Source organism: Podarcis raffonei, chromosome 7, assembly GCF_027172205.1.
Source record: "Podarcis raffonei isolate rPodRaf1 chromosome 7, rPodRaf1.pri, whole genome shotgun sequence".
NCBI lineage: Eukaryota > Metazoa > Chordata > Lepidosauria > Squamata > Lacertidae > Podarcis > Podarcis raffonei.
Genome location: NC_070608.1, coordinates 26791651 through 27080008, shown reverse-complemented (window position 1 = coordinate 27080008; position 288358 = coordinate 26791651). Strand labels below are relative to the sequence as shown.

At 42.8% G+C, this 288358-nt stretch overlaps 7 protein-coding genes and 1 long non-coding RNA gene across 18 annotated transcripts; 5 read left to right on the top strand and 3 right to left on the bottom strand.

Moving 5' to 3' along the window:
• Positions 1-24919: 24919 nt before the first annotated feature.
• TMEM64 (transmembrane protein 64) lies at positions 24920-42394 on the bottom strand. Its single transcript, XM_053395690.1, has 3 exons — positions 40981-42394; positions 27587-27742; positions 24920-26814 (listed from the first exon to the last, which is right to left on the bottom strand). The coding sequence occupies exons 1-3, from the start codon at positions 41761-41763 to the stop codon at positions 26623-26625; spliced, it is 1131 nt and encodes a 376-aa protein (XP_053251665.1). The 5' UTR covers positions 41764-42394; the 3' UTR covers positions 24920-26622.
• Positions 42395-66644: 24250 nt separating this feature from the next.
• On the top strand, positions 66645-105158 carry NECAB1 (N-terminal EF-hand calcium binding protein 1). 2 transcript variants are annotated; one of them, XM_053395681.1, is made up of 13 exons: positions 66645-67142; positions 69485-69509; positions 76606-76714; positions 86337-86362; positions 87422-87519; positions 94784-94916; positions 97199-97312; positions 99508-99584; positions 100299-100352; positions 100806-100918; positions 102070-102144; positions 102850-102941; positions 104955-105158. In XM_053395681.1, the coding sequence occupies exons 1-13, from the start codon at positions 67032-67034 to the stop codon at positions 104981-104983; spliced, it is 1056 nt and encodes a 351-aa protein (XP_053251656.1). In that variant the 5' UTR covers positions 66645-67031; the 3' UTR covers positions 104984-105158. The 2 variants fall into 2 exon arrangements, with proteins under 2 accessions (XP_053251656.1, XP_053251655.1); XM_053395680.1 differs by having other exon boundaries at positions 66646-67142; positions 94784-94920; positions 97200-97312.
• Positions 105159-106592: 1434 nt separating this feature from the next.
• On the bottom strand, positions 106593-118968 carry C7H8orf88 (chromosome 7 C8orf88 homolog). 2 transcript variants are annotated; one of them, XM_053395686.1, is made up of 6 exons: positions 118802-118968; positions 115104-115199; positions 112708-112784; positions 109603-109687; positions 108875-108981; positions 106593-107063 (listed from the first exon to the last, which is right to left on the bottom strand). In XM_053395686.1, the coding sequence occupies exons 2-6, from the start codon at positions 115171-115173 to the stop codon at positions 107004-107006; spliced, it is 399 nt and encodes a 132-aa protein (XP_053251661.1). In that variant the 5' UTR covers positions 115174-115199; positions 118802-118968; the 3' UTR covers positions 106593-107003. The 2 variants fall into 2 exon arrangements, with proteins under 2 accessions (XP_053251661.1, XP_053251660.1); XM_053395685.1 differs by having other exon boundaries at positions 106593-107199; positions 118802-118905.
• Positions 118969-119026: 58 nt separating this feature from the next.
• LOC128417263 (uncharacterized) lies at positions 119027-151691 on the top strand. Of its 3 annotated transcripts, none has more exons than XR_008331428.1 (5): positions 119027-119147; positions 128094-128190; positions 131701-131859; positions 137196-137287; positions 151544-151691. It is a non-coding gene; the product is annotated as an uncharacterized LOC128417263 (long non-coding RNA). The 3 variants fall into 3 exon arrangements; XR_008331427.1 differs by lacking the exon at positions 151544-151691 and adding an exon at positions 145226-145542; XR_008331426.1 differs by lacking the exons at positions 131701-131859; positions 151544-151691 and adding an exon at positions 137822-137954.
• PIP4P2 (phosphatidylinositol-4,5-bisphosphate 4-phosphatase 2) lies at positions 123033-149064 on the bottom strand. 3 transcript variants are annotated; one of them, XM_053395683.1, is made up of 7 exons: positions 148622-148828; positions 135137-135285; positions 133154-133260; positions 131682-131805; positions 128581-128633; positions 126643-126733; positions 123033-124554 (listed from the first exon to the last, which is right to left on the bottom strand). In XM_053395683.1, the coding sequence occupies exons 1-7, from the start codon at positions 148725-148727 to the stop codon at positions 124411-124413; spliced, it is 774 nt and encodes a 257-aa protein (XP_053251658.1). In that variant the 5' UTR covers positions 148728-148828; the 3' UTR covers positions 123033-124410. The 3 variants fall into 3 exon arrangements, with proteins under 3 accessions (XP_053251658.1, XP_053251659.1, XP_053251657.1); XM_053395684.1 differs by having other exon boundaries at positions 135137-135282; XM_053395682.1 differs by lacking the exons at positions 133154-133260; positions 135137-135285 and having other exon boundaries at positions 148622-149064.
• A 12585-nt stretch (positions 151692-164276) lies between the features above and the next one.
• On the top strand, positions 164277-172940 carry OTUD6B (OTU deubiquitinase 6B). Its single transcript, XM_053395679.1, has 7 exons — positions 164277-164449; positions 167887-168041; positions 169547-169639; positions 170166-170478; positions 171421-171482; positions 172135-172241; positions 172632-172940. Exons 1-7 carry the CDS (start codon positions 164338-164340, stop codon positions 172714-172716), a joined length of 927 nt encoding a protein of 308 aa, XP_053251654.1. The 5' UTR covers positions 164277-164337; the 3' UTR covers positions 172717-172940.
• A 2496-nt stretch (positions 172941-175436) lies between these two features.
• Positions 175437-195201, top strand: LRRC69 (leucine rich repeat containing 69). Its single transcript, XM_053395678.1, has 8 exons — positions 175437-176228; positions 178977-179103; positions 180206-180278; positions 182109-182304; positions 183758-183829; positions 189720-189821; positions 191811-191990; positions 193435-195201. Exons 1-8 carry the CDS (start codon positions 175881-175883, stop codon positions 193543-193545), a joined length of 1209 nt encoding a protein of 402 aa, XP_053251653.1. The 5' UTR covers positions 175437-175880; the 3' UTR covers positions 193546-195201.
• Positions 195202-200427: 5226 nt separating this feature from the next.
• Positions 200428-281097, top strand: SLC26A7 (solute carrier family 26 member 7). Of its 5 annotated transcripts, none has more exons than XR_008331422.1 (19): positions 200431-201438; positions 208284-208391; positions 213923-214157; positions 225160-225270; positions 229890-230066; positions 239098-239258; positions 247554-247706; positions 249511-249593; positions 251169-251316; positions 253034-253147; positions 255916-255993; positions 256736-256831; positions 260167-260273; positions 261252-261318; positions 262162-262302; positions 266115-266163; positions 271682-271785; positions 274719-274974; positions 278980-281097. XR_008331422.1 is itself a non-coding variant. In XM_053395677.1 (19 exons), exons 2-19 carry the CDS (start codon positions 213965-213967, stop codon positions 279013-279015), a joined length of 1977 nt encoding a protein of 658 aa, XP_053251652.1. In that variant the 5' UTR covers positions 200432-201438; positions 213923-213964; the 3' UTR covers positions 279016-281097. The 5 variants fall into 5 exon arrangements, 1 of the variants encoding a protein (XP_053251652.1); XM_053395677.1 differs by lacking the exon at positions 208284-208391 and having other exon boundaries at positions 200432-201438; positions 274719-274773; positions 274871-274974; XR_008331423.1 differs by lacking the exons at positions 200431-201438; positions 208284-208391 and adding an exon at positions 216096-216139 and having other exon boundaries at positions 214056-214157.
• The last annotated feature ends 7261 nt before the right edge of the window (positions 281098-288358 follow it).

Sequence of the window (288358 nt, the reverse complement as noted above, 5' to 3'; positions counted from 1 at the left end):
AGATCTTCACTGGCTCCCAGTACATTTCCAAGCACAATTCAAAGTGTTGGTGCCGACCTTTAAAGCCCTAAATGGCCTTGGCCCTGTATACCTGAAGGAGCATCTCCACCCCCATAGTTCAGCCTGGACACTGAAGTCCTCCTCTGAGGGTCTTCTGCTAGTTCCCTCACTACGAGAAGCGAAGTTATAGGGAACCAGGCAGAGGATCTTCTTGGTAGCGGTGCTCTACCTGTGGAACGCCCTCCCATTAGATGTCAAGGAGATCAGAGGTCAAGGAGATAAAGAACTATATCTTTAGAAGAAGGCAGCCCTGTATCGGGAAGTTTTTAATGTTTGATGTTTTACTAGGTTTCAGTATATGTTGTGAGCCACCCAGAGTGGCTGGGGAAACCCAGCCAGATGACTGGGTGCAATTATTATTATTATTATTATTTATTATTATTATTATTATAAAAAGAGGTGCTGGAACTCACCACAAACACCTCTCTCATTCTCTTAAATGGCAATGGCACCCACCTGGGACGTACCAGAACTGAGTTCCTGTGAGTTCCTACTGGAAAAAGCCCTGATTATATTACATTATGGAACATGGGAGGCTGCCTTCTACTGAGAGACCATTGGTCCATCTAGTTCAGTATTGCTTGCACTGACTGGCAGCAGCTCTCCAGGGTTTCATGCAGGGGACATTTCCAGACCCTTGTGGAGATGTGAGGGAATGGGACCTTCTGCATGCATGCTTTATCCCTGAGCTATGCCTCTTCCTATATTGCTATGGAAAGGCTTGCACTAACTTCCAGTTTCATAGAATCATAGAGTTGGAAGGTTGGAACTCTAGTCCAACCTGTATATGCAACTGTCCCATCTGGGGATCGAACTTGCAACCTTGGTGTTATCAGCACCAAACTCTAACCAACTGAGCTATCTTATTTTCATTCAAGGGGACCAGGATGCCTAAAAGATCTCCTCCTTTATATACCCAGTTGGCCATTGCACTCTGCAAGAGAGGGCATGCTGCAGATAGCATCTTATCAGGATGCCCAGATTCTGAAGTAGACCTACCTGATCCACACCTTGCAGACTTAACATACGGATCACAACATAGGCATTATATGAGGCTGCAGTCATCGAGCGCTGAGAAACTGAGAAGGCTAAAAAATCTAGCACTGCTGCTAACAATGAGACCATCAGTATGTTGTCGTCCTTATCGGCTTCACAGCTCATTGCGGATGAGTTCCCCTTGCGATGATGGGTGACCCTGACACAACTTTAGAGCAGCACCTTTTTCCTGGCTTTCTCTGTTCCACTGGGCCTCTGGTTCCCCACAGACACCCTCATCGCTTAATATTTGAAATGTGAAGGGAACGCTTTATTATGCTGTCTTATCTAGGGAGCAACAGACATTAAGAATGTGAATAGATGGCTTGCATTCAATTAGCAGAAGGCACTATTTACAAAGGAAGGGCATCTTCTGGTATACCCACCACAGAGAAAAAACTTATTCGTGCCTGTTTGAGATAAAGACCTGGTATTCCAGCAACTTATCAGAATACATGACAACGAGTTATGCATATGTATGACTGAATAAAGGAGGGAGCGCCGAAGTAACATTGGGAGTAGGGTTCTTTCCTTTGCTGGTGGCACAATCCTATGCATGGCCTACTCAAAAGGAGGCCCAGTGGAATAAAGGGAAACTTGCTCCCAGGTAATTGTATATAGCAGGGATTTCTAATGGGGCTGTAGGACTCCAACTCCCATCAGCCCCAACAGTGAGCCGAGTGATCTGGGATTATGGGAGCCGTGTTATTGGGTTCATCATTCTCAGCCAGCATGCCCAATAGTTGTAGTCCAGCAACATGCGGAGGGCACCATGTTGACTATCTCTGGTGTGCAGGATCACATCCTTAAGCTGCAGTCTCATCTACAGTTCCTTTTTGAGCAAGCAACACAGCAGACTTTACTTTCAAGTAAGCATGCCTCAGTCTGGTACTTCCCATCTACCAAGGCTCTGCTGTATGGTGGTGGAGACCACATTCTTTTGACTAGACAGAGAAAGGAAGGACAGACCTGGGCTGCACAGCTATTAAAAAAAACGCTCTGGAAAAAAAAACATTCTGAAGCTCACAATGGAAAATTTAATAGAGTTCCGATTTCAGCTCTATAGTGCCATCTGGTGTCACAGTGTTATAACACATTTATAACATTTTAGTTTTAATATTGTAGCTGAGTCCCAAAGCTTTACTGAACTCCGGCAGGAAGTAAGGGACACCCCCCCCCCCCACAACACACACAATTCTTTGTGCCCTCATGCTATGTACTAAGCTTGGATCCTAGAACAATAGGCAAGTAGGATCCTAGAATGCAACAACTGATCAGCTTGCAGGAAAAGACCAATCAGGATCTGGGAGGGAAGCAGAATCAGCCAATCAGACGGGACTCATTGTGTGAATAATGTATATAAAAGCCTGAGGTTTGGAGGGGGCAATTCAATCACTGTTTTACAAGCTGCAATAAAGAGCATGAAATCACTACAGGACTCTGAGGACATGGGTGAAGGAAATGGTCGTCCACTTAATCCACACCAAACAACTGACACTGAATGAATGACCCCTGACCCTGACCCCCCCCCCAGTGCTCTATGGTTTGCAGAGAACTTGGACAGTTGCCAGGCATCAAGTGCAAAATGAGAGAATGCCCCTCCATCTGCTTCTGTCTGAGCCACACCCACACCCTGGTTTTCCTACTACAATGGTTTTGAGGTGAGAATCTCTCACTTCATGCCACGAGCCATGCAGGGGATAGCCTGGATGCTCTCAGTGGATATGAAGAGCTCTGTCACAGATGCAAATATTAAGAAGCCTAGTTTGGCATTAAACAATCATTAGTAATAAAGATTATAAGGATATTGCATTTCAGTGCTCTCAGTTCCTACAGCAATAAGGCATTGTGCCTGCAAGGTGTAGGGTTTAAAGTGGCAGAAGAGGACTTCAAGGACCAGGTTCAAATACCTCCTCCTCAGCCATGAAGCTCATTAGGTTACCTTGGGCCAGTCAACATCTCTCAGCCTAAATAATAATAATAATAATAATAATAATAATAATAATAATAATAGCCTGCCCATCTGACTGGGTTGCCCCAGCCACTCTATGCAGCTTCCAGCAGAATTGGGGAGAGAATTGTGTACATTGATGTGAGCTCCTTGGAAGAAAGGCAATGTTTTAAAAAGTAGTACAGTGGTACCTCAGGTTACAGGCGCTTCAGGTTACAGACTGTGCTAACCCAGAAATAGTATCTCGGTTAAGAACTTTGCTTCAGGATGAGAACAGAAATCGTGCTCCGGCGGCAGCAGGAGGCCCCATTAGCTAAAGTGATGTCTCAGGTTAAGAGCAGTTTCAGGTTAAGAACAGACCTCCAGAACAAATTAAGTTCTTAACCCGAGGTACCACTGTAATAAAATAAATGATTCCTATACCCCATAATATTCACAGTGTCAGGAGTATGTATGGCTATTCTAACCATGCAAGTGCCTCTTTTCCTTCCTGATCCATCTGACAACGTAATTTTTCCAGTTGTCTTTCTTTGAATCATTTCTCCATTGCATCAAGATATATTGTACCTGCTCCTGCATCGCAGGAGGTTGGACTAAATGATCCTTGTGGTCCCTCCCAACTCTACAATTCTGTTATTTTATTTTTACAATTATTCCTTTCCATTGGCCTACAGTAACTGATCTGAATAAAAGAAAATGTAACTTCTTCTAATGTGTTTTCTGCATTCAGCTGAGCTTTGAAACCTTCGCTGAAGGTCAATACGGGAGATATAGATAGATGTTTTTAAGGCAGTAAGTAAATTATTGTTCTTGAGCACATTGTTCTGAACATTGATGTGATTGACAAAGAGAGAGGGATATTCTGCAGCAAATACTTTTCAGTAATAGCTTATAACTTTGCAGGCGCTATAAATACTGAAACCGAAGAGGAAATGTTTCTATTAAAAATGTCACACGCCTGCCATCCTCTGGTACCCAGTGATAGTGCAAGTTATGTGCAGAGGTGGTAGCCAAATTTATAAAAGGTGCTGTTGGCAGGAACTGAAATTACACAGTTTGAAAGGATAATTACATTTAATACTTGCAGAGCATGATGGTTAGTGTGAGAAAAAGCACCACAGATAAAATAAACTAACAACGGTATACTTTACAGAGACTTCTGCTCTGTTTCCTGGTCAATGCTCCATCATAAAATGATTCTGAGTTTTGGACTTATCTATTACTCCCCAATTTTAATCAGCGTTTTGACTTACACTGAGTTCCATGCTTGCTTGAAGGTTGGTTCACACTTCACTTTCTAACATGATAATAATTAGGGCTGTGCAACCACTTTGGACTAATCCCATATTCCAAAATAAATCAGGCCGCTTCAGACAGATTTGGGCCTGGTTCGAAGCAGGTCAAGGGACCTCTGTATCATTCAAAAGCAAATGGACTCGGATTGATCTGGGGCTTTCTAAGAAAGCCAGGCAGCCTGTCTCCAAAGTGTTACAAAACAAGTAAATACCAAATAGGAAAATGCCATGGGAGGTAGAGGGAAAGAACTTAGCATTACCATGAGGAATCTAGAATTGTCAGAATTAAGCATTCAACTGACCATATAGTCCTCTAAAAAAATTTAAAGCAAGCTTTAAAAGTGACTATCAAAAAAAATGTCTCCAAGGTGACTAGCTACCATGTCTGCAAATTTCATGCACCTATGTAGAAAAAACAAAAAAAAAGTTACGTCTGTTTTAGTTTCCCATTGCAAGTCAATGGGAGGGTTTCTGAATTTGGATTTGGGGTGTGACTTGGGTCAGATCAAACTGAATTGAGGTCCAATTCAAAATACGTAGAGGGAACACTTTAGTTGGGGGAACACCTTGCCCTGCCCTATCAATAATCATAGAGATGGTTTCTATCTCATTAAGTTCATGGTGAATATTTCTTGTAGATATGACCCTATGTGGTGAACAACTAGTATTTACCACATCAAGGTGAAAGAACTGAGAGCAGAATTTATGGCATTACTTATTTAAAGTGAGTGAGTATATTTTCAGACTTAAGTGCTACAGGCACAGTGTATGGTCCTCATCGGGAATTGTAGGGCAGAAAGCAGGGAAGAGGAAGCAGACAGGCAATGTCATGCCCTGAATTGGTGGTCAGAGGGGAGCTAGCTGAGGTCAGACCAAGGCCGATGTGACAGAGCCCCCTTTGCCCTACTGGACTATGCTTTGAAGGTTGAGATCCCCTAACACCCATCCTATGCACTTTGACTTGAAAATAAATCCCACTGAGACCAACAGAGTGGAATCCCCAGTACATGTGCATAGGGTGGCAGGCTTAGCAACTCAAGACCACAGAAAGAAAGAAAAAAATTCTTAATGGTGTAGACACAACTGGAAAGAGGTCTTAAAATAAACAGTAATGATTTTGTGGGCGTTATGGAATACAGTGGTACCTCAGGTTACATACGCTTCAGGTTACATACGCTTCAGGTTACAAACTCCACTAACCCAGAAATAGTACCTCAGGTTAAGAACTTTGCTTCAGGATGAGAACAGAAATCGTGCTCCGGTGGCGCGACGGCCCCATTAGCTAAAGTGGTGCTTCAGGTTAAGAACAGTTTCAGGTTAAGAACAGACCTCCGGAACGAATCAAGTATTTAACCCGAGGTACCACTGTAGAAAGGGACACGGGTGGCGCTGTGGGTTAAACCACAGAGCCTAGGACTTGCCAATCAGAAGGTCAGTGGTTCGAATCCCCGCGACAGGGTGAGCTCCTGTTGCTCGGTCCCTGCTCCTTCCAACCTATCAGTTCGAAAGCACGTCAAAGTGCAAGTAGATAAATAGGTACCGCTCCGGCGGGAAGGTAAATGGCGTTTCCGTGCGCTGCTCTGGTTCACCAGAAGCGGCTTTGTCATGCTGGCCACATGACCCAGAAGCTGTACGCCGGCTCCCTCGGCCAATAAAACGAGATGAGCGCCGCACCCCCAGAGTCGGTCATGACTGGACCTAATGGTGAGGGGTCCCTTTACCTTTACTTTACCACTGTAGAAGCAAAGCTGTCATGGGCACCCGATGGTCAATGCTCACAACAGCAATGGAATCACTAAGTAGGGGAGGAATATTCCCTGATTTGGTTAAGTGAGGAAAATTCAAAGAGAACTGATTTGTTAGGGAAAGAAGGTAAAAAACGACTAACCACTGCCCTCTTGTCTTTTGTTCTTCCATTCTTTCACAAGCTAAAAACAATAAACTGGGGTAACCTTAGCAGCCTTAGCCCTAAATGGGAACATATTCCGAGAGTAAAGGTTTTTCTGTAGCATTAATAGAATCCCAAGATACCGTAGTTAAACTGCTGCTGCTTGGTAACAGAGTGAGGTGTTAGCTCAGGCATGACAGCGCCGTGCTGTCACTCACTTTAAAAGGTTTCTTAACAACTCCGAGACTGGATCTTGAGATGCATACTGCCAGACTTGGCCAGTCTCTGAGAGCAAGACTCCAGACTTCAGTTCAAAAGAAGATATTAGGGCTTTTGATAGTTAGCAGAAGGTTAAGGGCAGTATGTGCTTAGAAATTAATAAATTCTGTTTTAAATTAGGGCCAGTTCTCAACATTCTCCCTTCATACTGTGTAGGCTTCACACACTACACTGCAGGCAACCATTTTTATCCCAAGGGATACCAGTTGCAGGCAGGGCCAGAGGTGTAAGTGAGCAGAGCGTGGACCTGAATTTTTCCTTCACACAGTAGGCTAGTTATAGTCACAGTCATGTGTCCCTCCCTGTCCTCCTTCCAGGCAAACAAGAGAAGCCTGGAGGGTTGCATTTTACTCCGTGCCTGACTCCTGAGGTTCCCCACCCCTGCTGTAGACTATGGTGAGACACAAATGTGATGTTGGCTTATATATGGCACTCCATGGGGGAATATCTTCAGGAGAAGGAAAGGCTACGCTGATCCGGAGTGGAGTCCTTAAAATGGCTGGCGGGTGCCTTGTACACCTCCTTCCAGCAACTCCTGCAGCCAAGCTGGTGCCAAATGCTTTGCTCTGCTTTCCTTTGGACCACATCAGTGAGGCAGAGAAGGGGATCTTGTCGTATGGGCAGCCCAGGACCTCCATACGCACTGCCCAAGCTTGTGCCCCAGGGAGGTGCTGCTGGAACAGTGGTTTGACTTCATCCCCAGAGGTGCATTACCTTGTCTCATGCTAACACAGATAGTGTGCTGGTCCTGTGGGTTAGCCGTGAGATGAGGTCTGAGTCCAGTCCAAGGTTGAGGGTGCAGTACGGAGGCAGTCCGTCAAAGCTGAAGCTGGGTCCAAGGCAGCGAGTCGGGTGAGGTCAGGAGCTCCGGCAGGTCAGAGTGCAGGCAGGAACTGGCTACCAACAATGTTGCTCCCGCAACTTGGGCCTGGGGCTGGCTGGCTTTTATCTGCCCCGAGGCATAGGGCGGCCCCAGTCCACAGGTGCCTCGCCTCTCCTGGCCTGGAGGTGAGCACTCCTCCTGCGGGAACTTAGTTCCCTCTGCCTCTCTGCCCTGAGCCTCTGTAGCTCAGGAGAAGCTGGAGGGTTACAGGACCCGGAGGCAACCTCAGCTTCCCCTGACGGGGCTGAGAGTGGAGCACCTGCAGGCAATGGGTCCTCCATCACCTCAGGAGCCAGAGCAGACTCAGCTGATGCCTGCACCTGAGGATCCAGCACAGGTGAGGACCATTCAGGCTCATGCCCCAGCCCCGGCCCAGCTGGTTCTGGAGGCAGGGGATCCTGTGCAGGCTGGGATTCCTCAGGTTCAGCCTCCGAGTCCGAATCCCAGGCCATCACAGATAGAAAGTTGCTTGCGATGGAGGGATACCCTGAATAAAAACAATGTCTGCCACCTAAAATAGATGAATAGATTGCAGAGGCAGTGTAGACACACACATGGGCTCTATGCAGTGGGGATACATTATTTATTTTATTTATTTATTTTGTGAAACTTATAGGCCACTAGATTGTAGGGGGGGAAACCTCACGAAAACTTGTTTAGTGTTTCCTATGAAAGCCACCAGGTTGTTTTTTTCCTGTGCGTTCTGGGGTCAGTGATAAAAGCTTAAATAAAAAGCAAAAAAACTCGCACCACTGCTTTATGACTCTGCCCTGCCACATGGCTCCTCAAAGTGATCTCATGACTCCCAGTAATGCAATGAATTCATCAGATTCTGGCAGGGAGCTCTCTCCGAAGCACTTAGAACTCTGCAGAGTTGTACATCAGCATAAATCCTCTCCATTGTGTTCCAAAGTGGAAACCGCAGCAGCCAAGCTGAGCCATGCCTTGGCAAAAAGGCTGGGGGTATATTGAAAAAAGAGGGAGGAACTGCCAGTTCTTCTGGTTCTTTGCTTTCTGTTTTCTTCTCCTTATATCTAGATGGTGAGAGTTGTTGGAGGTTGTCTTGTGTTCTGATTTATATTGATTCGTGGATTAAAGTGTACTCAGTCTCTCCTTTTTGGGGTGAATGCCCCGGCCCTAACATTTCACATCTTCCTCCCATACCAGCAAGTTTTGCAGGCTACATTCTTATGAACGTAAGACAGAAAGTTCACCTGAAAGTTCACAAGCCCCAATACAGATCTGGTAGATCACCTAGATCAGTGGATCGCACGCTGTGTTGTGACATGCATTATTCATAGGGACATTCCTGGGGGGGGGGGAGAATGGCTACCCCCTGGGAATGATGTTAAGTTGTGTGGAATGCCATCCTTTATGAGATCTGTCTTCAAGATATATCTAAGGAAATATATCTTGGATAAAGATTCTGACAAAAGTGTCAGGGGCTGGGCAGAGGAGGAGTGTTGGAAGCCGCCTCCCCATCCTGACCCTTCCAGGGAAGAGAAAGAGGAAGACACTATAGATTTGCAACAGGGGTTTGCAGGAGGTCACAGCTCAGAGGCAGATGAGGGGGAAAGTCCGGAAATAATAGGAGAGGAGGAGCAGGCAGAGCAGGAGCAGCAGCTGGCTGACATGTTATCACTAGAAAGCATTCCAGACCCACCACCTCCCAGAACCCGGCGAGCCTTAAAAGTAGGAGAGCAAAGAGCTCAAAGACAGAGGGAACTTAGTGGCACCCATAGAGGAGAAGGTGGTGATGGCAAATGAGGAAGTGGGAAATAAGGGGGTTGAAGATTCACTCAGGACAACACCATTATCCAAGAGGCTGGGTTCCATAGCCTCTCTCTGTAAAGTTTGAAATAAAAAAAGGACTGTAAGAAACTTTTCCTTGTCTTTATACTTACCTGGGCAACCAGCCAGGAGCCGCTGACAACATCCTGACAGAAAGACACCTGGGATGTAATGCAGACTGCGCCATTTGTTTGTAGTTAGCTCAGAGTGATGTAATGGAGGGGCAGGTAACATTCTCTTCTGTTAGGCTTGGCATAGCCAAGCCATACCACTAGCAAATTCCAATTCAGGTGCCTGATCTGGCTGCGAAAGTAAATGTTTGTGGCCCCTGAAGTCCGCTGGTTTTAGCAATGGCAGCAAAAAAAAGTCAGAGGGGGGACGAAACCACCATGGTGGTGCTGAAATGGACAGAACCCAGCACCCTGATGGGATGCAAAACATCAGACTGATCACCTGATGATCAGAGAAGGGGTGACAGACTCCCCCCACCAGCTGAATTGCTTGGATCAACTGAAAAGAGGGGGGCCGCCGGCCTCTGTGTGTGCGTGTACAGTAGTATGGGGTACTTAAACCTACCACAGACACGCACATGTGCGCACACACACACAAACAAACATACACATACCACCCGAAGGTTTTTCAAGGGCAAATGCAGCTCCCAGGGTGACCCACTCATGGGAACCAACTCCTAGGGGCCAAGGTCACGTCAGCCCCCCCCCCAATAAAATATTTGAGAGGGCCGCTCCCCCCCCGGACATTGCTATTCAAATGGTGTGTGTGTGTGTGTGCTGCATCTTGTGATCAATTATGGAGGGTGGGGCTTACCTGCCCCCTCCCCAATATTTTATTCAAGTTGGCACCACTGGACCCACCTGTTTCAAGATCTCAATTTGTGCTGTCACAGCAAACAGATATCCATATGCACCATGCATTTAAAGCATTTCCTTTTCCCTCAAAGAATCATGAGAAATGTTTCTTTCCCCCTGAGAATTATAGCTGTGTGAGGGGAAGACTCCAGTTCCCAGAATTCCAAGATGGGGGTGGGAGGGAAATGTGCTTTAAATGTCTGGTGTGTGTGGGCAGCCTAAATCTGCCCCACTCCCCCAGGCTGAGTGTGGGTGGGCAGAAGAGAGGGGCAAGGCTGGTGGGTTCTCTGCGCCTCATTTTCCTCCTGAGCATTACTCACTGTAACAAACAAGAGGGCTATTCTTAGAGAAGTCAATTAGCTGTCACTGACAATGCCATGCTGAGTGTTGTCTCTACACATTTCCCCACCCCTGCCATGAGTTCTGTTCTTTCCTCCCCAGAGTATAAAACAGATCTAAAAAGCAAGCCTTGAAATCATGTTCACACCCGCTTCAAATCCTGAGATGCTGACAAATCTAATTGACTGCTCCCCCGGCCCCCCCACCCCCTGAAATGGCAACTGAGCTTTCAAATCAAGCGGCGAAGTCAGTTGCAAAGGATAACAAAATGCCAGAGTAATTTTTCTAGACAGCCTTCCTTCGCTCCCAATTCACAGCTTATTTTTAAAGGCCTTTCTCCTACCCCACTGAAGTCAGCCTTTCAAAAACAGACCTGGGGGCTAGTCCCATGTGGAATAGGCAGGGGATATGTCATAGACAAGCACAGATGAAATCAGAAGATGGGGGAGGGGGAGGTTAACATGATGAAGAAAATGAATACAAATACATTATTCTCTGGGTGAATTTCCGGCACCTAGTCATTGCTGTTCTGTTGTAAGATGCCTGTGGAATAGCAACTCTGCTTCCAAACTTGTGGAACCCCAATAGTCAGGTGAGCAGTCCCCTTTCCCCCAGCCCTAAAAGAGTAGGGAGTCAGAAAGGCAGGATCTATTTATTTACAACAACTAACTATGGTGAAAACACCATTTCCAATAGGTTATGTATGTATCCATGGTCAGTGGACTAAGGGGACTAAGCTAGTCCCCTAAATGTTCCTGGTCAATTAGAGTATTAAAGCCTGGTGCCTCCTTCCCAAGCCCGGGAAGCTTTTGCCCAGCTTAGGGAGGGTGGTGCAATGCTCATGCGTGCGACATCACAAACACACCCAATTGTCCTCACAATCTGACATCTCTGACCATAACTGTTCTCTTATGAAAAATTTCACCGCACGCCATTGTGGTGCTGTGGTCTAAACCACTGAGCCTCTTGGGCTTGCTGATCAAAAGGTCAGTGGTTCAAATCCCTGCAACTGGGTGAGCTCCTGTTGCTCTGTCCCAGCTGCTGCCAACCTAGCAGTTCGAAAGCATGCCAGTGCAAGTAGATAAATAGGTACCACTGCGGTGGGAAGGTAAACGGCGTTTCTGTGCGCTCTGGTTTCCATCACGGTGTTCTGTTGCACCAGAAGCGGTTTAGTCATGCTGGCCACAAGACCCAGAAAGCTGTCTGCGGCTTGAAAGCGAGATGAGCGCCACAACCCCATAGTCGCCTTTGAATGGACTTAACCATCCAGGGGTCCTTTACTTTACCTTTACCTTTTTATACGTTTGTGAAAGATGTTTTCATTGACCAGACTGCCTTACTGAAACTTGTGACACTGTTTTACACCTTGTTAGAATTCCTCATTATGTGATTCCTGAGCAGCAGCCAAATAACTGAATACTTTGGTTGCAGATTGTCTGCAGCTGTTAACCATAATTCCCAGGCTGATTGTGAGTCTTGTGTCTGGAATCCCAACTTTATTTAGCAATGTTATATATTAAAAACTAGCACAGAAAGATACAAGTATTAATTGGCCTGCTTCCTTTTGTAGTTCTCCCTTCTTAGTCTTTGTGCAGGAGTCAGCTATTAGCAAACACCTGGTATCTCAGAAGCATGCCTTCTCAGATCAAACCACCGAGCCAGGAGACAAATAAGACATTGTTGCATCATTAATGTGAGCAGATATGAAGCTTGGTCTCCTACCATTTGAAAAGCTGAATGTTTATCGGTACAAAGTGCCACAGTAATTTATTGCCTGTTTCCTCTGCCCTAGTTCTTTCTTCTCGACATGCCTCGTGTCTTCCATCTCATTGGTTTGCTTATAAAACTGCCTGAGAACATTGTTCCCTGTGCTTCTCACAGCAGAAAATGATGAAATGCAATTAAAAACATAATCATCAAATAACACATCATCACCATCACATTTACATCCCTGCTTCCTCCCAAAGGAGTCCCGGGCAGCAAACAGCAAGTGATAAAACAATAAGAATATATTTTAAAACAATTCCAGTGCAGATGCAGATTTGGGAACCACTTTCCAACTGAAAAAAACCCTTGCATGACTAAGAAGAATGAAAGCAGATAATAAGCAGTTCAGAATACTTGGGGTTTTTAAAGGCCTGGGAGAATTAAAATGTCTTCACATGGTGCTGCAATGACAGTAAAGATTGTGCCAGCTAAGTCCTTGGTAGATTCCACAGCCAGGGTACCAACCCCAAGCAAAGCCCCTTTCGTATTCTGGGACATGCTGAAGCAAAAGCCGTCTTAATTTTTGAAAAAAAAATGTAACAACCACACACAAAAACAGTACAATATTCTCAGGTTTTCCTGTGGGGAAATTGTCTACAAAATATTCAGAGAGGAGAAGATGCAACTTCTTTCTTTCTTTCTTTCTTTCTTTCTTTCTTTCTTTCTTTCTTTCTTTCGTATATGAGGTGGCCAAGGGTTTTCCCTCTTTATGTTACTTTGAAAATAAGGGTTACAGTGGTGCCAAGCCCACTGTAGAGAAAAGTGTTGCAGGAAGGAGGCTGCATAAGATAAGACAAACCATTTCATGCCATGTACCACCATACATGCATCGATCCCGCCTCCCACCATACCTTAGTTGCGTGTTCAGACCCAGAGACCTCCGCCCCAAATAAATTCACACTTGACTCAAACTTTAGTTTTGGTTTTTTTGGCAGAATTTAGGCCACAACTTTATTGATCACAGAAGGTGAGTGGTTGCATAGGCTCTGGTTCAACTAGCTCCCTGCACCCTTGCAGGCAGCGCTGACCCAGGGCACCAGCATAGGTCAGCCAAGGGTGAACACCTGGGTAGGCAAAAAGCCGGGAACAGACTATGTTTACCACCCAGATGCCCCCCCTGGACTCAGGCACGGGCACAGCCCCCTCTCAGGGGTTGACCAAACCAGTTGAGACCCTGGATTCCTTTAACGGAATACCCTTCACATAGGGATGGAGAGACTGCTCTCCCATCCCTCTCACCTGAACCAGTGCCTATCCGCAACCTTACAAGTTGTGACAATTTGCTACGGGGCAGGCAAAACCCAAATGGCAACAGCCAATCAGCCAAGTGAGGAAATTCCTGCCGTGCCCCTGTCCTAACAACAGATGACACAGGACGGCATAGCAAGGTCAATCGCACAATGCCCTAAAAATAGGGAGAGGTGGGCGGGTGTTCCGAATGCAGGAGCCGAAAGAGGAAGCTCTGGGTCACGTGCATCGGTATATATAAATCCCTCAATCCATTTAGACTGCGCCCCATTGGCCAGATTGAACCCAACATCGAGGGATCTACCATTCGGGTGTTGTGGCTAACCAATTGAACCCACCCACAACAACTCTTTTAGGGAGGACACAATCTGCCACGTTTATGCCCTTGTGCCTGCGTGTGGAATGAAGAGTAGATCTTGGTCTTTGCCTCAAGCAAACATTCCAACTGCAATAAGGGAGCTGTTGCTTTCAATTACATATCTGAGCTGGGGTGTGTGACCTACCCCTGATACTGGAATCGACAGACCGATTCCCAAATTCACGGACCGCAGTCCTTCTGAACCCATCGGTTGAATTCATTTCCTACGGGACAACGGAAGCTAATTTCAGAAATTTGTTTAGCCTGTAAGAGAGTAAGACAGACTGGGTAACATGGCTAAAAATTATATTCCAAAACTGGAATTCAAACATATACGTAAGGGAATATGAACCTAGGTCTGTTTTTCCGTTAAAATTAGCAAGAGTTTTGTATAAGACTTGCTCCCTATCTGCCTGTACACATAGAAATTACTACACTGGGGTGATAGGCTTTTAAAAACATTGTTTTAGAATCATAGAATCATAGAGTTGGAAGAGACCACAAGGGCCATCGAGTCCAACCCCCTGCCAAGCAGGAAACACCATCAGAGCACTCCTGACATATGGTTGTCAAGTCTCTGCTTAAAGACCTCCAAAGAAGGAGACTCCACCACACTCCTTGGCAGCAAATTCCACTGTCGAACAGCTCTTACTGTCAGGAAGTTCTTCCTAATGTTTAGGTGGAATCTTCTTTCTTGTAGTTTGGATCCATTGCTCCGTGTCCGCTTCTCTGGAGCAGCAGAAAACAACCTTTCTCCCTCCTCTATGTGACATCCTTTTATATATTTGAATATGGCTATCACATCACCCCTTAACCTCCTCTTCTCCAGGCTAAACAAGCCCAGCTCCCTTAGCCGTTCCTCATAAGGCAGGGAACCAGGCAGAGGGCCTTTTCGGTAGTGGCGCCCGCCCTGTGGAACGCCCTCCCATCAGATGTCAAAGCGATAAACATCTACCTGACATTCAGAAGACATCTGAAGGCAGCCCTGTTCAGGGAAGTTTTTAATATGTGACATTTTAGTGTATTTTTCATCTTTGTTGGAAGCCGCCCAGAGTGGCTGGGGAAACCCAGCCAGATGGGCGGGGTACAAATAATAAATTATTATTATTATTATTATTATTATTATTATTATTATTAGGCATCGTTTCCAGGCCTTTGACCATTTTGGTTGCCCTCCTCTGGACATGTTCCAGTTTGTCAGTGTCCTTCTTGAACTGTGGTGCCCAGAACTGGACACAGTACTCCAGGTGAGGTCTGACCAGAGCAGAATACAGTGGCACTATTACTTCCCTTGATCTAGATGCTATACTCCTATTGATGCAGCCCAGAATTGCATTGGCTTTTTTAGCTGCCACATCACACTGTTGGCTCATGTCAAGTTTGTGGTCAACCAAGACTCCTAGATCCTTTTCACATGTACTGCTCTCAAGCCAGGTGTCACCCATCTTGTATTTGTGCCTCTCATTTTTTTTGCCCAAGTGCAATACTTTACATTTCTCCCTGTTAAAATTCATCTTGTTTGTTTTGGCCCAGTTCTCTAATCTGTCAAGGTCGTTTTGAAGTGTGATCCTGTCCTCAGGGGTGTTAGCCACCCCTCCCAGTTTGGTGTCATCTGCAAATTTGATCAGGATGCCCTTGAGTCCATCATCCAAGTCGTTGATAAAGATGTTGAACAAGACCAGGCCCAAGACAGAACCCTGTGGCACCCCACTAGTCACTCTTCTCCAGGATGAAGAGGAACCATTGATGAGCACCCTTTGGGTTCGGTCAGTCAGCCAGTTACAAATCCACTGAGTGGTAGCATAGTCAAGACCGCATTTTACCAGCTTCTTTACAAGAATATCATGGGGCACCTTGTCAAATGCCTTGCTGAAATCAAGGTAGGCTACATCCACTGCGTTCCCTTCATCATTATTCATTGAATAACCCGTTGGAACAAAATTGAAGTTTTAGTTTTCTCCCACTAAATAAGTCTGCACTGGAGCTCATGTGAGACATAGGAAGAACTCAAGCCACTGACCTTATTCCACTTCCTGATTTCTAAAAGCTGAGGGCTTTAAGATTTGGTTGAGCAAAATTAAATTATGCTCACTAGAGTGGTTATATTTAGCATGTCATTTAAATAGTTTGCAGCTTAAGCTGCCGCTTACAACTTCAGAGCATCTGTGTTGTTGTTTTATTTAAAAAAAAAACCTAACTACGTACAGTCAGCTAAATAGGGAGCCACAGCTTAACATGCTATCAAAATAGCACAGCTCTTTTGGAAGAGACACGTGACACAGAACCCATGGCTAACTTTCGGATACAAGAGTATATTGTTTTGCACACATTCCCTCTGTTTGAAGGCTGCTTATGGCTGCCTGTGACAAGTACTGTTTCGTTTCCGTTTCAAAAATTATGTTAGAAAGCTAAATAGGGCAGGGCTTTCTCAGCTTAGATAAAATAAAATTTAGGGCTGCAAACCTAACCCCACTTGCCTGGGAGTAAGCTCCACTGAATTCAATAGGCCTTACTTCTGAGCAGACATATATTTAGGGTTGCTCTGAAAGGCTAAGCTACTGCTCTTAGGTACAGAGGTAGATTTAGGGCAACGTGACCGGTTCTGCCACACTGGGCACTGATCCTAGGGAGTGCCACAACTATGATATAGCAAATTGAGCTGAGTGGAAGCCAGGAGGCGGGAGAGCTCCGAATTTTGGCATCACACAGGGTGCTGCTGAAATTTGAAAGGCCGAAGTCCACCCCTTTCAGACATACCTTCCTTGAGGTCCCCTGCCCCTACTAATTTTTTTTTAAATGAATTTTTCTTTTTGTTTTGAGGAGAATTGCCTCTTCGGGGGATGTTCCCTCTCTTTTTGTCTGTTTGTTTTGCAGTGTGTTTTGTCTGTTGTTGGAAGGGGGGCTTTAAGCATTACAGACCCTCCAAGTGTCCCTATTTTCCAGGAACATCCCTGACTTAGAGCTGTCCCAGTTTCTGATTTGATCCTAGAATGTCCCGCTTTTCCTTAGTATGTCCCTATTTTCACTGGAGAAATGTTGGAGGGTATGGAGTTATCCAATCCCCGAACCGTCTGAAGGCAATCCTGCATAGGGAAGTTTTTAAATGTTTTATTATGTATCTGTATATGTTGGAAGCCAGCCAGAGTGGCCAGGGCAACCCAGTAAGATGTGAGGGTTATAAATAGTAAAATTATCATTATAGAATGGGACGTCCCGGTTTTCATCGGACAAATGTGGGAGGGTATGGCACTACCAGTTTTTCTTCTGTGAAATGCCCATGGCAGTCTCTTTGATTTCCACATGTGTGCTCACCCTGTGCTATAGACATTCTCTTTTGAAAAGAAGTAAAAGACTGCACTGTAGGGTTGCATGCCTGTATATACTGTTGTGGGAGTAAGGCCCACTGAATTCAGTAGGATACTTCAGAGAAAATATGCTTCAGATTTTTAACTGCACAGTTGAGGCGGGCATGATCGATGTTGTACATTGTGAGTGATGTTGGGAGAGCAAATAAGGAACACTCCCTGCATAAACACACATGCTAGAACTCAAGACATATTCCAGTACAGCTGAACGAGGGTAGATGCAAAGAGTCAAAAGGAAGTGGCAATTTATGATCACAATATGTGGTGATAGATGCTAGTTCAGAAGGCATTTTTGAAGGCAAGGAATGTGGAGCTTTTAATGCACATGAGCCAATGACAAGTCCAACAGAGTCCCAATACTGAGAGGGAATGTACCCTGTCATGAAATGAATAGTAAAGTGTGGCTGTCCACTGTTGGAAGCAGAGAACTGAAGTAGATGAACTCTGATACAGCAGAACCAATTCTTAATTCCTGTGAAAGCAACTAATTTGTGTACAAAGGAAGTGTGAATAAAGTTCTAACAGTGATCACAAGTGGTGTTTCCCCTCTCTGATGTCAGGAGAGGATATCAAACGCCTTTAATCTTTAAAGACTTTAAACATAACGAAGAACTTGAAGGCAATTGCATCGCATCCCTTGATTATCCAGCGATGACTTTCACGTGTCAAAGAATCATTACAGATCAAGCATTTTAGACGGAGGTTGTTATGTGTCACTGGCATCTCCTCAAAAAACAGAAAAACGTTTTGATCTGAAGCTGAACGACACAGATGCATCTGTTACTCATCTCTTAGGATCAAGGATATGGAGATACTGCGGCTCTCTAAGTGTTGCCAGACTACAAATCCCATCACCCCTGGCCATTCAGCTATGCTGCCTGGGGCTGATGGGAGTTTGAGTTCAATAACATCTGGAGGGGCACTGGCTCCCCAGTCCAGTCTTAAATACAGGGATGCTTAAGCAGGTTATAGAGATTCAATACAAAAAATTTCTGCTGGGTCAAAGTGAAAACTTGATTGTGTACATGTGTTTATTAACAGGAGCTTCCTAATGAGTCTCAAAGGCGGAGGCTTTTTAGCCTAAGAGGCCCTGATTACTTTCAGCAATTGGCATAGTTTACAAAGTAAACTTTCAAAGGAGGGCTCTCGCATCCAATCATTTATTTATCTGCCACTTGGTGCCAAAATAAACTTCTAAGTGGTATAAAAACCAGCTATGCAAACATTAAAATCTAAACATCAATGATAATAAAAAAATACACAAGAAAACAAATCCCATTAAAACAATACAGCTATTAAAGCGGGAGACAGGCCGAGAGCTCAAGGAAGTACTTGTGTAAACAAGATGCATCTTCAAAAGCCAGCAGAATGCCAATACAGACCAGGAGTCTCATCTTTCAGCAGGGAGTGCATCCCATAATACCAGAGCTACACGGAATGGCATGCTCCTGAGGTGTAGCTGTTGTTCTCTGAGCTGAACAACCATCTGTGCAGCGTTTTGAAAACACTGCACTCCCCACTCCAAGTCACTGCATGGCTCAAGGTTGGCTCCAAGGATCTCTATCGGGTTATTTGTACACAAGACCAAATCAAAAGGTAGGCCAGCAACAAGGAAGTGTTGACTACACAGATGGCCATTTGGAACAACAAAAACCAACAGATAAGCAACCTGCCTTTCTTCTTTGTAATCTCTGCACAGACACGTATATGGGAGAATAGCAAAATGACCAATTTGGATGTGGGTACAGGGAAGTTTTCCTCTCATTTGGCACAAGTGGCATGGAAGGAACCCATAGCGCCACTGTACAAATAAAGCAATGGGACCCCTTTAAAGAGTGTTTGCAAAGATTGGTTTTAGTCACTGGTAGCTCAGTTGGTAGAACATGAGACTCTTAATCTCAGGGTTGTGGGTTTGAGCTCCACATTGGGCAAGATTCCTGCACTTCAGGAGGCACTACAATTCTATGATTCTCCGAAAGAAAATGAGATTTGGCTTTGTTGTCAAGATACCCAGGATGTGAAGGCTCAAAGGAGACCTATGAATTCTTAAATGAACTTGGAGGACTGATCTGAACAAGGTTCAACCCACACAAAAAAACTTCCAGGAAGGTCAACCAATGCAATGAAGAGATTATATTGACAGTACCTCCAGCATGACTGCCCGACACCAATATCGTGGCAGGATACGCATAGCGGACATGCAATTCCTAATAATATACACCTGAAAGCAAACTGTTTGACCACTTGCTGCACAATTCATTGAAAGTGTATGCACATACACATATGCAAAGTGTGCGCAAAAGATTTAGATGAATCCTGAATCAAGAACTGAAATGGGGCCGCCTCAGACAGATTCAGGGCTTGTCCAGGTCAGTTTCCTGAAGGAATTGCATGTCGGCTTAATCCCCTCTAGCAATGTTGTGGGAATAGAAAGATTAAACCCATAAAATATCTGAACTAGCAACGTTCTAGGCACCACCAAGGCCACTGTGGCATTTTGATGCATTCCCCAATATCTTGTGGCAGGTGGTCATGGCCAAAATCAGATGAGGCCAGAAAGTGCCAGTGCCCTTGAAGGCTACTACAAGAGCACCATTAGACAGGGGCATCAGTACAGAGGCAGGGGTATCGACTCAAAAAAATTTCAGGCCCAAATCCAGAGAGAGCCACACATGGCCTAGTCTTGACGTTCTTTGCTCAAGGAAGCTCAAAAAGTGTGGGTGGAAACTGACGATATGAACCTGTGGAGTGCAGGAAAACACCAGTCATATCTGTCAGGCACAGAAAACCTTCTCCACACATCAAACGTAGCATCTGCAGAAATTTCCCATTTTTTAAAAAAAGATAATAGTGAAGGAATTTTTTCCCAAAAATAATGAAAGGAAATGCTTTCTGTCTCATTTCGCCTGTATCCTTTTGCTTGGTTGGTTTAAAGATGAAGTTGTTTTTTTTTAATGGAGATGAAAACAGATTAAAGCCAAGGTGAAAAGGTCTTTCAAGGATTACGAAAAATATTCTGAAGCTCTAAAGGAAGTTTCCTATCATGCTATACAGGCGGTGATGGAAAAGAAAATGAGGGAAAAGCCTTGAGCCACATATAGATCCAGAGTTTTCATAGAGTTCCCCTTCTCAGGGGCAGAGGCTGCAGGCTCTTCTGAGCTTTTGAAGTTTCTGAAATGCTGCTCTCCAAGGCATATGACTGCGCAGAGATCAAACAGAACAGTGTGAGAAACAGTCGCTAAAACTTTCTACATTCAGAAGCCCTTCCGAGAGGGCAATACCGTATTTTTTGCTCTATAAGACGCACCAGACCACAAGACGCACCTAGTTTTTGGAGGAGGAAAACAAGAAAAAAAATATTCTGAATCTCAGAAGCCAGAACAGCAAGAGGGATTGCTGCGCAGTGAAAGCAGCAATCCCTCCTGCTGTTCTGGCTTCTGGGATAGCTGTGCAGCCTGCATTCACTCCATAAGACGCACACACATTTTCCCTTACTTTTTAGGAGGGGAAAAGTCTTATAGAGCAAAAAATACGGTAATTGCCCCGGGCAACACTGGCAAATGGTACTAAATTTCAAGTTCTGTGATTATTAGGGCCTTTTCAGTGAAAATAAAACCCAAGGATGAGAGCAAACGCAGCGTGCCCACACACGACACACCATACTGGGCCATTGACCACGCCATCTATCTTATTGTTTGAACTGCATATAAACACTTCACAACTCTCTCTCCTCTCTGCACCCCCAGCTAAGCAAATAGGTTGGCTGCTAGCCTCGCAGGAGGGTGGGGTGATGGAGCTATCACCCCAGCCAACAGTAGCAACTAATTCTTACTGACCCCAAAAAAGCTGCTTCAGGCATTCAAGTACAACTCCTCTCACCACCTTCTTGTACGTCTGTCTAGCGCCTGTGTGGTGATAGGAACTCATTTGTGGAGTTATCCACAAGAAAGCTAATTTTTGTATTCCCCATTAATTCCCCAAATCAAGGACAGGATATTAACTTATAATTGGAAGATTACGTGGAAAAAATCGGTATAGCTACCTAATTTACAGAGAAGCGAGAGCCGAAATTGAGTGTGGTTTGAAAGGAAAGAACTCCGGTAGGTTTATAGGCAGCAATTCAGCAATTCCCTCTGTGCCTGAAAGAAGATTTTGTGGCCATCCTTTAGGTGAGCTATGCAAAATAGATCAATAGAGCAGAGACACATCAGGTATTCAGAGTCTTGCCGGCTGTCTTCAGACTGAAAGATCAAGAGCAGCCTCCCATGCAAGTTTTCCCAGCCCAGTCTTTCACCTTCTGCTTCTCATTTTCTAAATCCGCCACTGTCAGTATAGCTCTAGATATTAACAATGCAGAATTCAAACAGCTCAGAAACTTCATGCCACAGATCTCCTTTATACAGGAAAATAAAACTTTGGGCTGGGAGTAGACATGTAAAATTTCTGGGGAAACAAGAAAGCTTCAGAAAAAGGGGGTTGCAAACTTTTTTTCACAGTCTTTACATATTGAAAGTCTATTTATTTCACAAAATTTCATTAGCCACTCAATTGCAAAAAAAAGAAGAAAATTCTCAGAGTGGTTTGTTACTTCAGGAAAATGCATTATGTATACCATGTTTCAACACAGAATTATCCTATCTAAAAGTAGTTCAGACAGTAATTGCGAATTGCCTTTATTTTCAAAGTTGTTGTCACAAATGGAGCTACAAGTTGTTGAACCACTGTATAAGGAGCCTAGCAACTCTTTGGTTTTGCTGGTTTATGACAAAAATAAAAACAGAAACCAGCAACTTATGGTAAAACCAATTATTATTTATACTGAAAAGTATGTCTCCTCTAGTTTTCCATACACCTTGCCTTCCTACCTTAAATATTTCATTCATCATTCTAAAAGAAAATATTTCATAATCCATTTTTTTAATTTGTCAGGAAAAACCCAAAAGGCTTCAAGCAAAGAACCGGGGGAGGAGGGTTCCTGTAATTTTTCTAGCCTTCGCACATCATGTTGCGAGGTACAGTAACTCTGAATCAGCTGCTTAAAATGAGATATGGAAACAAGTAACATTGCTGTCCTCAGAAATATTTCAGTTTTACAGGAAACGGCAAGAATGAACTTCATAACCTTCAGCTACTTATCATAATTGATCAGATCTGATCTCTTTAGAACTGGGCAGTCGGAAGATCCATGCTACAAACAAAACAGCTGTCTATTGAACACTATACTGTTTAAAAAACATCTGACGATATTTTTAGCCTGCAATGTCTGCACTGAAAACATCTGCAAAGGCTTGATCTTAGGAGACGCTTTGTGCTCCAATGACAAAAGTCACGTTCGGTGCATCATATGTAAAACACATTCACAATTTTAGAACTGACACAGACCTGGCCCCTGCTTTATGTATGACAATACAGGTTAGTGCCAGTGGTTCTGTCAAGCCCCTAGGTATTTTCCACAAGGCTTATTGGGCTCTAGGACAGGGGTGGGGAATTTCTCCCTCACTGTCACATGGGATGGGGGGGGGGCAAAGCCACAGACATATACTGAGAACACACCATTCTCTCACTCAACTGCACCGATGCCCCTAACCCCAACACACACGCCAGGTCTTGATGAGATTATAAGACTTGGCATGAAAGAGATGTTAAAATATTCCAAGAAAGCAACTGGCTTGATGCAAAAAGGTTTATAACATTCCAGAAATTCCAGGCATCACACAATTTTTTTCTTAACGTGCATGGAAAGTATTTGGATAACACACAGAATTTCGATGCGGCCATTAAAACAGAACAGGATGCAGCAGAAGTGGTATTCATGCCAAGTTTTTGCCTCTATTTTAAGCAGCCTTGCTTATGGACTTCTGATAGGCATATGGTTGGCCACAAAAGAACAGGATGCTTGACTAGAAAGACCTTCCAGTGTTCTAAGTCTATATAAGATCCTCCATGTACTAACATACAAAGGGAGCCAATGCCTATAGCTTAACCCACATTGAGCAGGAGCAGACAAGAGGCCTCCTACCAGTGATGGCTGCCTGCTTCAAAGTAACAGTTCAGTTTTGTAATACATAGGTGGCTCTATCAAATGAGCCAAGCCACATGCTACAGTAGAAGACTTAAAGCTCACATCTACACAAGCAGAATAGAGAATTTATTGTATAAAATGATTGGCAAGATACAAAAAGAAAAGAAAAAACTTTTATGCATATTTTCTATTAACTTGTACACAAGTTATCACACCAAAAGCAGAAACTTTAAGGAGATTATTGTTTTAAAATGTTTACACAGTGAAGTTAATTTGGTTGCAAAACATAATGGAACTAAAAGCACTTGAGAATGCAGCTTTGCAAAGTCTTCTTTATTGTTGTCATCAAAGGAGTCCACAAAATACATGTATTGGTAAAGTCTTAAGTGGGATGACATCCAGGTTACTTTGCTTACTGGAGTTACTTTTCAAATAAAAACCCTTGGTAACGAAGGGATCAGCAATCTTTCACTGTCAAACAGTGCCCTTAAATAGTAACCGAACTGTCAGTTTTCAAAAGGGACAAACTAATGCAGGTGTAGGAGAATAACACAAAATCCCCCCCCCAAACAGTTGCTTGCAAGTAGTTCCATAAATGTCAATGGATTCAAGAAAGGAAATGTTGCTAAGATGTATGACCACCATTTCAAGGTGACTGGGGACATATTGGAACTGTGCAATTACTGTACCAAAAAAAAGTATGGTATATTCTCGGCTTCCGGAGGCAGCGCCATCGGCAATGGCGGAATCCCTCTAGTTCTGAGGGACTTAGCTCCGCGGAAATCGGGTCCTGCCGCTACAGCGAAGCGGGGACCCCTTTGAAACCACAGGCGGGTGAAGCCTGTGACCGTGGGACTCGGCGGGCACCTTCAGTGCCCCCCCCCAATCTGCAAAGGAGCTCGGTTAGGGGCTCCAGAGCGAAACGGGGTGTCTGGCGCGGTGCTGAGAGTCAATTGCTTCTTCCGTGGAGTGAAGCCGCACAGCTGTTGCCGGAGAGCGCTGACCTTTTTCCTGTGACAATTCGGCTATCAAACAACTACCCGTGAGTAGGTCAAGTTTAAAGACCGGGGGAATAAGGGGGGGGAAGTATTAATTTGGCACCGAAGCGGGAAGGTGTAAACAGGAAGTCCACCTTCCGTTTCTTGTAAACAGATCAAAGCAAAGACTGTCTAAGCCAAGACCTTGAAAATCGTTTTAAAAAGACTCAAATCCTAACATCAATATAAGAGAACTCCCTCCCTGAGTTGCAGGAGAGGGGAGGGAAAAGGGGGAAGTATTTTTTGCCTGCAAAACAGAGAGAAAAGGGAACAAAGACCACCACTTAGTGCCTGGGAACGGACTGCCAAGGGACAATAGAATTGCCGTACTGTAAATCGCGCTGCTTATGGACAATGCAACTTTTTGACAGCTAACTCTGTAAGAGAGATACTTTGATTCTGAAGGGTTTCTCCGGACTTGAAACTGTTGCTTACATCGTTAAAGGGGGGATTTGGGAAAGTTGAAAAAGTTACTTTATTGTAACAAGTTTTGACTGTTACTGTGTCCCCCTAGAGGAACTTATATTCTCAATGGCAAACTATTCTGGACTAACTATAACCCTGAAAGCAATTTGCCACAACCAAACACAAAAGCTAATGGCATATGGTTTTAAACTGTGGCCTTTGTTTTCTACAGTCTACACATAACTGGCAAAAAACAACAACCCAAAACTGATTGCATCCAGGTGACACACATACAAAAAAGAAAGGGAGGGGCAATAAGTTAACACAAAATTGTAACAGCCCAAATTGTACTTTATTGTTGACAAGAAACTAATTAAGACAAAAAAATAAGGTTATTTGAGTTCAAAGTAGTTTTGTGCTGGTTCCAACTTCTATGAAGCATTTTTGAGAGTATACAAATATGTATCTGTAAAGAATTATGGAACTGACACACACAAGATTATTTCAGTCTGTTCAAACCCACGAAGAAGAGACTCGGCGATCCTTCTGTGGAGAGTCCATCATATCATATGAAATATATTCTTTTAAAAACATTTACGGATTCCTGAGCCTTGAAAGACATTTCTGCCCTTTTCTAGTCATTTATTTATTTTTTAAGATGGAAAACCTGTTTTTCCTAATTTTTGCAAATGTTTCACACATGCAAAGAAGAAGAAGGGGCACATGCAATCTTCACAGCATTTCACTGGTACAAGTACCAATGTACTGCACAAAACATACCAGAAGAGCATCATCTGATGACTGGAGGAAAGTATTAGGGAGGAACTGTGTTGATTTTTAAAGCTTTTATTAAAGAAAAACCAAAAGGTCTTCCCCATAAAATAAAGGCCACGTTATTTGTTAGTACCATAGTATTTTCAGAGAGATTTAGTTCCTCCTGCTTTGCAAGTCTTATGGTGCTCAGTACAAAGCGAAGCCAATTTACACCCCCCCAAACTCTAACTAGCTAGAAATGCGTTTGTAATGGAAGAGCCCTTTTCATCACTAACGAGGATGATGAAACCAGGTCAAAGACTTGTATTTCACCTACAAGTTCTCCCTCAGACTGCTATTGGCCACAATCATATTAAGTTCTTTGTAGTTTCTCTTTTACTTTGCATATTACACAGTGTAGCTCAAAACGTTATATAAGAGCACTTCAGTCCCACAATGTAGGATTTAAACTTACGTGAAAAATTATGAATGGCTCCACAATATTTCAGTGGCTTACAAAAATACATTCAACCAAATATTTATATAATGTGTTCTCCCCCTGGCCCCACAAGAAATTAAAAAAAAGCAAGGTAAGGGAGCCAGATAGTCCCCAAATAGCAAAAATGCTCCCGCACTTTCCTTTTTTAGCAGGTCCCCAAAAGAACTGTGGAGAAACCCTGTAACCTGTCGCAGACAGGAAATGACTGGATACTGGGAGGGAGAGAGAGCTGTCCTTTCCAGAAAGTACTAGAGTTTTGCCTTCCCAGCCCTAAGAAGCAGAACCTTCCCTTTGCTGGATTGCCCTCTTGCTTGTGAGAGAAGAACATACTGCTTTCTGGAAATACTTTGAAAGCTAAGCACATTCAAGAGTACTGTACATGGAGTTGCATACTTTACACTCATTCGCCAGCATTGAAGATCTACTGTATATTATTAGTCAGCCTTATAAATAACGCTAAGCAGAAAGGAAAAAAATATTTGCTTCAAGGGTATTTTTTCTCCGTTTGAAAAAGGAAACACAAAACAAACCTAAAGTGCAGACTACAGGCCATGACACGTATAATAATGACGAAAGGTGCAGCCAGACTTACATCTATATTTACAGTCACTTAGCCACCTTACAAAAAGCCGCCCATTTTGCAATCTAAAAACCACCAAGGTTGTTTGAGATCCTCCACTGTTCGGGATTTAAGTCTTTTAGAGATGTCTAGGCAATATGTTAGGTTGTCCAGATTCACAAAGAAAGTTAATATAATACTTCAGGAGGAGGGGGGAGGGACTCATACAATGTTGATTCCTCCTCCAGAAAATGCAAGCGTCCTCTTGCTGCAAAAGGAGGAGTTGCTGTTGCTTGGTAGACTGCTTTTAACAAGTGATGTCTTCATTTCCATTTCACATGCGACTATGGCTGCATTCAATTCCACTTGAGCCCGGTGGACAACATAAAACATGAGGCCTATACTTATTACAATCTGTGAATGAAACAGAAGTGATAGTGCTTTTAAAAAATATTTTCAACAGCAGTAATAACCACAAGGAAAAGATTCAAAGTGTGAGAGAAAGGTGAACTTTTAAATAGGCTTTATAGGTCACGCTAGCAGCGACTGCGTTAAAAAGAATGTCACGTTCACATATGTGCAGTGCAGAGAAAGTGGAGGGAAGGAGTTTTTCTCCTCCTCTCATATCATATGAGCCGAGGCTATTCAATGAAGCTAAATGCGGAGAGAGTCAGGACAGACAAAATAAAAGTACTTCTTCACACAACATACAGTGGAACCTCTACTCACGACCACAATCAGTTCTGGAGGCCCGTCCTTATGGCAAAACTGGTTGCTGGAAGAGGCGCCGTTGTGTGCATGAGCGAACGGCAATCGCTGCTCCTGCGCATGCGCAAACGGCAGCAAACCCTCCAGTTACTTCCAGGTTTGCCGCAGTCGCAACTTGGAACGTCCGCAAGTGGAGGCGGTTGTAAGTAGAGGTTCTACTGTATACTCAAACTACAAAACTCGCCCCCACAAGACAGTGTGATGGGCCACCAACTTGGACGGCTTTCAAAGAGAATTGCACTACAGTATAATATAAATAAAAGGTGCCTTATGATCCAAGCCAATATTAACCATGCAGATTACCTGGGAGTGAATACCATTTAACACAGTAGGACTTACTTTTCATTAAACACATACCGCAATGAGACAAAAGGCTATAAAAATGAATTTTTTGAGTAAGGGCTACAAAATGGCTTACCTGTAAACTAAAAATGAAGTAGCCACTAACACTTTGTTCTGCAATGACATCCTCCATAGTGCGCAAGGTAGTGCCCAGGTAGGAGTTTAAGAGTTGAGTTGGAAGCAATCCAATGGAAGAAGCCATCAGATAGTTTGGTAATGAAAGATCCGTTATCTAAATAAAAAAGAAGGCACAAAATGTAACCTGAAAAAAGGAATTCTCTTGATTAGTTACATGTTCTAAATCTCCCAAAGACACCATCACCAGCCCCAAGGCTAACAGGAACCACTTATTTCAATACACCTAAAAGTACAACCATAGTGTTCATATTTGAACATAAAGTAATTAAAATTTATTTTGAAGTACAAAATCCATGATAACATCTATGAAGCTCCATAAGTCTACTTGGAAAATATTTTTACATATTTTAATTGGCTTAAGGATTTCAAAAATTCTTTATGAATGCTAAAAGTGAAAGTTAAAATAATATTACAATCGTTTTGGATTACTAGATGCATAACTTATTTCAGGAAAAGGTCCAAATCAGGAAGTAAATAAGTAGCTACATGGAAAATTCCACCGAATACATTTATGAAAAAACACCTATTAGTTCTTCCAGTTAAATCTCTCTTTTCCAACTTTTTTGTATAGCTTTTGACTATACAGTTCAAGTAGGATATGCCATTTACTACAACTCCTGCAACGGCAGAACTCTGCAGTTCATACCAGATTCCTTTTGTTTTCTTTTTAAGGGTGTTTCATCAGATCTAGATTCGGAAATAAATTGGCAACTTTTTCTCAAAACACTGTAGTGTTCTTAAGAAGTCATTCATGACTACATTTCTGCATCACAGTCTAGAGTGATGCTCCTGTTCTATATTTCATTTGAACCTCTTTCTGCAGACATCACACTGCTTGCCCCAAATTTTTGTACAACAAAAATGAAAGTTTTACAATAAAGTACGCAAGATGAGGATTATGGAAAATAACCATAATCTTTTATAATTTTGAGTTATTGTGATATATAGTCATACCTCGGTCAAAACAAAACAAAAATTTTCCTTCCAGTAGCACCTTAAAGACCAACTAAGTTAGTTCTTGGTATGAGCTTTCGTGTGCATGCACACTTCTTCAGATACACTTGAAATAGAAGTTGCCAGATCCCTCTATATAGTGAGAAGGTGGGGAGGGGTATTACTCAGAAGGGTGGTGGGAATGGGTGATTGGCAGATAGCTGTGATGAGCCTGTTGACGACTCTTAACGACTGCAATAGGTCTTACAGGAAAAAGCAAGGGGTGAGAAGGTGAAAAATGGCTTTGTCATGTATAATGAGATAAGAATCCAATGTCTTTGTTCAGACCAGGTCTCTCCATGGTTTTAAGTTTGGTAATGAGTTGCAATTCAGCAGCTTCTCTTTCCAGTCTATTTCTGAAATTCCTTTGTAGTAAAACAGTCATACCTCGGGTTGAAGTTGCTTCAGGTTGAGCGCTTTTGGGTTGCGCTCTGCGACAACCCGGAAGTAACGGAACGCATTACTTCCGGGTTTCGCCACTCGCGCAGACGGTCAATATGACGTCACGTGTATGCACGGAAGCGGCGAATCACGACCCGCGAACGTGCAGACGCGGGTTGCGTTTACTTCAGGATACAAAAGGGGCTCCAGAACAGATCCCGTTCGTATCCAGAGGTACCACTGTAATGACAGAGGGTGCTCCACTAGTATTGAGGAGACGTAAGGATTAAAAAAGGTGGGAAGGGATCATGTATATTGCCTTGAACCCCTTAGTGAAATAGTGGATAAACAACAAATAACTTTCAAACAGAACTGGAGATTATGACAGGTTTTTGCTATTTTTGTCAGCATCCGGCTGTCTTGAGACAATGGAGTGCACCTCCAGAGGTGAAGTCAAACCCTGCATTAGCAGCACTGAAGTAACCTCTTTGGGGCACAAGCCTGGGCACTGTCTATGGAGGTGCTGGGCTTCCCCCCTCTCAGCCTGGCTGATGTGGTCCAAAGGAAAGCAGAACAATATGTTTAATACCAGCTTGGCTGCAGGAGTTGCCAGAAGGGGGCATACAAGACGCCATCCAACCGCTTTAGGGACTCCACTCCAGATTTCTGCAGGGTTTATTCATTAGCTTTTTCTTCTCCCAAAGATATCCTGCAAGCAACTGTTATCCTTCCCAGGTTGACAAGCCCCATATGCCCCTCATTTCCCTACAGCATGTGCAGAAATTGCCTTCTTGACTGTTGGACCCACTATTGGTCTCATCTGCTCAATCTGCCAGAGCCTGTCTTTACATGCAGAAGTCCTTAACTCACCAAGGGTTTGAGACCCATCAGCAACCCTCACCTGGTTTAGCCAGCCAGTTGAAGCCATTCCCAGGGTGTGGCTCCTTTGATATATAGTCAAGTATTTATAAATTCAGTATGACACATTATATTTTAAAATATGAATGTATTTATAAGTTACCTTTGGTAATACATTCCAAGTAGGAGCTTGCCCACAGGAAGACAAAGAAACATTCAAAGAAACTCATACTAGAGGCCTGTGACGACACATACTGCCAACAGTGTTGAGGTTCTGAAAGTAATCTAGTATGTCATATTTAATAGCCCAACTGTTGGTAGGCTTTTTCCACATATTTAGAAATACAGTTTATAATTTGTAGTTTAATTCTATTTGTTTGAAGGGACGCGGGTGGTGCTGTGGTCTAAACCACAGAGCCTAAGGCTTGCTGATCAGAAGGTTGGCGGTTCGAATCCCCGCCGACGGGGTGAGCTCCCATTGTTCAGTCCCAGCTCCTGCCCACCTTGCCAGTTCGAAAGCATGTCAAAGTGCAAGTAGATAAATAGGTACTGCTCCGGCAGGAAGGTAAACAGTGTTTCCGTGAGCTGCTCTAGTTTGCCAGAAGTGGCTTAGTCATGCTGGCCACATGACCCGGAAGCTGTCTGCGGACAAACGCCAGCTCCCTCGGCCTATAGAGCCCAGAGTTGTCCGTGACTGGACCTAACAGTCAGGGGTACCTTTACCTTTTCTATTTGTTTTATAGACTTGTCAGCCACCTAACAACAGTGTTTTCCAAGGGAACATAAAATATCTGATAAAACCACTTATACATACAAATGTTATTTGAATAGTAGAACAATGCAACAACGAGTAGAAACAATAAAAAATACACTGCTCTATTTCTACCAATCATTTCACACAGGGACTGAAAAAGAGGGCCACAAGGAACTACCTAATCTATCTCTACAACTCCCATGATCCCTAGCTAGCAGGACCAGTGGTCAGGGATAATGGGAATTGTAGTCTCAAAACATCTGGAGGGCCAAGTTTGAGGAAGTCTGCTTTAAAAGGTCAACACCAGCAATTTAAATTGTTCCTAGAAGCCAATAGGTAGCCAGTAAAGCTGATGAAGAATTGGCCTGTTTATCACTTGTCAATATCAGGGGTGCTGCATTCTCCAACAGCTGAAGCTTCAGGGAAACTTGATGCAGCTGACAAACCGGACCCTCTACTGGCCCACCCACAGGCAACTTTGACAGGTGAGCAAGGCCACCCACCAGTCAATCATCTGTCATCATATGACATCAGGTGATTCAAATTTAAACCCTGGATGCAAAGGAAGAATCAGGAATGTACTCTAAATGCCCTCCGAATTCTTCTTTTCCGCTTGAATCTAGCACCAATTTTTAAAGTGCCAAACTGAAGCAGTCACTGGAATGAAAGAATCAGAAGTGCACCTATAGTGCGCTCCCAATTTTCCTTTTGGAATTAGGCACAGAGACACCACCACTACAGCACCTGATGTCATATGAATGTCAGGTGATGGAACAGTTGGACATGGTAGGTTTTTTTCAAATCCACTTCACAGGCCTATTTAGGTGCGGGGGCCTGAAGTACAACATGGCTGGTCTAAAACATGCTCTTAAGTCAAGCAATACGAAGACCCAAACAGCTTCTAAAGTTTTAACGAAAACAGTCCTTCCCAGCATACACTTTAAGGCACGTTAAAATGCTATTCTATTCATTTTAGCATTATGTACCATTACATTATGTAGCATTAGAACGATGATTAGGGAAAAAAAATTTCACAACATAGCCTGTAGCCACTATTTTAGAATAGTGTTGGTATTTTAAAAATATCTCTTCAAAATGAAGCGGTGACATGAGTAATCAAATACATTTTAGCACTCCAGTAAGGTGATCAGCTGAAACACTTGAGTAGTGAACAAATTACTTCACAATTTTAGGCAATTTATTACAGTACTTCTAAATCCAATAAAGTATTTGCACCAGTAGCATGAATTCAACTTAGGCAGAAGTTTTACAGCAAATTTTATTGACAGGTATGTGAATAAACTTACCAGCTTTATATATCCAAAAGGCACTTTCTGATAACTTTTGTAATTCTGTTGAAATCTGGGACATTACGAAAGCTTACACATGGGAGACCTACTTTATTGCCAGGAGGACGCAACTAGTACTTTCTCTGCCTTTTAAATATTAAATTAGAAACCAGATATACTAAGTAGGGCACTCATTAAATTTGACCGTACTCTGAAACAATCACAAGGATTAGATGAACACCTCTCGACAGCAAACATGTTCAGCCTGTAATGTACCCAGGCTACTGGTAAGATGTTATCTGTACAGATCATGATCTTTGCTTCTTCTTTCATCCTAAAATGGCTCAGGACTAAGTATCATACAGTAGGAAAGAGGCATGTCTAGTGAACTCATTAGCAAGATGCAGTTAAATCCAATCTAAAGTCACCATACCTTTTTCAAATATAGAAAATAAACACTGTTTTATGCTTAAATAAAATTAGGGCACCCATATTTGATAAAATCATTTGCATATCTATTTTTACATCAGAACCTTTTTTAAAAAAACTGTAATGTAGGGGGGAAGAGAGAAACCTGGAAGAACTCAATTTACAAGATTGTTTTTAAAATCTTTATAGGCATTTTAACCAGGATTCACATGGCGAGAGGAGGGATAGGAATGGGTCAGCGGACTCCACCCCTGGCCCATAAAAACACAGGCACCCAAATCCTTACAGAAAGTTTGGGGAAAAGGTTACAGCTCAGTGGCAGAGCACATGCTTTATATTCAGCAATCTCCAGCACCTCCAAGTAAGGCTGGGAAAGACTCCTGTCTTGGAAAGCTGCTGCCAGTCAGTGTTGAAGCAACAGTCCGACTCAATAGAAGACAGATGTTCAAACAAACTTATGTCCAATGGGAGCAGAGTCTGTCACTGAGATGCCACTCCAACCTCAAGCTATCTGAAAGACCCCCATTCCCTCATATGAACCTGCCCAGGCTCTGGACATGGGAGAGGGCCTTCTTGGTGACTGCTCCAAGATCTCAGAACTCCCTTCCTAAACAAGGTAGACAGGCTCTCTCCTTGCTGTCCTTCCGCCGGAAGGTGAAGATGTTTCTATTCCAATAGGCTTTTATAGTTGCCTGTGTTTTTAATGGATCTATCTTAAATTATTTAAATTATTGTCTTTTCTGTTTTTAGCTTTTTCTATTTTATCTATGCAAAGTGCCTAGAATTTTGCAGATCAGATACAGGTGGCAACCATTTCACGTGGGGGTTCCGTTCTGGCTGCACAGCACATCGGCCACCTCCGTTCCACCTTCTTCTGGGTCCAAAAGGACCTGCGTGTCGGCAATTGCCTATCAACTGGCTGTGCCTAAAATGGTTGCTGGCTGTAGTAGCTACCTCACAAAATTTATTCCTCTATGATATGAAAAACAAATGCCTAGGCTTTTTGCCTGGTTGCATCATAAATATTTATAATATAAGAAGTGAACACCTAGGTGGAAAATATAATTACCTGGGACCAAGGGACACACATAGTAATAAATGTTGTGCCTTTCAACATGTTTGTATTAAAATTCAGATTTCTTTTTTTATTAAAGACAGGATTACCATAATTTTTAATTGATTTTACCTCGCCGCCACCACCCACTCTCCTCCCTACCTCATGCATCCTGGGGATAGGGAATTCTGTCTCTCTTCATTTCAACAATACTATCATCTTCCCTGAGCTCCTTAGAATAAGGATTAGGATAGAGCCCAAAATAAGTGACTACCAAATGTTACATACAGTTGGTATTAAGAAAGACTTTCTTCAAGGTAGGAGGAAGTAGTTGTAGTCTCTCTTCAAGGTAGATTTTGAAGAAGGAAGACAATAGCTACTTGATTTGATCAAGACTTGCCTCCATCATGGGCTCCATCCAGCTGCTGAGCCTTAGTTCCTTTGCCTCAAAGATCCTCAGTGGGATTGCTACCTGGCAACAGCAGGGAAGACCATGGATGAAGAAAGGAAATGCTTCCAAAATAACCTAGCATCATATAGATGCTATATTAATTCTCTTCCTAAAACTATCATTGAATGCAATCATATCATAAAAATATTTTGTAAGCTGCTTTGAGAACTTCTTGGATCTATCAAACGGAATATAAGTATTATAACCAGACAAGCAAACAGCCTCATTCATGAAACACCTTTTGAATCAGCTCAAAATTACACACAAAAATATTTGCTTATTGTGCCCAGTGAAAGTGTGTGAATGTCCTTAAACTTCAACTGATGAAGGTCAGGGGGGCAATGATTTAAAAAAGGTAACAGCCATCTGTTTTTCAGTCTATCAGATCCTTCTCATATTGCTTAAATCTGAAACACAATATAAATCATTATGCAAATAGTTCTTCACCCACATAAAGTCAACAATATTTATGGAACTTATAATAAATGATGGAGATGTCAATCATCAGGTGTCAGCTTCATGCAGTTGTGAAGGAAATGCCTTCCAGTTGTTGAAGTTTGGAAGAAAGTGATTGATGTAATATATCAGATGGCCAGGTATAAACTGAAATTAGATCAATTTGTGATACTGTTATTTAAATGCAAATAAATAAATTCAAAACCTTGGGTTTTGTTTCTTTTTTTTGCTTTTTCATCTGAAAAATGCATTAATTGACAACCTGTTATTAGCCCTAAAGTTGTAATTGACAGATACAGTGGTGCCTCGCAAGACGAAAAGAATCCGTTCCGCAATTCTCTTCGTCTAGCGGTTTTTTCGTCTTGCGAAGCAACCCTATTAGTGGCTAAACGGATTAGCGCTATTAGCGGTTTAGCGGCTATTAAAGGCTTAGCGGCTAAGCTGCTAAAAGGCTATTAGTGGCTTAGCGGCTTAGAAAAAGGGGGGGAAGCGGGGGGGAATCGCAAGACACGCAAGACGTTTTCGTCTTGCGAAGCAAGCCCATAGGGAAATTCGTTTTGCGAAGCAACTCAGAAACGGAAAACCCTTTCATCTAGCGGGTTTTCCGTCTTGCGAGGCATTCGTCTTGCGGGGCACCACTGTATTAAAAAGGGGATACTCTTCAAAATTAAAATGGATGAGAAAGGCTCTGAATACAACCAAAATGAATGAGTCTGACATATATAACTCTTAATAAATAAATAGAATGAACCCTTTTGCTCAGTGTTGAAATGTCTACTATAACATTCTCCTGCAGAAATGAGTACAGTGGTACCTCTGTTTTCGAACGTAATCTATCCCGGAAGACTGTTTAGGTTCTGAAATGTTCAAAAACCAAGGACTCAACAACCAACAGCTAGGCCTCAGGAGCTTGCACTCAGCAGAAGCTGCGTGGCATGTTCGACTTCTGAGGTGTGTTTGAAAACCAAAGCATTTACTTCCAGGTTTACAGCATTCAAAAACCAAAATGTTCGTCAACGGAGACATTCAAAAACCAAGGTACCACTGTATTTTCTCTGGATACTCTTACGTAAGATTACGTACAATTTTTCCTCTCATATTTGTATTTTTGCTTATATATTTCAGAAAGAGAAAAAATATACATCTCAGGAATAAGACATGCTTTTACAAAAGTAGTTCATCTGATAAGACATGTGGGCTGCTAACTACTTCACTGTCAAATACTATTTATCTTTCTGGAAATGCTGTCACTCTAAGAGTCAACCTTTGACCTGACACGTTGGATAAATGTTATCCTAGTCATCAGTGCAATGTTTTCCTGGTTGCAACTAAACACAGTAGCTTCTAACTGTGGGGAAAAAGAGAATATAATGCAAATACACACCCACTCATGATCAAGCTAACAAATATGCAACATCACCCAATACGCCTGCACTTGCACCTACATTCAGGACCATTTGCTTTTGTATGTTTGTTTAAAGTCACTGATCTTTACCCATGCTGTTGAGTGCATGGGCCAGAAGATGACACATGGTCCTGAAAGCAACTTAACTGCATTGGCATGGCCCTGAGCATTTATTAACTTGATCATGGAAAGCTGAAAATTTAGATCACATTTTCTGCTTTCCTTTCCGTTTTTATATTTCAATTATAGTTTCTTTGTAAAGATAGCATTGTTTAAATTTTATGAAAAATGTTAATACCCACATTTAAAGTGCAAGCATATTCTGGTCTACTCAGAAATACATTCCACTGAGCTAAATGAGGCTTACTTCCATGTTAAGTGGTTGCAGGATTTTAGCTTTATTGTCTGATGATCTGTTACCAAGCAGACTGATTTAACACTTGCTTTTTATGTCAAAGGAAGAAATGGAGGAGAAAAGGCCAACTTTTGATGTCAAGCATTATAAATAGGACACAATAAGTGACATGTTGTACTGATTGTGCGCTGCCTACCATTCAAAATAGTCAAATCATAGGGGGTTGGGTCCAGAAGACATAATCTTGTCTCGCATCAGATCAACTGACCAACCTACATGGGAGAGGGTTGGGTGTTGTTTTTTTACTGCTTTACAACTACCTGAGCTTTGCAATAAAATCATCATCATCAAACCTTTTACATCATCAAATAAGGAGGCTATTGCCATTGATCACATGGAGAAATTCACCTTCATGTGTGCAGTGTGATTCTCTGCACTTGGATTTTTATCTGTGTAGGAAAAGCTTCATGCATCAAGCATCCATTAATATACAGTCCTGCACACTGCACTGCATTGCAGAACAGATAAACTAAAGGCACTCAAAAAGGAATTGCTCTCTCAAGATGCTTGCCTTTCACAACCAGGAACCTAGTTTATAATTGCAATCCTAATTTACCTAAAAGGGAGGGATTATGTCCCAGTGAACATACTGGAATTTACTGTACTGTACACAATTTTAGGACTGGGCAGCATGGATATCTAAGTGTTCCTAACAGACTCCAAGTACCTTTATTCCAACAGATCATTATTTACTAATTTCCTGTACTGGAGTACTTCCACGCAGTTTTTACTGTTCCATCTTAAAAGGAATACTTAGAATCACATACAAGCAATTTCTGCAAGCTTCCAAAAGTAACAGAAGTAATGGGAGTACCACCATGTTTTCAAGCTAAATGAAATTGTTTGATATTATAATTAATCTCTGAATCTACTCTCTTGTAACAGTTTAGCATGACCTGATGGTTGCAGTTAGGATATTCCAGAATTATTCAAGGGCTTGATGTATACACCCCACCGAACAAATTCACACATGTCATATCAGTTTATACTCATAAAGGACTTGGATGTAAGAATGTAAGAATTCTATGAAACTAGTCTATAAGTTGAAGTGTATGGGGTATTAGGGGAGGGGTAGTACCTCTGGTGGAGGAAATGCTGTGCTCCTTCTGAGGTAGCTTTTCCACCTTTCATTCCCACTCTGCCACTCTGCACTCAGCTCTCACCTGTGGCTCTGATAAACTATCAGCATGCGACAGCAGCCACACCCCAGCTAAACCAGGTGAGGGTAGCCAATGGGTCTCAATCTCTTGGTGAGTTAGGGACTCCCCATGTACAAAGTCAGCCTTCGGTGGTTGAGTGGATGAGACCAACAGTGGGTCCAATGGTCAAGAAGGCGGTTACTGTATGTGCCTTCGAGGGAAATGAGGGGCAAACTGGGCTTGTCAACTCGGGAAAGAAAAGGGAAAAGGAAAACTCTGATCCTAAACCTCTGCTGCCATTGCAATTCGTGAGAAAGGTACAGTGAAGCCCCTAAGCCTCATATGCCTCCTTTCAGCAACTCCTGCAGCCAAGCTGGTGCCATTTTGTTTTCCTTTGTACCAAATCAGCAAGGCTGAGAGGGAAGTCTTGTTGTCTGGGCAGCCCAGGACCTCCATACCTCCATACACACTGCTCAGGCTTGTGCCCCAGAGAGGTCACTAATAGCACTAGGTGTTAATACAGCAAAAACAATGTGGGAGGCAGCTGTAACAAGTTACTGGTCTCTGCAGCCACAGCAGGTGCTGTGATTCTCCAGAGATTTGACTTCACCCCCAGAGGTGTACTCCATTGTCTCTTGAGACAGACGGGTGCTAATAATGACAAGTCTTTAGGTTACTTTTTCTCTGACTACTTAAAAGTTCCTTGGTTACCTGAAATTCCCATGCAGAATGCCATTAAGAAAGCAACTGTAAGTGCTAGGACCAGACTCCTAACATGTTGCACCATTTATGTTATATCCTTATTTTGTGAAAAGCGGCCACAACTAGGACAGAATATCCCGAAAATAATAAAGAAGTTGAAAAACCATCATAAAAGATAGACCATGAAGGTATAATGAAATATTACACATACCAAAAGTATATGAAATATTACACATATCAAAGAGTATTAATTTCACACAGGTACTAAAACAATGAAAAAAGTAACAGAAAGGAGTGAGTTCCAGATGTCATACTAAATTACAGAATCCAGATGTCCCTATGTATCTAGCATACTGAAATATGATTTTCCAGAAATGAGTTACAGATGTGATTTAATGTCTTCCATGGTTCATCCATTTGTAGTACAGTATTACTAGATTTCATTATAGCAATTTTCAAAAGGGTGGGCTTGTTAGTCCGCTGAAGCAAAAAGCAAAGAGTAGTTCTTTAAACACCAGCAAACTGATTATGGCAAAAGCTTTTGTGGAGCAGAACCCATGTCACCAGATGGATGCACCAAAGGTCATGCCATAATAAAAGCCTTTAAGGTGCCACAAGACTCTTTGTTGAATTTCATTATTATCTCTTAGGAGTACCACTGTGATATCGTTATCAAAGAATGCACACAGTCTCATACTCTTTTATGATCTACTGTTATTGAGTTACACTTTGGGGCCCTTCCTCCAAAAAGGAACGCTGGCTCAAATTAAAATGTTGCAGGTACACTAATGCACAGTATGTTTTAAGGAGCAACACACAGCCACCTTTAGGCAATCTTCTGGTACTGTGAAAGCCACTTATCTGTAAACAGCTCCCACAGGGTTGGGAGAGTGTTTAAGTGACTGAACTGCACAGACATGAACCAATTCCTTGGAGACACCAATACGATCAGCATCTGCCCACATGGTTCAGTCCTTTAAACGTTGTAGTCATTTCACAAGAGCTGTTTACTCAGAAGCAGCTGTCAAAGAGCTGGGAGACTATCTAAGAGGGTATCTCAGAATAAGGGTAAACACAAACTGAAGAACACATAAGCTCAGCATCATAGCAGTAATCCCAAAGCAAGTAACTGAAGATGCAATTCTAAGCACACTTACTAAAAAGTCAACTCACAAGGTTTATTAAACCTCTAAAAAGTACTAAAAAATAAACTCAGTTACCAGATTGTCAACTCCAACTTTTTATTAAAGTTTGCATACCTCAACTCTACACAGTATTACCTGGAAGTAAACCCCAATGAACTCAGTGGGGCTTACATCTGAGTAGGCATGCATAAGACTGCATTGGTAGGGCACTTGAATGTGACAAATGTAGAATCATAGAATTGTAGAATTGGAAGGGACCACGAGGGTCATCTAGTCCAACATCCTGCCTTGAAGGAATATTTTGGCCAACATGGGGTTTGAACCCACAACCCTGAGATTAAGTCTCTCCTGCTCTACCCACTGAGCTATCCCTAATTCAAACTGTTGGTGTTTTAAAACACTTGCTTTGCCCCTTTATCACTAATAATATCACTGAAGAGTCACTCTAGTAAGCTGGATTTTTTCAAAGATATGTTTACACTCTGGGGGAAGCATAGCACTGCTGCTGATCTACATAGTTGTATGTTCTTTCTGCATGTTATTTGGGTGGGGGGAATTATAGTAAGAGCAAACTACAAAGTATGGTTAAGATTTCCCAGCCCCCCCCAAAAAAAACCCTATTATGATCACCTATTTACACATAGTAAGGCACACGTAAGTTTTTAATCAAGTCACATGATTAAAATATTTATAACATTCAAGCAAGGGTTAGTTGCAAGTTCTCTCCTGTAGCTTTAAAATTGTACAAAGATAGACACATGCTTTTTCCAAGAGTCCCAACTCAACAGTACCTACACCTTTCTTATAGGAAAATGTGAAGTTAACCCTCCCTGTTTTAAATATCAAGAGGATTGTTGACACAAGTTTGAAAAACTGTAATGCTTTGGTACCACATAAATGTGAAGAACAGAATTGGCCCCTATAATTTTATTGAACCTTTATTTCCTTCTAACGGAGTTTTCTTTTGATGTTAGAAGGAAATGGGAGTTTTTTCTGATGCAGGAGTATTCTCCTTAAGAATTATTTTGGAATTCCATGTAAGGAATTTTTGAAGTTATGTGGAAATTTAAAAGCCATGAAGACTTTTCAGAAAAGCTGAAAGAGGCAGCTGGAATTTACTAGCCTACTCAGACCAAAGTACAAGTCGCACTCAAATGTGCGTAATGGTTGTTTGTAGCCCAAGAGACCTAATAAAACACTGCTGCCTGTGGGGCTAATCAACAGTGGAGGCAGCAGCAGGTAAGGATGCTTCAACCTTTTCCTGCTAATTTCCCCACTCTAATAGAACAATCCTATGCATGTTTTCCAAGTCTCATTGTGTTCAATGAGTTTAGGCTTGCACCATAAATAGCTTTCCCTATGTGTTTTAAAAGTTATGCTTTTATAATCCTGCAAAAAGCGGGGAAAATATGTCATTTGATGCAGGCAAAGATTTAAGAATCCTTTTGCCTCTGCACCTCTGCAGATTCTCTGTAGATCAGATCTACAAGAGAATGTTGGATTACCATTACATACCAAGTAATATTTGGCCCTTATTTATCTTTCCTGGATAATAAGCACAGACTTATGGTTCCCATATATTAAATGCTCCCATGGCAAACTTTTCAAAACCACTCCCATGGAGAAAAACAAAAATCTTTCAAATAGTTCTGAATGTCCAAGCCTATCTCCACAAATATCATTTGCATTCTCCCCATCGACAATTTGAACGCAAAATCAAGATTCGGCAGAATATATGTTCTATTCCCAAATGGCTCTCCAGTGCTTTCTATTCTGTATTAATACCCTTTACAAGCCAGGCATCTGAGAGCAAAGGGCATCCCTTCGGGCACCCCCGAGCTTCTTGCAAAGAGCTACTTACTGAGAAGACGGCGTTTTGGAGCCCGAAGGGTATCGGGGTGAGCCTGGCCAGAGCCACCACCTTGAGGCCACTTCCTCCCTCCACCACGCGGATGACAGCGGCGAGCTTCTCGCTGCCCTGGATCCTGGCCAGCACCCATTCCGCCAGCAGCTTCCTGCAGACCACATGGGAGATGAAGGTGCCGATGAGGACCCCCAGCACCATGAGGCCCATGCCCAGCACGAAGCCGTAGAGGTAGCCGGCGGCCACGTTGAGCAGGATGTAGCCCCAGCCGCACGGGAAGGACACCACGATGAAACCCACGGTGAAGAGCAGCACGCCGGCCAGGCTGTCCAGGCTCTCGGCCCACAGCATCAGGTCCCGCAGGTACTGGCGCACCAGGGCGAGCGAGGCGAAGCACAGCGCCGCCAAGAAGCACGCGCTCAGGCAGCTCTTGCACCAGCAGGTGCCCAGCAGGCAGCCCGAGCAGCGCCACGTCCTGCCCTCGGACAAGCCGGGACCCACTTCGGGCAGCTGGCACAGCAGGATCTCCACCGACGGCTCCACGGAAGGGTGGTGGTGCGGAGGCGGCGACGGCGGCGGGTAATGGTGCAGCCCGTTCTGTTCTCCCCAAAACAGCCCCTCGGAGGCTCCTCCGCGGCCCGGCGCCTCGCCCGGCTCCGCCGCCGTCGCCGCCCCCTGCCGGGGCAGCCAGCGGTTCAGGTCCTGCCGGGCTCCCTGGGCGAAGGCATGCTTGGCCGCCCGCGAGAGCAGCTGCAGCGCCGTCGCGCCCAAGCTCCACATCGCCCGGGAGGCGGCTGCTTCGGCGGCGGCGTCTACGGCGACCAGAGCGGCCGGCTGCTTCGCCTTCTTCCCGGCTTCGCAGGCGCAGGAGGAGGCGGCGGCGGCCGCCTGCTCATCTCCGGCGCCGCCACCGCCGAGGAGAAGCGAGGCTTGCGAGGCGGGCGGGAGAGCTTTTAAACAGGGAACGGGCGGGCTCGGCAGCTGCGGCCTTGGCGGAGCAGGCGTCCCAGGGAGCGGCAGCAGGGCTCCATTTCCCGCCGGCTCTCTTCAAGGCCGCGCCACCCGGTCGCCTTCTTCGTGGAAGCACCGCCCCGCTCTGGGCTCCAGCCGCGGCGGCGGTGGGGGAGCCTCCGCGCGGAGGCGGCCGCCCGCGTGAGGGAGGAGGAGACGGCGCCGCCGCCGGAAGATGTGGCAGCGGGAGAGAAGAGGCCGGTAGGCGGCGCTGGGCGAGGGGGAGGGGCGCGGGCCTCCGCCGCCTCCGCCTCACGCAGATACGTTATCTGCACACATTAAAGGAAACCCCTCACGAATATGTCCCCCTCAGAGAGAACAAACCAACGCCCCCCTGACGAAAAGCAGCCGCTGAACGGAGGCTTCGCTTTCCACGCAGAGCGTCGCCCTCACGAATCGTCACCTCATCCTCCCTCACGGTCTTAAACGAGTTTCACGCGCAGAACACGGGTGCTGCCACGCAAACGCGTGAAAGGGCGTCCTCGTCACGAGTGGAGCCAACTCTTATGGTCCCTTCAGTGCCCGCCCCTCTCAATAAAATATTTCAGGTAGCCGCTCCCCCCCCCGAAAAATTGATGGGCATTGTCATTCAAATAGTGTGCGTTGTGATCGATTATGCAAAGCATGTCCCCCCTCCCAATATTTTATTCAAGTTGGCGCCCCCACAAATCATGCTTTTTTTACATGCACTGCCCTCTCCCATGTACACAGCTGTGCGTGAGCCTCTGCATACCTGGGAATTTCACACAGAATGTCCAGGATACTTGCTTCACACATGATATATACATTATTGCATGCAGGCTGCTTATGCAGGTGTTTACATATTGTGTACATGGGCTGTGCACACACGGCACAGAGTCAATCCCAGCCCCCTGTCACCTAGTGACCCCCTAGCACCTGTCACATGGTGGCCCACTGAGATACCATGCAGGGTTAGGCCTGCTGAAGCCCATAGATTTCAGAGGATTCTATTGCAAGGAAGAAACTGAGCCCCAGGTTTTGAATGGTGTGCACCAAACTCCCCCATTCAGCCATCGGAGGTAGTGATGCCAAGTGTGGAGTGTTTAACTCTCCTGCAGAAGCTGCTCAAATTTCACTTGAACTGTACTTTTTGCATGTTGTGACATTTGTTTCCACTGTTTACTTCTCTTTTTGTTCTCTTCACACACGTGTGTGCTGCCTCTGATGAAGTGGACTTTTGCCCACAAAAGTTTTAAAAACTCAGCGCAATCCTAGGCCATGGGGGGGGGATGGGGGCAGCGGGCCTTTTGACTCAGGACCTCAAGCTCAAAGGTGGCCTCCTATTTAGACGTTTGTTAATGTTTTGACATCTGGTAAGTTTCACAACTTGTTTCTCAGCTTGGAGCTGTCCATTTAAGCAAAGAAGATAATTTCTTTGTTAACTGTTACAGCTGTTGTCATATTAAAGTTTAAAATGTTCATATTAATAAATATGCATCAGTTCTCTTGGCACCATATTATACCAGGATGAACATGTCCTCTCAAATCAGCTGATATATATAGACAAACCACTTACTCTTTTGTGGTGCCTCATTTTGTTTTTGCATTTTTTAATGTTTCATAAAATCATAGAATCTTAGTTGGAAGTTAGTTTCGCATTTCAGGCAAATAGCAGCTTGGGTGAGGTGGGGCATTGGGAGTTCAGTTGGGGGAATGACATGGGCAGACGGTTACTGCATCACCTGCAGATCAGATGGGGCAGCTGCTGCGTTGTTTTTAAAGTGTGAGATCTTGTTGACAAATCTCCTGTGTTGTCTGTTTGGGGCCTGAGATAATGCAGTGCTCTGCCCTCATCATTTGCTTATGGTCCAGTTTATTGCTGACCTTGGAATTAGGAAGGTCTAGCTGGTAGTTCATTAAAAAAAAATCCTGCTTCCATCCACAGACTAAGCTATGAGTCTCTTGTATGCTGTATTTGGGTATTATCATTGGTCAATTGTCTGGATATGGCAGGTAATTGCTGCTTATAGGGAAGTTGATGAGGACAATCACTGGTGATCTGGATGTCTTTGAGTAAGCAACTGAACTAGAGAACTCTTGAATTGCTCCCTCCCCCATCCTCTGTATTATTATTACTACAGTATTTTCACTACTGGAGAATTTACGTAGTCTGGGCTATACGCTACAGGGTGTTCTATTTTTCCACTCAAGTGGATAACTTAAGAAAAAGTACATGCAGCAGATCCTGCCGAGAGTATGTCTCTCAGCAATACTAAATGGCTCACGGTGCAGTCCGCATGATGTTGCACACAGAAGCAGTGAATCAAATCCAAAGTTGATTTATAAGGGTACAATTTTAACAGCACTTACATGGAAGAAAGTGAAACACCCATGAATGAGTTGGGTTTGCCCAGTAGGGTGGACTCACTGAAGAGACAGAAGAGGGAAAGTGAAATCTTTTTTTTTTTTTTGCAGGGGAGTTGAATAGTATTTCTGGGCTCCTGTCACTTTTTATAATGGCTACGTCCTTCAAGCTGCAAGTCTGCCATTTGCTGCTGTTAGTCCCTGTTGCTTAGGGACAAAAGCTGTTTACAAAGGAAGAACTCTGAAGTATGTCCAGAATCTTGGTGGTTTAGAAGATTTGTAAGACAAGCAATAATTTTCTAATTTTCTCTTTGCACTTGGAGAAACTATTTCATTGTTTGCATGTTAAAGCAAATTACTTTTGCAGCAGTTGATGTAAAGCTTTGTATAATTGTGATTATATATATATGATGCATAAGGCAGACAGCTGGGGTTTAGATTTGACTGTGCATGCAATTTTTTTGGTGTGATCTGTCTAAAATTTAGGCTTATCAGTGAACAAAAAGAATAGTTAGTGGACCCAGCTCACAACTCCCCCATTGCAGAACATTTATTAAAAACAACATGAGGGCAGGTTTGTTTGTTTTTCAAGGAACATTCAGACCCTATCATTGGAGTTGATTGAAATTGTAGCCCAAAACAACTGGAGGACACCAAGTTTGGGAATGCTAGATCAGAACATTATATAATACAAATAACCATAAGGTATATAATTTGCCTAAAGTCAAATTGTATAAAACCACCACAAGAAATTGAAACTAAATACGAAACCAAGCATGGTGTAGCCATAGGATCAAACACTTAAGGGATATTTTTTGTTTGCATTAAGGAAGATAACAAGAGGCAGTATGAAGATACTTGGACATTATGATGAGTCCATGGAGAGAGGATTGGGTCATGCTCTCTCACCTCCTGTGCACAGTCAGCATAAATTCTGGGTCCCTTTGAGCAGAAACCAGGACCCTTAGTTGTGCACGCTGAGCCTTTATACATACAATTGCATGCATATCAGCTCTTTCAGAAGCTATGCAGAATGGAAGGAAGCATCAGGAGGAAGAACCATGCGGGTGAGTCTCCTCAAAGAGCTATGCTGCACATGCTAAAATCCTCAAAGAGCTAATGCACATGCTAATCTCGCTTACAATTTTTATTTCAATTGAAACTCAAACTATCATAGATTGATTTGGAAAACCGTTAAATGGATATGCATGGACATTCAACCAACGGGAAGCGAGGAAGTCACTTAACAATGTTAATGAGTATAATTTCTAAAAAGATTATGATTTGTGTTTGTTTGCTTGTTTGTTTATAATTTTGTGAAAATTAATTTTAAATATTTTTTTTAAACTATCTCATAGATTCTCGTCAACATAGATTCATGGTTATCACACCTTCATACAAATTGCCACCCATCTCTTAGCTTAGGGGTGAGGAACCTCAGACCTAAAAGACACAGGGCACAGCCCCAAATGATTAAAAGGGGCAGGGGCAGGAGATCTAAGGCCCAGAGCAAATGACCCAGGGCATAGGACCCCTGGATCACACCCCACCCCACCAACAATCCAGGACCTGTAATTCTATGTTGATAAAATGGGGGTCTGTTTACAAAAAAGAAGAAGACTGAAACACTTTCATTTGTGTTAAGCAAATAAGCCAGACCATGTTATGTTTCCGCTTTGAAATGTATGTCAGGGCAATGGGTTGCTACAGAAGCTAAATAGCTGAAGACGCTTCAGGAATGTGAAAGAGAGAAGACATGTCTTCTTCTCACCCCCAGCTGGAGGGGTATCTTGGTCTGCCTTCTACTAGTGTCTGCTTTGCCAGTACAATCCCCTGCAGGGAACACACTGACAAAGGAGCACCAAGGAGGATTGAACTTTCAGCTCATCAGTCCTGCTTTTCTGCAGGGATCTGAGCAGAATTTAACCAGGTTAAATCCTGCTGCTTAGGCTGCAGACAGCGGTTCCCTGTGGGGAAATGGAGGCACAGCCTACTCAGAATTTAACCTCACCCATCAGCTGGCATCACCTTCCCATTGGAGCGATGTCAGCTGTTTGACAGATTTGGGGGAAATGGCCTTGAAGGCCAAACTGGATCCCTGGCAGGTTGGAGAGTTCCCCATCCCTGGAGAAGAATACCCTGCCAGTTCTAGAACTGGGTCTGAAACTTGCTTGTTGGAATAATTCTATGCAGGGGCAGGCTTTAGTCTTTCAAATTTCAGTGGCGCCTTGTGCAAGGCCAAAATTCAGCATCCGCCGCTGCCTCTTGCCTTCCATTCTGCTCAACTCATTGTTGTGATACCCTGCGGCTTCCACTAGGCTTGGCACCCGATATGGTGGAATTCATCATCCTGCCCTAAATCCACGTATGTTCTATGGTTCTTGTAGACCCCTGGGGAGGAAGGGAGCCTGTTGAAATGTTAATGTTGCAAGCTTCCCATCTTATGCTCAGCTAGTGTGTGTGTTCATTGTTGTGTGCATAGTGTGTGTGTTTTTGCATGCCACCCCGATCTCTAAGCAGTGTGAGAGTCCGTGGGTTCAGTTTCCTTGGACTGAGAGACAGTGCAGACTTTGGTGTTTTTATGATAGATGGATAATTTATCTTGCTTCTCCCATAGCCACAGCTTTGGATTCCACCAGAAATCAGGCATGGCCGTGTCTCTCAGCTGCTCATTTGCCTCTGGCACAGTGCCATATCCTTTGTTACCTTAAGGGCTCATACTTTGGGAGCCATTACCAAGAAACATGTCTGGCTATTCCAGGAATTATTCCTTGTTGGATCCAGGAATTAGAAGGGACTCAGGTATGCAGCGTACTCTCTCTCTCTCTCTCTCTCTCTCTCTCTCTCTCTCTCACACACACACACACACACACACACACACACTGTGTGAGTGTGTGCATGTAACAATATATTGGCTCAAATGGGGGAAATAGATAACTTCACGTGAAAACTTCCCATGGAACAGACACAGGAAATTGCAAAAAACAAATAGTAGTAATAAATCTGGAGCCTAGGCATGGTTTTATGATATCCAAACATTATTAACATGGAACATATTGGTGTAATCAAAGATGAGTCAGTTGAGAAAGGAATAAAGGAGAATCTGGCAACTACAATCATATTCACCTTAATTACAAGGTTGTGTGGGTGTTAGGTTCAAAGGATATGTGAAATTGCAGGTAATGAAAGACCAGACTGTCTTCATTATCTGTGTTTTCACATGATACACCAACGGCAGGTGTACAAGTCACCTTTTTATAGACGTGGACAAGAGAAACAGTGACTAGGTTGAGGCCACTCAAGCCAATGGCAAAAGTGGGAGCCAGAAATTCATTTTATGTAATTGAATTTCTCTTCCCAAAGACTCAGGGCACATAAAAGCTTGTCAAATATTTCTAGCTGGATGTCTGATTGCCATTCCGAAGTGTGTCCAAAAAAGCTTTCCTGAAAACCTTTCTTTTCAATATACATTAACATCACCATTCACCCTTGGCTTTATATTTGATTTATCCTTTTTTCCCTTCCCACATGCAAGTCTGGGTTCATTAACATGTAATCTAATTTCATAGTTTTGTGATACATCTCTGAGCCTTGTGCTCATGAGCTTCTTCCACCTACCTCTGCATGCACATTTTTAATCCCTTACTTCCGCTTTCATGGAAACCATAGTTTGCCATTACATCTGATTCAGCGATCTGGAGGAATTATGCAACCACAGTTTACTGATTCACACGTAAGGGCAAACTATGATGCAGGTCTGGCAGCAGCATCCAACATTGTGAAATTCCCTGGGTGGCCTTGTGCAAGTCACAAACGCTTAGAATAACCCATCTCACCGGACAGCTAAGTGGTGCAAATCAGGTATCCTATAGCAAACATCCTCAGCTGAAACTCAGGAAAGCAAAGGGGGATTCACACAGACTTGTAGATTCCAACCCACCCCCTCCAGGTTTCCCATGCAGTCTTCACAAGAATTGTTTTGAAAGACCTCTCTGTTAAAATAAGCATTGTTAATTTTGATATCCTAATATATCTTTATTGAACAGATTTTGTATACTGCTTAATCATAAAAATCGTCTAAGCAGTTTGCATAAAATATACAGTGGTACCTTGGGTTAAGTACTTAATTCATTCCAGAGGTCCGTTCTTAACCTGAAACTGTTCTTAACCTGAAGCACCACTTTAGCTAATGGGGCCTCCTGCTGCTGCTGCGCCACCAGAGCACGATTTCTGTTCTCATCCTGAAGCAAAGTTCTTAACTCGAGGTTAGCGGGTTCTGGGTTAGCGGAGTCTGTAACTTGAAGCGTATGTAACCTGAAGCGTTTGTAACCCGAGGTACTACTGAACATTAAAACTGTCAATTGAAAGCAGAAGTTAAAAACAAGTTGATCTAAAAGCCCATCTTTCGGTTTCCTTATGCCTAATGAATTCTGCATTCCTGTTAGAATGAGTTACATAAAGTTTCATTTTTGATCTGAAGGTATGTTTGCCTCTTGAATCTTTCCCCCATTCTTCCTGGAATTGTGTATATGTTTAGAGAAGTGAATGCCTAGCCTTCACCTCTCTGCAGTCAATGCATTGCATACTTCTGCCCATTCTGGTCTTTGGCCAAGCCGATCTCTTTGAATTAACTTCTCTGTCCTTTTCCTTAACAGCTGTTGCTGCTATCACTTTACTGTCAGCTGAGGAACAGGGAGGAACAATGTTTTTCTAGGACTAGGACAGATGCCATTCCATTCTAGAGACAGTGAAGCTCCTTAAATCCCTTCGTGGAAAATCAGTGTTTTTGCTTTCAGCTGACATTAGATTGCATTTGGACTTTATCCAGACTGAGCTTCACATTTTTCTTTTTTAAAACAAATAAATCTGTTATGTCAAGTCCTTCTTGACGTTGTTTGTACCCAGGTACTGAGGCTCAGATAGTAGGATAATGCACTGTTAACATGATGAAACTCATTTCTTGCTAGAGTGATTTTCCCTCCTAGTCCCCTGAAGGAGACTTACTAGACAAATATTAATGGCTAATCTAAGGTTACAAGTGACCTTTTTTGGGGCGGGGGGGAATGGTGGGAGAGCGAACTGAGCTAGAATGACTAGAATAGATACTAAGAAATGAGCAGAACATAAAAGCAAAAGCCCATCTGGTCCAACATCCTGTTCTCACAGTGGCCAGCCTCTTGCCTATGAAAAACCTGCAAGCAGGATTACCAATGTTGCTGGGACTATGTACGTTCATAAAACATGTTCAGACCCTGCAGAGCAGATGCTTATGGTGCCTATTGACTTTCTGGAATGGGGGTTATTTTCTGAGATCTTTCCCTTCTTCATACAATAGCATATCACAAAGCAAAGCAGCTGCCTTGTGAAGGACCAGGTGTGCAGCCTGGGAGTGATTTTGGACTCACAGCTGTCCACGGAGGCACAGGTTAATTTTGTGTCCAGGGCGGCTGTCTACCAGCTCCATCTGGTATGCAGGCTGAGAGCCTACCTGCCCACAGACGATCTCGCCAGAGTGGTGCATGCTCTGGTTATCTCTCGCTTAGACTACTGCAACGCACTCTACGTGGGGCTACCTTTGAAGGTGACCCGGAAACTACAGCTAATCCAGAAAGTGGCAGCCAGACTGGTGACTGGGATCGGCCGCCGAGACCATATCAAACTGGTCCTGAAAGACTTACATTGGCTCCCAGTACGTTTCCAAGCACAATTCAAAGTGCTGGTGCTGACCTTTAAAGCCCTAAATGACCTCAGTCCAGTATACCTGAAGGAGCGTCTCTACCCCCATCATTCAACCCAGACACTGAGGTCCAACTCCGAGGGCCTTCTGGTGGTTCCCTCACTGAGAGAAGTGAGGTTACAGGGAACCAGGCAGAGGGCCTTCTTGGTAGTGGTGCCCGCCCTGTGGAACGCCCTCCCATCAGATATCAAGGAAATAAACAACTATCTGACTTTTAGATGACATCTGAAGGCAGCCCTGTTTAGGGAAGTTTTGAATGTCTGATGTTTTATCATGTTTTTAATATTCTGTTGGGAGGTGCCCAGAGCGACTGGGGAAACCCAGCCAGTTGAGCAGGAAATAAATAATTATCATTATCATTATCATCATTATCATTATCATTATCATTATTATCATTGTTCTCAATAGGGAAGGATGAGAAGCGGGGAAATTGGCAGGCGGAAAGAATGATAAAATCTGAGGAGTCCTCACAGAGAAACAGGTTAAATGATTTCTAAAGGGCATCAGGTTGGGAAAAGGTGACCTAGGCCGATAAATTTATATAGCTCTGCCATATAATTGTTCACATTAACATCTATATAAGCATTGCATCTGCACATGTGGGAAACTGTATGCAGATCTCCCTCTTGTGTTCAGGGCAATTGTGTACTATCAACACACGTTGCCATCTAGGAGCAGAACCCTGGTGGCAATCTTAAGTTGGCGGAAGGGCTTTTGATCCAGTGGACGCTTCTACTCATGGAAGAGGAGGGAAGGCGATGTTTGCAGATCCCTCCTCCCTCTCCATGTCACCTGCCTGCCTGTTCTGGAGGGTCCCCCAACTCTCTTCATTTGATTTTTGGAGGAGGAGGAATGAGCAAAAACTGTCTCCTGGCCTTTTTCATTAGCTGGATCAAAAGCCCTTCTGGGAATGCAGCAATTGGAATGCACCCTGAGGAAACAGGGCAATACCTTATTCAGAAGGATATTATTATGGCCATCATCATTATGAGAAAGTAATGCCCATCATTCACCCCAAGGTCCCAAGGTGGGTTGCAACAATTAAAGCTCAATATTAAAAAACCACGTTAGGTAAAGGTAAAGGGACCCCTGACCATCAGGTCCAGTCGTGACCGACTCTGGGCTTGCGGCGCTCATCTCGCTTTATTGGCCGAGGCAGCCGGCGTAGAGCTTCCAGGTCATGTGGCCAGCATGACTAAGCCACTTCTGGTGAACCAGAGCAGCGCACGGAAACTCAGGGACCGAGCAACAGCAGCTCATTCCATCACGGGGATTCGAACCGCCAACCTTCTGATGGGCAAGTCCTAGGCTCTGTGGTTTAACCCACAGCGCCACCCGCATCCCCACGTTAGAACTTGATAAATTCCTCCTTCCCCTCCTTGTCACTTTCCACTCATGAATAAATTCCATGTTAGAGCTTGATAACCTGTGACACAGCCCTTCCACTGCACAGTCACCACAGCTATGTATTTAAAGAGTGGCTTAATATATTTTTAGCTGTATAGCACATTTGTGTGTTTTTCTGAACTGATGTAGCAGTTGCATCTTTTTAAAAGAACAAATCTCTCCTTTTAATTTTAGTGCATTTTTTAAAAAAATTATTTGTTCAGGGCCATGGAAAAGAAGCACCAACTCTATCTGCTAGAGCAATTGTATCTAAAAACACCAGATTTTCCAAATGAATGGTGAAACTGGAGAAGAAAAGGGTTGCCGTGACGCAATACTCCACATTGATTTCTGTGAGATTTAAGCAGCTGAACTGTGCACAAGACTGCAAACATAACAGCTACCATTAATGTTATTTAATTCAGCAGCTCAGTGTCTCATGTCTTTGTAAATTGCTAGGGCTGAACGGAGTCTCTTCTACACTCTTGATTACCTGTGAGGAGTGGGAAAAGCACATTTTCCAAGCATTTAACTTTGAGAAACGGGTGGATTAGGAAAAGAAGCTTAACTCAAAACGAGGTTGGGGAAAGGAACTGTGGCTTGGAAAAAACAAATGCCACATTGCACTGCAATTAACAGGAAAAGCTCTTCCAAGTATCAACAAAGCAGGGAAATGAAGAAATTAATTGGTTGTCTTTAGAGTGGTGTGGAATTAGAGGAGAGGATGAGCAAGTATTAGTGAAATTACACAACAGATTAATACTTGGCTGCACTGTGAGTTGGGGAAGGCCGCTCCCTCCTCAGGCTGATTCCACCTGGCCCAGGGGGCGGGGCCCACACTCGCCACCGCTACAGTTTTAAGGACACTGGTGTTGCTGCAGCAAATGTTAAAAATGTTTTTATATATTTTAAAGTGTTTTAAAGGGGTTTTTACTTTTTACTTTGTTGTACCACTGTGAACGGTGGTCTGTATACATGTATTTTTATTTTGTTCCGTTTTATGTTGGTTTGGGGTTGGATAGTGAGTGGGGTGGGGATTTGTTTTGTTGGTACAATTGTTTTTGGTTTGAATTGTTTTTTATTTTGTAAATGGAGGTTGGTTTGAGGCTTGGGATTGCTACCGTAGTGGGGCGAGGGAGGTATGGCGGTGGGGGCAGATGTCATAGGCGAAGGGGATCGAGATACGGATATGCTCGTACCCCTTCCAATCTGCGCCCCATCCCGAGGGACGAAGGTAGGGTGAGCAAGGATTACTCACCTCCGTCACTGGTGTTGTGCAATGCCAGGTCTATAGGCAACAAAACCGCCACCCCGCGAGACTTCTTCACCTCGCAGGGGGTTGACCTGGCTTGTGTGACAGAGACCTGGGTGCGCGAAGGGGAAACTGTTACCTTACGACAGATGGCGCCCCCGGGTTTCTCTGTCCTCCACCAGTCACGGACTGTGGGCCGGGGGGGAGGGGTGGCATTATTAATGCGGGAAGATTGTTCTTTCAGGGCTCTACCATCGCCATCGATTCCCGGCATTGAATGTGTTGGCCTAGTGTGGGGCTCCGAGGTGAGTTTGGCTGTCTGGCTGGTGTACCGGCCACCTAGCGCACCAGCAGCCACCCTGTCAGGCCTGCTGGAGGCGGTGGCTGGCTGGGCCTTGGAGTTCCCTAACCTATTGGTATTGGGGGACTTCAACATCCATGCTGATGCCATTCCCTCCTCACAGGCTCTGGACCTGGTGTTTTCCATGGCGACACTAGGGCTCTCCCAGTTTGTTTCGGGCCCCACACATCAAGCAGGCCACACGCTGGATTTGATCTTTGGCGCCGGTATAGATGTGATCATGTCTCCTTCGATGAAGGTGCCATGGTCTGATCACTACGCTCTGAAAGCCAGGATTGATTTTCCACCCCCACCCTGCTTAGGTGGCGAGCCAATTTGGGCTCGCCCGCAGAGGCTGATGGACCCTGATAGATTCCATCAGGCCTTGCGGGACCTTGCTCCCCCTGGCGACTCATTGACTGAGCTTGTTGAGGGCTGGAATATCCAGCTCCTAGCAGCCATCGATGAGATCGCACCTAGGCGCCCTCTGCGACCCCGCAGAAACCGGGCTCCCTGGTTTACCGAGGAGCTTCGGAAAATGAAGCGGGACCTCAGACGGCTAGAGCGAGTATGGCGGGGTGCCCGTGACGGAGCCTCAAGAACATCTTATAGGGTTTTTATGAAAACCTACGAGATGGCAGTGAAGGCCGCTAAAAAGTCCTACTTCTCGGCCTCCATTGCCTCCGCTAGCTCTCGCCCGGTGCAATTATTTAGTATAATTAGGTCTTTAACGTCCCTTGAAGGACAGCCAAATTTAAATAACAATTTGACACACAGCTGTGAGGCATTTGCGAGCTTTTTTGCGGAGAAGGTCCTGTTGCTCCGCCATGACCACCCTGCCAATTTGGATACAATAAAGGAACTGGAGGCCCCTCGACTCTCTTCGGGTCCAGTATTGGACCACTTTGACTGGATATCCCCAGCCGATGTGGACAGACTCCTCCGAGCTGGAAAGCCCACCACCTGTCCTCTCGACCCGTGCCCGTCTTGGCTGATTAGAGCGTGTCCAGACGAGGTGCGGCCCCCCCTGGGTGATATCATCAATTTGTCCCTTGGCACCGGGATATTCCCAGGGGAACTGAAGGAGGCAGTGGTGCGTCCGCTCTTAAAGAAAACATCATTAGATCCCTTAGATCTATCCAATTACCGCCCGGTTTCGAATCTTCCATTCCTGGGTAAGGTGATTGAGAGAGCGGCTGCTGAACAGCTTGGTAGGTTTCTGGATGAAACATCGGCTCTCAATCCATTCCAGTCCGGCTTCCGCGCTGGTCATGGGACCGAGACGGCTCTGGTCGCCCTAACAGATGATCTCCGCAGGCAGCTGGATCGAGGCGGGTCGGGGCTGCTGATTCTTTTAGACCTGTCAGCAGCCTTTGACATGGTCGATCACGAACTCCTAGACCACCGCCTTGCCGACGTGGGGATCCAGGGCACAGTCCTCCAATGGCTGTGCTCGTTTCTCTCTGGTCGGGCACAGAGGGTGGCGCTTGGGGGGGAATTGTCATCGCGCCACTCCTTGGTGTGTGGAGTGCCTCAGGGTGCGATTCTCTCCCCGATGCTTTTTAACATCTTTATGCGCCCCCTCGCCCACCTTGTCCGGAGTTTTGGGCTGGGTTGCCATCAGTATGCCGATGACACCCAACTCTATCTGTTGATGGATGGCCATCCTGACTCGGCCCCAGACACACTGACCAGATGTCTGGAAGCTGTGGCTGGATGGTTACGTGGGAGCCGGTTGAAGTTAAATCCTTCGAAGACAGAGGTCCTCTGGCTGGGACGGAGCGATATGGGATTGAGGGGGCAACTCCCATCTCTTGCGGGGGTTGAATTAGTGCCAGCATCGTCCGTTAAGAGTTTGGGTGTAATCTTCGATACCTCCCTCTCTATGGAGGCGCAGATTACTGCTATAACAAAGGCGGCATTTTTTCATCTCTGCCAAGCTAAGCAGTTGGCTCCTTATCTCTCTCGCCCTGACCTAGCCACTGTGATCCACGCGACGGTCACCTCCAGACTGGATTATTGTAACTCGCTCTACGTGGGGCTGCCCTTGAGACTGACCCAGAAACTCCAGCGGGTGCAGAATGCCGCGGCGAGACTCCTTATGGGGTCTTCGCTGTGAGATCATATTCATCCAGTACTATACCAGCTGCACTGGCTCCCGGTGGAGTACAGGATCAGGTTTAAGGTGCTGGTTTTAACCTTTAAAGCCCTATACGGCCTAGGACCCTCGTACCTACGGGACCGCCTCTCCTGGTATGTCCCACAGAGAAATTTACGGTCTGCAAATAAAAACATCCTGAAGATCCCAGGCCACAGAGAGGTTAGGCTGGCCTCAACTAGAGCCAGGGCTTTCTCGGCCGCGGCTCCAATCTGGTGGAACGCTCTGTCACAAGAGACTAGGGCCCTGCGGGACCTGACATCTTTCCGCAGGGCCTGCAAGACAGAGCTGTTCCACCAGGCCTTTGGCCAGGGTGCAGCCTGACCCCCTCCTCTGGCAATCTGCACAGAATTTTGCTTAATGGTTGCCATCAATTTGATTTTAATTTGATTTTAATTAATTTTATAATGAATGTTTTTAGAATGTTGGATTATTTTGATTGTTGTTAGCCGCCCTGAGCCCAGCTTCGGCTGGGGAGGGTGGGATATAAATAAAATTTATTATTATTATTATTATTATTATTATTATTATTATTACAAATGAAATGGGTGGATGCAGTATTTCTTCAGATAGGAATCAGATTTTGAAGGAGGCTGTTACAAGTAGTATGAAAGAAATATGATTCTCATTTAGGTAAAGGTAAAGGGACCCCTGACCATTAGGTCCAGTCGTGGACGACTCTGGGGTTGCGGCGCTCATCTCGCTTTACTGGCCAAGGGAGCCAGTTTACGTAACCAGAGTGTTAAGTTGTGGGTGAACATATCAGACGACACAGCGATTCTTCAAACAGCTCTTGTATATTCACAGGCCAGAACAGAACTGAACTGAAGGGTTCAGCCAGCCTGCTTATATAGAGCTCCACTACAACGCAACAGTAACCACTTTCTGTAACTATCCAATCAATGAATGTCACTTTCAATCCCTTATTTGCATATGCGGACCTGAGTGAAAACTATCTACACTATCCCCCTGCTGGCCCAGGGTGAGAACTTCAGTACATAACACAGAGGGTTACGTAACCGGAGGTACTACTATATTGGCAAATTTTCATGAGGATTTTTAAAAATCACAAATTGCTGAACAAGAGCGGAGAAATGAATTCAAGATTAGAAAAAAATGAGAAAGTGAGCAAACCAAAATGGACATGCAAATCTATCCCTAGCTGTAGCTACATTAATGTCATTCTACCTGTTGGTTGAACCATCCAGTGTCCAACAATGGGGTTTAGTTTTCAAATAAGAGTAAAAAAAGGATGGTGTGATGTGCCCTGTATCTACCCTCTCTTGGCCTGCTTTGATGTTCGGTCTGACTGGATGAGGAAAGGATCCATACACCACACCCAAATCAAGCACAAGAGAATTTGGCACCTGAGACAGACCCCAGAATGGTGGCTTCCTTCTTGCCAGGGAAGAAGAGGTGACAGAAGATCTACATCAGCAACAAGGGGGAAGAATCTGCTGCCAGGGTGAATCCGGCCATCTGACGCAGTTGCCTCATGAATGGGCCGGCCCTGTCCACACCCCAAAGACATACAGTATTACATGTTCTGATTTATTTGATGCTAAAGATCTCTTGGAGCCCTATAGTTTTAGATTACAGGAGTGGGAGGTGAACATTTGATGCTTCCTCACTTAAAAACAAGTAGTGACATAAATTAATTCAGATTACTTTCCTATTTTCTAATAACTCAAGGAACAGAAATGTAAAATGTTTAAGTTGCTGTGTTGTTTTGTTGTTGTTTAGTTGTTTAGTTGTGTCCGACTCTTCGTGACCCCATGGACCAAATGTTTATATATGATCCAATCACAGGTTTTAAATAACTTATTGGGAAACAAAATATTCCACTTTTTAAATGTGTAAGATCCTTAACACAATGATGCATTTCTTGATTAAACAATTATTGGCCGCATAATGCAATTTAATAATGCTACTTTCAGATAAGCCAATGCAAAATTTTCTCGGTGGTATAACTCAGAAAATAGCAAGCTGTTCATTTATATGGAACTGGTGACAAATTCTAGAGGGGTAAGCCGTGTTAAATTATTGCTGCAAAAAAAGCATATTTATGGTGATATAAATCTGTAAGTCATTAGGATGCCAGAAGACTCTCTAATGAAAATTACAGCACTGTGAACTGAGTAAATTCACAAACTACCGATAAATTTGTCCTTTTCATACAATTCAGACAATTCTCTCTTCAAACCAGCAGAGGGCATGCTGAAGAAGTGATAGTAGATTTGACTAAATTAAAAAGCTTTGACCATGTAATAGAAAATTAGCAAATGTTGTCTACATAAGTGCTGTGAGACCAACCACACTTACTTGAGAGTAATCCCTAATGAATTCAAAATGACTTATTTCTGAGTAGGCATGGTTAGGACGTTGCTGTAAGACATCCAGAGCAGAATAGAAAATAAAGGAAAATGGGTCCCTCAACAGAGTGGAAATTTATAAATCCCTTGAAACGTAGCAAAATGGGCACTTGGCTGTCACTCAACTAATCACTAAGTGCCACTACCACCTAGGCTGTATTCCTATACATACTTACCTGGCAGTAAGTCCTACTGAACTCAAGAGGACGTTAGAGTAGACATGCATAGGATTGCGCTGTTAGTTCTATTCTAATCTTTTCACACAAATCTACATCTGCCTAACACCCAATAGTTCTGGCAAATAAGAAGTCAGACACACTGATTTTATTGTGGTTTACTCCCAAGCATTGTGGCCATAGAGCCTCCTTGGAAGTGCCCTGTGTGAGGGTGATCTTCCCTGGATGGTGGGGCTGAACACCTTCTCCCATTTCCTCTTCTCTGGTCTTGCCCAAGCCATTTTGCTGCCCGAGGCAAAGGACAAGGTGGTTCACACACATGTACACACACACACACACACGTACACACACCACATTGCACATGTTATGTATTGAAGTTCTCGCCCTGGCCACTAGGGGTATTGTGTATATACGGTAGTTTTCACTCAGGTCCACGTCAGTTAATTTAGGCGGGAAACCCTGGGTTGTTGTTGTTACAGTGTTGACAGCCAGCTGCCTATAAAAGCAGGCCGGCTGAGCTGTTTGTAGTTCAGTTCAGTTCCAGCTTACTATAAAGCTTACTATAAAGAACCACTTGGATAAAGAATCTCTGTGTCGACTGCTATGTCCACCCATAACTTAATAGCACATACAAGACCAGACTGGAAACTAGGGTTGCCATATTTCAAAAAGTAAAAACCAGAACACCTCAAAAGCTGTTGAGCTTTTTTGGGGGGGGACCCCCAAAATTGTGGACCTTTTTTTAAGTTGAGCTTTTTCAACTGACTTGCCTAAAATCCAGGACCAAGTGCCTCCTTTGAAATCCTGGATGTGTGGCAGCCCCTGAGGGCAGTAGGCTCTCTTAGGAGGTGAAGGGCAGGAAGCACATGCCGCTGTGTGCAGCAAGACCACACCACCACTCACAGCACCCCCAGAATTTCCTGTCCACAGCAGCTGCTTCACCCTGTCTAATGGTAGGGCTGGCCACTCAAGCAGGTGCCATTTGGGAAGAGGGCTTCCTCTGCTCTCTCCCCATCCCCTCATATACAACACTTTTCAATTGTTGCCTGTTGTTCCCCTCTTCCCTGCTTAGAGAACAAGCATGGTTTCTAACAAAATAAACCAGCCTAATGAGTCATATTACCTCATTCATATTGACTATACGGTCTCTTTGTTTTTCGTTATTGTGAGAGGTCACAAGATGTTCATGCATATGTGAACCAATCCCCACAGTTAAGATTAAGTGCAGCCTAAGTCCAGTGTGCTCCTTGATAGCTTGGCAAAGCCTCTGCTTTCTGTTTTTGTCTGTGGAAAGAATATCGGAACAAGCGGTTACTTTATGAACAGGATGCTCTTTCAGTCTCATCTTCCAGTGCAAGTTCTGCACATTTCCGCCCAGCCCAGGGCTAGAAAAAGGATCTGATCCATAATGATGTTTTTGATGTGACCATTTTGCAGTGCATTTTTCAATCATTTAAGGAGAGCATGAACCACTACCCATTAAGAAATGATGTGGTTGCCTCATTAGAGATGGAGATTGTTTAAATCTGCTCAGCTAAAAGGGACTCTTTCAAAGAACGCCACTTAACTCTAGATAGTACTTTAGTTATGAAACAGCCAATTTCATGTTCAGTTCAATGTTAGTGATTTTTTTTCCGGCTGGAAGCACAAAATCATTACATGCTGGCTGCCCACTTCTTGCTGCAAATAATTTGTACAGTCTGAATATCTTGGTACAGTATTCTTCTTTTTCTAAATGAAAACTTAATAACCTGACAAGGTGTAGAAGAAAGAGGAGGCAAATTAGATTCTCGTTCTCTCTCTCTCCCTCTCTCTCTCTCATAAAATAAAATTCCCCACATACTCTCATATGGCTGAATTCTATAGTACAAATGGTTTTATACTACAAAGCCAGACCTAGTACTGAAAGATTATTTCAGATGAAAACAATTGACATTGTATGGATTTGTATGGTAAAGGTAAAGGACCCCTGGACGGTTAAGTCCAGTCAAAGGCAACTATGGGGTGTGGCGCTCATCTCACTTTCAGGCCAAGGGAGCCGGCGTTTGTCTACAGACAGCTTTCTGGGTCATGTGGCCAGCATGACTAAACCGCTTCTGGCACTATGGAACACCGTGACGGAAACCAGAGCACACGGAAACGCCATTTACTTTCCTGCCACAGCGGTACCTATTTATCTACTTGCACTGGCATGCTTTCGAACTGCTAGGTTGGCAGGAGCAGGGACCGAGCAACGGGAGCTCACCCTGTTGTGGGGATTCAAACCGCCGACCTTCTGATCAGCAAGTCCTAGAGGCTCAGTGGTTTAGACCACAGAACCACCCGCATGTGGTGAGGCAGCAAGGCCTGACATCTTTCCTTTGTCGCCCATTTTGGCATCCAGTCCAACGGCCTGAGTTGGACCCTGAGAAGTGCAAACAGAAGGAAGCTTGTCTCACTTCTCCCCTGTCCCTGAAGCCCCCCTGCACCCATGGAGGGTGAGGGGTCACTCCTAATTCCTGAACAGTGTAAGATGGGGGCATGAGTGGTTTGCAGGTGGAAGGTGCAATCTGAAACCTGCAGAGCACCAAACAGACCTTCTTCTTTTTGGCGCTGTGGGTTAAACCACTGAGCCTAGGATTTGCTGATCAGAAGGTTGGCAATTCGAATCCCCGCGATGGGGTGAGCTCTCATTGCTCGGTCCCTGCTCCTGCCAACCTAGCAGTTCGAAAGCACTTCAAAGTGCAAGTAGATAAATAGGTACCGCTCCGGTGGGAAGGTAAACGGCATTTCCGTGCGCTGCTCTGGTTCTCCAGAACCAGCTTAGTCATGCAGGCCACATGACCCAGAAGCTGTATGCCGGCTCCCTCGGTCAATAAAGCAAGATGAGCACCGCAACCCCAGAGTCTGCCATGACCGGACCTAATGGTCAGGGGTCCTTTTATCTTTACCTACCTCCTCTTACATTTCACCTTGTGATCAGATGCAGTCTTTGTGAACTTCACCAACTACCAACTTCTTTTGTCCACTCACTGCCAAATCCCCACTTTGTTTACCATCTACCCTGATGAAGAGTTCTTGAGAACTCAAAAGCTTGCACACTGTTTTGTGACACTCTAGTGGGCCTAATAAAGGTTTTGCCCTAACACGGATTTTGATTCCCTCACCCCCTTATGGGCTAACAGGGCTACTTTTACTTTTGCCCTGGACTGAATTCCCACAAAGGAATATTGTCTAGTTTGGATGTACAAAGTTTTTACACACATGTTTATTCCTACCAAAAGAAAAAAAATGCAACACAATTATTTTCTGTCTCAAAGAGATCCTGCATAACCATGGAAAATATTCCGTGCATCAACTATTTTTACTGTCTTAAACCGCCATACAGCATCATTCCCCGAGAGGGCGCCATAGCACTCGTTCGTGTTTTGACTGTCAACAAGTGAGCAACAGGAGCTTTTAAAGAATCCCATTACAGAAAATGAGAATTGCATCATTGTTGCTTTTACCGTCTGATTATGATTATTTTGACTGAAAATGTGCACATGCCTGTGGATTTCTTTTATAGAAGCCCTATATGACCAAAGGGGGGAAAAGTTTGCTAATGAAGATCACACACAAGTCAGGCATGAAAAATATTGAAATGGTGGAAACTGCCTTGTGCTAAGTCCACTCAATAATAATAATAATAATAATAATAATAATAATAATAATAATTTATTTATACCACGCCGATCTGGCTGGGTTTCCCCAGCCACTTTGGGCGGCTTCCAACAAAATATTAAAATGCAATAGTCTATTAAATATTAAAAGCTTCCCTAAACAGGGCTGCCTTCAGATGTCTTCTAAAAGTCTGGTACAGTGGTACCTCGGGGTAAGAACTTAATTTGTTCTGGAGGTCCGTTCTTAACCTGAAACTGTTCTTAACCTGAGGTACCACTTTAGCTAATAGGGCCTCCCGCTGCTGCTGCGCCACCGCCAGACGATTTCTGTTCTCATCCTGAAGCAAAGTTCTTAACCTGAGGTACTATATCTGGGTTAGTGGAGTCTGTAACCTGAAGCGTCTGTAACCCGAGGTACCACTGTAGTTGTTTTTCTCTTTGACATCTGGTGGGAGGGTGCCACTACTGAGAAGGCCCTCTACCTGGTTGCCTGTAACTTGGCTTCTCGCAGCGAGGGAACCACCAGAAGGCGCTCTATCTCAGTCTACATTGACTGGCAGTGGCTCTCTGGGGGTTTCAGGTAGGGAACTTCTGCATGGGAACTTCTGCATGCAGAGCAAATGCTTTGCCACTGAACTATGGACCTCCCCTGGACCTTTATATTTTACATTGAGTGGAAGGAGTCTGTCTTCTGCATATTTAAAGCACAAGGTACACCGATGGCAAAGACTTCAGCAGTGATACTAATACAAGGAGTTATTTGGGCAGTTTGCAGCTTGTCATGCAGGTTTTGAAAATGGTATAGGTGCAATATATTCTGAACAAAAGGCAAAATTAATTGTAAATAATGTGGTGACGGAAGAATTCAAGATAGAAAAAGGGACACGACAGGGGTGCCCAATCTCCCCATTGCTTTTTATATCGGTCCTGGAGGTTCTGCTGAATATGATTAGAAGGGACCGGTTGGTTAAAGGTATACAGGTCAGAGCCAAACAGTACAAATTGAGAGCATTTGCAGATGATTTAGTATTGACGTTACAGGAGCCAGAATCTAGTACTAAAAGGGTTTTAGAACTAATTCAAGAATTTGGTCAAGTGGCAGGATTCAAACTGAACAAGTAAAAAACTAAGGTTTTAGAGAAAAATTTAACACCGATTGAAAGAGAGAGGTTTCAGAATGAGACAGGTCTGACTGTGGTTAAGATAGTGAAATACTTGGGGATTAACATGACAGCAAAAAATGGGAACTTATTTAAAGATAATTATGAAAAATGTTGGATGGAAGTGAAAAAAGATTTAGAAATTTGGTCAAACTTGAAGCTTTCCTTGTTGGGTTGAACTGCAGCTATAAAGATGAATGTTTTGCCTAGAATGCTGTTATTGTTTCAAACACTGCAAATTGTGGACAAGATGGACTGTTTCAAGAAGTGGCAGAAAGATATCTCTAGATTTGTCTGGCAGGGCAAGAAGCCCAGAATAAAATTTAAGATATTAACTGATGCAAAGGAAAGGGGTGGATTTGCCCTGCCAGACTTTAAACTTTACTATGAATCAGCAGCATTCTGCTGGTTGAAAGACTGGCTGCTTCTTGAGAACACAGACATTTTGGATCTAGAAGGTTTTAACAATGTTTTTGGGTGGCATGCATATTTGTGGTACGACAAGGTTAAAGCACATAAAGCATTTAAGAACCATATTGTTAGGAAAGCTTTGTTCAATGTTTGGATAAGATATAAGGATTTATTGGAAAATAAAACCCCAAGGTGGCTGTCACCAATGGAAGCAAAGGCCCAGAAGAAGCTCAATATGGAGGCCAAATGGCCGAAATATTGGGAAATTTTGGAACAAGAGGGAGATAGACTAAAACTGCAGAGCTTTGAGAAACTAAAAAACAAAGTGTGAGATTGGCTTCATTATTATCAGATAATGGAGGCATATAATTTGGACAAGAAAATTGGCTTTCAGGTGGAAAAATCAAAATTAGAAACAGAACTGTTAGAACCCAAAACTAAGATTTTGTCAAAGATGTATAACTTGCTGTTGAAATGGAATACTCAGGATGAAACGGTGAAATCTGCTATGATTAAATGGGCACAAGATGTTGGACATAACATTATGTTTGCTGACTGGGAACAGTTGTGGACCACAGGTATGAAATTCACGGCATGCAATACCTTAAGAGAGAATATTATGAAAATGATATACAGGTGGTACATGACACCAGTCAAGCTTGCAAAAATATATCATTTGCCCGATAATAAATGTTGGAAATGCAAAGAAACTGAACGTACATTCTTTCACCTTTGGTGGACGTGCCCAAGAATTAAGGCTTTCTGGGAAATGATCTATAATGAAATGAAAAAGGTATTTAAATATACCTTCCTGAAGAAACCAGAGGCCTTTCTTCTGGACATTGTCGGCCAATTGGTTCCAAAGAAGGACTGAACTTTTTTTATGTACGCCACAACAGCAGCAAGAATACTTATTGCAAAGTATTGGAAGACACAAGATCTACCCACTTTGGAAGAATGGCAGATGAAGGTGATGGACTATATGGGATTGGCAGAAATGACTGGCAGAATTCGAGACCAGGGAGAAGAGTCGGTGGAAGAAGATTGGAAGAAATTTAAAGACTATCTACAGAAATATTGTAAAATTAATGAATGTTAGAATGATGTTGGATTGAAATTAAGTGGTTTCCAGCTGTAATGCTTTAAGAGAATATGAAAAAAAGGGACTATAAATAGGTAATAATATAATGGTAAGGATTTGCTGAACCAACAATTTGTGGTGGGATACAAAAAAGGGAGGTATGAGGAGGTCCGGGAAACAAGTTAAAGGAAAATAAGCAATTGAAAATTTATGTGTTTTTAATTATTTTTATTCTCTATTTTTGTTATTTATCTGTTTTTTCTTCTTTTTCACTTTATTGTAATACTTTAAAAAACCTTAATAAATATCCTATTAAAAAAAAAGAGAGAAAATTCTCTTTGCCATGCCAGTTGTAAATGATTCAGGACTGTAGTCCACCTTTGTATCTGGGCATCCTATTTGATGGCGCTGTCCTCATCATCCAGTCAAAGATGGGTTTTTCTACCACTTAAAATTTAATCTTGTGGACACAGCGAGGCCTCTCTCATTTTCCTTTGTTCCTTGTGCATTTGTTTCAACCCTCGCTGTGCTGCACATGTTTTTAGTTGGCCGGAACAGAAATCTCCGGCAGGAAACCCTCTTTGATCCCTCCTACCTTCTGCCTTTGTAGATGATAGGCGACAGATTCATTTTGTGCGGATAAAGAGACGTGTCGCGCAATCTGTGCCAAGGTTAATGGAGCAATCCTAAGCAGGTTTGTCCCGTTGAGTACGTCGATGGCATTTACTCCCTAGTTTGTACGGTTTGCAGCCTAAGGCTTTGTACACATATATAGCCTTTGAAACACACAGGGGTCCTTTTCAGCACAGTGCACTTTTCTACACAGAGTCTCTTGTTTGCAATGAGTCTCATAGAATGGTAGTAGAGTTGGAAGGGAGCCTGAGGTTTATCTGATCCCACCACCTACAATTCAGGGATCCTGTTCACAGCCATCCCTGGGTGGGCTCGAACCACCAACCTTCCGGTTAATAGCCAGATGCACTGACCCACTGCACCACAGTGATAATGTCACCCAAAGTGGCAGCTACTCTCCATATTGTCTGAGAACACGGGTGGACATGCTTTCACACTAGTGTGCGATGGTGTTCTCTATTCCCCTCCATTAGTGTTTGTGGAGACCTCTTTTTTAAAAATATTTTTTTCTGCAGTCTTTCAAAAGAGAGGGGCCAGAAAGTGGTGTGTTGATATACTGTACTGATATGCAGATGATATGCAGAGTTACTGCTCTGCTTCCTATTTTATCCATTTCGTGGAGGTGACCTGAGAAAGCACGCTCTGTGTGCACATGCATATAGCAAGTACCATATACTATATAACTTCAGGAGAAGAAAAGGCTAAGGAGTAAACCCTACACAAATCCAGAGTAGATTCCCTAAGACAGTTGGATGGTGTCTTGTATGCCTCCTTCTGGCAACTCCTGCAGCCAAGCTGTGTAAAATGCTCTGCTGTCCTTTGGACCACACCAGCGAGGCCAAGAAGGGGGTCTTGTCAACTGGGCAGCCCAGGACCTCCATACACACTGCCTAGGCTTGCGCCCCAGGGAGGTCACTTTGGTAATAATGCAGCAGTTTGACTTCACATCTGGTGGCGCACTCCTTTGTATCTAGAGACAGATGGGTGCAACAACAACATACAGTGGTACCTCGGGTTACATACGCTTCAGGTTACATACGCTTCAGGTTAAAGACTCCGCTAACCCAGAAATATTACCTCGGGTTAAGAACTTTGCTTCAAGATGAGAACAGAAATTGTGCAGCAGCGGCACAGCAGGAGGAGGAGGCCCCATTAAAGTGATGCTTCAGGTTAAGAACAGTTTCAGGTTAAGAACAGACCTCCAGAATGAATTAAGTTCTTAACCCGAGGTACCACTGTACACAAAATGGATTGCAATTGTTACAGCAGAATGCACTTTAGATCAGCAAGCAGTGTTGGACAGGGATGGCATGGGGATGATGTGTGCACAGCACCTCAAAAAGGCACCTGCATCCAGCACTGAATGTACACATCATTGCAGCGTGTGTACATGCCCCGAGTCTTAGCATCTGTTGTCAGTTCTGGGACTCTGCCGTGAAATGTAAAGGTATGAAGCAATACTTTGATGATGTTGATGATGTTGCACTTCATCATTCTACCAACCAAGGCAGTTCAAGGCAGCTTGCACACTCTTGCACAAGAACAATACAGAAAACTGGATGTGGAGTTAGCACCAATGTAAACACCGGAACAGCTGTCTCACATATGCAGAGGGCAGCTTCATGAGTATTTTTTTGGCAGAGGGATTGCAGGGGAGAGAGAACCAAAAAGATCCCATGAGTTGGGGAAGGAAGACATTCTTGCCCCTTCTCACACTGATGTGAACACACCATGCAAATTTGGCTTGAAATGCAGCTGGATCGGGTGGGGCGGGAATGGCTACATTTTAAGCTTCTAATGTGAACATAGCCTTTATGGAGCCCCCCGTGATCGGAGGTAGTGTATCTCCGACTAGCAATTTCTGCCTTCAAGCCCCACCTGTGGAGTTCCCAAAAGCACCTGATTGGCTGCTGCAGGAAGCAGGATCCTGGCCTTGGTGGGCGAATCCTGCTAAGGAAACGCGAGACCTCCGAAATCTGCCACGTCCGCCGAGCAGCGGTATTGTGCGCCGCTGCTGCACAGCTCACTAGGAAAAAGGCACTCTGCACATGCTCAGGAACGCAGGCGTTCGCGGCTGCTTCACCGAATAAGGTTCAGAACGCGCTGGGCGGCGATTCAGCAGCAGGCAGCCGAGTTCCCCAAAGGCGGAGGGGAGGAAAGGAGCAGGGGAAGCCGACGGCTGCGAGCGAAAGCGCGCCTTCGTTTCGCTCCTCGGCCCGTCGAGGGCGGAGCAGCGGAGACAGCGACCCGGACGCCCCCAAAGGCCAAGGGGGGGGGGACCTTTGGCCCGGAGGGAGGAGCCGCCAGCGCCTGCCGCTCCCATCCAGCCCAGCCCTCCGGCCCTTTCGCCGCGGCAGCCGGCAACATGGACGGCGCGGCGGATGGTAGCGCGGAAACGTCTCCCTCCACCGCGGACGCCTGCGAAGAATTCCGCGCTGCCTTGACCATGACCAAAGGACTCTCCATCTTTCTCGACGTAAGCAGGGCGCCTGTCACTCTGGGTTATAGCTGTTGCGCTTGCTTGGTTGGTGATCTCCCCTTTCCACACCCCCCCCCCCAGCTTCAGCATCTTCTGGATCTAGATGGATCATGGATGCATCTAAATCAGAAAGTTTTCCCTGGAAGGGAGCATGGAGGGGGGTTTGGGGGGGGTGGCCGCCTGTTCCCCACCGGGCTCCTACCTGCGCCTCCGAGAGCTGCAAACGATCCACAGGTGAAGCTTCCGCCGCTCGCTGCATCTGCGGACCGAGGAGGCAAGCTGCACCTGTTGAACGTTTGCCTATCATGCAGCGATGATGATGATGATGATGATTAGATTTATGAGCTACCCAACGGGGTGAAAAGAGCCTGGCAGCTCTCAGGGGACCATGCTGGAACATGGTTTTGGGTTTTAAAAACATCTTGATCCTCAACATTTTAGATGCCATGGGCATCCCCAAAATTGAGCCATCAGGAGGCAAATCGCAGGCGCGGTGCCTCAACACAAAGAGTTTATCTTCTCTTCCTCGTTACGTTCCTAGTTTCTGGATGGGGGGTTGAGAAATGGCACAGGTGAATCAGTTAAACACCACTCCCTCAGACTAAAACTAAAAAAAACCACTTTACAAAAGCACTGGAGAATGGGATCATAGGCACCCACATCTTGTGTTGTTCTGACGCCTCCGAAATTGATAAGATAAATGGGGAGGTGAAAAAACCGTTTTGCTGCTCGGTTGCTACTCAAGGTTGTTACCGAATATGTATAGTACTCCCGTAGTAAAAAGAAAGATCTGTGATAGCGTCGATGGGCATTGCGGGAATCTTCAATGCATAATTTCCTTGGAGGTTTTTTTTATTACTGTTTTTAGTATGCAGGGTGATAAGGCAGCTTAGAAAGTGGCGTTCTGATACACTTGTAAATAAAAATAAGAAGGGGGGCGGCTCATCGCACAATCCTAACCTTATTTGTATCAACTCAGAAGTAAGTCTGTTTGCATTTGAGTGAGGCTTACTCCCAGGTAAGTGTAGGTAGGATTGCAGTCATAGAAAGAGAAGCAAGTTAGCCTGTCAAATGGGGAGAGCAAATCAAAGTAAAAAATGCAATCCACACCATCATTTGTAGGAGGCAAAATTATACCATCTATTTTCCTCTAATGCATTAACGTTTTTCTTTTATAAAAATAAATGTGGGTTAAACTAAGTTAGTTGTGCTCATTAATTTCAGTGGCTAAAGACATATGAATGGAAATTAAAAACTTCAAACTACTAATTGGGTTACTTTCTTATGGACAACCAGACTGGTTTTGAATATTAGTTGATTGCCATGGAAAATGGAAGGACATCTATATCTCATTTAGTACTTGGATAGGCTGCCTGTGATACGATGTGATACAATAGATATTAAATTGTATAGATCACTTTTCCACCCCAAAAAGGTCCTCAAAGGTCACACAAAAGAATATAAATGCATTTTGGGGGGGGAATTAAATTTAAAAATATAATTAAAATTAAATTTTAATTAAAATTAAATCTCAAAAATTATTTACGTAAAAAGGAAACATTGTAAGAAACAAAGCGAATCTAGAGAAGCACAAAAATGAGACCAAAATCTGCAACAGAACCAGTCCATCTCGTCAATCAGAGGTGCCAACTTAATTAATATTGTAAGCATGTAGAGAAAGGATGGCTGGCATTTATCAGGCATCTAGGGGGAAATCCTGTGCACAAGAAGCTGGTAAATTAAGACGGTATAAGATTACATCAGGTACATTCAGCTGCAGCGGCTGCAAATAGTGTTTTTTTGTCAGGTTACAAGGTTTTGACAAGCATCAAATGTTGAATCCCATACACTGTTAATGGTCAGGTCCTGCTAAATAATAAATACTATTGTATGTTGATTATATCATGTGCTAAACACCATTGGGATAACTCAGCCAGTAGAACAGAAGACTTTTATTTTCATGGTTGTGGGTTCAAGCCTCACATTGAGCAAAATATTCCCAAGCCATCTTTGGTTGGTGGCCAACACTATAAGTTGGTAGCCATATTCCATGCAGTTGCTAATTTGTGCATGACTGAGAATGACTCCCCACTTAGCATGGATGCACTTTGGAACACATTCACCATCCCTTATCCAACAGAAAATGTTACCTCCAGAAATATTACCTGTACTGAGATACTGTAATTACTATAATCTTTGGGTTGGAACAGCTATTGTCCAGTTTGCCAAGGGGGTCTTTGGGCCTTCATCTACATGAAGTTGTTGGGAGCAGTCATTAGGAGTTTCGGGGAGAGGTGCCATCAGTATTATGTACTTAGCCTGAATTTATTTCTTTGCAGGTCCTGAGAAGAGCAGATAAAAATGGTAAGTCCAATTACTTCTTTATTTTCAGAGAAATGTAGTGTTAAAGCACTAAGGGATTCCACTGGGATATTTAGTCTGACTCTTTGCATTGGGTTATAGAGTGCTCTGAAATGGGCTTTCTGTAGTCTTGGTAGCACACAGTGGCATTGATGGTTTTATCTGTGGGATGCTGGTGGCAAGACAGATTTGTTCTTGTTTTTCCATCACTGGAAGATTGCTTTCTGGACAGTAGAAGGACTGTTTGGTCAAATGTGCAAAACAGATCTGGTTTCGTTATGTAAAATAGGTGGACAAGTACAAGTGGTTTGTTGCCATAGGTGATAAAGGTTGGAGGTACTAAATTTGTGTATGTGGAAAGGCGAGCAGTTCAGACTGGGACTAAAAGAGATGCAGGGAACAGAGTTGCTCTCTAGAAAGATGCTTACTTCAACTATGGCAATAACAGGACAGCATCTTTCACTGCACCTGAGAGAACCAGGCAGGCCACACGACACACTGCATCTTTTAGCACCTCTGTGACATTCCTCACCTTAGCATCCACAACCTAAGGTAGTTGCTTTGATTTACCTAATGCTAAGTGCTAGTTATAGTTGAAAGTCCTGGGACGGGTGGGCCAAGAGCTTTAATATGATAACCTCAATAAGTTCAGTTTTGACTTCCAGATCTGCTACTCCCCCTTTCACAATACAAGATCTAAGCAGAAATCTTGCATTGCAAATAGAAGCTGGGTCCTGCATAGAAACATCTGTGCAGTGTTTACATTTCCTTCGAACTGCATTCCTAAAAGGCAGGCAATAATTAAGAACTGAGGAAAGGCACAGCATAGTTGACTGAGAATACATGATATGTAGAGAGTTTATATGGTGCAAAAAAAAACTGTGACCAACCCTCAATACTCCCTTCCCCTCAACCCCCCCCCCCAAAGTCTTTCTGAAGTGGATGTATCCTCTGAGCCAACACAGTTGGTAGATTTTCCTTAAGTTCTATGATCCCATGCATTTTCCATAAATTAATATTCCCCAATGGAACCTCTTCCTCCATTTTTCGTTATAGGAAAATGATGCCAGAATTGAGAATCCCTGACTTAATTTATGTTTATATTTACCCCAAAGAGTATCTAAAGTTTTGATGCATGGATTTGGTTTAATAATACCCTTGTCAAATTGTGTACAGTGTTTGTTTTAATTCTGTTGAAGCTTTGAATTGTATTAATATGACGGATCTGTCTGGGAGGAACCATTGCCAGAATAGCTACTTGGGCCTTGGGTCCTAAGCTCCTCGCTGTAAGGAGGAACTGGGCAGCTAAATCTTAGTGCAAAACGTCCCAGGTGCAATCCCCGGTCACTCCAGCTAGGGCTGGGAGTGTCCCCTTCCTGAAACCCAAGAGATCTGTTGCCAGTCAGTGTAGATGGTATCAAGCTACTGGTCTGCTTCAATATGTAAGGTAGTTTCCTATTTTCCCTAGGAAAACTTTTACACCCTGTCGTTAGGATTTATGTGTTAGACTGCAGCCTGCTGGGAAAGTCCATATAATCTTCCTTTACTGAACACATTGTTGGTGGGTAAGCTGCCAGAGATAAACACCATTCTCATATAAAACAATATATATATATATATATATATATATATAACCTTTTAGAGTTTAGTTTATTCTCCAAAGAGCTCTAAACAGGTTTCTATGACTACTTGAGAAAATGCTAATGAAAGACGTTAGGAAGAGAGTATGTGAGATCAGGAAGGTGGGTGAAATAATTTCTCAAAAGATATGTTGCCAGGGGGAATGATACTGCATTTGGTTAACTTTTCATCTGAAGAAAATGGGATTTCAGCGAAGGCTTTCATTTCATGATTCGTCTTGTCTTCAAGATGTGAACTTTTTGAAAGATCAGAGGACAGAAAATTGGCATCTTTCTTCTACTTTGAAAGTCATTGAGAGAAACTAGCTGAAGCCCTTCTTGTGGCACCTGGGCGTTGTTTAGTTCAAGGTTGGGTTGAGTGAGGGCTATTCCCTTGTGGCCACTGTGAGCCTGGAGACAGCCCTAAAGAGGGTTGAGAGATGGTTATTTATTTTTTACTTCATTGTTTCTACAAGAGAGCCAGGAAATCTGGTGTGGAGAAGCTTTCAGCCTTCTTTGGACAATAACATATGCAGCCTTGGTGCTTGATGATGCGGCCTCGGTCCAGTATATCTGAAGGAGCATCTCCACCCCCATCATTCTACCTGGACACTGAGGTCCAGCGCTGAGGGCCTTCTGGCGGTTCCCTCACTGTGAGAAGCCAAGTTACAGGGAACCAGGCAGAGGGCCTTCTCGGTAGTGGCACTCGCCCTGTGGAATGCCCTCCCACCAGATGTCAAAGAGTACAACAACTACCAGACTTTTAGAAGACATCTGAAGGCAGCCCTGTTCAGGGAAGCTTTTAATGTCTGATGCATTACTGTATTTTAATATTTTTTGGGAAGCTGCCCAGAGTGGCTGGGGAAGCACAGCCAGATGGGTGGGGTATAAATAAATTATTATTATTATTATTATTATTATTATTATTATTATTATTATTATTATTTTATTTTGGGGCAGGGAGACTATGCCCCCTCTGACTTCCACATGCCTGCCTAGGCAGCCTTGAACAGCTTCTTCCACCACAAAAATCTGTAGATGACTACCATCATAGGGGGCTGCCACTTCCATCATAGATGGTGTCAGAAGGGATTGGGGGACAAGTGCCTCCCCAAACAAGCAGTTCGCCCTCCACTTACCGCCTGCCATTTCTGAACTCTTGTCATTAAACATATTGCCACAGACTGGCTGGAGTCAGAGGAGTGGTTGGAGGCACTAGCTGGGGAACCCTCAGGGGAAGAAGGCTCAGAGCCCAGGGGATTGGTGGTGGAATGACGATGAGTGGTCAGAGGGAGAAGAAGGAGCAGACTGGGAGGAGGAGGCATTGGAAGCTGAAGAGGCACTAGTGAGCAGGAAGAGGCTGTGGCAGAGAGCGGTTCAGACTCAGAGACAGAAGCAGAGGAAACAGAGATGGTGCTGCGACCAGCTCCCCTCTCCCCTGGTCTCCTAGAACACACAAAGAGGGCAGAGTAGAGAGTGGTTGTGAGCAGATGCAGTCTGTGACTGCTTGGGAAAGACCCTCAAGAAGAGGAGCATTAGAGAGCGGTGGGAAGGAGAGGACTATCCATCCTTACAACTACATTCATACCTTGGTTTTCAAACAGCTTAGTTCTTGAACATTTTGGCTCCCGAACGCCGCAAACCCGGAAGTGACCATTCCGGTTTGCGAACTATTTTTGGAAGCCAAATGTCCGACATGGCTTCCTGCAGCCAGTCGGAAGCCGTGCTTTGGTTTCCAAATGTTTTGGAAATCGAACAGACTTCCAGAATGGATTCCATTCGGCTTCCAAGGTACGACTGTACCTCACTGCAGCAAGACTTAATGAGAAAAGGATTCTAGCATCACTAGGCCTGCGCTGTTTCAGCTTCCTTGAAAGGTAACTTCGTTGCGTTACCAGATTCCATTCACTAATATCTTCTCTAAACCTTTCTCCTTCATTAAGCATGGCTGTTAATTTCCTCGTTTTCCTAAGAAGCCCATTTTTCTAGGTTTTCCCGTGGATTTGCATATAATGTTTGATCCAGGATTTTAAGATGTCCTAAATTCCTGATAAATTTAGAGCCGGGTTTTAATTAAGGTTTGGGGGTGCCAAAACTAATTTCCTTGGAAGTAATAGCCAGACTCATGTGTATTTAAGATGTGTGTTAGCCCCTGTTAATCCCCTGGGATAAGCATATATGAAGAGTTAATTAACCTAGGCAATCTTCCTAAATCGAGTATCGGCCATCCATCCCCCTTTAATCCTAGGCAATCAACATGGGTGAAAGCTAATTTTCTTTGGGGTATTGAGCCACTGGCAAGTCAAAGGACAACAAGGCAAATCTCATTTGCAAATGGATGGGTTTCCTTCATCCCTGAACAGAAGGACGTAGTTTTAAAGGCAGTACCATAGTTTTAGAGGGAGGACTGGAGTTTTAGAATGGCAGTTTGGCATTAAGAAACAATGTGCTGGAGAGAGATGCTGGTGTCAGTTCAGTGCTGTGCAAATGAGAGGGACAGAACCCTCTTTGGGATATTGTTGTGCTGAACTTTCTCTGTTGAAAGCTTCTGTGTGTGTGTGTGTGTGTGTGTGTGTGTGTGTGTGTGTGTGTGTAACACCATATATCAGAAAGGCACTGTAGTCTCTGCTGTGCCTAATTGTCCAAAAGGAACCACAAATCCTGTGTAAAGCATGCCTGATACCCCTAGAATCTCGCTTCACTCAAAGGGGTGGCATGCAGTAGTATGTTAAGAGCTAAGCGAACTTGTTGCCTGGAGGATGTAGAAGTCAAGCTACTTACAAAATCACATATTTATCAAGGCAAATTTATTCTTGCCATTCAGTCAGTGTTTCACATTTGATGCCAAATGACAGGCACATTTAGATTCTGAATTTGATGTTTAAGACTGTTCTGCTGAAAAAAGAAAAGAAGAAAAAGCAAAAGTATTGTGCCATTATATTTAGCAGCTCGTGTTTATTATCCCTTAGCTATGTTACTGTGCTTAATATTGGTGTGTAATTTTTATATCTTTTCATATCTTGCATTGCTACAGACAAGCTTAGGAAGATACTGTGCTTGACTGTGTGCAAGTTTGGGCTCTGTTGTTTAAAAAGCCAACTCAGTAATTAGCACCCCTTCGGGTTGGTTTTTAACTTGTAATCGTGTAGGAACCACAGGGCTGTGCACACCCTCAACCTTGCATATAACCTCCAGAAATAAGTCCACTGTTTTGCACAATAACCAAAGTTGTTGGGTTAAAAATCATGAAGAAGCAGCACACATTGGGAGATATCTGGGGTCTAATGTGGAGTAATCAGCAGCCATGTTCTGCAACTCTGGCATGCTTAGACATTCCCAGCATTGTATGAACCAGTATGACCACACTCCTTCAAATAATAGCAGCTTTGCGGCACACTTCCTGTAGCGACAGACGGAAAGGGTTTTCTTCTTCCTCACGTAACCTTTTTTACATGTGGTTCTGTTATGAAACAGTTTTTCTGCTGTAGACCGCCCCTTCAGTGATCTATATATGATGTATAGGGGGGGGTGTTGAGCTACAGGGTGGGAAGTTCAAAAGTCTATATAAGAGCTTGCACACCAATGTTCTGGGTTCCTCCTCCCTTCTGCATGGGGGTTTGAGCACCCTGTTGAAACAGATTAATAAAGATCAGGCTTACTAGCTGCTTTGCTTCTCAATATTCTTTGGTTGGCTTCTGTTATTTCCTTCTGCCCATAGGGAACCTACAGAAGGACTCTATACTGCAGGGGTCGGCAACGTGCAGCCCATGGGCCGGATGTGGCCCACAAGCTACCCCGAACCGAGCCGCCCGCTCAGTGAGTCCCCCGCGCACTGCACTAAAGTGGCGCACCACTCGCTGAGTGGTGTCAGAATTGCTTCTGTGCACATGCAGATACTGGAAATCGTGTCTGCACATGTCCAGACGCCGAAAATCGCTTCTGCACAGGTGCAATTTTGGGTGTCTGGGCATGCGCAGAAGCAATTTCCGGCGCCATGGACATGCGCAGATGCGATTTCCGGTGTTGCGCTGCACCAGTCCAGCCCATGGACAATCTCTGTGGGAGTGATCCGTCTCATGGCCAGTAAACCTTGCCGACCCCTGCTATACAGGCTCTTGGGTACCCCATAAAGGAAAAGGAGCAGTTTTTTTCTTATAACAATTTGGCGAGCCAGGTCCAGGGGTTTCGGTTGACTGGATTCTGGGGGCGAGGAAGGACTGATGGCTCAGCGTGCACCAGGCCAGGTTCATACCCTCCCCTCTAGTTACAGGTGGGGTTTCTGCTTTCCTGTGCTCAGGTCCCATTTAAATCATGTGGGAATAGCAGCGTGTCGGGTGAAAGGTTCACGCACCAGCTCTGCATTGTCCTGGGAATAATTGTATATGAGAATTGGCACCATTCAAATATTACTGGAGTGCTGGGGGTTCCAGCCTTGAGAAGATCAGCCCTTGGTGATGACAGATGTTAAAAAGTTTGAAGCTTTGGGTAAAACATTTCACCAAGATTCATCACTAGTCTTGGCTGGATTGACATGAAGTGGGTGTATCCTCAAACAAAAATCTCCAGTTTTGGGCTAACTTTGATATATTGCTTTTTAACCACCCACATTTTACTTCCAGCCTCAGGCTCCTTATATTTCAGCCTTCTTTCTGATGTCACCGAGATATAGAACACTGATGCTTAGATAATATCGGAAACAGCCTTACTAGAAAAATTAACCAATAAACTGAAACTGACATGGGGACAAATAGAAGAAGACGCCTTCACCCCGGTATAGCTCCCCTTTATCACATACACTGCCCAACAAGACAATGACAAAAATCCACCAACAGCATACAAATCAATATGGCTAACCTGAACCAAAACACCCACCCACCCCACTCACACACGAAAACAAAGACCACCACAGCCAACCACAAATGAACAGCCACACCCTAGGCCAACCCCAACCTCTCTCACCACCAAAGGAACACAAGTGAACAGCAGAGAACCTGCATAACCAATGCTGACACCAAACCCTACATATATTAAGTAAAATAGAAACATTGCCACCCGACTCAACCCTCACCCATCTTCCCCCCCTCCACCCCTTTCCCTCTTTTCTTCTAGTGTCTCAACAAATGAAACTGATTTGTAAAAATGTTACATGGAAAAAATACGAGAGAGAGACATTGCACATACTTTTGTAAATCAAGAAAATCTTTAATAAAAGTACATAAATTTTTTTTAAAAACGAAGTGTTTTCCTAAGGAAAGACATGAAGTAGCCTGCTGTTGTGCTTATCTATTGATCATTGGTTTTGTTAGTTCTCTCGCTTCCTCTTTTTCCCCCTTTAGTATTAGAGCTCGGCTCTATGCAGAGATTAAAAATGAGAAAACTTGTTGTTGTTTAAAGAAACACCTTCCTAGAATCAATTTGATTTTCAAGGGAAAAACCAGCCATCTGTGCAACCAATTTTCCTTCTGCATCTTTGATTTCAGATGATGGCAAACTATCCTTTGATGAATTCAAAGCTTATTTCGCTGACGGAATCCTGAGCAGAGAGGAACTGCACGAGTTGTTTCACACCATCGACACGCACAATACAGAGTGGGTAACGTTATTTAAAAGTCATATGGGCAGCCTTTAGAAAGGCGGTATGGTTGTGCAATATGAATTTTCCTGGGAAAACTGCAGCTTTACGAATAGCATATGAAATGCCATGGAACAGCAGCCTATATATACCCTGTTTGGTGCCCACGGCCTGCATTCTGCGTTTCTAAACAAGATGCTACAAAAATAACAATAAATGAGTAATTCATCTTCCTTGTAACTCCCAGTTTCTGGTTTTTTCCACCCCCAATGTTCAGCCCAGACACTGAGATCCAGCTCCGAGGGCCTTCTGGCGGTTCCCTCACTGCGAGAAGTGAGGTTACAGGGAACTAGGCAGAGGGCCTTCTTGGTAGTGGTGCCCACCCTGTGGAACGCCCTTCCATCAGATGTCAATGAAATAAACAACTATCTGACTTTTAGAAGACATCTGAAGGCAGCCCTGTTTAGGGAATTTTTTAATGTTTGATGTTTTATCACATTATTATTGTTATTTTATTTTATTTTATTTGTTTGTTTGTTTGTTTGTTATTTTGGGAGCTGCTCAGAGTGGCTGGGGAAACCCAGTCAGATGGGCGGGGTATAAATATATTATTATTTATTTTGCCTCTTTTGAGAAGGAAGGCTCACCATAACCCAGTGTTAGCGCACCATGACCCTGTTATTTGTGTTTCAGCCCTCTGCCTGTTCTATGTAAGCTGGCCTCAGAAGTAGTTCTAGTTTTATAAAGTAGGCATTCTGTTGTTCTCCTGTCGTGCATGGAAGGTGTGCAACCATGTGAATAGGAGCCCACTTAAGAATATTACAGGTTCCTTATCCATATTCTACATCTGCTTGAAAAGAGGCATGACCATAGCTCAGTGCTTAGAATGTCACACATCTGCAGGTTGATCCTTGGTGTCTTTGATTAGAAAGGCCAGTGTTTCTGGATAGGATGTTGAGCCTGAGCCTAGGAGATGTGAGTTCAGGTGCCATCATAGCCATTGTCTCAGTGAATAGCCTTGGACAAGTTGCTATTGGTCATTATTGATTTCCAGTTTATTAAATGCAAATGATAATACATCACTTGGACCAGTGATTGCAAAGAGCCGCAGTCCTGTATACTTACTTGGGGAAAGTCCCCTTGAACTCTATGGGATTTGCTGCTGAGTAAACATGCATAGAACTGGGCTATGTCATTAATATTAGGAAGCATTTTTTAAAGTAACATTTTATTAATTTTCCAATAGTAACAAAAATAAAACAAACAGCAATAATAAAAAACGAATCCAAACAGAACAAATTGACATCCCCCTATTCCCTTCCTTGGTTCCATTGTATATCAAGATACTACATGTCCATTGTAAAAATTTAACCATTTGAATTATTGTCCATTCATAATAAAATTACAAGTATTCTTAAAACCCTGATAATGTATTAACCTGTGTATGTTGCTTCTGCATATCATTTTCTTCCTTCCTTCTGGAGCCAACCATGTTTGCTCCCTTTTCTTCTGGCTTGGCTCCTCTGCCTTGCATTGGTGTATGATTTCCCCAGAAACTGCATTTTTGTATTATTCCTTTGATTTATTATCATAGCTGTCAACTTACAGATTTGAAAATAAGGGACCAGCAGCCTTGAAAATAAGGGACCAGCAGCCAAAATAAGGGACCTGCAGCCTCACCTGTTCCAGGCACTCCAGTCTTCCTGTCCTCCTGCAGTCTGGTCAAACTCATGCTGGTAGCTTCGAGAACACTGTCCAACCAACTTTGTAACCAGAGGTTCAACTGAATAGAATCTGAATCACATGCACCACAATGCCTATGCAGCCTCAACTTAAGATGGCTCCCCAGCCTGGCTTTGCACTGCAAAGTTTGCAGCAGCACGTGCAACAAAATGGCGTCCAGCATTCAAAAAACCCCTCAGCTTGCATTAACTAGCTACAAACAAGGCATGCAAGCTCCACCCCCCAGTCGTTCTTAGACTTCTTATTGGGTGAGCAACACAGCCAAGCAACACAGTTGGAGCCTCCCTCCTCCCTGGCCGGCAGGGAGAGGAGCTGCTTCCTTTGAAATTTAAGGGACAACATTTGAGGGACATCCATCAATAAGGGACAGCAGCGTGACATGGCGCTGGAATAAGGGACTGTCCCTTCAAATAAGGGACACTTAACAGCTATGTTTATTATCCACCCGCCACTCTAAGGTCCCAGAGTGGGTTGCAGTTTAGAACACAGCATTATTTATACCACAATATGTTGTGATGCAGTTACTGGGAAAGTCATGCCAATTGCACTATTTCACCTTGAATATCTGCGTTACAGTTCAGAGGAGAACATGGTCAATCATGAGCGAAAAGAAATAATTGCCTACTTAATATTTAGAGCTGCTGCAGAAGTCAATTCTGAGCTTTAGTCAGAAGCAAAAGAGCTGCTCTGCTGGTATATCTTATCTGTAGCCCAGTGAAAGGTGAAAGCGAAGAATATGCAAATTGGGAAGATCAACTCTCAAGTTCCGCCCTGCCATTTGCTGGAACAGGGCTCAAAATTCCACTTTAAGACGATTCAAAATTACAATTAGAGGCTCTGGGCTCAGCTGGTGTATGGAGGCCTTGCATCAAATCTGCAGCTACCTTTACCAAGCTTTACTGATTACTCTGATTAACACCAGCTGTGGCCTTGAACCTCCCCACCCCATCATTCCTTTCTGAAACAGTGGGGGACTGTTTTTACCCTATCAGAAAAAGGAAAGAAAAGGACTAGTTTGTAAACTCACAGAACGGGTCCTCTCTACACATGGCGAGGAGTTTTGACACTTCAACCACCACACTATAGCCCTGTGCATTCAATGAATGGGAGAGAGGGAGGTGTCACTGTTGTCTCATCATGCTAACAGGTTTTTCTCTAGGGGAACAGCTCTCTGTTTGAAGAAGTGCTCTATCTGGTCCAAATCTGGTTTGAGGATAAAGAAGGGGAGCATGGGACTTTGAGGTTCCTCATCACCAGTTAGTGGGTGGACAGCAGCCCCAGCACACACATGAAAACACAGTTCACCTGCTCACAGGCTGCCCCAGACCCTCAAAGTGTCCCTGTTTTCCAGGGACAGTCCCAGATTTACAGAAGGCATCCCAGTTTCTGATTTGATCCCAGAACGTCCCAATTTTCAGTGGAGAAATATTGGCAGGTATGGTAAAGGTAAAGTGACCCCTGATCATTAGGTCCAGTCATGGATGACTGGGGGGTTGTGGCACTCATCTCGCTTTACTGGCCGAGGGAGCCGGCGTACAGCTTCCAGGTCATGTGGCCAGCATGATTAAGCTGCTTCTGGCGAACCAGAGCAGCGCACAGCCGTTTACCTTCCTGCCAGGGCGGTACCTATTTATCTACTTGCACTGCATGCTTTTGAACTGCTAGGTTGGCAGGAGCTGGGACCGAACAACAGGAGCTCACCGTCGTGGGGATTCAAACTGCCGACCTTCTGATTGGCAAGCCCAAGGCTCTGTGGTTTAACCCACAGTGCCACCAGCGTCCCTATTTTCATCAGAGGAATGTTGGAGAGTATAAATAGTAAAATGTGACCCCAAGCCATCTGAAGACAGCCCTGTGTAGGGAAGCTTTTAAATGTTTAATTGGATTTTTATAGATCATGGACGCCTCTCAGAGTGGCTTGGGCAACCAAGTCTGATGGCTAGGGTATAAATAGTAAAATTATGATTATTGAATAAGATATTCCTATTTTCGTTGAAGAAATGTTGGAGGGTATGCTGCTCTACTATGGTGAGGTGTATTGTATCTCTGTCCAAATTATAGGCATTGTTTTAAAATGTGCACCCTTACACCAGAGTCAGTTTTAGGGTAACGTGACCAGTGTGGTCACACTGGGTGCCCCACTGCCAAAACAATGCTGTAGAACAGAGTGCGAGGGGCAGGGGGAGTGCTGAATTTTAGTGTTGCACAGGGGGCTACTGAAATTTGAGAGAATATGTGAATTTTATGTATCCACTTTTTCTTTTGATGATGAATTGCAAATGGCCACCCTACTCCCAACCAGCACATATTCATTAGAAAGTCAGTAGACAGCACTCGTGCATACAGCTGCATAACTGGACAGCAGTCTCCACGTAATCTGAATTCTCTTGTGTTTGGGGGGTCGTCCGCACTTCTGCTTGTCCCGTGCTTTCTAGGCATGGGTCTGAGTGGTTTTCCATTTGCCCCACCGCATTCCCCAGGAACACCCGCTGTTTACCACTCAATCAGAACAAACTGCAGAAAACCCGACATACTTCATTCCATTTTAGCAGTAAACAGCAGTATCCCCTAGGCAAGCGTAAATGTGGATGGCACCTTAGATTTGCACATGACCTGTCTACAGATTTTCCATATAATAGGAGCCTACACAACACAAAACACTGTTGCTGTGTGTAGGTTTTATTTTGTTTTTTATCTTATATTTTGGAAATGTACATCCAGTTTTTTTCCCTTTAAATTTTTGGGGGCCTCCAAGAGACTGGGGCCCTAAGCTATAGCTTGTTTAGCTTATAAGTGAATCCGGCACTGCCCATATGCCCCAATATGTGTTCATTTAGCACACCTAGAATGCCTGTAAACTGCTAGAGGAGGAGGCTGGATGCCTCTGGCAGAACGTGCCAGGTGGCCTCAGGCATGCATTAAGCTGTAAGAGCTCCCCAAGGTCTGTTTAATAGCCTTTCAGCTAGTTCTAATGTTAGGATCTTTGCAGATGAACCGTTCACAGTACATAAGATGCACAGTGTTTGCACATTAGTTGTGAGGTCAGTTTTATTCCCCCAAGGCAGCGCTTCTGCTTTGAGGATCTTGGGTTTTCCCCAGACTCTGAGGGCAATGTGATAATAACTGTATGAATCCTGTTGTTTTTTTATTTGTTAATAGCTTGTTGCCTAAATCCCCAGAAATGTTAAATCCAAAGCTTATCGTTGCTATTTTCCTGTTGTGTTGGCTTAAGTGCTCATTAGGATAACAGGCAGAAGAATACCAGGGTTCTAAAGATAGATAAAGAAAGGAGGACTTGTTCTATAATGTTACGTTTCAATTGTGTGTTTTTAACCGTAACCAGTCAGTCAGCCTGATGATAGGCTGCTACTTCTGCTGCTTTGTTGCAAACAGCATCATCTTATAAACGGCAGCAGTAAATCCATAGTTGGCTCCGGCTCCCTGGAATTTGTTACAAGCAAATGCATTCAGTTCATAGTATCTCCATTAAAAAGTTTAATGTGTACGTCTTAAAAGCAGTGACATGAGCCATAGTTTTCACATTGTGTTGTCACTGCCCAAAGAGCAAATTACGAAAAGCATATCCAGATGTCTAGAGACTAGTTTCCAGGTGGATAAAATTGCGTAATTCTTAGTTCCAGCATCTTCCATAGTGCAAGGCATCCTTTCAGTGTGCTGGGGGAATGAATGAGGTCCATAATTTAGGAGAGGTGGCATAGATCCTCCAGGCAAAGCATGTGCTCAAATGGACAGTTTTTAAGATGTGTTCCGGAAGAGTTGTGATTGACAAGGGTGAAGCCAGCATCAAATCAGTTTGGGTTTGGGGAGGTTCCAGGTCCGGCATGCCTTGTTGTTTAGTCGTTTAGTCGTGTCCGACTCTTCGTGGCCCCATGGACCAGAGCACGCCAGGCACTCCTGTCTTCCACTGCCTCCCGCAGTTTGGTCAGACTCATGTTTGTAGCTTCGAGAACACTGTCCAACCATCTCGTCCTCTGTCGTCCCCTTCTCCTTGTGCCCTCCATCTTTCCCAACATCAGGGTCTTTTCCAGGGAGTCTTCTCTTCTCATGAGGTGGCCAAAGTACTGGAGCCTCAGCTTCAGGATCTGTCCTTCCAGTGAGCACTCAGGGCTGATTTCCTTCAGAATGGATAGGTTTGATCTTCTTGCAGTCCATGGGACTCTCAAGAGTCTCCTCCAGCACCATAACTCAAAAGCATCAATTCTTCGGCGATTAGCCTTCTTTATGGTCCAGCTCTCACTTCCATACATAACTACTGGGAAAACCATGGCTTTAACTATACGGACCTTTGTTGGCAAGGTGATGTCTCTGCTTTTCCAGCATGCCTACAGAATAGCAATGCTGGAATAGCTCAGTTAGTACAGCATGAGAATCTTAATCTCAGGGTCATGTGTTTCAGCCCCACGTTGCGCTGGACTATATCCAATCTTTATTGAGCACCAATTCTGACTTGTTTGCAGAGACGTTATGACAAATTATCATTCATCTTGATTTGCTGATGCAGTGTTTACACAGCTTCCCATTAATCATTGGTTCATTTCACACTTTTCAGTGTGTTTCCCTATCACTTTCCTAACAGCAAAAAAACCACTAAAAAGAAAAGTAAAATCTATTTGTTGCAAAGTGCTTTAGTCGCATAACCTAGAGTTCCAATTTGTGCTTGAATTTCCCCTGCAAAATACTGACAATCTGGAAGCAATCTCACTCCTCTCCAGGGACATTTCATATGCCTCCTCAGTAAGCTAGGTCCAACATTTCCTAAAGCGGGAATATCATTTCTGTCAGTCTCTGAAAATTTATTCCCCTTTTGTTTCAGAGGTCCTGCTGTAGGAGTAGTCTGCCATTGCATTGGCTTGTTAGGAAGGACTGAACTATAAATTTGGGTGCTTCATGTAGGCACATTTTTAGGCTGTCAGTATTTTCTAAAACACCGGAATAATTGTCATTTAAATCGTTTTGAACTTAGACTTCTGTTGAGGAAGCGTTCTTCTAACAGTTAACAGATAGCGAAAGTGCAATTTGAAAAAGCTCATTACAGAAGCAAATGTTCTTGCTCCTGCGCCTGCCTAGGAATTGTTTTAATAATGGGATCCTCAGGGGAAAAGACGGGAGCATTCAGCAACGCTACAAAATGAGAAGATGCCAAAAACTTGTTAAAAAAGAAGAAAAGGTTGCATTCTCATTCCTGAAGTCTCAGGAATATCATTGTGTGGTAGCTGATTGAAATATGGCAGCTGACAATCATTCTTGGTTTCCTCCACTCCTCTATTCCTCACTGCCACACTTCTGCTGGCAGATTCTGAGGATCAGGAGATATCCCCACAGCTTGAAACTCTGGAGCCTAGAACAAGCCAATGGCGACAGAAGAACGTTCTGGACCTTTAACTAGCCTGAATAACAGCATGAATGGGCTGAAGCCTCTAGTCAATTAACACCTAGCTCAAGCCATAAATATAGGGCAGTTGCTCCAGGTCACCCCTGAGGCAACTTGTATGTTCTGCCTCAGCTGCAGGATCACTAACCATGGTACTGAAACCCATAACTTGGTCCATCTCCAAGGTTCCCTGTCAACTTGGAACCCAGGAACACTGACTTCCCCTTTGCTTGAGCTATCACATATCTGTGTGGTGGGGATCAGGACTCAAACATAGCAAATGCATGGAGAGGAAAGCAGGGCTGTTGCTGACCCTGCATGCAGTGTTGACATGCTCACATTCAGCATAGCATCTTCAGGAGGTACCTTTCCACATACAAGCTGTATGTTGAATGCAAATAGGACACAGGCAAGGGCACACTGATGCGTTTAATATTTGGTGTATAATTGGGGGTCGGGACAAGTGAATTTGTCTTAGTAGAAGAATTATTGATTCATGGGTACCATATTAATACATATGCATATATCACATGGTCTATTTTTACATGTATAAACTAAGAGGGTGGGAGTGAGATGGAGGTGGCAATGTGTCCATGCAAGGTCCCCTTGAAGCTGCATAGTGTTCCGAGTCCTACTCAAAACAAATACACTTACTTGGAAGTAAGAAGGAGATCTTCATTCAGCAAGTATCGGTACAGGCTCACCAGCAGACATGATGCTCAGGGTTCAGTTTGGGAGCAGGGGAAGAGGTTTAGAACTGGCTGGAAATGACAAGGGTGTCCCAACAAGTTTTCCCGCTCCTCCCGCCAAGATCTAAAGATGAGGCTTGGCATGCTCACTCTCTCACTTTGCAGGAATGCTGAGATAGCAAGTGCATGCTGTGTTGGGTACATGCTGCCCCTATGAAGGCGTCCCCTGCTTCTTGGTGACAATGCCCTCATGTTTAATCACTGCTGCTTCCTCTTCGGCCTTCCTCAGCTTCCAGTGAAACTCTCCTCTCCGCAGGAAGGTCAGAGGGAGAGACAGCATCCCTGCTCCCCCTTCTAAAGTGACTGGAGTTGGGACAGCAAGAGGAGAGATGTCTTCTCCTCCTCCTACCCAGGTTCCCACCATTTAGTCCCCATTTCTTCCTCTTCCTCCTCCAGGGCCTGCCAAGCCTTATCCCGACAGGGCCCAACAAAATCTGGTGCTCAATCTACAAGTTTATAATACCCCACAACTCAATAATCCCTGTTCAAGAGTTTGCCCTTTATGGTCCTCACAACAGCATCTTGTGAGTTGCTGACGGCTCTTATAAGCACCATTCAGAGAGTTGAATAAACTGATCTGGTGCCTGTGTTCCCAGCTGCACAGCCATTCTCTGACTTGAATAATTCTCTTACGCAAGGAAGCAAATTGTATTCTAGGTTTGTGGATGGATCTGTTGAGGGAAACGATGACAATCATTGTCATCGTGATTTGTTATTCACAACTGCTCCATTCTGTGGTGAATTTCATTTCGTGCATTTGTTATGAAGGCACGGAGAACAACTGAGCTACATCTCAATACAAGCACCCAATTGGAGAGAACAAATTTACAGGTCAGATAACGCAACTTCCATGCAGAATGGAATCTTTGCACCTCCATATGGCAGGAATTAAGTACTGGCTCAGGAAAAATTCTCACCCTCCACTTAAAAACCAATCATGATATTTATGCTTGATACTCTGATGTGTGCATTGGCTCACTGAATTTTCCAGGCACAAGGCAGGTTACTGCTTATAAAATACAACACAGTCAAACGTTCCAGCGAAGTGCAGAGTGTTAAATAACTTCTGGATGACCTTGGTGTTGCATGGGAACACCTCAAAAGTGGTGAGCTTTCTATTAGCCTTGCCATAGTGGTCCATACAGTGGTAGTCTCCCAATTGGACTAATGTAATACACTGTTTGTGGAGCTACCCTTGTGCCTGGTTTGGAAGTGGTAGCTGCTTAGGATGCAAAGTGGGACACCCAGCTTTACACCTATTATGCCAATGTTGAAAGATCTGCATTGGCTGCCTATTAGTTACCAAGCCAAGTTCAGGGTTTTGTGGTTAGCGTTTAAGGCCTGTACAACTTGGGGCCACCTTCCCCAGTTTGGATCAAGCCAATTTTTAAGATATCCCAAGGAGACAGCATGGAAGGAGACCTCGTCCTCTGGAATGCCCTCCCGTAGATAATTCAAGGGACTACAATAATGACCAAGCTCTCATTGACTTGTAATTTTTAAATTTTATTTTATTGGCACAGTTTTGTTTGCTATATCCTGTTTTCTTCCAATCAAATTTTTAGGTAATTTTATGGAAAGGTTTGGGTTTTTTTTTTTAATTGTTTCAAGTAAACTACTTATGAAATGGTATAAAATGTTTATATAAATAAATAAATGTAGCCTTCAGGGTGGTTGGGCTTAACATTTAAACAGCAACAGGATGCACACAATAGCAATTACAGCACTCGTTTTATGATGTTCTTCTTTTTACAGCAACCTTGACACAGAAGAACTTTTTGGTAAGTTAATTTTTACTCCCAAACTCTTCCGTTCTGGATGTGTCATGGACAGGTGGAGCTAAACAAAAGAGCTCTGTAGCCAAAGTGGCTCCTTTTTAATCACACCAGCTAATTATGTAAAATGCAGCTGTGCAGAACTCCTAGGGAAGGTAATCAATAAACCATTACCACTAATGAGACTAGATAAATGTGCAGAATTACATGCACCTCTTGTATGTCTTTTATTCTAAATTTCTTCTCCCCCTCTCTAGGATATTAACTTAAAATGTATCCCTCTTTTGCTTTGGCTGGGGGGAATAAGGCAAATGCTGCCTTTAAGTGATCCTGCCCCTTTTCTCAAATCTCCCCACTCCCCCAACACTGGATTGTTTAATGTGTAGATTCTTTGCCAAGATCCCCCCCCCCAATCTTTGAGGGGGAGACTCCCTAGGGAAGCTGTCTGTGATTTCCTATGCTTTGTGAGTCTCCTTACATCTTGCTTTGATAGTTGATAGAAAGGCGAGGGTCATGTGATATTGTGTGAGGTATTTCAGACGCCTTACAAGAAGCCCTAGAATGATGTTCACCCCGTGATTATTTCCTTTTGTCACAGTTTCTGAATTATGTGTGTATGTATTGTATCTACAAAAAGAGGGTTCTATAGTACCATCTCAATAGCCACTTGCTAGGGCTGGTGTTAGCATCTGACATTCTTACTCAAGGAGGTTCATGTCCTTTCTTTTCCCCATTTTTGGTGCTGCTTTCCTTTTCATGTCCCCTTTGCTTCAACAATCTATTGTACCTTTCCTTGTGCAAGCTCCTGATCGCGTACATAGGAGTTAGAATACAGCACAGCATAGCCAGAAGCTGTACCATGTGTCATAAAGCATCAGGCTGTTAGCAAACTACTGTGACCCCCAATTCTAATGGGGAAGAGCCTTCTACCAGAGTTTAGATCCTTATGCTTCTTGTTCTCTCTGTATATGTGTTTGATTCCTATTTTTAAAAAAATTAAAAAAATTAGAATAATTCCTTGATCTTTCTTCCTTTGCTTGAGCTGTGAATTTCTGTTTCTTTTAGAATATTTTTCCCAACACTTGGGAGAGTATGAAAATGTGCTGTCTGCTTTGGAAGACCTCAATCTATCCATACTGAAGGCAATGGACTCCACAAAGAAAGTAGGAGGAAGTTTTATTCCTGTTCTTCTGCAACACTTAGGATTTGTCTATCTATCTATCATCTATCTATCATCTATCTATCTATCTATCTATCATCTATCTATCTATCTATCTATCTATCTATCTATCTATCTATCTATCATCTATCACCCGCACTTTCGTAATACAGTGGAACCTTGGTTCTCGAACGGCTTAGTTGACAAACAAATCGGAAGTAAGTGTTCTGCTTTTCAAATGTTTTTCGGAAGCCGAACGTCCGACGCGGCTTCTGCTTGAGTGCAGAAAGCTCCTGCAGCCAATCAGAAGCTGTGCCTTGGTTTTTGAACATTTCAGGAGTCGAACAGACTTCCAGAACAGATTAAGTTCGAGAACCAAGGTACCTCTGTATTATAATAAGGTTGTGTACAACATGCAAGATTATAATATCAGTTTAAAACATCAGTAATTACTGGTTGGTTAAAAAGAACAAAATCATATTGCCCAGGCCTGTTTAAACAAAACAGTTTTCAGAAGACTTCAAAAAAGAAGGCGGCAAGGGTGATTCCTATTGGTAGGGAGTTCCACAGGCCACCCTAAAGGCTCAGTCCCTAGTAAAGGGATGAGTCTATTGGAGTGGACACACACACACTTTCAATTTCAATACTCTTCATGCCTGCAAAAGTTTTGGGAGGCTTCAGTTTCAATCAGTGCATATCCCATAATATCCTGTTCAAATCCCATAACTTTTTTATACCACAAAGGTTCTGGTTTATTTTTGTCCCCCTTTCGTTGCACAGTAGCCCCTCCAGAAGCATCACAGCACAAACTAAAACAGAATAAACCCCACCATGAATGTCCTGTTTTGATGCCAAGAGCACGTTGCAAAATGCACCCATCTGGAGGAGGGGTTCTGGATTGTTGTCAGGTTTTCCCTGGCGTTTTCTTCACCCATTTGCAGAGTTATTGATAAATCCATATGCAGAGAACTGTTTTCATAAGTTTGGTCAATGATTGCTAGGTCAAGCAATTTGATTGTTGAGAAGCAGGACCCAATCGCCCCTAGGTCTTTAGTGATGCAACACACCTACACCCAGCATCTTGCAAGATCAAACACGGTGCACACTTTTCCGGACGATCGGCTCACTGTTTCCCAAGGGTGCCCTGGAAACAAATGTAGATTTGTTGTGCAGCAGCAGACTTCAGCAGTGCAACTTAGAGGCAGATCAACAAAGAATTTTAGATCTCTTCCTTCGGAAAACAAGACTCTCCAAAGCCATAGAGGCCTTGGTCAGTTGGTGTTTTTTACTTGAGGAGAATTTCTGAACTGGGTCCCTGGATAAATCATTCATCTTTGGTATCCAGGGTAACCAAGTACGTGAGGGGTGAGGGGGTTTGAAAGAGAGAGAGAAAGAGAGAACGAATGGACAAACAATGTGGTCAGTGAACACCAGGTCAGTATTGGTTGAAAACAGCAAAAACCTGAACCTCAGGTAGGGAATAAAACTGCCATTGCCTTGTTCAAAGAGCTCTGCCCCCCCCCTAGTAATAAAACAATGTATATCCTTTTATATCCGTTATTGATTTTATTACTCAGTTATAACATCACTGAGTGTGTTGCCATACCTGCAGCCATACCTGCGCTTAAATGTCTGCAAAGGAAATCCTGCTATCTGCTCCCTGAGCAATTAAGAACCTTAGAAGATCCAGTTTCTTAATCGAGCAGGGATCCTGGTTGTTCATGTTATGTCACCGGGAGAAAGAACAAGAAATAGTAATGCGTGGATTAAAAATGCCTTTAAGCCTACTTTGTCCCACCTCACCCCCCTTTTATTTTTGAAGGATGGGACTTGAATACAAAAGATACCCTTACAAAAACATGTTTGGCTGATGCCTTGTTGTGTCACTGAGGCAGAACAGGAAAAAGGCAGGGAGTGAAAGCCCTGTGTATTTATAGTGGAGTGTCTGGGGAGAGGAAGAAATGGGAAGAAATGTGGCATATAAATCCCATTACTTCGCTCCTGGAGATGAGCTGCTATGAGTCACTTCTGCTGCAAAATAGGACTGTGACCAGATTAACAATTGGTTTGGGGAAGGTTTTCCTTGCATCTGTCAGGTTACAATTTGCCTGATCAAAGTGGAAATCGGAAGAACTGTTTTTAGCTATATATCTGTCTAACTTACCAAAACTGAAAGTATTTATATTTATTATCATCATCATCATCATCATTATTATTATTTACCCTTCCTTTGCTGTAAGATCCCAGGGCAGGTGCCAACAATTAAAACACAATGCTCAACACTGTTAAAAACACAAACACAGAAATTAGGTGGGTCCTAAAAATATAGGGCTGCCCTATGTCCGGATTCTCCTGGGATTTCAAAGGCGGAATTGACGTGTGGGGCGAATTTCCGAAATCTGGCGCTTTGTCTTAGGCAAGTCAACTGAAAAAATTGTGGGATTTTTTTGGGCGTTTTTGAAAAACAAACTTAACAATTTCATTATTTCATTATTTATTTTATTTGGTTTTCAGATTAAAGTTTCACAATTACATATCCAACATACAACAGGGCTTCCCTCCTCCCTTTGGTTGGTCCTATTGTTAATCATTTCCTCCTGCATCTTTTATGATAATCCAAATCTTTTACATCTCCATTATGTCCAAAATTCACCATTAAAATACATTAAAGCTCAACAATTTCAGTGCTTTCCTAAAAAAAGTTCAACAACTTTTGGGGTCTCCTGGTTTTTACTTTTTGAAATACAGCAGCCCTAAAAAATAAATAAAGAGATGCCAGAATGCTGAGCAAGCAAGGATGAATTAAGGAAGCTACTCCTATTTCTTAACCTATTGGAATGTGGTGCTGTTCCTTGTTTTGCGGGCAGCTGTTCACATCAAACATTTTACTGTTTTGAGAACCAGCAACAGCATCCAGAACAGCTGAGGTGGGCTGAGAACTGTTACCATCCTCTCGCCACCACTCCAGCCCCTTTTGCAGTTTGGAAAGAGCAGGCAGCAACCAGGAACCACACCTGACACCTGTGACTTAGGCCCCCCACTTTCCCATAACTATAATTGGGAGCAAGTTTATCTTGGCAGCCGTTTTCAGTATTTGGTTGTAAACTAAGGAAATCAGATGGGAACCGGTAGTCCTGTTTGGAGGAGGTTTTAGTGAGTAGGGAAAACATCATTATTTACTGGTGATATAATGGTTTTCCTGTAAACTATTTTGTGAGGCTTACTTGAAAAATGGAGTAATGTTATTTGTTTGTTTGTTGTGGCAAAAAGGAAACTGAATGAGACCATTGGCTATAAGTCTCTGTACTTCCTACTGCACCTGATGCTGCCGCTGGCTCCTCAGATGAAAGTCTCTCGAAAACGAAATGGAGAAGCCAGGGTTGAACCACTGGGCATCTGTATGCCAAGAAGGACTGGGGACAGACAAATCTGTTACATTTTTGTTTTGTCATTTCCCCCTAGTGGTAAAATTCATTTCTCTGCTTCTCCATGGCAATTTGTGAGCCCACCCGCCCCCTTTTTAAATCCAAATTAAAATCTGCAAGCATTTTAGTGCATTTCCCCAATAAGCACACTTTTGTATGTAGTTTTGGGGGGGGGGAAATACACATTTTTGCAAGCAATCTCTCCTAATGCAATGCATTTCTGTATGTCATTTTCATGAATATCTTGGTTTTTGTGTACACTGTTCCCCTACTATGTGTGTTTTTGTCACACTAGCTGGGCAACTGCATCACAAAATTTGGAAAACTGTGAATTTCAAATGATAGCTGTGTTTCCGTTCCTGTATTGGTTTGAGATGTGCAAATTAGGTAGTTTTCCATTAGAATCCACCTGCTGCACACACAGACAGGGAAGAATATTATGTATGCTTTCCCAAAAAACATTTAGAAAATTAAAATATAGTAATTTTATTGCAGCTGTTTGAAACTGTGCAGGCTATAGAGTTGCACTGTGCTTCTATTTAATTTATTTAAAAGCACGATAGACCCTTAAGGTCAGAGGAACGAGACTAAGTGGAGCAGCAGGAGCAAAGGACTGGAGCTGTCAGGAATGCAATCTAGAGCTGTGAACATTTCTTCTTGCGGTGTTAGTTTCCCCCATACAAGAGACAAGAACTCCTGGGGTTCGCTTTCATTTCTTGCCTGCATTTTATGACACTAGACATAAGAGAAGCCAAGAGAAGTTGGTGCTTTAATCTTGCAACTAGGAAGAGGAAAGCTTTTTTTGTTTACTTTAACACACCAAAAAGAAAAAAACAAATATCCATCAACACAAAACATAGCAAGCGGAAAGCTTGTGTGAATAGTCAGAACTCTCAGAACGATGATCTCACCCACATGAATCGATATAGGCAATTGCACAGGCTTTCTTTCAATATAAGAATTATTCTTACACACCCCATCAATAAAAATCAAATCATGTCTTCTACCACCTCTTGTGTTGCTTATGAGTAGGTAAACGAGCCTCTTTGAAAGAATAGTGCAATTATATGCATCTTTACTAGACAGTCGTAGAAAAAAGAAGTCCTGTAATCATTTGCTCCTCGGTTCTCAATCCCTCTGCTGATTTCGTAATATTTCCTTTATTTACAAATATACACACAGAGTATAGTGGAAGCCTCAGCATTCCTTGTGTGCCACTATGAGAACTCCAACCATCAACCGATTGACGGTTTTTGTGAAGTGCTGTACCCATAGATTTGCAGGTGCTGCCAATCACCTGGTTGGGGGTGCCTGCAACCCCTTTTTGCCTCTTTACCTGCCCTTTGAGGGGTAGGGTGGCACCAAGACCTAAATAATGCCCCCCCCGCAGTTAGTTAGCACAGCCTTTGCCAAACTGGTGCCCGTCAAATGTTTTGGGTTACAACTCCCATCAGTCCCAGCTAGTAGTGGGGAAATACATTTCATTGTACACAGGTTGTACATTGATAATAAAGGTATTATTATTATTAATAATAATACATCGGGAGGGTATCCCAAGCTACTGAAAGCTAACCTAGCATATCCCCAAACTACTCATCAGAATTCTTGTTGCAGGTTAGACACCTGTAATGTTTTATAGATTTGAACATCCTTTGATCATGCGTCACAGAAGCCTCTTTTATGTCACCAAACCGCTCGCAGGCGAGGCAGATCTTCCGAGAACCCCTTTGCCAATATTTTGTCCATTTGTCAACAAAGGATACTGCTCTTCAAAGGCAGCCATTTTGGGTATCTGCCACAGAATATGAATTTCAATTCCCATTACAGCAACATTACTGTGGATGGTCCTGGCGTGGTGTCACAAAGAATCAAAGCTCCCAGCGATGGAATTAGCCCTGCTGGATACTATGGCAGCTTTAATCCAATTAGAGGAGCCATGTCGAATGATTTAGGGGGAGGCGGAAATTCGCCTTGCTGGTACAAACGCGTTCTGTCACTTTTGAGAGGCCACCACAAATGTTTTTCACGCGGAGCTGGTGCCAGCTTCAGAGCGGCGCCAAAGGGAGTCACAGACAATCTGTCCTGCCAGGCTTCCCTGCACCCTTTAGCTTTAGAAGTAGCAGCTATTATGAATTGTGATATTGCAGGCTTGATTAATGTCGGTGGCAACTTTAATGTTTTCAGCTGCATAATTAGCATGGGTGGTACATGGGACAGCTTCGCAGCTGGGATTTCAATAACTGTTTGATGTCCTAGCGGGAACAGCATGTGTTTCTGTCTTAGGATACTTCCAGACGGTTGCTATTTTCAGGTAGGATTCAGTCACATGCAGGGCAATTCAGGTTGCACAGTTAGAGTTCATTGGGAGCTCCTGCACAACAGATGAATTCTGTACTCTAATGGCAGTGTATTCTATAGTTTAAAAGCTTCCCTTTGTGTTTAAATCTTTAACCCACAACTACAGCTGTGCTGCTGCATCTTGTTCCTTCAGACCATGCCTTGGGACTGTATAATGTCCTTTAGCGAAATCCTTGGCATTTACAGTTGTCCATGTACTTCTAAATTATCCCATACCTGTGGTATGGGAACTAATGGCAGGACAAAAGTGGATTTTGCATGCCCTGATGGTCCCCAAGAGGCTTGTACTTCAAGCTTGGGAGGATATACACATCTATTGTGCAATGGTCCAAGGCCCTTTCTGGCCTTGATACACTTTGAACATATTTCTCATAAACACCAATTTTATTTGATTATCAGGACATTTGGATGGCATGTATCAACTTATATGTTTAAACTGAAATGGATGCACTGATGATCGTTGTAATATTAATGTGAATTTGTTTCCTTTTCCCTTTTTGTTTTCCTTTCCTCTCTCTGTTTTTGTTACTCTTGCTGTAAAAAGTAATAATTACAGTAAACAGTATTGCCTCCCTCACCACTCCCAGCTATGATTTCTGACGCCTGTAAGTTAATTGCTGGAGTGTTTTTGAGTGCCAAAGTAAGCATTATGTTAGAAGTGTATTTAATGTCTCAAGCTTTTCCTCTGAAATAACAGGGGGAAATGATGGAGAAGGGGGAGAGTGAGAATCATGTGAGACTTAACCATACTTGGTCCTGAGAAAATCCACACACATTGTAAAATGGCTATTCATCCCAGAAGGAAATCCTGCCAAGCAATTGGCAGAAATAGCAGTTTCCATCCAAGGGCAAATAAGAATTTTGGGGGCTAATTTTGGTCAGGATTGCTTGGGGAGGGGAGGGTTAACCTTCTCTTGCTGTATATTGCAGGCTAGAAGGCCAACTTAATGCATCACCTAGTTTTGCCCATAGATTAAAAGTTATCTGTAATTAGAGTTACCACCTCTTATGATGAATCATGCAGAGAGACAACAGGCAGCCTCCTATGACAGCAGACCTTTCTCCTGCATTGTTTTTGCTTCAAATACTCCTAGCATAGACAGGGCAGAATTATCCAGCTCAACCAGAAAGATTGAGTAGGGAACTGTAGAGATGCAGAAGGCAGCCTCCTGTGTTGGTGGGGATAGTTTGGGCTCACGGGACCTGCTAACGATTTAACTCAGGTATTCCTTGATCCGCAATAGAACTTCTGCCTCAGCAGTGTAGGAATTACTGCCCTGTTTCCTGTCCTGTGCTTTCCCCCCCTTTTTTCCTATTTGGAAAAAATACTATAGAAATTGCTTTAGAATCACATTATGAGCACATGCTGTCTTCTTATGAGACCACGGAATACAGACTGTGTGCAGCTGATGTTTAGGAGGAAAGCTGCAAAAGTGGGAAATATTACACTTTCCCTTTCTGCTAGTGTCTATTTCTCTTCTGTAGAATTATCAGGAGGCTTCCAAGTTGGAACAGTTTGTGACTCGCTTTTTGCTGAAAGAAACAGTGAATCAGCTACAGTCGCTCCACAATTCCCTGGAGTGTGCCATGGAAACCACAGAGGAACAAACCCGTCAAGATAAGTGAGATTTCAACCGCTCCCCCACCCCTGTGGAAATGTATCAGGAATTGTTCCAGGGGGAGGTTGCAGCTGAGTAATGCTGTGTGCTCCTATTACCTTGCGATTGTAGAAACAAGTCCTCTGCTGAAATTATATCCCTTGTTTCCCCCCAGCTAGTTTCCACCTAGGAATGAGAAAAGTTTTTGCTGCAAAATTATCAAAGCTGCGCTTAACTTACTTTTCAAGTGGTCAAGGCGTGTCTGTGAATGAACGTCTCCCTCCCCTCTCTTATTCTAGAAATCATCTCAGTAGCAGTCAACACTGGGCAGCCTTCCTGGGTGCCCTTACACCAGGCTTCCTCAGCCTCGGCCCTCCAGATGTTTTCGGCCTACAACTCCCATGATCTCTAGCTAGCAGGACCAGTGGTCAGGGATGATGAGAATTGTAGTCTCAAAACATCTGGAGGACCGAAGTTGAGGAAGCCTGCCTTACATCATTCATAACCCTGGGGAAGATGTAATTTCTTCCATGAGGCTTTTTCAAATCAGGAAGTACAGGCAGCCAGGGAGGCTGCAAAGCACTAGAGAAATGTTTCGTGGACGATAATAGGCAAATTTAGACAAATTCATGGAGGAGAAGACTATCAAATGTTACTAGCCATGATGGCTATGGCTCTGTCTCCACAGTCAGAGGCAGTAATGTTTCTGAATGCCAGTTGCTGGAAACCACAGGAGGGGAAACATTAGGAAGAACTTCCTGACAGTAAGAGCTGTTCGACAGTGGAATTTGCTGCCAAGGAGTGTGGTGGAGTCTCCTTCTTTGGAGGTCTTTAAGCAGAGGCTTGACAGCCATATGTCAGGAGTGCTCTGATGGTGTTTCCTGCTTGGCAGGGGGTTGGACTCGATGGCCCTTGTGGTCTCTTCCAACTCTATGATTCTATGAGAGTGCCCTTGCCCTCAGATCTTGCTTGTGGGTTTTCCACAGCCACTGTCAGTCTCAATACATTTCCTTCCAGTGAATGGTGATCCCACGGGGTGGTATTCAACTAGGTTTTACTCAGAATAGACTCAGTTGACATTGATGGACCTAACCTTATCATGTTTCTTCATTTCATTGGGTCGACTCTAAGTTGAATTCCACCCAAGCAATGTTTTTTCAAGAGCAATCTTACCTACTGGGGAAGGTATGTGTTTGCATTTCCAGTGGGTCAACTGCCACATCCAGAGCCTTGCAAGCTCACAGCAGCCAGGGAAGGAGAGTGGCCACATTATTCTCTCTTATAAACTTTTCCTCCCATTGCAGCCAGTGGGTGAGAACTACCTACTCCAACTCTGGAGATGGAGTTGCTTTAGCATCTTGGGGGTGGGGGGAGCATGGCTTCCCTGGGCATTTCCTTAGCTGTTTGACATACTTTTAGCCTGCTTTTCAGATAACTGTTGCCTCCCCAAGCAGCTCACATCAGTAAGAGAGAGAAAAACAGGCCCTGCTGTCAGACTTGCAAACTACATAAAGGGAGTGGGGTGGGAAAGTCGAGTCCTTCAGGGCCTGAACAAAGTGCTAAACAGTTATGGATAGTTAGGCTGAGCTTCCCTCGCTGCTGTTCTTGCTTGAAGAGGAGTTGGTGGCTCTTGTTCCTTTGGCCAGTGGATGGAGCCAATTCCCTTGTGGTTTCTGCAGTCCTAGGGCAAATGACAGCAAGAGCAGACTATACTTTCTGGCAGGGAGGAGGTAGCAAGCTCCCTGCAGCCACACCTTCTCTGAAAAGTGAAGGACATGCCCCATGGGGCAACACCCCATTCCTGGCTTTACTGCTGTTGGAATAGCAATGGTGGGAGAGTTTTCCATGGCCACAGTGGCAAGCCCTCTAGAGCTGGATCTTCTTCTCTGATGGCAGAGGAGGCTCCATGGAATCGTATTACCCCTCAGCCACTGAAGCCATATGTCACCTCAGAAAAAAGCAGCTTGCATCAGTTCAGTATTTGAGCTTTGGTATGAATCAGATGCACACCTTTACTGTAGGGATGTTTATTTCATTCTGATAGGTGAATGACTCCCCCTTTCTCCCCAAGGCCAAGCTGCTTTCCAGTTACCTAGATCGGCTCAAGGTTATGTTCTAGGCTCTGTGGCGAATGCCAAATTTGTGACAGACCCTCTGCAGTCAGAATGTTTACATTCTGTGACTCGGCAGCTCCTAGCATGTGTGTTTGTATGTGTGAAGAGGACTGGAAACATGCTCAGAATAAAGAGAGAGTTTCATTAATCCAATTGATTTATGCATATATAAATATATTTATTTGTAAGACAAAGGCCAGCAAAGCCAGAGGTGCTTGCAGTTAAGCAGCTGGGAAGACGTTCAAGTCGAAGACTCCAAAGGAACAGCAGTTTTTCTCCAGTCAGCCCTCTTTTTAACCAAGGTAACGTTATTTAAGAGAAGTATCGCATTTTTGCTTTTCTGTGCTTTACAAGTTGTAACCACCAAGAGCAAGTCATATAAAGTAAAATAGCAAGTTTCATTTAAATTAATATGAAAATTAAATCCCCGTAAAAGGTAATTCTACTAATTCTTATATTCCACCAAGTGTACAGTTGGGAGGGATAATGCAAAAAAGGGGGCGCCCTGCCAAGTCCAAGTGCTGAAACAAAACATTTGGATGATGCATGTATGAGTGATTTGGGTGCTTTAAGGGATACATTTACAAAATGTTGAGATATACCGGTATAAATGGCCCTAAGTTGTCACTTCAGTTGGCCCTGACAAGTCTGGGTGTGAACTCCTGTCATATAGTGGACATGTGCAGTAGTTTGCATATATCACCCTAAACATTTATTTGCCAGTTTAACAAACTGTCTGTAAAAATACAGTGGAAACAGAAAAGCCAGAAGCTATCCAACATCAGAGAAAATATTAAATTGGAATATGGGGAACAGGTAAAATCAAAGCAGTATCAAAAGCAGGCCCTTCTTTTTGCAGATACAATTAAGCAAGTGGAGAAAAACAAGCAACCTGTAGTCATAATTGAACAGTCTGTCCACCTCACTTAGATCTCTGTCTTTACCTGCAGTTCCCTATTTCTGTAGTGGAGGTGTCACCGACTAATCTCGAAGGGCTGTTGCAAGGGATAAAGGGCTTGAAAAACTTCCGTGTTTTAAAAGGGCTGTATCATGCATATGATAAAAGTATGAGTTCCCAAACTGGTTTTCAATGCATCTGTTGAAATGCAAACATATTTGAACACATGCAGAGTGCCTTTCTTTATGACCAACTTCAGTCTTGCCCTGGCACATCTAGGATTTGAGAAAACTGCTCTCGGATACGAGGGAACTCCTCTTAGCTCAAGGTAGGGTATTGAGGCATTTCAAAAACAGGTGTGCAAGATCAAGGGTCCCTGTTGCTGCTTGCCAAAAGGCTGCCTTTGGACACTGATTTACCCCCCTTTTTGTTTATAGAACAAGCTGTGTTCCTTCCTATATATGCTCAGTCAGGACATAGCAATTTCTGTAGCTGTCCTTTGCACTCATCTAGTGCAACTGTTTTTATCATGAATCAAAAAAAGTCTGCTGTAGTGTGAAAGCTTCCCCTTCCAGAGCCAACAGCAGCTACCAGGGGAGGGGGTGTTAATTAGGACTGTGGCATAAAGGGTTAAAGCCATTCCCACATAACACAGTCCCAATTTTGACTGGATTCTCCTGTAGTTGCCATTTAAAAACAAACAAAATGCCAATAAACCCCATAAACCAGACAGGTATTTCCTTGTGCCAGGTTTTATCTACCACGAGCAATCTAAGGTCTCTATCTACCAGCCAACAATCTTACAAAGGGAAAAGAGATTTTACACATCACAGTGCCAGCAACATTTTGTCACCAGGAGCTGCCACAGGTGACACTGCTAATTTCAGTCAGACTTGTGTGCATATGAAGGATCAGGATGGGGGCCATTTTTGCATGTTGAAAAAGCCACTGGAAAAAGCCGCTCTAAGTTTGGAGTTATTTGCAGAGCATTCATTTTGAAGATGAATCACAGTCCTCCACGTTTTCTAAGAACTCTTCCCACCCTTCTGGCTACGTGCTTATCGGAAAATACTGCATCTGCTGTGTGAGTCTTACTGTACTTTAAACATAAAGACAGCAAAGGCATTTTGTGTAAACCAAAGTATCGGTACTGTAAGAAGCTCGGGCAGCCATTTTTAAGCAGCCCATTTCTGCATGCGATCTTGTATATTTTGCACCTTCTGAAGCTTTGCATCTCCACACAGTGTCTAGGAAGAAAAAGGAACTATGTAGTCTGGAATAACTCCTGAAGGATGTCACTTCTCTGACCCCGTAGATTATGTCCTCAGAATTAATTATAAACTGGAGTAACCGTAAACTGCAGGGCAAGAAAGACTTAAGAATTTCTTAGCTGCATTTAGTAAGAAATGTTGAGTCATGTGGAATACTTATTTGTAGGAAAATGCTATCTATTATCCATGTTTGGAAGAGCATCATCCAGGTTGAACATCAACAGTACTTTAAATGGATGAAAACATGCACATCAAAACAAAGAGGTGAATAAAGAAAGCCATAGTTTTCAACAGTGTTTTAAAACTCCATTATTTATGTCTCCTAAAGGCTGGCTGGAGGAAGACAACCAGTGGATGACCCAAATAAACAGACTCCAGAAACTGATTGACAGGCTAGAGCAGAAGGTGAGCACAAGTTCCTTCATTAATCTGTAAAGAATACCTCTGTATCCTTACTGCATTGCACTCTCCTTCCCTCCCTGACTGATAGTAGCAGAGCAGGTACAACATCCACTAAACGAGCTAAATAACCTACCTGGGTAGCCCTCTTTGCCACTGAAGGGCAAGGGTTGAAATAGCATGTTGTAGGTCATATCACAAAAAACCCTCAGCTGGTGGGTGCTTGATGATGGGATGGAGGCAGAGAAGTGGGCCTTCTTCCCTACTCTCATCACCATGCAGCAGACACAGTTGGGAACTCTCAATCATGTCTGGTCAGTTTGTACTGCATCTTTCCCTATCCCAGCCAGCACAGTACAGCAGTGGCAGTATCCATAACTAGTTATCCTATCTACTTCCAAAAATTTTCTTTTCTCGTTGCTGAAATGTGTTAGTTACATATATGAAGTTTGAATCCATGCTGAGTATATAAAAGCAGTGGCACATCCCAATGGCAATAGGCAGGCGGTTACAAAATAAAAGTTGTTTCTTAGATCTATTTCCCAAGGCACACAGTTACTTTTCTGTTGTTCTCACATTCCAACAACAGCTTAGGTATGTTAGACAAAATTGGCCAATTGCCACGGTTCTGCTGCTTGTAAGCCAAAGTTAGAGGATGACTGTGTGGATAGTTAATATCTGGTACTTTTGTTTGCATTTCTCCTCCATCCTGTTGGCAAGGATCTAAAGCTTGAGCCACTGGAAGAAGAGGTATCTGAAGAAAACACTAAATCTGTAAGTATCCCCCCCCCCCCCGATTATGAATTGATGAGGATAATAGTTATCTCTGCATGGAGGCATAAAGAAAGTTTTGGATATTCTATTCTGGTTTAATTAACAAGGATTTGCAATCCTATGCATACTAATTTGGAAGTAAGACCCACTGGCCTTAGCAAGGCTTACTTATGAGTAAGGATGCAAAATTGTCTTACTGAGCATTCCAATAGGACCCTCATAAGTAACACAATTTATATTACATTTAGAGGGAAGATCCAGTTACACCATTGCTTTATTCAGCCTTTTTTTAAAAAAAACTCCTTTGCATTATATTGCTTATTTTTACATATAAAAATATTTTTACATACCGTATATTATTGTATGCAATCAACCCAGATGGCAAGATAAAAATGCTCTGATATCAGGAGTGCAATGCATTCACCAATAATATTGTCTTAATATTTTTGTCAGCACATAATGATAGTTCAACGTCAGATGTCAGTAATAGAAGAAGAACTGGAGCAATTCCGGTTTGCTCTGAAGCAGTATGTGGACACGGCCTCTTCTCAGGACGGATGCCTGCAGTGAGTACATTTGCTGCCCCCAGAGGATGAGAAAATTTAGAGGGCTGTAAGTTTCCGCTTAGAATTCCATCAGAAGTCATCAGGATGACAACTAGCAAAGGGGTTCTATAAGCACCCCTCACATTATGACCCGGCACCAGCCAAAGTTAGTAGCTCAAAACTCCCATTAATTTCAATGGAACTTAAATATCTGCTCCAAAAAAGAAGCCATACTTAACATAAAGCAAAATGGACTGCAAAACTAGATGTTTACAACAAACCAAATAGTTTTATGAGCAACAACGAATTACTCTTTAAAGAAAAAAGGTTAACATACAGTACTTGCAGTCACCTGTTGAATATAGCAAAAAGAGATAGTTGCTTTTTTCCTGGCACACTGTATTCCATATGTACATAGTGACACCTGCTGGTCTCTTTCTGATTTGACATAATTTGTGTCTTAATTTATACAGCTGAAAACAAGTAAAGCCTAAAGACTTTAGCTGGTTGTGTGACTTATTTTTGATTTAGTGTTTTTATTTCAAATTGTATTTTACCATTTATGTAAACATTGCAGAGAACTTGGATGGAAGGTTATATACAAGTATAGTTGTAGGAATATATATCATTCCAGTACTGAAGATCTGCATACCATTCTAGCTGTGGGACAAACTGCATGACAGGAGGCTTTCCTGTACATATTTCTAGATGGATAACAAACCCCAAGTACAAACAGCTGCTGCTTGTGGGGTTCCCCTCCAAGATCTAGGTGCCAGAACTGCATCACTTCTTTATAAAGTTGAAATCCTACCAATCAGGATTTGTCTGTTTTTTGGGAATGGGAGGGATTGGATTTAGTGTCCCACTCCTCTTTTCTTGCAAAAAAACTAACAGAATTTCAGTTGAAGGTGAATAAAATGATCTGAAAATAAAACAAACCACAGTTTTTCAAGTTTGGGCATTACAGGGAACTCTGGTTCAGTTTAAGATAGGAAACAATTTTCGATCTCCTTGTGGCCACTGAAGAGGTTGGGAGTTTTTAAGTCCAAGGCATGAGGCAGCTTCTTCTCAAAGTGAGAAGCCAGGGTTCTCATTACTTCTTAACCAAACTTATTACTTCTTCATACTGGCTCTGCTATCTACTTATCAAATTAATTCTGTTGTTTTATTAGTGTTTCTATTCAGAGGTTTTCTGGTGAATCTCGCTTCATCGTTTATGAATTCTGGGAGAACAGTGCCTGGAACAGGTACACAAAATGCCATGTGTATATCTTATTATGGACAAAATTATAAATAGTTCAAAATATCAGCTATTTACAACTAATGTTACTAGAAACAAAACCTGATTTTCCAGAACAAATATTTATCAGCATCACCTAGCTGGGGGCGGGAAAGGGGGGGATGACATGTTAAATACAAGTAGCATATTGCCTTATCGTTTCCTATGTATATTAATTGGCAGAGCAGTTAGAATAGTGCAATTATTATACTTTTCTGCAGCAAACCAAGTTTCCAATCCAAATGCACTGATCCTTTAGAACACTTGGATGGAAGTATTCATAAAATAAGCAAGAGCACATTAGGATGACATGAAATAGATTTGAAAAAGATAAATGTACTGATGTATTAAAGCCCTGAAGAGATTTTCTAACAAAACATAGAAATGTTCCATTAAAAAAACAGATATTCTGGTTTAATTCACACTTTCTAGTGACCACCAAACAAACATCTCAGGGACACATGGATCAGTGCTGTTTTTGATTGTGTAGGCTGTAAACTGGACTATTATTTATAGTTAACTCAGTAGTACATTTTTATCTAACAATCTCATACTATATAATAAAGGCTTTGCAGATTTGTAAACCAAGAGGGCTCCCTATCCAATTTTATTTTAAACTGTGAATTGATATAGGAAGAAAGAGTAAATGAAGTTGTCACTCTTGTTTCTATAGCCACCTGCAGATGAACTACAGCAAGACATTTCAAAGAAGTAATGTGGATTGCCTGGAAACTCCAGAACATATTACAACTATGCTAGTGCCTGGTAATCATCCTGTTAATAGTTATCTGTGTGAAAAAGTTCTCTCGCCCTCATTCTATCCCTTCTTCCCTCAACACCTATTTTCCATTCAAGAAGCAGAGAAGCATCTACAGTGGTACCTCGCAAGACGAATGCCTCGTAAGACGAAAAACTCGCAAGACGAAAGAGTTTTACGTTTTTTGAGTTGCTTCACAAGACGAATTTCCCTATGGGCTTGCTTCGCAAGACGAAAACGTCTTGCAAGTTTGTTTCCTTTTTCTTAAAACCCTTAATACCCAGGGTGCATTGCTTGAAGAGGTGCAGTTCCGTGCTTCGCAAGACGAAAAATTCGCAAGACGAAAAAACTCGCAGAACGAATTAATTTCGTCTTGCGAGGTACCACTGTATATAGGGATTTCCCACTAATGACATCCTATGCATGTTTACTCATAAGTAGGACATTCAATGGAACTTGCTCCCATGTAAGTGTACGTAGGGTTGCATAATTTCCCAGCTGTCAGTCCCATTGATCAGGGTGGAACATGCTTCTGAGTAACAGGTTACCTTTTTAAGCAGTGAAGTCATATGTATGACTGTTATAATAATAATAATAATTTATTATTTATATGCTGCCCATATGACTGGGTTGCCTCAGTCACTCAAGGAAGCTTCCAACAAATTAAAACATAGACCAAATTTGACAAGCAATATTTTATCTTCAATATAAATGACTTGATGGCATAATATATGAATACCATTCAAATTGTCACTTGAATAGAAGGTAGAATTATGCCTTATATTCAAGGCATAAGTATAATGTGGGAGACCTGTGATTAGGGTTTCTCATTTTTAATAAATCCACAGAAAACCTTACTAGGAGCCATTGGGTGCAGTTGAAACAAATTCAGAGTACGGCACTGAGTGAGGGGTTTAAGAACAACTGATTTAAATCTCCCCTAAAAACTGGTATTAGTCCTACAGGAGGGAATATATATGGGAAAACATATATAGACTACCAGATATAGCTCTGAAATTAGTACCAACCAGGAATTTTGGTTGGAGTAAAATCTGTTTAAATGATAGGCCATTTTTCCTGCTCCTGCGATCTTAAAAGATTAACCCAAAAAAATTAAATGTAAAGCATTAAGCCATGTTGAGCAGGATCAATTCCAACATTACATACACATTGTGGTAGCTGGAATACTACTTTTCTTATATGCATTTATTTGGGTTAGCGAGAATAGCATACATTAGTAGTGATGGGATGTTACGAGGGGGAACAACATTGATAGTGGGTTGTATCCAATGTTAGTCCTAATCAGAGTAGACCTTTTGAAATTGATAGAGAGTTGCCAATGGCTGTTCACTATTGGCATTTTTATCTTTAAGTGAAATGAATGCAAAAGCATAAATACTCCAAAGATTATGTAATGTCAGTCAAAATGTGACGGCACTATTTTATTCCATCTTTGGCATTTGGTATCCGACTGGGACCAAATGTGGTAATTATTTAAGTGCTCTAAATAATACGTATTGGATTCCCCTTTACACTGCCTCGTGTGTTCCCTTTTGTGATATAATAAGCAATATTAGAACCCTCCTGGTCTTAGGGCTCTGAGGACCTGGAAACTGTGTTTCAATTTAACAGTACGTGTATGTGATCATATGAGATAATAAAATTTCACCTGTTCTCTCCAGGTTCCATGGTAGAGATATCACTGTGTTTCACTGGTTAGCTGATAAAATTTCTGCTACTACAGAAAGGTTGCCCAATTCTTTTTTCCTTTCGCCAATCAGAGCTTAGTTAACATGTACCTGATTTAGTGACAGTCCAGGTTTATTTTCATTTTGGTAGTTTGCTTTAGTTACAGCTTCTTATTCCATATGAAAAGCTCTGAATATTGCTGTGCTTTCATTTGTGCAAACTGTTAAATGGCTAGAATAAACTCATTCATTAAAAGCCAAAATAGCTAATACAATTTGAGAAGTTGCTGAAATACTAGAATTGTCTAATCAGCATGAATACTTCCTTTTCAGCTTCCTGGTGGATCCTCAACAACAACTAGAAGCTTCGCTATAATTCCTATTAATGACATATGTTCTGCATTACTTTAAAAAATATATATTATAAAGCCTCTAAAATTAGCAGATAACATTCCTTCCATTTTTAAAAAGGGCCACATTGTACAAGTTATTTGTTGCTACTTTATGGAATTATATAATGGTATTTATTGATCTTAATTTGTTTCATATGGCTCTCTGTTTATGTTATTGTGCATAGTGCTTTTATTGTGTGTTTTAACTATCTAACTATTTGAGAAATCATTTCTGGACACAAAGCAGGATGTAGATTTAACATATATGCTTATATTGGACATTGATGCCTTTTGCTTAATAACCTGGTGTGCACTGAAGTCAGCCCAACATGGATACTAAGCTATTCTATATAACATACGTGAACTAAATGGGAAGCAAGACTCCTGGATTGACACAACTTTTTCATTTATATTAACAGCTCATATTTAGCTGCTGCTACTCTGTTAAGCCAAGCTTACTATTTATTACTGAAAAATGGAAAGCTCCACTGTAAGCCCATGCACAGCCAAAAGATCTTCAAGAAAAACTTTGTCCATGGAAGAAAGTGCTATTCCATCTCTACACTTATAACACACACACACAAGGATTAGCTCAGTTTTAAAACATGTTTGCAGCCTTCGGAAAAAATCAGAAACACAGGCCATTTACCAGTCTTCCTTCCAACAATGATAGGTCAAGTCACAAATGAGAACGAATTTTAGCTGTCCACCTTCAGTGCATTTCATTTGTGTAATTTCAACTGACTGGCTGCAAAGTTGAAATCACTTAAGTTACCTGTAACAATGTTTATGATGAGGATGTCCATTCAAGGAAAGCAGAGAGCTTAAAAGCTCTTTGCCTTGTGTTGAAGGCAAAGTCCATTTGCTGCACTGGCTTTGGAGTGGTAGGGATGCTCACGTGGGGGCAGTTCAAGAGGTTGTTCTATACACAATTTTGGCTTTACGCGCAATCGTTAGAATAGAACCCTGCACAAGTTGCAAGTAACCATTATTTGTATATCTGTCTACAATGTCAGCAGCAGATAAGTTGGAAATCATAAAGTGAGATATGTATGGCAGAACTACTATTTTTTTAGTACAAAAAGCAGGATAGGACTTAGCCTTTATATAATTCCACTGCCTGGTTATAGCTGCTAGCAACAGCTACCGTTAACCTAGAAAGATATCACTTGGTTATAGAGAGTGGTATCAAGCTTTAGTCCTACTCAACAGACCCACTAAAATCAATGGACTTAAGTTGATTCATTTCAACAGGTCTATTCCCAAGTAGGACTGTTTTGTATACTGATGACTAAAGTTAAGACAATAAGATCAGTGGCTTACAGTCACATAATTAACTCTACACAGTTTAAAATCCACACCACCCTGAATCAATCTAGTTTATTTAGGAAGAGTTACAGTGATTGATGGAAAAAGATAAGGTGAAAAACGGGGGAAGGGCAGAGAGGGAAAAGGACAGGTCACGATAAAATTATTAAAACATACCACTACTATTTATAAATACATTAGAAATGTTATAACACTAGGGGGAAAAATGGCACAATCCAACCAAAGTCAAGTCCCAATGATTTCAATGGAAGAGATTTAAGTATGTGCTTTTATAAAAGACTAGCCAGTATTTTAGATATACATGTATAATACGCAGTGTACTTAACATTCACTAAGGGTTGATACAGAGGAATGTTTACTATGTGATGGTGGTTTGAAGGCTTACTGTAAGGTGTATGTAGCCATGAGGAGTCAGTAGTTTATAGTAGCCGACCAATGAGAATAGCCTTCCTCACCATTGCACATATCTAATCAGTTGCAGCAAAAGTGATCAAGTGAACTCCAGTCCTTCAGGCATCACAGCTATGGCAGTATGGTGTCATAGGCAACATTTCCAAATTTGAAAAGTGACAGTGGTTCTGCCTCATTTTAGCAGTTTTCTCCTTTATAACTACAAAAGCTCAATGAACTATTGCTTTAAGTCATACAAAACTTGAAGTTTTCACATAAGTTTTCTGTTGAAAACAGCTTTACTTCCGAAATGAACTGATGGGTACACCAACTGTAAAAGATAAATTTTGATTACAGTCTATTGGCATTACAGATCCCATTTCCCTTAATTTTTAGTGGTGAAAAAGACACATTCCTCATCTTCAGAAAGACCTATTGTTGCTTGCAGTAGGTAGTAAATAGTTTTTCTACAAGACAAAATGTCCCACCACCAAATTTAGTTAATGAAGAATATTCGCAATAGATATTTAAGCAAGCTTAAGGGCAATCACAGCTCTGGACTAGACTCTGAGCAAATATTTAAAAAGCTGGGAGCACACATATATGTGTAAAACTACAGAAGGGAACCTTCAGCTCACACGCCTCCCCATTTAGCCCATGACATGGTTTAGTCAAAACCACCCCCAGCTGCCCATCACCAAATGCCATGTAACATCAGGCTTGAGACAGGTAAACCAACAGTGCCAACTGAAACGGGAGAAACAGAAGCACACTTGTAAAATTTGGTTTCTTTCAATTTTGGAGCCTTTTTTTCCTGATTCCCTGCAACAACAATACTTTGTATTGCTGTTTGTTTTTAAATTCACCTGCTATCAGTTTCTGTGCTCTTATTTAATTGTTCTTTGGCTGTTTTAATATATTTTGTATATTGCTTGTGACATATGTGCAGAATGTGATGCTATAATAATAGTGCTGAATTCAAAAAGTACCAAATTACCAAAAGGAAAAGAATCAAGCACACACTTGTTGCACTCTGCAAGCCTTGAGTTCAAAGCTGACAACAGAGTATAAGTTGGTAGGGCAATTCACCTGTCTAAGTGGTCCACAGAAGGTGGGAGAACTCTGGATTTGGCCCACCAACCAGGTCCAGTCCCACCCCCTTGACATAAAATAATAAATGGGTAACAGAACCAGGAAATAAGAGAACACAAGCTCTTGGAGTAGTAATAGCGATAAAAAAATGGGAGTGTATCCATTAATTTGAGTCAGTTTCTCTACTTGTAATCTTGTAAGGCCCTTCCCATACGCTCCAGATTGCTCTTTAAACCCAGAAATGTTTAAAGATTTTTATAGCATTCCCCTATAGCAGCTCTCTGAAAAATTCCCAGCCACACCCCACTTTACTGTGTCATACCTATAGTTCTTGTATTCATGTCAGATTATGGGAATGACTTGAGTTACTGGGAAAGTATTGAAACACAAGAACATCTCAAGAGATTATACAATACTTACCTTATCATAACTGATGCTCTGAAAAACTCAGAATTCCCAGGTGTGCATCATATTAGTAGGAACTATTCCTTGAGCAGTAGGTAATTTGGAAGGAGCTTGCATAAATGGAAGATACTAGGTTGCTCAAGCAAGAACGCTTGTACAAAGGGTATAGCCCACCCCCATTCTCCTGCTGTAGCCTCCTGCTGGGTGATAGTGGCTAGGAGGGGGTAACTCAGTGAAGGCAGCTTGCATAAGAAGAGCTCTATTCAAATATTGCCCCTATCTAATTACGCCCTTGCTCCACATCTCAGGCATGTTGTGCTGTCCCTGGACACTTGAGAAGCTATTCAGGAGTGTTGGGGGATATAGTGGGAAGAGGGGTAAGATCAGTGCTTTTTTTCTGGGGGGACGCAGGGATACACATACCCCTAAACATTTTGTGAATCTAAGTTTGGCCTCATTGAGGGGCAGTATTTCAATACGAGTAGGAAAATGAGAGTACCCCTAACCATTTTTTTAGGAAAAAAGCACTGGATAATTCCCCTTCTATGACTGCAGCACTAGATACCAACAGCAAGCTCCACCAATTAATTAATCTGTACTCCTTTTAACACAAAACAAGCTACTTAAATACTTTCAAACACTTACTGGTTTTTCAAGTACAATGGGATGATCGGGAAGAAATTCTGGTTTCTTTTGTGCAAGTGAAACCTTTGAAAGCTTCAAGAGGAAATCTCTACTATATGTTATTCTCTCTGTCAATGCAAATTTTAAATGTTAAGTATTGTGTTGAAGAGTACATACATGCATGAAACAGCTTGTGAAAATTATAAATTAAACTATTTTTATAGTATTTATGATTCTTACCTCACTGGCAAGTGAGTATTTGTGAAAGCTGCATTGTAATAGATTGGGATTTCTACAGACTATGGGATACCCATTTATACATAGTTTTAAAGCTGAGAGTTCTATAGCATTAGTAATATTGAGAAGGGACAAGAAATGTCAACCAGTTGAAACCTAGTTTAGCTCATTTACCTCTGATGTACAAAAAGCTGTCTTGCAATGAGCTTTGTGTACTGAAGGAGCTCTTGAACACAAGTAAATCTCCATTTTACTCAGTCAAATCAATTCCAAAGTTTTATAAACTTTAAATAATAGAACAAGACTAACATTGCAATCTGAGGTAAACTTTGTGTAAACATGCAAAGATCAATGCATGTTTCCTCAATGACTGCCTGAAGCCTCTTACTCAATCCTGAGACAATGTAAAAAGGCCCATCAAGACATGTCCCAAATTTAAAAATTGGCTTTTCAATAGTCCATACACCTCCAGTGTATTAGTATTGTTCAGTACTTCTACTCACAATGTTTACCTTTTGTAACTTCAGGTTTATGCTGCTCTGACAGTGTAGGAATCAGACTGTCATTTAAAACCAGCATTCCATTAGACTTGCACATCTAAAAACAAAGAATAAAATACTGATGTTTTACTGCAGTCTAGAATTTATCTTAGCTGTTCATGCAAATATAGTGATGAATACGTAATTCTATTATGATGAATGCTTAATTCTATTAATTGGGGGGAAATTCAGAGTAGCAGTAGCAGCATTTGTGGTTGCAAAACCAATGAATCTTGTAGAACTTAAAGATTAATGAGTTTATTATGGCATAAAGTTTCATGGACTGCAGTCCATGTCACCAGAATCATGAAGTGTCACACATATGTGTGTAAGTAGCTGCAAAAGGGAAATGAGATTTAGAAAGTAAGACTGTCACACTTTCTCACAGGCCTTGGGTAGTAGACCTGTACTTGTTTACAGACAGCCACCCAACCTAAAACAGCTACTCATCAGCAATATGTCATGTAACATGGACAGAGGAACAAGCCATGTGGCAAACCGAGATGCAAAGTCTGTCCACTTGTCCACCCTGCAAAATTATTACTGGAACTAGCGCCAGCATCAAAAGGTTCTTTCACCTTCGCATCTTCCAATGTTCAATCTGCCTGCAATGCATTTCTGCAGCCTCCAGAAAACAGGGGTTCTCAAACCTTCTACTGCTTGGGCTGAAATTTACTGATGCCCACCAGTCACAAAGTGCTGGTGCAGAGACAAAGCCAGAAAAAGAAAAGAAAAAGACAGTTGACATAGATTATGCCAGCTACTAACATTTCCTACTGATTATTTAATCTCTGAAAATGGCTGAACTGCTTATTACAGCCAGCAGTGGCTCAGAGGGTGGGGACAGCAGCAATGTGAATTTTGTGCTCAGTTCTATGTCATTGTTTCCCAAATTATGGACTAATAGGCCAGATTTTAAAATAGAATAATAAACTGATGCAAATTTGACACCAGAAATGGCAAGACTCAAAAACTATTCGCGGAAACTCGACCTACCAGACCCCTGTAACCTTGAAGAAAAGAAGTTTCAAGAGAGACTAATGTGAAAATGCTGTATTACAATTTATCAAGATGTTAATTGTCATCGCTTGTGGCTTGAATAGGGACAAAGGTACCATCATCAAACTACATGTGTCAGTTAGTATGCAAAGCAAAGATACCAAAGCCCAATTCAAAGTGCTGGTTTTGACCTATAAACCTCTTTAGTGCTTGGGTCCCCCAAGCAGTATTTTCAGCACCAATTAAGATATATCATTTTTTCCCAAGCTTTTGATAGACTAAGATGGTGTCATTTTGTTACTCGTGCACTGCCAAAGCTTCCTGGGGCTGTTTGAGGGGGTTGTTTTTCTGTTTTTATTGCATAATGTATTGATATTTATGTTTTAAATGTGATTTAAGTTGCTTGCATACAAGCAACTAACAGATCTAATAAATACTAATAATAATATCGCTGTATTTTGAATGATCAGCAGCTATTTTGTAAGTAGCCATTGTTAATAACATAATAATCACTGTTGGTACTTTCTGTATTCCTCTATAACAGATTCCTCAACCTCGGCCCTCCAGATGTTTTGAGACTACAATTCCCATCATCCCTGACCACTGGTCCTGCTAGCTAGGGATCATGGGAGTTGTAGGCCAAAAACATCTGGAGGGCTGAGGTTGAGGAAATCCTGTCCTATAACTAGAGTTTTACACCCACACTGCAAACAAGTTGTAAGGGTAAAGAGACCCCTGACCGTTAGGTCCAGCTGTGACCGATTCTGGGGTTGCGGCGCTCATCTTGCTTTATTGGCCGAGGGAGCCGGTGTACAGCTTCCGGGCTAAGCCGCTTCTGGCGAACCAGAGCAGCGTACGGAAACGCCATTTACGTTCCCGCCAGAGCGGTACCTATTTGTCTACTTGCACTTTGACGTGCTTTCGAACTGCTAGGTTCGCAGGAGCAGGGACCGAGCAACGGGAGCTCACCCTGTTGCGGGGATTCGAACCGCCGACCTTCTGATCAGCAAGTCCTGGGCTCTGTGGTTTAACCCATAGCGCCACCTGCATACAAGGTGTAGGTGTGTATAAATGAATCCTGAAAGAGACCAGAGCAAGCTTGTCTGAAGCGCTGTTTGATGCTTATATAATATAATTAGTGTGTGTGTCTTTGTGTACACATAGCCATTAAACTTCATGCACCCAATAAAGTGGAAGCTAGCCCATGAAAATTCAGACCACAGTAAAATTGCTTGCATTTAAGGTGCTACAAAATATAGCACATTTATTTTGTTAACATTTAAGGCCATCACAAAACCAAAACATACCCCTACCACAAAAAATGTGTCCTTAACTGTTATGTACAGTATCTGCCTGCCTACCAAGACCACAAACTTCAGATTTACACTGCTTCACTATCCCAAACTAACACAAAAATGGTACGTATGCAGTCACTACATATGATATTGGCACAGATACTTTAACAAGCATGCCACTTAAATGAAAATGAGGAAGTTAGTATTATCTTGTAATGGAGTCATATCTATTGACCCATAAGCCTTTCTATGCTTGACTACTGTGTCAATGGTCATGCTTCATCTAAATGGGTTCCTTGACACAATTGCTTGAATATCAGGTCTCAAACTGCTTTATACAAACCCAATTAATTTCCAGAGAAATACAAAGTAGACAACCTTCTGGTGCATTTTAGATGCTTAGGTCTGCAACTCCCATCACCCATGACCCTTTGTAATATTACCTCCGACTGATGGGAATCCAAAACATCTCTAGAGAGTATCAGGATAGGAAAGGCTGGGGGAGATTCAAGGATTAGACTACTGAGTGTGTAAATGGAACTATTTACTACTGATTCTGTAGGCACAGCTACCAAAATCATCATCCCCCCACCATATTACTGTAAAAATAATTATTTCATTCAGCTTTATAATCTCAAGGCACATCATTATTCCCGTCTCCCAAATTGAAAACTGAAGTTGAGACACAGTTATTATCTAGTTATATCAAAGCTCAATTGGGACATTTGTAGTAGCCCAGAATATAGTGAATACTATTTATTTTGTATACTGGATGAATACTTACCGAACTAATTTCATTATGCAAACGTACAGAAGGGTTGCATGGAAACTTTGTCTGGAAAGTGAAAGTGGTTGCTGATACTGTGGGAAAGGATGTTGTAGAAATAATTTAATATGTTTACTTCTTTGTTAGTAAACTGAACTACACTTTCTTGCTCTAACTTCAAAAATTAAACACCCTGAATCCAGAGCAACAGTGTAATATTTAGTCCATACGAAACATACATGAAACCATCAATGTACATGATGATTTGTAAATATCTCAAGCTTACAATATAAAATGCAGCACAGCTGATCATGTTTCGCCACTAGTAAGGTAACAGAAATTAAGGCAGGAGTAAACAATGGAAGAACTTGAATGCATTTTGGTTACTTGTTAAAAGAGTACAAAGACTAAAGGGTTATGAAAAATGCTTTACAGAAAAGGTGGGTTTTGAGGGGAAATCTGAAGTAAGGTGACAAAATTAAGGTTGTATCAAGACAAAAGGAGCAACAAGGGAGAAAGGACGATTGTGAAGGACAGGGAAATATTAATATATATGAACAGACAGATAAGATGGCAGTGCCATAGTGGACTTTGGCTTTTTTATTTATGAAAAAATTTATATTGTGCTTTCTAAAAATAATAAATTCAAAGCAGTTCTTTAAAATAAAAATTCATACAGGCTTACATAAAATAGAAAAGCAAATCACTAAAATTCTTACCACACAACTAAGAACAGGATAAAACAATTTAAGATAAAAATAGGGGAGATAAACTTAATTCTTAACTAAAAGCCAAGCAAAGTTTGGGGGTTTTTTTGTATTTTGAAAGCTCAGAAGCATGACATGAATGAAACAGTATTTTCTCCAGTCATGTTCCACAGCAACTGGTATTCAGAGGCATATTGTTTCTGATGCTAGAGGCAATATAGCCATCATTACTACTTTGTGTTGATAGCCTTGTCTGGCTTGAATTTATCCAATTCCTGTTAAAAGCTATCCAAGTCTGTATCACATCTGATGAGAGCAAACTCCCTAGTTTAACTATGCACAATGTGAAGAAGTACTTTTTGTCTCTTCTGAATCTTCCATTCAGCTTTATTGAATGACTGGGTTCTAGTATTGAGAAATTGAGAAAAAAATTATTCCCATCTACTTCCTCTACATCATGCATAATCTTATACCACATCTCCACTTACTCCCTTTTTCTAAACTAAAAAGCCTCAAATGTTGTTTGCTTTTCTCATAGGGGAGTTTCTCCAGTCCCTTGATAATTTTGGTTGCTCATGTCTGAACCCTTTTCAGCTCTACAATATCCTTGAAGTGTGGACACCAGAAGTGTGCACAATATTCCAAGTGTGACTGCACCACAATTTGTATAAAGACATAATAATATTTTCAATTCCTTTATAACCCCCAGCATGTCATTCACTTTTTTTCCCAAAGCTGCTGTACACTGCTTTGACATTTTCATTGAGCTATCCACCATAGCCAAGATTTCTTTCTGGTCAGTCACCACCAGTTCAGAACCCCTTGGTGAAGTTAGGAATTTTTTTTTGCCAGAAATGGACAGTTGCAGTAGTAAATGCAAGGGGTGACCAGGAAATGAACCAGAGTTTTCACAAATGGAACAGAGAGGAAGGGCTGTATTTCTCTGCAGTGTTATTAAGAGAAAAGCAGCATTACTTGCCAACAGACCAAATGTGGAGAGTAAAGTACAATTAAAATATAACTTTATGTATGTATAACAGAGAGGACGGCAATGTTGTCAATGAATATGGCAAAAATATAAGCGGGGCGGGTTGGTTATTTTTACAGCATAGTTCTGTAGATGTCTTCTCAGAATTAAGCCCCACTATATCTAATGGAACTTTATCTCAGGGAATATTCAGAAGAACCTTGCTTTGCATGACTTGTAATGGGGGGCTGCGATTAAATGCCAAAACAGCTAGTGCCATCAGCTCTAGATATCAGTCAAAGAATATTTTGTACTATTTGTAATAGTGTCTTGGCATAATGATAATAGATAAATGCAATAAATACATATGGGCACATAAAAACTAGTAATGCTATCTCTTAGGGTTAAACTATTATAAATGCCACTGGTGACAATGGCAGCTTCCCTGAGTTCTCAACCTTGATGCCCATCTTTCTACTTCTTTACCTCATCTAAAAGAACTTCAGAAATTCATTTCCCCCCCCTCTCTCTCTCACACACACACACACATACAGAGAGAGAGAGAGAGACTACTGTTAGGACTGTGGCACAGAAGGAAAGGCTTAAAATTCCCTCCTTTTATTCTGATCTCTTCTCTAATTGCTATTTAATATTTAAGAACCACATCATGCAACAGCAAATTACATATAGTTTGGTACTCTATTTCCAAGTATGCACTCCAAAATCATCAAGATGCTTACCATGGGACGAGAGATGGCGTGCAGGTCTTGCTGGCTGGAGGGGCTTACCAATCATTCCTTTTGTTTCCATTATTTTAAACACTTTGAGGAGCCATACTATAAAAGACAAGGTACATGTACATGCAAATAACTATAGAACATTCAGAAATTAAGAAGATTAACGTGCATTTATCAGCCTTGCAACTTTAAGGTTGTCCACCTGCTGTAGCACACTCTCTAGCATCGCACACCAAACCCTTAACCCTGTTCCCTATCTTTGAACTTTCTTGTCTCATCCTTAAAAAGAACAAAAAGCTAAATTCCTAATAATTCCTAATGTTATGCAATATTTCAGTAACACCCTAAACGTGAACTTAGCAGCTGTATCTTTCAACTAAATATATAACAGGTTTAGCCTCTCTTGTTTAATAAGCAAGAGTAAAAGGTAAAGGGAAGCTCCAGCGGGAAGGTAAACGGCATTTCCGTGTGCTGCTCTGGTTTGCCAGAAATGGTTTAGTCAAGCAAGAGTAGTGGCCTATTAATCCTGATTTGACTTGGAATGTTCACTATGGCTAAAACAGTAAACTATTTCCCAATCTACTATTAGCATATTATGAACTGTTATGGACTCTTTGAATGTTTACGGCTATTTTCTTGAGGGAGGCACTAAAGAGGACATCATCGTAGGAGTCATATTTTTCATGTCATTGTAAATTGATTTACAGTGCAATCCTAAACATGTTTATTCAGAAGTATGCCTCATTTAATTCAGTGGGACTTGTTCCTAGGTAAACAAGTACAGGACTGCAGTTTTGTTTTCTACAGTGATTTTTTAAAAATTATTTTATTTTATTTTAATTTATTTGATTAGACATTCGTACAAATATTAATACACATACATTTACAACCATAATATCATCATAATAAAAACAAAAAAGGAAAAAACGAAAAGAAGAAAAACGAAAGAAAAAAGTTAAGGTAAGAAATAAGTACATAAAATAGGTGGATGAAAATACACCTTTGTGACTTCCCTCCACCAGTGCTCGTCATTTTTTCATTCAAGTTCTTATTACATTGCAAATCATGTATCACTACATTATTTCTTTTAGTATACTATTATATTATATTATATTATCAAGATGGCTTTACAAGCTTAGTCTAAACATATCAGCATGGTATCTTTAGAGCAGTGTTTACTCATATACTCTTCGAACCACAACCATTGTGACCTTAATTTCTGATGTGTTTGATATCTTATTGCCACAGTTAATTTTGCCAGTTCTATAAATTCTGTTAATTTAGATAGCCAGTTCTCTTCTGTGGATATATAATTTCCTTTCCAGTTCTTTGCAAGGAGTAACCTGGCTGCTGCAGTTGCATAAAAGATTTCCCCCCTGTCTTGTGGTATCGCATATCCCTCTACTCAGTAAGAATGACTCGGTTTCCCCCCCTAAAGATATCCTGAGCATCTTTTTTAGTTCATCGTGGATGCAGCCCCAGAATTTTTTTGACTTTTTTGCAGCCCCACCAAAGGTGCATTATAGTACCCTCTACTTTCATGCATTTCCAACAAAGATTGGATTTGGTGTTATATATTTTAGATATATTTAGGAGTCATATGCCACCTATAGAACATCTTTATGATATTCTCTTTTACAGAATAGCAGTCAGTGAATCTTCTATTGAATCTTCTATCAATTTTCAATAACCTTTCCCACTGGTCTAATTGTATTATATGTCCGATATCTTGAGCCCATTTGCTCTGTGCTTCCTTTATTTGTTTATCTTTTAAGTCCCACTCTAATAATAGATTGTATACTTTTTGCAACTTTGATTCTCCCTTCCCAAAGCCTAATTTTTTATCCGAGGAAAAAACATTGATGATATTGAAGCCAGTCTGTGAGATGGTGCCTTATTTCTTTGAATGTTTTCAGTTTTGGTTGGCCTTGTTCTTCCTTTACTAATTGGCTGTACGTTGCCCAATTCCCTGTCATACAGTATTTATTTTTTTGACTGAGAAGGATTCTGATGGTGATAGCCACCATGGTGTATACAGTTCCAATAAGGGTTGGTAAGTTGTCCACACCTTGTACAATGCGCTTCTGAAGATGTGATTTGTGATGCTTTTGTGAACTTTTACTTTGTTGTATCCTAGGTAGGCATGTAGTGATTTTATTGGCCTTGAGAATGGCAATGGATGTGTGCAAGTTAAATAAACCCTAATCATCAAAGTCAGCTGTTGCTGGACACTATCTTCCGTTTTGGTTTTTAGCCTTTTAAAATATGTTGTAAAAGAAGAAACGACTTCCTTTGCACATTTATGAATCTATAAGCTTTAGTTACATATATCTGAACATGTCTTAGCAGTCAGAGTTATCATGAAATCATGATTATTATAACTGAATATGTTAATTACTTTTTCTCCCAACCTAAATAGACCTCAGCTACTTTTGGGTTTGTCTGTTTGAAAGCAAAATTCTAATAATAGCAGCCAGATACTGCAGATTGCACTGTCATAATGAACCAGGTAGATAACTCCTCCACTTTTAATAATAATTTAATAATAATTTATTATTTGTACCCTGCCCATCTGGCTAGGTTTCCCCAGCCACTCTGGGAGGCTTCCAACAAAGATTAAAAGTACATTAATACAAATACATTTTACAACTTTCTGTGTCTAAAATGTAACATGGGCAGTGAGGTTTTCCAGTGCTTTTCTGGGGGAAGTTTCCATTTCATAAATTCATGGAAACCCTTCCAATTCAAGATTTTCCAGACAACCCACATCACTAGGCATGGGAATCATTCTTGTGCCTGGGCAGCATGTTTCTTTTCAGGGGTTTTAAAAAATATATATATACAAGTACTGACAAAGAGTGAGGGTGTCAGCTGCAATACCTGTGTGCATTATGAGAAAATAAGGAATTCAGGATTATTGGTTTTGGTATACAAACATATGTAGCTTTACCTAATCAAATCAGATAGGATTAATTTACTCAAATGATTTAACCACATGGCCACCCTATCCGCTTCCTAACCCATCACATCAAAAGAAAGCACACACATATATTGGATACACGGCCCCTACTTCCTGCTGGACCGTTCAGAGAAACCAAATGGTCTTGGACCTGGGCTTGGGTCCCAGTAAAAACTCCCTGGACAGTATGCTGCTGAACTTTAAAGTGACAGATTTAATTTTCAGCGACCTATTTGCCCGTTAGCTATAACAACACCGTCTGCTATATTCGAAACAATACCAAGAAATATTCTTTTTTTAAAAGGCGACTTGGCAAAGAAGTGCGAGGGGCGGAGTCCCGCTTTGGTTGGGTCCACACACCAGAACTCCAAAATAAATAAATAAATTTAAATTTAAAAAATCCCTGAGATTCAAGAGACCGCTTAAAAGCAAAGAGTCCAAGGGCAACCTCGACGGGACGGGGGGGGGGGCAAATACTGAAATAAAAAACCGATATGGTGAACCTAGGGTGGTGGTGGTCGCGTTTTCAGTCCTCCATAAAATTTCACTTCTCCATCTTTCTGAGGCTCTTAATTGTTGGTGCTTGTTTCGTTTTGATTTTAAATATTTATACCCCGCCTTTTCCCCTCAGGGGACTCAAGGCGGCTTACAGGCCTCGCTCTCCCATGACAACGAACTCCCAATTTCCACCTCGACGAACAAACAACTACTCCTCCTCCCTCTCCAAATATCCCCTCCTTACCATTTACCGCGAACTCCGACGAATTAAAGGCTCGGCAGCTTTCGGCGTCCCGCTCCAACCACAACTGACAAGGCCCACCCGTCGCCGCCTTCACACTTTTAGAAGCGCGAAGTGGGCGGGGCCGCCTGTGAAAGTGGGTGGAGCCAGGGCCGGAACCCTCTCCCCTGGCTAAGCAACTAACGGTCTCCCCGCGTGCGGCTAAGCATTCCGAAGCCGGCGCGCGCTTTCGCGCCTGCGCTGTGCAGGCGGCGGAGGCCGTTGGCGTCACGTGCTCGGTCGCTCGCGCCACTCGGGGTTGACAGACTTGGCTGGAAGGGAAAGGCGCGCCTTCAATCTCTGGACCTAGGTGGGTTTCTGAAGCGGGGGGTCCCCCATTATTATTTTTGGAGCATCCTGGAGTTGGAACTGGTAAGGAGCTGCTCGACATTTGGTTGTGGACACCTTGAAGGTTTTGAAGCAGAGGTTGGATGCGATGGCCTTCTGTCATGGATGCTTTAGCTGAGATTTCTGCATTGCAGGGGGTTGGACTTGATGACCCATGGGGTCCCTCCCGGCTCTACAGTTCTATGATTCTAGGAAAAGCCTATCCGGGCCAAGTTCTAACTTGAGCAGTCCCGTCTCGGTTGTTTTGGTTTTGCAGAGTATACCGCTTGTCAAAGCGCATTGCTGCTATGTCCCACATCCTAACAGTGTCATTACCGTATTTTTCGCACCATAGGACGCACCGGACAATAGGACGCACCTTGTTTTAGAGGGGGGAGAACAAGGAAAAAAAATTCTTCCGCTCTCTGCCGAGCGCCCCTTCAGCGAAGCGGCAGGAGGCGCTGCGCAGAGAGTGGGATAATTTTCCCCCTCTTGTTTTCCCGCTCTAAAACAAGATGCCGTTTAAGGTGCGTTCAGGCGGCTACCTTGGAAGGTTCCTTTCGACATGCTCTTTGGGGCTGGCGGGGGGAAGCCCACCACCAGCCCCAAAGAGCAGGTCAGGGAGCAGCGGAAAGGCGCAGTGGAGAGGATGCTGCCATAGTCACGCGTCACTTCTCCAGCTGGGAGAGGGTCGCGGGGCTATGGCTTCTTTAGCCCCGCACGCGCTCTCCCGGCTGGAGAGGTGACGCACGGCTATAGAGGCTCCTGCCATAGCCGCGCGTCACCTCTCCAGCCGGGAGAGAGTAAGCCGGGCTTCTTTAGCCCCACGTGCGCTCTCCCGGCTGGAGAGGTGGCACGCGGCTATGGCAGTAGCCTCCATAGTCGCGCGTTACCTCTCCAGCCGGGAGAGGGTCGCGGGGTTATGGCGTCTTCGCTCCATAGGACGCACACACATTTCCCCTTCATTTTTGAAGGGGGAAAAGTGCGTCCTATAGAGCGAAAAATACGGTAATTTGGTTATGTGCCCTCAGTCTTTATTTATTGAGGTACCACTGCGACAGGAAGGTAAACGGCGTCTCCGTGCGCTCTGGTTTCTGTCACAGTGTCCCGTTGAGCTCCTAAAGATAGTGGTGAGAACATTCCACAAATGGGTAAAGGTAAAGGTGCCCCTGACCATTAGGTCCAGTCGTGACCGACTCTGGAGTTGCTTTATTGGCGTACAGCTTCCAGGTCATGTGGCCAGCATGACTAAGCCGCTTCTGGCGAACCAGAGCAGCACACGGAAACGCCGTTTACCTTCCCGCCGGAGTGGTACCTATTTATCTACTTGCACTTTAACGTGCTTTCGAACTGCTAGGTTGGCAGGAGCAGGGACCGAGCAATGGGAGCTCACCCCGTCACGGGGATTCGAACCACCGACCTTCTGATCGGCAAGTCCTAGGCTCTGTGGTTTAACCCACAGCGCCACCCTTTCCACAAATGGGTAGCCACCACTAAAAAGGCGTGCTCTGGTGTTGCCGCCTTCTGGATTTCTCCTGGACCAGGCACATGAAGAAGGGCCTCAGATTATGATTGCACAGTCCTGAAATCTATTTCAGAAGCTACTGGGGCTGAAGTTGCTTGTGAATCAATCCCACTGGGTAGGACTTGGGTGCTCTGCTCAGGTCCCGCCTGTGGTTTCTGCTTGCCCAATGTGAGAACCAAGCAGTATATAAATTTTATGAAATAAGTAAAGTAACAGGGTGCTGGATGAGACAGAGACCATTGGACTGATCGATCAGGCTCTTACGTTCTTAACTAATGTGTAGAACTATGGTACACATCTACTGTATAAAATGGAAAGTGGGTGGAGTCATGTTTCTCATTTTGCTGCATGAGCTTATGTATGCATAAATCCTGCAGCATTCAATGGATCTTCTGCTCAGGTAAGCGTGCATAGGATTACAACCTAACAATGGAATTTTGTTTAGTTTTGTGGGACTTACTCTCAGGTAAGTGTGTATTGGTTTGGAGCTGCAAGCCTATGCGTACTTACATTGTGCCTTAATGACCACAGTGTGATTGCACTGTTGGAGACTAAATGCAGAAAGAATGGGGAGTGAAAAGGTTGAAAAACTGCTTAAAGCAATGAAAATGAAGATACGTTTTTATTAGACATTTAAATTCAAGTCAGGATGAAGCTGCATATGGATTAAACTTACATGGAACAACTTAGACTGGAGTTTTTGACCCCAACTTTTCCAGGTTATGCTTTTCCTTTTAAGTGCTTCAGCAAAATCAGTCCATTGTCTGTTTTGGACAATACTGTGTGCTGACAGTAACTCCAGACTCCACAGCAGGCATCTTTCTCAACACCTGTTGTCACAAATCATTTACGGTAAGTGGAAATAAAAGGGATTGAACTGAACCTGGAATCTTTTGTATGAAAAGAGTTGCCATCTTGTTTTTAGAAATTTTTACATCTTCCGTTATGTGGCCCTGGTCTCATGCATTGTTGCTTTCGTCCAGGGGAAGAAACAGAGCTTGGATGGCCATTTGTTGGGAACTGTTTAGCTGTGATTCCTGAATTGCAGGGGATTGGTCTAGATGATCTGTACCTTCTAACTACGATTCTGTAGACTCCTTCATATTCTGCTCAGTGTATATCATTGGCAGCAAGCTACACTCTGACCCTATGCTATTATTCAAGGGCTTTTATGGTCCCTTCAGGGTCCTTAATTCTTAAATCATAAACTGTCTTATATACAGTTAACCTTCAGTGCCCACCAGCCATGAGAGAGAGGCCTTTCATGATGAAAATATCACAGCATCTCTGGTGGTCTACATTTTCTTCATAGTGTAACCTTGCTTATTTCACACATGCACTTGAGAACTTAAAAGATTTTACAAAAAAACCCAAGTCCATTATGACTTTGGCAATGAGAAAATAGTCTTATCATAAGGTTGAAATACTATAATATAGTGCCAATTTTACAACTGGCTGTTCCATTGCCCTTATAGATTTTTCATTTCAAGCGTCAAGGTTGATAATGTTTCTTCATTTTACGAAGGTCTTGGAAGTATTCCAGATGAAACCTACTTTTAGAATGTCCTTTTCCCTTAACATCCTCAAGTTCCTTTCAGTTGTTATTCTGGTCACAATAAACAATTTTTTGGTGATGTTATTTCTTTGTATCTTTGGTCAAAACAAAGCATTGTTGTTATTTTTAAAATTTGTTTCAAAAAACTTGATGTGTTGATTTTAAATCCTATGACATCTAGACCCATTTAGTGTGTAGTATTATTTTTAAAAGATCAAAAATAGAAATGCAACAGCACTCTCTCCAGGAATAATACATATAAAGCAAAACTTTTTAAAAAATGTCACTGAAAGACCTGGGTAAATGAAAAAGACCTTCAACTGCTCCCAGAAAAAACCTCAGCACATAGTAGCCATATTTTGTAGTAGCTGAAGTTTCTGAGCAGCCTTCACGGAAAGCAGCATATACAGTGCACTAGAGTAGTGGGCCCTTATAAGAGCATTCTTTCATCAAGACACACCTATTACCATTTCCTGTATAAAATACACATGTATGAACTAAAATGTTGCAGTGAAAAAGACTTGCTTGTGGTTAAGTGGCAGTCATAACCAAACTAACCTAGGAGTAAGCCCCATTGAATTGAATGTGATTAACTTCCGAGGGCCTGCATTGGTGATTAATGGATTAAACTATCCTGCCTCATGGGATTAGTCACTGTACCCCATGGAAGAAAGATTACCCCTCTTGTTCTTCACAGTGTCTTTCCTATGAATCCCAAGTCACTGGCTACTGGCTCACAAGATCAATGAACCCACCACAGAGGTTCCCCAATGAGAATCCAAAAATAATAGCTTTGAATAATAATCTTTATTAGTGTATTTTAAAAGGTACATGGTAATCCTGAGCTACTGCTTTTGTACATTTAACATTATACAAAGACTTTCATTTACAGTTTGAAGGATACATTTATTGTGCTCCAAATCCTCACCCAAGCATCACTTTGCCCCCAAACAGGAATATAGATCATTGAAAATATTATGCACAACCCTGGAACATTCACGTTTATCTAACCTCAACTCCCATTATCTAAGGACTACTATAATCTAAAGGGCTCAGGGTATTCCTTCAGAATTTTAAAAAACACTTTGTGTAAAACTTCAAAGATGGGCAGTGCAATAACTGGTCCCCATAATTTATTTGTGACCTCAAGAAAATCATCTTTAGTTGTTGTATTGTTCAACTAGTTTTCAGTGTTATACTAACCAGCTATACATCTATGGAATGATCAGAGTAACTGTTTACTCTATTTCATTTCCTGTTAGTTAGTGTAAAGCTATATTTCCCTTTGCAGTGACTGGAAAATTATTTTCCTATTATGGAAAATAAACCACAATCCAAGCAAACCGAGAGGTAACCCAACATCACCCTATAGTCATCTAAATTTATAAAACAAGTCATATCAAATGCTTCCCTTACTTAGACCCTGTAAAGGAACTCATACAAATTGCTAGCAATTAAGTTCCATTAATCCAATCATGGCTTTGCCTGTAAAAAGATAAAAAATATTAAGTGCCAGGGTCCTTGAAAGAAAGAAAGAAAAAATTATCTAAGCTGAATTTTAATTATGTTTAAATTAACCTTTTTCTTAAGATGGACTACCAAAATATTACACCTTGACTTGGAAATTTGAAAGCATACTGTGTTTACAAATGGTGACACCCTAGCAAAAGCTCCCTTCTTCAAAATGATGCACACTTAGTAAGATCACTTTGTTCTTAAGTAGAAGTTACAGTAAGCAGTTAAAGCAATATGCTTATTGCTTAAAATTTTAAAGCAGGCTGCTTTGATACAGTTTGTAAGTGTACATACAAATGTGAAGCAATTGTAGAAACTCAAACACCTTGCTTTTACATACTCATCTCAAATGGCACAGACTGTTTAATATAGTAAAAGAATACTGTAGTTGGAATTGAATTCAACAGTACTTTTAAGACAGATGTATGATAGTGTAAACAAAGCTTTAGTATTCAGAGGTTGGGAATCTAGCAGCAAAACAAATTATTTGCATATAATGTAGTGCAATGAACATTTGTTCTTAAAGGATCCCCAGCCTTATAACTATCTGTAACAGAATGGAAATATTAAAAGGAAAAATATTTAAGTTACTCAGTTCATATTATCAGACCCTCTAGAAATCTCCATTTTCTATAAGAAAGCATAAGGAGTCTATGCAAAACTGTGTTCTGGATAACTGACTTTTATGGCTCCCCAGTAGCAGGCTCGAATTAGGCAGACCAAGCCTAAGAGGTAAGCAATAGCCCAAGAAACATAAGTGGCATGAAAGTTTCTGGCAAAATCTTGCGTACCAACCTGTTAAAAATAAAAAGAACACCAATTAATAAGTATCATTTAAATCTTTAAGGTGAAGCATTAACAATTGGTATAAAATTAATACTTAAAGGAAAAAATAACAACCTTATAGGTTTCTGAAGCAATTGCAGTCTGTTCTGAGTTAACTTATTTGGGACACAGATAGCCTTTTCCTATTAGCACATCAGAAATCTATTGCCATAGAGAGAAGTTATTTTGCATTTCATACTCAGTAAGTTATCAGGAATTTTTTTTAGTTTTTACCCAAAAGAACATGCTGTTTTCCAAAAGACACAGAACACCAATTACATTCTAAACAATGGAAGTACTGTATAGGGTATAGGAATGGTCAAACTTACTGAGATGTCCATAATAATTACACCATAAACAATTCTACAAGTTTGCTGGAGGCATACTTGCCATCATATTTAGTGTAACAATAAATACAACCCTGATCACCACAAATTTTGTATTTTAATTGTGAAATAAAATAATAAATTGGACATTTAAAGTTACCATTTTAAACCTATATTTTACAAGTTACATTTATTGTTTTGGAATATACTTGCTCTTCTTAAAAAAGAAAAACTTTGGTGGGGGGGGTGAGAATCTAATATTCCAACTCCCTTTTTTGAGGAACTCTGCTATTCCTGCTACAGTTCTTGCCTCAAAGCCTTGCCTTTAACAGCTTTACAATATAGCAATTACCCCCTCCTGTTGCTGTCTTCAATGGGTTAAATGCCATTCATAAAATATATAGGTAAAAGGTAAAGGACCCCTGGACTGTTGAGTCCAGTCAAAGGCAACTATGGGATGTGGTCTCATCTCATTTCAGGCCGAGGAAGCATATTTGCATGCATAGTAGACAATGTGGGGAATCACCTCTTGGGTCAATATATATGTAACTTTGTTCATTTGGGAACAGTGCACTATAAAGTTACCATAAAATCTTTCGGGGGATGTTGCCCTTTCACAGTTAGGTCACAGCTTCCCAGGAGTAAAGAAGTACGGTACTTCCATGCGCATCTGCAGTCCAATCTTGCATATGCTTGTTTTCTAAGTTCAGGCGGACATGCTCCTATGTTAAGTGTGTATAAAACTCCAGCCTACATCAGTGCAGCAAGTTCCTACTACAGTTCCAAGTATCATGGGAGAATTCATGCAACAAGGCACAAATAAGATGAAAATGGACATAACTGTAACTCTATAGCTATTGATTCTTTTCGTGATCAGAATAGAATATAAGGAAGCCAGGAACCACATTTTTTCTGCATTCAACACACTGGCTGCACTTTCTTTGTTTAGACTGACATCACCAAGGGCATGAGCATCTGTGTGTACAAATCACAGCAGAAGTTATCTAAACAAAAGAAAGGTTATTTTAAATCTCCAATGACTACATATGTTGAAAGCTATTCAATATCTCCCTCCTGGCAACGTGGGCAAGGAAAGGGATACCCATCTGGACAGACTGAGGATAGAGAGAGCCCCACACTACATACAATGGTGATAAAGCCAGGTATTTGAGCATAGATCCACCATCACCACATGTTCCTTGAGCTGTGTATGGAATGTACAAGACAAAATCCTTGCCCCTGCTATCTTTTCCCCAACTGTGCTTCAATACTCTTTGACACTTTAAATCAGGGTGAGTACCTCAATCTACAGAACTGAGACAGAGGGGCAGTGGGCTTTGTTGAGCTGCTCAGCTGACATGCAGTAAAGCTACCCATCCCTGCTTTAAACCACAACACCGGATCCAATTTAAATTTGACTGGGGAATACCACTGGAGGAAAACATGGGTCAGCTGTTGCAGTGTGTAGTTTGGGCCACACTAGGGGCCTTTCCCAATGACACAGAAAAGTTTTCCATTTTTATTCTGAGATTATTTTGCAGCATTATGATGCCATGCATGATAATATGAAATGTAGAAATGAGGCTTATAAAATACATTTTGATACACACTAGCTTATGAATTCCTTTAGGACACACAAGCAGAGTCCCAATTTTTTTTGCACCACCACAACAATAGCACTAGCTCTGTTCAACTGCAGGGTACCATTACTGATTTAATTTAGATTACTCACAGTTAATCCAACTCCAATGAAGATAAATATCATTCCAATTGTAATATATGCACAACACCGTCTTCGTGGAAGTGCACATCCAACAGAAGAACTGCAAACAAACAGTATGCCGCAGCGAGAATTAAAAAAACAACCCAAAAACAGTTTTGACTTTTTATAAAGGATTCATTAAAGGGTATACGTTCTACATCTCCCCTGATGGAAGTTATGAGTTTAAGCTTGTTAGAGTCTAATCTCAATCTGGATTTCAAAGTTACACCACATTCTGGAGCAAGAAAGGCTACAGATGTCCCAATTAAATTCATAGCAGCAGCAACATTGCTTACAAAAAAACTGTAAGCTGTCATGTGATTGTTCCAATGCTCAAACACTCCACTAAAAGCTCAGAAAGGCTCATATGCCTAGCGTGTGACTTATTATTATTTTTTAATGTTCCTGGAATGCTTTTTAATTGCCTGGTTCATGCAGCTTTACTACAATAAGTAATTTCAAAGTATTCAAACTAAAAGATGAAGTCCCCTGGATACTATTTAATGTGGCTTGTACCTTGGTGCCTGGGGCTTTCCATTGGTCCTTACTTAACTAAGATGAATAAAGCTACTGTGATTTGAAGGTGATTTGAAAATCCTGTAGTTTTATTTAGATGAGCTTCATAGGTCACTTTTGTTTTCTGCACACAGCTTATCGTCATGTACAAAACTTTATACATGTCATGTTTGAACTATTTTGCACCTCCAGCGTGGTTAAAATTATGTATCTATACCAAGTACAGAAAGTTCTGTAGCAAGCCCAGTTATCAAGAACTATCTTGATACTCTTCATTCTCCTCCCTCATTTTTTGTTCCTCCCTCACTTAAATGGCTTCAAAATGTGGAAGGAGGTAGAGCGTTCACCTCGCACAAGATATACCTGAACCAAGGAGTTTCCAAGTCTTTCCTGTGGCTTAGTCCTCTTCCCATGTTATCATTTAATGCCACCCTTCACTCCAAAAACCCCATCAGCTCCCCACCCTCTCCCCTCTCTTACCCTCGTACGCACACCCACTCATGCTCAGCCATGTACCCTTTCAACCTGGGCTGGGCTCACAGTTGCTGTCTGGCCACAACTTCCCTACCCTGTGTTTCACCACTCTTCTGTCAGTATGGCAAGAGGTTTGACACCACCACAAGCCTACCACGTCACTAAAGTACCATAGGAATCTGGATGCAATTCCTGTTCTGAATTATAGTTAGAAAGTTGTAATATAGCTTCATTTTAAAATGTGTACACGACCATTTAGTCTCTGTAGCATCATGAAAATTAAGCAAAATTTCTTTCAAAGCTTTTCAATTGCAAGAATGATACAGTGCAAACTATTCACTCATTTTAGTAGCACTATTAGATGTCATTGCTACTGTTCCAGGAAGGCTGTTCTCTTACTGATACAGTTTTGTTTTGTTTTTTGTTCTAAGCCTATTATTCATCGTCAAGAAGTGTTCCAGTAAGAATGTCTATCAGGTTAATCTGTAAGCATTATCAAAATGACCATCACAACAATAATCAAAACAGGTAATAAATTGCTTTTTATTATTGTTTCTAGTTTAATTTAATTGCTGCACTAAAGAAAGTAGCATGCATATTTTTCATATCAACAAAGAAAAACTTATTTGCTCTTCATATACTTGCTCCAAAACTGTGGTTTTAAAAATACCATTTCATGCTAAATAGGAAATTAATATTTCTTTCAGCAACTGTTTCTCTCTGTATCCAAGCATTTCTAATTCAGTAATAATTTTCAATAGTTTTTGACTAAGGAAAATTAGAAATGACAAGAGAAGGGTGCACTGACATTCATTATCAGCATTTACAAATGTTTTGTCCAATGACTGAGGGATTATATTTCAAATACATATATCCCCCAAAATAACAACATTAGTAGAAGCACTTGTTGAAACTTACATTTTTTTGCAATGTGGGCACTTTGCCAAAGTGTTGAATCTCAGTTCCATCCACTGTAATAAATAAGGAAGGAAGTGCTGAAAAAATGCCAGTATGAAAACTGTTTATTTTGCTTCGTGTTAAATGTCACTGGGAATCACAGCACAAGATTTTACTTCTCATGCTTCACTTAGTTTTTATTTCTCATTTCCTTCCGTCACTGGGATGCCCTTTTGCAAGCAGTATCCCCACACTCTGTGGTTTGGGATTTCCTAACAAAACGATTTCCCATGACTTGCTGCTTACTAGGATGTCTGACGTACTCTACGCTCTGTTTATAAATGGCAGTAGCACTTTCATGTCACTAATGCAGCTATTACTCTTCCTTCGAAACTAGACACATGCACCCCCTAGGATTATATTGTTGGTACTCCTTAGCAGTTCTTCATCCTCCAATTCGTATGTTTATTTAAAAAACCATGTGGCCTCTAGCTAAGATCAGGACCTTTTCACTCAAAACTGCAGTCCCAATGGGAAAAAAACCCTACTGAACCTGCTATTAGCACCAATAGAACGATATAAGAACTCTGCTGAATCATACCAAAGGCCCATTTAGTCCAGCATCCTGTTCTCACTGTGGCCAACCAATGGGAAGACCACAAGCTATACCTGAGTGCAGTAGCAATATCGCCATCTGATTTCTGGCAACTGGTGTACAGAAGCACACTTCCCCAGATCCTGGAGGTAGTATACAACAATAGTCTTTTGCTCCATGAATTTGTCTAATCCCAATTTAAAGCATTTCACATTGTTGGCCATCCTTACTTACACCTTGGAAGAGCAAATGCCATAGCTTAACTATGCAGTGTATAAGAAGCACCTCCTTCTGTTTGTCCTGAATCTTCCAACTTTCAGCTTCACAAATCTGGGCTCGGACAACATGGTAGCCAGAGTCTTAACTTGTTTTGCCTGTGGTGTGTTAGCAGCTGGAGCAAGAGAGGAGTGCCACAGGAACTTTTGAGCAGCATACAGCTTATTCACATTAAACCAGTGATGTGCAACCTTCAGTCCATGGGCCGAATTAGGCGTGCCAGGCTGTTTTGGGCAAACGATGCCCAGCATACCTACACTTAATGTCATATGCAGACAATTAATATATAACAATGGTTGGGTAAGGGACATCATCATGCAGACTACAGTTCTTGCCCTGCCTTTGCGGCATTTAAGTGCAGGTAATTCCATAATACAAATATCTAGAAACTTTTTGATGGTACATCACACCTAATATTATGCCTTATTATGCCTAATATTGTGCCATATACATTTGTGGTGTTAACTTCCTTTATAGCAACTCTGTTCTTTTCATGGTATGCTACCACTCAGTGGATTTGTAACTGGCTGACTGACCGAACCCAAAGGGTGCTCATCAATGGTTCCTCTTCATCCTGGAGAAGAGTGACTAGTGGGGTGCCACAGGGTTCTGTCTTGGGCCCGGTCTTATTCAACATCTTTATCAACGACTTGGATGATGGACTCAAGGGCATCCTGATCAAATTTGCAGATGACACCAAACTGGGAGGGGTGGCTAACACCCCAGAGGACAGGATCACACTTCAAAACGACCTTGACAGATTAGAGAACTGGGCCAAAACAAACAAGATGAATTTTAACAGGGAGAAATGTAAAGTATTGCACTTGGGCAAAAAAAATGAGAGGCACAAATACAAGATGGGTGACACCTGGCTTGAGAGCACTACATGTGAAAAGGATCTAGGAGTCTTGGTTGACCACAAACTTGACATGAGCCAACAGTGTGATGCGGCAGCTAAAAAAGCCAATGCAATTCTGGGCTGCATCAATAGGAGTATAGCATCTAGATCAAGGGAAGTAATAGTGCCACTGTATTCTGCTCTGGTCAGACCTCACCTGGAGTACTGTGTCCAGTTCTGGGCACCACAGTTCAAGAAGGACATTGACAAACTGGAACGTGTCCAGAGGAGGGCAACCAAAATGGTCAAAGGCCTGGAAACGATGCCTTATGAGGAACGGCTAAGGGAGCTGGGCATGTTTAGCCTGGAGAAGAGGAGGTTAAGGGGTGATATGATAGCCATGTTCAAATATATAAAAGGATGTCACATAGAGGAGGGAGAAAGGTTGTTTTCTGCTGCTCCAGAGAAGCGGACACGGAGCAATGGATCCAAACTACAAGAAAGAAGATTCCACCTAAACATTAGGAAGAACTTCCTGACAGTAAGAGCTGTTCGACAGTGGAATTTGCTGCCAAGGAGTGTGGTGGAGTCTCCTTCTTTGGAGGTCTTTAAGCAGAGGCTTGACAACCATATGTCAGGAGTGCTCTGATGGTGTTTCCTGCTTGGCAGGGGGTTGGACTCGATGGCCCTTGTGGTCTCTTCCAACTCTATGATTCTATGATTCTATGATTCTATGATTCATGGTAATGATGGAAATAATTAGTAAGTTATCGAAGTGTGACTGCACTAATTCAAACTTGTTAGCAGACAGCTTATGCAGTTAAAGATGGTTAATGGAAAACAGGCTAAATTTAAGTTTGGTCTAATAGAAATCAAAACCATCCCACTTCCCTTTTCCTCCAACTTCAAGCATTGATCAAGATCACCCCCTTTTGTCTGCAATGTTTTCCGCAGAGAATGGTCTCAAGAGGAAAGGGCAACTGAAGAAAGCTACCAGAAACGAAACATGGCATGATTAAGGAAATTGTTTAAAGTATTAACATCAGAAGAGATCTTAAACCATGTCAAACTATTTGTCCATCTAATAGCCCATTATAGTCTACACTGACTGCCAGTAGCTTATGGAGAGGACTTTTACATTATCTGCAGCCTAATTATTTTAACTGAACATGCCAATGTTGAACATCTCCATCTAGACAGAAGAAAAACCATATTCTTAGATGAAAAGCTAACATTTTATTAGGGAACCACCCCAGACATTGAGACCAGCTCTGGCAACTGGCAGAAGAGAAAACTAAAACACAGGCTGAATATCCTAAGGGAGTTACAAAGCCAATTGCTTGACAAAAATGAGTTGGTTCTTTGAGAGCAAATAGTGATGCCTCTCGTATAAGGCATTTGGACTCTACTTACCAGGAATGTATTTCCACAGTGCCCACACACCACTCTAGTGCCTTCTGGCTGAACAGGAATTGCAGGCTGTGCTGGCTGCTCCTCTGGAATCAACATAACTGGACCAAGATTAATGATTCGCCTACTGTATGGAGAAAAGTAAACCCATCATGTCATTGTATACAGCACAGAAAAAAAGGTATTCCCTAGCCATATTATCTTCAACAATGAAAGCTTGTTCCGATTTGGCCCACCTAAAATGGGCCTGTTCTAGCATCATCAGTGTGTCAGCATCAATAACTAGTGCAGTCCTTGGAGCAGGAAGCGACAGAGGCTCCTACTACTGGAAGTAGGGAGTAAGGTGTTACACAGTCTGAACTGGGGCTCCTAGCATACATCCTGTGTTCTGCTGCTCCTATACCAACACAATATAGGATTAGGCATTCCATAAAACAGCAGTGTGCACTAATACATTGGCTTACTGTGTTTCTCCTGGATATACTGAAGTACCCTCCTCTTTCCTATGCTTCTTCATGTTGATTTACTGCAATACTAAACACTTGGGACCAAAACTCTACTGAATATATTGAAAATTATTTCTGAACAAACATTCATAGACTTGCACCATTACTGCCTATTACATAGAGAGGTCTTATTACTTCTGTGTTATAAAGAATAAAAGTAGTATTAAATCAATCTGACTACATTCAGTACATAAGAAGTGTTTACTGGAGAAAAGATGGGTTATTTGTACTTGTTAGGCAGTCACAATACTGTAATAGCTGTGTATCTAGCAGTTTCCCACAGAAGTACCTAGCTGGTCTGCAAAGAAGGCCCCTGCAAACAATTTCAGCAGGTGCAGCAGTCAGGGCCAATCAGCTGATCAGCACTGACAGCTACCCCCAGGGTGGCAGGGACTGGCTACAAGGGGGGGGGGCTCCTGACCAGGCACTCTGGAGTGCAGTGAATCCCAGCAGCAGCTGCAGCCAGTGACAATCAGTGCAACTGGTGTCAATTGCAGCCCCTAATTTTGTAAGTTTCCTCGGTGAGACAATCCCAGCGGGACATGTAATTGGTAAAAAAAAATTAAAATGTGCCAAATGCAAGCCCCACCAGCTAAGAAACCATTGAGTGTGCGGTTTAAATGCAGGCAATGGTTCCTTTGCAGCCACTTCTTTACTTGTTTCATTCCTAATATCAAATATGATGTTTTTGCCTTTTATCTCGTGCAAGAGGCATCCATCTTTCTGTCCTTCCCATGATCTCTAGCACAGTAGAAGCAGAAGTTATTTTTCTTCTTTGTCCTTGGTAAAGATTGATTTAGTTCTGCAGAGGTTAGCAGCCAGAAATTTATGTGAAACATTAAACAGAGAAATAGCCAGAGGCAATATTCTTTTTTATTCTTTATACTATTTATATCACAATAGTCAGACCATTTGTTGTGTGTGAAAAACCAAAGAGAAAAAGCAAATTATAATTTGGTTTGCCCTTACCAGTTGGGTCTTGGACATCCTATCCTCCGTGACGTATCCTTACAGATAAGCAGACAATTACACGGACATCTAACATACTTTTTCCCTGAAGGAGGGTTTTTGATTGGCTACACAAAACAAGAAAAAGCAATTACATATATAATGTACCGACTGTCAAAAGAAAAATATTCCACAGTGATTAAACAGACCGACAGAAAAGTTAAAACTCAAGGTGGAAGACTACATAGATATTCAAGGCACAGCAACTGATTCTAGCATGGTGATATTTCAAATAATTTAAGGCAGGTCTGTGCCAGCACCTAATTGTTAGAACACTTTTTACATTTCTTTTACTTCCTTTTTGTTCTTCATTCACTCTTTAGTGTTGAGTGCAATCTTGAGACTAGGCAAAAACTAAATGTGCAGAAATGATAGATTTTACAAGGCTGAAATAGAGGGGGCCAAAGGGAGGATTCCACCACTTATTGGGCCATTTCAGGGAGAGGAAAAACAGAAATGTGATGAATATTAGTCAAGGTGGAAGAGGGTATGGGATATGAACAATCCAGTTTAAAAAGTCAATAGAAAAACTACAACAGTGGGAGGGAAGTGTTAGGGCAATAGCTGGCATGCAGGACATTACAGTATTCTGCTAAGAAAAGAAAAACAGACTGCATGAAGTTAAAAAAAAAAATGTACTTCTATGTTTAAAAAATAAACCACAGGCAGCATGCCACTGGGGATGGACAGAGCACAGGATGATTGGACTCCACAAGCTGTTTATGGTACTATTAGGTGCAAATCACATGAAAACAGTTGTTACACACGCATATATATCCTTACATACCAATAGTACTTTAATTACAAGTTAAAGGAAGTGCTGGACAAAACAAAAGCAGTTAAATAACAGCAATAAAAATCTAAGCAAACTTCAAAAACAATAACAAAGATTATAATCCTATCTACAAGTGCACATGCCAGTCACATGAGCATAAATTACACATAAGCATTATGGATTGCATCCAAAGCTGTGCTAAATATCTCCAATACAGGAAGGATTTATGCTTGTTGAACAGAACTTCCCTGCATACACGCCTCCCACTAAATCTGCTCTGGGGTTCCCCCCAACCCTCTGGAGCAGATTTGGGGAGGCTGTGCACAGGATGAGGGGGAGAGGGAGTTTTGTTGCACAAGTCTAAATCCTTGCCCCAACAGAACAAGTGCATCGAATACTGCCTTACGTGTCAAAGGGCTGGACCAGCATTAGCCAGTTATGTGTTAATACAGAAAGTTTGTGGACTGGGTGCACTTATTTTAATGTTTTTATATTTCCATTATATCCAGGTTTTTTGTTTTTAAAGATAGAAATGTAAGCAAGTTAATTTTAATTCCCACCATCACACACACGCAGTAGAAAAAAAGAGAGGTCCACCATCTATTACCCAGCGGTCCAAAGATCTCACTTCCCTTTCTGTATCTGAAAGTGCATCTTCTAATTGTCATTCTTGTTTGGCTATCTATTTGGACATATGGACTGCTTATATTAATGTGCATGTTTAAGCCAGGATTGATGAATTATTTTTTATTGTTAATACGAGCAAGTGGAAGATGCTCTTTTTTCTTTCTCTTACATTTTAGTGATAATAGTAGGCAGTCAGAATTTTACGCTCTTAAAATGGTGGTTTGGCAAACTATATGATCTGCATAAAGCACTGCAGAATACAGAAACTGACCACACCTGGACTGGACTGCAAATAGAGAAGCTACTCATTCAGGACTTAATTATAGGCCATACTATCTCCATAAATGTAGCGTCTATGAATTAGTCACATCATCATCTGGTTACTGTTTTCTACTCAAAGTGGCTTTCCTTGCATCCAAATGATCCTCATACTGCATGCTAATTCTCAGCTGCTGAGCAGTCACATCAATGTGAGTCTCTTCTATTGTGAAAGGGCATAATAAAACATGTCACGAGAGCGAGAAGCCCGCAAAGTCATTTACCGTAGCTTCATTGCAATCTGTGCATTTGACAACATGCTGGTGAAGCTTCCCTTCCAAATTGATTAATGACTGGCACACACGGCAATTTATTACAGGAATTCCACTGGCATCTGGGCTGGCAATGGCAGTATACGGTGGCGGAAGTTCTGCTGCAAGGAAAGGATGAAAAGTAAAATGCATCAGAATAAGCAAACATGTGAAAGGGTTGGACAATAATCCTAGCAATAAAATGAAAGGCAAAGCATCATAAGAATGTAAGAAGAGCACTGCTGGATCAGACTCGAAGCCCAGCATCTTCTTCCTACACTCACTGTCCAGCTAAATGTCTGTGGGAAGTCTGTAAGAAGGATAGGAGTGCAATAACACTTTCACCACTTCTTTACAAGCAAGATACAAGCTATCAGCCACTGATAACCTTATTTTCTGCAAATTTGTGTAAACCCCTTTTAAAGGCATTTGCGTTGGTGGCCACGACTACTTATTGTGCTAGTGAGTTCCATAGTTTAACTGTGCTGTTTTAAGTACAGTGGTACCTCGGGTTACATACGCTTCAGGTTACATACACTTCAGGTTACAGACTCCGCTAACCCAGAAATAGTACCTCGGGTTAAGAACTTTGCTTCAGGATGAGAACAGAAATTATGCTCCAGCAGCGCAGCAGCAGCAGGAGGCCCCATTAGCTAAAGTGGTGCTTCAGGTTAAGAACAGTTTCAGGTTAAGAACGGACCTCCCGAACGAATTAAGTACTTAACCCGAGGTACCACTGTACGTACTTCCTTTGGTCTGTCCTGAGTGTCCAACATGCAGTTGCACAGGCAATATTAAACTAATAGATAACACCAACCTTGCAGATAACCCACTTGTCCATTATGCCAAACAACACCTTTTAATCAAGGAACAGACAACTGCTGAAATCAAGACATTGTTTCACTTGAGATAAAGTACAACAGGGACTAAAGTAGTCCTCTCAGTTCCCTATCAATCTCGGCAAAAGAAAGTGCAAGGTGAAAGCGAGCAGACTAAGCCAAATTACTCTTAGGGCAGAATGAGTAACATCTCACAGATGATTAATTCATCTCCTATTTAAATTTCAACTCTCCCTCCCAGCTCTCAAATTAAATGGCAGTTCGGAAATCAAATAGCCTTGTTGAAGGCATGTCATGGTACCAAAGTGCTCTCTTGCTCTCCCCTGAGCTAAATCTGAGAAGAAGAAATGCAAACATGTAATTTTTTCCCCTCCTGGCTTGTACCCCAATTGAGAACAAAACAAAGATTTTTTTGGTAAAATAAATATGGCTTTTCTTCCACAAAAATAATCACAGGTAACAAAAAAGCTAGTGTATGATCTTCCATTCTGAACTCATACTGTCCCAAGAGGAGTGAACTATGTCCTTTTTCTGAGCATTTGAATATGCTGTCAGGAATAAACTCCTGAGCATTTCTCACTGCATTTCCAACTCCTTGTATCACAGAGGTATATTATTACGGTACCTTAAACCACCCTTTCCTCTCCATTTACTTGAATGGCTGAAGCAGCTTCTTTTTCTCCACCAAGTTGCACACCACATGTGGTTACAAAACTAGGGCATGTGAATACAGGAGCTGCAAGGACATCCCATCACTAAGCCGGAAAGCAATATGATGTGACAGAACAGCTCCAGTAACACTGCAAGCATTTCTGCAATACTGTAAACAGTTACAAGCAGGGAGGCAGTTGGACTACTGAAGGGCTAAGTACAGGAGGCAAACATTAATTCCGTTCTTAATATCAAAAATGGTTAATTAAAAAAACAAACCTGTGATGCAACATAGCATTGTAGACTCTGATAGGAAATTAGAAAAAGAAGCCTAGATTTTATAATGCTTGCCATCATCATCACCACTCCACCAAATATATAGAACAATACTATGTAAATATTTCATATATGTATCGCGATATCAATAAATAAATTTTAAAAAATAGAAGAACAATGAGTAAAATATAAGTTTACAACTGAGCATGGGGAAAATCAGAGGGCATGCAAGGGTTTCAATACACTAGAGTTTTTCCTTTCTGTAGGGCTACAAGTGAATTGTGTGTTCCTGGAGCTCCAACCTGACCTGCAAAGTCCATCCACAGATAATCATGGACTCAAGAGCAAAGCCTGTTTGGTGAGTCCTCCCAGCGGAGTTTATGTTAAGGTTATGTTTTTATTATGACCTTTTTGTATTGGATCAGATTATTGTAAGTTGTGTGATCTTCGTTGTATATTTTGTCGTTGTAAACCGGCTTGTTAATAGTAATAGAGAAAGGCGGTATACAACTTAAAAGTGAAATGAGATTGGGCGGGGGGTGAACTGCCCACAGTACAAAATGTTCCTGTTACTAGGCTTTGTGTGCGGTTCTGTCCAAGACCCTTGACGTCTCCTTCCTCCCCAGGGCTCTGCCAACTGTGCCTCTCATTCACTCCAGTGCCTGCTTTCCAGACATATATTTGCTTGTTCTTATACCAAAAATAGTCTTCCAAGCTTTCCTTGCTAACCCTCCTTACAAGCTTCATTGATTCCCAAACAGCCCTTCCTTCTTACTTTACACAACAGTTTAAAGCCCCTCATCCCTCTGCTCTATGCAATGTTTCCCTCAAACATAACTGACTTTTCACTTCTCCTACAAAACCTTTGTTCTAACCTCCTTTGCAAAAACAGGTCCTTTATCTTCTGGAGAATTTGCTTGCCAGCTTCAAATGCATTTGTGAAGATTTGTCTAAGGTGTAAATCACAAGGAACAGAAAGAGGAGCAATTGATTATAATACAGCACCTTGCTAGGAAAGGTCAGTCATACACCCAGAGCTATCAGACCAACCCTTCAGGAAGATGCACAGGTCAACTATAAGCCCTCTATGTCGATTCAAAGTTCTGTATAGTGTCAGGTACACTGCCAATGCTTAATAATTATATGGACTACATATTTACCACAGATTAAGGTCTAAAATGAGGAACAGCATCAATAAGCACAACACAAGGGCTTTCAGAAAGGAGATGTTCTCACAATGAACAGCTTTCATGAGTCTTTGGCAGCTTCTGCTGAAGGGATGTTATAACTGCTTCTCCAGCAACTGACATGATATCCACATGAATCAAACTATAACTTAACTGGTAGGATCTAACCCCGAGAACAGAAAACTCAAGTTATATTCATACATCACTAGAAAGATGCACTCTAGCCATACTCTTGGGATGGGGATTTGATTCCTACAAGTTCTCCCTGTACAGATTGGAGCTAATTGTACCAACAGATAAAGGCAGGGAAACTTAACCTCTGTGCCCTCCTACCAATGTGTCACAGATAGTCTCAAGCACAACAAAGTTTTGTGGCACCTTAAAGACTAACATGTTGACATGGCATAACCTTTGTGAACTATAGTTTACTTCATCAGGTACATGCACCACAGCTGACTGTATACATTTCTTCATGTTCATGCTCTGTTCTGGTTTCAGCACTTGAATCTTTCCTGCATATGGATATTTTTCATAAGGGACTGGGACTATATTAGCAAAGCCATTGGAACAGCAGGCTAAGTATTGTCTCTGCTCTGATTCAAATCAGCTCTCCAGGGACTTGGGCAGAGATCTTTCCCATCTCTACTAAAATGCTTTTAAAAATGTAACTGGATAGGTCAGAGATTTAATCTGGGACCGAATTCTACCACTAAGCTACAGCCCTTCCTTCATCAAGAGGACACTACATTTCTCAGAAATCTAAATTCTGCATGCACAGAAAAGTGTCTCTTATGTGAGACATCAAAAGTATCCGCCTATACTCAGCGACAGTGTTTACCAACAACTGTTTTTGCAAGTCACCAAAATTGGCATAGAGAGACCCAAAGATGTGCCAGCTGGAAAAGGCTGAAGAAAGTATTCTTCACCTTGGCTTGGATTCCCAGGTGCCCTTTTCTACAGAATAGGGCAATAAAAGTTATCAGAAAAGTATGTTGACCTCTGATAGTATTAAAGCCTAAAGAAATCCACCTGAGCAATTTATGGCATATTGCAGATTGTGTAAAATAGGGGGAAGAGCTACATTCGTCAAAATATGTTCAAAACTTCTCCAGCGCTTGATGTCTTGAAGAATCCAAATATAGTCCAAAAAGTTTCCGCCAGGCAATTCCTAACTTGAGCCAAGGGGCAACAGTGGCAGCTGTTCTCAAAGACATTTCTGCACAGCCAAGTCATAGAATCATGGAGCTGGAAGGGAACCTGTGGATCATCTAGTCCAACCCCCTGCCATGCAGGAATATGCAGCTGTCCCATACAGGGGTTGAACTTCCAACCTTGGCATTATCAGCACCAAACTGAGCTATCCAGGCTGACAGGGAGGAAGGAGTCTTTTTGCTTTCTGGCTCAAGTGGAGAGGCTGTTGCAGGCCCATCAAACTGGGAAACACAGGTGAGTGAAGGCAAACAGACAATGCCTCACCCTCTTTGCCCTGCCATCTTTTCCCACCTGCCTGTGATCATGCTTAAGATCTCTTCTACTTAACCATGACCTATAACCATAGGACAGACCTTGGCTGCAAATCATGATTAAGAAGAGAGCATCACCATGATCCGCAGTTCAGAAAACATGCTAAGCCAGACATGGCAAAGCTGCCTCACTGAGCAGAGCTAAAAAGCCCAGAGAGGTGCAAGTTCCTCTCCAGGAGCCAGCACATCCATGTGGTCATGGTAAGTATAACATGTGAACCAGGTCACTCTCCATCTGGTCCTACTGTACATGTTACGATACAAGGAAACCTGGTTTCCTTCAGCAGTAGTGGAGGCAACAGTGGCATTTAGCTTAGTCAAGCAAGGTGCATTGTGAACTGGGCAAAAGGTCAGCACAAGCTTACAAGAACCTTGTAAAACATCCATTTAGAGGATCTCCAACACCAAGTTAGTAGCACTTCAGGAGTTTATTAGGACAGACAAGTAAACAGAAGTAGAAGCTAGGTTAGTAAAGGATCCTGCCACTGTTTCAAACACTTCCTGGAACATAAATCAAGATTTGCCAGTAACCTGAGACATAAAGATGGGTCGATGTATTATTCAATAGAGAATATACTGGCAGGGATGAAATGTGCATAAAACTCTTCCTTTTGTTCCCTGTTTTCTGGTTATTTCCAGTAAGTGTTGTTAGTTTTACAAGCTACAAGCCTTTCCGCGTCCTTGAAGTAATAAAGTTTGATTCATACCATTGGCACTAACATTGAGAGATTTATAGCTGCTTATCGACGTCAATCAGCCACTCTTTTAAAAGGGGAGGTAGGAGATAATTAGGTCAAGCAAGAAGTAAAACCAAAACTCTTCTTCTTTTTATCTTAGATCCAATTAAATAATGGGTGCACATTTTCATCCTTGGTCAAATATGAAGCCAAGGATGGGAGATACAAAACACCTATATTCTTCTTTGATTTATGTTCAGAAGAACCCACACCAGAGTGACAATTTAATCAGCAATAACAAGAGTAAGTGGTCCTCGATTAGGTGGAATCACATGATACATGAGTGGGATACTATAGATTCCCATTTTGATGAAAGGGGGAAAATGTGGCAGATGTAAATGTCAACAATTAAAATATTAGATTAGCATAAAACATAGCATGGTCTACCTGTTACTATCTGGTGGCCATAGATAGTTATCACTAGTTCTCCATTATCGCCACCTATTCTCCACTGACTTATAAAGTACACAGGTATGCTCAGCTGCAGGAAGACACATCACTATCAGCAGGATCTCTGCTTAAAAAAAATGCATGTGGACAATCTCATTCTTCTGACAAGGCAGAACTCATTATACTAACAGCGGCATTTTGAAAAGGAGATACCGGAATGAAGCAGGTTAGCATCTGTATGCCAGCTCTGACAGGCTTCCATTAAAATAATTAGCAATCTTATTATCAGAACACACAGAGACAAGGCTCCTGCAATCAAGGCCACTAGATGCATTCACTGCTCAGGAGAATTCGAAATGGCTACAGAGAAACCACAGCCTTGACACAAGTGTTGACATCTAGGCAAGGAAAGCATTTGCAAGCTTTTCGTTTTTGAAAAATGGGAACACTCCTCAACTGATCCCACAGATTCTGCCTTCAGTATAATTTGTTTTGAAGTGTCTCTTTTGTGTACAGTTAACCATGTGGCACAATTGCTTTGTATTAACTGAGCAAGGCTGCAGAGCCCTATTTAGCAAGAAGTCTTTCAGCTAGTCACTTGGGCTTGCTTTTAAAATTGTACATAAATCAAGACAAACTTCAGTACCTCGTGCACGAATTACATGAATTTATTAAATACAGAACACCCCTAGCATCCTACACCTAGTCTTCAGCTAGGGAAACCGGAAGCTAGCCCCATTCTATATGATGTTGTAATGGATGGCGCTCTGGGCAGGTAGCAGGGACGGGTTCAAATATGTTGTCAAGTTATAAAGCTCTTTAGACCAGCTACTGACTTGGATCTTAACTTCCCTGAGCAGATTTTCACTCATGCAATGGACACTTCTTACCTCTCCTGTCCCACTGTGTCCTCCTGTGCACCACAGAAATCCACTCCAGAGGGTTGGGGCACCCTCAGAACAACACAGGACATGGGCAGGGGGCAAGCAGTCCCCCACTTGATTTTAAGTGATGGGTTTGTATGAATGCCAAGAGGAGTAAGGCCAGGTGGAGTTGCCACTTTTTAGGCCAGTGAAGTGAACACATTTGGAATTTGAGATTGTGCTATGGGCACCACCCTCTCTGGTTGTGTCTTTCCCCCATCTCCTGAATCTCACTCCCCTTTCTTGATGGTCAGAAAGCATATACACATGTACACACGCACACTTGTAACTTATCCATGATCTCTGGGTAGAAGTCGGATCCAGTAGTCTTAAAATGGATCTTCTTGAATTGGCATGATTTTACATGGGAAGCCAAAATATGCACCATCAGATAAAGTATTACACTGGTAGGCTGTCCAGTAAAAACCACATAGTTCTTGTCAGCACCACAAATACTTTGATTCAAGGCACAGATCCTTGTAGATGTCCAACATCTGAGATGTCACACGTTCCTCATCACTTCTCAAACCCAAGGATTTATAGTCTCATGGCACAGAAGGAACCTCCACACCATGTGCTCAGACTTCCTCACTTTATTATTAATGGCAGCACCACATGTTCACTTCGTTATCCATGCAAAACTCCACCCCTGTCATTGATATTAATGAGGAAGGCTTTTCCCCTGTAACCCACAAATTCACTAGACCAGCATGGCTGTGTATAAGCTTTTACAGACAAGAGAATCCCTGGCGGATGGTCATCACTGTCTCACAATGACTATATCACATTTCACTATTATCTCCGCACCATGGTCCTTGTTTTGTGCATATGCTCTGACCAATTTCATTGTTTATCATTTCTTATCCTTTATTCACACATTTAAGTTCGTTAATTTGAGAATCAATTTCTAAAGTTGGCAATAACTTTTATTTATTTAAAATATCTGTTATACTGCTAAGTGTGGAGAAAATCTTAAATAGGTTCACAACATAAAAAAGTACATTAAACTCATTTCCTAAAAGGGCAACTATTAGAAGATGAAGAGATACAGGACTGTAGAATCTAGTGTTCATGTTCATGCCAAAGCAAAGAGCTGCTTTGTAATAATATGTCAGAAATGTGGAGGTGGAAAAAGATCTCGCCCACATATGAGTAATTAACAAAAGTATCAGCTGGGTGCCTAGATTCAAAACATGGGACTTTGCACACTCTAAGAGTGTGAGAGATCCCTCAGCAGTGTTAGAAACACTCTCAGAGTTAACCAGCAGCATAGCATGGGATATAGGTTGTTAAACCCTTTCACATATCCCTTTTAGTCTGCTTACAATTCTTGCCCCCTCTCTTTACCTATCTAGCAATGAACAGAGCACACACACTGTTGAGTAAGTTAAAAAGCTTTACTTACTAAATCCAAATGTCTGGTTCATGTGTTAATCCATGAAGAAACAAGGAATACAAAATACTGAATATAGTTTCAGACATTTGGTCTGAAATCTGGAGCTAGTTCAGACACATCCGTCCTGATTGGTTACATGGCTAGAAGAGAGTGACAGAAAGGAAGAGAAGCAGCTTCACTTCCTCCCTCACAGAGGTAAGGGGATGTGACCTAACTGAGTCTAGGAACAGACCTCTCTGGTCTTAACCCTTCCATGCACTAACTAGCACTCATGCATAGTTATGTTTGACAGCAATTTCCCACAAGAAGTATGTTAGTGTCCAGTGTTTACCAACACACACTTCTTCGCTCGGGAATGTCCTGTTAACACTGAATGCTACTGTCCTATATTTATTTAAATGTTAAGTATTAAAAATGTATTCATGTGCTTCCTAGTAAGAAGGAAGCTTATGTGTTTTTTTCCTTTTCTTGTTGTCTGAAATCACTAAGGGCATTATCCAGCTAACATTTAGCACTTTTTAAGCTGCCCAGATTTTAGCACATGTAGTTTTTCAAGTACTTCACTTTGGCTTGACTACACCACAAGTACTTACTTGCCAAATATGCAGCCAAATAATGAGCTAAGTGTGGCTTTCATCTTTCCTATCTGTTGAAGATTGTGAGGGTTATTTCTTTAGATAGGTTTTTTTTTATACAGCTTGCCATTACAATTAAACCTCAAAGCAGTTTACAGAGATAGAAACAAAACTTCATTAAAACCATCTCACTTTTATTTAAAAAAGTGTTATGGGTATCATTAATGGTATAGTGTAGCAGAATCAATGTACTAGTCAGAGAATGCCTGAACAAACAAATGAGTTTTTAATGAAATTTGGGTGCACTCCCAAATCACAGAAAGGAGAGCATTCCAGAAGTTGGCACCGCTATAGGGAAGGTTCACTTTTGTGTTGCTGCCAGATCACATTCTGCAGGTTTACAGCCTCATTTAGTTGGAGTGCTATTATGTTCCACAGGATTTTCTTTGTACTTGACACCGGGGTTCCTAAAAATATTTTGAAGGTCATCATTTAAAATGCATGTTTTAGGTAACTTAAACCATATTTATTTGTTTGTTTTTTAAAAAAAACTTTATATATTCTACATCTCTCATTAGGGGGAAAATGCAGTCCTAACCACGTCTACTCAGAAGTAGGTTTACTTCATTGGGGCTTATTCCTAGGTAAATGGCGTTAGGACTGCAGCCTAAATTACATGAAATCTGAATACTGTTTTCTCTTATCAGTACTGCTGGTGAATACTGTATACACCACATTATGTTGCCAAGCCTGAGCAAAGCATCAAGCTTGTATGCTCCCTCCTTCCATGCAGACACAAGGTGGATTTCAGCAGAGTTACTTTCACTTTTGCTAAACTCCAAATTTAGGGTTATGCTTGAACCAGGGATACTAGTTTAAAACAAACTGTGCCATGTTTCATAACAAGCCAACATCAAACTATGGCTTGTGATGCTGCCTTATTAAACTAGCCAGTTTGTTTCAAACCAGGTTTGTGATAACCATGCAACGCTAAGGTGGGATTCGTTAAAAGGGAAACTAGACTTGGCTGAAGCCCACTTCCCAGCCACAAGGGCAGAGGAGAGGGAATTGGGTGAGCCCAGGCTCATGCAGGCTAGCTCTTGTGGCGCTAATACATGGTTCAGCAGTCATCATCTCTTAACTGAATCTCAGGCCTTCAATCAAACACAAAGGCGCTTTCCTGTGAAAATAAATATTCATGGAAAAATATATATTTGAGGTCAAGCATTTGAAACGAGGCACTAGGAGGTCATATGCTATATCAAGAGGCCATGTCCTATTTCCTTATTATGGGCTTGATTAAAAAAAGGGCAAGCAAAATGATCAGGGGGCTGAATAATCTCTCCTACGAGGGAATATTACAGAAACATTAAAAAATCATGCCTGACTTCCCTCTCCTCTGCCCTTGTGGCTGGGAAGTGGGCTTCAGCCAAGTCTGGTTTTCCCTTTTAATGAATCCCACCTTAGCGTTGCATGGTTATTACAAACCTGGTTTGAAACAAACTGGCTAGTTTAATAAGGCAGCATAATAGATGTTTTCTTCTCTCCCCCTTTCATAATATTAGAACCTGAGGTCATCCAATGAAGCTGAGGAACTGCATTTTCACATAGCTCATGGTGAAAAATAAGGAATTTTGCTATCACAAGCTGTGGTGATGGCTGCCAATATAGGCTGCAATCCTAACTCTACTTACCCAGGAGTAAGCCCCACTGAATTCAATAGATCTGGGTAACAGCAAGAGCTCCCGCATGCAATTTTGGAGTCCTTGGGAGTCTTCTTTTCTGGACTTTTGACTCACTGACGTCCTCTTCAGGCTTTGGAGAGGGTCTCCTTTTGAGCCTCAAGGATTTTCCAGCTGTCTCCCGCCATTTCAGGTTATAGTTTATTCGTTTGTTTCCCAGCGCCTGCACTTAGATAATTGGAAACTACTGGTCCACACTGATTGGCAGTGGCTCTCGAGGGGTTCACTTCTGGAAATGTCAAGGATTGAAACTGAGATCTTCAGCCTGCACATTAGATGGTCTACCACTGAGCTATGTCCCTTTCCAATGTATCACTAGAAAGAACATCCACAGTGCTCACCTACATAATCTGCCATATTTCCATGTTCTTTAACTACACAAACTCTTCTGTGTGCTCCATTTTCAAATGATATAAATATATTCTCTATATCCATACAACAAAGGATGTTCCCATTTTATCTCCTGACAATAAAATGCTCTGACCAGTCCTTGCTTCCATTAGAAATGTGGGGCTTCATCTGCCTCTAAGTAGATAGGAACACATGAGCAAAACCACATGAGCTGCAATGAGCAAAAGGTTTGGATTGTTATCTGCTTTGTGTTGATGTGATGTGAATGAGATCAGGGAGGCAGAGTGGAAATTAAATAAGAAAAGGAAAGAGCAATACAAAAAAGGAGTACATTCTCTTAGATCTGTATTTTGCACCCAGGGTTCTACAACCTTTTAGGGATTCTGAGAAGTTTTGCAAGCTTCTGATTAAGGGCCTTCCCTTTCCTCACTTGCCCTCACCTCACTTGCCTCTAGGAGCCGAATTATCCATGAGTAACATCTGGCCTGGTCGAGTCTCAACTAGTTTGCAGTTTTCTCTTTTCTTTTTTTTACTGAGGGAGCAGAGAAAGGGATTTGGGATTCTAATGGGTATCACAACATGTTACAGCTGTTTCTCCACCAAAATAGGAAAACCATAATCCTAGATGGGGTAATACAGCACAAACCTATGTGCATTTCCTCAGAGACAAGCCCCACTGTGTTCAATAGGGTTACTCGCTAGTTACTAGAGTGTTTTGAGGCCTAAGAAACATGTTTCGGATACAGTCTCTGTAGTAAACTAAAATGTTGCAATTGGTTAGATTAGCCCATTGAGGGCAGATCCACACATAATCAAAACACATCCAATGTCCATTTAAAGCACATGACGTCCCTTCTACAATCCTGGGAAGTGTAGTTTGTTAAAGGGTGCTGAAAATTGTTAGGAGACCCCTGTTCCCTTCACGGAGCTACAATGGCCGGAGTGGGCTAACAATCTTTCCCCCTTCCCAGGGAACTCTGGAAAATGAGAGAAGAATAAGGATCTCCAAAAAAACTTCCAGCATCCTTAACAGTTCCCAGGATTCTTTGGGGAAAGCCAAATGATTTAAATGCATAGTGCAGGTGGGAGCCTTAATTTAAAATCAACAACTTGAAAGTGGCAGTTTTTCTTGATGATTTATGACTGAAGTTTGATTGCAAATCAATCCACCCTGCTGGCTACAGTACCTGAATTTAACTGTGTATTTTGGCTTAACCCCTTAATCTCATTAAGCAGTCGCATGTATTTTCAAACATTATACTCATTCTGCTCCAAGTCTGCCTTACAACTAAATAATAATCATCACAAAGCACCATTCAAACAAGAGCCTACCAAACAACAGAACTTTAGCTGTTGTTACAGAGCTTAAGAGACACATATTAGGGCTGAGGACTCTTTGGCCATCTAGTTGTTGTTGGACTACAGTTCCCATCTGCCCTAGTCAGCTTGGAGAGTGGTAAGGGATGTTGGGAGCTAGGATCTAACAAGGTCTGGGAGGCCTTAGAGTCCCCATCCCTGACATGGCAGTAAATAACAGGCAGAACCAGAGGCCTGGATCTACTAGGTCCTTAACCCTTGCTGTTGACATATCATCTGGTGAGGCCTAAACAAATCCTACTCCCTATTCACCACTCTTAAGGATACAGCTAGCCATCAAGTTATGCAAATAAATGTCAGCTGTGATTTAAACCATCTATTGGACCACATCGCAATCACCAACACACACCATCATAAAAAGTGGAAGGGCAAGGGTGAGATAAAGAGAGAAGGAAAGGGAAATCCTTGCACATCAGAACCTATTTTTCAATAGCTGATCTCCACACCGAAACATGCTGAGCGGTGATGAAGATGAGTTTCATGGGCATATGAAGAGTGCAAATGAGAATCAGGCAAGCCCCATGTAACTAAAGAAGGGGAGCAAGTGCTTCCAGGTCAAAGGGCACAGGTGTCAGATTCAGCTTGCTAAATCTCTATCAGAAACCACACACAGCCCACAGCCCAGCTTTGTGGAGCCTTTTTGATACTTGCATTATCTTTGATAAATTGTATTGAGCTGCATTATCTCCTCTCATCTCTCACATTGTAAGCCAGCCCTTTCCCTACTAACTCCGAGATGGGCGTGTGTTTTTATTTAATCAAGAAAGGCTGAAGGTGGGGAGCAGGCTGGAAAGAGAATATTTACATGTTATATCAAAGATCGAGGCCCCCCCCAGCCTCAAAAGTCGTCTCTGGTGTGCCTGACCTTGTCCTTTAGGGAAGAGCCCCCTGAATCAGCAGAACTGGAGAGGCGGGGAGCAATACGGACTGAATGAAAGGCTCTTGGAAAACCTTCTCTCAAGGACACAAGAGCCATGTGGGCCGCCGATGCCTGCCCTGCCTCTTCCGCTCCTTCCCCCGCACACCTTAAAAGCAAAAGAGAGAGGGGGGAAAGGCCCCCCACTCAACTTGCGAAGAGTGCGGAAGCCTGCGTGATCGATTCTTTCCCTGCCATTAACCTTGTATACTCATGGCTGATGGAGGGGAGGGACACACAAGAGAAAAGACACGCAGACACACATTGCAAACTCATTCCTCCACCACCCCAAGAAAATTCCCCTCTTTCCTTGAATATGCGGGGAAAGAAAGGGGGGAACCCCTGCAATGGTACGAAACCCCAGAGGCGGGTCCCGAAACCCCCCCCCCAAGCAGCGAACCAGATCTGCACCCGCACAAGTTGGCACCGGGGCGAGAGGGAGTTTTTTTGGGGGGGGCAAACGTGTATGAAAATAATGATACGTATTAATTAATTAATAATAATAATAACCTCCCTGGAGATTGGGGTGCGGGCAGCAAGGTGGGGCGACGCTGCCCCCCCTTCGCCGTTTTTACCTCTTGGGCTGCTGTCCGGGAAATACGGCGGGGCCGTCGGCGTCACGTTGCCCGAGCTGGGGGCTGACAGCAGCGGCGATCGCTCGTCCACCCCGTCCGCAGCCATGACTACTGCAGCAGCAACAGCAGCAGCAGAGAGAGAGAGAGAGGCTGGCGAGGGAAGAGCCCTCTCCACACACTCGCACAATGTGCGTGTCACAAGGCGGGGGAGGGCGGGGGAGGGGAGAGGCAGAGGGGGGGGGAGAGACACACACACAGAGAGACACACACAAGCCCGGCTTCTCGGGGGCGGGAGAAAGCTTAGCCCCGGCTCCTTCCGAGGTGCAAGTTAATCGATGGGTCGCTTGGAGGAGGGGCTCCGAGGATTTGCTCGCTGCGGCCAAATCGCAGGAAAAGTTGCTGCGGGTGGAGGAGAGAGAGACTTGCATTGATACGTGTAGGAGTGCATACGGCGCCTTTGGGGGAATGCAGCGTTTCAGATTCCTCGATTTTGAAACTTTGCATTGAAAGGGTGCCTCTGATCATCAGCAACAGATTAATTTAATGCATATGCAGCATATTATAATTTTTTAAAAAACCCTGCGGTGAGCAAGCACCATCTTAAATGAGACGTTCCTCCCTTTCCTGTTTCCCACAATGTATAAGATATATGTAATTTAAAGCAGGCGAAGCCAAGGTGGTGCCCACCAGATGTTTCGGATTCCCCAGGTCTATGAGTCCCAGCTGCTGTGTGGTCTGAGGGGTGATGGGAGTCCGCAGTATCTGAGGGGCATCACCCTGGCCACCCCACCCCCGATTTAGGGCCTTCTCAGCCCACCTCCCCTTCAGCTCCGGCAAAAGCTCCCAAATCAGCTTACTAGGGTTTAGTCAAACAGGCCCTGCTCTCAGGCTTGCATTCTGAAAGACATTGCATGAAAACAGAAAGAGGTTGGGAGAGGGGGGAAAGCATCCTCTGACGTTCTTATTTCAACACCAAAGTCCTCATAGTGATCAGATGCAATGGAGGGAATATCTCCTCCAAAAGCAGGTATGCGGGACCAGGTATGACTCTCCAGAAGTTGCTACACTGCAACTCCCACCATCCCTGATCATTGGCCATGCTGGCTGATGGGAGTTGGAGTCCGTAACCTATGATGGGTGACAAATCCCCCACCTTTGTGGATGTTGTGCTACCACACCTGCATCAGAAGCAAAGGAAGTATGTTTCTTGCTTTCAGAGTGTTGCTTTTGCCCCATACAAATCTATGGATATTAGGACAATTGAGTAATTGTCCTAATATGCTCTCAAGGTAAATTGACAAATAGTTTCTTTAATTGTTCTTACTGCTTTTTAATTTGGTGACAGCCCTAATTGTGTTCTATATTGTAATGCAGGGCAGTGGGTCAGAATGATTTCTTAAGGACCTTATCCAAACCTGTGGTTTGCCTAGGGTGGCCACTTATGCACTGCCAAGAAGAGAAGAAATGCATCACCAAAAAGAGGACAAACTATGGTGCAGCTTGCAAAATTTACATATGCTTATATTATATATAAGTACATATATATTTCATATATATATATATATATATATATATATATATACACACACACACACACACACACACACACACATATATATATATATATATATATATATATATATATACACACATATATATATACATATACATTCAGCCATCCTTCGAAATTCATGCTTCTCTGAATTTTGCAATATAGCGCTTTGGGTTAAACCACAGAGCCTAGGACTTGCCGATCAGAAGGCTGGCGGTTCAAATCCCTGCGACGGGGTGAGCTCCCATTGCTCGGTCCCTGCTCCTGCCAACCTAGCAGTTCGAAAGCACCTTAAAGTGCAAGTAGATAAATAGGAACCACTCTGGTGGGAAGGTAAGCGGCATTTCCGTGCGCTGCTCTGGTTCGCCAGAAGCGGCTTAGTCATGCTGGCCACATGACCCGGAAGCTGTACACCGGCTCCCTTGGCCAGTAAAGCGAGATGAGCACCACAACCCCAGAGTCGGTCACAACTGGATCTAATGCTCAGGGGTCCCTTTACCTTTACCTAATGTGTACAACAATGCAAACAATAGGGTAAAGTGAACATACAAATGCATATGTTAGTGAGAATAATGTAAAAAAATACATTGTACTGAGGGAAATTGTTTTGCAAAAAGGTGTATATTATATGTGTGTGTGTGTGTGGTTGTTGTACTAGTAAAGTACCTGAGTTTATTTTTAAATTATTTAAGATAGTCTTAGGGTCCCTCTAGACTGGTGGGTTTTGGGGGGGGGTGGGGGGTTACACTGCAACATGTCATTGATGCACTGATAAATCCATTGGTGGTGCAACAAAAGCAGGACAAAAAATGAACCAGAACATTTGTGGTCCAAAAATGTGCAGGATTCCACAAGGAAGTTAAAGGAAGTGCACTGATTGGAAACAAAACAGAGCCCCCAAACTGTTGCAGTAACGAACAGTATTGAAAGCAGGATCATGTACAACTGTCTCAATACCATTGTAAGCAAAAATAATTGTGAATTCCGCCCCCCCAAAAAAACGGATGTCTGAAGGGTCCCAATGATTGTAAAGAAAATCCTGATAATTTTGCATCGCATCCCTAATGAAACATTTCCTTAATGCAGCCACTGGCATGCATCCATAAACTTCCATAAACACTGCTGCAAGACTAGACTATAGTTGTGGCAAGGGAGTCTGCAATAGATTAGAGAGGGGCCTCTAATCTAAGGCACTCTAAGGCACAGGTGGGAAGAGGCTGGCTTGAAATGCTAAAAAGGATGAGGCACTTAAGTAGAGGGGAGGGTGAGGGTGAAATTGAGAGGGAAGCAGAGAGCTCTCAATTTCAGAACGGAATGAAGTTGCTGGAATCCTGAACTGCAGCACTTGACACTGCAATGTTTTGTTGCAGGTCCCCCTTGTTCTGCTCTCCTAGTCAGGACTTGAAGCAACAGAAAGTGGAGAGGGCTTTAGAGGAATCTGGCTATCAGTGGAGAGAAGCTGCAGAAGTTGATTTCCTTGTTGCAATTAACAGATACGTATTAAGGTGACAGCCATATTTTCAGTTATCTCATGATGGAAATTCTTGCTCCTTGTGAAAAGGATTAAAATGACTGGCAGATTTAGGATTTTTGCTAGGAGTGGGATTTTAAAGGATTATTAGCCTTCTTGTAAATTAAAGAACGGAATGCAGCATCGGCCCGTAAATTTCACACCCGTTTTTCTTCCTTCTGCTATAGCATTGGGCTCTTATTTAAAACCTCATAGCAACGTTCTTCTTGTAATTGTTTGTAGCCAATGATTCTTTCATGGATAATTGAGAATGAAAAGCCAAGCATATCTTATGTGCATAATGAATAATGATTGCTACCTGTGGGATGTTGCAACCTGCAGAAAGTCTTGTGGTGCCATCTTCCTCCGAAATGCAAGCCCCCTTAATGGGTCCCCAAAACTATGGAACTCCCCCCTTACAGAGGAGCATCAGGCACAGTCTCTCAGACATTGAAAATTCACATCTTCTTAGCCTTTGACAGTTGAGCTATTTTTGTTAGAGTCCCTCTCTATATTCCATCTGGTTTGTTGATACATATGCATTTTCTTGGATGGTATTTTGGGGTGGGCTGTATTATATATTTAAGATAATAAATATAAGAAATCATGATATGATATTATATGATATGCAAATAAAATAGGGAATACAGCAGGTCTCTGTATCATCATCCACTATCGAATAGACACCTGCAAATAAATCATAAAGTGACTCATTAATGACATTTGGATTTTAACCTAGAAATGGGTTGAATAACTTCTGCAGTGAAGATTCCCTTTAGCCCAAGGGATGGGAACTGGATCTGGACCATGATTTAGAATTTAAAAGGTCCAGCCTTTACCAAAATGAAAGTATTAAAAATAGAATTAAAATCATCATTAGCCTAACCCACTCATCTGGCACAGCAACTATACTGGCAAGAGCCATCAACAGTCGGTGAACTGTGACACTGATAGGCCACTAGGTAGCCTAATGGCAAAGTCATGATAGTTCTGTGTGTTGCGGCTTGGCATGGCTGGTAATGACTCAAGGGGAATCCTAAAGGGGGTTTGCCCATTACAGAACCAGTTGTCCTATAATATTCTATGTGCCCAACATATAGTTTAGTACAGGAATTCCCAAACTCTGGCTCACAGACCACCATTCTGTGAAGGGGGGGGGGGCGCTTGCATTTTTGTAATCGTTACTTGACTGGATGACTGCATGGCACAATTCAAAAAAGTTCGAATTTTCATGTACAGCTCTGTTTCAGTTTGCATATTGTTTCAGAAAGCACAGCTTAGGTTGGTTCATCTTTAAATGCAAACCGAATCTAAATACTCCTGCATCCCTACCCATCAGTTCTCTGCCTGCAGTTATCCCTTGTGATGAATATTGCTTTAATCACAACTACTGTGACTCCAAAAACCGCACAGGAAAATGGGCCAGACGATGTACCTTCAAATATAAACTTACAAAAGGCTTCTCCCTGCATGTCCTGCTGTGCTATACAATGTCACATCTTAGGAGTTCTACTTCCTGTGCTGTCTTGAGCATATGGAAGTGAGCAGATAAAGAATCCCTCAGCAGTAATAATAATAAAACCCCAGACATACAGGAAAAACAGACTTGCAAGATCTGAGAGATCAAAACTAGCTGGAAAACATGTATGCGTATATTTTCAGCCACCAATATTCAACGCTACATCCTGCAACCTGGATGCTTTGTGAGAAGAATTTATGCACCTGTTAGCTTGTTCCCTTCTAAGCACATATTTGCAGAGAGACAGAGGCGGGGAGAGATTTGGGAACAAGGTGTCAGTTAGATTGCTCCAGCCTATATTGGTTTGTGGTCAGGGATTTTAAAAGGACCTAGAATATTATGTTTGTCGTACGATGTGGATGAGGCAAAACATTCAGGTGACTTGGAATCCTCCTCTGTTAAATTTGGAAAGTTCTCAACTAAGGCACACGAATGCACAGAGCCATTACACAAACACATATGTTAGAGCTTGATAAGGAACTAATCAAAAGCTGTTAATTTTACTAAGCAACCATGTTAAATTCTGCTTTCTTCTCAATCCTCCGTGTTGTTGCAGTGTGCAAATGAGAGAAGTAGCAAGGACATGTTCTGCTCTGACAAAGGCAACCTCTGGGTAGCTCTAGATGGCTATTTGGTCCAGGGGTAGGCAACATGGTGCCCTCTAGTTGTTGTTGAAGTACAGATCCCATAATTCCCAGCCATTGTCCTGGCTGGCTGGGAGCTGATGGGAACTGGAGTCCAAGAACATCTGGAAGGCATGTTGTTGTCTATCCTGGATTCAGTCCCATGCCACTTACCACAGTGTGTGCATGTAACTGGCTGTGAAGTTGGTTATATGTATCATAGGTGGAGGGTGGAGGTGAGAATGTCTCTGCCTCTCTGCTTGGATTTGAACTCAGATGCAGATGTGTAGGAAACTTTGGTCACGAAGTGACTGGATGCTGCAGATGGCCCTGTCTTCTTATGAGCCAACATTCACGCCATGATAAATGACTCGTTGTGGCTACAGGTACCCTTCAAGGAAACTAAAACAGGGGAAGTTCTGAAATAGCTCCCCTCTCACCTAGACAATGTTGCAGCTATGTTATGGGCCTCTGCTGGACTTTTCTGTGAGAACAAAGGAAGAGAGCAGGCTAACCTATCAGGAAAAATATTGAGAAAATTGGGTGTTCTTCAACTATGTTGTACTCAGAGTAGACCTATTGAAATTAATAGACCAAACTTAGCCATGTTTATTAATTTCAGTGCATCTATTCTGAGTAAAACTGAGGCTCCATCTGCCCTATACATTTAAAACAGTATCATACCACTTTAAACAGCCATGGCTTCCCTCAGAGAATCCTGGGAACTGTCCTTTGTTAGGGGTGCTGTGAGTTGTTAAAGGTAAAGGTAAAGGGACCCCTGACCATTAGGTCCAGTTGTGGCCGACTCGGGTTGCGGCGCTCATCTTTATTGGCCCTCGGCTTCATTGGCCGAGGGAGCCGGTGTACAGCTTCCAGGTCATGTGGCCAGCATGACTAAGCCACTTCTGGAGAACCAGAGCAGCGCACGGAAACGCCGTTTACCTTCCCGCTGGAGCGGTACCTATTTATCTACTTGCACTTTGACGTGCTTTCGAACTGCTAGGTTGGCAGGAGCAGGGACTGAGCAACGGGAGCTCACCACGTCGTGGGGATTCGAACCACCGACCTTCTGATCGGCAAGTCCTAGGCTCTGTGGTTTAACCCACAGCGGCACCCGCGTCCCTCTGAGAGTTGTTAGGAGACTCCTATTCCACTCAAGGAGCTACAATTTCCAGAGTTTCCTGGGAAAAGGTACTGATCGTTCAACCACTCTGAGCATTGTAGTTCTGTGAGGGGAATAGTCACCAGTGCATCTAAATATGCTATGGAAATGGGTGGGAACCTCAAAGCTGTAAATGTCGTCCTCACCTCATGGCATCAACAGGTAATTTTAAAAAGTAATCTGGAAGCCTATAATCAAACTGATGGGCAGAAGGCATCTCATTTTTTAAAAAATATTTTTTTTATTAAATGTTTACACATAACAAATTATTCCAACAAATCATCTTCATTATATTTCCCCCCGTTTCCCCCTCCCTCTCCCCCATACCCTCCCTCCCTTCCCCCACGACTTCTCTCAGTTCCTCTCTCTGGTTTTTTAACACATATTATTCTCTGCATGTTGTAAAAATGTAAAGACCCTCCAAATATCTATCTATGATTTTAACACCAATAAATTTGTGTATGTTTATTCAAAACGGGCAGAAGGCATCTCAGACCTAGCAAACGGCACGGTCCACAACAGGCAGACAGGAATCCACAGGTTGCAAAGCATTCAGCATGGTCTGTGATCGGCTAGCTAGGATAGGTTGGCATCTGTTTAGCACCTGCCTTTGCAGACAAGTTGCTGATGTTAAGAAGCCAAGTTTGGAGCAACAATTCGATAGAGCCAGCCCAGCCCTACTGGTTCCTCGGGTCACCTGGGCCAGCTTGGTTGACAAGTCTGCTCACCCCTCTTGGTGCAGTGGCATTGTGGGATGGCAGAGGCTTCACTGGGGGCCCCGACGTGGGAACTGGAACTGCCATGGCCTTCCTGATAGATGGGGGAGGTGGAGAAGCCCCCTGAAATATACTCAGAGTCGCAAAGTGATTTCATGCTCTTTATTCAGCTCATAGTGGTGAGGAGGAATGAATGAATGTCCCCTCAAAGTATCTGCTTTATATACATTATTTACACAATGGGCTGCACATGATTGGCTAATTCCGGAATTCTACTGTAAGCCAATCAGCTTGTGGATTCACTTCAATCTGGAGCATGATTGGGTGGTTCCTTCCAACCAATCATACTGCTGCATTGTTCTAGGACCAATCAGACTGCTGCATTCTGAATCCTATTGTTCTAGGACTAATCAGACTGCTGCCTTTTGGATCCTATTGTTCTAGGACCAATCAGACTGCTGCAGTTTGGAGCCTATTCAACTCAGTACATAACACCCCTCCCCTCTAAGTTCCCGTCCTGCCCGGGAGGTCGCATTCATAGTCCTCGAGGTACGCTGGCGGCCTACGTGTGCGTTGCGGCCTGGGGTGTTCCCTGGTCCGGGGTTCAGGTTCTGGCTCGTGTTCCAAGGATGCTGGCTGTGATGGGGCTGTCTGGTCTGGCGCAACCGGCTCGCTCAGTCGTGGTTCTGGTTCCGGTGTCCTTTCGGCCTCGCAGGTCCTCTCTGTATTTACTGATTCTGCCTCTCCTGCTGGCCCCTCGTGCTCTATGGGCCTCACTGCCCCTCTGTTCCCTTGGGACTCCTCTGACCTTTCCTCCTCCTGGTTTTCTCCCGGGAATCGTCGCCGTATCTGGTCGCAGTGGCGGCGCCAGCATTGCCCCCCATCTGTTAGCACCTCGTACGACACGGGGCCAGTGACCCTGGTGACTGTGGCGGGTACCCATGCTGGGCCTGCCCCAAAATTCTTTGCGTACACTGGGTCCTGGGCCTCGAAGGTCCGGGGGTTCCTGCCTTCCCCCACCACTACCTCATCCTGAGCTCTATCGGGGTGAAGGCGGTCCAATCTGATTGCAAGGCGCCGACCCATTAGTAGTTCAGCGGGGCTCCGGCCAGTTGTTGAGCTGGGGGTGCTGTGCTGTGCTAGAAGGAATGTGGCAAGGCGGTACTCCCAATCCCCTTGCGTCATGCGGCGAAGGGTGTCCTTGGTGGTCCGCACCATGCGTTCTGCTTGGCCATTGGTGGCAGGATGGAATGGCGCCGAACAGATGTGGCGGATGGCGTTTTGCGCTGTGAAGGTTTGGAATTCTCCTGACGTAAATGCAGTCCCGTTGTCTGAGACGAGAGTGTCAGGGAGCCCGTGGGTTGCAAACAGCCTGCGTAGTACCCGGATGGCTGCGGACGTAGAAGTGGACGGTACCAGTGCGACTTCCAGCCATTTGGTGTAGGAGTCCACCACTATGAAGAATGTTTTCCCCTGAAAGGGGCCAGCGAAGTCCACATGCAGGCGTGACCATGGCGCTCGGGCGGACTCCCAGGACTGGACTGGGGCCCTTGGGGGATCTGGGCGGGATTCTTGGCAGGCCTGGCAGTGTTTGACCCAGGCCTCTATCTCTCCGTCGATCCCCGGCCACCACACATAACTCCTGGCAAGGGCCTTCATTCTTACTACCCCTGGGTGTGTCTCGTGTAGGGCTGTGAGGACCCTTTTGCGGAGGGGCTGGGGAACAACGACCCTGCTTCCCCATAACAGGCACCCCTTGTGGGCCGACAGTTCATGTTTGCGGGTTGTGTAGCCGGCGAATTCTGGCCCGGGGCTGCTGCTGGGCCATCCCCTCCACACCCAGTCCAGGACCCGGGAGATGACCCTATCTTTCTTGGAATGGTGTGCAACTTCTTGTGCCTGAATGGGGCGGTCGGGAAGCAGCTCCAGGCTCATAACCTCTTGTGCAGGTGCTGGGTCGGGGCCTGTTTCCGGTAGTGGTAGCCTGCTGAGGGCATCCGCATGGCCCATCGCCTTCCCCGGACGGTGAATCAGTGCATACTGGTAGCTGGCAAGGAAAATTGACCACCTGAGGACGCGAGGAGACAGCACTTGGGGGGTCTGCTTTTCAGGGGCAAATAAGCCAAGCAACGGCTTGTGGTCAGTCACCACGGTGAAGGGCCGCCCGTACAAGAAATCATGGAATTTTTTTACTCCCTTCACGATTGCCAGACCCTCCTTGTCGATTTGCGAGTAGTTCCGCTCGGTTGCGTTGAGTGTCTGGGAAAAGTATGCCACCGGTACCTCTCTTCCATCCGGGAGTTGGTGTCCCAGGACAGCGCCAATTCCATAGGGCGAGGCATCGCATGCTAGCACCACCGGCAGCCTCTCGTCGAAGTGTGCCAAGACCGAGTTTGAGACAAGCAAGTCCTTGACTGCCTGGAATGCGGCCTCCTGGCGCTGGCCCCACACCCAAGGGGCCCGCTTGTCCAGGAGTCTGTGTAGGGGCTCTGCTACCGCCGCCTTGTGGGGAAGGAAGGAATGGTAAAAGTTCAATAGTCCCAAGAAGGCCTGAAGTTCAGTCTTGTTCTTGGGCGCTGGGGCATCACAAATGGCCCGTACCTTGTCCCCAGTCGGGTGGACCCCTTCTGCGTCCACCATAAATCCCAGAAAGTCCACCTGAGGCACTCCTAGTAGACATTTTTCCCGCTTCACCTTGAGACCCGCCGTCTGGAAACGGTGCAGAACGGTGCGGAGGCGGTCCTCAAACTCCTCTGGTGTGGGCCCGGCAATCAACACATCATCGAAGAAGGGGGTGACGCCAGGAATCCCTTTAAGTAGAGAGTCCATTAGATTCTGGAATATGCCTGGTGCCACGCTGACACCGAATTGCAGCCGCTTTACCCTGAATGCTCCTCTGTGCGTCACAATCGTCTGTGCCTCTGCTGTGGCCTCATCTACTGGCAGCTGTTGATATGCTTGGGCCAAGTCCAGCTTGCCAAAAATTTTCGACCCAGCCAGGGTGGCAAGAACATGGCTGACCACTGGCACTGGGTATGCATGGGCCGTGAGGGCCTTGTTTATGGTACATTTGTAGTCTGCGCAGATGCGGACTGAACCATTAGGCTTGACGGGCGTGACGATTGGGGTTTCCCAGGGGGCATTAGGCACCGGCTCCAGCACTCCTTGCTCCACGAGCCGGTCCAATTCCTCGTCTATACGGGGTTTCAGGGCGAACGGGACCCGGCGGGCCTTGAGCCTGACCGGTCGTACTGCGGGGTCAAGCTGTAGAGCAATGGGGGGGCCCGTATACTGTCCCAATTTCCCATCGAAAACCCCCGGAAATTCCTTGCATATGGCGTCCACGTCCACTTGTAAGCTAGTGTGGTTCACCCCGGTGACGGCTAGCCCCAGTGGTCCAAACCATGCCAATCCCAGTAAGCTAATGTAGGGGCCCTTGACCACAAGCAAGTCCAGTTGCCGCGTCCGCCCTCGGTATTGCACCCTGAAGGTCCCCACCCCCATTGTGGGGACCTTACGTTTTTGGAAGTCCCGGAGGGTGAATGGGGCCGGCCTGAGTTTGGGACCCCCAGTAGGACACAGTTTCCTTAAGGTCCTTGCCGAGATTATGGATAGAGTTGAACCCGTGTCAAGCTCCATGCGGCATGGGGCCCCCTCTATCTGTACGTCAACATAAATTTTCTCTACGTTGGGGTGGGGCAACTGGTATACCTGGAAGTCCGTGAGCTCTGTCGAGTTGCCTTGGTGCGTTGGGCCCCGGGACCTGGGGCTCTTGGATTGGTCATCTGATGCCTGGCGTCGGGTGGGCCGAGCCCGACACACCCGGGCGATGTGTCCCAATTTTCTGCACTGCCTGCACTCTGCGTTGCGGAAACGGCAGGTCCTCCTCTCGTGACTTTCTCCACAGCTTGCGCAGCTCCCTCCTTCTCGTCGAGGCAGCTGTGGTATGTGGGCTGCTTGAGTGCGCTGCTGTACTCGGTGCACCTCCTCCCTGTCGGATCCTGAGTCGTCGGTGAGGTCTTCGTGGTGGACCCTCGGTTGGGACAGCTGGCTCGGCCGTGCCTCTTGCGTCGACCTCTCGGCAGCTTCCGTTGCCAGGGCCTCCTCCAGAGCGACCTGGAACGTTAGGTCCTTCTTAGCGTAGAGGCGTCGTTGCAGCTTCTCATCCTTCAGGCCACCGACGAGGCGGTCACGAAGCATGTTCTCCAGCTCTGAGAAGTTGCAGAACCGGGCGGCTTGGCGGAGAGAGGTCACAAACCCAGTTATGGTTTCCCCAGGGGCTTGCCGCTTTGCGTAGAAGGCATTTCGACGAGCCACCACTGAGGGCTGTGGCGAAAAGTGCCCCTTCAGCTGTTCCATTATTGTTTTGTATGGAACAGTAGCGACGTCTTCAGGCGCAAGGAGGGCCCGGGCGATTTCAAACGTCTCCTCTCCGCAGACGCTGAAGAATATCGCCCTCTTCTTGGCGTCTTCTTCGTCGGTGACCCCTTTGGCTTCTAGGAGGAAGGTGAAACGGGAGGCGTACGCTTCCCAGTCTCCCGATGCTGGGTTGAACGGCGAGAAGCTGTTGTCGGTTGCCATTCTGAGTTCCTTGTGTCCCGGAGCTGAAGCCTGGATACACGGTGCGAGGCAGCGGTGTGGCAGGTGGCGGTGCTGCGGTGCTGTGTGTGGCAGTCAGCTCAGCGGGATCCCACCTTCGTCGCCAGTGAAATATACTCAGAGTCGCAAAGTGATTTCATGCTCTTTATTCAGCTCATAGTGGTGAGGAGGAATGAATGAATGTCCCCTCAAAGTATCTGCTTTATATACATTATTTACACAATGGGCTGCACATGATTGGCTAATTCCGGAATTCTACTGTAAGCCAATCAGCTTGTGGATTCACTTCAATCTGGAGCATGATTGGGTGGTTCCTTCCAACCAATCATACTGCTGCATTGTTCTAGGACCAATCAGACTGCTGCATTCTGAATCCTATTGTTCTAGGACTAATCAGACTGCTGCCTTTTGGATCCTATTGTTCTAGGACCAATCAGACTGCTGCAGTTTGGAGCCTATTCAACTCAGTACATAACACCCCCCCCCATCAGAAACCAGATCCTAGCCTGCACCCTGCTTTGGGAAATGGGGATGCAGACTGGGACTTGCGCTGTGACAGGGGGCGGAGCTGACAGAGCCGAAGGTGGGCTTCCCTTGGATCCGCCCCTTTCCCATTTAAGCAGCCATCACCTGGGGCACTTCCTGTTCCTTCCCTCGCCAGCACTGACCCGGTGGTTTTGCCTACCTCATAGCAATTGTCACAACTGGTTGGGCATTGGGGCAATCATTCGTTTTGGATGGAGGGGAGGTTGTAGTCTATGCCTGCCCCTCCAAATGCTGGGGTATCCTGTTAAAGCAGCCTTTCTCAACCTGTGGGTCCCCAGATGCTGTTGGACTACAACTCCCATCATCCTTGAGCTCTGGCCTTGCTAGCTAGGGGTGATGGGAGTTGTAGTTCAACAACACCTGGGGACCCACAGGTTGAGAAAGGCTGTGTTAAAGGGATCTGGGGGGAGTGGCCATGTCCGCCTGCCCTGGGGGGGGGGCAGGGCTGAAGGCACTCCCCCAAGCAGCGGTCCCTGCAGAGGTCACCCTATTGGATGTAAGTCTTAGGAATCGCCTGGATTGACCACGCGTCACTTCTGGTGAGTGGGCCAGAAGTATTTAGACTGCCCCATGCCCAAGCCAAACCTCTTTCATCTGTATTCAATAAAGTTGTGGCCTGTTTTGACCCCAAACCAGTCTTATTGGTCTTTTATTTATACGGGTTGGGGTATGGGGGCCCAATGCCTAGTCCCGCAAGCTGTAATGCTATCTCCAGCCATGAAAGGGGTGGTGCTGCAGCACAGCACAGATCAGGCTGCAAGCTCCCTCCCACTGAAAGCTGCCCTGGTGGTGCAGGAAGTACAGCACCTGGGTCCCTCTCCCCGAGTCTCCTGGTTCAAGATTCCTGGTGCCCAACACTTGGTTCTGTTCCTCATTGCAATACACTTCAACATTTTTGCTGTCCTCCTGTTTACATCAGCAACAACAGAGCATTTGACCTATCAGCAGATCACAAAGATGTGTAGAATTTATGCCTGAGCGTTTCTTCTAAATTAATGCAATATTTAACAATGTCAAAAGCTTTGCATTATATGAAAGATTATGGCGTTACAAAGTCGACATGCTGCTGAAACACAATGCCTTTTACTATGGCAGATTAAAGTGACAGCTGTTATTATGGTGGCAATGTCTTCACTTACACAAAGGGGAGCCTTCTCCAATTCTTATCTTGAAACTTGAGCTCTTGCAATGCTGTTTCACTCCCATTATCTATTCCATACGGCGCCTCTGTCGTTTCTTTTATAATCCTTCTGCTATTTTTATTCATTTTATTTTTAGAACAAGGCAAGGAGTCTCAATCCCAAGGCTTAAGAGTGTTCTCATTAGAAATGTGAAGTGTGAAAAACTCTTAGCATAACCTAAATTTTTTTCTACTGCCATAGCTTTCCGCATGCCAGTGTATCGCAGCTACCCCTAAGCACCTCCCACAAAAAAACAGTTGTCTTCAAACATGAAAGTTGATCTATTTATCCCCTCATCATGCTCAAATTTCTTGCTGTTCCCTACATGATATACTAAGTTCATTTGTTTCTTGCGATTTGTGGCTCCCCTCATGCCATACCAGGGTCAGCGAAATCTGGTCCATTGCAAGCAACAAGCTGCAAAGCCTTAATGTTCCTCAAACTTGATGTCAGGGGAGTGGTGGAATTATAGTTATGGACAGAATGCACAGAGTTAGGGTTTCTTGTGAATGACACTCCCCCCCCCCCCAGTTCTTAGTATACATTGTTAACTGAGAGGATACATTTGATTTGAAACGTGACTACACAATTGCCATTGCTGAACTATAGTGTTTTAGTTTGTTGCATTGTTTCAACTCTCCATTTCTCCTAGTCCCTGATTTATGTCAGCGGATGCTGGACCATTAGGGCAACCAGGGCTTAGTGCTACCAGGTGAAATGCTAACCAACTTTTTTTTTTACATTTCCCCCCAAATCTCCAAGCCACGCTCTTTGCTGTGCCACACACATCCTTCCATAAACCATTTGAATTTACAGAGGCTCAGGGAGACATTTCTGCCAATCTCCCATTCTCCGCCCAATCAGTTCTCTGCACCATTCAGCCAACCTCAGCCAGCAGGTCACATGGACTTTGGCCCCAATGCTCTACCATGCTAGAACTATATTTCCTAATAATAATAATAATAATAATAATAATAATAATGTGCATTGCTTTGTAATAATTTGTTGGATCTCTGGACTGTAATAAAGATTGATTGATGATGATGATGATGATGATGATGATGATGATGATAATGATAATGATAATGATAATATACCCCACCTATCTGGCTGGATTTCCCCAGCCACTCTTAATATTTACCCTAACATGTTCTGTTTTTATTTCTCCAACTTGCCCTGTCTCCATTCCCTTGACCTGGCGAGGGGTTGTGAGAAGCTGTATTTTTGAATCTCTGACTTGACAGCTCTATTCCCATTGTTGTTCCTCTAAAACTTTTTTGGGGGCAGACTAGAGTTTCAGAGTGCACCACAGGGATGTATGGCCCTTCCAGATGTTACTGGACTCCAGCTCGCATCAGCCCCAGCCGGCAACCTCTGGAAGGCCACAAGTGCCCCATCCTTGCCTACCGCAAGGACCACACCTTTAAGAGTATCAGAAGAAGGCAGAGACAAGGCCGAAATTGAAAGAACCATCAGCAAAGGCCAAGCCAATTGGAGGTGTGATATTGCAAAGGGCCACTGGATGGCGCGCTTCCTCAATGGAATGCATTCCCTCCCTCTGTTCTTTCCCATGTTTCTCTCTCCCTCCCCATAGAGATAGGAAATGTAGATACAGTACTGTATAGTTTTAGCTTCCGAGTTGACTTTGGACGCCTTTTTCTCCCTACATTTCCCACAAGGCGGAAGCGGCTGATGCCCATAGAAAATTATAGAGAAGTCTTGAGCTTTTGAGGTCGTGATTAAGGGCAGCCCTTCCAACCATATGAGAGGAAACTCCAAATAATAATAATAATAATAATAATAATAATAATAATAATAATAATAATAATAATTTTATTGTTTTTAACCCCGCTCATTTGCCCAGCCACTCCAGCAAAATATTAAAAAATAATAAAATATCAGACACTAAAAACTTCCACGAACTTTAGATGTTTCCTAAATATTGTGTAATTTTTTTATCCCCCTGACACCTGACGGGAAGTAAATCCTCACTAAAATAAACAAATCAGCAAATTTGTTTCTGCTGCTGCTGCTGCCGCCCAGTCACAGCTGCAGGCGGAAATCCTGAGAAAGTCAGCGCAGCGATCGCTCTTCACTTTTCCTAGCTCCACAGTCACACGGCTGCGCAGTGCTCCGTCACCAGGAGTCTATGGTCTCTCGCCGGTCTGGCGGCGATGGAGCCTGGGGCGCGTGCGCCGAGTCCCTTCCGCTCCTATTCCCAACGCCTGGGGGCGGGGCCTCGCGGCAAGCAGGGCGGGACCAGCCGTGGCCGAGAGCAGCCCGGGCGAAGGAGTCACGGCGGGCCGCCATGGACGGGCCCGGGGAAGGAGAAGAGCCGGCCGCTGCGGAAGAGGCGGCGGGGGGCGGCGGCCTGGAGCTGCTGGCCCGGCGGCAGCGCAAGGAGAAGCGCGAGCTGCAAGGTGAGGGAGCCGCCCGGGGCAGAGAGACCGAGGGAAGGCAGGCAGGCGCTGCTGCTGCTGAAGGAGGGACCCCATGAAAGCGGGGCGGGGGAGCCGGGTTGCTAGGGAGCCAGGAAAGGAGGGTTTGTGGGTGGGCGAGTTTCACTTAACGGGCTGCATATGCAGCGCCTACACTTTGGAACTCCTCCCCACTTGATACCGGGCAGGCGCCGTCTCGGTACCTGCTTTTCAGCGCCTGCTGAAAACTTCCTTGGAGGTTTCTAAGCAGAGGTTGGATGGCCATCTGTAATTCACGATGCAGGTGAGATTCCTGCACTGCAGGGGGGTTAGATTAGATCAGTGGTTCCCAACCTTTTCGGGCCATGCCCCACCTAAGCATCTCTAAAATCCTGATGACACCCCCCCCCGCCGCAACATATAATTCTGCTTATTCAAAAAGTGAACTCCTATTCACGTGAAGGAAGCCTAAAAGGCCATTCACTGTTAATAACTCATTCTCAAATTGACCCCCTTAAATATCAAATTGACCTCCTTAAAAATCAAATCGACCCCATTAAAAATCAAATCGACCCCCTTAAAAATCAGATTGACCCCTTGTAGAGCGTGTGCCCCACATTGGGAACCACGGGACTAGATGATCCCTGGGGTGCCCTCCAACTCTATGATACTGTTATTTTTGTTGGGACAAGCCCACCTGGAAGCTTAGGAAGTTGCAGAACCTTAATCTGCTTTCTGTTTTAAGTTTTGCACATTGCAATTTTTTCTATATTTCATTGTTTTGTCTCCTTGTAAACCGCTTTGTAGGTTTTTAAACATTGCAATCAAGCGGTATATAAATTTTATGAAATGAATGAATAGAAGCAGGAGAAAGGCTCGTGGCACCTTCAAGACCTAACAGGGTCAGTGTATCTGGCAAAGTGAATGTATGCAGCTGCCCCATATAACACGGATTCTCTGGTCCACTCCTAGAGCAAATTGCACAGGGCTGGTTTTGACCGTGGAAGGGGTGAAGCTTTGGGTAAGATGCCTTCCTTGGTTGGTTGGGTGGGCTTCACCCAGAAGGAAAGGCCAAGGCAAGGGCTAGATCTTGCCCCACCTCCTCACTCTTGCCACTGCTCATTGTGGTGAGCGCCACCAGACAGGAGTTGCTGAGGACCACGCAGGGTTGCTAGCTGACGCCCTGCAAGGATGTAGGCATCTGCAGGTGCCCAGTGATGCTGATCTTCTGATAATGTGGCCCTGCAAATATGACACTTTAAATATAAAACAGAAAAAAGATATGAGATGTGTTACAGCACATGGGCTTTTGTAGGTTAGATCCTGCTTCATAGGATGAAATGGGCTCTTGCTCATGAACTTCAATGTGTTAGAAGAGAAATATGTTCCATCTTTTAAGGAGGCACAAGCCTCTTGCAGCACAATCCTATTTGTGTCTCCTAAGAAATAAGTCCAATTCGGTTCAGTAGGAGTCCTCACTCCCGGGTAAGTGTTGTATAAGCTTGCAGGCTCAGGTCTGTAGCAAACACAGCTATGTGCTTTCTGAACTGTTGCCCAGTTTTTATTGTACTCCAACTCCCAGCCTGCATGACCAGGGGACAGGAGATTGTTGTTGTCATCCGTCTGTCTCAAGAGACAACGGAATGCGCCTCCAGGGGTGAAGCCAAACCGCTGCATTAGCAGCACCAGAGTGACCTCTCCGGAGCACAAGCCTGGACAGTGTGTATGGAAATCTGGATTTGTTATTAGGGGGCAAGTTCAGCTGCTACTGAAGATGTGATAGGAGGCGCTGCTGGTGCCTTACATTTGCAAAATCATATTGCAAATCTTGGCATGGGAGTGGCTATGGAATCTGGAGTAAGTCCAGCTTGCAGCACAGGAGACAAGAAGGGAATCATGTTCCCTTGTTCTGACGCTGACCCTATTACTGGATCACATGCTGCCTGTTGACATTGCACTACAGTCCACGAGATGGGGTGCCAGTTTCCAAAGCCCACAAATAGTTTTTTTGCTGTGGAGCCTCGATTAGCATTCATGACGCATTAGCAATTCCACAGATGTGTTCAGAGCACTTTCTGCAGTGGACCTCAAAAGTGGGGGAGCTGCAGCAGTGCTGGTGTTGCTGAGGTTAATGTGAGAAGCCTAAAACCAGGCTGGAAGGAGTCCAGGATGTGGCTTCTTGTCTCATCCTGCATTGTCACAGCTCTCTTACTTAGCTTTGTAGTACCGGAAGGAGCATTGTGCATTGTAGGTTTTGTTATGTTTGCTAGGACTAGTAGCAATTGTGGATATTCTTTGCTCCAGGGATAGGAAAACTATGGCCATCAAGGTGGAGCTGAACTGCACCTTTCCATCAGCCCCAGCCAGCCACTATGAAACACCTGCAGGGCCACAGGTTTCCCATCACTGTTCTACTTCACTGGGTAGTCTGAACACATCATCCAGATTAAATACATACCTACACACACACACACACACACACACACACACACAGTTGTACGCTGGTTGAGGAACGGAATCCGTTCTGGAAGTCCGTTCGACTTCTGAAAACATTCGAAAGCCAAGGCACGGCTTCTGATGGGCTGCAGGAGCTTCCTGCGCTCAATCAGAAGCCATGGAAGTAGTGTCGGACGTTTGGGTTCCAAAGAATGTTCGCAAACTGGAACACTCACTTCCAGGTTTGCGGCGATCGGGAGCCAAAACGTTTGAGTCGCAAGGCATTCATCAACCAAGGTACATGTTTTAGTCGTACATGTTTCGGAGCATAGAACTCAACATGTGCCTTTGTGCACTTAGAGAATTTTTTTGTAAAAAGCAACTAATAAATAATATTAAGCAAGACCAGATTTTATTTAGTTTGCTTTTTTAAAAAAAATCGGCCTGTCCCTTCATAGTTCCAAACAGTTCACTGGATTTCATTCCAGCATTCCAGACTGGTTTCACCTTTTGAATGTGTTTGGAAGGCAGTGGTTTTGCTCCCTATTACGTTTAAGGTTCATGCACAAAAAGCACTGTAGTTAATAGTTATGTGACTGAGGCAGGTTTCCCCCCCTGAAATAGATATTTTCTGCAATATGGGTTTACAGTGCAATTACATTAGTCATGCATATACATTGAAAGATGTTAAATTCATTTTTTTTTCCTGTTCAAGTGCAAGGACTTCTAGCTGTGCAGCAGAACTTTTCTTGCGTGCCCCTAACTTTGTTCTGCGGGTTCTCCCACCTCTCTGGAGCAGATTTTGGAGGGTGTCAGGTAGACACAGGGAGAGAAGAGGGAGTTCTGTTGCACACATGGAATGAGTGCTTTGGATACGGCCTATTATGTCACACCTGCAGTGTAGTAATGTTAAACTTAATGATGGCCAGCTTTCCAATGATGAACAGTGACATGCATAATTGCTAGGCACTCACCAGTTGTCTCACTGATTTGTGCTTCTGCAGCCAAAATCCAAGGAATGAAGAATGCCGTTCCAAAGAATGACAAAAAGAGAAGAAAACAGCTGTCTGATGAGGTTGCCAAACTGGAGGCCGAGCTGGAACAGAAACACAAGGGAGAACTTAAGAAGCTAAAGGAGACACTAACTGAAGAGAATAAAGTACGTGTTGAGGGGCACTCCATTTTCAAAGCTCTGTTGGCATAATATCCACTGAAACTACCTTTGAACGTTGTTTATTTCTAACTTGCTAAGGAATTGGGTTTCAATGCTGTGACACCATTTTTGTTTTTGTTATTTTGGCCATGATAAATCTTATTTCGCCTTAAATGCACAGTGAGTGAATGATCGCTAAAAACATATCTGATTCTTGGAAGCCGCACTGTATAAAAGTAGATGAGTTGGGTTACCTCTGCGAAGCGCGATCATATGCTCAATAAATGTTTGTTGTTTATTTTCTGGCAAATGCTGATGTTGTACATTCTAGTTCCCAAGGCAAATCGATTTTGCTTGCTGGTGTCATCAAATGACAGCGAATGTCTAACTTGCTTTCCATAGTACCTGGGATACGGATTAGCTCTCTTTGTAGGTTGGGGAAGGATTTAGACTGCTATAATTTGACTGATAACAGCAGACGGGGGGGAACTTAACCTAGCCAGCAGGCTAGATCCTCACCTCTCTCACCCTTAGCAGGCCAACTTTGACGGTAGACAAGACTGCCCACCTGTCAATCATCTGACATAATATCAGGTGGCAACTCCAAATCAGCTGATCAGTGTCAATAGCAAGCCCCACTGGCTGTCAAATAAGTTTGCTGTCATTAAGCCCGACTTACCAAGGAGCATTTGGGATTGCACTTTAAACTCCAGATTGTTCCTCAGCAGCTGTTTCTTTGCCTGCCCTTCCTCCGATGTCACATATGATGTCAGGTGTTGCACATGGCATGGGGCAGTAGTACCTTGGGATGTTGGAATGGAAGGTGACTATTCTTCCTATACCAGACTTGCACAACACTTCATGCAGTTTGTACCGGTTTTCTGCATAATCCCTCTTCCGGCAGCTTATCTAGGCTACAGTATGAGACAGGAACCACATATTGTGCAGGCTGAAGTACTAAGAACTCTTGGGTTGCACCATCATTAATGTCTCAAGCCTTAGTTTAGAGTCTGAGTGATACTTCTGGCGTGGTGCATAACTTGCTTGTTGGGGCCACTAGAGAATGAATATTAAATAGGTTGGGTGAGAAACTGTGGTATGAAGAAGAAGAAGAAGAAGAAGAAGAAGAAGAAGAAGAAGAAGAGGAGTTTGGATTTGATATCCCGCCTTTCACTCCCCTTAAGGAGTCTCAAAGCGGCTAACGTTCTCCTTTCCCTTCCTCCCCCACAACAAACACTCTGTGAGGTGAGTGGGGCTGAGAGACTTCAGAGAAGTGTGACTGGCCCAAGGTCACCCAGCAGCTGCATGTGGAGGAGCGGAGACCTGAACCCAGTTCACCAGATTACGAGTCTACCGCTCTTAACCACTACACCACACTGGCTCTCAATGGTATGAATTGTTAAGGAACTGAAACTCCAGATGTATGCGCTATAACTTACCCTGAAAATTAGAGCGGCAAGTTCAAGAAACTAGTCACTACACATTTTACATAATTCTCATTTGTCATTTAGGAAGATGCTGCAGTTATAAATATTGCAAGACTGGAGCTTGAGGACATGGAACAGATTCAGCCTCCTAGAATAACAAAAGCACAGAAGAGGCGGGTAAGGTTCTTACGGATGTGAATATTGTCTTGATTAGACAGTGAGCAACATGCAGACCCAGGTGCTTTTGTGAGAGATCTGGTGTCCCCAGGGTGGCTCTGGGACCTGGTTTCAGCCCCGTGGCCCAGACAGAAGCAGTCACCAGCACAGATCAGATAGAGAGGGGTTAGAGACCCCTTCATCTCATTGCATGTTATCCCGTTAAGTCTCTTCTGGTCTTTCAAGCCTCTTTCATGTATGCCCACAATTGGCTACAGCTAACTAACCCCATCTTTGGAGCTGGATTCCAAGAAATGCTCATGGTGACCTTTCTGAAAGGCAAACGATATAACTGAAATCTCTGAATAAGTTTCAGTACTCCCCTTAACTTGTGCAACTTTATTGCTTTGCTTTTTGCACCGTTCTGTTAGTAGAACTGAGATGTGAATCATTGGCAACTGAGACCCCTTTTAATAAGCATATGATATTGGTTCATGATGTGGACAAATGTGACGTCCCCGTGCATTTTACTGTTTTCAACCCACAGGATAAAAAAGCAGCCATGGAAAAAGAAAGAGAAGAAAGAATCGCAGAAGCAGAGATAGAAAATTTAACAGGAGCTAGGCACCTTGAAAGTCAAAAACTCGCCCATAGTTTAGCCACGAGGCAATTAGAAATTAAGCAGATCCCATCTGATGGTCACTGCATGTACAGAGCTATTGAAGATCAGCTCAAAGAGCAACAAAACTCCTGGACTGTTGCAACGCTTAGAAGTCAAACGGCAGAGTACATGAAAAGTCACGTGGATGACTTCCTACCATTTCTAACTAACCCAAATACAGGAGATCTGTACAGTCATGGTAAGTAAACTGTGTGCATATTTCTGTCGTGAGTCAGCTGTTACAGAGAAAATTGGTACCAAGTCAGTTTACCACATATCAGTGGCACAGATTTAATTAAACTGTAAGGACCCCAATAGCTGCAACCAAATCTTACTTATGCTGCTCAGAAGTTAGTCTTTCTGTGTTTATTGCATGTTTCCTTTAGGTAAATATGTACTGGATGGCAAACGTGTGTGTGTGTGTGTGTGTGTGTGTGTGGAATAGTCCAATTGCAACAAGATGTAAAGACATTACTTACTATTACTACCTATGGCAGGAGTGAGGAAATTTTCGCCCTCCAAATGTTGCTGAACTCCAGCTCCCATCAGCCCCAGCAAGCATAGCCAATGGCCAGGGATGATGGGGGTTGAAGTTCAGCAACATCTGGAGGGCCAAAGGGTCCCACACCTGACTTGTGGCTCTAAGCACATCAGAGGGGCTGAGACTTTAAGAATATCTTAATGACTGTGACCTAAATCCACCTTGCTTAAGCCCATTGAAACCAATGGACTTAAGCATGCTTAAAACTCTGCATTAGATTAAAGCTTTATTTGTTAAAGCTTTCCCCCACTAAACTGTCTCTCTTTAACCAAGGGAAACATCCCAAAGCAGAACCTCTGTGCAATCTAGGAGAAACACAAACTATTAAACTAAACGTGTCATTGGTAAATCTGTCCATACCTTTTATAATATTTATTGACTTTGTCATTTCACAGAACACTGCTTGGTCCTTTGCTCGTTTCTTTCCTTCTATCTGACAGGGCGACATCTTTGCCTTCAGCCTGTTTCCTCTTTGCCTTGTGTATTACTATGCAAAGTTATGTTCTTCTGCATACTTTAATTGCCAATGTAAGCTTTCCTTTTTGGGCTTGCTCTGTTTTCCAACATTCAGATTAAAAATGGTGCACTTTCTCCCTCCAGAGGAATTTGAAAAATACTGCCATGATATAGCAAACACAGCTGCCTGGGGTGGCCAATTGGAAGTAAGTATCGTGCCCTGCTCTTTCCTAATATCTTAAATGCCAACGCTTGTTCGTTTTGAGTCTTTAGAATATTCCCAAATCTTCAAGAGAGGCTGGGAATCCTGTGAACCTTCTATCGTTTTTATCAACTCCTGCAGGCCCAGCCAGCATGGCCAGCGGTCAGGAAAGATGGGGGTCCAGTAACAGTTTTCCCCACCTTACTTTTACAATGAAGAAATTGCTTCAGGTTTAGGTAATTCTTACTGCAGAGATAATCAAGAGCATTTCTGTTCTGTTTATATGGTAGAAGAACAGTTCTACTTTGTAAAAGGTTTACAGCCATCATCTGGGCCCATTCATACCACATGCTATGCTGATTGTATCTGTCTAGCATACTGAGACCACTGTCATGTCAATATGAATTAGTAACCTACTTTTATTAAGATAATAAAAAGGGTGAAATCATATTTGCACTGATGATTTTTTTAATATAAATGTCTAAAACAATATAGGTTTTGGAGCAAAATTATGTTGTTCAAAGAACTGATCAGAACACTTACTTTTTTTTAAAAAGGGCTTAAATTTTGTTGTAAGCCACTTAATGCTGTGTGCTACAAAGATAACTACAAATTTCATACATATTTTTTTAAAAAAATGTAATTGTGCCTTGCAGCTAAGGGCTCTATCGCACATCTTGCAAACGCCGATTGAAGTTGTACAAATGGATTCACCACCTATAGTTGTTGGTGAGGAATACAGGAGAAAACCCCTAATACTTGTGTAAGTAGATACTTTAAACACAGCCTCAAAGGAGTTCTGTGTTTGAAGAAGTATATAAGTGACTAAAAACATTGGTTGAATCATGTATTTAAGGGTACCTTGGAGTAAGACCATTGAATTCAGTGAGACATATTATGGGTAAATAGTCATAGCATCAGGGGGAAGGGTCAACTAGCCGTCTGGAGCAGATTTCAGAGGGAGGAGCGGGGAGAGAGAGAGAGACGATAGCTGAAAATGGTTTTCTTCTCTGTTCTACTGTTGGAAGGTTTACCATCAGCTGAGCAACACCACTGGAAATAAAACCATTGGATGCATCTATGTGTGCATGCATTCTGTTTGTTTGGAAGACATCTTTGTAATTGCTATAACACCTGTTGTTTTTGCTTCTAGGTATATGAGACATGCATATGGATTAGGAGAACATTATAATTCTGTAAAACCTCTAATGGACACACCTACAGAAAATGAAAGCTAGTACAGGATTCAACAGAAGATATGATGAGTGCATCTTTGCACTTTACGCTGCTTATCTTTGGATAGGTTTTAAAATTCTGCTCGAGTTTTTTTACAAGGCAATGAGGGTTTGGGGATATATATCAGATTTGTTGTATGAACTGTTAATTCTAATTTAAATCATGTTTTAAACAAAATATTCCCCAAGGTGTTTGTAATGTAACTAATAAATTGTGTATTACAGATCCCCCCCCACTTGCATTCAATCCTCTCCTTTAGTAGCAAAAAGAATGGTTTATGTACCACGGCTATACAACTCTTCAACTATTATAAACAGCAGTCTTTCAACAATTGCAACTAAAACATTATGGGAATATTTAACAATTTTCTGCAATTGCTAAAAAACTTGGTGATACTAGGAGATGGTTGCATGATGCTTCTTTAGGTCGAATATCTTTTAACCATTGTTGTGACTTAAAAAAAACAACCTCTTGCTGAAATCTTCAGAGAACCTCCCTGCCCCTGCCCAGCTTAAATGGGGTTGCGCATCCAAACGTAACTGCCTTAGAGACTCAGAAACACATTCCTGGTTATAAGAAACAGCCCTATAATATTGAGTCAGACCATTAGTCTACCTAGTTCATTTGTCCCCACTGACTGGCAGTGGCCTTCCAGGTTTCAGACAGGACTCTTCCAGCCCTACCTAGAGACTGAATCTCGTACCTTTTCCCAGTCAAACAACGTGTTCTACCATTAAGCTATACCCCTTCCCTTTTACATAGACTTTTTGAAGAACAAGTTTGGTTTGTTCTTTAATAGGATGGCTACTACTTTCCGCAGTCGCAGTAAAGGCAATATGGAATAAGAATGAATTTTGTTGCTGATCCTGGTTTCCAGTTCAAACAGAGCCCCTACACAATCACCTCTGGAGTGCATGGCATTCTTTCCAAACTTGGTTGTGAAGTGACTGTCCACGTTTTATTTAAAACATGCATATGGCTGTCCTGATTCCCAGAGCAGTAGCAGGTCAAATGCTGTCATATTTCAAAAATAGGTAGAATCAAATGCTTGCCATTATATAGAGATACTAATTCACACAAGCAGTACCTTCATATGAGCTATGTCAGACAGAGAGCCATCACATGCTTAAATCAGCCCTACACTTGTAAGATAGAAAAGCCCAAATCTTTGAAGTAGCAGCTTCAATTAAAAACTGCTACTTACAGGGAGCGCTTCAGATGCAGCTGCCAGTTATAAAACATCCCTGCAAATAATTAAACTGTACAGAACAATAAAACATACTTGCATATTTAAAGCACTTAGCATCACTCAGTTGCATTTTTAATATTTCAGATATGTACCATTAAGAGAAAGTTTTTCTTTTGTCTTCAGGGCTGTCACAATAGTAAAGGTAAAGGTACCCCTGCCCGTACGGGCCAGTCTTGCCAGACTCTAGGGTTGTGCGCTCATCTCACTCTATAGGCCGGGAGCCAGCGCTGTCCGCAGACACTTCCGGGTCACGTGGCCAGCGTGACAAGCTGCATCTGGCGAGCCAGCGCAGCACACGGAACGCCGTTTACCTTCCTGCTGGTAAGCGGTCCCTATTTATCTACTTGCACCCAGGGGTGCTTTCGAACTGCTAGGTTGGCAGGCGCTGGGACCGAACGACGGGAGCGCACCCCGCCGCGGGGATTCGAACCGCCGACCATGCAATCGGCAAGTCCTAGGCGCTGAGGTTTTACCCACAGCGCCACCCGCGTCCCTTGTCACAATAGTAGTTGGAATTAAATATAGCTGTGTAAAATACTTGCAAATGAGAAGTTGGAATTTACTGTAGAGAAACATGGATCTGCTGTTGTCTTCCACTAAATCCACATAAGACAGCCTAATGTTTCTCTTGCTTAAGATATATGAGGCAAAGATCTGGAAGTTTGTGGCAAATCAGCCTCCCACATCCCATCACTTTGCATTTGTTCCCGTGTAACTGCCTTGGGCCTGTGTTATTTCCGCACCATTCTTTTGGTCTTTCATAAGTTCTGTGTTGTGTTCGGTCAGGAGTAGGTTCAACTTTGGATATATATTTTTATAGAAAAGCAGAGTAAGAATTGATTCATACTTTCACTCCTACTAGCAGCATTCTATTGCAGAGTGCCTATTGTTGATAGCAGCCAGAAAGGGTCTTCTACCCCATCAGTGACCATGGCTACTGCAGCAACAGCAAATAGAGGCTGGCAAGGGAAGAGCTCCCCCCCCCCAAAACCACCCCCCCCGCAATGTTAGCCTGGGCTATTTCCAAAATATAAATTAATGAAGCAGGGGAGGGGCTCTGAAGGTTTGCTCCCTGCTCTCTACAAATCACAGTAAAAGTTGCTGAGGCTGCTGGTGGAGGGAGATTTTATACATCTGTAAAACGGAATACATGTGCTGTTTTTAGGGATGCACCATTTCATCAGAGTTAAAAAGTTTTAATTGAAAAAGTGCCCTGATGATTATTCAGACAGATTAATAGATTTTTTTAAATAAAAAACCCCGTTGTAGCACCATCTTAAAGCAGGCATCACTTTCCTCATTCATATACACACACACACACACACACAGCCAGTTTTCCTGTGCTTGAGTTCCTGGGACTAAAGATTTATTTAATTTTGCTGTAAAAGAAATGCAAAATGAACTTTTGAAAACAAAGTTAGAAGAAATAATGTTGTACGTGGAACTATTACTGTAGTTTTGCATTAGCAGGTGCAGAAGGTTCAATCCTCTGCAACTCCAGGCAGGTCTGGGAGAAAAACGTGTCTGAAACCAGGAGAAGACTCTGCCAGTCAGTGTAGACAGTAGTGAGCTAGATGGATGAAATTGTCCGACTCAGTAGGCAGCTTGCAATGTTCCTATGTCCCAGCCTCCCCTTCCTGGCCCCATCCTAGAGATAGATAATTTCTACACTCCTGCATTTGTGTTTTGTTGTTATGCACCTACAAACAATGCTATTTCTTCTTGTCCAGTTCCTACTGCGCCTTTTTATAAAGAGAAGCCGCCAAAAATCACGACTAGTCGCCCTTATCTCCTCCCCTCGCTGCCCCTGCTTCAACTTCTTATTTGCAGGGACCGGGCATCTGCCTGCGGCTTTCCTAACATTGCCGGACTACAGTTCCCATCACCCACCCCGGTCTCCATGCCTCTCCCTTGCGCATGCGCAGTCTCACCGCGGCCCCTCGTAACGTAGACGCGCGTTACCATGGCCGCGAGGCCTCAGGACGACGCGCCGCTTTCGCCGTATCCATGGCGACGGCGAGACCTTGTTTACACCCGCGGTTTCTACGGCGCCGCGGAGGTGACCGGGCCGGAGGGAGAGGAAACATGACGGCGGAGCTACTCCGGGCTCTGCGTGGTGGGCCAGGGACTCGCTGCCTGTCGCTGAAGGCGCGGGGGCTACGCCGCCTGCCGCGGGGGTTGGGGAAGATGAAGGGCCTGGAGAGACTGAGCTTGCGGGATAACAGCCTGCGCCGGCTGCCCCAGGATATGAAGGCTCTGGGCCGGGTGAGGCGGCCCAGCAGATCCTTTGGTCGAGGATTCTGCGCCATGGGGCTCCGTCCCTCCATCTCTGTAACCACTAGGGTTGCCACCTTTCAGCCCCACGCCCCCAGCCCTGCTCCTGTGCTTTTCTGACAGCGCCTTTCCCGCTGCGTTATTTAGCCTATGAACCTAGCATGAAAATAAAGTGGTAGGACTTTTCTTCCGTCAGCTGCTGATAAAGAGACAGTGGAAGGTGGGGGGCGGGCAGGTGGGGGGCATTTGGCAGGCTGCTCAGGACCTGCTCAAAAGCCATCCCAATAGGTCTAGGTTAAGGTTACCAGATTTTTTTCATTGAGTCCGGGGACACTTTTCAACTTCAATGGATTCTGTATGGGGACTGATTTGTAAATCGGGGGGCTGTCCCTGGAAAACGGGGACGACTGGTAACCTTAGTCTAGGTCCACAGTGGTTCCCAACCTTTTTTTGGCTATGCCCCACCTAAGCATCTCTAAAATCCTGACACCCTCCCCCCCCCTGTGACATATAATTCTTCTTATTCAAAAAGTGAGGAAGCCTAAAAGGCCATTCACTGTTACTAACTCATTCTTTAATTGCCCCCCTTAAAAATCAAATTGACCCCCTGTAGACCCTAGAATCATGGGTCTAGGATAAGTTGTCCAGGGCAATCACTACCTCTGTACTCAAGTGGCTTGTGATCCCCATTCTGCATTGCGCAGCAAAGATGGGGGTACCCCTCATCTGTGGCTCTTTGTGATGTCAGGACAGCTGGAATGGAGCACTGCTCAAAATCTTCATTGGGGAAAAAATAGTACAAAGCATCATCCTAGGGTTTCCAGTTGTGTTGTGGGCTTTTAAAACAAGAGGAACATGTGGTTCTTCTGTAAGTGAGATCGGGCTTGTTTATGCCACCATCAAGTTTTAGATTGCTAATGGAAAGGTAAAGATGCTATAGTCTTCATGGTCATAAATAGAGGATGCAAGTGTTCAAAGATAACACTTTCAAGCTCCATTGGTTTCAGTGACAGAGATTTAAGAGCTTTTTAAAAGCTCTACTTTACCATTAGAATCAATGGGGGGTAAGGGTGCACATCGTTTAACTGGACAGTGCCCTTAGTTTCTGGGTTATTTATCATATTAAATTAGGAGAGAACTGGGATCAAGTAGAAGGCATTGACTGAACAGCTGGATTGGGGGTGGAGGGAAGGGAATAGTTCTTTACATCTTTCAATCTAAGCCTTTATTTTTTATGGGTCATAAAAGTGGTTATGGAACTTTTTATGACAGACTGAAACTTGGCAGTAGTATAATTCAACCTGGGACTAATATGCACTTTTTAAAACAACATTTTAAAAATGTTCTGGGAAAACTCAAATTACTTCAAAATACTTTCACAAAGCCCCATGACTGTGGCACGAAAGTGTGTATTTTTCCACAATTGTAAAATATTTATACTTCATGCTGAAATCAGTGTTGTTGAAAGTGCTGGCTATACCACAATACATAATTATTTTGAGTAGCACTGTGCCAGCCTCTCTTCTCGGAATGGGTGCAGTCCTATCATGCTTTCTCCTTTGGCATAATGGCATATGGTGGTTTTATATGGAGAAGTATTTGGTTCTCTTTGCTTCTCCTTCCTAACTCATGTTTTGGAAGAGAAAGAGATACTTGTCTCATCATTTCAGGATGCAGTTTCTGATAGGATTCCAGGCCTACTATTTAAAGAAGGTAAAGTTAAAATTCCTAGTGAGTGTATTCAAACTCTTGGGCACAACTAAAGCAAGTAACTTGGATGGATCAAACCTAGTTCAACCAGCTCTGCATAGCCTAACTAATTAAAATCACAGCATACTACAGACAGAAAGGAGGCTTAGTGCAGAAAAGTGCTTACAGAGAAAATGGCAAAACCACATTCTGTAGCATAAGGCACACTGCAAAAGCACAATGTGATCTGGTGAAATATGCTATTTTTAAAATAATATTGGATTTAGGGTATTTATTTTCTTAGTTTTCAAATAAGAAACTGATTATAATGGACTGAAACTGACTAGATTCCCTCATGTACAAACATGAGCTGTGACTGTTGTCATAAAAAAGAATGGAGATTTAGGATTCTAGAAGCCCAGCAATACTACAACAGGATGTTGTGTAGTAGCATAGTAGTGTCTTAATAATGTGTGTGTGTGTGTGTGTTTAAGGGGGTTTACATGGTGCTGAACATTATATTTGGAATTAGGTTCCAGTATTACTTGGTATGTTTTCAGCTTTAAGTTAGTATTTAATAGCATGCATTTAAGTAAATGCATTAAGTAAATTTAAGTAAATGAATTAAGTAAATTTGAAAGCACGCAGTGCAAGTAGATAAATAGGTACTGCTCCGGCGGGAAGGTAAATGGCATTTCCGTGCATTGCTCTGGTTCGCCAGAAGCGGCTTTGTCATGCTGGCCACATGGCCCGGAAGCTGTACGCCGGCTCCCTTGGCCAGTAAAGCGAGATGAGTGCCGCAACCCCAGAGTCATCCACAACTGGACCCAATGGTCAGGGGTCCCTTTACCTTTACCTATTTAAGTAAATGAATACCAGCTAGGCTCAGGTCATGCTTTGGGGCTTCCCATATGCATATGGTTGGCTGCTGTGAGACTAGGATGCTGGACTAATTGGGCCATTGGTCTGATCCAGCAGACTCTTCATATGTGCCTGATGTTTTGGTGAAAGAAATGATGCAAGGCTGTTTAATTAAATATTTTATTATAGTTGAAGGTACTAAATTTGGGAAATAATAATTTTGAGGAGGTTCCAGAGCAGCTGAAATACCTCAAGTCTCTGCAGACTCTTCATTTGTTTAGGAACAAGATCACCAGAATATCACCCTTAATATTTGGTAAGCTCATATCACATCCTGCTCAAAATCATTTTAATGTGCAGTGTATATAATGTGACATATAATACTGCTCCATAAAACTTACAGTTGATAAATCATGTTTCTGAATCTATGTTTGTTATCTCATAAGCATTATTGTATTAAATGGGACTTACTTCCGGTTTTTAATTAAAGCGCTTTTACCCAACCCTTCAGCCAATGGAGGCTCCCAGAATGACTTACAGATATTCATAACATGACAGCCCATCCCCTCCCCTCTCCTCTTTGCATGTTGACAATCTGAAAGACAGGGCACAGCAGGAAAAATCATTCAGAGGGGAAAGGATTTTAGCATCAGTAAATCAAATTGAATAAATCTGCATATGAGCAAACCCTAATAGTTTTGGAGAAAATACACTCTTTTTAGATAACATATACACATCTTGCAGAACATACCATCTTAGAGAAAAACATTTGTTCTTTTGAGATAAGGCAAATTTCTAAGATGGTGCCAGTCTTCTATGACACTTTTTAAGGAGTCTACGTTTAAATGTTTGTAATAATCTGTTTTACTAAACGTTGTAGCCCTAAATAGTCTCAGTTCCCCAAATGTACGATGTTTGTAATTAGTATATATGTAACTGCATGGGCAATCAGTGAGATTTAGGCTGCTTATGACATTGTAGCCAAGTCTAAAAACCTGCTTTATGTTCTCATTTTGTTCCCTTGCTGTCATTCTGTCCACACTGCCCTAGAAGTAACTTCCCTTTATTCAGGAGAACTTTATTGCAAGCAACTATGTATAGAATTGGACTGTTATTGTTCCTGTTCTATACTGTGAATTATCCTATCATTGATTTCTATTTTGGGTTTCGCATGACTCTGTCCTATCACCTCTCTGAGCATATACTTCTTTTATCTCCTTTGGCAACACTTCATATTCCCCTTGAAACCGTGTACTGTACTTGCCTAGTAACCAAATGGAATGATCACCCATGTTACATTGTTGATCAATAAAAACACACACACTGCAATGACTAAAATGGAATGCAATGGCATTAAAATGCATATTCAGGTCTATGTAGATAATATATACTTTATCTTAAAACTGTCTTTTTTACAGATGGATTGCAAAATTTAGTACTCCTCAATCTGAACAACAACCAACTTAGTTATCTTCCTCCAGAGATACAAAGGTAACTACTATAATTTTGAAGTTTTATCTAAGCTGCCTATACCATTATTTGTTAGTGTGAGACATGTTTATCTGGGCAGAAGCTGTGATATATTCCTTAATACTGAATGGCAAAAACAATAAAATATAGCAAGTTATATGCCTTATTTTGGTTCCACACTTCACACTTTTTGGACAATAGCAGCAGAAAAAATAAAATAACACCAGTGCCCTCCCCAGTCATCCATTATACTTTCCTTTTGTTTGAGACTCACTAGCTGTACTAAAAATTGCTTCTGTTCTGTCCACGTTAGTGTTACATCAGGTAGGCCCAAGTTCTCATATAGTCACATTAGGATTGCAAAAGGGCTCCTATAGAAATCTTAAGCTAGATATTTAAACATAATGTTTTGTAGTATTGTACGCTTCGTAGGGTTTAGGTTCCATCCCTGTCAGCAGCCATTCCTTTATTATTATATATCTATTTATACCCCACTTGTTTCCTTGATGGGAATCAAGGCAGCTTACAAATAAAAACAAGAATCACTAAAAATATAGAGAAAAACAACAATAATTAAAAACAATTAAACATTTAAATAGAAATAAAACCATATACAGTACATATATAAAATTTGTTTTAAACATACAAATAATTACAATAAAAACAGCACAGCACCAGCCCTTTCATTCAAAGCAGTCAATTTCCAAAAGCCTGTTCAAACAAGGTCTTCACTTGCTGGCAGAAGGACAACAAAGAGGGAGCCAATCTAGCTACTACAGGAAGGGAGTTCCACATTGAGAAGGCCCTTTCCCATGTCCCCATTCCTTAGACAATGCCAGGCCTACTTGCTCCTTTGATGATAAAACAGTTACTTATTGGGCTGCTACATCTTCAGTTGATTGTGCTTAGTTACAGAGTTAACTCTTACCTATGAGAAACATAACTCTGACCTATGAATTAAAAACTACCACATTAATTTTGAGTTTTAGTGCTTTTCTGTACCTTTATTGTGTTACGGCTAAAATCTGGGTGCGGGGCTACTCTGCCACCCAGCTCATCGGACTAAGTCCGTGGGTCCCTGCGGAAGAAAATGAGCTCAGCCGGACAGGAGCAAACTGCAGAAGATCCAAGTTTATTGCGCAACAGGTTCAAGGCGAGATTGAACAGCGAGAAAGGGGTGACATGAACTTTTGAAACTCCCTCCATGTCCCAGAATACAGTGCAAAACACATCCCAGTTACATCATGAATACATTAAGGAAAGGTTGGGTTACACAGATTACATCATGAATACATTAAGGAGAGGTTGGGTTACACCGGATTAACATATGGAGGAGGGAGGGGGGAATATGCAGAGCTGGAGATATGCGCAGATAAGTGCTTCCTGAGTGCAGGTGATGGGAAGACAATGGTCCATGTATGCATAGTCTGCCACCTGGCATTGCCCGGAGGAAAGGCTTGGCAGAGTGATTTGACAGGATTAGGGTCTTGACACCTTGCTTGAGGGATTATGGAGGACAGGGGAGGTGTGATGGAGTCCTAGAGAAATTGAGCAAATTGGCACGTTGATTTTCTATGAATTTTATAAATTTTAGTCCCTTTTGACATTGACAATTGGAAATAAATTGATATATTGTAGCGAAGAAGAAGGTGAAGAAGACATGCCCCCCCCTTTCCGTAACAATTGGCAGTAAGGTGATTGAGGTACATTCACTTAATAGACTAATTAGCAACTTTTAATCCTGTTTTGTATTAAAATCTGTCTAGATGCAGATGTGTAGACCAACATTCCTGGTAAACATACAAAAGAAAAATAGAGTTGGAGGCTTGGAATTCTTTGTTCCTTTCATAGGCTTGAACATCTTGAATGCTTGAGTTTAGACAATAACCGACTGCAAAAAATTCCCAAAGAATTCTGTTATCTCCGAAAGTTGTGTGAACTCCATTTGTTCAACAATTCCATCACTGCACTCCCTGAAGAGATTAAATACCTGAGAAAACTCAAGATCTTGATTTTGGCAAGAAATCAAATAGAAGAACTTCCTGATGTGAGTAATGGTGTGCTTTGAAAACTCTGTCTTCTTGAGACCAGTACAAAAGTCATATGCAGTTTGTAGAGGGATTTTTTTTTTATTTTTTATTAAATCACCTTGTGTTGTGCAGACTGTTTATAGCCAGTTAGCACTTCATGGTAAGCCATCGTTAATTGTTTACTGTGTGTGCACCTTAGCTGATTTGCTCTTCCCTGCTCACACTGGGAAGAAGCAAGCTACAATCCCTGACTTAGCATTACATATGAACCAGTGATCATGCTTTATTTCACTCCAAGCAAACAACAGTCAGTAAACCAAGAACCACCTGTGCCTATAACTACTACTACTACTACTACTACTACTACTGCTACTACTACTCTGAGTAGAATTTAGTTAGCTACAACCTAGAATCTGTTATGTTTTGCTAAACTAAGAAGGTGCAGGGAATTCATATAAGCACATTATTGATATTCACCATATGGGAAATGGAAATACCCTTTGTTGTTGTTGTTGTTCAGTTGTTTAGTTGTGTCCGATTCTTCGTGACCCCGTGGACCAGAGCATGCCAGGCACTCCTGTCTTCCACTGCCTCCCGCAGTTTGGTCAAACTCATGCTGGTAGCTTCGAGAACACTGTCCAACCAGAAAATACCCTAACATTACAATTAATCAAGAATTCCCATGGGTGGCCTAAAGGAAAATAGCTTTTGCTTTGGATGGAACCTCACCTTGCCTTTCTGCTTTGCTGCCTGCTATGCCCAGAATTGCTTCCCAAAATACCACTGTGATATTGTGTTTCTCTTCCTTTCAACCCCTCCTTTTCTTTGAAGCCTTTAGCAGAACCACCTAGTTACCATTCACTACTGAAACTAAGGGCTTGTCCACACTTCCTCTTGTCCCGCTGCTTTCCCCTGGGGAAAACTGCTCTTTAGCGCTCAGTCAGAGCAAATGGCAATTTGGGTTTTCCCTGGTTTGCTATTTCTTCCAGTCTAAGTGGGTTTTCTTTTGGAAAGGAGTGGGGCAAGGCGAAAACCACCTGGACCCATGCCTAGTAACCACGAGTCAAGCGGAAAACTGCTTGGCCCCATGCTTTCCAGGCATGGACTTAGCGGAAGTGTGAATAAGCCCTCTGCCTAAGTAAGTGCAAATAACCTAAATACATATTCTTTCCCTATCTGTCTCACCTCTATCATCTATGTCGTCTTTTGTTACCATCTGTATCAATTTTCAATTTGTAAATATACCCCCAGAGAGGTAAATATTCTAAACACAGTACTTTGTTTTAATACCAACTAAAATCTAGTCCCTCTTAGAATACATTTTCAGCTTTCCCTGTATGGTTTTTATTCTCCCACTTCTGACAACTGTTTTATTTTTGTACTTTCACCTCTGATGTCCGAGTCAATATAATTTACTTTAATGTTGCTAAGGCTCCTTTGGCTTTTACTAAATTTATCGTTTTTCACTAGGGACTTTGCAAATTGAAGAGGCTTAGAGTTCTAGATGTAGCAGGAAACAATATCCAGATCTTCCCAACAGCAGTAAGTAGGACTATTAATAGATTTCTTCAGTGGAATAATCTGTACATTATGAAAATTAGTAAAATGGATTTCAGAAACATGAAGCAGGAATGCGTAGTGGAGGTCCACCCCAAATCAGCAGGACCTCCACTCAGTTTAGGGGAATTCTTCCTTCTGCCATCAACCTTTTCTTCCTTCTGCCGCCAACCTTTTCTTCCTTCTGCCACCAACCTTTTGTGTCCCATCCCACATGGTTCAAAAGGGCCTCCCAACCTACTGGAGAGGCTTTGTGGGTGACACAGGTAGTGCAGGAGGGAAGGGAAAATGAAGGGACAGAAAACTTTCAATCCATGAATGTCTTTAACTTACCTTAAGATCGATACCAGCAAGAAAAGGATACCATGTGAAAAGGATCTAGGAGTCTTGGTTGACCACAAACTTGACATGAGCCAACAGTGTGACGCGGCAGCTAAAAAAGCCAATGCAATTCTGGGCTGCATCAATAGGAGTATAGCATCTAGATCAAGGGAAGTAATAGTGCCACTGTATTCTGCTCTGGTCAGACCTCACCTGGAGTACTGTGTCCAGTTCTGGGCACCACAGTTCAAGAAGGACACTGACAAACTGGAACGTGTCCAGAGGAGGGCAACCAAAATGGTCAAAGGCCTGGAAACAATGCCTTATGAGGAACGGCTAAGGGAGCTGGGCATGTTTAGCCTGGAGAAGAGGAGGTTAAGGGGTGATATGATAGCCATGTTCAAATATATAAAAGGATGTCACATAGAGGAGGGAGAAAGGTTGTTTTCTGCTGCTCCAGAGAAGCGGACACGGAGCAATGGATCCAAACTACAAGAAGATTCCACCTAAACATTAGGAAGAACTTCCTGACAGTAAGAGCTGTTCGAGAGTGGAATTTGCTGCCAAGGAGTGTGGTGGAGTCTCCTTCTTTGGAGGTCTTTAAGCAGAGGCTTGACAACCATATGTCAGGAGTGCTCTGATGGTGTTTCCTGCTTGGCAGAGGGTTGGACTCGATGGCCCTTGTGGTCTCTTCCAACTCTATGATTCTATGATTCTATGATTCTAAGAATAGTCAGAAAATACTGGGATGCAGTTGATTAACAACCGTATAATATGGATACACTATAAAAAGTGATTGAACAAAGGATGGCAATTCTAGTAAATGGAGCAGCAGGCAGGAAAGTTGCCCAATGTGAAGGGCACTATGCCTATAGCTCTCTGGACCCCAACCCCACCCAATACAGTTACAGACACTTCAGGTTACAAACTCCGCTAATCAGGAAGTGGTTGCTCCAGCTTAAGAACTTTGCCCCTGGATAATTGTGTGTCAGCGGTGCAGCGGCAACAGGAAGACCCATTAACGAAAGCACGCCTCAGGTTAAGAACCCTTTCAGGTTAAGAACGGACCTCTGGAATGAATTACCGTAAGTTCTTAACCTGAGGTACCACTGTATATAGAAATGCTTACAGAGGATGTTTGAATGCATGCTGAAATAATATCAGCAAACACCTGAGGGCAGCACTACATAATGTCACACTGCTCAACTCAGTTTTTTATTGTACAGAAAAGCCAACTGGAAAAGTTCACCCGTAGAAAATAATTTTCTTGAACATTTGTATGTTCAGTCTTTGCATATGGTTTCACAATATTCCAGTTTATCTGACCAACATCCTTTAACCACAAAGTGATTTCCTACTGCAGGTACATTACATGGCAAACTGTTTTTCTTTTTCGCAACTACAACTGTGTTTGCTGCTGAAGCGTGGACAGCATCCCCTTGTGCTCATGTGTGTTTCAAATATTTGTGTACCTGAATATATCATGGCATTGTTGCAGAAAGCACTCATTTGACACCAGCATTAAATGTATTTGATGTGTAATGCAAAGAGCTGCCATTAGACATTAATGACTCAGCTTCCCTACCAAAAATGACCCTAATATGAGGTAGTGTGTGGTAATAGGTTCCATTAAATTTTAGTAGAGTGGAAGGCAGAGGTCTGGCCTATAGGGCACAATCCAGGAAAGGACTTTCTAAGCAACATTAAGATGAACAGGAATGTTAAATAGTACTGCAACATCCATTATTTTCAGCTAGGCTTGTACAGGAGAACCTTCTGTTATTTAGTGTGAAGAGTGGACACCATTTGTGTTTCCTGCTTTGGTCCAGGCCTGTTTCTTTACATTAGCAATCTCTGTTGTGTGAAGTAATGAATTTAACTTATCATGCTGTACTATACGTACTATTCCCAGTGGAAATAGAAGAGTAGCATGGTGCAAGTCATGTGCAATTTCAGGGGTGTAGAGGCAAACTGAGTCATTCATAATGGAACGATTAAAAACGATACTGCTAGCAAAATAGAAAATACATCTTTAACTAGCAACAAACAACTACTGAAGAAGACCAGAAGCCATCTGTAAGCATAAGAAAGCCTATATTTAGGAATTCAGTTTCTGAAACTTGTTTGAAGAGATACCCATCTATGAATTCAAGTAATCAACTTCAAATTCAAGATATAGCATTTAAATATACAGTTTGATTAGGTATGATTTGTTAGCAGTACTTTTCTAAAGGGTTCTTTTTGTGGTATTTGCTTTATCTACTTCTTTTGATGAGTTTATCATTCATAATGGAAGCCACTATCCTTCCACTTGTTAGAAGTGGCTTTCTAGTCTTCCACCTGACGTCTGTGATGGACACAATAAATTCATCTCTTCCATTTGAGAGCACAGTAGAAAATACTTTACTGAGGAACTAGTGTTCTCATATGCATACATTATACTTTTACATGTGCAAAGGCCCTTTTCTAGATTATTTTGGCTGTACTTTAAAAAATTTCAGAAGGAAAATATTCAAAAAATTATGAAACTCCAAACAAGCATGTTATCAAACCAAATAGATTTTGGAACTAGAACGCCTTCTTGCACCTATCATTTTACATGTACTAGAATTATGTAAATTAAAAGGAACGAAAGGTTGCAAGTATTCTGTAATGTAAACAGTGCGTATATTGGCATGAAAATATGGCTCTTTTGAACTATAAAACTCACATAATGGGGGTGGGGGGAATGTAAAGTTTGTCTGTGAGCCAATTTGTATTTGGGCAGAAATAAAGGATTCATTTTTTAAAAGGATATTTGCAGCCAAACAGACCTAGATTTAGAAAAGAATTGAGTATTTCTCCCAATGGAAAAAGAATTGGCACTATTCACACACAGCTGAGTACATCTAACTTTTGAAAGGTGGTCTTGAGACTCTAACTTTACATGTGTGCATTAAGATGCAGTCAGCCCCGAAGTCAGTTTAAGAGGCAGAGTTAAGCCCTTCAATGTTCTAGCATTTAAATAAGGGATTTGAAAGTGTTGAACATGTCAGTTTTATGGATATTTGCTCTGAAGTAACATTTTTTTAGTTCAATGCAACTTCCTTCTCCCAAGTAGGTATGCATAGAAAAATTCATTAGAACCATATCAATACTGTTTAATTTTGTTACTTTAAAAAATATTTAGAGAGTTCTTATTACACAACTGCCCAGATTATAATTATTGAAGAATTGTGCTTGTTGCAACAGTTAACTGCCATTTATGCTTTGCTGAAAATGCAAACAAATACCTAGCTTTCTATATCCTGCTGAACCTTTTAAAGAATTGTTGGTATAATCAACCTAAATTTAAGCACTTTTAAGTCCCACTGTTTTCAGTGTTAGCACATTTAAAAACTTTCCCATTGAAATCAATGGGCTTTAAGAGTTTTAACTTTGGCTGGATTAATAAATATCTGCTAAATTCATTGTCATGAACAGCTAGTAGTCATTTTTATGTGGAACCTGTGCTAGCTATAGAACTCAAGAGTTCCAAACTTACTGATCTGTTCTTCACTATATTTTATGAGAATGAAATCATCTTTTGACGTTTCTTGTAAAGGAGATTTTGGATTACACCTCAGAGATTCTGTCATAGTTATAATTTGAAAAAAAAAGCTGTAAGAAAGTGATATATTTTTATGGTGATTGCTACAAACTATGTGACCCAGAATGTAATTGCCTATTCACTCATCTTGCCCTGGAGGTATGAACTTTTTAATGTCACAAAATCTCAAGCTTTCATTTGTGGAAAGACAATAAAAGGTTTTACAGATATACCAGCTGCACAGAATCCTCTCTCTGTGTTTATATGTTTAATACAGGTGTTCTCAGAAAGTCAAGGTCTTCTAGCTTTGCTTACATTGAGCAGTTGCTTATATAATATCAGCAGAATTGTTATCTATCAATTTACCTATCTTTGTATGCTCTATCTAATAAAACATTAGAGTTAGATAAGCTTAGGTTGTTTCATAAAACCACATAGTATCAAATTAAGCTAAATGCAATATTATTAAGCAAATTTCTATTATGCACTTCCTCTCAAAGGAGCCCACTTAATATTTGTTTATGTAGCATATGAACTTGTGATTTAATATAATTTTTACTGATTTGTCAGTGGAAAGTATTCATAGACCGGAATGTGTATAAGAGGAATAGTAATCATTACAGAAGGAACAAAGAATCAGGGCCATTTATTTCAAGATGGTTTGTAAATTACTTAGAGAAATTTCATGAAACCATAAAGAAAAAATACATTCTTGGATGGTTTTCCAGCAAACAGCACAGTGTGTCAGGTCCCTTCGGTAGCTCTAGAAATCAAGTGTATAATAACTCAGCTTGTTACACAGTTGACAGTGGGGATGGCCTAACTATGAATAATTTCTTCCAGATCCATTTGAATAGCTTTTTGTCCCTGGTCTAGTTTTATGGTAAGCCCATTGCACATAATGGACTGCTGGAAAGTCCTGTTGCCAAAGTCACGATGCCCTGTACAGTCTGTCCTGCCAAAGGGCTGGAAAATGGGTGGTGGCGTTGTCTTGTTCTGTGGTAAGGTGAGGGTCAGGCTAGGTGCAGAACAACACAATGCTAAGTAGGCACAGGTGGGATGCAAGCTGAGGTGAGGCAAGGCTCAGTCTGTAAGCAGAGGAAGGCAAGGTGAAGTTCAGGCTGGATGTGAATCTCAGACTGTGTTATAGGATTCCGCTTCAGCAACAAAACCAACTGGTAGCAGCTACATCCCAGTTGTTAGCCCTGTCTGTACAGCAGAGCTTTCCAAACTTTCCCCTGTTGGTGACACACTTTTTAGACATGCATCATTTTGCAACACAGTATTCAGGTTTACTAGCAAACCAGAGGTTAAACTAACCCCTTTCCAGCCCCAGGAGGAGCGTGGGGAGCAGTCACGTGACACACCTACACACTGCAGCCGACACTAACGTGTCACAAGACACAGTTTGGAAAGCTCTGCTGTACAGGAAGGTACTTCTTCAGTTGAAGGGTGCCACCTGCTATAGTAATGTCCTGCTGCAATTAAGCAAAGGAGCCTCTAGTCTCTCTGGGACTTCAACAATGGAGTCCTCTGAGGACAGCAGTGCTTAATTTTTGGACTGGAGGGGCACCAGCTGCAGACTTTGATTCGACCCCTTACTATTATTTATTTATTTTTTAAAAGATGCAAGTCTAAACAATGAATTGAACATGAAATAGTTTGCCCCTGATTTAGTTCACAGGGACTTTTTTCCAAGTCAGTATGCCTATTTTTGCAACTGCAATCAAAGTAATACTAAAGCAGCCAGCATATCAACATGCCAAGCTGGAGATCTCATGGGGTAGATGCTCCTGCCTGACCTCGCTTTAGAATAAGGGTGGCTAACCTGTGACCTGAATTTGATCTGCCAAGCTACAGGAAGTTGCCTGCAACTTTTATCTGATCAGGAGATAAAACACCCTGCCTTCTCATTGGAAATGACATTTGGTAAACATTTTGTTGAAAGTATTGATGTTTCCTGTATTTCTTGTGTTGTTTAAACAGATGGAAGATCTTGAACTGGAGGAACTTTATTGTGAAAGTAATCCATTGCTTCAGAAACATCCAGTTAGTGCCATACAAGAGGAGGACATTTTGACTCTTAAGGTTACTGGAGAAAACTTTTCAAAATTATAGATAACAATGGACTAACTTAAGTCTATAGATTTTAGTGGGTCATCTCTGAGTATGACTTAGTTGAATACCACCCTAAAGTTTAAAAATGACTTTTTCAGATTTCAGAGTAATCAAAATCCTTGTCATTCAAAGCATTCTAAATAACCATTCTGTATTCCAAGAGATAGTTTTACTTACTAAAAATGATCCTTAGTCTGGTGGACAGAGTTTGAAATTAAGTTAATTAAAGTTTCAGGATTTTGATAAATTGTAGGGATTTCTTGGGAAAGGATAATAGATGCTATGGTGGAAGCCAACCACTTTCCAACAGTATTTAAGTACAGAGGAAAAAAGTTAATAGTAGCTGTTTCTACCCGTTCCTTTTAAAGAGCACAAACACTGAATGAACACTGTTTCTGCCCCTTCCTTTTAAAGTGCAAAATGTTAGTGAAACCTGAAATACATGGGGAAGATATTTAAAATAACATACAAGAGCACAGTTCTGTATAACAGCCACAAAAAAGCACTGAAAGGCACAAGACTGTAACAACAGTATATTAATGAGAAGAAGTTTTCAATAAGGTAGACAAAGTGTATATTTCATGAAGACTTACCAAGAACCATATAGTACAAAAGTAATTGTTACTGCATTGAAGGATGCTCTAAGCAGCTGAAAGCAGACCAGCTTCCTGATAAGGTCTGGTTTTGACTCTTCCCCAGATAATAGCACCTCAAAAACATTTCAAGGCCCTGAGTGTGGGGAGTACTGTATTGGGACAAGCCATGTGTCTTGGAGCTCTGCTGTGAACTTCTAAACTAACCTGTAGTCTGATATGTGTTTGGGCGTTGTAGTGAATTTTGGAATAAAGCCTTTAACAATAACCGAGCTGAGAATTTGAGCACCACATCCACAAGTGGGTCTGTGAAAAAATGTGTCTGTGAAAGGCTGCAAATGTACTTTATGGCTATGCATATTGTGTATTGTGTGGCTTCAGCAAACTGTATCTCAATTGCTATAAATAAATTTGCTTTTCTCTTACAGTGAGCCATTTTATATTCCCATAGAATTCTATGGCTACTCTTTTTGGTTCTGTTTGAGTTAATGGTTTTGCAATGAGTAATAAGTTAAAAGCTAACTTGGTTTTTTAAAGACCTTAACACAAATCTAAATTTTAAAGAAAAAACAGAAATTATTTCCAAATTCTATAAAATTAACCTCCTTGGGGTGGGGCCTGCATATATCTTTTTGCAAAGAGCTCAGCGAATCATTCATAATTACAAAATGAGTATTTTTTGCTGGAAAAAAAGCAGAATGGAGCAATCTGAACATTTTCAGGACATCTTTGACAAAAAGGATTAGCTATTTCAGTATTAATTTGAGGATAGAATTCTCGCTCAAATTGTAAAATAACAGATTAATTTGGAAGCTTTAAAATTGATTGCATCTTGTAAATAGTTATACAAATAGCACTGAATTCTTTAACTGGCTGTCTATGGGTAGAAAAGTCTAGCATGCTTCATGAAATTAATAAGCACTCTGTAAGGAAAAAGGAACATGTTCAGATAGGAACACAGGGAGCTACCATCTAGCTCAGTATTGTGCACACTGGCTGGCAGCAGCTCCCTCCCTCCAAGTTCCATCAACAGACACTGATTGAAAAACATCCTTCCTGGAGCTAGATTTGCGTGTGGCACTTGATCTATCCTTTACAATAAATTCACAGTGCCGCATGGTTACCGCACGTCTGGAGATAGAGAGAACAACTCTTTTATTCCTATCAGGCAGAGCCTTTTGCAAACAGAGCTGTGCAACTTGGGGTAAAAGGCTACAAGGCCCATCTGGATAAGAGATTATTAAAATATGGAGCCATATGCTCACAGAGTCTCCTGCTAAGTGTCCGGGGTTAAAAGCATTCACTTTGAGGTTCTCTTTCAAGTCTTTTGAATAATATAAGCTATTCTGTCTTTTTAATCATACAGGAACTAACAGCAAGATTTATTCTTGATCAACTGGAAAAGAAAAACTTTAATTTACACAGGGCGCTAAAGCAGAACTTAAATGCACAGAAGATGCTTGCCCATAAACAAGAATGTGCTCAGTGCAGACGTGGCTTTCTGGGCATGTGGCTAGAATGTGTACAGTTCGTGGATATAAGACAGGTAATTTTTCCTGAATCATGTATTATTTAAAGCTGGATTCATTGCATATCCAGACTTTTGCTCGGTTCTGCTGCGGCATGTTTCCCACAAGCACCTTCAAAATCTATTGTTTCCTTTCTGCACGTGTGCATTAAAAATTCTTGGGTCCCAGTTATAAGGAGAATACTACTGGTTCAGCATTTGGTTTCCATCAGTGGCCAGCCATCTCCTATCTAAACTATTTCAGCTTTCTCTGTTTTTTTAATACCACCTCTGCTGTTATTTATTAATTCACTTATCTCATCTGTAATCTCGTGTTTTCTTTGACTGAGTTCCATTTGTTTATGTAATTTGTATCCCACCCTTCCTTCAGAGACACATTTCAGCCTCACAAACTCATGACAGTGGCCCCTGAACCTGATCTGGCAATTGGGTGAGGCCTAGGAGGTGAGGCCTAGGCAGGGTCAGTGGCCAGTTTAAATGTGCCACGCAGAACCTGAGGGTTACTTTTCTCATGCAGCACCCTTCTGCTACATCTCAAACCAAGATTTGTCATTCCAGGTGTTATACCAAAGCAGCTGCAAATAATCGGTTCTTGATTTGGTGGCTATTCAGAAACTCTGGTTTGTCAGGTGTTGTTGTTTTAGATATCATAAAAACCACAGGTCTGAACCATCAGTGGCTATTAGCATGGGGTATACAACTCAGCATCTCCTCTTGTGCACATGCAAGTGTCAGTAGAAAGATGTCGCCTTATATGGGAACCATAACTTGATAGTGCCCACTGGCAGTTCCACTACTATGGTGAAAGGGTCACTAGGGAGAGGACACACAGATTATGCCCCCCCCAAGACTGCTAGGATTAATCTCTGGACTAAGGGAGGACATAAGATCATGGAAGCTAAGACAGAATCTTTACATAAAATATTATGTTTCATAATAGAATCAATATTTCTCCTGGGTAAGGTCTCTGAAAGGACACTGCATGATGCCCTTTCTTGAGGCTTGTGCTGAAGTGGCAAATCTGACACTGTTTCCTAACACCTCATCAACAGGGTATAACATCTTGATTTTCAGTTTCACCGTCCTGCTCCTCCAATTACTAATTTTGAATGCCATCCAGTAAATTAGCTTTCCCTTGACTCCTGCTGGCCCATTTCCCCACCAGATTACATAGCGCTGGATTGTTCTTCTCGCAGATGTAAAATTCCTGCTGCCTTTCTATTTAGAGATAAATGTGCGAGGGCAACTATAGCTCTGACACAAATGTTATTAATTTTAAACATCATTTCAGCCAGCTCTTTGTTGTTCATTTTGTCTGAGCAAATCTGAATGTAAGGGTTGACTGTGTTGTGTCAGGGAGGTTCACGAGGACCCCTACATCGCTACAATTTATAAAAATGAATACGCTCTGTAAAATACGCTAACAGTTATGCTGTTATATTTTCCCCTTTCTTTTTAAAAGCGAATGAAGACTAGCAGAAACTTGGAGCTCTTACCTGTCAAGGCACTTCTGTGCTCATACAAATGCTTTAATCACAGCGGCCACGAACTCTTTGGGATTGCTGTACCCTAGAGCAAGCAATAAACCCAGGATCTCACCCAGCTGGCAAGTTGCAACTATTGTGACACTCTTAAGAACGGAACCAGAACATAGCATTTTGTGCTATATCCATATTCAATGTGAAATACACAGTTGTGTTGGAACAATGGTGGCAGAGAAGTGATTTAGTGGTGGGCAGGAATTATTTCCTACAGCTGTACAGTTGGTGTGTTTTGGCAGCCTTGACTCTCCTTCTGAAAATGGATGAAGTTAATGGCATTGTTTAACAGTGAGGTAAAAGTTTTATAATGTAAACTCTAACTAGCCTAGGTTACTGTGGTTTCTTTTGGCTTCTCTGTTATGATCCGTGCACCTTAATCTGAAATTCTGATAAGTGTTTCTCCCCCCCTGAAGATTTAGGGTCAGACCTTAAAACTGCAAAAGAACACTTTTAACGTGTGTCCAGTGATTACGTAGTGCTTGATTTCCATTATAAATCCTGTTTTCTAGAAGTTTATAACTTGGCTTTAACATTTGGCATGCATAATTTTCAACACAGAAGAAAATGTGTTGGAGTGTTTTTAAAAAGAAAGGGAATTGGTACATATTAAGAAGGATTTCTTTGCTCATAGGAACTTTGATTATAAGAAAGCTGTGTATCCTGGCAACCTTTGGAAAAAAGAACATTCCATGGAGAAGCAAGCAGTTTGATAGGACGTTCACATGCTTGCTTGCTTTTCCACTTTTATTTCTTTGCATGTTTTATCTTCAGTGTTTCCAGTGCTATTTTACTAGAAAACTCGCCATGTTCTCTTATAATGGCAAAGGCGCCCACCTGAGAGGTGCTGGAACTGAAAAAAAGTATTTCTATGCTGCAATTCCTCCTGGTTTGCAATTTGCATTCTCATCTCATGTAATTAATTGCAGTGCTACAGAAAACAGGGCTGTTTCTTAAACTTGATCCTAAATTTAAGCATGTGGATTGACTTTACTGTTTACATACTGAGATCATTCGTGTTCTGATCTAAACAAAGAAAGATGTATTTAAATTTGAAATAGTAAGTAGAACCATGTACTTCCCTAAATTGCAGATATTTTGTATACGATTCCCCCCCCCCTTTTTAAAGAGAAAGCATTCTATGTAACATAGTGACTTGGAAATCAAGCGAAACTCAAGTGAGTTCCTAGAATGAAACTAGTGACCACATTCAAGACAGCATTCAGCATTTCAAGTGTAAACCCCAGCTTAGCACACCGCTCATTTTCAAGAAAGCTGTAAAAATGTGTTTTCTGTCTTGAAGATTGAGACATCAGAATGAAAGCTGATGTCAGCATCTAGAATACTGTTCAGTTTTTCAAGTACAGGCCCCAGCTTGCACCCACCCTCCTTTGACAAAGGTCAAGGGTGTGCAAAATAAATTAGAATCAGCAGGGCTTTTTTCAGGTGGAACTTGCCAGTTCCTCTCAGGTGGGTAACATTGCCATTATAAGAGATGTTCTCTTTTTCTAGAAAAATAGCACTGAAACAGATGTCTGAAGTGGAGACTCTCAAACACAGTTCTTCACTAGTGCATAATGATTTCAAAATGTAATTTCATTTGTCAAGTGATAGTTACATAGAAACAGCACTTCTTAGGCAGTATGTTTTAGCTTACAATATGGGGAAGAATAAAGACCCTGTTTAAAATATTTATTGGTACACGGTATTATCTGAAAACACATCTGATACTTGCTTTTTCTGAACACAGTTATAGTGAGCAAAAGGATTCAAAAAGGTGTATTGATTCAACTGTCAAATAAATAGTACTCTTTAGTAAAAGCAAAAATGACCAAAAAGGCATTTGACGTTTTATTCAAGTGGAAAAACTCTTCAAATTTATCCTAAGGATGAATGAATGGTTGAAATCAGTGGTGCTTTAGTTGCAATACATTTATCTCATTGATTGCCGCATCACTTGAGTACAGGTATCGGATTCAGAGTTGGTTAGCTTGAAAAGGTATCTGAAGGAACCCCAGCCCTAGAAGCAAGTGTCTACATTTTGCAACTTGCCATAATATTTTGTTCCACAAAGAAAATGCCTGTGCCAAATACTTTTCCGGCTTATCCTTGCTGAGATACCATGAAAGCGCATGACATCCCTTTCAGTTACAATAGGGAGCAGTGCTTGTGTTTTTTTAATCCACCCTTTTGCAACAACTTGAGAAGAACTTTCACATTTGTTTACATTTACTTGAGTTTTTCAGTGGCTCTCTTACGTAATCATTCTTAACGGAAACTAAATTAGTGTAGCATAAAATGCAACAAATATATTATCCAAGCATTTATAAAGAAAATGAAATACCATTATGAGATATCACTAGAAAACGACTCTTTTCTTGTCCAGGCTTAATTCTTTCATGGGTCAATTTTATTTTTATGAAAAATTAAATATTTGGCAGCTTGACTCTGTGTTTTCAAAGTTACAGAACATACTGGATTGCTTTCATTCCTAATGCAATGACAGAAACAACAACTGCAGTGGCAGTGAGAGTGCTGTTTTCAAAGTACTGAACAAGTGTTGTTGAAGTAAAGGTGCCTTCCCCCTATAAAGGACTGGAAGACTTTGAAGAAATACTTCCATTTACCCCATCACTTTCTCCTGGGGAAACCTGTGGTTTAGTGCTGAATTGGAACAAACGGCAATCGGATTTTCAGTGGATTGCCGTTGGTTCCGATTTAGTGCTAAATAGTGGGTTTTCCAGGGTGAAGTGGAAGGGCAAAATCAAAAACTCTCGGACAAGCACAAGACAAAGGAGAAAACACTCAGCCCCGTTCGAATCCACACAATGGGGTGAGCTCCCGTTGCTCTGTCCCAGCTCCTGCCTACCTAGCAGTTCAAAAGCACGCCAGTGCAAGTAGATAAATAGGTACCACTGTGGCGGGAAGGTAAATGGTGTTTCCGTGGGCTCTGATTTCCATCACGGTGTTCCGTTGCACCAGAAGCAGTTTAGTCATGCTGGCCACATGACCCGGAAAAGCTGTCTGTGGACAAACGCCGCCTCCCTTGGCCTGAAAGCGAGATGATAGCTGTGCCTTTTACTGGACTTAACCATCCAGAGGTCCTTTACCTTTTTCTTTTTTACCTAGACGAGTCCTGACGTGCTTTTCACGACTCAGACAATGGCTATGACTGATTCGGCTAATGAAAAAGTAAATACGCATTTGACTGTGTATTTATGTGTGTGGTGGCCAGGATCCAAAGAGCCACTTAAGACACACTCATGAGCTTAGGTGTACTTAGAGGGAATTCCCCTCCCCCTTGCTGTTTTCCTTTGAAAACACATTCAAATGTGCCTTTTCGTGGACATAGCAGGATGGTGTCTGAGAAGAAGATGACTCTTCCACCAGGTATTGCATATCAGCTTTATATTTGGAGCTACAGTAATCAAAACATGCTTTCTAATCCTGTTACCTTTAGTTCTTGGCTTTATTGACTTGTTATTCCCGCATACAGCTGGGCAACTTTCTAACTCCAGAGATCATTTTCCACATTGTTGTGCTTGCCAAAGCAATGTGCCCTGAGCGTATGGTATAGTAATCTGATGTGCTGCAGAGAATTCTGGGATATGGCTTCAGGTGCAATCTCAGTTCCCACAGATTGTTGGCCAAGTCTTATGAATTGAACATGCAAGCTTGGTTAGACCACACTTGTGCTATCTACTTCATTTTTTACTACAACCCCACCCACCAACCAAGCCAGGTATGAAATAATGGCTTGGGAGCCAAGCCAAATTCAAAATGGTGACAGACTATCTTCATCTGCATGTACAAATCTGTATCGACATCAGGGGTCAGCAAACTTTTTCAGCAGGGGGCTGGTCCACTATCCCTCAGACCTTGTAGGGGGGCGGACTATATTTTGGAAAGGAAAAAAAAGAACGAATTCCTATGCCCCACAAATAACCCAAAGATGCATTTTAAATAAAAGGACACATTCTACTCATGTAAAAACATGCTGATTCCTGGACCGTCTGCAGGCTGGATTTAGAAGGCGATCGGGCCAGATCCGGCCCCTGGGCCTTAGTTTTCCTATCCATAATCTGCATTGTAATGGATCAGTAATTCTGGTAGCTTTTTTTTGTGGGGAGGGACATTTTGTTGTTGCTGTTGTTAAACAGAGTCTTGCCAATACACTGCCTTGCCAATACACTGTAAACCACCAAAGGATCCTCTACCTGTAGGTATGCATGTATTTTTATCTGCAGTTAGATTAAATTGTGTTTATTGCTGTATAGGGGGCTGGACATTTAACTGGATTTATTTATTTAATGATAACTGATTCATGTATGTTGGCTGGATAGAGTGTTGATTTTTTATTTTAGTCAATTGTGTTATTTAAAATTGTAGAATATATACTTTTTAGTTGATATGCATTTATAATATTTTACTTCCTGTTGTTTGGCTGTTTTATGTTAATTTTCCTTTGTATTTTTGTAGCCAATTTTAAGTGTACTGTAATGTTTGTTGGGATGCTGAAGAGGATCTTCCAGTTGTTCATTTTGTTTATAGAAGGTAGAAATACTCTGGCATTTTTTTGTAGTTGTTTATTTCAGAAAGTTTTAAACTATTTTGTTAGAGCTTTGTTTAAATGTAAGTGGCATATAAATTGTCCAAAGAAAGAAAGAAACTAAATAGATCTCCATGTATGTTTTGCCCAACCATGGCCTAGAATACCACACAGGTATTCTGTCATACTACTAATAAACTGGACTGTCTTCTATAGAGGATTGTTGCCTATGGAGGGACCACTGAGCAATTGCAAGCACACATTTTGCAAGCGCACGATGCCCCAACATCTAATAGTTAAAAGGGCGGAGAGCAGATCTTCCTCCAGTCGAAGTTGGCAATATTTTGCTAGGCAAACAAATAGTGTTCTTCTCACGTACAACAATATACAAAATAGGTTGTTATATAGCACCTTAGTAACAACCTATTTTGTATATTGTTGTACGTGAGAAGAACACTATTTGTTTGCCTAGCAAAATATTGCCAACTGTATATGTGTATATAGTGCTATATAGGGGATGCGGGTGGCGCTGTGGGTTAAACCACAGAGCCTAGGACTTGCCGATCAGAAGGTCAGCAGTTTGAATCCCCGCGACGGGGTGAGCTCCTGTTGCTCGGTCCCTCTTCCTGCCAACCTAGCAGTTCGAAAGCACGTCAAAAGTGCAAGTAGATAAATAGGCACTGCTCTGGCGGGAAGGTAAATGGCGTTTCCGTGTGCTGGTTCGCCAGAAACGGCTCAGTCATGCTGGCCACATGACCCGGAAGCTGTATGCCGGCTCCCTTGGCCAATAAAGGGAGATGAGCCCCGCAACCCTAGAGTCGGCCACAACTGGACCTAATGGTCAGGGGTCCCTTTACCTTAAGGTGCTATATCTCTTATCTCCCTACTGATTGATATGACTAATCTTCTAGAACTTCTTAGAAAGATAGTCTAACCAGAATTTTAAAGAAACAGAGTCCCTTGTATTTTTATTTTGATAAGATAATTGGCCATCAAAACTGTCACAGAAGAGAGAACAACACATTTTAGGAAAGGCAGTAAATCAGGCATAGGCAAACTTGGCCCTCCAGATGTTTTGGCACTACAGTTCCCATCATCCCTGACCACTGGTCCTGTTAGTTAGGGATGATGGGAGTTGTAGTCTCAAAGCATCTGGGGGGCCGAGTTTGCCTATGCCTGCAGTAAATGGTGTCAAAGCTAGATTTGCTGCTCAGAGATGGGCTGTGACTTGTTGGAAGAAGATGCTCCACTCACACCCATTTCTAGGTATTGATAAATGAACTGTCAGCAAATTATTCCTGTTAATCTATTCTGTAGGACGGCTGTTTGGTGCCTCTCTTGCAGGATGTGTGGAATGTGGAGGTGGAAGCAGAGACAAGGGATTAAGTAGCTCTGGAGGCTTTACACAGGGAGATCCAGACCAAAGCATAAATGATTAAATGTTTGGCTGTTTGCAAAAAGTAGTGTTAGTAAAGAAATTATTTTGTTGTAGTAAAGCAAGTAACAATGTTTTGCTATGTTTACTAAGTAGTGGCTACTTTATAGTACTATGTTAAGAGACTAATAAGCTTAGTTCATGGCTGCTTTATGATAGCATGCCAGCAGAGTTGATGTATGGGGTAAAACTAATTTATCAGTAGTATATTATATATTGCTGGATTTTAGAATAGTTAAACACATGTACACACACCCTAAAAACACTGATACAGTAAATTAGTACCTAACATTATTGCCTTAAAATTTATGAACTAGAATTTATTTAAGTAAACCCAAATTTAATTCTTCAAAGCAGATTTTGATCATGTCTGGAATTCAAAAAGTTGACTCTGGATCCTGGAAATGTGTGGAATTTTGGATTTATATGACCTTTTAGGTTCTGTCCCCCGGTTCTTATGTGCTTCTTCTGATCAGCAAAAGTGGAGGCAAATGAAGTATGGAGGCCCTGGTATAAAAGGAAGAAAAATAAAGTGAAATCAACAGGTAGAGGTAGAAGACAGACAAGCTGATCTGTGGGTCTGGGCACAGTACCTTCCTATTAGCATTGCAAACCAGAGTTTTCTGAGAGGTACAGGTTGATGGATCCAGGGACGTTTGTTAAAAACAATCAGGACTGTGAGAACTGAGGGGCAATGAAGATGAAAATGTGTAAGATGCAGTGGTAATGGCGTCATAAATTTCCTCGTCTCCTAAAGGCATAAAACTTACACTCTTATGTATTTATTTATTTAGGCAATTTACATACTGCTTCATAGATTGAGGGAATCTCTTAAGTGGTTTACAAAATTTGTAAAAATGACCACAAATAAATGAAAAATACAATACAAAACCCACATTTTAAAGAAGCACAGAAGAGTTAGATAAGATCCTTTTAAGCATCAGTATAAACTAAAACAGTTAACATATGGGCACCATCATGATCCTGACAGCCTAAAATACAGAAATACAGCAAAGAAAATGAAATTTTGCCACTTGATTTGCAGATCTGAAAAGGCTGATCTAGCCACATTTTTTGTTCTGCCTTTCTTTCAAATAGTTCACGGTGATGTAAGCAGTACTTTCCTCTTTAGAACAATCCTGGAAGGTTGGTTAGGCTGAGAGAAAGTGACTGGCTGAAATATATCCATGTGAATCAGGCCTCTGGCCTACAGAAAGCACAGGAGAACTTGATGTGATACACTGGGAATAAGGAACAGTGTCTAAAACGAATGTGTCATTTATGTCTAATTAATATATGCATACAGGCCCCACTGCCATGCATTTCCGCCAGTAAGCGCAAATCAAGACAGCCAAAAACATAAGGCACTTATAAAGAAGGAAACAACCCCAGAGTATGGCCTGGAGGCAAATGAGGCCAGCAGCTTGCGGAAGCTAATCATGTCTGGGTCTGCCTGGATGTGAGATTGCCTGGAAGCTGCATGTATGCTATCTTGGGTCCCATGACCAAAGAACGGATGGATACGAGTGCAAAAAAAGAAGATAAAATCAGTTTTCTAAAGGAAACAATTGTCAGGCTTTAGCCAAGCTCAGGGAAAGGTCACAGTTCTGGTGGCCCAGTTCTAATGCAGGGAGGCTGAGGCCCAAAGAGCAAAAAGCAGGCTGCAAAGTTTAAAACGGGCCCATGTTTAGGATCAAGGGTAAGTAGACAAGCATCCGGGAAGGCTGGAGTGAGCTGGCTGCCAAGATGAGCATCATCCTCTGATGTCCTATTACTCCTACTGAGGCGGCGACTTCGATTTTATAGGGCCTGGTGGGTTCTGATTGGCTTCTGTGGGTCAGCTGACAGTATCCAGGCCACTAGAGGAGCCCAGAAGGCAGCCTTGGTCCACAGAGTTTAGTTGTCTGGCCTGCTGAGGATTCAGGATGCTGTTTGTGGAGGAAGGTAAGATGGGGGGAGACTGTCTGCTAGAGGCCTGGGTTTGAGAGAGAGAGAGAAATACTTGCATGCCTTGCATCAACCAAGCACCCTGTTTTTAAAAATGAACAAGGCCTTTGTTTTCAGTTTTTTAAAACAAGGGAATGAGAGAGAGGGGAGGCCTTTGTTACCAATTTATACTGGGCCTAATGATGTTTGGACTCTGGTTCTTCCACAGTCACCTCTTTGAGGTGCTACTTTTCTCTTTGTAGGGAGTTTGCACGCAAGGAGGACCGTTCAGAAATGCAGGCCTCTACTTGCGGCCTGAATTAGCAGTACCATGTTGTGTCCCCCCCACCCCTGTGTGATTATTTTGAATATAGAGATTGGGACTTGGTGGGTGGGTCGAGGGGAGAGAAACAGGTACCAAGGACTCAGCTATACAGTTGCAGATAGGTAAAGGTAAAGGGACCCCTAACCATTAGGTCCAGTCGTGACCGACTCTGGGGTTGCGGCGCTCATCTCACTTTACTGGCCGAGGGAGCCGGCGTACAGCTTCCGGGTCATGTGGCCAGCATGACTAAGCCGCTTCTGGCGAACCAGAGCAGCACACGGAAACACCGTTTACCTTCCCACCAGAGCGGTACCTATTTATCTACTTGCACTTTGAGGTGCTTTCAAACTGCTAGGTTGGCAGGAGCAGGGACCGAGAAGCGGGAGGTCACCCCGTTGCGGGGATTCGAACCGCCGACCTTCTGATTGGCATGTCCTAGGCTCTGTGGTTTAACCCGCAGTGCCACCTGCATCCCGACAGCTGCAGATAAAATGTTTTGAATGTGTTGTAAAAAGTGTAATATACAGTTGTGACACTAGACGGCAAGTGTGAGCTATAGCAAACTCAATGCATTTTTCAAAATGGTTTTTTTATTTTTATTTTTTTAAAATGCATTTTCACAGCGTTTTTAACACGTGTGTAGGTGTTCCACCCAAGTAAGCTGATATTTCAAACGCCATCCACAGGTAGCCCCAGAATCCACAATAAAGAACTCTGGGAGCTTTGTATATTCCCCCAGCTGTACAGATTGTACAGAATCAGTGCCTGACTTGTTTTCTCACATTATTCTATGTGTGTCAGAAAAGCATAGGTCAGGGAAACAGGACCTTGGCAGGGACACACACACATCCCTGTGTTAATGGCCTATCACCGATGTGATCGCCTCACCAGGAAAGTAGCTTGGCTGATATTTTAACACTTGCTGGATCCAGGGATTAGAGATGTCTCAGCATATGGCCTACTGCCCCCCAACTCACAAGAAGATACTTGCACATCTGCACTTGCCAACATGCATACAAGCTGCTGTGAGGGGGGGGGGGATGAACCTCTCGCACCTACACCACCCTTGGCTCGGCCAAACATTCTGATGTGCAGCATCATTCACATACCTGTGCAAGCAGCTGCATTTGTGTGCACACAACTCACATTCGATCAAGATAACTTATCTAGGTCAATATTTTTCATTTATAGCTTATTTATCTAATACAGTAAGCCTGCAACTTATGCACATTTATGCACATTTAACATTTAAGTGCATGGCAAAAAAAATGAATAAAATAAAAAGGTGGTGAAAAGGGAGCAGGATTCTGGGGAAAATGACTTTGGCAAACCGCCCCCCCATTGTTGAACATAATGAGTTTTGACTATACGTGATTTTGGCTTTAGGTTTGACCCCCAGAATGTAGCCCCCACATAGGTTGTGGGCTTATTGTAATACTAAAGGGTGTCAGAACTTCAAATTTCTTGCTTACGCCCTCCAAGGACCTCTTGCATAATCTCCCATTTTCTTGGAGTCACTTGAAGTTTCTCTTGACTGGCTGTGTGACAAAAGCATGAGTAATCAACCTCACCGTTTTATCCATGAAACTCCAGTATCAATCTGTGATGGTACATTGTGTAGTTGGAGGATGATGTCAAGGTCGGAGAATCTTACTGATGGAGAAAGCAGGATGCTACCCATTGTGATCCAAGGACAAATGACTAGCAGTTTACCTATAGAAGCCACTGGATGTCACTGTTGCTTTGTATGCCTCTTGTGAAATGAAGTTAGTTTAGTACTGGAATGAAGAAAACATTTCGTTTAGCTAGAAGTTCAAGTCAAAGGTGAACCACACACTCATGCATATTATGTGGGAGTATGCTCCATTTAGTTTCTACTGTTTTCAGCTTAGGTTACAAGCCATGCAGTTTTGTGTTAGAATTCTGTGTGTTCAGAATTCTGGAGAGAGTTTTATTAGAGCTATTGGACTTCCTCAAAGCTATATACAAAATATTGCTTTGTTATCAGAAACAAGTTTCCCTGATTAGTTGAACAAATAATTTTGAGAGATTGCTATGCACAGATTGTGTGTCCTTGTGATAAAATTTAATGCATTCACCGAACACGCTAGGTACGCTTTCATGCCATATGCAGATAGCCAGTGCTTGCACTGTGACTTGGTTGTCTGTGAAAAGATCACATGACAACGGTGTGTGCATTTAGTAGAAGTGTTTGGTAAGTTTTTGTGATTAAAGGTGGGATGTGGAAGTTTTCATAGTTTTGTTTTCAGACTTGAAGCCTTTTGTTGGTATTTTGGTAAGGTCATCTGTGAGATATAACACAAAGTAATGGCACAGAAGTGCAAGTTGCTTGGCCTATGTTGCAGAGAACTGTCTTTGCAAAGATGCAGAGAGGCATCCTGTTTTATTAAATTCCATTGTGACGCCTCTGTTGTTTGGAACCCATAGAAATGAAATGTTTTCCTGTTCGTATGGCACAGAGTACTTTCTTCTTTCTATGAATAATTATGTGCCAACAAAGGTCCGTATAGTTAAAGCTATGGTTTTCCCAGTAGTGATGTATGGAAGTGAGAGCTGGACCATAAAGAAGGCTGATCGCCGAAGAATTGATGCTTTTGAATTATGGTGCTGGAGGAGACTCTTGAGAGTCCCATGGACTGCAGGAAGATCAAACGTATCCATTCTTAAGGAAATCAGCCCTGAGTGCTCACTGGAAGGACAGATCGTGAAGCTGAGGCTCCAGTACTTTGGCCACCTCATGAGAAGAGAAGACTCCCTGGAGAAGACCCTGATGTTGGGAAAGATGGAGGGCACAAGGAGAAGGGGACGACAGAGGATGAGATGGTTGGACAGTGTTTTCAAGGTTACCAGCATGAGTTTGACCAAACTGCGGGAGGCAGTGGAGGACAGAGGTGCCTGGCTTCCTCTGGTCCATGGGGTCATGAAGAGTCGGACACAACTAAACGACTAAACAACAACAAAGGGAAGTGCCTTATGGGATAACTTATGCAGTGTTAATAACTACAGAAGAGTGGCCCTTATTCCTGGTAAATGGCATGCCCTGAACATACAGTATGCAATAAAGGCCATAAACAGAGTCCTGAGCGACAGTAGTATGTAATTTGTAGACCGACAGAGCAAACTCACCAAGAACTTGGCCATCTTCAACTTTAGATGAACCAGGATCTGTAACTTGTACAAAAGGTTCTTTTGTGGGTGAGTGGAGGAGGAAGGGAGGTAGAGAAGTAGAGCACAGTGTCGCTATGGATGTTGGGGGACAGGAGGCGGGCAGGTGTGGAGGATTCCCTGGTCCTGAATGGGGTAACTGTGCCCCTGAAGGACCAGGTGCGCAGCCTAGGAGTCATTTTGGACTCACAGCTGTCCATGGAGGCACAGGTCAAATCTGTATCCAGGGCAGCTGTTTACCAGCTCCATCTGGTACGTAGGCTGAGACCCTATCTGCCTGCAGACTGTCTCGCCAGAGTGGTACATGCTCTGGTTATCTCCCGCTTGGACTACTGCAATGCGCTCTACGTGGGGCTACCTTTGAAGGTGACCCGGAAACTACAACTAATCCAGAATGCATCAGCTAGACTGGTGACTGGGAGCGGCCGCCGAGACCATATAACAGCAGTCTTGAAAAACCTACATTGGCTCCCAGTACGTTTCCGAGCACAATTCAAAGTGTTGGTGCTGACCTTTAAAGCCCTAAACTGCCTCGGTCCAGTATATCTGAAGGAGCGTCTCCTCCCCCATTGTTCTGCCCGGACACTGAGGTCCAGCTCCGAGGGCCTCCTGGCGGTTCCCTCACTGCGAGAGGCCAAGTTACAGGGAACCAGGCAGAGGGCCTTCTCGGTAGTGGTGCCCACCCTGTGGAACGCCCTCCCATCAGATGTCAAAGCGATAAACATCTACCTGACATTCAGAAGACATCTGAAGGCAGCCCTGTTCAGGGAAGTTTTTAATATGTGACATTTTAGTGTATCTTTCATCTTTGTTGGAAGCCGCCCAGAGTGGCTGGGGAAACCCAGCCAGATGGGCGGGGTACAAATAATAATAAATTATTATTATTATTATTATTATTATTATTATTATTATTATTAAACCAAAATGGTCCACAACTTGAGCTGCCATTAATCAGTTAACTCCACTCATCTCTTGTTCCAATAAGAAAAAAAATGCTAGAATTTGTAATATATTTTAAAACATATTTGCATTTCATCCCAGTGTTTTCCACAATAACTTGCGTGAACAGACATTGGGACAAGCCTACGACAGGAGCAATAGTTTTGTCATGATTTGCAGTAATACAGTAGGCTTATCCTAGCAGCTAGGTTCTAGGAAGTGACTGTGGCGTAGCAAATTAGCACATCATGCTAATTTGGAAGCACTGCCCAGTGATGTCTTCATTTCATACTGTGCTGAGTGAGCATCTTAAAACAGCCCACAAAATGTTGATGAAACCAAGGTGGTGCTTGAGTTCTACGAACGCTGAATTGTCTCCCAGTTTTGGCTGAGAGAAAGGGTGAAGCTGGATTCATGATAAACTGTTGAAGAGGGCCAAGCCGAGGAACTCATCTTTTGAGTCCCTCAGTGACTGTTGTTAGGACCTGTGCTTTTTTACTTGTTCATATGATGTAGAGTGGGACGCGGGTGGCGCTGTGGGTAAAAGCCTCAGCACCTAGGGCTTGCCGATCGAAAGGTCGGCGGTTCGAATCCCCGCGGCGGGGTGCGCTCCCGTCCCAGCGCCTGCCAACCTAGCAGTTCGAAAGCACCCCCGGGTGCAAGTAGATAAATAGGGACCGCTTACTAGCGGGAAGGTAAACGGCGTTTCCGTGTGCGGCTCTGGCTCGCCAGAGCAGCGATGTCACGCTGGCCACGTGACCCGGAAGTGTCTCCGGACAGCGCTGGCCCCTGGCCTATAGAGTGAGATGGGCGCACAACCCTAGAGTCTGGCAAGACTGGCCCGTACGGGCAGGGGTACCTTTACCTTTATGATGTAGAGTTATGGGTGATCAATAGGTAACCAGGCTTGCTGGTGACACTCAGTTGTTCAATGTGGTTAAAGAGATTGTGATGACCTACAAAGTGATTTTTCCCAACTGGGTGAATTGGCAGTAAAATGGCAAATGCAATTCAAATTAAGCAAGTGTGAAATGAGATGCATTAGGGCAACAGAAAAATATATATATCGTAATTTCACAAATACACTAATGAGATCTTAACTGGCAGTGACTGACCAGGGTCATAGTGGATACCCAGATGGCCCCAGAGGCTGCAGTGAAAAAGTCAAATTAAATGTTAGCGATCATATGGGAAAAGGATTGAAAACCCCCCCTGCAAATATCATAATGCCAGTATACAAATGGTGAGATGAGATCTGGAATATTATGTAAAGTTCTGGTAGCCTCATCTAAAAAGAAAAGGGAGGGCATTTGCAGAGCTGGAAAAAGTTCAGAAAAGGACAACCAAAATTGGAGGGGATGGAGTAATTCTTTGAGGAAAGGAATGGTCACAACATTTGGGGCTTTTTAGTTTAGGAAAGGAGCACGGAAGGGGGAACATGTTAGAGGTTTATAAAGTAATGCATGTCGTGGAGAAAGTGGAATGCTTTTCTTCCTCTCTCTAATACTAGAATTTGGGGCCATCTGAAGAACCTGAATGTTTGAATGTTCAGGACGGGGAATGTGGGGAGTACTTCTTCAGACAGCGAATAGATCAACGATGGGATTTGTTCCTCAAGATGTAGTAATGGCTGCTAACTTGGATGGTTTTAAAAGAGGATTAGACAAATTCATGGAGGATAGAGGTATCATTCTGTGCTGGCTATGTTGGCTATGCTTTCCTTCACTGTCAAAGACAGTGTGCCATTGTATATTAGTTTCTGGGAATTGCAAATGAGGAGAGCGCTGTTGAGCTCAGGCCCTGCATCCACATACAGTGAAATTTTGAATTCTTACAAGCCAAAGGTAATTCTATGGATCATTTGGTTGATTCCTATCAAAATTGCTAATGGTTGAAAAAAGATTGGAAACCATGACAAACAATAAGGTGTCGAAGGGACACTGTAGCCTTAGTGGCTTTGACAGGTGATTGTTAACAAAATCGTTTTTCGTTGGGTCCTTATATAAGAGGGCAATCTCTTCTTTAAATCTGCCACCAATATTCATTTCTTGAATGGATCTTGCTCAAAAGGGCCAGTCAATCATACCAAAGGCTTTTCCCACATCCAACCCTTAATGATTTTTCAGACTGTTGTAGCAATGGTAATGGTAATGTACTGTGCTACATGCTTTATAATTTTTAATTTTATTTTATAGCTGCTTTTATTTATTGCATTATGCATTAGCATTCCATGTGAACTGAACCTGCATGTTACTAGGAAAAGAATCAAGCCAATTCTCCCCATCTTCCCTTTCCTTCCCCCACCAACTGACACTTAATATTCCTTGGCTCCTGGAGGCCACATTGGGCTCTGTTTGTGCATTATTATTATTATTATTATTATTATTTTCTTCTAATGCATACATTTCTGCAGACCTGGGGTGTTTTCCAGAAAGGGAGCTGCATCCATGTGGCTAACGAGGGCCTTTGTGACATTAGAGAAGATCCTGCATCAAGAGAAAGATCAATAGGCTTTGCAAAGGTGACGACTTTCATGACCCATTACACAACTGCCTTTCTAGTTATAATAGATTTTATAGAAACCTCAAGTCCTGAAAAGATGCTCATGAAGCCCTTTTAACTCCAGTGACAAGCACATAAGCTCCTGTGCATTTGGGATTTTGATTGGTAATCATTCCAACGAAAGCCAGCAGAATTCATGTATTAGCAGTCATGAAAAATTGCCACCTTCCTGTTTGCTTTTGGGCTGGGAGATGTATTTTTGTTTTTGACTCCATTGGGCCTTTTCTTTTCTTTCAGCATCTCCTTCTGCTCTTGTAGCACTTATGTCATCAGTAGTGGCTGCTGCAGAATCTTTAATGCTTTGGTGCCCCCTGTTGCTAGCTCTTCTGTAGAGATACTCAATCACATTATCCATAAAATGATTGCAGGGACTTTTAAAGATCCAACAACTAAAACATAGCCACAAAACATTTCCTGCTGCAGCACATTGTAAAGCTTGTTTCATATGGGAATTAATTTCCATTGATGTTAACCATCTTTTTGTGATCAGTCTGGATTGCAAAAGTTAACTAGCATGGGCTGCAGTGCTTAATTTCTTCAGAGAGCTTTCCCCCCTTAAGCTTAGAAGCATCCCCATCTAACTTGCTAACTCTGCCTCCCTCACCTTAAGAAGAGTGAGGATGCACTAGGCTGGCTTAGGAGGGAAATAAACGCACCTTGCACCAGCTCAGAGACACTCTTTATTATAAAGTTATGGGACTGACATTCAGAACATTTTCTAAGCGTTGGTTCAGCTACAGAACCTACGTCCTTGTTTTCTCACAAACATTCATGTATGCTTTTAGTTATGGTGGGGTTTCAAACCATTTCACACATTATTTCTGATCCTTTGATTGCTCAGTGCTTGAGCATTTTACAAATGTTCAGTCTGAATAGAACAAAGGTCCATATAGTTAAAGTTATGGCTTTCCCAGTAGTCATATATGGAAGTGAGAGCTGGACCATAAAGAAGGCTGATCGCCGAAGAATTGACGCTTTTGAATTATGGTGCTGGAGGAGACTCTTGAGAGTCCCATGGACTTCAAGAAGATCAAACATATCCATTCTTAAGGAAATCAGCCCTGCATGCTCACTGGAAGGACAGATCCTGAAGCTGAGGCTCCAGTACTTTGGCCACCTCACGAGAAGAGATGACTCCCTGGAAAAGACCCTGATGTTGGGAAAGATGGAGGGCACAAGGAGAAGGGGACGACAGAGGACGAGATGGTTGGACAGTATTCTTGAAGCTACTAACATGAGTTTGACCAAACTGCGGGAGGCAGTGGAAGACAGGAGTGCCTGGTGTGCTCTGGTCCATGGGGTCATGAAGAGTCGGACATGACTAAACAACAACAACATGCAGATGTGGGAGGGAAGGAACTGAAGCAGAAAGCTTGAGCCCTCACCACAATAAATGAATATCTGAAGGCAGCCTATGCATGTAGGTTCTCTTTTGAGTTCAAGCAAGCATGCATGCATTTGAGGCAACGCCTGCCTATGCCTAGCCGTCCCCACACTCCCAACACACATTCATCCTACACAGATTGGACTTTGGATGACTTGCATGCATGAACAGACACCACTGGAAAGCGCTGTGGTTGGGATGATGTGAGGAAACAGGAAAGCTGAGTTCTGTCTGTTGGGTTTGATCTGTGGTAGCTGCTCCACCCATGCAAATAACCACTCAATACTGCACTGATCAGCAGCAGCATCAACAACCCTTATCATTGGGAACTTGCCATAAGAAAATAAAATAAACATCTGAACATAAGGACACAAGAGCCCTGTTGGGTTAAGCCAGTGGCCCATCTAGTCCAGCATCCTGTTCTCACAGTGGTTACTCAGATGCCTGTGGGAACATGCAAGCAGGATTCAAGCCCAATAGCACTATTCCCTCCTGTGGTTTCCAGCAGCTGGTATCCAAAAGCATCATTGTCTCCAGCTGTGGAGGCAGAACAATGCCATCCATCATGGCTAGTAGCCATTGATAGCTCTCTCCATGAATTTGTCCAGTCTTCTTTTAAAACCACTCAAGTTGATGGCCATCGCTGCCTCCCGTGGAAGAGAGTTCCATAGTTTATGTGCTGTGTAAAAATACTTCTAAAAAGAAAAATCTGTACTGAATCTTCCAGTATTCAGCTTCATCAATCCTAGTGTTACGAGGGAGGGGAAAAACCTTTATCTACTTTCTCCCTGTCATTCATAATCTATCAAGTTAGATTATGCCTTTTTTCTAGACTAAAAAATCCCCATATGCTGCAATCTCACCCAGTTTTACAATATCCCTTTTAAGGTGACGTGACCAGAAATGTACACAGTATTCAAATGCGGTCACACCATAATTTGTATAACAGCATTATGATATCTGAGACCTATAAAGACCTATCTGAGGACTCAAACAACCACCAGAAGAAAGGCTTTAAATTTATTATTTTTTAAAAAAAGTACTATAAAGAAATACACACCACCATTCAGCCACCTCTTAATTATCTTAAACTAAGAAAGTGATAGGGACGTGGGTGGCGCTGTGGGTTAAACCACAGAGCCTAGGACTTGCCAATCAGAAGGTCAGCGGTTCGAATCCCCGTGACGGGGTGAGCTCCCGTTGCTCGGTCCCTGCTCCTGCCAACCTAGCAGTTCAAAAGCACGCCAAAGTGCAAGTAGATAAATAGATTCCGCTCCGGCGGGAAGGTAAACGGCATTTCCGTGCACTGCTCTGGTTTAGCCAGAAGCGGCTTAGTCATGCTGGCCACATGACCCGGAAGCTGTACGCCGGCTCCCTTGACCAATAAAGCAAGATGAGCGCTGCAACCCCAGAGTCGGTCACGACTGGACCTAATGGTCAGGGGTCCCTTTACCTTTACCTTAAGAAAGTGATACCCCTTAATAAGATATAATGGAGAAAAGCTAATTCTTTTTACCTCCACAACAAAAAGCCCCTGGACCTATTTATCTGCAATTTGGCAGCCTCAATCCACTCTGGAGTGTTTCCTGTGCCTGTAAATTTCATCAACTTTGGCCAAAAGGGAGAAAAAAAACCATAGCCATTTTTAGATTTTGCATTATACTTAGTGGGGAAACACAGTGCTTTGCTGTATACAGAGTGGCTCAGAACTTGAAACACAGTTCAAAGTGGAGAGAAAGCACAAAGTGACTCAGACACAGATTGTTGGTTTTTTTTTAATGCATAGGGTCTGTGTATATCACTGGTATATATCCTTAATTATGAATACCCAGTAAAAATTGTATATGGCGGATGAAGTGGTGGGATCCATCTCTCTAGTGGGCATCTCTCTCCCTTCATTGAAGCCTTTTTCTTGCTGCAGTGCATAAGTTGATGTTCGGGTTTCAAAATTAGAAACCCCATGTTACGAAGAGATGAATGGCTCTGTTATGCAGCGGAGATTAGCTTGAATGTTACTCATTACCCTCTGGGGCTGAGGCAGGGGGGAATTCATAATGCTTTATATGCATCGTGGATTACTTGACTAGCACCTTGTTGCCTAATGGTTTCCATGACTCATAAATGCAGAATATATACTTATAACAGAAAAAAACGCATTATTTCCCCGTTTCTTTGATGCCATTATAAAATGTGTGATATTTAAGTACCTAGGCATTTATAACAGAGTAATATATTCAGTAGGGTAGCATCTGAGCACCTGGAAAAAGAAATATGAGTACAGGAACAATAAGAAATCACTAGGCATTACAAATATTTAGAGACTAGTCTCCATAGAGAGCATATTAGCTGTATAAACTGCCAACAGCAGCAATAGGAGAGAGCAGATTAAACAGCTGTAAAATGTGGATGGTGAGCACAAACTGCATATTAGGAATTGAATAGATATCTAGCTGTACTTATCAGAACTAGATAAACCACCATACCATCTAGTGCAGCGCTGCAATTAGCTACATTATGGTGGCATGTAGATCCCAATTTTTCCATTGTGATGAGAACAGTCTTGTTGGGTTTCTTTCAACTCATACCAGGCTTATGAACTTACTGGAAAAATGGGGTGTGAGTGTGCACTGCCCATGTTACCAATTGGAGGGCAAGCACCTGGTCAGCACCTTGGTTCTTTGAGGATGCTCTGCAACTTTTGTTTTACACACCACACTGGGAGCTTACATTACACAGCAGCAACCTGAGTTTGCTGCCTGCGGTACATTGAAGAGGGAGAATAAGGCAGTCAGCATGGTGCTCTGAAGACTGCATTTGTGTGATGCTTGTGTGTTCACATACCACTTTGCCACATCCACACATTATGTTTCTAGGCGTCTATTGTAAAAATCCTATGTGCCACACCTCAGAAATGTAATGTGTGTAGAAGCCCTTAGAAGGCATGCATAGCTGAGTGGCAGAGCACGTGCTTTGACTGTAGAAGGTCCCAGGTTCAGTCCTTGGCATCTGCATTAAAGAGGTTCATAGCAGGTATTTTGTCTGAGACCTGGAGAGCCACTGCCAGCCAAAGGCAGTACTGGGGCCAAATAGACAGCAGCTCCCAATGTTCCCATGATGGCCAGTTTCTGAAGCAGCCTCCCTAGCTGTTCCTTTAACAGCAATTTAATCTGCAGCAATTGCAGGGGGGGATCCCATTTAGCTCCTAGTCACAAAATGTAGACCATACTGGCTATAAAAAGCTTCACCTGTTCATTTCTGCATATCAAAACCCTTCTTAAAGGGGAAGGAACAGGCTAAATCAGGGGGATTGTGCATAGCCAATTGGTAAGCTTGCCAGCTTACCTGAAAAGGTCTCCCTGTTTGTTTTCAGCTGGTATCAACTGTGCCAAGACGTGTGGGCAGTCTAATCCACGAGCTGCTGTTCCAAAGAGAATGTTTTAATTAAAGTGTCATGTTGCAAGAGGTCTAGCTAAATTCACTGAGCATGTTTGCCAGCACCAGGGATTCGGAGTAACTTTTTAATGCACTGATGAGTTTTTCCTCTGGCTAGAGAGGGAGGGAGAGAAGTTCTGTGTAGTGTTTCCCTCGCAAAAAAAGACAAATTGCTTCTCTCTCTCTCTCTCTCTCTCTTTCTCTCTCTCTCTCTCTAAATGGTTGGCAAGGAGACTCCTGTCTGCCTGGGCACTTCCTGCTTTCATTAGCATAGCCCAACCCACATCGAACAAACGCCCAGCACTACCTCATTTTAATGCTGGACCCAGGCCAAACGTACAAGCACTACACTGAATATAAGGAGGAGAATGACTGCAAAGAGAACCATAAACTGTCATAAGGCTAGACCACATCTCTGGCTAGGGCAGAAAAAATATTGTGCTGAACATGAACAGCCTTTTAGATAGTTTGCATGGTTGAAAGCAAAACATACTCAGCAAGGTTCTGACACTGGAAGAAAGGAGGGGAGGGAGATAAAAGAACGGGTGTTTCTTTCACAGATCTGAAAGTATAACCTGACAGAAGAATAAGCGAATTTCATACCAACTGGGTGCAGTTCAACAGAGGCAGTGTTCTCTCCCCCCCTTTTCTATTATTATTTTCTTCTGCTACAGAAGAAGGAACATTGTGAAGGAAAGGGGTAGTGGGAACACAGCATGGCAGGGGCCAAGCGAAAAAGGAAAAATGCCATCTGGAGAAAGATCCATGCACTTCGCTACGAAGACTTCAAACTGTGGTGTGTAAGGAGGCTCCCTGTTCTGGAGTGGGCGCCAAACTACAACTGGAAAGCAGACCTGCTTCCTGACACAATTTCTGGGATGATGCTGGCTGTTCAGCAGGTGACTCAAGGTACTGTGCTGGAAACGGGCTCCGATAGCTGTTTAGCGTACAGGTTGAACTGCTCAAGCCTGTGCTTGTCTCCTACCAGAACTGATTTCCCCCATCCCCTTTCCTTATCCTTGACCCATTCGGTGTAACTTACAGCGGACGCCTACGTGTGTTTACGTGGAAGTAAATTCCGCTGTGCTCGAGGGGGCTTGCTCGCAGATTAAATGTGCCTTAACCTTGCTGAAATCAATGGGCATTTCTCCCCTTGAACATGCAAGCACACAACAATAGTAATATATGTTTGGCAGCATTTGTGTGTGCATGCAGATACAGCATATAAATTGGGTGCCATCCGACGGCATATATAAGAGCGATTCTTGCTTGTCTCCTTTAAAAAATAATTATACCTGTGCAGAGAGGTTTACTGCTACTCACAGCAGAACCCTTTAATTATGAAGTGAAACTCACAGTACAGATCTATGCATGCTGATGTAGAAGTACATCCCACTCTGTTCAGTGGGATGTATAGTAGGATTGTAGCGTTAACCCTTTACTAATCTATCTGCTTTTACCCTCCTTTGTTGGTTGTTGCTGTGCTTTATTGCACAATGTTTGCAATGAGAACAACACACTTATACTGACCTACCTTACAGGGTTCTTGTGAGGATTACTGCTTACCAAGATAATGGTTGTGAAGTATTTTGAATGCCATAAACTGAAACGTAAATGCTAAGTGTTATTATAATTATTCTATGAAAATCTAGCAATTCACCTTGAAAGTAGCATCTTTCTCTCCCCCTGCTCATATGAGAGAAACAGTGAAGAGACAGACAAACATTAGCATTACCCCCTAGTGTTACCTGCCACTTCCTTGTCAGCAACAGCCAACAAGCCACAAAGAGTTTAGCACATAAAATAGTACCTTGTTACATGTTTATCACGGTAGCAAAAATTGTGGCGTTTTGCAGTCATGTTTGTCTTCTGAGATATACTGTAAATTGCCATGGAAAGCTGTAATAAAAATCAGGGGGGAGCTCCAATTTAGTTTGGTTGCCATAGGTGCAAAGAAATCTCCCCCTGACTGATACCTGGGGGGGGGGACAGATGTGAAAAGTACAAAACTACTTAAATAGTTTTTGGAGAAATTAAGGTTTCTGTCATGTTATATATGACATTTCAGAGAAATCCCCCATTCAGTGTATTGTGAAAACAGCTGAAAGATCATTCAGAGGCAAACATTTTGTGATAGCTGTTCTTTTACAGATTCCCTAACAGCTAGCCTTAGTCCTCATTCATGCATTGAAAATTATAAGTGCTCCTTTAATTGAATTATTCTGCAGCTGGAACCAACCGGTTTGTGTAAGTATTTATGCTTTTGGAGTAATTAGGAACATCTGCGCTGGCATGATTTAACTTTAAAGACCTTAATACTGTAGTACTGTAAAGGATCTTGTTTCACTGGTACACTCATAGGCAACAATTGCAATTAAAACACAGCTAACAATGGTATGTTTGAAGCCAACCAAAATATTGAATTAAGAGGCAGGCAAGAGTAGGTAGTACTTTTCTCCAGCCTTCTTTTTTGGATTTCCACAAATGAGTTCTTGGACTTTATTGGCTACAGCTTAGAATACACAGGTGATGCTAAAGAAAACTACCAATTCCATTACATAAGAAGCTGCCTTTATATCAGGTGAGACCGTTGATCCAGTGAGCCCAATATTTTCCCGTCAGCAGTGGCTCCCCAAGGACTCAGGCAGAGGACTTTCCCCTATCACCTGCTATCCTGTCCATCATATCTAATATAGTGGAGATGCCAGAGATCTTCTGTGTGTAAAATAGGTGCTCTGCCATGAAGCTATGGTCTTGATTATATTAATAAAACAAATATAAGAACATAAGAAAAACCCACTAGATTATACCGAAGGTCTGTCCTGTGCATTATTCTCTTTCCACCAGAGGCCATCAGATGCTCACGAAGAGTTTACAAGCAGGGGATGAAGGTAACGGCATTCTCTAGTCTTTGAATCTCAGCACCTGTGAATGCAAAGGTATTCTAATTTGGAGCATAGTGATTCTTCCTGGCTGTTATTGCTAATGTAAGGTTACCAGATTTTTTTCAATAAATCTAGGGACGCTTTTCAACTTCAATTGATTTTGTATGTGGACTGATTTGTAAATCCGGGGGCTGTCCCTGGGAAACGGGGACGTCTGGTAACCTTATGCTAATGGTACTGATAGATCTCATTGAATTTGGCTAACTTCTTTTAAAGCTGCCTAAGCTAATGGTTGTCAGCATAGTATTTCATTTAGTCTTCTGTAAACTTAGTACAGCAGCATTCTCTAGCTCAGGACTTCACTGGACTCCAGCTGTCATCAGCCTCAGCCAGCATGGCCAGTGGTCAAGGAGGATGGGAGTGTGTGTGTGTGTGTATCTATATATTTTTATATATTCATTCTCACCCAGTCTATTCCTGGCCCCACTTCTGCTTGTGGCATGGGGGCCATTGCAGTGTGGCTGCTTCCTGTGCCAATCAGAATGTCAGAAGCTCTAGGTCATGTAGCAAAATTCCATGTTGTCGTAGTTTACAGGATAACATAGCACTGGGGTACCCAAATCTAGCTTTTCCTATGTGGCTAGGAGCTTCCAATGATATCATCATGATGTAGAAAGGAACCGCAGGAAATCATGAGGATCATACAAGAGGGCGAGGCTTTAATATAAAGCAGATTCCAATTAAGCTTCCATTTAAAGGAGATTCTACAATTCCCTAGGCAACTTATTCCATTGGTAACTATTCTCTGAGAAGGAAGCACTCTTTGATATCTGCAGCCTACATCTGCTTTGATATTTGCTTGAATCCCCAGGATAAATGGCTGTCTGAGCCATGGAATTATTCTGTTAACCAAACAGGTTTTGCCCAAGTGTTTCCTTCCGCCTTTTGACTTCGGATCATTACCTTTAAGGAATGTTCAGATGCCATTCTGTCAAGCTTTACTGTTCATTCTGCCCTGGCACAGGATGATTTTGTTCTTTAAAAACTTGTGCAATATCTAAATGCTAATGAGAGATTTGATTCAAAAAGTTGAGAGGGGGCAGAATCAGATAGCATGGATGTTAATCCCATAGCAGACACACACAAAGAAGGGGTGTCAAACTGGAGTCTAAACTCTTCATTCAGAAGATGTCCAAGGGCTGCACTCAGTTTTCAGTATTTGATTTGGGGTGTGGGAGGCAATAAAAGGATCAGTAGTTGATTACTAAGTACACTCGTTACCATTCAATCCCAATGTGCAAAAAAACCTTCATCAACACTGCTGCTGCTCCTAATCACCAGTTTCCACCCAGACCTTAAGACCTCCTTGCAATTCTAAGTCCCCTATCATTTAGAGTGCTTCCATCCTTCAGTTTATTATGGACTCTGCACTGTTTTGCATGCAAGTTTTGCTCAGCATCCATAGAATGTTGTCTTCATCAAAACGCTGCCCTGTATTATTTTCCTATTTAACCATGATTTACGTGGAAAATCTGATAAGAAAGCAAAACCTATGAAAGTGGTCTGGATTAAATGAGGAGATGTTGTAGGATATCATTTTGATGAGGATGGCATTGTGTGAACACGGCAAAAAAATTGAATGTTTGAGCAGCACCAAAACTGCCACGTGGAAGTGACATTAAGTCCATGTACCACTGCTTACCCTCCAAAATCCTCTTATACTCCAAAGCAGCTATCTTCACCAATCATGCCACCTAAACATCTCCTCCATTGGCTACAGACAACCGCTTCCTATCTCTTTTGGCTTCGTGTCAGCATATAGCCAATAGTGCACTATGGGTGCTATTGGTAGGCTAATCCTTTTGCTTCCTAGCTATTCAGATGGGTCAGAAATTTATGTGGAGTGAGCTAAGAGTGCCATAGTCTGCCATAGAAACTTTGAAGGCAGGAGGTTTACAGTCCAGCTCGGAGGTGTGAAACCTCAGGCCAGGGGTCAAATGCAGTCCTCCAGGCTCTCACTCTGGCCTTTGGAAATTTCTCCAGCTCACACCCTTCACAGGTTCTGTTTCACACCCCAGATATTTTTGCGTGGCTAGAATATGTTCTTGAGCCCTGCTAATGCCTCTTGCTTGTCTGAATGGAGAATAGAGAGGAGTGTGAGGATGTAGAAATGTCAGAAGTGAGCAAGCAGTACATTGCACTGTTCAAGTTGGAATTAACTCTTTATTAGTAAAAACCTGATCCACACAGGAGTGTCAAGCCTAACGAACAGAGCAACTCATCACTGGTTGGCCTTGTCCCCATGAAGCAGTTGCTGAGCAGCCCAGTGAAATGTGTGGGATATAAGTAGTTAATAATAAATAATAATAATAATAAAGGTATCCGCCTCCTCACAGCTGCCTAAGTCCCCTCCTCTCTGGGGTTTCCCCCCAAGCAATCAGAGACTGCGTCTGCACATCACCAATCCCTCCTCCACTCCTTTCAAGCCTTTCCTGGTCCTGGGAGACCAGAGGGGAGGGGAGCTTGTCACAGCAGGAGGGGGAGACACCTGTGACTCTTCACCAACCTGACTCATCTCTGCCTCTTGGCCTCTCTCCTCCTCTGCTTCAGCTTCTGCCTCTGATTCCAGACTTCTCTCTGCCACAGACTCACAGCTCACTGAGCCCTGTTAACCCCTTCAGCTTCTGACACCTCCTTTTCCTAGTCTTCTCCCTATTCTCCCTCTCACCCCTCATTGTCATCCTACCACCACTCTCTGGGCTCTGAGCCGCCTTCTCTTGGGGGTTCCCCAGCCGGTTCCTTCCACCTTTCCTCTGCATCCAACCAGTCCATGTCAAGAAACTAGCCTACTGCACAAAGGCAAAATTTACATTTGTTGCTCTGGCCCAGCCCATGACTGGCACATGGCCCTTGGAAGATGGACCAGAAAGAAATGTGGTCCTTGGACTGAAAAGGTTCCCCACCCTTATTTCTGATGCTCATATGGCTCATGCCTCTCAATCTACTCATACGCCTTGCCTGTACAAAAGGGTTCATTGAATTTAGAACCAATTCAGAGAGACACATTGTTAAAGTGATCACATGGTAGTACATTTATGGGTCCAGCTGTGGCAGAACCACTTGAGGATTGGTCAGAATGTGGATCAGTCCACATCAGTCACTGATGTGGATGAATAAGTGACAGCTTACCTGTATTGAATTTAAATTTATTAGCCATTACCCATCCTCATTCCTGCTTCATTGGGGTCGTACGTGAACATCTGAAATGATGCAATTCTCAAAGGAATGCCATATTTGTTTAGTGCATGCTTAGATTGGATCTGGAGAGACTTTTTCCTAACACAATTTCTCATCCATTTCAATCCCCTTACTCCAGTGCCCTAAACTTAATTTTAAGAAACATAGAAATCCATCCCTCAATTGGTTTCATAAGCACTGTGGGAGGAATAATAATTGCAAGACTAATCTGTTGTTTGTATTTGAACTGATGGATGATGCAACACTGATGCGTGTTTTCTTTTTGTATTCCCTGAAGAGAAAAGAACTCTGTTACCTGACACTATAAATAGACAGAGGTATATATTAGCTTAGATAGCTTTTAAAAAACGGATTAGACAAATTCATGGAAGATAAATCCACCAAAGGCTATTTACTCATGACAGCTATGTGGACCTTCCATTTGGATGAAAGGGATCATGTAGACCCATATTAATCTCTTTTCAGGCCTGGTTATATTATGGAAACAGCTTTTATAGCTCAGTGGGGCAGACAGGGGAAATTTAATCCCATTGCTGGACCTCTTAGCAGCATTTGAGACCTTCTATGCTTTTGCATGGCCTGGCCTTTGTAGCACCAGTTTGTTTCTGGATGAGGGTTTATTGGAATAGAGGGGGGGATTTTACCACTGCTGTGGTTGAATAATTGGATAAATTTGCTCAGGGGATGGGGGAATAAGATAAAAGGAAGATGGAAGGTCAAATGAAAGTAGAGAGGGAAAGTAGCAAGCAAAGATTCCTAGCAGTGGAAGGAAACATATGAGGAATCTAGTGAGTCCATTGCTGGATTAGAGAGCTTGGAAATATGATACGTCTCTATTAGGTTCTAATGGCTGGTCCTTAGAATCAGAGAAGGAAAACCAAGGAGCTCAGACAGTATGGCTAGCTCTTAATAGCCTGGATGGTGTTAAGAAGGTCTCACCACTGGCCATGGAACTACGAGACAATGGATGAGGAAGAACTGCTAGGCAGCTCAGTGTTCTGAAATAGCTTTGAATATACATTGGACGGACTCATTTCATGATTTTCATCCTATTTGGCAAAGGGAGACATCTCTTTTGCTTATATGGTTGCACATCCTTCAAAAGATTCATATCCTTTGCCTTGGCATCACTTATCAATCTGCGATTACAGGCTTATTAATTAATTACAAATTAATAGCTAAAATTTCTCCAAGGATCTAGCCAGATGTTCTGGCTTGAGGACAGAGATTTTATAGTGTCCCACGCTTCCCAAGTTTTATTCTACTTATATCACTACCACCGTCTCCAAGACTTTGGCCACAAGTGCCAGGTAGAGAAGTTGCTTTTAATCCTTGGTTTCCCATGAGGCTGACGATTTATGTAGTTTTTACTAACTCATTTGCCTCACATAAAAATGGCCCTTTAACTTGAACTGTGCAGTTATAATTAAACAGAAGAACAAGAGGAATCATTGCTCTTAAAACAAAGCTAGCTAGCAAAGGATTAGAGCCATGGGCTGTGGGACAAAGCCCATGTATTACCTAAGGTAGTTCTAAATTTTGTACTTGGCTTGTGGGTTTCTCAGAAAGCCAAGAAACTTAAGACTTCATGAGCTGGCAAAAAACCTAAAAATTGGCAGTCTTTCTTAGGCTGCTGGTGTACATGCTTGAAACTTGTACTTAAAAACCAGAAAGACGGATCATGTGTCTCAATGAGTCTTCCATCCAGCAACTTCTGAAACTCCAGAAGGCTAAGGACATCAGTTAAACTCAAAAGATGCAGAGGAACATTCTTGGTAGATGCAAGCACTCCTGTTAAATATGCTGGCTTCTTTGTCCCATGGTACGTCACCCAGAATGCTTACATTTCTCTGAAATTGGTTATATTTATATGCTTAACAGCATAATCCTATGCATGCCTACCAAGAATGAATTACCCCCAGGTGAGTTCAGCTGGACTTTCTCGTAGGTAAATATGTGTATAGGATTGCAGCCTAAGTGTGTTCTTCAACCCAGTTTGAACCACTGAAAAGGATTGTTCTCATGTTGCCACCCTTTGGACCTCCATGGAGGAGGCTCAATAAGAAGGTCAAGATTATGATTGCTGGCTCCACATCGGTTTATGTGAGAAGAAGTGGTCCCTGAAGTATTGAGGTCCTGAACAGCATAAGGCTTTATAGATCAAAGCCAGTACTTTGAACTGAGCCTGGAAACTAATTTGTAGCTAGTACCTTCATGCCAGAATTGGTTTTGTACGTTCGGACCATCCTGCACTGGTCAGCAATCTGGCTGCTGAATTCTGCACCAGTTACAAAATGGATGTTTGGGTCAGTGATTTTGTGGCCAGATACCAAAACTGCTAAAGTTATCTTTCCTTTTCTTTGTGCATGCCAATTTATTATAAGCACTCCCATTTCATTCATTCATTCATTTCATTTATAACCTGTCTTTCCTTCAAGGATTTCTAAGTGCTATATATGATCCCTCCCCTCTACATTTGACCCTCATAACAACAGCCCTGTGAGGTAGATTAGGCTGAGACATAGTGACTAATCTGGCTCAATGGTCATTCATTGAGTTCTTTTTGGCTGAGAAGGGGATTCAAACTTGGGTCTCCTCAGCTCTCATTGAGCACTTGAATTGCCATGCCACACTGGCGCTCATCTACACAAGGGGTGGACTCTTCTTTAAAGCAGCCCTTCCACTCCTGTCAGCGTTCATCTTTAAGAACAGCAATGTTCTTATTGTTAAATAAAAAAAGTTGTTTATTTAAAAAGGTAAAATAAATCAGCTTGGCTTTGAATAGGATTTCCTGCTTTAAGTACGAATTCTCACACACAGGGTAAAAAGACGTGCAGGTAAGAAGGCTAACTATGTAGTCCTTCATGCTTAGCAACGATCGCGCCTGGTGTTATGGGATCGTTGGACGGAGCCAAGAATAAAAATTCTTCCTGTGACTGGACACAGTGCTCTCTGACTACATTCTTGCCTAGGCTTTGCAGGTGCTTTACATAAGGCTTCATTCACCTGAAACATCCTGAGGCTGCCAGCTATGATGCTATTATATAACTCTGATAGGTCCACATTTGGAATATTATATGCCATTTGGTGACCCATTTCTGGTTCCACTGAAAAGAGGCGGAAGACGTGTAATAAATATAAATCAAGTCTCAACAAGGGCTCTTAGACAAAACTACTCGAGGGAATGGCTTGATGGACAGTGGTGCTAATGAGACAAAGAGGCAAGAACTGAGGATTAATATTTTCATACTTCATTCAGTGCTCAAATGCCTTGACTTTTGTAGTGGGTTTGGAGGGCTATAATTCATACATTTAAAAATATGTTTAAAAGTAATCACTTTGATCATGCATCTTTATCTCACAGTTTAGACTATGGCAGGTTTTGTGGCTAGACACTAAAGAACACTGAAACTTAGTTTTAGGTACAGAAAGTTTACAAAGACTGCCTAATCTAATCTGTTTTCCATCACCACCTTTTCTCCCCCCTCCCCCACTGTCGCATACGTTTGCCATATTATGTAATTTGTCCACTCATGCATTCTAAATCTGGCAAAATGATTAACTTGACTTTGGTCTTCACACTGAAGAATAGTTAGCACCTTAACAGAGCTCTGCTCTTCCACTCAGAGCTCATGTTACAGCTCAGGGTTCATTATTACTCTGTAAAGCACTATGGACATTAATGGTAGAATGCATGATCCAGCCAAAGTAATGCATTTTCAAGTCCCATTTATTTCAAGACGAGCGTATGCTTGCATCTCACCAATGGAAACCAATGGGTTTTCAAAATTTTTAGCTTTGACTGGATTGTGACCTTAATGTGTAGGCTGTTACTTCTTGTTAATGATTTACTTGTTTTCCCTCATGTTTTATTGACTTTAGGAAAGATTGTGGCAAGAAAATTATCTTACGTTCCTCTTGATCCTATTTAAAAGTCAGGTGTGAATAAGCCCTGTGTTTTTGAGATTTGTAGATCTGTCCAGCAGGAACAATCTGAAAACTCTCTATGAGAGAAACAACAGCTAAGTGATAGCACACATGCATTGCATGCAGAAGGTCCCAGACTCTTGCTTTGCCATCTCTAGATTTGTTTGTTTGTTTAAAAAAGAACCAGGTAGCTGGTGATGTGAAATATCTGAGACTTCCAGATTCTGCAGCTGGAATAGACTGAGCAGTTAACTAAAATTTAAATGCAGTACACCCAGTACATTAGAAGGACTGTATCTCCCTATTTGAACTTGCCTAGGTTTTGAGATCTTCAGGGAAGGACCTTCTCTCAGTCTCACCACTCTTAAGGAAAGTTTGGCAAGGAGGACCTGTGAGATTACTTCCTTGGTGGCTACCCCCAAGTTCTGGAACCTACTCCCATGGGAGACTAGGCGGGCCACCCCTCTGCTTTCCTTTCACCAGCAGGCAAAAGCTTTTATTGTTTGGACAGGTCTTTGGCCACTAACTGGCAGTTGTGATGATGAAGGATTCAAACCAGAGACTTCCTCCTAGTACAGTGGCTAAGATGGAATTCCCATAGGGAAGGGACTGTGGCTCAATGGTAGAGAGTCTGCTTTGTGTGCAGAGGGTTGCTGGTTCAATCTCTGGCTTCTCCATCTATAAAAGGATCAGGTTGAAGAAGATAGGAAAGTCCTCAATTGCAGAGCTGATGCTTGTTAGATTAGAAAGCACACACACAGCTTTAGTGCGGTCCAATGGACCAAAAGTACACAGTACAATAGTATATATCAGCAATTATTCAGGTGTAAGATTGGCCTTTCTAGCCAACAGAGGAGTTTTAGCTTGTACATACTGAATTTTGGCAGTGTAATGGTATCAATCTTATCCTCAAGGAGACCCTTAACATGAGAAGAGTCAGCCATTCCAGGGTGCTCTGCTAATATTGAATTGATTAGGTACTGTCTAACCTGTTTATACAAACTACAGTGTAACAAATTGTGCTTCATAGATTCAACATCCTGGGAACATGGGCATAGCCTATCTTGGTATGATTAGAAATCAGTGGGCCAGGAGGGCAAGTAGCCTGGCTCAGCATAGGGCAGCTTCCTGTGTTCTTATGTATCATGCTAGGTAAAGGTAATGGGACCCCTGACCATTAGGTCCAGTCGTGACCGACTCTGGGGTTGCGGCGCTCATCCTGCTTTATTGGCCAAGGGAGCCGGTGTACAGCTTCCGGGTCATGTGGCCAGCATGACTAAGCCGCTTCTGGCGAACCAGAGCAGCGCACGGAAACACCGTTTACCTTCCCGCCGGAGCGGTACTTATTTATCTGCTTGCACTTTGACATGCTTTCGAACTGCTAGGTTGGCAGGAGCAGGGACTGAGCAATGGGAGCTCACCCCGTCCCGGGGATTTGAACCGCCGACCTTCTGATTGGCAAGTCCTAGGCTCTGTGGTTTAACCCACAGCGCCAATGTATCATGCTACCCCACCTCTAAAATTGGTCAAAGAATGAGATTCTGATTACAGATTGATATTAAGAACATACGAAGAGCCTGACGGATCAGGCTAATGGCCCACCTACTCCAGCATTCTGTTGTTACAGCGGCCAACTGGATACCTGTGAGAAGGCCACAAGCAGGACCTGAGCACAACAGCATTCTTCCTGTTCATGATTTCCAGAAACTGGTATTCAGAGGCATAGGCAGAATGTTGTCATCATGGCCTCTGATAGCTCCATGAACCTTTCTAATCCCTTTTTAAAGTCCTTCAGAACGTAACCTGATTTGTTTCATAATTCCCATCTACCTTCTCTACAGGGCTTGCCTTTGCTGTTCTCTCTTCAGTGCATCCTGTGTTTGGCTTATATGGATCTCTCTTCCCTGTTATTATTTATGCCATATTTGGAATGGGACGCCACGTTGCCACAGGTAAGTGCTTCTGGATCCTTGAGGACCAGTTCCAGGAACTTAACAGGTCTGTTGGCTGACTCTCTCTTAATGCTGCCTTCGAGGTTAGTGTTTTGTATAGCTCGCAGTGTATGATGAATAAAAATTAAACAAGCTGTTCTTCCATGGAAGGTCAGAATGCAGAATTAGCTTCCATTTGGCTTATCTGAAAATCAAAGAGTCCCCGAGGATCAATGCACAAAGCTTTGCAACTTTTCGGACTCCATTCATTTGTAGGAACCCCATGTAATTTCTGCAGAAGTAAATGGAATTTGGGTAACAGCAGCGCTTGATGGGTTGTGCTCTCTGTGACGCTCAAATTCGGCAATAGTTTTGTGGACTTCAGTAGTTGGACTCTTCTGAACTCTTGCAGCTTGGAGAAGATAGAAATCACCCTCCAGAAATGAATTTGGTATTTTTTTGGTGCATTTCTTTTACAACTACATTTTTTTCCTGTGTAATAAAACTATTTGGGGGTGGGGGAAGCATGATGAAGATCAATCTGGAACTGTATCTGCATCATTAATATTGCACCAACACTATCTCCATAAGGACTCTCCACTTTGAGATCTGGCAGGTGCCTGCTAAAGGTCTGTGTCTTTCAGAAGGCCTTTGGATGCTAAGGTTTGGCCTTTGGCCTTTGAATGGATGGTGTAGTTTTAGTTAACTGTGTTGTATTGTATTGTTTTGTTTGTATTCTCTTGTTTGTTTTATTGTTTCATTGCTATAATCTGCCCTGGAGTCTTTTGATGAAGTGCAGGCTCTTAAGTTTCAAAAATAAACAAAATAAATACATTATACCATGATATATAATGCTCTATAAAATTTGCTCTAAGATGAAACTTTCACCTGGGAGAGCTCAGCCAAAGACAGTTTATTTGCTTATTTCCAGAAACAAAAAACAAGAGCTGCACAATGTTCACTTGCTTTTAAACCAGAAGAGATTGTTGTTATCGTTTGGCTGACGCATATCCAGATAATCTCTCTCTCTCTCTCTCTCTCTCTCTCTCTCTCTCTCTCTGTGTGTGTGTGTGTGTCCCCTGCCTGGCTCGCTCTCTCACACACATACACATAAAGGTCTTTTTTATGTATGGATGTAAACACATAAATACATATTATGTACAACAGAAGAATAGTTAAGCAAGAAAGGGCAATCCTGCATCAGACATTTTGCCATTCTTCTAGGCAGCTGCACTGTATCATCCAAATCATTCATCCCTTACAAAGGGCGCTGGAGCCCAACTCTCATACCAAGCAATTCCTGGCTGGGTTTTAGTCAGAATGGCGTCAGTGCGCATTCTACTGCCTCACCTCAAGCACTTGATTCACTCCATCTACCTTGACACCAAATGTTCTTTTCAATTGTGACAGTGCTTTAAAAATAACAAGAGCTTACAGACAACAGCATCAATGTCTGTTAGTCAGGATAGCTATATTTCCTCCAGTATCTAAGGCTAAATGCTTTGAATGTGCAGGAAAACATTGACTCAAAGAGAGGAGAGCAGACTCCTGTGCTTACTGATGAATTTTTAAATTTTTTTTGCTCTATTGTTATTATTTAATTAGATGGTGAGCAAAATTTAAAATCTTCACTCTGTAAACACCAGAGTCTGCTTTCCTCTTTGACAGTACGTGTAGTTTGGGGGGATCATGATCATGCTCCAGAGTGCCAGCTCCAGGGGGCTGAGTCCTTTTGGGGGTCCCTACATTTTGGGGGTAAGGCTGGGCCCCCACCCCACAAATCACGGAGGCAAAGTGTGGAGCTGACCATGGCACAACTCCAGTAGCTGGCTCCTTCCCCTCCTCCTCCTCCTGCTGCAGAGGTGATTGGATCTAGAAAGTCCAGTTCCCATCATCCCTGACTATTGGCTATTCTGGCTAGGGCTGATGGGAATCTGGGAACCCACCAGTTGCCCAGCCCGGTCTTAGGTAATTTTCAAGCTCATATGGGCATCTCAGTGATGCTTACTCAGAACCAAAGAAGGGGTCCGTCTAAGATATTAATTTGAGAACTGATCTCTCAAAATGAGAAGCAGGGTTTTTACAGAGAACATCTGGTCCCGGTTGCAGAAAACAATGGAGCTGGGTACGGGGGTCATGGCCTCCCTTTAGTTAATACGGGTTGGAAAGGATGGAGGAAGGGAAAGAGCTGTGGGAGCCTTTCAGATATAGGGGAGGGGAAATTCTGAATTGCGTGGAACCACACACAAAGCTATCCCCTCGGGGTTTGAAAAGCCCAAGTATATGCACATTCCCTTTGGTTGTTATTATGCTTTCTAAGGAGCAATCATTGTCTTTTGAGTAATTGCGTGGTTTTTTGGAAATGGTCTGTGTGCCAAAATGTGCATTCAGTGCTACATTTAACAGCTCTGTAGCAGCCATGTGGTCTGCTGGGAAAGCAGCATTCCGTCCAAAGTACATAGAATTTGCATCAGGACGTATGCAAAGCCTATTGTCAAAGGCCCCTTGCAACTCACTGGCAAGTTGGATTTGCATCTTGTGGCAAGTTCCTTGGAAGCGATCATAACTCTTGAGTCAGCAAAGTAGACATTACGTAGTTACTTCATTTAAAGTGTAGTAATTGCCCAACAGGGACAAGCTGGACTATTGGTTTCTTCAAGCAAAGCATTTAGGACATCTGGTAATTTGAATAAATGTTGGATGCAGTTTGATATATTTAAAGGGTTTGGGATATCTGAGCAGCGTAATTGATGCACTTTCTGTGCTATTCATGTTGCTTTTAGATGAAACAAGATTTCCAGAATGAAGGCGTAGAGTGTTTGGTTAGAAAATTTTGATCAGTGGAGAAATTTGGCGTTCATTTTTTTAAAAAACGCTTTGTAGTTATTGTAAAGTATCTTCTTTCTGTGATCAGTATTTGTAATCTTTTATAGATCTGGGTGAATTTATAGTTTTGAAACGATTCTATAATGCCTCCAATAATGCTATTAATACCCCCCAAATATTTCTTATAACATTTACCTTAAAGAGAAGTATAAATGTTAAAGTACACCTTAGGATCCAAGACATACAATTTATATTTCCCCTAACTGTACAAGTTACTCCTTTGCTGCAGATCTCTCCATTGGGTTGGTGACTATCACAACATCCATTAACAACATTTCATATATATTTCACTCAAGCATTTATGTAAGGATCCCATGTACATTTAGCAGGATGACTCACATATATACTCACAAAGCAGGAGTTGAATAAACAGCCTTTGTTTATCATTTCAATAACACACAAATGTAATTTTGATTGCTGCCGCAGGCGCATTATGTTTGTGGTTGGTGTGGGAAGGGCCGAAGGAATGGACACAGAAGCCTGGTATTGGGTCAAATTAGGCCACAGCTTTATTGATTACAGGAAAGAGTATGTTTGGCTAAGGCATTGGGCATGTATCCAGCATCAGGCAGCTCACATGCTGCCTGATAAGAACTCAGTGGGGTCGACCCTGTGCTGGGGAGTCATCCCCCAACATGGATCGAGTGCCACAACCCTGCACAGCCCGCCATTGGGAGAGGTGTATTGGACCATCAGTCCCTATGTGGACTCCTGGACAGAGTCACCCCTCCTGGACCCCTTTAGCAGGGTACCCGCGGCACTCAGGATCCAGCCCAATGCCTTATCCACCAAAGTTGTGACAGTTGCTACGAAGTAGGTGAAAACTGGCATGCCAGCCAATTTGCTTGCAGGAGAAAATTCCTTCCTGGCCCCGAATATAGCCAGGTCCATACTCTAACTTGCCCACTCCCCCGCTAGGCGGACCCCCAACAGACTGGATGGGTGGAAAATCCCACGGCGGTCAGCAAAGAGGGTGGCCTGCGCTTGGCAGCCCTCTTAAATACACCAGGAGCAGGCAGGGCACAGCCCCCATGCCTCTGCCCCAGTTGGCCTTGCGGGTAAGGCTTACCCTAACTGGAAGGTCCAGCATGACCAGAGGTGGGTGGCACCAGGTAGCAAACCCCCCCTCCCCTGACTACACAGGAAGATGGTGGCCCCCAGGACCAGCCGCTCTGCACAGCAAATGCTTCCCTCCTGGAGCCCCAGATGAGCGAATAATAGAGAAATACATTTTCCTGGTAAGAGGTGATGCCTAAAATTGGTGTGTGCAGAAAACAACAAATGGAGAACAGACATGTAGTTGGACTATCTGAATACAGAGCTGGCAAGGCAACTTTCAGCACATTTTAAGCACAATCATTTGGACACAACACTTATAAGTTTGGATCCCAGCTAAATTGTTCACAATTTAATCCCATTGAAAATCAATAATACTTAAGTTCATCACATGGGCATGGCCAGAATTTTTGTTAGGGGGGCGGGAGTTTGGGGGGGGGCAGAATCGCCGTGATTGTTCAGTTAGTTAGGTAAGTATTTCTATTGTTTTACTTGATCTAGGGTGGGCAGCTGCCCCCGCTCCCCTTGGCTACATCCATAGTTCGTCATGACTAACTTGACTCATTGGTTTCCGCTTGAAATATGACTTAGTCTGCACCCAATCAATAGATTTCAATAGCACTTTTTTCATTTTAAGCACAATGCAGAACAAACTGGAACTGTACCTAACAGAAACTAAACTGTCTCTTCTTTTGCAGGAACCTTTGCTTTGACCTCCTTGATATCAGCAAATGCTGTTGAGCGTCTTGTTCCTCCCATGAGCAGCAACTTCACAGCAAACAATAACTCCACTGTCTTGGGATTATCTGAGTTTGAGATGCAGAGGATTGGAGTTGCTGCAGCAGTTTCATTATTAGGAGGACTCATTCAAGTAGGTATCCCTTAATAGCCGATACATATAGAAAATCAGATTAGCAGTAAACCATAATGCATCCAGAGCCCCTAGAAGAAGCAAAACTGGATTGTGATGGAGCCATAGCATGGAGTCCTCCCATGTGCTCTGGAGTTTGATGTGGCCTAAGTAGCATGGAAGACACCTCACTGCTGTAGTGTTGATGCCACAAAAGCAAGATCAGAGGGAGCTGCCAGTTGTACATCTTTAAAAATGAAATATACATTTCATTACATGCTGAGGTTTATGTAAAACATGATCAGTATTTCAGCTAAGCTGCTGCTTACTGAATATAAGGGAAAATGTTCCCTTTTAGCCACCAGGGTTACTGTCTACTCCAAGAAATAAAAACTGGGAGCTAATTCTGCCAAATCAAGATGGGAGTCTGCTGAAAAATGAGTGGCTTACCATGTGTTTAGGCCTACTTTCATGGGCCTGTGGATGGGCCAAATCACATGCTAATTGACACGCAAATGTTATAGTCACTTCCATCAGGGGTGGCTAATGCGGCCCTCCAGATGTTCCTGGACTACAGTTCCCACCATCTCGGATCATTGGCCACACTGGCTGGGGCTGATGGGAGTTGGAGTCCAGCAACTTCTGGAGGACCACAGGCTCCCCATCCTACATGATGAATCCTTGCAAAGAAGCCATTTGGGGGACAATGGCGCACATGGCATAACAACATTGGAACTAGTCTTCAAGCGATTTCCCAGAATCCCTTCTCTTGCATCTTCCAGCATCTAGTCATACGGCAAGAAGTTCCACTGTGACTGTTTTCAGCTTGCAAATGAAGTTGATCTGGGCCAGAGAGGAAGCTGGAGTTTCATGTAGCACAGGCAATTGTTTCCTTATCTTTAAGAAAGCTGCTGGCAGGTTAGGTGCAAAGATACATGACATCGCTTGCTCTGGTTTCAACATACCCATCTAAGTTTACATGCCGCTTTTCAGGTTTAACCAAGAAAGCTGGTTCCACCACTCTTTTAAATCTGATTATTAATGCACTTTAAGCGGAGTCCCAGGTATGTTCATGTTGGCACTCTCAGTTTACATAGCACAGCTGATATGCCCAACAGTCTGCATGCAAACTGAGAGCATGCCCTGGAACTCCAGTGGCAACTAATTTTTAAAAGGGCCAAACTGAAGGTCCAGTGGCAATAGATAGGTGGAACCACCCTGTTCTGCTTTGCAGAATTTTGGCAGAAAGCAGACTGTATTTTATTAATTTATCTATTGGAAACCTTTATCTCCTGCTGTTTCAGCTTGTAAGATCTTCAAAAGGACTTACAGTCTATAATAGCCATGGGGACTTGTGGCACTTTAAAGTGTAACACATTTATTAAGGTGTCAGCTTTTGTGGACTTCATAAGATGCAAGGCATTACTCTCACTTGGCAGCTATACATCTATGTGTAATAAGGGATAATAAAGAAAGGCCAAATGATTGGAGGCTGGTAGTGCAATACAGAAGAAAAGAACTTGAGATAGCTGGGATTGGAGCAAACTTTATGCTAATGTAATACAAATGAAAAGTAATAAAAAGGAAAGATAAAATGTGATATCTTTATTTTTCCCCTTATTATGCATGTGCTCTTTATAATGTATTTGTTTATGAGACGTACCTTTAACTGTTCAAAAATTATAAGGAGCCCATATGTGGAATGAATGTATATGGTATTTTGTGCGTAGGAATTACGTAAAATGATTTAAAAAAGAAAGAAGAGAAGGGAACTGTAAGCAAAATTCTTTACCACGATCACATTTCAGTTAATGACTGCTTCTGTATTAGTGGGTAGATATCTAAGTGCTGCATGCAATTCCATATAATAATCATCATAATAATAATTTGTTGGTTTTTTTTGTCTGTGGATACATCCAAATTGAGGTGTTTGGTTTTTTTTAATCAGTATTTCTTTTGTTGTTTCATTGCCCAGTGGATACACTTATTTTGATTTATATTTTTAAATGACACTGGGCAAAACTCCCAAAGACAGATTTCCTTCTTGCCATTTAGAATATGGCTGCTACTCGTAAAATAACCGCTCTAGCTTTTGCTTTGGCCAAAGCTCATGCGTGCTTTGTCAAGTGCTATCTTTTGGAGCATGTGCCAAACCAGTGTTCATTTTCATTGTATTCTGTTGTTGTTATGGCTAATAGCTGAATCCACAAAACTGAAATTGCACTGAAATATGGCCTCTACTGAGAATCAGCTATTAACTAGAGTATTCACAATTCCTTACCATCAGTCAGTTATTGCACTCAGGTACAATGTACCCTTATTATGATGCTTATGTTACTGCATACTTTGGGGCATTTCTGTGGTGAGGTACATGCCCTAGTTTTGTTGTCATTGTGGAAAGTGGATATCGTGGTTCGAGGACCCGACCCCCGCAATGTGAAATGAATACACAAGGACATGAGATATAAGGTTAATGGGCAAGAAAAGGCCACAACTTTATTGATTACAGCAGTGAAAAGGTATTGGCTTAGGCATTGGATGACTATAGGAGGTGGGTTTATTCAACAGTAGGTGGAGCCTGTTGATGCTCATCCAACTATAGGCTCTCCCCTGATGTCACCGAGGGTCGTGCCATGGCCTCCCGCCAAGCAGGCATCGGACAGAATACACGACCGCCAGATTCCTTTAACGGAATACCCAAAAATTGAAGGCATAGGCGATGGCCACACCTAGCTCTTCGACTCCACAACACATTTTTCCAATGCTTAACCTACCCACCAATACCACGAAAGTTGTGACGATTGCTACGAGGTAGGTGAAAAAACCAAAAAGCCTAATGCCAAATGGAAAAATTCCTACCAGGCCCCCCGGACAACCAGGGCGACCAACCTAAGGTCCATAGCAAGGCCAAGGAAAATTTAAGACCCTGAGCTCAAAGGGAGTGGAGGGTGGGTGACTCGCGACGGGACGAAGGAGAATGAGGCCGAGGAGGGGCTGGCGCCGCAGCATTTAGGATGCTGACAACGCCCCCTCGGAGGCACCTGGTTGGGTGCCTGCCGATGGGGGTGGGCGCCAGCCAGGTGAGTGGGGGAGGCGGAGCTCGGGCTCCCGCCCACAACCACTCCCTTCTCTTCCAGGGAGGAGAGTCTTTGGTGTACCCCAGACATTTAAGACCATAGTTTAGCCTCCTCCAACTTGGTGCCCCCCCGCTCCCGAAATGTTGGCCTACCATTAAAAACTATTAAAAACATATTAAAACAAATTACGGTCACTAGAAATATATATTTCAGGTGTCCAAGACCAGGGTGAAAATGCGCTTATGACAAAAGCTGTATAACGAAGGTGCCAAGCACAGCTGTGTAAGAAGGGAGTTTCACAACTTAAGGGCTGCCACAGAGAGTGCCCTTTCCTGGGCCACCTCCCCCTGAATTTCTGAGGACAGTGGAACTACCAGCATGGCTCCAGCTGCTGCCCTTAACACTCAAAGAGCATCTGTAGGGAAGAATGCGGGCTTTCAGTTATTTGAGACCTAAGTCCCAATTGCACACGTGTCGGTTTTGTTACAAGGACATAGGAGAGAATTCATGATTCCTGGCATTTGCATGCGTGACAAAATAGAGTCACAGGCATGCATCCCATGCTTGATGAACTGCATGTTGGATCCTTGCAACTGATGTCCATATGTTGTATTATGTGGTTGTCAGGACCCATGGCATATTCATTTGCCCCTGAGTTATGTTACAATCATGTAACTTTTTTTAAAAAAAATACTTTTCTATGCTGACTTTTGTAAACAGTCATATGCTTGACAGATCTTGTTATTAGTTGCCAATGGACACTATCAGAAAGAAAACATCTTTTGTTCTCATTTAGCATGGCAACAAAAGCTAATCAGGCTATTCTATTGTAATCACTATTTATCTAATGGAGAGGTAAGGAATGCTTTTGAACCAACACACAATAGCTACTGAACTGTGGAAAATCTTGTGTTTTTCCTCTTCAAAGCTTTGTTTTATTCAGTTTTTCAGCAGAGGCGGGATTTCACTTCTTAATATTTTTTGTCATATTTTCTCCCCCTTCCCCCCTCACCTCTCTTTTCTCTACCAGCTCCAGGCAATCCACATTAAATCACAGCAAATCAAATGAAGGTGACAACCTGACCCTAACCTTCCCCTAATCAGCAGAATGTTCCTTTATGAATTGGCTATATCAGGCATAGGCAAACTCGGCCCACCAGATGTTTTGGGACAGTGGTCAGGGATGATGGGAGTTGTAGTCCCAAAACATCTGGAGGGCCGAATTTGCCTATGCCTGGGCTATATCTTTAGCATGTTTAGTTTTGTGTGATTTGTACCTTAATTTGCTAGTGCACTCCATGCTTCAGTTCCTTGTGTTGTCTTCATTAGTTAGTGCTCCACTTTAGGCTTCTTTCCACAAAAGACAGTAAATATGTAAATAACCTTTTCTATGTTTAATTGCAAGCCTCCAACTCCGGACATTGTTCTGCCTTTCCACTACTTTGCTTTTTCCTTTAAGACCTCCACCCCCAACAAAATAATGAATTTGCCTACCAATCCTTGTTTGTTTTTAATCTGACATTGGAAAACTTCCTCTCCAAGGGCCAAACTATTTGGAATGCAGGAGATCAATGAAACCCTTGCAAAGTTCTTGTCTGACTTGCTTGGCAAAACATACAGGTATCATAAATGTCCCTAGTTTGGGCAAATGGCACAAGAAAACAGCCACCCACCCACTAGTACCACATTTCTACTCCACTTCCAGAGGGATGGCCATGCTAGTCTGATGCAGCAAAATCAGACAAGTGTCTTGTGACTCCTTAAAGACTATGAAACCTTATTATGGTATAAACATTAACTAGTAAAATTGATTCCTTCCGACTGATCCAATTGCATTCCTTTAAATATATTTAAAGGAACTTGCTGCTGGTAAGAGAGTTCTCGTAATACAGACTGATGCAGTTCTGTGCATCATTTATCACAGCCCAAATTGTCTCCACCCAGATAACAGTAGTGTCCAAGATGTGACTTTTATCTTATCTCCTGACCCTCATTAAGTAGTGTCAATTTAAGAGCATATCTCAGGCCATTCAAAGACCAATGTTATTGAACAGGCTTGTCAAAGTGAGTGACGCCCTAGTAGAATATAGCATATTTTCGAATAATTAGCCCTGCCCTTTCCTTTTCAAGATGGCTCTTGGCCAGATATTCATCTTAACAAATCATTTCTATTTCACACTGCTGATGTTGGAAGGACATTGTGCGTTTCCCATGTCCATTTGTCCTTGGACTTGTTCCTTTTTATTTCACAATCTTTCCCTTTTTGTGGCTGTAGCCGTGCTAAAGTGGTTTCACCTTTGGCTACATATTGCTGTGAGATGCCTGCAGTTCAACAGAGTTAACCATGCTTAATTTCAAGGGGCTTTGGCAACTATTATGTTGGATTGTGGCCAGCGGCTCCACTCTAGAGGGCTGATGAATATAATTATACTTTTGCACACACCCATTTATCATGTTATGGAATGTATCCCTCATTGCACTCTCCTTCAATAAGTTTGCCTGGCTAGGCTGTGGTCTTGCTGATTGCCCCACATATTCAGGGATGCCATCGTGTGGAAGGTTTCTGCCTACCATTGCTACAATGGTATGTTAAAGTCAACTACAATAAAGACCAACTATATCTAGTTATATGCATCTCTCTGATAAATATGGCATGCTTGTAAAGACAGAGGACTGTCACCTTCGGATCTCAAAATGCAGGATGAAATGTGCATGTCTTTATGTCCCTCTGTCTTCTTGGTCAAAGAGGGTCTGTTTGTATACACATTTCATCCTGCATTTTGAGATCTACCTGCACTGTTTCCCCATTTGGAATATTCCTTCCACTATTAGCTGCAGTACTGGGGGGGGGTGGTTTCCAGTGTAGAAACTGTTTCTTGTGTAAACCGCTTCCATAGCTCCCCCATAGAGAATTACATGAGCCCACATGTCGGTCTCTGGAAGAAATGTAGGGGTTGCCCTTTTACATGTTACACACAGAAAATGAAAGCATAAGTGTATTAATCCATGTATTTGAAGCATTCAAATCAGCCCTAGTTTTAACATTTAAACTTTGATTATCTTTACAGTGATGAAAGTTATGGGCTGGGACTTGTAGTCAGTACAGTGGTGCCTCGGGTTACATATGCTTCAGGTTACATACGCTTCAGGTTACAGACTCCGCTAACCCAGAAATAGTACCTTGGGTTAAGAACTTTGCTTCAGGATGAGAACAGAAATCATGCTCCGGCGGCGCGGCAGCAGCAGCAGGAGGCCCCATTAGCTAAAGTGGTGCTTCAGGTTAAGAACAGTTTCAGGTTAAGAACAGACCTCCAGAACGAATTAAGTACTTAACCCGAGGTACCACTGTACAGGACACTGAAAATAGACACAAGTTTTGTTCCAGTCACTAGAATAGTGAAACTGTAACTGAAATAAGTAAAAGTAGGTCAGGAGCAAAATTTTGTTGATGGTGCTGAATGACTTGGGATACAAAATGTTATCTAGATTGCAACGCAACAAATAATTAACTGCAGAGCAAATTTAAGAACACAGATAGAAATGTTTTTTAAAAGTCTTTGTCACAGTTAAAGAACGGCAAAATAATGCACGTTCAGCACAGTCAATGTAAGGCAAAAAGCCTGGGCTAGTAAAAGCAAGTTTGTCTTTAATTCAGCATACATTCTCTGAAGCTATTTGCAGCAGGATATGTTGTTCAGGCTAATAGTTCAATAAAATTGAAAATCCAATTAGCCGTTATACTCTAAATAATAGACGTTGGAAGTGTTTATTCTTCAGGATATCCTGGCTGTGATCAGAAAACAGCATCAATGTCCCTACCATAAATTGCATAAATTGCACAAATTGTATCATCCTGGTGATGGTTTCAGTTAGGAATGCCTTTGAGAGTTGGTTTCTTGCCTTGGCCATTGAAGTAAACCAGTGACTGTGGCAAGGATTTTTTATGATTCAATGTCACAGTGTTCTTGTACCTCATTGTATTTTTTGGGAGTGCCAGTGGATTCATGTTTGCTCTCTGGTGCTGTCAGTATGTGAAGGGGGCACAGGTGCACCTACTAAGGAAATAGAAAACTGGAGAGGCCCAGTGGGTCAAGTTGAATCATACAAACCAGATGGTGGCTAGAAAACAGGTTCACGGTTTCCATAACAACACTCCACATCTCCTAGGAGGGCTTCTCTAGTTGGAGTTGCCATTCCCTTAGGAAAAGAGATGGCTGTTTCTTGTTTCTTTGTAGGCATGGTCAAAAAACAAACAAAGGAAAGGGTGGTTTTCATCTGTTTAGCCATTTTTCTTTTCCCCAGCAACACACTTTTATATGAATAGACGTCTTTCGCCCAAAGTTCCACTCAAAAACCTTGAGCCATTGACTGCATACTGCTGAGCCCTTCTGAAAAACCTGAGTTTTGCCCTCTGGCTCCATTATGGACCTGATCTGAGCTCAACCCCCTGTCAAGGTAGCAACTTAACTTTATTTCACAAGGCCGTTTTGGGAACATGGGTTTCAATATCCTGCTTAGTTTCACACCATATGAGGTTGTTCCTTTGCAGTGCCTACAGCCTAGTTATGACAAAACAGTAGATGAGACAGTAACCATGTTTCATTGCACCTGACTGCTTGTGAGGCTTTTCATTATGGAATACTCCCTGTGGGAACTGGCATGGTTACATACAGAGAACAGGCATATCAGGAATGAGGCTTGGCTAGAACCCATATCCCTGATTTAGTTTCCTTTGTGCAGGGAGTTATATATCTGAAGGAGTATCCAGGACTCTGGAACTTATTTGAAAGTGTCAACAAACAGATAGATATAGGTGATCCAGTTGACATTGTATGCATTGATTTTCTGAAAAGTTTTACAAAGTTTCTCACCAAAGACACCTGAGAAACATTAGCAGCTATGGAATAAGAGGAGAGTCACAGATTAAGAAGTGGGCAGGAGACGGTTTGCAATGCACACTTCTTAAACCAACACAAACCAAAACACAGCTAGTCTTTGAATTTTGTGATACAGATCTCAAACCAAATAATGGGTTGTTGTTGTTTAGTTGTTGAGTCGTGTCCGACTCTTCGTGACCCCATGGACCAGAGCACGCCAGGCATTCCTGTCTTCCACTGCCTCCCGCAGTTTGGTCAGACTCATGTTTGTGGCTTCGAGAACACTGTCCAACCATCTCGTCCTCTGTCGTCCCCTTCTCCTTGTGCCCTCAATCTTTCCCAACATCAGGGTCTTTTCCAGGGAGTCTTCTCTTCTCATGAGGTGGCCAAAGTATTGGGTACAAAACTGCAAGTACTAGGGGAAACAGAAGACTGCCCTCAGATAGCTGTCAAAGATTTTGGTGTCAGTACAAAGCTGAGGACATAACAACTTTATTTTGCCTGTTTAGTTCTGTCTGCTTAGGCCAGGCAGTGTACATCTCAAAGGAATAGAAACGTGGTTGAGAGGCATAGCTCCTTCCACTTAAACCTGTGGGGCCTAAAATCCTGGCCATTTGTGACTTTAAATCTGTCAGACACTGTACAGAGAACAGTATGAATGGAATGGTTTTTAAAAAGTAGCTTCAGCCAGACTTTCGTGGCTTAGTCCCCCCCCCCCACAAAGCCCTGCAGAGCTTATTGTGCCTATATATTGGAGTAACTGAAAAACAACAACATTAGAGCCAATGCTTCAGAAAAGTCACCGTACTAAATACACATTGGCAGAGCCAGCTGTTATTATAGCTAATCTCAACCCAGAGCCTGGTAAACCAGTGATAGGAGAGAGATAACATATAATGAATGTATGAAAGTGGACATGTGTCGAAAGTTTATTCATGGTATGCAATGCATAATTAAAAAAAACACTTCACTGTTTGATTAGCTCGTGGTGCTATCTTGTCCCTTTTATGTTAAAAGGGTGGGCGTATCTTTTCCTTACATTAGCCTTGGTACCCATATTCACATGTAATCGCTGTTAATATATCTTTGGTTTCTCAGGTAGCAATGTTTGTGCTGCACTTGGGCAGTGCCACCTTCTTGCTCACGGAGCCGGTGATAAGCGCAATGACGACGGGAGCAGCTACGCACGTCGTGACTTCACAAGTCAAGTACCTCTTGGGAATGAAAATGCCGTATATATCGGGACCCCTGGGATTCTTTTATGTAAGTTCATTCTTGAAAATTGGCTCTGCCATATTGCTCACAGTTTGCATTTTCACTCGAGATGCAGGCCCAGGCCTAGGCACTGCGGTGTCCTGGTGGGGTTTGGGTCTATGTATATCTAAATCCAACTTGTTCTGGATGCAGGTCATTCCTGTCAAAGGAGCAGCAGGTACACAGTCTGGGGATCCGTAGCAAATCTGCTTTGCTATCATAGACCCGAATGTTGCCTGTGGCACAAAGTGCCTTTCACCCGCTGAGACCCTTCCCGGATACAGTTAGCCTGTCCATGGTTATCCTTGTTCTGATAACCTCCAGGCTAGATTGCTGCAATGCATTGTATGTGGGGCTGCCATTGAAGACTGCACGTAATGTACCTGCAGAGCTGCCAGAGACATCTTGCCAGTGCTTAAGGAGCTCCACTGGTCCCCAGTCCATTTCCAAGCACAATTGAAAGTGCTGGTGCTTAGCTTACCTCTGAAACCTCAATGTGACTTGGGAGTTGAGTACCTAAGGCTACATCTACCCTCCATCAATCCATCCATGCACAGCTACCATCTCTGTATCCTGGCATCTGAGATGAAGCCAGCAGTGATGAGAAAGAGGGCTTTTTTGTTGTTGTAGCGCCTTGTTTGTGGAATGCATCCTCCTCAGGGATGCATGCCTGGTCCATATACTCATGTATTTTAGTGCTAAGCAAAGGTCTTTTTACTTTCCCAAGCTTTTAACATCTTCTGACATAGGCTGTGTACACAATCCCATTGCATCCAGTGCATTCCCACCATTGGTTTGGGAAGTGGTGTACACATGATGTTAGTCACAGTTCATATCTATCCTGAATTTATCCCATTCTTCCTTAGCAAATACCTCATTTTGATGTGTTTTGGTTCCAATCAGCTTCAGTCTGAACTGAGAAAATGAAGGACTTGGCTGCATTTAATGATACCCAATGCTAGAATTGTTTAATGCTGTTTTTTTAAACAGTCTTTTAAAGTTAGTTTTTTATTGCTGTGTCTCAGTCTATAAATAAATGCATGCAATTACCCCATTTTAATCCTCAAAACAATATTGTGGGGTATGTTAGACTGAAATGCAGTTACGTTCCTACGATCTCCCATAGTCCAACTGCATCTCTGGCTCTGGAAACTCCATTGTCCTTCACTTTTCAGAACCAATCCAGCAGTATCTCCCTCTCTTTCTTGTCCTTTCCCATCTTTACTACCTGTGACTGACTGGGGTGGTGGGGCAAGTATATCGTGGTTATTCAGCAATTAATTCCCAACCTCCTTACACAACCTGTAATATGACTAGTGTGAAGTGCTGTTGTGGTGCACTTGATGTACTTTGACTGGTCCAGGGACAGAGAATCTGGAGAACAAGCTGTTCCCATATTAAACTATCCTCTAGTTATGATTTTCATCTACGGCGCTTCTCTGGGTGCTTCAACTTTTGGAAGTTAGGTGGGTAGGTGCTTGAAAGAGAGCCTTTCTTGTGGTGGCTATCGTATTGTCGAATTTTTCGGGCATCAGCATCGATAGCTTGGCTTCTAAAAGATAAAAGCCTTGTTTATCTAAAAGATAAGTTTGTCCAGTTTGCCTGGACTTTTGACAGTAAGTTAAATTCTGTGGCCTATGGCAGGGTAAAAACATCTTAGCATAAAAATGTTGAGTTCAATGGCACTTATACCTAAGTAAGAATATACTGTATAGAATTGCAGCCTTAAAATGGTCTTCATTAGTACTCCGAAACAGATACATAGAAAGCATGATCTCAAGACCCAGTAATGTTTTACTAATACATTGTTCTCTCTTAATATTATTAATTGCATATTAACTTACTTCAGTGTACTGTAAAGTATAACCTTTATCATCTGTAAACCATTCCTTCCATATAAATTACAAGGAAATAGGCAATGCCATCTGGTGGTTGATACTGATATTTAAATGCAGCAGCCAAGGGACCCTAGATTGCGTGATATGCTAAAAATGATAGGTATGTATTGCCCCACATTCCTTCATCTCTCTAACCCAGACTTGCCTGTATTCTAACATTTCCTGTGAGTGCTATTGGCTCCTAATACTTTCAGCCTCCTTGTTTTATGTCATCTGCTAATTTTCTATATTATAGAAAATCGAGAATCTATAGCAATCGACCCAGGCACTCTATTTGACAGCAGCTCCTCTCTTCTTTTCCTTCTTCTTCAAACTTATGCTATTTGCTAGAATGGTTGCAGATAGACAATGATTTTTCCACATTCATCCAATGGTTTTCATATACTTTACATTTGGGGAGTCATTTCCACATTAACGTATCCACCAGGCAACACGGGAATATTATGTGTTGCACGCACAGTTTGCATGCAACACCATCTTAAGCCTCACTTGAACCAAGACTGTGACCAATAGCACACCCAACATTGCAGGAGAAAATGAGTAGTGATGGACAAGCTATAATTTGGAGAAGCATGGCACCATTACTGATGTTCTTGCTGAGGAACCCCAGCAAGTTTGTCAGAATGCAATTTGCAAACCGCTGCATCCTAGTTGATTCTTTTTTAAGTTTTTCAAAAGGATTCAAAAACAGTCAATGCACCTTGCATTTTCCTTCCAAACATAACATTTAAAAACCACACTGACATATTACGGAACATTATATTTGACATCTTTGTTTAAAATGGTTGTTTAATTTTTATTAGAGAAGATCCCTCCCTCTTAAAGGGGCTGTTTAAAAATTAGACAAAAATTCCATGTGCATGTCTCCACACATGGGTTGCTTTGGAGAGGGGCCAGTGTCACCATGCAATAACTTTGATAATTTGTGTTGCCATGGTAGTAGTTTTATATGAAAAAAATAGAATTAAGTAACTGTGCACTGCTCAGCAGGCACAACTGCACCGCAAAAGGCAAATTTGGCAGCCACTTCATTGGTCTGTTTTGTTTTTTTCTTTTAAAATGTTTACCTTTGTAAGTTTAGCCTGTTGCCTAATTCTTCCTGGTTTTATATTCTTTTTCACAACCTCAACTTACTCAATTCTCTCTTTTTTTGGCTTGGACACCCAGGGCAGGGGTGAGCGGAGCAATGCAGGAGTCCAGTCTGCTAATAAAGTGGAGTAGGAGAGTCATAAGGAAACAAGCCAATGAAACATTTTCTTTTATAGAATGAGATCATAATTCAGTATGAGCAAATGAGAGAACCAACCTACTTTGAGGATCCCACGAGATACATAATTATCACAAAAGCGTTACAGCTTGCAATTTATATGAAGCCAGAGTTTTGTCCAATCAAGGTTTCCTTAAATATAAGACTTGTTATAAATGCTCAGTGTGGTTGCCACCTCTTCTGTGGTTGCTCCCACATGGGTAGAGAGCCACGCAAAAAGTTCTGCCCCTGCTGCTCCTCTAACCACACATTTAACCTGCTGCACAAGTGATGCCTCTCCCAGGACATCGTATGCCACATTCACTGTTGGATGAAACTGGGAGAACATAAGAAGCTGCCACATGGCAAGTTAGTATTATCTGTGCTGATTGACAGCATCTCTCCAGGAATTTCAGGCAGAAATATTTCCTAGTCTTCCCTGTAGTTGCCAGGAAATGAAACAAAGACCTTCCTCAAGCAACGCATGTGCTCTTCCACTGAAGTATGACCCTCTCACTAATTAAGGTACTTCATAAGTTAGCTGAAAGGAGCAGTCTGTAGGCTGGGAGAACCCACACAACACCACCAGACCAAGGCAATTTTCTGTCTGAGGACAAGACCAGCTGCACTGCATGCACAGGGGCCAACTTAACTAGCAGTTGACACTTACTTTGACATTGAGAATAGAACAGTTTCCTTCCAAGCATCTGAGGGCAATAAGGGGTTCTTCAACAGAGGGGAACAGGTGGGCACCTTCAGAAGAGCAGCTGAGGGCTGCCACTATTGCCCTGTCCCCCCCAAATCTGCCACCTAAGACTGCAACCTCACTCTGCCTGATGGTATGGCTTGTTAGAATTCCTGCTCCATGACTGCAGTCATGGGATTGTTCTCTGTCACATGATGGTGTATGTTTTGACTCCACAGACTAGGAAGTGACGGAGACAGGATGTTACTGTGTTCCGTGAAGTGGGGCTATTGTCCTTTGTTTTTTCTCTTTGCTGTCTGATGCTAGAGAGAGAGCCATGTTGCAGTGCTCCGTGTGTGCTTATATGTAAATAAAGTAGATTAGCCAAAATGCTGAGTTGCTGAGGTCTGTTACGCAAACTGCGAAGACTCTGCGGATCCCTAAGTGTGCCAATGTCTGTTGGCATCAGTCTCTGTGATGTTTGGGCTGAAGGAAGCTAATGAAGCTCCCGAATGAACGACCAGGAGGGAGAGAACATGCCAGTCGGGCATGTGTCTCTGCCAGGGTCCTACTCGAGAATAGGACAAGCTCCTGACATCGCTATCTCCTCTCCACCAACTCTGCCTTCAGTATTGGGGTTTTAAAAAATTAATTTTATTGGCATTATTAACAATGTCAATTATTACTCGGAATTTTGTAGTAGATGTGTGATCTCAGATAGGGAATTCCTGCTGGGCTACTGCTTGGCTCCCTATTACGAGATGGGCCTGAAGTGATAACTATGTGAGGATGGAAGGAAAGGGGGGAGTTCTGTATCTTTCACAGGGGTGTAGAATTGGAATTTTGGCAGCTATTGCATTTTTCACCCTAGCACAATCAATTGTGCCTGGTAAAATACTTGCTCTTTTGTACAACTGTTACATTTCAGAGACTCCCCCCCCCAACTCCCTTGTACAACTTGCAGTAAGGAAACAAACAGTCTGAAGATCCCAAATTCATTAGCTGACTTGGTATATGACAGCCTCTTAGATTGCTTCCTCTACCATCCATGTACACAGAGAGGGATCTTGGTGCTGCAAAGTTACAAGATGGCTAGTTTCTTCTCCCATCCCCATTCCTCCCCGCCCCCTTGCATGCCCCCCATCTCATTTAGCTCCATTAAAGTTTGGAGCTTGTATTCCTTGATGAAGTGCAGCATATTCCCACAATGGCCTGGTGTTCTGAGTGCCCATGTATATATAGGGCTCTGTTATTCCTTCTGGCGATCCCTTCGTGTGTTGGTGTTTCACCCACACATGGAAGGATCATGCCACATGTATTTTTCAAACTGGCTACCTCAAACTGTACTCAGCTCCCTGCATACCCTTGAAGAATGCAGCAAATAGAGTATTAAAAATAAACCCTCCGGCTTCCAAACCTACTTTTCCGAACAAGGGGTGGCAAAATGCCACCTGAGGGTTGGAATGCCATGTGGTAAGTTTTCTGAAAGAGAGAGAAAATAAGAAAGCAAAACTAAATGTTCTTGTTTAGAATCTGGGTCTCTTAATTTTTATGAACAAGTTTCCTAACTAAATGGTCCAGGTATTAGATTTGAATTGTTTTTGTAAAGCAACTTTATTCCCAATTTGTGTTGCATTTGGCAGCCAATTGCTGGAGAGAAGCACTTTTCAGCAGTTTAATAGAGACTTCTTGCCTGTAAAATTGGATTGATCCTAGAGTATTTTGACTAATTTGTGTATTTTAATAGCTGTGCCTGTTTGGAACTCTAGCCTTAATGGTTTACCTTTACACTTATACTTGCTGACATATTAACTTACTGATGTATCAGCACGCCTGTCCTTTGCACCATTGCATTATATGGCTGCAATCTGGCAATCCAATGTACTTTCTCAAGTTTATATGTCAGTAGTGGATGGGAGTCCCATTTTCTGCCCGAGAGCGTTCTTTCTGTGCCATCCCTGTCTTATCACCAAAGAGGATGCAGCTTGCGAAGAGTTCCATGACATCAGAAAACCTCATGGGTGCCATGGAGTCACTGGATGAAGGAGCATGTCTTTTGGGAAAACTTGAATCAGAAAATTGTATTACATTTTCCAAGAAATCTTGGTAAATTGAGGTTCTTTAAATGTCTGTTCTATCTCAAAGTGCATCAGAGGTTTTTGGCAGCCTTTCACTTAGATGTGCATATAACGATCAGGCAATGAACTTGTGTCACCCAATATTTTTTTTATACTCCTGTAAATGAAAGTTGATTAAGGGCTCATGAGAATTGGCCATTTGGCTACTGTGATACTCTTGAAACCTTGAAATAAAATGATTCAAACGCACTCTTATGTGAGAACTGTTTGGAAACTGAAATTGGTTTAAGAATGTGAGACTTGGCCTCTCCCCAACCCTACTTTGCCCTTATAATCTCTTCATCCAACCCCAGTAAACCCTAATGGAGAGGTCCCATGGGGAGAAGTTGATGGGACTCACTCCAAGGGCAGATTCCACCCCACATGCCCTCCTCACCTCAATCCCCAAATTTCCCCCTGTAGCCTCTTTACATCCCCCCAGAGGGACTGAGTGCAGCAGCTTTGATCCACGAGATCCCAGAGTAGGGTAGTGTGCTTGAAGAGAGGCTGGGGATGGAGGAGAGTGCTTGGGAGGGGAGCGGTCTACTTCAGCTTGGATCAAAATCTGAATTAGGGAAGAGTTTTTGAGGTTGGTTTTATTGAGCCCCTGAAATTTCTTTCAGAGCCTGCACCTTTAATGCAAGGTATGCTAGATTAAGTGATTGGGTTGGTAATTCCTAGTGTTCATTGTCTGATAAACATTTACTAAAATGCAAGACTATTAATATTATAGTAGTGCATATTATATCCATTCTTTCCTATCTAATCCCATTGGTCCTTCTAGAGATATGGAATGTAACATTTATCAGTTCCATAGAGTTCTGAGTACAGTTCAGGAGAACTTCTTGGACTGTGCCTTGGGAGTAGATTTGCCACAGCCAGTTAAGCCAGTAATAAACTGGCAGTGAAGTGAAAAGCATAACCCAGAATAAGTACTATGTAGCATGAATATTTGGTGGTACAAATACTGTTCCACCATGCTGACCCAAGGGTGATGGGAGCTGTTGTTCAACAACATCTGGAAGACACAAGGTTCTACTAGGCCCAGAGATGTACCTAAGCTCCTTTGTGCCCCCGTCCCTCCCTTGCACCCTTGGCAAAGAGATGTGGCTGGCCAGAGCAACAGGGGAGTGTCCCAGGGAGCCTGCTGATGGGCAGGCGAGCTCCTAGCCACCTGGAGCCAGAGTGGAGAGGCACGATTTTTGTGTCTCCCTGGGCCTTTGCCCTTGGCAGGGGCTAACCTGGCCAATCCCTGGGTACACCCCTGACTAGGCCCTTCAGACAAGTAGTTTGGTCTCCATGTGTGTTGCTACGGGAAAACAAGTAGCACACCACAGCAAAATGGGTCATGGTAATCCATGGCTAACAAAAGCAATGGCAAACTGGGTAGTGATGATCCATAAAAATGACTGTCTGCGAGTTCCCGAATCAATTCCTGTTATTTTAGAATGCCTTCATAAAGCCTTAACAGCACAGTGTATCAGAATGGGTTGGCAAACGCAGCCTATATTCAACAAAAGACAGATGTTTGAAATAAAACTTGCAAGTCTTTGTGTATGTCATATTTAAATAGTTGATGGTGGGATTTAGTCCAGCTCTTCATTTTGCTTGCTGGCTGCTCTTTGGATCTGGCTTTGGGTAGCTTCTGAGCCTGTGCTGATGACTGTGCTGACATTCTGACATGGCATTCCAAGTTTCTGTCTTTTGTCCTAGTCAGTCTCGGCTCCTGGTGGGGCACTGAGCCAAAGCCACATGCTGTCTTCAACACACATTTCTGGATAGGCATGGCTTTCTAGTTGCCAAATCCCAAGCCCTCTAGTATAACATCTTCATTGTTTGATTATATAAGGACAACATGTGGGTCAAGGTTGTGGTTTCATTGCCCATCCTTCCAAATGTCTGACTCATGTACAAAATGTGCCCCCACCCCCCATTCTTAGACGAAGCATGGAAAAGCTGCATCCCTGTTTTTGTGACAAATGTCCGTCAGTGAAATAATCTAGACTAGGTCATGATGACCTTAGTTGTGGCATTGTGGCTTTCCAGGACAGTGGGATCATAGCTTGCTCTAACTTTTTGCATGTACATAGTCAACGTTTTTTGTTACCATTCTGTGTAAGAAAACAGCAGATATAAATGTTCTGATGGTGACTTTTGATTTCAGAAAAGAACTAGTTTATATTCTCCTGGAATATAAATGGAATATATATCATGGAAGCAGCTCTTGTGTTTGCTGAAAGGCATGTCTAGATACAATCCACTGTATTCAGTAATAAGTTCCAAAACTGTGGACCTGCTTCTTTGAGCACTTACACCCTTGATATTCAACTGACCTTCTAAATTTTCTTTCCACTATAGATTTATGCCTACATCTTTGAAAACATCAAGTCCATTCAGTTGGAAGCTTTGCTGCTCTCTGTGCTGAGCATTGTGATTCTCGTTCTTGTTAAAGAACTGAACGAAAAGTTTAAAGGGAAAATCAAGGTGGTTCTTCCTATTGATTTGGTTTTGGTAAGTATAAACACAAGCACTGTTTTGCACTACTTAATCTGCTGCAGCCGGTGGTGCTCATTATTAATGCAATGCAGGGCAAATATTTATGGTTTTGCCATTTAGATAATGGTGTGACCAGTTTAGATAAATTCAGGTGTACTGTTTCTCGGAAAAGTTTGATAGAAATATAATATCAAACAAATACCGCACAAAGGAAAATGGCAACGGACCGGCTTCAGTTGTGAGGTTTAAAAACATTGTTTGGGCTCATTAATTGTAGCATTGCAACCCTCTGGTGTCTCAGCTGTGATGTTTAGTTTTTGTAATGCCCAGCTGTTTTTCAAAATGGTGTAGTAATGAGGTATATTGGCCTACTGTCTTTATAGTAAAGAATTGTGGATCGAGGGCCCGACCCCCGCTATGTGAAATAAACACACAAGGACACATGATATAAGGTTAATGGGCAAGAAAAGGCCACAACTTTATTGATTACAGCAGTGAAAAGTTATTGGCTTAGGCATTGGATGACTATAGGAGGTGGGTTTATTCAACAGTAGGTGGAGCCTGTTGATGCTCATCCAACTATAGGCTCTCCCCTGATGTCACCGAGGGTCGTGCCATGGCCTCCCGCCAAGCAGGCATCGGACGGAATACACGACCGCCAGATTCCTTTAACGGAATAACCCACGGTAGATAGCATAGGCGATGGCCACACCTAGCCCTTGACGACGACGACTGAGGAGGAGGCGGAGCTGGAGCCGCAGCATTAAGTTGCTAAACATGCCCCCCGGAGACACCTGGTTGGCTGCCTCCGGTGGGCGTGGGCGCCAGCCAGTTGAGGAGGGGCGGGGGCTAAGGCCCCCGGCCAGGGGCGGAGCTCGGGCTCCCGCCCACAACCACTCCCCTCTCTTCCAGGGAGGAGAGTCTTTCTGGGATTGTGCTTTGTAAATGCATACTGTGGCTCTGATGCAAAGAAGCCTTACAGGTGTGGGAGCTTGATTCAAGATCTCAACCCCCCAACCCCCCCCATTAATCCCAATGGATGAGGCCTCATTAGCACACCTTAATGTGAGCTGATTGGGTATTTCTGTATTAATAGGGTCTGCTTACAGACACATAAATGCCTTGTGTGCATAGGAGTACACACTTAGGACTCTGAATCTGGATGTCTACATGTGCCAGATGAAAACATATAGGGCAGGGGTGAGGCACCCCCAGCCTGGGGGCCAAGTTGGGCATTCCAGGCCTCTCTATCTGCCCTTGGAGCTCTCCCCAAGCCATACCATTACTGGCCCTGCTTTGCACCCCAAATGCTGTTGCCCGACTGAAATGTGTCCTTGGATGCTGATAATCTTCTTACTTATCTGGAAGGAGGATAGAGAGGTATGTTTTAAGGGTGCTCCTCACCTTCATTTCAATACACCTGAGATGTGTGGGAACACATGCTCTCTTAATGTAGGGAAATTGCATCCCCTTCCTTTTCAATACACACTCCATGCTTCTCAACTGTTAATTCAATGTAATAACCATAGATAAATTGAGAGTGTGTAGAAGAGCCAATATTCACATAGCTTCTGTATCGCTATATGCTATCATGTAAACCCAACTATACGTGAACATAGGCAATCCCCATCTGAGAAGAAGCTGACCCAATGGTCTCATCTCTGTAACTTAACAATATTGCTTCTATTCCATTGGTTCCACTCATATTGTTCTCTGAAGTAGTGAGCCCAGTGCCAAAAGAAACATAAAGATTTCTTTAAAAAGTGTGAAGTGTTTGTTGCCTTCCTCCTCTAAGTCTTTGTTGTTGCTTGACCAATAGATAGTTGCTACCTCTGCTGCCTGCTACTATGCTGATATGAAGCACAGCTATGGCATGGAAGTTGTGGGACATATTCCAGAAGGGTAACATATTCTTTATATGCTTGTATGTATTGATACATAAATATGTATATTCAGTATGTTTTGCATTTTAAAATCATTGTTTGCATACCCTCATCCCGTGCAATAAAATGGTCAGCAGCTGAAAAATGAAAATGAAACCATGAATTCTGCCTTAGTAAGGATGATAAGAACAAAGTTGATTTTCAGAAGGCTGATTTACTGAATAGGGAACCTATATAGAACCAGACATCAGATACTGGAGATCTGTGGTTCGTATCCAATGAAGCGGCAAGTTAAAATCTGTTAGCACTATACTCTTGTTCTGCTGGTGAAATGTTTTGCACCAGCGGAATGTAGCTGCATAAGAGAATACACAAGCAGGTTGCTGGTAAATTTTTTGCACAACAGGTTATGGAAACTGTTGTGCAACAAGCTTCTGCTAGAGCAACTGTTATATTCTTTATAGTCCTGTGTTGCACAACATTAAGCTCATCCACTTGCTAGCAGACTGAGAACACTGTGTAGGCAATGTAGGTCCAGTTCTTCTGATGAATAGGAATGCTGCTTTATTTTGTAGAATAAGAACCACAACTCCTTTGCTGTCTGATTTTGTCCCCTATTTCTTTCTAAAGCTGCTACTGAAGACTAAATTGACACATCTATTTTTATGTTGACTGGCTTTTACAAACTGAATGTCCAGCCTCTTTTTATGCTTGGGCTTGTGGGACTACATGTAGTCATTTTTCAGATGATCGAAATCTGGAAATACTAAATTTGTGGATTTAAAGAGGGGAAGGGTGTCTGTGGTCCTAGCATCAACCTCCGTAAGCAGCCACTCCTTTGAAATCAGAGGTTAAGTATTCAAGTTGCATGAACTTAAGCTCTCGCCATGTGATTTGGGGGTCCTACCAATGAAGCAACACATACAATTTGCATTTCTGTTCACAAACAAATTGGCCATGTGTGGAGGTCCAGAATAGTGGCCATGATGCCTCCTTCTGCTCCCATGTTTGAGATTTTGCTAACCCTCTGAATAAGGGCTAGAGCTGGTTGGCATCAGGGCTTGTTTTCCAAGGGTACTCAAGGGCCCGCAACACTGGCACCATTTTTTCTAGAATAAAAGCACTGGTTAAAAGTGTGACACTTACTCAAACAACTTCATGGTGAGTACAGGCACCTTTTTTCCCCTGGAAGAAATGCACTGGTTGTATTTATGTGAAATGTAGAGATATTGAGAAGAAGCTTTGATAAGCTATCTGAGGCAAAGACCTCCAATATGTATCATTTCAGTATATCAGTGCAGCTTTATTAAATAACAGCAGGCCAGACAGCACATTTTGGTATTTGGTAGGCTTTGTAGCACTGAAGAATGCAAATGCTTCCTAAAAATGACCTTTCTCAAACTACAAATTGAAAAGCTGGAATAGACTGTGATTTTGTGGCTATAAAATGAGGAAATTCCATCAGAATTGAGATTTCTGTGCCTACCCTGAATTAATGGGAACTTTTCAGTTCACAGTTTTGATTTGATACTGGCACATTTGCCTTCTAATGCTTAACATCCTCCACCACATAGGATTATCCTTACTTTTACAGCATACCACTGCCAAGGTCTCCACCCATGAATATCCTCCCTGAAGTCATCACAGAGGCATTTGGAGTGGCATTGGTTGGCTATGTAGCTTCACTAGCCCTCGCCCAGGCCTCTGCTAAGAAGTTCAACTACTCTGTGGATGATAACCAGGTAAATGTTTGTACACTGTTTTCTGCTGGTGAAGTTTTGGTGAACATGCTCAAGTAGAAACCTACCAGGATCATGACATGCTTATCGTGGTCTTACAATTAGTCTTAAGGGTGCAATTTTACTGCCATGATTCTGCTAGAGCTGGTTGAAATTCTCCAAAAGCAAGTGAGAGTCCTTTGATTAATTTGCAAAAAGACTTTGGAATAATTGAGAAAGTTGGTTCAAACTATGACATTTTTTTTCAGACTAGGTTCTTGGGTTACGCTATAAACCCTGCTGCAGTAATGATCTCATTTCCACACAGCTAGTGACTTTACACCAACCTTTCTCAACCTTGGGTCCCCAGATGTTTTTGGCCTACAACTCCCATCACCCCTGACCACTGGTCCTGTTAGCTAGGGATGATGGGAGTTGAAGGCCGAAAACATCTGGTGACCCAGGGTTGAGAACCACTGCTTTACACCTTACCATGTCCCTCCTGCCATCTCTACCCACTCTGGATAAACTGTTGTGCTTCCTGTAGGCCACAGAGATAGGCCAATGTCCATTCTCAAGACCTTCAGCTCCAAAGTCATGCGAATTTACAATATTATATTAAAGGGCTATTGATCACTCTTGCATTTGTTTGGTATCCCAAGGGAACCTCTAAACTACCAGCGAAGAAACAATAAGGGTATGCAGGCAATGGGAGGGAGGGGAAGGATTTGTAAAATTATTGCATGGCATTGTTTATTGATTTAGAATGTTTTCCAGCTTTTGGCAAAATGTTCTCAAAGCCATTTGCATAGCGAAAAGTAGCTTGCAAACAGGTTTAGGCAAATTCACTTACAATCTGAGCACGTGTGGGCTTTTCCATGTAGATCTTCCACCGCTGAGCAAGAGAACAGACTTCCTCACTTTACACTGGATAGTTATGCAGATTCTGGTTTTGGAAAGCAACCCCCACCAAAAATTTGTCAGATGCTCCTATGACCCTAAGATTAAGAGTCTCATGCTCTACCCACTGAGCGCACAAGACCAAATTTGGAAATGGGTCAGATAATATCCAGGCCTGGGGGATAGGGCTGCTTCTGGAGTTCTTTTGTCTTAGTAGTAGTGGATAGAAGACAGTGGATAGAGAGCATTTCTTTTTTCTCCTTCTTCTGCAACACTTGAGCTTGGGTAGGTCACCCAGTGAGACTGATGGGCAGTGAGCTTAGAACAGGTAAAACAATTTATTCACACAATGCATTATTAACTTGCGTAAATCACAGTAGCAGCTGGCAGGGTGTCAGGGCTCATCTGACCTCCCATCACCACTGTTGCTGTGGCTTGCCAGGAGAGAGACAGAGAAAGGTGCGGTGGCTGTGAGGCTGCTGCAGTGCAAGCCAACCGGTGAGTCCAATCTGTCTTTCCCACTGGTATGTTTGCACTACACCAACCTAGCAGCTGCTGTCCCTTCCTGGTAGCCCACAGTAATTGTAGGAATGAGATGCCAGTTAAGCATGGCCCCATGAAGGGCAGGCCTATCATTGGCTATTAGCCAACATCTATATAGAACCTCCAATATAGCTGGTGGAATACCACTTGCCAAGGGCTGTTGCCTTTAATCCCTGCTGGTGGGCTTCACAGAAGCATATGGTGGGCCACTGTTGGGATACAGGATGCTTGTTGAGATGATCCAATCTAACAGGACTCTGCTTTGGTTCTTATGCTCTTTCCCCCAAAAACTTTCCAGGAGTTCTTGGCTCATGGCCTCAGCAATGTGATCCCATCCTTTTTCTTCTGCATACCCAGTGCAGCAGCCATGGGCCGTACTGCTCTCCTGTTCAGCACTGGAGCAAAAACACAGGTAACTCTATTTGTGTTGTCAGGGCAGAATAGAAATATTGGCTGTTGTACTCGCATCTCCTGCACTGCAGTGTAATTAATGCTGAAAATGAGGTGTGAGATCCTTCGTAACCATTCTAGGGAATGTTGTAGGCACAGGTGCCTGCTACATTGGCAGAAGAAAAGGGAAAGGAAGCGATCTTAACTCTCCTAAGATGCTTTAGAAAAGTAATACCAACCAATCAAATACAGGGGCAATGATCCCAGAATGAAAATATATTAAGAGCTGCCTACACTGAACTGATGCAATGGACTGTCTAGGTCAATAGGGCTATCTAGCCTTCCTTTACCTGATGGCCTCCAGATATATTGTACTGCAACTCCTATCTCTTATCATTGGCTGTGCTGGTGTGGGCTGATGGGAGTTTATGGGATACCAAGCTGGGGAAGGCTGCCCTATCCTAACCAGCAGCAGGTCTGCTGGCAAAAAGTCTCTCCCAGCTCTTCTGCCTTTGACCCTCTTAGTGAAGATGCCAGCAGATGAACCTGGGATCTTCACCTTACCTTTAGCACATGTTCTTTTTTCCAATGGAAAAAAGAGTAATGTTTAAACTATCTTACAATACCTAGCAAAGATATAAATATAATCTTAAGGTTAATAGTCAGAGTGTTGGTTTCACCTTAAGAAAATCAGACTAATAACTGCTGGGCAGTAAGAGCCTGCCTCCAATTGTATTGATTGTCTCTGCCTACAGTCCATAAGAAGTCTTGTGGTGCTTTGAAACCCTAACCATTTTTATTATGGAATAAGCTTTTGTGGACTTGAGTCCGTTTCATCAGATGCATGGTGTAATCTTCAGTTGCAGGTGTATGATACATAGGGGATAATGGAATTTGTAAGGAGTGACATCAGACAAAAATGAAATGCAAAAAGCAGCCATTCAGTTAGAACATGTGTGGAATAAGTGCTGTGATCCCTTCAAACAGCAGTAAAAGGTGATAAAACAGCCTGCCCACACTACCAAATTGGAAGTTTCTGAAATGAGGTTGTCATGTTCTGTGGGGGAAGGGAAATAGTACTTGCCCTTTCCTGAGACACTGTCTGTGCTCATTTGGAAAGTATCTTTAGACCCAAGCAGCTGATGTCTTCCTTCTCTTGATGAAGGTCAAAGAAAACCAAACCAAAACTCTTACCCATTTGTACCGACCAGCGAATGCTTTGATATGTAAGGGCGTATGATCAGCCACTGGAGCTATTCATAGAAAATATCAGCGGAGACAAAAGCAAATGACAATAGTGATTTTAGAGGCTAGACACAGACACTAAACACACACACAAAAGTCCCTGACAAACCAAACAGTCCTTTGTTTTGGGAAACAAAACTGATCTATTACATGCCTATCTCAAGCCAAGTCTAGTCATCCGACTGACATAAAATAAGCAAAGCAAAGCAACAAATACAGGCAAAAAAAGTTCCCACCCAAGAAGAATCACAGGTCCAATCAGGAGAGTAATACGTACAAAATAGAGAATATTTAAAAATCATGCAGGTCATGGTATGGCTAAGAAACAGATCCAATCACTCCCCACAAATTGGTCTCCACTCAAACAAATCCTCCAGCAATTCACCATTAGACTGGAACAACGTCTTATGAGAGATGTGTGGCTATTGCTGAAAGTAGCTTCTCTGTACCTCTTCTCCTTCTCTTCCTCCCGTTGTGCAGTAAAACAGAATGAATGACACAATGGTACCGTGTTTCAAGTTTTTCTGCACTTGTGCTGCTTTATTAGTGCAAAAACTAGAGGAGTGGTATCACACATTCTCATTTATATGCAAGAAAAGGAAGAGATTGAGGTGGAGAGTTGGGAGCACTGCTGTTTTTAGTGTCAGTCCTGCATCTTTTGTAATGTGTAATTGCAGTATTAGATCCCTGAGGACAAAATAAAGGCTTCTTAGAGATCCCTCCATGTAGAATGGGGGGAAAAACTGCAATGGGCAACTTTCATAATGAAATGCAAAAGATTCAGAAAGAGCCAGCAATCCATGCATGCTTGCTTGTTCTCCACTGTTGGATGCTGGAGCCTTGTGTTCAAATTCCCAGTGACTGGGTGACCTTCTGCCAGTTGCTCTCAGCCAAACTGGTTTCATAGGATTGTTGTGAAGAGAAGCCAGCCATGTATGTCACTCAGATCCTTAGAGGAAAGTTGGGATAAATAAAGCAATCAGGTTTGAGAGGAACTTGGGAGGAGACAAGTGATGGAACGGAGTGCCTAAACATTTCCCCAGCTACCACTTCCTTGCCACAGTTCCCCCCTAGGAGAAGCTGCCAACCAACAGGTATGTGGATGACACTAGTCCCACCCTAAATCTCATAGAAATCAGCGTGACTTGGGTGTGGATGAATTTCTTTGGTTTGCAACCATTGTGTAATAAATACAGGCACAAAAGTACATTTTCCAGAAGCTCAGTGGTTTCTGCCTGCATATTTGGGATCAAACAGTAACCCCCCCTTTTGTATATTGTGTATATTGGTATTTGATACATGTATTTGTTCTTTAGGTGGGCTAAGGGTAACCACAACAGGTCAAATCTTAAATTATACTCAGATGCTTCCAATCTGCAGACCATGTGAGAGCCAAAATCCCCTTTCCTGGCTCCTAGAATTTTTATGTGTCTGCAGTGTTTTGTTATGCTCAGCAACTTCGGCAAACCAAGCACTTTCATTTCATTTTAGACATGCTTTAGAATTTGAATAATGTGATTATTTATGCTTCTCCTTTCCAATTAGGTGGCTTGCCTAATATCTTGCATATTGGTGCTTGTGGTCATCTATGCAGTAGGACCAATGCTATACTGGCTGCCCATGGTACAGTTCTTTTTTTAATTACTATTATTTGCGATCATATGATTTTCATAGACTAAACTATTCTTTCTGAAAATGACTGCACCGCCTTTCATTATGATTCCATGATTATTAATGCTCTCATAGAAGGGAGAGAACACACCAGTTTCATGTGCCAAGAACAAATAGGGAGTGGGGAGTCTTTCTTTCTGTTTTGCTTGGATATGAACTGGGTTGCCTGTTTTCGATGGAACTTATTGCAGAAGTTTTGAATCTTTGCACCTAGGGTATAATTTTGCACTAGGTCATAGGACTGGAGCCAGGGCTTCTAGCACCAGCGCTAGGGGATAATTTACCCTCTTCTTCCCATGAGTAAGGGGGAAAACCCTTATTCTCCACGCAAGGGAAGAGGCCTTTCTACTGTCTGAAGAAATGAAAGTGGCACATTCACTCACAGCCTGTTCTTGTCCCTGGTTATTATTTTTTGGATTTAAAAAATGCCTGGTATTTCAAAGGCTCTTTGAATATATCCTTCTAGTTGCCACCCAAATGTATAGTGCATTGCAATTTCAGAATCCACAAAAGGCACATGTAAGATATTTTCTCTTTGGCATTATTTATATTTGGAGGTGTTGATAACTGTAGTGAAGAGGTGTCTTCAGGCTTCCTGGGAATTTGCCAATTAACTTGCCGAAATCTATTTCCCTGCATGTTTGGGGGGGGGAATGCTGAATTCACTTTCTGACAAAGGATTCTTTCATTGCAGTGCGTTCTAGCAAGTATCATTGTGGTGGGGCTGAAGGGGATGCTGGTGCAGTTCCGTGACTTAAAAAAGTATTGGAATGTGGATAAAATAGACTGGGTAAGTGAAATTGAATCTAAGGATTCCCCTCCTCCAGACCTTTCAATGTATGGGATAATGTCCTAAATGCCCCCACTACCAAGTCTTCCCTTTTGTTGCTGTCCCTCAGCCAACTGTGTAGGAATTTACTGAGAGGAAGGTCCATTCTTTTACATATGAATTAAAGTTTTGCCACTGTTTCTTTCCCTTACCCTTTTTTTTCCTGCTAACAAAGCACCTTTCTCCTCTGTCATGTGCTCTCAAGAATCCACCTTCTCATTTGATGTTCTAGGACCAGAAAAGGTCCTAGAACAAATAATTAAGTTGGGTGATGGTTAAATGTGTTATTTGATGAGCTGATGATGTGTTGATTTCTATTAGTTGCCTTACTTGTCTTTATAAAAATACTTTGCCAAAGTACTCTTTGTATATTCTGTAATGTCTTTACCGAACTTTGTTCCTGTCTATGATTTTCCTTTAAAAGCTGGAAGATAAAAAGAAACCCTGCTTCACTCTGTGTCAGGGTGGCATATTGACGTCCTTATTAACAAGAGTTCTGACAGAGAGCCATAACAAACCTCTGAAAGGGTAACTGACAGGTGGGGATATGGTTGTCTTGGCCAGCCTTTCCCAGGCATTAGTGCCTTGTATTATGATTGAAGTGAAGATGTCCCATTGCCAAAGGAGGAGCCTTCTTGAAATAAATATTGGTTTTATACTTACAATTGCATTCTAGGTTGGATGTTTAAAACTCCATAGGACTCTCAGTGGAACATCAATAGAACAAGAATGAATTCGGGAAATAGAAACAGTTACATATGATTCTTTGTCACATGCCAAATCTTATTATGTAGAAGCAAATACGTCAGTTCTAAGGAGCTTGCGGTTTAGCCCTTGTGTGTTGAGAAACCTCTACATGCCTGTAATAGTTGCTATGGTGTCTGGAGAGCCTTATTACAGCCACTGCTATTGCCACCTCTACTTGCTTACTTTTCTTCTACAGCAACAGAGAGACACTGCTGTGAGGGATAGCAGGTCTTGTTGCCCATTGGGACTGCTCCCCCCTGCGAAAACCTATTCTTTACTGCTGAATCGGAGCAAACCTTAGTTGGGTTTCCCATGGATTGACGTTCACTCCGATTCTGGAGTGAAGAGTGGGTTTGCCAAGGGAAAGTGGCAGGGCAAATGGAAAAGCGCTCAGACCCATGCCTAGAGAGCACGGGACATGCAGAAAACTGCTCAGATCCTTGCTTTCTCAGCATGGGATAAGAGGAAGTGTGGACCCTAAGAAGGCAGGCAGGGGGGAAGCTCTTTGGCTGGCTGTAGCAGCTATCAAGCCCGTAGTTGCTGCAGCCAGATGGGCACTTTGACGCAAGTGAGATCATTGGCCTCTTAGGATTAGGGGTTTGGTTTGAGAACAGTGCTCTCCCAGAAATGTTTTGGAGTTCAACGCTCATTGTTTAGAGAAGATCTTCTTTGTCTGGGTGGTAAAATTCTCCTTGGAACCAAAGTATTCCTCTCACCTCCTACCTTTGTTTCCTGCTCTTCAAGATTTGTATAAAGCATTATCCTGCCCTTTTCTTTCTTTCCCCCTTGCCTTCTCCTTGGAATTCAGAGTCATCATTTTCAAAAGCAAGTGCTGAGCTAGCAGTTTTCCCAGGCTGTGTGCTTCAATGCTATTACAAAGAAACCATTTCATTCCAGACGAGATTGTAATTTCAGTTTGGCTAATTTGTTCTAAGGGATGTGAATTGTGGTATGATTTATGTAGCAACACAACCACTATGGAAGGAACTTGAAATAATCAAATTGCTTCAGCCAGGTACCAATTAGTCATCGGGGGATAATTTTCCATCATTTTGGCTTTCTTTACAACCAACATGATAGAGATGAAAAAGACCTTTTCATCCGTCTTCTTACAAAGCAACTCCCCAGTCCTGAATCCTGCCCCCCCTTTCTGTTTTCTTCCCTGTACATACATATGCATTTTGCTGGTTTGGGTTTAATATTTTACTCGTTGTTCTCTTCTCAATTTGCACTATAAATCTTACTTTTTTTGAGGAGCAAAACCTCAGCATTGGACCATGCTTAGAAATAATAAGCAAGAGAACGACATTCAGTAAAATTAAGAAGCAGCCAGATCTTTTTACACAAATGCAAAGATGAACAGATTTTAATTTCAAATTTTGTAAAAGGAAACCTTTTGCAATCATTCTCCCCCTTGCCCCCTCCATACGACAGTATTCTGGTTCAAACCAGTAGAAGTCAATGAGATATCAGAATGTTATGAGATTTCAGTGCTAGCACTGAAGCTGAATATAAAATTACTATATTTTGGATTAGGTTTTTAAGTTTGTATATGTGTATAGACTTGAGAGTGATTGCTCTGCTACAGATTGTAGATTTTTGCAGAAATCCTTTGGTTACAGCATGGGACAGAGCAGCAACTGAGTTTCAACCATGAAACTTTCTGGGTTATCTCAGATCAGTCACTATCTCTTAGCATAACCTACATCAAAGGCATTTTTTTGGTAAGAATAAAATGGGGAACCTCTTATATACTTCTCTGTGATCCTTGTAGGCATGTTAAGAAAGAAACGTGATCAATAAAATATAACACTTCTCTTTAAAAGTGTGTGTGATACAGATCCGCAAGCTTGGAGTCCTACCATCTAGTGTCACCATCTTGATAAGTGTTTTATATCTTTTAAAAGTCACTCCCACTGATGATGATCTCCATACACTGCACCAGTGCACTTAAATACACAGATCTCTCACAATGCTATAACAGCCTCTGTAAACAGCAACATGTAAAATAGCACACTAGGCTCGTTGTCAGGGCTTGAGAACTTTTAGGCTATATTGTGTACCAAATCCAACCATTTATTTGTCATGGCTTCTTGGACTATCAAAATGTAATCACAGGTGTGCATTGCTTGACTTCTATTGTATCATACAAAAAGCATGGCTTTTGTTATACAGGAAGCACAACACCACTGCATGTGGTAGGATAAATCTGTAACTGTCCATGGTACTGATTTTCTTTCTTTTTCTCTTTCCCCCCTTGTCCTGCCACTGCTGTGGTCATATTGGTTCTGAATGTTTCTCTAGTCCTTTGACCAGGGCCTAGGAAAAGCCTATGCTGGCTCCCAGTAGTGTGACCAGTGCTGCTACAATAAATGTGTACTTATTTATCCCAAAGAAGAAAAATATTATAGGGTGATCCCTATGGGGAAGGGATATTTTGGACAAAAATCAGCTTGCAGAGAAAGGGTTAATAACCTTTCTTCCCACACACTTTTTTTGCTAAGTTTGTATAACTAATTCCTTTTTGTCTTCTCTTCTTTTCCTTACAGAGTATATGGGTTAGCACTTACATATTTACAATTTGTTTTGCTGCTAATGTGGGATTGCTGTACGGCGTAGTCTGCACAATACTTATAGTGGTTTTCCGTTTCCCAAGGTGAGACATTCCTACAGTGTTCTCAGAGGCAAAGAATTTTGTATCCACAACAGTGAAATATATCATTCTATTGCATTTAGGGCAAAAATACATTGCAAACTTACATAGGTTATATGCCAGTTCAGCTGTCACTCCTACCTCCCAGGAATCATGGGAATTGTAGTCTGTTGAAGGTTCAAATTCCTAGCCCATGTCACAGAATGCTCAGAGTATAGGCTATGACTATGCAACCAATTTCAGGATTAAAATAAGCATGATGTAAGGGGAAAACGGGATTCCCAATCCTATGTTTCCATTGTAAAATGAATATGGGGTCTGAGGATGTTGTTAGCAGGAGCCAGTTGGTAGTTGGGGATGGGTTAATTCCTGTCTTCTGCTCATTTTTGCTGCCTTGCAAATGCGTCTGGAAAAACTGTCCAATGTCTTCTTTGTTTGTCTACATATAGGTGAACAAATCCTGTTAATTTAACTATTGAGCCCAGTGGCGTAGCGAGGGTTGCCATCACCTGGGGCGGGGCAAGTGTTGCACCCCCCCAGTGAACTGGGCAGCTGGGGTGGGGGCTCATACAGGGGGAGTCCATGTGGAGAGTGAACGGAACCCACCTCCAACAGGCTGCTCGCCTGCTTCCTCCATCCACCTGACCACTAGACCAACCTGCTTGCTGCCGCGCCTCAGCTGCCAAGGCTCAAAAATGTGCACCTGGGGCCATGCCCCCCCCCGGGGCCCCTCACACTATGCCTCTGATTGAGCCTGACTTTTTTTAAAAGTAGGAGAGCAAGTAGCTATGGAACCCTTTCTATTTTAGCACCCATCAACAAACACAGGTTGTCCAATGTATGAAGTAAGTAATTTGCAGAATCTGGAACATGTGAATAGCCAGATACCACCTGGAAAATGTTCACTTTTCAAAAGCTTGTTTGGCATTTACAGTCACAGTGTGCACTCTTATATATGCTGCGTTCACATATCTGTTATAGAGCAACGACTCTGAGCCTGAAACATATGAAAGAAGTGGAATGCAGATTCAAAACAGAAGCAGATTCTGTAAGCCTAGTCTTCTTATTCTCTCTTCATTCAAAGGGAGTTATATTTCAGCATGGGGGAATCCCTGTCCTCTTCCTCCTCCTCCTCCTCTGTGCTTTGTCCTTGCTGGACATGTGTCCATTTCAACTTCCTCAGAGTGTATATGGAAACTGCTTATACCTATAGCAGCAGGGGAGGGGTGTAGCAGGAGGGACCTGATCTTATTCCTGTTGCACACAACCAAAGAGAACCTGGCATCATCTTGGCATTCAGGAGTCTAGGGTGCAGAATGCTTTAAGTGGCATTAAAAAACGTTGGGAGACATTTCAGACTTCTCAGTTTCCATACATTTATTTCCTGTCCACTGTGGGGCCTACTAGAAGGCTCAGCCTGAGGGATGACTCCTGGTGCCACCTGATTTTGCAGAGGAGCCTGGAAACCAAGTCTTTTGAGGAGTGGTTGAAAGAGCTAAGTATGTTTCACCTGAAGAAACGGTTAAGGGGAGGCATGGCTGTCTTCAGATATCTGAAGGACTGCCATGAAGAAGATATTGCTCCAGCGGGCAGAACGAGAACCAAAAGGCGGAAAATTGCAGGAAAGCAGAGTTCACTTAAACATGAGGAGAAACTTCTGCACACTGCTTGTGGAGCAGTATGTGGTAGGCTTTCTCTTGGTCAAGGTATTTTACTAGAGGCTGGGTGGCTGCATTGTAGATCTTGCATTGAGCAGGAAGTTCTTAGAGCTCAAATGGCCTTTATAGAGTTTGCAACTCTCAACTCCATTAGTCTATTGTAAAGAATGCTATGTCTGCTGGTTAACAAGCATTACTATATTTGCTAAACTGTTTTTAATTTTAATTCAAAGGAGTCCTTACAACCAGTAAAAATTGTCTCGGTGAATAACCCACTCGTCTTTCTGAATGCTAAGAAGTTTCACATGGACATATTAAAAATAATCCAGAAGGAAAGCACGTGTGCACAGCAGCTACCTGAAGATATGAACAAGGTAAGGCATGTTTCTTCACGGAGAGAGGGTTGCTTGTGTTTTTCTGTACTTTTGGTTCACATTTTCATTCCACCCGCTCGTATTGCAAAGAGGAAATTCAAACTGTACTGCAGATTCAATGCATGGTGATTGCACTTTGTGTTGTTGCCAAGAGGAAACGCCTCAGGGGTAGAAAACACACTTTAGAACAGAGATAGCTGCTTTATCCCCAGTAAGACTGTTGGCACATCTAACTCAGCAGTCTACATTGACTGTCAGTGGCTCTTCGTAGGCTTTATACAAGGATTGGGTCCTGGGTCATTCTCCAGGCAAATCATGTGCTTTCTCTATTACTGAGCTGTCAGGTTTGGTCTCTGGCAAATCTAGTCAAAAGAATTAAAATAAGCAGAATAAAACCTTTTGTTGCTTGAGACATAAATTTCTTAACTGGGAAACAGGATCTGGATCTTGCTTGGCACTTTTCCCCCTAGAAAAATTGGTTCCAGAACTCATCACAAAGTTGTCACAGTAAGTCACTGGGTGACTAAGGGCAGCCCTGAACAGATGCCACTTCTGACAACAGCTGCATTCACCACCCACGGAGGTCTAAAAACTATGGCAGGCTGTCTCCCTAACTGGTGTGGGAGTCTCCCCTGGTTCTGGTACAGGTCAAATAAATGTGCCTCCCTCCCCGCCTTGTTCTCTTAGTTTCAGGTAGGTGGCTAGGGCAGGTCGGAAGGGCCCTCACACAAACATGTATGTCTGCAACAGTAGAGGCCTGGCTGGAAAGCTTAAAGCCTGCTGTAGCTACACAGGAGACGGGTTGAGGAAAAGGAAGGAGGACTTGGCTCCACCATGTAGCAGCTAGTAGCCAGGTGGAGTCATAGATCTAAATAAAAGTGTAGACTCTCACACGCTGGCCAGCTTCTGTTTTGACTTGAAATGTTCGTTTTGCTGGGGGAGCACTGGCCCACAATGACACCCACCTGAGAGGGGCTTTGGTGTGCTCTGACTGGGGGGGGAAAGCACTTACCTTGCTACTGACCATCAAAGTTGACAATCCATTCCTTTATGGCTGGATGGAGGAACCTTACAGCAAATATGCAGCAGCAAATTTCAGGATTATTAATAGCGGCCACTTTGTCTTGATCTTCAGAGCATCCCTTTAGTGGCATGGCTGCTTAACCATGAATGCTGACCGTGCATGGATGATCAAAGCAAAACAACAACAAACAAACCTATGGTCACGTAAAGCATACTCAGTAAACACATGAGACGTAATCGGCAGTGTTCTTAGGGATTAAATTATTTTTTACATATCCAGTTAACGCTGCTGCGTGCATTTCTAAACGTACTTTTTGTTTTGACAAACTAAGTAATGACATATCTTCCTTAAACAATTGATCGTCTTCACTTTGAAAGAAAGTCATTGACATATTCTTAAGGATATCCCTGGGTGTGATAATACCCCCCTTTTTGCCAAATGACGCACCAAGTCACTAAAAGATATATTGGTGCATATGGATTTAAAATCGGCACCCATACAATGTATGTTGTCTGGTCCCCCATGTGGTTTCTTTAAATGTGGGCATTGTACCTCCTGCAAATATGCTCTGCAGGTAAAAGAGTTCAACAACAAAGAAGGTTTTAAGTTCGTTTTACAGGCATTTGCCACATGTGCTACTCCACATGTAATTTATTGTGGATGATCAAGGCAGCAGGTCAACTCAGCTATTTTGATAATTAGCTGACACCCACCTGCAGAGTGAGAAGAAGCAGTGAAACTGGCTTAACTTGTCTGAATGTGGGGTCTGGGCAGCAACAGGGGGAGGAAGGCAGTTTTGAATTTGCCAGAGAAATCAGCTATTGATACTAAATTGCAGGGGGCGGGAGGGCAATGATAATTTGGACATCTCATTGCCTTTTGTCCTCTTAACCTGCTCAATCAATATATTTGCTTATAAGAAGATATTGTCTGTATAGGCCAGTGTTGTGGTTCGCTTGCACCATTGGTGGTGGCTGTAGAAAGGAAAATTGTCTCATTACCTGAGACATTTGAGAGGCAGCAGTGAAGGCAGGAGGTGTCTCAGTCACCTATATGCAAGTGCATGGTTGCTGGCTGACTGGCAGCCCCCACCAATGTCAGCATTCTGCACCTGGGGTTCCTAGCTAATATGTCACTATGGTGCTGAATGAGACAGCCTCTGCCTCTCTCGCAAGCTCCTGAATGTTTCTGGTAATGACTGATTTCCCTCCTCAGATTGCTCTGGTGAGTCTTGCAAGCCAATACTGGATATTACAGAACCACCAGACATCTCCAGGACTCCCACTTCTCTCAAGCAAACTGACCATGCAAAGCTACACTAGGACCTTCCATAGTTGAAGAAATTGAAAGCACAACATTATTTATTCCCCCTTCCCGCTTAGTGAGGTTGTGTGATATGGCAACACAGAAGCCAATTTCCAGCGCTACAGTGGTGGAGTCCTTCTGTTGATTTTGGTTAGATATGATTGAGAAAGCAAAAGCTTAATTTTTCAGAACGGTGGGCCATCCATCACTCTTAACAAAGACTTTGTTTATATGAATACTCTGTGCCTGGCCACTTCCCCTGCCCCTCCACCAAATCAGCATTCGAAGCTATGGAGTTGATCCAGATTAGAAACCTAGGAGCATGACTCAAAGCACGCCTAAGAAAACAGTGACCTAGTCAGAGCCAGCAATCCAAAAGCCAGTGCTTGGATCCAGGGTAGACCGTGTGCCAACTAGTTAAGCCAGGTAGCTCTGATGCTCGACACGCACACACAGACACACTGCTTGCTACTGAAGCCAAACACAAATAGAAAATGAGTTGTGCACAGTAAATGAAGGATTCTACAAGTGTGATGTGGGCTTGTGTGTGTGTGTGTGTGTGTGTGTGTGTGTGTGTGGTGTCAGTTCAGCGAGCATAGAGGAGGATTAGCCAAATTCATGGAAGAGAGATCTATCAATGGCTATTAGCAATCATGGATAACTGAGCTTCCATGTTCAGAAGCAGTATTCAGAGAAAAAGATATTGCCTTTATGCCTGGGTTCTGGGCTTTCTGACAGCATCTAACTGGCCATTATGGGAAATAGGATTCTGGACCAGGATCTTAAGTCTATCCCAGCATCATTCTTAATGTTCTTAAGATACAGAGGCAAATGTATGCATAAATGAAGCTGACCAAAGTTATTTTATTGCTCATATAACGTGGCTTTAGTATATATGCTGCTGCTGCCGCCACCGCTGCACTTTCCCTCATCTTGCTATTCTGTTGAGTCATTGCTAGCCAAACCATGCTATGGCAGTACAATAAACGTGTCCTCAGCTCAAACACCTTCTGGGCTCATGTACTCTCTTCTCTCCCTATGCCTTCCCCTCGTGTGCTTGAGCCTCTCCCTCTGTAGTTTGAGGCAAATTTAGGGCCACCCCTAGGTTTATTGTAATACTGTGTATGGTTTTTTTTATTTAAAAAATATGGTTTAGCTATTTTCTATTGTGGGTGTTACTGTTAGCCACCTTGGGCATTTTTAATGGAGAGTTTGAGTGTAAATGTACCGTATTAAGCAATATTTATATATTGTTTAATCTTTACATCACACCCCTTTTAAAGTGTGGATGTTATTGCTGCTGAGGCTGGGTTGTAGTTGCCTCATGAAGAAGCAGTGAGTCTCCAGGCCCAGTAAAGAAACACAGAGCTTAATACAACGTAACTTCAGTTACCTTTGCGTACGGTGGATTTGCAAAACTTTTAAGGCTGTGAAACAAGGGACAATTCTTTCTCTCATCACTTCCTTTTTCTATTTCTTACAGTATGAACAGAACACATTGCTCAGCCCATTATCCAATGGAAATTGCCATGGTGAGTTTATCATTTAAGACATAAACACTTGACGGGCCTTTAGATTACCCCCATCATATTCCAGGACCCATGTCAGTTAAAGTTTGATCAGGAATCAAACTTATCTCACTGCCCCACATACCTTCCCTTTGACATGGCAGGAGGTGAAGGGTCTGAAGATTGTGAATGTATTGGAATGAGTGTGTTGATTTAACTAGGTGTTCGAAATGTGTTGTAAAATAAACATGTGGGGCAGTTACCAAACGTAGGTGATCTAGATTTCCAGGTTTGCACCACTTTGGAGATCAGTGGAATATCATAAAATTATATGATTGGGTCATATTTCTCCCCCCTGGTTCTTTATTGCTTTAGAACCTAAAGTTCAAATGAATACACTTGCCTGTCAGCATTGCACCTTTGCACTACAAAAGCTCCAAATTGTGGTGTTGTGCCTTCGTTGAGAGCTTTGTTCTCAATCTTCCGCACGCCAGTCGCAGAGAGCTGTTTGTGTGTGCTGTGACTGCAAGCCCCAGGACCCAAAACCAAAGCAAGAGCTTCCCATTACATGCAGGGCTTCTCTTGAGTGCATGACCTAAGAGATGGCAATGGAGAAGGTAGCATGAATGTGCCTGATGCTTACACGTCCAGGCAAGGAGCATGATGTGATGTCACTTAGAATCACCCAGAAGGCTAGAGGCAGGCAGGCATGAGTTCTGTAGGATGTATACAAATGGCTGCCAGCAAGGAGGTGAAAGGGAAGAGCTTTCCTGATGCCTGACTGGCCAAAGGGTGGTTAACAGGGTCGAAGATGACTTTCCTGAAGCTCAAGTATGGTGAGAGCCAGTGTGGTGTAGTGGTTAAGAGCGGTAGACTCGTAATCTGGTGAACCGGGTTTGCGTCTCCGCTCCTCCACATGCAGCTGCTGGGTGACCTTGGGCCAGTCACACTTTTCTGAAGTCTCTCAGCCTCACTCACCTCACAGAGTGTTTGTTGTGGGGGAGGAAGGGAAATGAGAATGTTAGCCGCTTTGAGACTCCTTAGGGTAGTGATAAAGCGGGATATCAAATCCAAACTACTCTTCTTCTTCTTCTTGAACCAGCTTATTATCTCCCATCTATGCCATACATTCAAACTATCTAGCTACTTTTAACAATCATGGTCACCCCCCCCCCAAGAATCCTGGGAAGCAAAGTTTGTTAAAGGTACAGTGGTACCTCAGGTTACAGACGCTTCGGGTTACAGACACTTCAGGTTACACACTCCGCTAACCCAGAAATAGTACCTTGGGTTAAGAACTTTGCTTCAGGATGAGAACAGAAATCGTGCTCTGGCAGCGCGGCAGCAGCAGGAGGCCCCATTAGCTAAAGTAGTGCTTCAGGTTAAGAACAGTTTCAGGTTAAGAACGGCCCTCCAGAACGAATTAAGTACTTAACCCTGAGGGTACCACTGTACTGAGAGTTCTTAGGAGACCCCCCCCTTCTCCTTACAGAGCTCCTTCTCCTTACAGAGCTCCAGAGGAGGGACTGATTGTTAAACCACCTTGGCAGCTCTGTGAGGGGAATCACAGAACTGTAGAGTTGAAAGGGACCCAAGGGTAATCTAGTCCAACCCTCTGCAATGCAGGAATCAGAGTCCTGGTCTTCCAACTGCCGCCCCCCTTCACCTCTGGACAAGAGACTCAGAACAGCATGCCATGTTGCCCCCCGCCCCCGGGCAGGGGTGTCTTCTAACAACCCTCAGGTCCCTTAGCAAACCACAGTTCCCAGGATTCTTTGGGGGAAGCCAGGACTGTTTAAATTGGTATACTGATTTAAATGTATAGTGCAAATGGAACCTTAGCTTGGCAGAGCAGGCTGTCTCTTACTGGGCCTGGAAGAATCTGTTCTCATTTTTATAGTCTTATGTTCTCATCTCCACTATTCTGCATCAGTTTTCTGTTTCTTTTTTTTTTAAAAAAAGGCTTCACTTAAATTAATCAGTATTCTGTTTATTTTATAAAATGTGTATTCCACTTGATTGTAAAGACAAAGCAAAACTTAAAGCGGTTTATAAAAAAACCTCTCATTTTACTGCTCATTCCTCCCATTTTACATTTTATATGCATTTTTACCTGATAAACACATTTCTTCAACCACTTTCTCCTACAATACTGCATTTTGAATGTTATCTTCTCTAATATATGCATGTTATATACACATTTCCGCACACATTATTTGGTTGGAGAACTGAATTTTAAAAGTTGAAGAAGTATCCACATTTGAGCTTGCATATTATTTGGGGAAAGTGCAAATTAAGTAGTTTTCATTAAAATGCAAACTCAACAAATTCTTCCCCATCTCTTGTTCCATGTCTTGACTTTCTCATTTAATTGTGATGCTAAGGTGGGGGCCAGGAGGCTTTTTAAATACAAAAGAATCCTTTAACTCACTCCCCATTGAATTCCATGTCCAAAGATTGTATTTTGCGACAAAGATACAAACATTGTGAACTTTATATGATATAAAAAACCTATTAATAAACCTGTAAGTCGCCCCCATGTATAAAATGTCCCCTATTTTTGGGGACCCCGATTTAAGAAAATGGGGGGAGATACTATCCGTGTATAAGACCAGCCCAGATTTCGAACATTATTTTAGAGTAAACAAACATAGTCTTATACACGGAAAAGTACTGTATATTGTGGGGCAATGTGACCACCTGGAGACGTTGAAATGCCAGCAATGTTTTTTTTCTATTCAGGTAAATCAGTAACTACAAGGTAAAACAAATACTGGAGAATTTTCCAAGCTTTTGATGTATTCTCCCATAATTCCTGATCTTTCATTATCTCTCTGGGGCAAAGATTTTCTTTGACATTTTTGTATTTTTGTATGGGCTGTGGAGAGGATTGCATTAAAGGCCTAGCAGCTCTCTTGAGTCTATTTTTAGTTACTGTCTGGCTGGAGTTTACTTTCTTTGATATTAATTTCTCTTTTGCTCCATTTGGAAAACATTATGCATATACAATTAAATAATCCAATAAACCTCAAGAACTGCAAACGAAAAAAAAGCACCAAATCTTTGGCTGCTCATTGAGAGGATTTAGTGCCAATGTAAATCCATACATTGTTAGCACCTAAGTCCCTTGAAGAATTTCTGAGCCCTTTATATTCTTTGTCAAAACTATTTAGTTTAAACCGTTTCATTTTGTATCTCCATCCTTTTGTTTGGTGCTTTGTAGTTTATAACTTAGAAGGTTAGTTCTCTTCCAATATTTAACAGAAGAAAGCAAATGATACTTGTTTCCCGTAGGTCAGATCCCCGTAATGGGGTGGAAAGCAAAAACTGTGGTTTGTAACTCGGGCAGTGCAAAGTTACTATCCTATCAGTGTAAGGATTTTGACTTCTGCAGCAGGACTCCTCACCATACACCCCCTCAATCTTTTCTGGGGTTTCCTCCAACCATCTGGAGCAGATATGAGGAGGGGGCAGACTTTGTGCTGCAGGAAGGAAGAGGGGAGAAGTTCTGCCTTGCAAGTGGAAATCCTTGTGCTCATGGGATGGTTATTTAGCACTGCCTGTGAATCTGCTTCTTTGGGGTTGCTATGGAACCTTTTTAGAAGCAGTAACTTCAGCATATGGGGGACGCGGGTGGCACTGTGGGCTAAAGCCTCAGCGCCTAGGACTTGCCGATCGAAAGGTCGGCGGTTTGAATCCCCGCGGCAGGGTGCACTCCCGCCGCTCGGTCCCAGCGCCTGCCAACCTAGCAGTTCGAAAGCACCTGCGAGTGCAAGTAGATAAATAGGGACCGCTTGCTAGCGGGAAGGTAAACGGCGTTCCGTGTGCTGCGCTGGCTTGCCAGATGCAGCTTGTCACGCTGGCCACATGACCCGGAAGTGTCTGCGGACAGCGCTGGCTCCCGGCCTCTAGAGTGAGATGAGCGCACAACCCTAGAGTCTGTCAAGACTGGCCTGTACGGGCAGGGGTACCTTTACCTTAACTTCAGCATATGTTTTTAGAAAGCTCACATTATTATGAGAAGCATCAAGTGTTTAAAGATACTTAGTGGTTAACCACCTGCTAACTGAATTGAGCAACTACCTAGTGAAGTGGATGCTTTATGGATGCTTTAGCCGAGATTCCTGCATTGCCGGGGGTTGGACTAGATGACCCTTGGATCCCCTCCATCTCTAAGATTCTATGATTCTAAGTTTGCCTATTGGAAAGCATCTATGAAGCTGTTTCCTTTACATTCCATGAAGAGACAGTTGTGCTCAAACTTGCCATCAGTTCCCCTAATAGAAAATTTGGGTGGTAAGTGCTGACAGAAATTGAATCAAAATCCAGGAGGTCCTCCTGAGCAAAACATGTGAGGAATTTTGAAGGAAGCTAAAGAACTTCTACGGAGGCGGGTGGCGCTGTGGCTTAAACCACAGAGCCTAGGACTTGCCAATCAGAAGGTCGGCGGTTCGAATCCCCGCAACGGGGTGAACTCCCTTGCTCGGTCCCTGCTCCTGCCATCCTAGCAGTTCGAAAGCACGTCAAAGTGCAAGTAGATAAATAGGTAACTGCTCCAGCGGGAAGGTAAATGGCGTTTCCGCGCGCTGCTCTGGTTCGCCAGAAGCGGCTTAGTCATGCTGGCCACATGACCCGGAAACTGTACGCCGGCTCCCTCGGCCAATAAAGCGAAATGAGCGCCGCAACCCCAGAGTCGGTCATGACTGGACCTAATGGTCAGGGGCCCCTTTACCTTTACTAAAGAACTTCACTAAAAGTGGAATTATTATTTATTTTAAGGAACTAGCAAGGCTTTTCCGTAAAGCTCTCTGGGAATCTGATAAAGAACGGAAACCATAAAATATACTGTTAAACCACCATAGGGAGGGCACGGGGCTTCATTTCTGGTCTTCTCAGCTTCTCTCCAGTCATGTCTAGGAACACAGGAAGCTGTCTCCTCCCAAAACAGACCAATAGTGCATCTAGCTCATTCATGTCAACATGGAGTGGCAGTAGCTCTCCAGAACTTCAGGCAGGAGCCTCTTCGTCTTACCTGGAGATGCCTTCAGCATACAGAGCATGTGAGGGAGTTGGGTATGGTTAGCCTGGATAAGAGAAGACTGAAAAGTGATATGATAACCATCTTCAACTGTCTATAGGGTTGTCACATGGAAGATGGAGCAAGCTGGTTTTCTGGTACTACTCCAGAGGCTAGGACCTGAACCAGTGGGTTCCAATTGCAAGAAAGGAAGTTCTGACTAAGATTAGGAAGAACTTTCTAACAGTAAGAGCTCTTCAACAGTGGAATAGACTATCTTGGAAGTTGGTGGAGATTTTTAAGCAGAGCTTGGATAGCAATCTGCCAAGGATTTTTTAGTTGTGATTCCTGCATTGCAGGGGGTTGGACGAGATGACCTCTGGGCTTCCCAGCTCTACAATTCCATATAGAAATCCCCACTTATTTCAGATTGATATCGCATCTGTCTGTAGCCCACAAATAAAGTAAAATAAAATAAAATAAAATAAAATAAATAAATAACAGACCTTTTAACTAACCGTATAGGTGAATCATCGTTACAGCAATGGCCCAGCGAAAGACATTTCCTAATACTTGACTGCAGTGGCCTGACTTTCTTTGACTACACTGGCATCTCTGTGCTTACTCAGGTATTTATGATTCACCACATTCATTTTATTGTATCCCACACTATTCTATAGTGTCACTGTATTCTGCCTTGGTCAGACCCAATTCTAGGTAGAACTTTTAAGAAGGATATTGACAAGCTGGACTGTGTGCAGAGGAGGGAGACCAAGAAGCTTTATGAGGAACGATTGAGGAAGTTGGGTGTGTTTAGCCTGGAGAGGATAAGACAAAGGTGATATAATAGCCATCTTAAAGGGCTGGCACATGGAAGATGGAGCAAGTTTTCTGCTGCTCCAGAGGGTAGGACCCAAACCAATGAATTCAAATTATAAGAAAGGGATTCTGACAAAACATTAGGAAGAGCTGTGTGACTCAGGAACAGACTACCTTGGAAGGTGGTGAACTCTCCTTCATCGGAATTTTTTGAACAGAGGTTGGATGGCCATCTGTCAGGGGTCTTTAGCTGTGATTCCTGCATTGGGATCCCTCAGGCTATAAAGTTATATGATTCTATACACCTACCTGTGTGTGTGTGCTCTGTGGGTGAATCTCCCACTCATTTTACTCCCAATTACGCGTTCCAACAAGTATACTGTTGGCATAATCTAGGATAGCAGAAGGCCTCCTAAACATTTATTCCTCCTTCAAGAATATCACAACCGTCCAATGTACATTTGTGCAGAATGGGCATGAATCTTTATGCTGTCCCTTTAAAAAAAATTTTTTTAGACCAAATTCATACATCCACACTTGTCGCTTGATGGCCTCAGCATCAAGTGATGACTAGCATGTGGGTTATAAGCCCTCAGAGGTCAAACACCATCTAATTCCACTCCTTTGTCACTTCAAACACAATACTTCCCAATGGAGTAATCTCCAAACTGTAAGTCATCTTGTGAAATTAACTGACCTACACATACATGGGAATCAGATCCCAGCTTGGAAACTATTTGTCTCCCATATCTTTTCCTATAGGGTCCTATGTTCACTTTCTAGTTGTCCCTTTTTTTCCTAGGAAGTTTCCTCTCAGACAAGTCCGCCCCCCCCCCCTTTTGACCAAGTGCAGATTGCTTCTTTTTTCATCTTTTCCCAGAAGCTGACCCTCCTTCCCCATAGACATGACCTATCCAAAGCTTTTTGGCTGTCCTCCTCTGTTAACAATCGGATACTTTACGGAGTAGCAAAACAAGTGTTCAGAAGTCATGAGTCAAACATGCAAGTATTATCACAAGAGAGAAAAGGGTCAGAGAACCAGACCAGTCACAGCATATGTGACTGGACATTGCTTTTGTGGACATTGCACTCTTCAAACTTAATAGAAATCATTGACTAGGTAAGACTGGCAGGATTTGCCCTTAAGCCGGGGTGGGGAACCTTTTTGGCCCATTGGGACAGATCTTTATCTCCCCCCTCCCCAGCGGGCCAACTTGGACAGATGGGTGACATCACCCACTTGCCAATCTCCTTTGAAGTATTATCCCACTGGAACTATTCCATTTTTCTTTCACAACAGCCAGTGAGTGGGTGGAGGCGAGATGGATTGGGAGGGGAGAGGGACTTTAGATGTTTGCTCCTGTGTTCCCAATCCAGATATCCCCCTGTGCCTGCTATGCGCATGGAAAAAAGCTCCCTGTGCAAATAGACACAGGGTTAGATCTATCCAGATAGGAATCAAACGGGGCAAAAGATTTAAGCATCCCCAGCTCTGCTTAGTTGTGTGTGTGTGTGTTGGCTATTTGTGAAAGAAAAATATTGCACTCAAACCACATGAATAACGTCACATGCCTTTAGTCCTAGATCAAATAGATCATTTCACATTGCTTTTTAAGATTAGTTAGAAGAAAGCAGATGCCATATGCTTCTTTTGTATTAGGGCTTCACGGAGGGGCAAAGACCAAAAGCTGCTTCCTTGAGATCCAGTGGCACTAAAGGGTTTTAGAAACCTTAATCTCTAGCTGCTACACGCCAGTTGGAAAACAGGCTTTTGCTTTAGGAATGAATGCAAACTTGGGCCACTGTACATTCAACACTTAAAAACCGTACTGATGTTGTGACCGACATAGGTTTAATATTTGCATTACGTTTTAAGGAAAGAAACCATGAAGCCATAGTATTACTGTTAGGACCCTTTATCCACGTGACATAGCAAAGTGCATGTGAGCTTGCCATGTGCTGCATGTGTCATGGACTAAGGGAAGAGGGCACGAGATGCATCAAATATGCGCTCTGGTCTGTGCTCTATTTACATTTGCATCAATGGTCAAAATAAGCTCAGACCAGTTGCATTGATGGCAGCAGGGACAGGCTTTTGCCTTCTTGCCATGCTTGTGGCCTCCCTGGAGGCAACTGGCCAGTCTTTGAGGGGAACATAATACTGGACTAGATGGAAGTTAAGCAGAATCCTCCTGGATCACAGCAGTGTTTGTCCTTACAATGTGGCATTGAGGCTTACCATTCCATACCACAAAACCTTAATGGATTTTAGCTTTTAGGGGGATGTTTATATTATGGAACAGTTCCCTCTGCTGGACACTTGCAATTCAGCATGTATAATTTTTTGCTAAATATTACTTAGGCTGGGCACACATAATTCATTTAAAGCAACCCCCCCCCCCCAAGAATCCTGGGAACTGCAGCTTGTTATGGGTACTGAGAACCATAGCTCTGTGAGGGATACATCACAATTCCTAACTTATTTGGAGGGGAATGTGCTTTAAACATGTTTTAAAAATATGGGGTGTATGCACCCTACCTGTTTCTTACTGAATGACATCTTTCCTGAGCCGAAAGTGGGCCTTGCTAATTTGTGTTAAATTCATTTATATGAAATAATGAAAGCAACAACAACCAGGTGACAAAATCTAAAACAGAGAAGGAGGAGGGGGAGCATCGTTTCATCTGAATGTGATACTTCAGCATCTTTAGTAAGGTGGTTTAAATATTTGGATTCTTTTAGATCTACACGGAATCTAAAAAAAGAAACATTGATGTTTTACTGGCAAATTGCAAAGGCAAGTATCAGTTTTTGGTGAGCATAAATTTTAAAAATTAACTTTCCCGGGTGTCGTTCCTCTCTTTTAAAGTGCGCACATTCCTGTCTTACTACAGCTTCCTTGATAAAGGCGTTGAAGCTCAGCGGAAAGCTGGAATCCGAGAATGCCGTCTTCTTTGAATCGGTGTCATCAGCTGTTGGTGCCATTCAGTTGAACAAGGTGAGTCTCACTGCACGAGAACAGAAGAAGATAAGAGAGCTATCATGATTTTCTACCTCACTCAAGTTCCCTCTGCAAAGTGGCCAATCAAATGTCTGTGGGAAATTCACAAACAGGGTGAGATGGTTATCTCTGTACCTTGTTCTTCATCTTCAGCACCCAGCAGTCAGGAGGGGTACTTTTTTCTGCATTTCTGGCACTTGCTGTTCACTACCCCAGTGGATATTATTCCTCTATGCCTCTTTTTTTTTTTTAAAAAAAAAAGCCAGTCACAGTAACCAGCAGCAATGACGTTCATAGGTGAATTATGGGCTATGTCATAAAGTATTTCCTTTTGTTTTTCTTACCTGCTAATTTCACTGGCTGACCTGAGATCTTATGCCTTGAAAGAGGTGAGTCATGCTTTTCCTATTTACTCTGTCCATGGCACTCTTAGTCTGATATAGGGTTATAAAGTGGGGCCTCTATATGGTTCTGGACTACAATTCCCATGATCTCTGACAATACTGATTGTGGCTGATGGGAGTTATAGTTCACAAGCACCTGGAGGGTGCCACATTGACTACTCCTACCCTATAGCATGCCCCCTCAGCCCTAAAGACATATGAGAAGGGACTTAGCTCAGTGGTAGAGCATCTGCTTTGAATGCAGAAAGTCCCACTTTCAATTCCTGGCATCTCTAGATGGGTCTTGAAATGTACCCTGCCTGAAATCCTGGAAAGCTGCTGTCACTCAGGGTGGACAATACTGAGCTACATGGGCCAGTGGTTTGATTTAGTATAAGACAGCTTCCTATGTTCCTTTCTTCTTTTCTAAGCTAAACAGCCCCTTGACCTCCCCGTTTAACATATAGTAGCCATTTCATTTTAAAATCAGCGCATGCACATGTGTGTGTGCAACAACAGGAACAGCAGGTAGTTGGAAGCAACAATATACAGCGGCAGTGAGGGTCATCTACTGTGGTGTGATTGTCCATTCCTGCTTGCATTCATTCATGGCTGCCTACACCTGCCTAAGTCCAGCCTCACTCTTGCAGCCTCTGTTAAGGCGATATTATACGACACAGCTCAGGGGTATTTGGATTGGAACCAACGTTATTATATAAACTCTGTTTCCACATTTCTGGTTTCAAAGGGCGCAGACTTGCTTATAGCGTAAACTCATGCAAGATTCTCCACTGTAACTGTTATTAAACCAAATGTTCAGGCAACGCATGGAGTTTTGGCTTTCCATTGTTTTATGCATGACTACAGCATTGGTTGGGGTCCAAGACAGATTAAAGTTAAAACTAGTCAATAAGCTGTTGTTTTCTGTTTCTTCGCCCTCCCCTCCCCTATTACCGTGAATAGGAACATTCTGCTAATTCAATTAGAAAAGTCTTCTTCCTCCTTTTCTTCCAACATCGCTTTAGGCTGATTGACTAAAAACTGGCGGTGTTTGTCGAGCAAAATGCCGAACAGGGGAAATGCAGTATTTTAGCTATTTGAAACTTACGCTCTCTTTGATTTAGTTTTTACATATTTATGGGACAAGCAAGTTGTGTTGGGGGGAATCCCCCCCCCCACAGCTGTTGTAGTTAAAGTGTGCAAGTAGGTTCCACACACACAGAGTTCCTCCTTCACCTTGGCTTCAGTAAACAAACAACTCACAGCTTTGCCCAGAGTGTGGTGGCCAGGTTTAAAGATGCCTTGGGCAAGATGCTCCCCTCAGTAACACCCTGATGGGCTCCCCCCCATTCACAAACTTGCCAGGTTGCACCAAAGAGCAGGAAATATTGGATGGTATCACACAGCCCTGGGCCGAGAACAAATGCTGGGGGAAATGGCTGTAGCTATCACCAGTATAGGGACGCGGGTGGCGCTGTGGGTAAAACCTCAGCTCCTAGGACTTGCCGATCGCATGGTCGGTGGTTCGAATCCCCGCGGCGGGGTGCGCTCCCGTTGCTCGGTCCCAGCGCCTGCCAACCTAGCAGTTCGAAAGCACCCCCGGGTGCAAGTAGATAAATAGGGACCGCTTACTAGCGGGAAGGTAAACGGCGTTTCCGTGTGCGGCTCTGCCTCGCCAGGGTAGCTTCGTCACGCTGGCCATGTGACCCGGAAGTGTCTGTGGACAGCGCTGGCTCCCGGCCTATAGAGTGAGATGAGCGCACAACCCTAGAGTCTGTCAAGACTGGCCCGTACGGGCAGGGGTACCTTTACCTTTACCTTTATCACCAGTATCTTAATTTCTCTAGATGGCTTTTGGACTTCTTTTAAGAGTGCTGTAAAAAAAAAAAAAGCATTTTAAGCAAAAACAAATTAAGTATAAGGAAGCCAATGTCAGCTGTGGTGGACTCTCCAAGCCCATTGGCTCCTCCATGCAAGTGCTGACACTGGGCTTGGTTTCAGACCACCTGTTTGCAGTGGCTTCCTCTCACTTGGTGGCCCTAGAGATCATGACTCATTGGGTGAAAAATGAATTTTCTGAAGCTTCCCTTAGTATCAAAGGAACGATCAAACAGTGGTGCAGCAGGTTCTTTCTATCCTAGTGCTGGAAGTAGCCAACACGCCCTCAAGTCCTTGGGTTCAGCACTCCATCCAGATTAGCCCCTGCAATCCAAACTGCTGCATTATTGTCAGGGATTCCAGATCTCAAGCTAAGGTTTGAGACCTAGCCTAGTGAGCAGACACAGTGCCAGTTCACAGAATCCTTGGGCAAATATAAACTCTGGCAAATGTCAGCGTTAATGCTCGGGTGGCCAGCATAGTACCCACCAGAAGTTGTTGGACTACAATTCCCATAATTCCTCACAACTGGCCATGCTAGCAAGGGGCTGGTGGGAGGTGCAAGTCCGACACCATCTGGACTGTGCCAGTCTACGTTTAATGTGTGCTAGTGTGTTTAACGTGGATTCCGTGAGACAAATGAGTCCTTCTCCACGAAGCTAAGAAGTCATTACCTCTCAACATAACACTCCCATGAAACGCCAGGTTTGCATTACTAGCAGTGGTGGTCTTGTGAATTTTGGTGCCTGTGTTATACTACGATAACCTTCTTAGAACAGCAGGATATGTGGTTCTCACATGTGCCAAAGTGGATGTTTTATCTATATAGCTGACTCTTACATGTGTTAAATGCCACATATGTATTAACTTAAAATAATTTTCTCTAATGTGGGTTGATGTTGATTTTAGAGGGTTAATTGTCCACAGATTGTTCCAATATGCTGCTTCAATTGCTATGGCTAGGTCCATTTCCCAATTTTGTTTAATAACCAAGTTAATAGTCCAATGGCTATATCAGTGAATATTTTATATAAAATTGATAGCATTTTTTTGGGTGTTCAGAATCATTCGTTCAAATGGTGTCATTGTTCTAATTTGCTTGAGATTTAACTGTTGAATTTGAGACACAATGCATCATCAACAGATAGCCAATTCACCCAGCACCCCTCCATTCTTTCCAAGATCTGCCCTGCTGTGAGAGAAGTGTCATTTTCATAAAAGTGAATCAAGCAGTACCAGCCTTTTCCTTTCCTTTCATACCAATCAGTTTTCTATCAGGTTTGTAAAAGGATGGGAATCGTGATGCAATGTGAAGGGAATCAATAGCGATAAGGGGGTGTTAATTTCTACATCTAGGATTGCCAGATCTTGTAATTCCGCTTTTGCAAATGGGTTTGTTATCATTACTAAGATAGTTTGGTTATGAATCAAGAATGGGATGCCTGGTATTCTGTATTGCACAGGTTTCTCAAATTCCAGTTCTGTCCAGATCTTCTCTTTTACATTACATATCATACTAATGACATTTTGTATACGGACCACATCATGGTATCTTTGCAAATGTGGTAGACTCATGTAGCGCTTCTGGAAATGCTGATACAATACAGTTACTCACAGTCTAGGTCTCTCGCCCTGGGTCTATTTTCATTGTTAAATGCCTGGATTGTTAATGACTTACATGCTAATGCATTCTAGAAAACTCTAGCTGTAGGGTGAAATTTCCTTCTTCTTTCAATTTTAGAATTTCTGCAAGCTTAATGAACACACTGAGGTCTGAAGCTGACCTGATATAGATATATTGAACCGCTTACCTACAGAAAGAACTTTGCCGGTGTTTCGTCAGATCTTCAAACATGGGATTTTGATGGTGATAATTGTATGCCAAGTCTATTTAACAAATCCAACATCAACAGTGTTTACTGTCAAAACGTTCCTGGAGGTATCTCTTTGAGTTACCAGCAATGACAGTTTTTTAAAAAATAAAAATAAAAATGTTATTTGATTGCTACATATTTTTGTATGCATTTAGATAAATAATAATAATTAGAAAGCAATTTAGGACATTTCAGTAGTGTATATTGTTTTGAACTCTGTCCTATTGTAACTTAGGTGTATCATTTTGTGCACAAGAGAATACAACCTTACTGAATTTTGTACTGCAGTCGCTGGTATCTAATCCCAAGGATCTACAGCTTGTTACATGGAAACACAAACTGTGATGTCCAGATTATTTCTTCTTAAATACGCAGGGCACCCATTAGAGCAATCCCACCATGCCCCTTTCATATTCTATCAAAACCACCAAGGTCACTGGCTATTTTGAGTGTTACTTATGTTCTACACTGCCGTATGTATCTTCTCATGAATTTTAAAAACATATTTCCAGTTATGAACATAGCCCCTGCTTTCCCTTCCGTTGTGAAAAGGTTTAGCATTTGTTGTAAAATTCTCAGGTTTGACCTATGCTGACAGCTCCATTGAATTAAGTAGAATGGTGCTAATTTACAGTGGTCAGGGGGGTGGTCTTGTAACAGAGGGTTATTCTGTGTCACATTTTACAGGGAATGGCATGTGCTCACATAGGTCTGTATCTGCATACAGAGAGGGCCAGTTTGTGGCTCTAGATCTAAGTGCTCAGACTGATTTTGCAATCACAAAGGTGGGGTGGGTGGGTTAGGATGTAACACTAAACCATAGTGTAGTGCTACATGCATGAGCCTGAGGCTCATCCTCTCCCTTCTGCACATTCTCCTTCAATGTAGCTATAGCATCCATGTGTATTTTAAGTTAACAGCAGTTTGTCACTTTGGGACAAGTGGTTTTTCATCCTGGCTTGTTTGGATAAAACTAAGCACAGTGCTGAGTTTAGACAAAGCAACAAACTCTTGTTAGCTTTAAACAGCCGGTCTCCTTCTCATGGCCATACTGAAGAAAGAGAAGGATGCAGGTTTGTGCATAGGATGCTAAATTATGTTTTCGTATTACATCTAAACAATGATCGGGAGATTCTGCATAGATAAGTGGAAAGCAAAAGTGCCATTGTTTCAAATAGTTTTTGACTAGCAGTATTCTGCACAGTTTATTGAAAGTGTTTCTAACCCAATGCACAAAAGTCAGACAAATGTCATAGATATTTAAGTGGGATTGCAATCTTTTTTGCTTGCTAATTACAGATAATTCAAGCCACAACCAAGTTTGGGCAAAAACTGGAGGACATTAAGAATTGTATTTCCCCCCTCCCCCCAATAATATTATTAATATCTAATCATACAGTTTTAATTGCTTCAGTTAATAAATAAGGAGATAAATTTCTCCATCTGACACAATGGATTCTAGTGATAGGAGGACAATGGAGATGTAAATTACACTGTATAGATAGGAGACACATTGAAAGTGCAGGGTGTGCAAAATCTGACACTTTTCTCTTGGTGAATATTGCAGACTTTCAACATGTTGGCATTGCGAGTCTGGGATCCTAATCCACAAAAGTGGGTGCGCAGTGTTTGCAAAGCTGATTTAAATCATTGCATTGTGTTGCATGCCTCTCATTATATGCAGTTGTACAACTGTGTTCTCTAAGTAGTGCAGATTGGAATAATTCTTGCATGTCACATTTCATAATTTCCTTAATTGTGCATCATCTGCATTCAAAAGCCATATAAATTAAGGCAGATCTGAACCGTTATTACACATTGCATGCACAATTGGCTTTTCATAAAACAGATGTGCAATGGACACTTGTCTGAAACAGCGAGTACACAATTTTTGCTTCAGGGGTTGATATTCATGGCATCTCTATCAAAGTGGTGAATTCATCATTCTTGCAAAATTTATTGTTATTCTCTCTCCCCACCCCCCCCCCACCTCCCCAAAAGAAATGAGCAAGCTTTCTACACATTATGGACTTGGCTCTAAAAAAAATAAATAGAAGCAATCCATAACAATTATGAATGGCTGGCAATCCTTTATTAAAATCACACGGTTCACAAACTTTTGTAGAATAGGAGGACATGTTAGGTTGATAATTTTGCAATGTGCAGTGTTACCATTTTCTGCTGCTAGCACTTATTGTGGTTATGATTTGCTTATTTGCAAAGAATGCAGGAGATCCGCGCTGTGCCCCGAGAGCTCCAAGCAATCACACTTAAATAATTGCCTCATGTTATGTTGGATTATGCTGGTTGTTTATGATGATGTCTGCAGAACATTGGGTTCACTTTCCAAATTGGCAGATCTTTGAAGCAATAAGTTTGAAGGGGTCATTTAAATTATACATTTGTGTATTTAAAAAAGAAATATGGAGGAAAACTGTTGGGTCTCAATCTGCTACAAGCTTTCATTGACTCTGTGGGGAAGATGGTTTTAACTGGAGTAAAAGTGTGGCTAGGATAACTTGCAAAGGGGGGTATAGCAGCAAGGGTGACTAACTTGTGGCTGTGCAGATGTATCTGAATTACAACTCCCACCATCCCTTGCAACTGGCCCTGCTGCAAGGGATGTGAGGCTGGGTGTGGGTGTGGGTGGCCACTCCAGGACTAAGGCGAGAATCAAGCTATCTTCTCTGAGGAAATCTAGCAGCAGTCCTAAAAAATCTGACTTTAAGAGATGTGCACCCATGTTTGTGCTAAAAATTGGGTGTGCAGGATATCTTCATTGTATGCCATCAGGGTTTGGGAGAAAAAAGTCAGCTGTTCTGGAGCAAACTAATATGTGATGAATGTTTCATAAAAAAATTTGACACACACACACACAACTTTTAAGAATCCACTTGGGCAAAAACTGTTTTTTTTAACACAGAGGTTGCCAACCCTGGTGTCCAAAAGGACACCCTGGTGCCTTTTTTAAAAAAGTGAGCCCCTAGTCCATCTAGAAAGAAAGTTATAAGGCAAAATGTGCAGGTAACTTCTAAGTGACTTCTGTGAAATGAAAGTGAGTGTTGTGAGGAATGCTCCCTGCTGCTCTTAGACAGCATCAGTGTGTGCGTAAAATCAATATTGAATTAGCTCCATAGTTGGGACTAATAGGAAGGACATAGCTGAATTCCCACGACAGTTGTCAGGGGTGGCTGTCTTGTCTAATTTTGTGTTATGCCATGCTGCCCTATAGCAGTCATTTTGTGGCTGGCACTCCCAGGATACTCTCAAAATTCAAAATGTGACTACTGGTCCAAAAAAGGTTGGTAACCCTTGTTTTAATGCACCTTTGAAGCCATAGGAACAATGCAGCTGGCATTGATTCTCTTTACCTTAAGCAGAATTTTCTAGAGGGTTCCCCTTTTCTTTTAAGCACAGTGTGCCAAAAGTTGGTGAACTCAGTGAAGCAATAGCTCAGGATTTCAGGATTTTGGAGGTTTTTGGCGCTCTAAAAAAGATACCTGTGTGCAGAGTCAGGCCAAGCATTTTGTGGCTGGTCCTGGGTTGTATCCCGCTAAGCTTAATTTAGGACAGACCTACTGGAATGAATGGGCCTATATTAGTCATGTTCATTCATTTCAACAGGTCTCCTCTGAGTAGGACTAGCACGAGATACACCCCAGAGTACTCAAGGCCAGCAAAGTTATTTTTGGCATAGGAACATAAGGAGTTGCCTTATTCAGAGTCAGACCATTTGATCCCTCCCAGATCAGTATGATCAACATCAACCTTTCATGGCACCCCAAATCAGCTTCCTAAGGATAGATCTGGCTCTTCAGGCTTCTGTGTTGATTGACTGGGATTATTGGGAACACGTTGTGCATTTGGATGTGCCAAAATAAGGACCTGGTGATGCCCTGAGTTCCAAAACTCATAAAATGTGACAAAAACAAGCTGGGAGCCCCACAAGTTCACCCAATCAGCTCTGGGAGAGAAAAGCACACTGACATACATTAATGGGGACCTCATTCATTATTGCCCAGGGTCCCATAAATTCTCTGCAGTCCTGCAAATTAAGCCACACAGACTGTACAAACCTGCACTGCTACAACCTCTGTTTTTATGAACTCTTGTACGTGTGCGTGCGCACACACACAGAGAGAATGTCAATAAAGTATTTAAAAAGAAACTTAGTGAAAATGATAAATTAGACATAAATACATAATAAGGGAGACTTGCTAGGATCATTGCTATGCAAATTAAATGTCCCGAATGTTCATCCTGTGCTTTCCCTTTTAAAGGTTATTTCCCCCTAAATCCCTATATTAAGTGCCACAAAGTCTGGCTTTAGCTACCTTGTTATAATTTATTGAAGGCTGGGACAGAGCTGGATGGTATAAATCTACCGTGTAAGATACCTTCCTTGTTTAATGAAAACCTTAATGTGCCAAAAAGCATTTGTTAAGATTGTTTGACATTTACTGGCTAGCAAAATAATACTAACGAGTTGTTTAGAAAAGAATGCACTTCCTGGGAGGGGTACTTCCTTCTGTCTGCCAAAAGAATAATAATAATAAAATGTTTCTCATAAATAAGTGCGTTTCCAGACTGGATGTGAAATGGTGCTTTCATCCATCTGATGGATTTTAGCAAGGATCGGACAATCTGCTCGTTTTTGTATGTTTAACAATGCATTTCTCTTTTGTTTGTTTTCCCTTGTTTGTTATTAGCATATGTAACAATAAATTTATATGGAAATAAACTGGCATGTAGATAATTTCTATGTTGGAGGAGGAATTGGTTGTTCTCTCTTTCACTGTTAAAAAAAATAATGTCCTGTGCTAAACAGTCCTCACTTTTTCAACTTGAGTTTTTAACAATTTAGTGATGATGCAATATAAAAGCATTGGATTGCATCCAGAGGCTAGGATGTCATATCTTGTATAAACATTCCTTTTACTACTTTATCACCCACTCCACAAAAAAGGAATGTTGACTCTCAGCATGGTTTTAAGTATATAGTTCACTTGGGTTGATGTAGGCCTGGTTTGCATATAATACTAGACCATGGTTTACTAAACTATGACTTAGTAAACCATGGCTTGCCATTGTGTCCAGCAGCTTACATTTGTTTTGTTTACTGCCAACAAAGCTTGAGCTGAAGTCACAGCCAGTGCTGGATTTACGTATAAGCCAACAAGCTATAGCTTAGGGCCCCACTCTCTTGGGGACCCCAAAAAAATTTAAAGGGGAAAAAAACTGGATGTACATTTCCAAAATATAAGATAAAAAACAAATAAAATAAAACCTACATACAGCAACAGTGTTTTGTGTTGTGCAGGCTCCTATGATGTAAGTAATGGGCCCCGCCTGCTAGCCTGCTCCCTAAAATATCACTGGTTTCCTCATTTCTATATATAGGGTGCCTACATTCTGCATGGACTGGTTGCATGGCAACATGTGCAAATGGCTTTAGATACCTAGTAGGTCCATAAATTACCATATAGCAGATATTCAACACAAAAAAACAGTGACAATTTGCTGTTGGCAAAGGACAGCTGGACATATAAAGGGCCCCATTACCTTCAGTAGCTTAGGGCCTAATCAAACCTAAATCCAGCCCTGCCTGGTTTGCATATAATACTAGACTATGGTTCACTAAACTATGACTTAGTAAACCATGGCTTGCCATTGTGTCCAGCAGCTTAGGTTTGGTTTGTTTACTGCCAACAAAGCTTGATCTGAAGTCAAAGCACACACACCCTTCATTGTCCTGAGAAAACCCCTTAATCCCTATTCCATTCCATTCTCTGGTAGATTTACTAAAAGAAAAACATGCACCAATAAATGAATTTTATAAAGGGGCAAGCTTAGACATGGACACACAAAGCATGTTTTTCATTTTAAAAAAATAATCAAGGCTCCTTGTACTCCACTCCCCCTTTCTTTCTGCACAGGGGGCAGCCTTGCCCTCTGCCTGCCCTGCAGAGCCAGCGCATCATGTGAGGTTGGCTTTCAGGGGTGACAACCTCTTCCCCTCCTCGCCTTTCCAGCAGCCACTATGAGCTGCCCAATGGAGAATGCCAGCAATGGCAGCCATGGAAAGGCAACAGGATGCTCTCTCATAGCCACAGTCGCTCAGGACAAAGAGCCAGCTCACCCTTCTCCCCGAGCTCAGTGGCGGCAGAGAAAATAGGTACATTCTGGGATCAAATCAGAAGCCCAGATGGCGTTCATAATTCCAGGACTGTCTCTGGAAAATAAGAAAATTTGGCAGGGGGTATGCTGAACGCAGGATTGTGTATAACTGTGCCAATACCATTGTGTGCACCGATCAGGAATGCACAATAAAAAGGACATCCTAGTGGTTACAATTGCGTGGACTGAAGCTTTAAACACTGCTTTAAGCTTCGTGGGTTAAAAATGACTTTAAACTCACTCGCTCATCTTACTGTTACAGGTGAAGATGCATTCTGTAATACCCCCCAAAATCACCCCTATATATGAAGTGTTTGGCCTACCTTCAGAAAGAAAGAGCCCTGCAGAGACAGGTGAAGCCATCCATCCTGAACCGCCTGCCTTTTGTAGGTTTAAGAGACAGTCCCTTAGCATTACTTTAACATAGATTTTTATGTGCGAATTAGCAGCTAAATTCATTATGAAAACCCATTTACCAAAGGGCTGACACCAGACAAAGCCCGGGGCTGCTCTGGGACATAACATCTGTTCCATAAAATTTAACTCAGCCATTCCAACCATTTGTCTGTTCATTGCTGCTTTATAGTTTCTCAAAACAGCTACTTTTCTCCTCAGGACATACAAGTTCTGACACAGACTCACAAAAGGCCAAATGCCTCTCTCATTTCTCCAAGGCAAAGGCAGCAAGAGCGAGACAGACAACAAACATGCCGATTCGACATTTAAAGAGAGAACCACAGGCACATTTTCTTATACATATATATTTTTAAAACCCTTACTATTTTGCCTTTTCGTCATTCCCTGCCACATGCTGAATTGTGCTGATTTCTTTGTAGGTCTTCGGTCTACACAATGAGCCTTGATGTGTGCCAGTTAGCAGTTTAGCTGATGTGTTAAATGGCCTCGGTTACTAATTGAGGATGCTTCTCATGGCATTTCGGAAACTCAAGCCTGAAAGCAGCATATGCTACTATTGCCCGTGATCGATCAGCCACATCGCAAAGATCCATAGGCTGAAATTGCCGTTAGTTGAAAGCTTCACATTATACCGTCTGCCTCAATTAAATTTAAACAAAAACCAGAAGAAGTAGCATCCATTCCACATCTCTTGAAGCCCTTCCTTCACCATCGCTTCGAGGGGGTCTTCCAGTTGGCATTTGCAAGGCTAAGGATTCCTGATGGAAGTTTAATGATTATCACTTCTCTCTAAAATGCAATATGGTGGAATACAACGCTCCCATTGCTCCAAGTGGGTTGGCTTTTCAGAAATCTAGGCCTGCTCTCCTCTCAGTTGTAAAGTGGGCTTGGGCAGGTCATGATGTGCATAATAAAATTGTAGATAAGTAAAGGTAAAGGGACCCCAGACCATTAGGTCCAGTCGTGGCCGACTCTGGGGTTGTGGCGCTCATCTCGCTTTATTGGCCGAGGGAGCCGGCGTACAGCTTCCGGGTCATGTGGCCAGCATGACTAAGCCGCTTCTGGCAAACCAGAGCAGCGCATGTAAATGCCGTTTACCTTCCCGCCGGAGCGGTACCTATTTATCTACTTGCACTTTGTAGATAAACCCCTGCCCAAATCCACAAAACTATTTAAAATTACATAAAATAATTGTCACTAAACCACAAATTAAAATCTATACACTTTTCAAAATGAACATAGGTGACTAAATTATGTATTTGGCTAGGCTAAGTGGAGGGAGGATAAATCACATGCATATAAAATAAGATAGCATGGGTATCAGCCTAATATCAATAGACAAGAGCACAGGTTATGCAGAGACTGTTCCTCTGCTTTACAGGGAGTAAGTCTCAGGCTTAATTGCCTACATCTCCAGGGAGAGCTGGGAAAGAGCCCTGTCTAAAACCCTGGAGAGCTGCTGCCTCTCCTTGTAGAATCAGAATAGACCGCAGGGGTCAGCAAACTTTTTCAGCAGGGGGCCGGTCCACCATCCCTCAGACCTTGTGGAGGACTGGACTATATTTTGAAAAAAAATAATGAACAAATTCCTATGCCCCACAAATAACCCAGAGATTACATTTTAAATAAAAGGACACATTCTACTCATGTAAAAACACACCGATTCCCAGACCATCCACAGGCCGGATTTAGAAGGCGATTGGGCCGGATCCAGCCCCAGGGCCTTAGTTTGCCTACCCATGGAATAGAGTAATAGAATCCTAGTACTGGAAGGGACACTGAGGATCATCTAGTCCAACCCCCTACAAGGCAAGAATATGCAGCTGTCCCATACGGGGATCAAACCTGCAACCTTGGCATTATCAGCACCATGCTCTAACCAACTGAGTCAATACTGAACATACTGAGCTACACAGATGAATGACCTACGACCCTACGATTAAGAGTCTTATGCTCTACCGACTGAGCTATCTCTGCTGACCTGACTCAGTATATTATTATCATTGATGATGATGATGATTAGATCTCAGTATGCTTCACAGCATAAAAAGACAAGATAAAAACACAAAATACATAACAAAAACAAGAAGAAAACCAAAACAAACCAATGGCCCCTGTATTTAGAGGCAGCCCTTCATAGAATCATAGAATCATAGAGTTGGAAGAGACTACAAGGGCCATCGAGTCCAACCCCCTGCCAAGCAGGAAACCTACCATGTTGCAGTAATCTAACCTAGCGGTTACCAGAGCATAAACAACAGTAGTGAGGCTTTGTCCAGATAGGGGCGCAGCTGGGCCACCAGCCAAAGCTGATGGAAGGCACTCCATGCCACTGAGGCAACCTGAGGGGGCAACCAGATGCCTGTGAGACGCCTGCAAGCGGGCTTCACTCAACAGCACTCTTCCTTCCTGTGGTTTTCAGCAGCTAGTATTAAGAAGCATATCTATGGCATTTGACCATAGAGGTAGAACATACCCACCAGGGTCGGTAGCCCCTGAGAACCTTCTCCTCCCTTCCAACAAACTGTTCTCACATCAGTGCATCGGCTCAGGAAGCTTCTGCCAAGAATTCTGGGAACTATGGTGGGCCCCACACTCAGTCTAGGTTGGATGCTGTGGAATCTGATTCAGAGGCTGAACCTGAGGAATCCC

What these genes read in the sequence shown, in the direction of transcription:
- PIP4P2 (XM_053395682.1), bottom strand. Translation starts at nt 149,049, where the DNA reads ATGCAAGTCTCTCTCTCCTCCACCCGCAGCAACTTTTCCTGCGATTTG. An exon ending in TGCCCACATTGCAAAAAAAT is followed by an intron (nt 126,734 to 128,580) that starts GTAAGTTTCAAC and finishes GTTTGTTTGCAG; the next exon opens with TTCTTCTGTTGGATGTGCAC. An exon ending in TCATTGGAGTTGGATTAACT is followed by an intron (nt 124,555 to 126,642) that starts GTGAGTAATCTA and finishes TATTTTTAACAG; the next exon opens with GTTGGTACGCAAGATTTTGC.
- SLC26A7 (XM_053395677.1), top strand. Translation starts at nt 213,965, where the DNA reads ATGGCAGGGGCCAAGCGAAAAAGGAAAAATGCCATCTGGAGAAAGATC. An exon ending in TGTTCAGCAGGTGACTCAAG is followed by an intron (nt 214,158 to 225,159) that starts GTACTGTGCTGG and finishes CCTTCTCTACAG; the next exon opens with GGCTTGCCTTTGCTGTTCTC. An exon ending in GTGGTTTTCCGTTTCCCAAG is followed by an intron (nt 260,274 to 261,251) that starts GTGAGACATTCC and finishes TATCTGTTATAG; the next exon opens with AGCAACGACTCTGAGCCTGA.
- TMEM64 (XM_053395690.1), bottom strand. Translation starts at nt 41,763, where the DNA reads ATGTGGAGCTTGGGCGCGACGGCGCTGCAGCTGCTCTCGCGGGCGGCC. An exon ending in TCCAAAACGCCGTCTTCTCA is followed by an intron (nt 27,743 to 40,980) that starts GTAAGTAGCTCT and finishes TTTTTTATTTAG; the next exon opens with ATAACGGATCTTTCATTACC. An exon ending in ACTTCATTTTTAGTTTACAG is followed by an intron (nt 26,815 to 27,586) that starts GTAAGCCATTTT and finishes TTTCATTCACAG; the next exon opens with ATTGTAATAAGTATAGGCCT.
- C7H8orf88 (XM_053395686.1), bottom strand. Translation starts at nt 115,173, where the DNA reads ATGGAAACAAAAGGAATGATTGGTAAGCCCCTCCAGCCAGCAAGACCT. An exon ending in TGCATAATGAAATTAGTTCG is followed by an intron (nt 109,688 to 112,707) that starts GTAAGTATTCAT and finishes CTTTGTTTTTAG; the next exon opens with ATGTGCAAGTCTAATGGAAT. An exon ending in TAAACCTGAAGTTACAAAAG is followed by an intron (nt 108,982 to 109,602) that starts GTAAACATTGTG and finishes TTGCATTGACAG; the next exon opens with AGAGAATAACATATAGTAGA.
- LRRC69 (XM_053395678.1), top strand. Translation starts at nt 175,881, where the DNA reads ATGCGCAGTCTCACCGCGGCCCCTCGTAACGTAGACGCGCGTTACCAT. An exon ending in ATATGAAGGCTCTGGGCCGG is followed by an intron (nt 176,229 to 178,976) that starts GTGAGGCGGCCC and finishes ATTTTATTATAG; the next exon opens with TTGAAGGTACTAAATTTGGG. An exon ending in CTTCCTCCAGAGATACAAAG is followed by an intron (nt 180,279 to 182,108) that starts GTAACTACTATA and finishes TTCCTTTCATAG; the next exon opens with GCTTGAACATCTTGAATGCT.
- NECAB1 (XM_053395680.1), top strand. Translation starts at nt 67,032, where the DNA reads ATGGACGGCGCGGCGGATGGTAGCGCGGAAACGTCTCCCTCCACCGCG. An exon ending in TCTCAGGACGGATGCCTGCA is followed by an intron (nt 100,919 to 102,069) that starts GTGAGTACATTT and finishes TTGTTTTATTAG; the next exon opens with TGTTTCTATTCAGAGGTTTT. An exon ending in TACAACTATGCTAGTGCCTG is followed by an intron (nt 102,942 to 104,954) that starts GTAATCATCCTG and finishes CTTCCTTTTCAG; the next exon opens with CTTCCTGGTGGATCCTCAAC.
- OTUD6B (XM_053395679.1), top strand. Translation starts at nt 164,338, where the DNA reads ATGGACGGGCCCGGGGAAGGAGAAGAGCCGGCCGCTGCGGAAGAGGCG. An exon ending in AGGAGATCTGTACAGTCATG is followed by an intron (nt 170,479 to 171,420) that starts GTAAGTAAACTG and finishes TTCTCCCTCCAG; the next exon opens with AGGAATTTGAAAAATACTGC. An exon ending in AGAAAACCCCTAATACTTGT is followed by an intron (nt 172,242 to 172,631) that starts GTAAGTAGATAC and finishes TTTTGCTTCTAG; the next exon opens with GTATATGAGACATGCATATG.